Source organism: Mirounga angustirostris, unplaced genomic scaffold, assembly GCF_029215605.1.
Source record: "Mirounga angustirostris isolate CCGP_5_RB_7025 unplaced genomic scaffold, mMirAng1.0.hap1 SCAF_7, whole genome shotgun sequence".
Taxonomy (NCBI): domain Eukaryota; kingdom Metazoa; phylum Chordata; class Mammalia; order Carnivora; family Phocidae; genus Mirounga; species Mirounga angustirostris.
Genome location: NW_026991715.1, coordinates 18747787 through 19036144, shown reverse-complemented (window position 1 = coordinate 19036144; position 288358 = coordinate 18747787). Strand labels below are relative to the sequence as shown.

Below are 288358 nucleotides of genomic sequence, written 5' to 3'. Positions count from 1 at the left end.
CACAGTGTGTATCATCGTTTTATATAGTGTATGTTTTTGTTATTTATCTTGTTTATTATCTGTCTCCCACAAGAGAAGGTAAGCTCCTGGAGGGCCAGAATCTTGGCTTGTTTAGTTTCCTGCTCTTTGCCAGTGCCTAGAACAGTGCCTGCTCTCGATGAGTGTGTGTTGAATTTTGAATGAATATGCGATGGGGTGAGGTGCCGAAGTTCTAGAGCTTTGTCTCCCACTGTGCTCTGTCATGCTTCCAGTGACCAGCTCTGAAATCAGGGACCATGCGGCCCCCGCCAAGTGGGAACAGACACGGGCCATGGGGTAACCACATGATGGCTGCCCAGTATGAAGGGCCACACGCCAGCCCTTGAGTGGCCCAGTGCAAGTGACTGCATATGGAGCAATGAAACGAGGTGAAAACTGAATGGAGAATGTGTCCAGTTATGCAAAGTGATCAGCTGTGTCCCAACGGCTCGGCCATACAATTCTCTACAGATCCTGTGGCACAAAGGTCAAGGGTGGTGATGACGTGGGTGTTGGAATCCTAGGGAAGTCTCTGCACATGGTTGTTAAATAAGATCAAAGAAGGAATCTAGATAAAGACCAAACATTCCCCTCACCGCTCTAAAGTTGCCAGAGAGCTTATTGGGAGCACAAGGAAAGGAGGAAGTTGGATAAGTTATTTGATTGTCTGTGGCATCAACGTCTTTATCTTCAACTCTTTATCTGGATTGAAACGTGATATATGTGATGTACTGTTCAGGATACCCCTCCACCATCAAAACTTGACAAATGCGGGGTAATACGACAGCGATGTGAGAAAGGAGAAGAATCCTTAGTGTTTCTCTAGACACCTAGCGAGGTTAGGAGAGGCTTTTGCTGTGAACCCTTCCCCCAAGGAACTGGGATTTGAAATGCTTGAAGCATGCCTGCTTGGGAAAGTGTGACGACCGAAGATCTGTGATTCCAAAGTGGAAAGCGTTGAAAGCTTAGACCGAGGCATACTGGTTTGAAGGATCCGTACTTTGTTCTAGAACTGGGTCATGAGCGACCCACGGTCTCTCTTCTTGGAGCATGTTTGTACTCTTGGTGGAGCATGAGCTTCTGTGGGCTGTTTTCTTAACTATAAAAACCCAGGCAGTTTTACAAGGCATGGAATTGGAGCAGTCATCTCATGCACCTTGCGTCAAGCCATCTCTACACGTTTATGAGGTGCTTTACATCCGAACATGCACCTGGGATCTCGAAGGTTCCAATCATGATTAACTTGCAGCTCCCGCTCTCCTTGGTGTAAGGTCCACAGAGCAGGACTGGCTGCTGGGTGGAGGCATGAAACCCACCCTAACACAGGAGCGGAGGTACCAGCAGAGGCTGCTGGGCAGTGAGAGGAACAGATGTGTCATTCCGCGGGGCAGCCTCGAGAGAGGAGGGACACCATGGGAAGGAAGGGAGCTCGTCCAATTAGCAGAGGAGGTGAAATCTGTCTCTCTCGCTCACATGGGGTATTCCCTCATTCAACAAGCATGCGGCTGAGTGCCATCCTTGTGCCAGGCAGGCTATGCTGTACGCTACAGGGGGTGCCAAGATGAATAGGGACAGTACGGGTGTGCAAGATGTGCACAGTCTACTAAAGCCCAGGGTACACTGCACCAAGGGATCTGGCACATTCTTTCAGAGGCATCGAAGCAAATCAGGAAAACTAAGTGATACATAAGGCATTTGGTTCATGACACGGTGAGAGCTGGATGGGGCAAGAATATACCACATGTAAGAAAACGTAAAATTTAACAATACACATAGGGAACGGTGTAAGATGAGACTCCACAGGTGAGGGTCTGACTTAAACAAGTCGAGAGGAAAATGCAGAAAGTAATTTTTTCAAATTCCTCCAGTCGAAAAATCAAATCACTCAAGTAATATGTATTCAACTTAACCCATTCGTATAAAGATGGATTTTTTAAATTAATTTTTTAAAGATTGATTTTTTACAACTAAGGTGGAGAAGAATTTCTTCTTTCTAAAGAACTCTCCTAATAACAGTGATGGCAAGAAGTGGCTCTGGAGAGTTGTGTTTTGTTTATTCATTTTAAGTAAACTCTAGCCCAATGTGGGGCTTGAACTCACAACCCTGAGATCAAAAGTTGCACGCTCTACTGACTGAGTGGGCCAGGTGCCTCAGCTCTGGAAAGTCTTAAGGTTCCCCAATTTCCATCAGAAACTCTGACCCCTTAACCCCTATTCATGTAAAGAAATGGACTTTCCCCCACTCTGGTAAAAGAGCCATGCCAACGCAGTTTCCAGACGAGGCCCCTGGCCCGACCCCCACCCCATCTTTTGCCACCACACTGTGGCACCTGAGACTTTTCCCGTATGGATATTCCAGTGACGTTTAACTTTTGATCATGCCTTGGCAAGAGCACAGAGGTGGAGATTTTGTGAGAAGTAAAAGGGGGTGTCGATGGGTTAAATAGTGACCCCCCCCCAGGTCCCCAAGTGCATGTCCTCTAGAAACCTCACCCTGGGATCATATTTGGAAATAGGATCTTGGCAGAGGTAAGTATTTAAGATAAGGTCATATTGGATTAGGATGGGTCCTAAATCCAATGGCTGATATCCTCCTAAGGAGGCCACCATAGAGCCACAGACACACGGGGAAGTCGGCCATATGAAGATGGAGGCACAGACGGGAGTCCAGCTGCCAAGAGCCACCGAACACCAGGAGCCAGCAGAAGTTGGCAGAGGCACGGAAGGATTCCCCTCTAGAGCCATGACCCTGCCGACCAACACCTTGGTTTCAGACTTCTGGCCCCTGAGCTGTGAGACAGTATGTGTCTCTTGTTTTAAGCCACCGGGCTTGGGCTACTTTGTTACAGCGTGCTAGCAAACCAACAGAGGGCACATGAGAGGACTCGTGGGTTAGAAGCAAAAGGCAATCATATCAGTTGAAAGAATGGATGGCTGGGTCAGTGGCTCTGCATCAGGGGCAACGACGGTGTCCCATCTCCCCTGCTCTAGGGAGGCCCCTGACATAGACCAGCGCACTCGGGATGAAGGACCGTTCAGACCGGCGCCTTCCGATCAGCCCCAGAGGTTGTAAGCCAGGGGTGGGAAGGAGGGACAGCCGTCGGCTTCCCTGTGCCTCTGGTGGGGCTGGAACAAACTCTCTGGAGTCTCAGGAAAGAGGTCCAAGTTTAAAGGCTTTGAAACACTCACAAAAACCACAGCAGGAAGCCTACAGATGGTTTGAATTTCTACCCTGTGGGACCCTGGGCCAGTGCTTACTCGCTTTTAGTCCCGCTTTCTCTTGCCTGAAAAAGAGGAACAAGAACACCCTGGACTCTTACCCTCCACATGTGCACCATAAAATGCAAAATTCATTCTCTGAAGTGCAGAGCTGCTCTAAATGGAATGACCACGTAATGCCACTTTGCTCCAGAGTGTTCCAGTTCTTACCATTATCCCAGTGTGATTATCAACAGCCTCCCAACAACTGTCCCAACTTGGTCATGCATTCGGTGGTCATCCAAGTTTCGAGGGCTCCTCGTGGACGTGGCAGAGACCAAGTGACGGTGCACGACTGCCCCTGGCCGGGACGCTGTAGGGAAAACCATGGTCATCTCAGACCTGCGCCCTTCGTTAGTGTTCCTGGCACTCATTGTGTATCTTTAACATTTCTGCTTATTGTTTATTCTCATTACCGTTCCTTTCAGTGTGGAAGGAAAATGTAGTTGGTGTGTATCAAACACAAAATGCCCAGTGTTTAATAATTAGACAATTGGTGTTCTTAATGCTTTATATGATACAGAAATCCGTGACGAGTGGTTATATCGCTACTTGAGATGTTCGGTGATATTTGGAGCGAGGTGACTGTAATTTTTAGATAAGACTGGAGCTCACTATAATGTTTTGTATTTAAAATAACGGAATAGAGTCTCATTTCGCAAGTCCTCTCTCTGGCACATTTCCAGGAGCAAATTAAATTGATGCCGACAAGGGATGCTGACCTCACTGGGCCGTGACAACTAACTAGAACACACGTATATCAAGCACAGAGCTCATGGTGGATGCTCCATCCCCTCCTCTTGAAATGAAAACGTTACATAGAGAGTAGGAATTTCAGTCCCCCTGCCCGGTGTGGGAGAATGCTCACCTACTTTATTTCATTTCTCAGTTCTCACTGAGGCTTGGGTGACACACATTTAATCTTGCGTGGAGGGAGCAAGTCTCCCCTTGGACTGTGACAGGAAATTCCGGGGTGCTGCTGGCCTGCCAGGGGACTGGGTCCTTGGTCATCAGTCCACACAGTCAGGCCTGGGGCTTCCCTTGGCCCTGCATGGGGTCCCTTAAACCATCCTGCTGGCTTTCTGCTGCTGCTGGGCCCCACTTGGGGAGCAGGAGATGCACGACACAGCCTCTGAGCACTCCCACGTCCACCCCCTGTCCCAGACCCCAAGCACTGCTGTAACAAATCACCACAAACAACACGAACGTATTACCTCACAGTTCTGGACGTCAGAAGGCCAAAATAGGTGTGAGGAGCTAAAATGAAAGTGTCAGTCAGCAGGACTGGTTCCTTCTAGAAGAGCTACAGGAGAATCCGTTTACATGCTTTGGCCACCTCTGGAAGCCAGCTGCATGCCCGGACCCCCGGCGCTTTCCTCCATCTTCCAAGCCAGCAGCGTGACATCATCACATCTCCAGGGATCCAGCTCACCTGCCTCCCTCTTGCAAGCCTTCAGTGGTCCCACTGCATCCACCTGGGTACTCCAGGCTCATTTTCCCCATCTCAGGATCCTGCAGTTAAGCCCATCCGCAAAGTCCCCTTTGCCGTGGAAGGTAACATAGGTGAACAGCTTCTGGAATTAGCATGGGGACATTTCGGGAGGGGCCATTATTCAGCCTAGCACAGCTCACTGAGTTCTTCCCTCCCTGGGGCCTCACCACCATCCAGGCTCTCCCAGAAAGCAGGGCACTGCCCTGTCTGCTCGGGGACCCCCACACCTCTCCCTGTTCATGTCCACGTACCCACCTTAGCTCTCCTCCTCCCCAGCTCAGCCCAGGAGAATCTTCTTTCGAATCTGGAGGTGAGAGGAAAGCAACCCCCCTCACCCAGGCATTTTGTTCAGATCCAGAATCTTCTAAGCTCCCCCCCCCAATATGTGGGCTATGGAAGCACAAAAATAAGTCATTTATAGGTATTTCTGCACTGTGGCCAGTTACCTCCTTTTCCTGAGATCATGAACCAGAGCCAACCATCTGATTAAAAGAAGGAAGGTGAAAGGGAGAATATGAAGAGTCTGTAAATCAATATCTCCGAGTCTCATCTAGTCACATTTGCAAAAGAATATAGACCCGTGTGAGGGATAAACACAGAGCCGTGTCAGGAAGGGGTCCCAGAGAAAATCAGCCTGAAGTCTGGCTCCCCAGCCTCTCTCTCCCTCTGGTCACTTCTCACCCTTCTTTCTGCTGCAGCCACCAGCTTGCGTGGCTCTGAAAGCACCCTGCCTCCCCTTCAAAATAATAGCCCAGGTGGCTCTGAAAGCACCCTGCCTCCCCTTCAAAATAGTGGCCCGGGTGGCTCTGAAAGCACCCTGCCTCCCCTTCAAAATAATAGCCCAGGTGGCTCTGAAAGCACCCTGCCTCCCCTTCAAAATAGTGGCCCGGGTGGCTCTGAAAGCACCCTGCCTCCCCTTCAAAATAGTGGCCCGGGTGGCTCTGAAAGCACCCTGCCTCCCCTTCAAAATAGTGGCCCGGGTGGCTCTGAAAGCACCCTGCCTCCCCTTCAAAATAATAGCCCAGGTGGCTCTGAAAGCACCCTGCCTCCCCTTCAAAATAGTGGCCCGGGTGGCTCTGAAAGCACCCTGCCTCCCCTTCAAAATAGTGGCCCGGGTGGCTCTGAAAGCACCCTGCCTCCCCTTCAAAATAGTGGCCCGGGTGGCTCTGAAAGCACCCAGCCTCCCCTTCAAAATAGCGGCCCCAGTCTGCGCAGAACCTTCGCCTATGCTTCTGTGAGCACACCTAAGACAGGCTGGCACATTCACAAAGAGCTGCACTCAGCACCACGGCAGACAAAAGGGAACAGGTACACAAATACAAAGAGCATAAACATGATCGCGACTCCCGGCAAGTGTCCGACCGTGGTCATACCTCTGGCCCAAGCGGCTGTTAGAGCTGCCTTTCTCTCTTTACTGCCATCCCCGCTGTCACTTACCCCCAGCCTTACCTTTCACTCCAAAGTGGCGTCACATTATCATCTGACACAGGACAGCAAACCAGGCGACTCCTCTTCTTCCGGCTTCCATTTAAATCGAAGCCCACGTCCCCAAATCTGCCATCCAGCATACCCCTCAGCCCTGGCTCCTCGGGGCTATTCCTGAGGACAGCTCCCTGGTGACTGGCAAATGACCATGAATGAGAACCACGAGCCCAAGAAGGATCGCAGCCTTCCAGGCTTAGGTCATGAGTTCTACCTGTGGAGAACTATAGACGCTTCACACAGGTAACAAAGACCCCCGAACACAAACATACACATGTAAAAATATCTCAGGAATGTGCAATTGTATTTTCTCTATGTAATTATGCACCGATAGAGCGGGAAGGTAAGTTTTCCAAGGGAGCGAGTATGGAATTTTAAGGGAGACAGAATACTTCTTAAAAAAGAAATACAGAAGCAACCCAATTCAAAAATGGGCAAAGGACTTGGTGAACATTTCCCCACAGAAGATATGCAAATGGTAAATAGGCACATGAAAAGACACTCCAAATTATTGGCCATTAGGAAAATGCAAATCAAACCTGCAATGAGATGCTGCTAGGTCCTCATTCAGACTCACTAGGACGGGTATAGTTAAAACACACACACACAGGGCACGCGGGGGACGCAGTCGGTTAAGCGTCTGCCTTTGGCTCAGGTCATGATCAGGGGTCCTGGGATCGAGCCCCGCATCGGGCTCCCTGCTTCTCCCTCTCTCTCTGCTGCTCCCCCTGCCTGTGCTCTCCTGCTCTCTCTCTGTCAAATGAATAAATAGAATCTTAAAAAAATAAAATACACGCACAGAGTAACAAGTGTCAGTGAGAATGTGGATAAATTCAAACCTTCCCACATTTCTGGTGGAAACGTAAAATGGTACAGTGACTGAAGAATACAGTTTGGCAGTTCCTCAAAAAGTTAAACATAGAATGATCACATGACCCAGCATTTCCACTCCTATGTATACACACGAGTGAAAACGTATGCCCACACAAAAATCTGCACACAAATGTTCATAGCATTATTTATAACGGTCAAAAAATGGAAACAATCTAAAGAGCCATTAGCAACAATTAGCATTATTTGAACAAATGTCCAGATGTTCTTAGCCCTGTTGACAAAAACTAAAAAGTAGAGGGGCACCTGGTGGCTCAGTCGGTTAAGCGTCTGCCTTCGGCTCAGGTCATGATCCCAGAGTCCTGGGATCAAGCCCTGCAATGGGCTCCCTGCTCACCGGGGAGTCTGCTTCTCCCTCTGCCTGCCCCTCTCCCTGCTTGGGCTCTCTCTCACTCACTATCTCTAAAATAAATAAATAAAATCTTTAAAAAAAACCTAGAAAATAGAAACAATTCAAACATACATCAATGAATAAAGAAATTGTAATATAAGCATCACATGGAACATTACTCACCCCTAAAAGAGAATGAACTACTGATACGCAGTACAATGTGAGTGAACCTCAAAAACATGCTCAATGAAAGCCAGACACAAGAGGTCACATATTGTATGATTTCATTTATATGAAATATCCAGAACAGGTAAACCCATAGAGACAGAAGGCAGATGGGTGGTTGGAAGAGGCTGGGCATGACTGCTTAATGGGTACAGAATTTTCTTCGGGGGTGATGAAATATTTTGAAACCAGATAGAGGTACTGATTGATTAATATTATGAATGTACTAAATGCTACACAATTGTACGCTTTAAAAGTGTTAATTCCATGCTATGTGAATTTCACCTCATTTTTTAAAAAGATTTTATTTATTTAATTGTCAGAGAGAGAGAGAGAGAGCACAAGCAGGAGGAGTAGGAGAGGGACAAGCAGACTCCCCCCGCTGAGCAGGGAGCCTGATACAGGACTCAATCCCAGGACCCTGGGATTATGACCTGAGCCGAAGGCAGACGCTTAACCGACTGAGCCACCCAGGTGTCCCTCACCTCATTTTTCAAAAGCGGAAAAAGAAATACAGAACGAGGAGGAAGAGCACTAGAGCCTGAGTTGTGATTCACTACCTACCAGCAATTTCACTACAGGCACGTAACTTAAATTCCCTTTGAGCTTTGATTTCCTCATCTGTAAAGTGACACTCATCATATTTGTACCACCTACATCATAGGGTGATTGTAGGAACAAAACGAGATATTGTTTATGACATATGAATATCATGCAACAGTATTATGAGATGCTAGATATTATTATTGAGGTATTAGCCATTAAAATGTACACTTGGTAAGAAAATCGAGAGCTTCCTTTCATACTTTTGCAAGGTCCAAGTTGCTGTAATTGTACTCACAATGTTCTATTTTTAATTATTTTATACGTTGTGAGCAAAGGATTAAAAGAGACAATTCTTGTCCAAATAACTAGGCAACACCTTCAAGATTTACTCTGGGATATCAAGCCTCATCGTGGAATTGACCCTAAGTGGGGGAAGATAAAACACACAATACACATTCTTTGGGGACAGGTGATGGAAATGTGAGTCATTTTACATGGCCAACAGGCACAAACGACACATGGTTCCTTGCAGTCTTCCCTAGAGCAGGTTTTCATGTCATCAACAGAGTAGTGATAAAAATATGGGAGGGGGGGCAGTAAATACATCTTTGGTTTAAGAAATCATATACAAGGATTTATCTCATGGTTGCAGCAGCTTAATGTTTATTTACTCTGTTAGTAAAAAAAATCCTCCCCCCAATTTCAGTCCAGCTTCAGTCTAATTCAAACCAGGATCATGGGAAATTTGACTTAAAAATACAAAACAACATAAAAATCATCCACCTATTAGAGAAGTCAGGAAATACTACCAACGCATCCAAAGCTCTCTCTCTCTCAGGGTGCCTGGGTGGCTCAATCAGTTAAGCATCTGCCCTTGGCTCGGGTCATGATCTCAGAGTCCTGGGATCCAGCCCTATGTTGGGCCAGGCTCCATGCTCAGCAGGGAGTCTGTTTCTCCCTCTCCCTCTGCCCCAACCCCTGCTCATGCTCTCGCTCTCTCTCAAATAAATAAAATTTAAAAAACCCAAAAAACTCTTCCTCCCCCTTTTGCTTTTTTTTTTTTCATGCCATAAACAGTCCCATTGGAATTTGGTAATAAACAAATAAGCAGGTGATATCTTATGAAATCATTAGGATTTTTATAGTATATTCAGGAGGCTGATAAATAGTTACTCTTCTTTGATTTTTTATCTTTAGACTATCTTCCCAAAGTATTCTTGCTGGTAATTTCTTGAAACATTTTAAATAGTAAAATGCAAGAGAGCTGAGGGTTTTTGAAGATTTCACAATTAATCTGGACTGTTCAACTATAACTCTATTTTTCTTTAGAATGTCCTAGTCAGTTCATGCCACTGCGAGATTCCAGCCATCTGATAATAAAAGCCTGTGGTAAAATGATTCATCATCCACTATTTAGTGATTTGCAATAAAATCCTCTAACAAAAACTAGACATGTGCAGTTGTTATGTTTCAGGCAAAATTATGCTTGCTTTGTCTTTGCAGAATGTGTTCTTACTGCTGTAAAATTGGCTTCGTTTTATGACTAAATACACTCAAATTGAACACTCAGTCCCCAAATTCTGTAAGCCCATTATAATTAGAGAGTTGAGAGCCAGGCCCCAAAAACAGGTGGTTCTGAATAACCAAAGATCCAAGTTCCAAGAACCAAGGATTCATAAGTTTTGAGTTTCAAGAAATTTTTAGTTCCAAGAAACAAAGGATACTTCATAAATTTTGAGTTTTTATTTTTTTAAAAAAGATTTTATTTATTTGTTTTAGAGACAGCGAGAGCATGTGTGTGCCCATCCACACAAGTGGATGGGGACAGAGAGAAAGGGAGGGGAGAGAATCTCAAGCAGACTCTGCTGAGGGTGGAACCAGAGGCGGGCTCGATCTCACGACCCTGAGATCATGACCTGAGCTGAAATCAAGAGTCAGATGCTCCACCAGCTGAGCCACCCAGGCGTCCCAATTTTGAGTTTTTACATACTACATTACATATATGAATAGTTCATTTGTAATTAATCTGAGACATCTATGTACCAAGAAAGATTACCATGAGACAGTAAGTTGATACATTTCCCTAAAAAGCTTAACATTTTTGTTAATATTATAAGTCAATGTAACAATTCTATTGGTCTTTTTGAACTATTAAAAAGTTTGCAGCTCCTTCTTACTTTCAAGTTCTACTGATCAGTAACGTGATATGTTAACAGAAAAGATCTAGCATTACTGAGTACCTATGATGTACTAGATTCTATCCTAGACCATCCTAGATACATAATTTCATTAAACTCTCATCAAAATCTTGGGAAGGTTATCACTTCCTTTTTAGAGCTGAAGACACTGAAGCTTAGAGAGTTTAAGGAAATGGTCTGAGGTCCTATAATTAATAGGTCAAGTTGGGGTTCAAACTGAGGGTCTTTTGACTCCAGGGGCAAGGCTTCCAAACCCAAGTTAACGAGTTAACTAAGGAACCTAGCATCCTGACATCCAACAAGCCTCCTGGGTGATGAGAATACAAAGCCAGAACCAAGCCTGCTCCTCTAACAAGTATTTTCCCAGCACCTGCTAGGTGCCTTGTGAAGGGTGAATTAGCAGACATGGTCTCTGCCTTCATACTCTAGAGATAAGTTAAGACATCTCTAGAGCCAGTGTGACTCAGTGACTCAAGGGAACAGAAGTGGCCATGATAACATGCCACAGGAGAAGGACCTTCTGGCTCCCAAGCAGACTCACAGGATGAGGGGGAGGAGGTGAAAAGAAATAAATCTTGTAACTGTGTCAAATGTAGTAAGTTTAACATCAGACCTTGGATTGATTTAACAAGCATTTGCTGGAACACCAACGGAGTCCAATGCACCGAGCTAAGCCTTCCTTTTCATAAGGTATTCCAAAATTTCATGCATCTCTAGTTTCCCACCTACAGGCATCTCCGCAGAGAAGGCTCTGTTTCCATTGAAAGATCACAAGTATTTCTTAAAGATCTCATTGATTATCATAAAAGTGGTATGGCGCTAAGAGTCTCTTCTCTTGTGGGGAAACTGGTCGGACCCGAGGACGCAAGGCTAGGGCGTTCCAGACCAGATGACATGCAGGCAATGACCAGAGAATTGAAGCATTCAGGCCGTGTCTCCCTCCAATGCATCCAACTGTGTAAACTCAATCAGGTCCAGAAATGAATCAATTTCCTTTGCCTATGTCCTTAAATTTGATGAATAGAGCCTTTGCTTAGAGCTACTGAAGCTGCTATTCATCTCAGTTAGTTGCTAAATAAAACGTTGTTCTTGGATGTAATTCTGGTGAATATGACTTTGGAGATTTTTCATTTAACTATGTAAGTCCAAATTATTCCCTGAGTGATTCTACATTTGAGCTATTTTTGTTCCACATGCTCCATATTTTTTTCCACGTTAAAGACTGGGAATCTAGGAAGACCAGGTTTTCTTGTTGACGGTAAAGACTATCAACCCAGGTGCAAGTGCCAATTTTTGTGACCAACAGCTAAAGTCATCACTGTTGAGAGTTACTTTTCTATTCAATGAGAATGGATAATCGGGAAAGGGTTTTGGACCTCTAGACATACAAAATTTAAAGTAATGAAGAAGACAACATTTAAATAAACAAACAAGCTGCATCTGATGAGAGAAGTGGCGGTTCTGACTTGAAGTAGGGGCTAGCTGAACTTCACAGAACAGTTCAGAACCCTGCGGTCTTCTGTGGTTAAGGACTTGCCCAGTCATATAACTGGTAGTGGTAGAACGTAACTGGACCATGAGTCCTTTTTTTCTTTTCTTTCTTCAAATTTTTAAGTAAATTTTTATTTTTATCTAAGTGAAGCATGCTCATCGTTTACAAGGTCAGAAAGTAACAACTGAAAGGCTTCTCACAAAAACCAAACCAAACCAATAAAAAAAAAAAAACACGGGTCCCTAACTGACCTCTTCACCACATCTCTGGTGTCTGTCCTCAGGGAGTATCACTTTGAGTTGTTGCTTCCAGCATTTACACAATTTTTATATCATATATTTTTATTCATAAATTTTTATTATGAAAAATTACAAAAAGTGTATATATATACATCCTTGTAATTAGACACTCACATTTTTGATGAATTCTTTAACAAGTAAATTAAAACCATCATGACACTTCGGTCCTAAATACTATATGTAAATTATGCTATCTTTCCTTCCTCTCTTTTAGACATTATCATGTGACTTTCTGTTTATGGGACTTGAGGATTGAGTTTTCTAACATCACCATCCATCTATCTCATATTCCCCATCCTCCCAGTACCATTATAGTATAATTTTTGGTTAAATATATTCAATGTTATATACTTTTTGTTTTTCCTGAAATTAATAATTGCCTTGATTTTTTTCATTTGCTTACTGCCTTTGCTTAGTTTCTTATTAATTCTTCCTATACCATCAATAGCCTTTTAAAACATTTCAAACACAGACCAATTTCAACTATATATATATACATAAGTGTATATATATAAAAAACCTATATATATATCTCCTAGAGAACTCTCCTTTCCTTTGGCTGCCATCTTGAACTGCCTTTGCCTATCTCCAAGTTTAGATTCCCTGTCTCCTGATTCTCATGCTTGGTGTACGCCCTTGTTTTGGCAGAACACAGTCTCTAATGGGTTCATGAGGAGAAAAGGGGAGCATAAGGGACTACATCTATCTTTTGAGTCACGCTGCTCCAGTCGGGACTGGTTTCCCTCCTCACCTGCTGTGCAGCTGTCATCCTGGCATCCTGTGCCCAATTATCCTAGGATTGCTGTCACCGTGTTCCTGTGTTCCAGCTCTGCATACTGCATACTGTGTCTTCCTCTTTCATGGCTTATTTACTCCCTTGCCTTGGTAGGGCACAGTCTCCAGGAGCTTCCTGAGGAAGGGTGCCCAGAAGGTAAAAATTTTTCAAGCTTTCACATCTGAAAATGTTTTTATTCTACACTTGATTGATATTTCGGCTGGCAGTGCATTCTAGGCTGGAAATAACTTCTCTTCAGAATTTGGAGTCGGTCCTCCATTGCCTTATGGCTTCCTGTGATGGAGTTGAGAAATGTGAATTCTGATTCCGCACCTTTTTATGTGACTCGTTACGCCCCCCCTTTTTTTTAAACTTGTAGACTCTTCCTCCTATTTTGACATTTTAAAATGACATGCTTTGCTGTGGATCACCTGTGGTTCATGGTGCTGGATACCTACTGGCTCCTTCAGTTGAGATCTATGTTCTTCAGTTCTGGGAAACTTTTCAAAACTTAAAAAAAAAGTTTTTGATGCTTTCCCCCTCTTTTTTCTGTGTTTTCTCTCCTTTTCTAAGCTATTATTGATACGTCTATACTAGTTACCTAATTTTATTGTCTTTAATCTTTTAGCTTCCATTTATCTTTTTTTCCTCTATTTTCTGGAAAATTTATTCAACTTTCTTTTTCAATGTTTCTAATCCCAGCCCTGTTACCGTTTTTGTTACTATGCTTCTAGTTTCGAAAAATGATTCCTTGTTCTTTGGAAGTACTTGGGTTTTCATTTTGGTTTTTTGTTTCATTTTCTCTTTTGTTCTTTTGGCCAGTTGTTCTTTGGCATTTGATCCCTAAATGCAGTACCTTCCCTTAACTCTTTGAGGATAGTCATGATTTGGGGTGTGTTTTGTTCTGCTCTGCTCTCTGCATTGCTTCTAATGTCTCCAAGTTGCTTTTCTCCCCGTTGGTTGCCTTTAGCTTCTATCTTTTTTTTTCCTTTTCATAAAACTTTATTTTCATTATTGAAGATTATTATTTTTAAAAATAATCTTATTAGTAACGCAATCTTCAGGGTTAGTGACATCCTGCAGATGTTTGGCAATCCTTGGCTGTCTGCTTATGTTTAACATGGGGAAGCCGAAAGCTGATTGGAAGTTTTGAGATGTTTGGTTTGGGCTTATCTATGCTGAGCTTCGCTGTTGAATGATCTGGCTGGACTGTGTGTGGGGGGTGCTCCTGATATCCATAGGTGTAGGTGTTTCCTCTAGGGTTCGTCCGTTTCCAGCTGGGATACTTTTCTTTCTCTCCTGCCTAGAAGGTAAAAGCCTGGCTTCCTGTATTCAGAGAGCTACAGAGCAGGAAAAGCTAAGAGGATTCATTATTTAGTGCACAAACATTTGCTTAATTTTGCTGTTTTCAAATGGTAGCCCCCCTCCTCACCTTCCCGCTTAGCACTGCCTAGCATCTCCCAGTCCAGACATCCTCTGGACTTCTAAAGGGACTAAATCTCCAGGCTCTGCCAGGCTGGAAAGGGGCTGATGCCCAGCGTGGAGAGGGAAACAGCGAGGGGTGGCTCACTTGAACAACAACTCATCAGGCCTCCTGATTTTGCTCTGCATTCCAGCCCTCCCCCTCTGGTTCCAGAAGCCTCCTGTGCTGCCAGTTCCTAGCCTCTAGGACTGTGCAGAGAAGTGAGCTTTCGTCTCAGTCTGCCCCGCTCCAGGGTGAGAATCTGGTTTCCTGCTTTTATTTTAAATCTCTTTACTGTAGTTTTCATAGGGCTTCAGGAGGCAGCAAAATTAGACAAGTGTGTTCAATCTGTCATGTCATCTAGAAAGCTCTACTGTGTTTTTTTCTAGTCCATTATAAATATTTGTGCTAACTGTGTAAAGTGTGTAATCCAAGATATGATAAAGATAACCGTGATACTTGTATGAATAAGCACCTTCACCAGCTAGAGTAACCACATCAGATAAAACCATGAGAGAAGGACCAGAGGTTGTGAGTTTTAAAAGGAAGCAATGGTTGAAAAGGAAGGAAGAGGAGAAAGAATTTTAATGTATTACACATGACATTGTAAGTTCCAACTTCCAACAGGGAAAAAAGAAATGACTAGCTAAAAAAAGATGAATGTAGACCAAATCCCCCTTAAATGGTAACTACACCAGTAAGGAGAGAGGAAGCTCCAGGAAAAAACCTGACAACTGGTCAATGTTACCTTATTGAGTATTTGATATAAACAAACCCTAATCAGTCCCCTTCCATGTATTTTACGTTAAAAAAACAAAAGTCCTTATTATAATATTGGAATATTATAAAATTGCAATATTGAATTACAATATTGAAATAAAGTCAGTATTAGAATATTGAAATCTATAGCCCTGTGGTTAGCACGTATGTCTCCTCATGAGGACAGGTGAAGGAACATGGTCTGTCAGAGCAACGACTTTTTCAGTGCTTGTTCATTAAAATAGTAGGAATTTGTGTTGAAAGTGCCACACGACGGCTATCGCCTATGACAGGTCGCATGTCCTCTCATGTCTCCCCCTAAGTTTGGCAAAGACACCTGCTAGAAAGTCAGCGTCACAGGGCCTGGCAAATGGAATCTCTAGAAGAATTTAGGCAAGAGGAAAGTGTTTATGAAAAATCTTCAAATAGATTGTTCTTAATACTCAAAACTTAAGAAAAAACAAAACCCTTGGGGTGCCTGGGCGGGGGCTTAGTCGGTTATGCGTCAGACTCTTGATTTTGGTTCGGGTCATGATCTCAGGGTCGTGGGATCGAGCCCCATGTCGGACTCTGCCCTCAGCGGGGAGTCTCCTTGGGACGCTCTCTCCCTCTTCCTCTGCCCCTTCCTCCACTCGAGGTCTCTTTCTCCTTCTCTCTCAAATAAATAAATCTTAAAAAAAGAAAAGAAAAGAAAAGAAAAACAACCCCAATGTATTCACTGCATTGCTGTGGGCAAAGAGGATAAAGGGGATGCCCTAGGGAATGACATGTTCCCTTCAGACAGGTGAAGCCAACGCCAGGCACGATGTAGAGATCCTTCTCTGCTGGTTAGCTGCCTGGGCTTGTCCCAAGGTGGATGCCATGGAGATTGAGTTGGGGCTCAAAGTGCCACGCAGACAAGCAAGCTGTGTTTTGCAGCACTCCCCTCCCTTGCCCCGTAAGGCTTCCTCCCCTCTGAAAGCCTCCCACCTGTCAGTCAGAGGAAGGATTGGTTCTTCACAGTTCCTCTGGACATCGGAAGCAATAACTTCACTTGGGATTGCTTTTGTTTCTTCCCAGGGACTATACTTGATCTTACAAAGATGAACTAAAGTAACACTTGCAATGAAAACATTTTTTGATGATCCTCTGGCTGACTGAGCCAAATTACTTCTGATTCATTCTACATCTTAAACCAAAATATATTCACCATCCGATGTTAGCTTATTCAGTATGAAATTTCCTTCATTCATCCAAAGAATAATCTCTAAAAAAAAATCTCTCTGATGTCTGGTAGGAGATATCATTTCCTCATTCCCTCATGCTACAGGGAAAAAGTCATCAATTACATTTTAAGATGTATCCTATATCTTGTGCCACTAAGATTCGTACGTGCAAGCCTGTAGTAGGGGGCTAGGGTTCCTCATAAAGGATTCCTGACTCAGCCAAGTGCTGCCCATGAAACTTGATGTAGACCTGGTATCCTGGCTTTACTTCTCCAACCAACTTGATCTTGCTCTTCAGATGTGCATTCTCTTGCTCATTTTTGCTAAGACCCGAGGTCTCTGTGAGTTTGACTTCATTGTTGCCTCAGCCTATCCCCAACCCAACATTTGCTATTTGGATCAGGTTTTGTGGCCCCCCCGTCCTGTTCTCCTCAGTATGACCTCTGAATTTCCACCATTACAGTGGGGCTGGCAGGTGGGAATTGGAATCAAAAGGAAATGGCCTTGCAGCTACTTATATGGATGCTGGGCTACTGCATTCCAACGTGCTTTGTTTGTAGGGCACATTCCTATGGTTGGGGGTGCCGTGTAACCTTATATTGGTCAGGCCTTTTGATTGCAGGCAACAGAATTCATGTAGTTTAAGCAGAGAGGAGCTTATTACGAGGTATAAAGTAGTTTGTAGAATTTCTGGACAGGTTAGAGTACTGGGCTTGCTGGAGACTCAGCCAGTTTCAAAGCAGCCAGGAGAAATGGCCAACCCCTCTACTGGATTGTTCTAGTGAAACCGCCCCACCACTGCCATCTACCACACCCTGGACACCAGGGACAGACTCCAAAATTTCCAGCACAGCTGAACCAAGAAATCCAGGAGTCTCACTCATGGTGCTTGCCAGATCTGAGCTCTCCCTGCAGGGACCACCACTCAACATTTGTCATCTCTGCCTCTAATCCTAAAAGGCATGTCTTGTTGGTGAAAGCTAGGTCACACATGGACACTAGCCACAAGGAAGTCTTGGGGAATGTAGTTTCAGCATTCCAGCCTTCAGAGCACCATAAGGAAAACCGAGAGGGACGTTAGCAAGGTAGAGAGTGAGGCACTGACGTTATCTGGAACTCCCTGAAGGGAACAGGAATTCCCAAGGTTACTCAGCTGGGATGAGGACGCTCCCACCCTGGGGCCTGGGCTGTCGCAGGAGGGGTGCTCCTAGGCGGTGGAGGGCAAACAGTTTCTGGCTGGGCAGGCAGGCTGGGGAATAGATTGGGAGCTAGTACAGCAGGAAACTCACTAGAGAGGGCTGTGTGCACCCCAGGGCTCCCAAGATAGCCGAGAGCGCCTCATCTAGGAGCCACTGTATAGGAGGGCGCTTTGCGGCAGTGGAGTATAGTTGTTGACTTGCAGATTTGGGAGCCAGTCTGCTGGGCTTGAATCCTTATTAGCTGCTTGACCTTGGGGGGAGGGTGTTGCGGGGGGGGGCAGAGGTTGGTGTCCAATTTCCCCTGGGGAAGGGACTGTATCCATGCCAGGGTGGTGATAATGCTACCAGAGAACAGGAACAGCCCTTCCCAGATGAGATGCTCTCCTTACTACTTAACCTGGGAAGGCTGGAGTATTCTTTTTTTTTTTTTTTAAGATTTTTTTATTTATTTATCTGAGAGAGAGAATAGGAGACAAAGAGCATGAGAGGGGGAGGATCAGAGGGAGAAGCAGGCTCCCTGCCGAGCAGGGAGCCCGATGCGGGACTCGATCCCGGGACTCCAGGATCGTGACCTGAGCCGAAGGCAGTCGCTCAACCAACTGAGCCACCCAGGAGCCCTGGAGTATTCTTTTAGTAAGGAAGTGAACAGGGGCGCCTGGGTGGCTGTCGGTTAAGCAACTGCCTTCGGCTGGGGGTCATGAGCCTGGGGTCCTGGGATGGAGCTCCCTGATCAGCAGGAAGTCTGCCTCTCCCCCTGTTCCTCTCCCTGCCCGTGTTCTCGCTCTCTTTCAAATAAATAAATAAAATCTTAAAAAAAAGAGAAAGTGAACAGGTTTCCTTACAAGAGTCTGTCACTCTGCATGAGGAATAATGGAAGACTGCACAGGAATTGCATGGGATTCTTTGAAGCAAATCAGCTCCTATATGATAATCACAGATCCAAGATTGTGACAGAGTGTAGCTGTTATTGATCACTGCAGGACAAATCACCCCCCAAAACTGAGCGTCTTTAAGCAAGAACAGCTCACCGCGGTGTCACACTTGGGCGCAGCTCCTCGGCCAGTCTGCCCCACGCTTGTGCACAGGCTGCCTGCCCTGCGCTGGGGGCGGGGCTGACAGTCTCCGCTGGCTCCGCCCCCCCACCCCCACCCCCACCCTGAGCCTGGCACTTGGTGCTGGTGGTGGTGCCTGATTCCGCCCCACGTGGCCGCTCAGTGTCCTGGGGCAGCGTCTCTCAGTGCCCCCAGACGGGAAGGCAGAAGTGCAAGGCCACTTGAGCCCCAAGCCTCGGGGACCACCTCACTTGCCCCACATTCCGCTGGACAACAAACAAGGCTAGCCCCGCTTCAAGAGATGGAGAAATGGACCCATCCCTGGAGGAGATGAGCAGCAGAGTGACATTAGGTACCGAGATGGGGGCTGGGATTTGGGGATTTATTGTCATTAAACGATCCGCCACACGTGGGTAAGTCAGAACTGATAGGATTCAGCATTCAGTGACAATACAGACAGGCCGCCCTCTTCCTACCAAGGCAAACACACCCCTCCTTATGATTACTAATTTCCCACTGCTTGTCAGGGAGTTCAGAAGACTTGAAATGCTAATTTTGTAACAACTGCCGTGGAAGGCAGGAATCTTAGTGACCTCTGAGGATGGAATTAACAACCTCCTTGGTTTCTTTGGAACTAGGCTTAGAAGTCATCCACTCCTAAGAAGAACGTCATTGGAAAAAAGCCCCTTCAAGCCACCAGAGTCTAGAACTCCAGCACCGACATCAAGCCTTGAGGCACTTTATTGGGTCTTGTTACTGAAAACGTCATAGTGTCCAAGTTTCTCTGGCACGTGCCCTCAGTGAACGGAAACCTGAGAGGCTCTGCAGAATCATTCCCAACAGCTTCCGATGTGCCCTTGGTAGAAAGAGAGGTAAAAAGCCTCCTTCTCCCTGATTTCAACACTTTGATCGGGGCTGACGCGGGCAGACAGGCCGACTGTGGCCCCAGCTGCTGGGACGGCGTCTGCGGGGGCCGCCAGGGGCTCAGAGCAGCTGTGGAGGGGGCGACGCGTGGCCCTGCGGTGGCAGAGCCAGCCCAGCACTGACTGATGTCCTGGCCCAGACCTCGCACCCTTATCTGTTAGACCCCAGGCGCGAGATGAAAGGCGCTCCTGTTGTGATACAGAAGACCCTAGGAGCCAGGCAGATGGGGCAGGGCATTTCTGCCAGCCCCCTGGCCCCATTCCTCCCCGGGCCTGGCTGGCTGGCTGGCTGGCGGGGGCCACCGCGGAGGCACGTGAGGCTTGCCAGGGGCTGGTGTGGCCCTGCGAGCAGGCGGGGACCTGATCAGAGGGCTCACCTGAGAGGCGGGCGGAGCTCCAGAGCCTTCCCGCTTAGGCCCGGATTCTTTTTCCTGCTCCCTGCTCCCTGCTCCAATTCCCTTTTCAGTTGCTACATTTGAAACTACTGTGCAGTGTTGACAAGATTTGAAGATCTTGTCTTTCGAACAATTTTTTTTTTTTGTATTTCAGAAGAGACGATACTGCTTTTTCATTTCCGTAAGTCATCTCACATTTTCCAAAAACTTTTTCAGCTTATAACTTATATATCAGAAAAGACATCCTGGGACATTATGTTAACTGAATTCAGTGAAAAAAATAAAATAAAATAAAATAAAATAAAATAAAATAAAATAAAATAAAATAAAATAAAATAAAATAAAATAAAATAAAATAAAATAAAAGGCAAAGTTAGATGAGCACAGGAGCCAAAAGCCTGAAAGGAAAAACACCAATATATTAACAGTATTTATACTGGGGGGGATTGGGATTTTGAAAAATCTTTTTTCCCTTCATTTTCTTTAAGTGTAATAACCTTTTTTATTGTTAAAAAAATTCTTTTTCACATACAAGAAAAATTAATTTGCTCAAAATTGTTAGAGTAGGCCCATACTGAGAGCCCCATGTTTAAGGAGTAATTAAAGAATTTTGTTTTCACTCCTAAAATAATGCATTAGCGTGTTTGTTTGGATTGACATGAAAACAGTGGCCTGCAGTTTATCTTCTCTTTGACTCTAATTTTATGGCCACGGATTAGCCCTACGACAGTGAGTACAGGCTAGATTTACAGTATCAGTGTCTTTTCTCTCCGAGGAAGGCACATTAAACTGCCACTCTGGGACCCAGGCCTCATCAACCTGAAAGCTCTCTGCCCTTCAGACCTACCTTCGAATAGGCGCAAACAAACAAACAAACAAACACAGCAAGAGGAGAAGGAACATTTTCTGTAACCATTTCAAATATGTACTATCGGCTTGCTTTCTTGATCAGTGCTCTTGACCAGATATCCTTGGAGTCCCTGGCTTATCAGCCGATGGAGCAAAGATCCTGGAGGAGAAGTCCACACAGATGTTGTTAGACAGTGGCCAGCACTGACCACACAAAATGATAAGAATGCCAATGTTTAAAAGAGCTGGAACTTTTTGAAACAGAGGAATACATGGATTTTGTCAATCTGATGTTTTAACAAGGAGATAGATGCCGCCATTTTTACTTTGCCAACTTTTTTTTTTTTTTTTTGGTGGGGGTGGGGGACGTGTCTCAGGACACCAATTATATCTCAGACAGCAGCCAAGGAAAAATTGCCCTCTAGACTACTGTTGCTACCAGGGATTGGGTGTTTTTGTAAAACAGTCGGGCTGGGAGTCTTTCCATGCCTCTTAAAAATACAAATTGTTTGAGCTTTCTCAAATTTCCGGTTTTTAAAGAAAAATCATTCAGGCAATTTCTATCTCCAGGAATGCAACTGACGTAGATGTATTTAAAGTGGGATTTCTCTTCTACAAGAGTGTGGTTTCCTTAAACACAGTAAGTCTTTAGCAGTAAATGAGTTAATTTGTGTTTTACCTTTTAAATTAAGTCTCATATATAGTATGATTCAGTTCCACAGAACATGTTTTGAAGTAGATAAATATGCTCATGGTAAATTCATAAATGTCCCCTTGACTTTAGATTTATTATTTCAACTGGATCTGGTGAGGGCATTCCGTATGCTTATAAATCTCTTTGGTTTCTTTCTGTGTTTTAGTGCTCGGTGTTAATGGACTTCATAACTGTTGCATAAAACACATCTATCAACAAAGGTTTAGGAACACACATTTATACCAGGACTGTTTAAAAGTTGGCAGCCTTGGTGAAGAGTAAACAACAGAGAACAGGAGAGAACACAAATCTACAGATCAATCAAATAACAGATGGTCTCCAAAGAATTTTGCAAAAGGTTGCCTGAACCGTCAAGGTAGACCCATCCAGCACTCAGATCAACGCAGCACGAAGTAGGAATCATCCGAGTTGATCGTAGTGCCCTCGCATAAAAAGACTCTCCCTAATTTTTGGAATATAATCAATACTTAATCAATCTCTGATGTCACTCTAAGTGGCAAGCACTATATTCATTGGCTCACCACTTCTCATGGCTTCCCAATTCTCATACTCAAAGCCAACTAGGCTTCCGTGTCCCCTATACTAACCACTTTTGACCGCTGACTTTAAGTTAGAGATTTGTGAGGTCCCCCCCACACTTGAAATTCATAGAAGCAGGACTGTTGAAGTTTCAGGTGCAGTTCAGCTCCTCAGCTTTATCTAACAGTGTCTACCTCACAGGCTTAAAAGGGGTAGTGTGTCCAAGGAGCCTTGTAGGAACTGAGTGACTGACTGTTAGACTTCCCTTCTGCAATCTTTCTCACGGGGCAGAATGTCCCACCTCATACCCTCTGGCCCACTGACTGACACGCAACAAATGTGACTTTACATCGTTTAAGCCCTTTCCATGCCCACATCCTCCCTGAAGCTCCTTGAGGGCAGGAACCATGCATCTGTGCATCTTCGCCTTTGTACCCCAGGGCCTACCACGGGTAAGTGCCAACAAATGTCAGTGGTACCCCTTCTTCTCTGGTTGGTGAAGGAGCTCAGGGAGGGAGAGAAGGGGGACACGCCTGTCATTAAGAGTGTTGGTCAGCAGCAAGGAGGTGGGTGGAGGGACGGGTGAAATAGGTGATGGGGATGAAGGAGGGCCTCTGTTGTGATGAGCACAGGATGATGTATGAAGTGTTGAATCACTATATTGTACACCTGAAATTAATATTATACTGTACATTAATTGGAATTTATTTTTTTTTAAAGATTTTATTTATTTATTTGACAGAAAGAGAGAGAGACAGGAGAGAGGGAACACAAGCAGGGGGAGTGGGAGAGGGAGAAGCGGGCTCCCCGCTGAGCAGGGAGCCCGATGTGGGGCTCGATCCCAGGACCCTGGGACCATGACCAGAGCTGAAGGCAGACCCTTAACGACTGAGCCACCAGGCGCCCCCATTAATTGGAATTTAAATAAAAACTAAAAAAAAAAAAAAAAAAAGAGCATTGGTCACTTTTGTTCAGGGTGGCAAATAAAAGCAAGATGACTTTTTAATTTCTTGGAGACTCTGTCCCGGTAAGTTTGGCAAGGCAGTCCATGAAGGGGAAAACTCCTGGGTAAATGACTAGTTCCAGAAAAATATGCTATGCACATGAAGACAAGAACAATAGGAAAGTCCCAGTAATCGCACCCCAATCCTGAGTTCCAGCCAGTAGACCCTACTGCCTCCTGATGAGCGAAGGTGACTGCTCCTTTCCTCATCGTAACCCTTGAAAGAAAGGTCCAGGCAAAAATTCACCCTTCAGATAAGCTAGTCATTGACAAAAGCCTTAGGCATTTATTTGCTAAGCACGAACTGAATTTAACAAAGGTATTTGTGCCAGGTTCATTGTAGTTTGAGGGGAAAGTAATGTCTGACTCAACTAAGATGTTATTCATATAAATGAGGAAAAAATTAACACAGTGCACAAAAAAATAAAGAGTTTTGAAAGACACTGAAATGTAGCTTTGAGAGTCACATTTATTTTAAAAGTAGCAGAGATCTAAAATTCGCTTCTTATGTACTAGGATGGAATGACAAAACCGTACTCTCTGATACTCATAAATCATTAATAAATGGAACACAGGCAGTCCTTCTTTGTAATGAATGAAAACCAGAACAACAAAATTGGCGAGCTATAACAGGATTATACCTCCATGGTTTATTTGGATATTACAGAAGGTAACTGCCAACATATTAGCCAATTCCTCTCATAATTCATACATGCAATATATTTGCATAGATTTAATATTAATTGTATATTTTATAATTTTAATTGTATAATTTACACTATAATTGCTTCAAATGCTTTTTGAAACAAGTGACAGAGACTCCAAAGGAAGGTACACAAATGAAAACTGTATTAGGTAGTGAGACTAATTATAAGTGATTTTTGAAGAGTTAATGACAGAATTTTCCAAAATTGGTGAAAGACATCAAGTCACAAGAGTTAAGAAGCCCTATGAATCCCAGACAGGATAAATAAAAAGAAATCTACACCTAAGCAAATTATAGTAAAAGTGCTTAAAAAACCAAATATAGAGAGAAAAGTACTAATATCACCAAGATTTAAAAAAGACAGATGTGGGGCTGGCTGGCTCAGTCAGTAGATAGTCCACCTCTTGACCTTGGGATTATGAGTTTGAGCACCATGCTGGGTACAGAGATTACTTAAAAATGAAATCTTAAAAAAGAAACCCCAATTATTTTTAAAGGAGTAACAGTTAGAATAATGGCAGATTTCTCATTAGAAATAATGGAGGTTGTAAGTCAAAAGAAATGACATATTCATATTTCTGAAAAAAGCAACTTTATACTGGCCAAAAACATCCTTTAAGAATGACATTTTCAGGGGCACCTAGGTGGCTCCATCAGTTAAGTGTCTGCCTTTGGCTCAGGTCATGATCTCAGGGTCCTGGGAGTATATTAATAGATAAAAAATCCAGGATTGACAGATATAAAATCCAGGATTGACAAATTTGATCCAATGGACAGACAGAGAATAGAGAATCTAACAAGGGTAGAATAATACACTGAATACACAGAAAACAGTTTGCAAAAATATGATCAGGTCCTACATCATTAAGCAAGTGTCTACACATTTTCAAAGAATAGAGCTAAGCTGGGAATCACTAACAAAAAGATTTTTTAAAGTCATATTTTGGAAATAAACTACTACACTTTTAAATAACACATGGGGGGCGCCTGGGTGGTTCAGTTGGTTAAGCGACTGCCTTCTGCTCAGGTCATGATCCTGGAGTCCTGGGATCGAGTCCCACATCGGGCTCCCTGCTCGGCAGGGAGTCTGCTTCTCTCTCTGACCCTCCTCCCTCTCATGCTCTCTATCTCTCATTGTCTCTCTCGCGAATAAATAAAATCTTAAAAAAAAAAAAATTAAAAAAAAAAACACACATGGGTTTTAAAAAGTAAAATTTTAACTGGGAATAATAATGAAAATATTACATATCAGGGGCACCTGCGTGGCTCAGTCGGTTGAGCATTCGACTCCTGGTTTCAGCTCAGGTCATGATCTCAGGTCAGGAGAGTAAGTCCCACGCCTTTGGGCTCCACGCTAAGCAGAGAGTCTGCTTGAGATTCTCTCTCTCCCTCTGCCCCTCCCCTGCTTGCACACTCTCTCTCTAAAAATAAATAAATCTTTAAAGAAAATACTACATATCAAAACTTGTGGGAAGCATTTAAAGCTGTGCTTAATAAGGGAAATTTTATCATTATAATGGCACACAGAACAACATAGAAGAAGAAAGGATAAAAAAATTGATGAACTAAGTGAAATAAGTCAGAGAAAGACACATACTGTATGATCTCTCTTACACGTGGAATCTAAAAAATATATTTAAAAAAATTAAGTTCATAGATACAGTGAACAGACTGGTAGTTGGGGTTGGGGGACAATTGAGTAAACTTTTATTTTTTGTTTAGTTTAAATAAATTTTAAAAAACCTAACTTCTTTGTGTCTTACTTTTCAGGATTCTTTCTTCTCAGAGATGTTGTGATATTCATGGATTTAAAAAAGAGAATTTGGCTTACACAACATTAAAAGGTAAAATACTACTGCCCCACACCTATTAGAATGGCTAAAATTCGGGTGCCTGGGTGGCTCAGTTGGTTAAGCAACTGCCTTCAGCTCAGGTCATGATCCTGGAGTCCCGGGATCGAGTCCCGCATCGGGCTCCCTGCTCAGCGGGGAGTCTGCCTCTCCCTCTGACCTTCCCCCCTCTCGTGCTCTCTCTTTCTCATTCTCTCTCTCAAATAAATAAAATCTTTATAAAAAAAAAAAAAAAGAATGGCTAAAATCCAAAACACTGACAACGCCAAATGCTGCTGAGGATGTGAAACAACAGGAGTTGTTATTTATTTCAAGGGGGGAATGCAAATTGGTGCAGCCACCTTGGAAGACAGTCTGTCAGTTTCCATCAAAATTGAACATATTCTCACCATCTGATCCAATAATTACTCTCCTAGGTATTTACCCAAAGGAGTTGAAAACTTACGTCCACACGAAAACCTGCACACAGATATTTATAGCAGCTTTATTCATAACTGTCAAAAATTTGGAAGCAACAAAGAGATTTCCTTTGCTTGGACGAATGGACAAATGGTGGAACAGCATACAGTGGAGTATTACTCAGCAATAAAAAAAATGAGCTATCAAGCCATGAAAAGACACAGAGGAGATATAAATCCATATTACTGAGTAAAAAAAAAAAAAAAAAAAGAAAAAGAAAAGAAAGACAAAAGAGTCCATCTCAAGGAGATAGAAAAAAATAACAGTAAATTAAACTCAAAAGAAAGCAGAAGGAAGGAAATAATAAATTTAAGAACATAGCTAATGAAATGAAAATAAATATAAATTACCAGCTCCCTTGGTGAAGCTGTTCAAAGAAAAAGAAATAAGCAATGTCAGGAATGAAAAAGAAGACATGACTCTAAGTCTTCCAGCTCTATGAGGTTATAATAAGATGTATTAAACAACTTTACACATGCAAATTTTAAAATGTGAATGAAATAGAGAAATTTTCCTCAAAATATACATGTAAACACTGATGGAAGAATAGAAAATTTAAATAATCCTTCAACTATTTTTTAAAAATTAAACCTATAATTAAAGCTTTATAAATACAGAAAACTCCAGGCCCTGGGGGATTCTAAGAAAACTTCAAGAAAGAAATGAAGGCAATCTTTTCCAAACTCACTCAGAGCACAGGAAGGACAACTACCATTTGCCAACTCCTGTTAAGAGGTCCAGAATAACCCTGATATAAAAACTGGCAGGAAATTTCAAGAAAAGAAAATTTCAGGCTGGTCTGACTTATGAATACAGACGCAGATATCCTGAAAATAAGAATAGCAAACTTATCCATTAACATAAAGATGGAATGTTAAAGATCAGCTTGATATCAACTAGAAAGCTAGAGTCACTTTACCCATTGTTTTTTCCCCAAACCTCAGGAGAAATGCCTTTTTTCCCCGGTTTTCAGTAAGTTTGTTAAAATAATAATAATAATAAGCACACCATATCTAGCCATATATAAAAAGGCCAATACATGTTGGGCATATTCCAGAATGCAACACTGGGTTAAGATTTAAAAATCAATGCAATTCACCACATTCACAGACTGAGGGGAAACATTATTTCAGTTGACTTCAATAGAAGATGTTGATCAAATTCATCACAAAAACTCCTAACAAACTAGGACTAGAAAGGAATTTTCATAAGCTGAAAAATGATATCCATTCCCAAAAGAACCTCAGCAAATATCAGACTTAACGGTGAAATATTGAAAGCTTTCTCCCTGGAATTGGGACCAAGACATGTTTACTTGTTGCCTAGGGCTGCTATAACAAAGTACCACAAACTGGACAGCTCAAAACAGAAATTTATTGTCTCACAATTCTGGAGGCTACAAGTCTGAAATCAAGGCATTGGCAGGGCCCCATTCTCTCTGATGGCCTTAGGGGTGGATCCTTCCTTGCCTCTTCCTAGCTTCTGGTGGTTGCCAATGATCCTTGGCATTAGATGCATCACTCCAATTTCTGTCTCTGCCTTCACATGGTGATTTTCTCTGTGTATGTCTTTATCTCACCTCTTTGTATGAGAACACCAGTCACAGTCATACCCTACTCCAGTATGACATCATCGTAACTCATTACATCTGCAAAGACCTTATTTCCAACTACAGTCACATTCACAGACTCTGGGGCTTAGGACTTCAACATATCTTGTTGGGGAACACAACTTAACCCACAAAACAATGACTCCTCCTACTCTTCTATCCTTTTGTACTGAAGGTCCTAGCCAATGCAATAAGGCAAGAAAAAGAAATACATATAAAGATTAGAAAGGAAGAAATAAAACTCTCATGGATGATATAGTTGTCTGTGTAGAAAATCCTAAATAATTCACAGATAAATTATTAGAATTTATAAGTTTAACTAAGTTGGTTTATTCAAAAATAATGTACAAAATTAATTTTACTACAATAGCAACAAACAAGAAAATGAATGTTTAAAAAGGTATAATTTACAATAGCACAAAAAAATCCCAAATACCTTGAAGTCAATCTAGCAAAATATGAATAAGACCTTTAGGAAGACAAGTATAAAATCTTATTGGGAGAAATTAAAGAAGACCTAAATAAATGGAGCAATATGCTATGCTCATGAACCGGGATATTACAAATATGCTAAGTATTTTCAAAATGATCTAGAGGTGCAATGCAATCCTAATTAAAATCCCAGTTTATGGAAACTGACAAGCTAATTCTCAAGATTATATGGACACGGAAAGGGTCAAGAAGAGCCAAGAATCTGCTGAACAAAGTGATAGTACTTGCATTACTAAAAATGAAGACTTATTATAAAGCTATTTTCATTAAGACAATGTGGTACTGGCACGAAGACAGACAAAGATGCCAGTGGGACAGAAGAGAGGGCCCATAAACAGATCCAGGCATGAAGGGACCCTTGTTCCATGACAGAAATATCATTACAGAGCAATCAGTAAAGAAGAGACTTTCCAATAAATTGTGCTGGGATAAGCGGATATCCCCCCCAAAAATGGAATTTGACCCCTACCTTGTGCTATGCACCAAAATAGCTATGTGCAAAAACACAGATGAATTTCACAAGCATAAATCTGAACAAAAGAATACAAGCTGTAAGATTCCATCTATATGAAGTTAAAAAACTAAACCACGATGTAAGAAGTCAGGATTATGGTTAATTTAGGGAAAAGAAAATGTTAGTAATTGGGAGTGGGTACAAGAGGAGTTTTCAGGGAGCTCTTGTATATTCATTTCTTTGGGGGGTGCAGTTTTAGTTGTGTTTGCTTTGTGATAATTCACTGATTTACATTCTGTGCACTTTTATTTGTATTAACCTTACCAATAAAGTGATTTTTAAAAAGTACGTAGATAGACACATTTATTCACTGAACAAATATTTACTGAGAAATCACTATATACCAGACATTGAAAGATCTGGGTCATTAGCAGGGATAAAAACAGGTATGCTCCCTGTTCTGGTGGTGCTTACATTTTGGTAACAGAGGCAGACAAAAACAATTGGAGTAATGAATACAGAAAAGTACACACAATCACTTAGTGGGATAAGTGCTTTGATACCCTTAGATCGCTACTGAAGAATAACTCTTTTTTTTTCATATATATATATATATATATTAGAGAAGACTCTTTTTTGGGGGTGGGAGGTTATGAGGAAAGCCTTTAGATCTTTCACTGGACTGAATTATCAAAGTAGTTTGGATGTGTTCTACCCATCCCTCCAAAGTGGCAGTCATTCCTTTTATATATAAGACATGGTTCTGGGGCACCTGAGCAGCTCAGTGGGTTGAGTCTGCCTTTGGCTCAGGTCATGATCCTGGGGTCCTGGAATTGAGCCCTGCGTCGGGTTCCCTGCTCAGTGGGGAGTCTGCCTCTCCCTCTGTCCCTCTCCCAATTCATTCTCTCAAATAAATAAAATCTTAAAAGAAAAGAAAAGAAAAGAAAAGAAATGGTTCTAGTGTAATTTTACATCTACACTTACACGTAGGCATCCCATCTGCTTACCCAAGGAAAATCTTGGCTTGAAGGTCATGGCAGCCACTCAGAAAACCAAGAGAATTTGTAGTTATTTGTTATTATTATTAATTTGTAGTTAATTTTGGAGCTAGTATTCCAGCATTAAAAAGTTTTAAGTCCTAATTCGGAAAGCACTGAGTTTTAAAATAACGTTTTCCTGATTATAAAATACTTACATGCTCAATATAGAACACCTGGGAAATCAGAAAATTACCAAGAAAGCAAAAATCCGTAATTCTATCACGATAGCTTCTGTAAATGCTTTGGTACGTTTCTCTCCATTAAAAAAAAAAAAAAAAAAAGGCTTCATGTATTTATTTTCACAGCTGAGATCAAAATTTCTGTATGATTTTGCAGCCTGAGTTTCCATTAAAAAATACAACGAATTTTTCCCGCATCATTAAATCATCCTCCTACACCCAATTCATAAGTTTGTAAAACTTGTATCTCCAACTTGAATCATCTCAGTGAAGGGTCACTCATCACATGTAATCGAGTCAACCCCTCCAGGGGTCCCAAAGCTCTGAAAGGCGTCCAGTATTTTAGGCTGAAGTCTTCGATGAGCTCCCACGAACCTGACAGGTGCGGAGGGGCTCCTCCAAGAGCAGCAGCGATCACAGACCCGAACCGGTCTGCAGAGCCTCCCGCCCCGCCGCGCGCAAGCTGCCAGGCGGACTCGGAGCGCCGAGCGTCCCGAACTTTCGGGCAGGTTTACCACGCGCCGACGCCGCTGAGCTGCCGCAGGTGCCCCGCGCGCACCCCGCAGCTCCGGGGCGCCGAGCGTCCGCGCCGCTCTGGGGCACCGCGCCCGAGCCCAGCGGACTCGCGCCGGCCCCCAGCGCCCTGCGCCCCCGCCGCCGGAGCGTCCGTCGGCCCGGGCTTCGGCCTCGGCAGCGCGCCGCGCCCAGGCCCGCGCCGGTCGCTGGGCTGAACTCGGGAGGAGCGCGCCCCGGGTTCCGGCACTGCCCCGACCGCCTCAGCCCATCCCCCCCCCAACCGGGAGCGCGCAGGCGCAGCGGCCCGGGAGTCCAGCCAAGGGCCCCGGCGGCTGAGGTGGCGCCCGAGCCGCCAGCGCCACCGCCAGCGCCTCCGCTCGCCATGGGCCCGGGGCCCCGGCTGCTGCTCCCTCTCGCGCTCTGCGTGGGGCTCGGCGCGCTCGCGCCTTCTGCGGGGGCCTCGGGCGTCAGCAGGCGAGGCCCCACCGTGACGGCCAAGGTGACTGACTGGCGGGCAGCAAACTGCCCTCGCGCGGGCCAGGGGGACGGGGGGGCTGTGGGGGCTGGGTCCTCGGTGTCGGGCGGCGAGGAGGGGGCTTCCCGGGCGCGGGGGACGCGAGGCGGCCGCGGGGCTCAGGGGGAGGGGGCTGCCGGGCGACTTGGGGGCGCCGGGCCGAGCAGTTTGAACTTGGTCTCTGGGCCGGTGGTCCGACGTGACCTGCCGGGGGCGTGGGGGGCGGGCGGAGGAAGCTTCCGGAACCAGCGGGCCCTTTCTCCAGGAAGGAGGCGGCCCGAGTACGTCCTTCGGCGCGGCGAGGACCCGGGAATGGAAGCGGGAAGAATGCGGGCGGGGGCGGGCGGAAGAGACGCGCTCCGAGCCGCGGGGCTGCAGTGGGCGGCCGCCGCCGCTGTCGCCCGGCCTGCAGGAGCCCGGGCCCGGGCCCCGCCCGGGGGGTGTCCGGGCAAGCGTTCGGAGCCCCGCTGTAGCGAGCGGCTGTCTTCCCGCCGGGGGGAGAGGTGCGCTTAATTGCACTTGGACTTCTTTACACTTTGGACCCTGAGCGTGGGAAGGGGCTAGCACGCACAAACTCTGAACCTCTGTGGGGGATGGGCGGGGGAGACCGATGGGGGGCGGGGGAGACCGATGGGGGCGGGGGAGACTATGGGGGGCGGGGGAGACCGATGGGGGGCGGGGGAGACCGATGGGGGGCGGGGGAGACCGATGGGGGGCGGGGGAGACCGATGGGGGGCGGGGGAGATCGATGGGGGGCGGGGGAGACCGATGGGGGCCGGGGGAGACCGATGGGGGCCGGGGGAGACCGATGGGGGCCGGGGGAGACCGATGGGGGCCGGGGGAGACCGATGGGGGGCGGGGGAGACCGATGGGGGGCGGGGGAATCCGCCTGGGACCACCTCTCTCCACCGTCGGTGCTTTTTTCCAGCATATTTACCCAGGTTAGAAGATAATGGGAGGGTGTGGAGGGTGTGGGGAGAGACAGAGCGAGGGAGGAAGGAAGGGAGGGAATTTGGTGCCCTTGATAACCACTTCTAGAAAAACCCACTGGCAGCGGTGTCTTGGAATCTGGAAGGAGGGGCAGCTGCAAGTTGTTCTAATAGTAAGTCCGGTGTTTGCCAGTGGGAATGATACCACTGAACCAGGAGTAGAGTGTTTAAGTCCTCCACCGCAGACCCCAGCTGGGGTGGGGGTGGGGAGTCCGGACAATGAGGGCCGTGCGGAGAGGGAGGTCACCCCAACATCTGATGTAGCCTGAGAATGAACAGCAAGGCTTTACCAGGCTGCAGTTAGTGTGTGTGTGAGAGAGAGAAACTTAGCCCCACTGTTTTGAGCACCTCCTCTGCCCAGCCCCTTGGTATTTGGGGCATATCTAGTTTTGAGAAATGGCTTGTCCAAGGCCATAGAGCTGAGAGGGTGGGGGAGACGGAGTCTTTCAGTCTGCACATACAGTTTGGGTCTCTCGGGATATAACTGTAAGCGTAACATTCATAAAATGATGAAGAACATATAGTAAACCTCTCCTGTCTGCAGGGGATAAGTTCCAAGACCCCCAGTGGATTCTGAAACCAGGAGAGCACTGAACCCATATACTATGTTTTTTCCTATACATACATACCAATGAGAAAGTTTAATTTATAAATTAGGCACAGTAAGAGATTAACAATCATAACTGATAATAAAATAGAATTATAACACTATATTGTAAGACGTTACGTGAATGTCATCTTTCTCAAAATATCTTACTGCACTCACCTTTCCTCTTGCGATGCGGGAGGTGATGAAGTATCTACCTGATGAGATGAAGTGAGGTGACCCAGGTGTTAGGCTCCTCATCTTCTGACCGCAGCTCACAAGGAGAACCATCTGCTTTGGGCCCACGGTTAAGGTGAATAACTGAACCTTGGGAAAATGGAAACCGCGAGGGCGCCTGGGTGGCTCAGTTGGTTAAGCGACTGCCTTCAGCTCAGGTCATGATCCTGGAGTCCCGGGATCGAGTCCCGCATCGGGCTCCCTGCTCGGCAGGGAGTCTGCTTCTCCCTCTGACCCTCCTCCCTCTCATGCTCTCTGTCTCAAATAAATAAATAAAATCTTTAAAAAAAAAAAAAAGAAAAGAAAATGGAAACCGTGGACAAAGGGGCGGGGACTATTGTAAGTCCGTCTCTAGCCCCTGTGACATTTAAAAATACCTGGAGGATAAGAAAAACCAGCCTGGCCATCACTTGGGAGGTGAAGGGAGCTGCATGCGCAAGGGCTCTGGCCAGGAAAGCCATCAGTGTTCAGAGGACAAAGAGAGGGGACAGGCCAAAGTGAGTGGCCTGTCTTGAGATAAGGCTGGAAGGGTCAGCAGCCCCAAAATCGTGCAGGGCCTTGGAGGCCACAGTTAGGAGCAGGTCTTGCGGCAGTTAATCTTCTAATTTGAGGTCTTAGTCTAAGTGCAGTTAGAGCTCCTGGGTTTTAAGCATGGGACTGGCATCATCTCATACATGGTTTTCAACAATGACTGTGGTCGCTTGGTGGAGAGTGAAGTGGGAGGTCATTCAGGCTCCGTGTCAGAGTCCAGATGGCGATGGCATGGATTTGGGTGGTGGCCGTGGAAATGGGGAGCAAGGTGGAGGGACGTGAAACAGATGTTCTGCAGTGTAACTAACAGGACTTGCTGATGGTTTAGAATGGGGGTAGGGGAAAGGAAGTAGAATTGCCAGATAAAATACAAGATTCCCAGTGAGGTGTGACTTTCAGATAAACATGAATCAGTTCCTGCTGTGAGTGTATCACCTGCGGTATTTGGGAACAGACTTCCCCAGGGAAGCTTTTAAACCTACCCAGTGCAGAGACCCACCCCATCCGGTCAGTCACGATCTGTGTGTGCCCCGAGCTGGAAATGTCCACAGGGGGCGCGGAGAAGGGAGGAAGCTGGTGGCTACAGGAGGGGAAGTTGGAGCATCTCTGCCCCTCGGCTGGGGTGCTGTCACTGAGCAAGTTTTCCTGCACTCAACTGTCAGTAATAGATCTCCATTCCCTTCCTACCAAATTTATCGTGAAGTTCTAAAAGCTAGTGGTGTAGGCGAGTCTTCTACAGATTTGACCCTGTCGAATGACTTTTTCAATGGACTCTTTAAAACAAGTCAATATACGGGAAAATAGAGACATTAAAAATTATTTCTCTGAGGGGCGCTCAGGTGGCTCAGTCGGTTAAGCATCTACCTTCGGCTCAGTGGGGAGCCTGCCCCCCCCCCCCCGCTTGTGTGCTTGCTCTCTCTAGCTCCCTGTCAAATAAATAAATACAATTTTTAAAAAAAATCGAATTATTTCTCTGAGTTCAGAGAAGTTGATAAATTGGCCATTGCTCTAATGTTATCCCCAGCAGTCCTTTCTTTTTCCTCCGATTGCATTTAAAATTGGAATCTGGAATAAGAGAGGCATGAGGCACTGTCCCCCCAGGGCCTTCAGTGGCCACCAGCTCAGCGGCCTGCGCAGCCCAGCCCTGGAGCCTCGGGTCCACACTCTGGCTCACTGGTCTCAACATCCCCCGAATAGGCATTTGCCACCCTGCACTTCTCAGCAGATGCCAGGGGTTCTGGGCAAGGTCAGGCATGTAGACTAGAAAGAATAATGCTGCCATCTTTCCAGCTGCATTCATGCATGGCCCAACTTGCTGGCACTTTCTAGAGCATGGAGTGGCTACACAGCCTGGTGCCCCGGGGCAGGTGATTTAATGTGTGAAGCTCCATTTCCTTCTCCTTAAGTGGAGACACAGATAATATCTACCTACAGGGTTTTTTTTTTTTTTTTGCATATTAGATGTGATAAAGCAGGTAAAGTGCTTAGCCATGATTTAAGAGGTCAATTGTTAGTGTTATTTATGTTACCTTATTAATGCTCCCGTGAAATTGCAGCCCTGAAAAGAAGGGTCATCTGTTGAACAGATGAGGAACAGGAGCTCAGAGTTCAATTAAGTTGCCCAAGGTCCCCTAGCCAGTTAGTGGTGCAGCGGGGGTGTGAGAACAGTTGGCTCTTGTACTTGGCGTCTTGGAAGGAAGCAGGATTAACCCTACAGGGGTTAGGATCAAGCTGTGTGAGTGACTGCTTCCTCTTCCCTCTTTTCTCTACCTCCAGTGGCCCATCATTTTCAAACGACTTTCAAAGGCAGCCCTCAGGGGAAAAAAGAAATGACTGAGCTTACTCCTGAAGTGCAGCGTGGAATCCAGTTACCACCTCTGCCAGGAAGCCCACCCTGATCCCCACAGATAATCATCACCTCTACCCATGACATTTCATCTGTACTTATCTTGTTATAAAACCAGATTTTCCATTATATTATAGCTACTTACATATGTGTTTTCTGTGGGACTGTAACCTCCCTGCGGCTAGGGGCTTTGCAGCCTCACCCCGTGTCCAGAAAAGGGCCTGGCCCCAAGGGCACGCAAGCAGTCAGAGATATTCTCAGGGTGATAGAGGGCAGTGGGAGAGGGTTTGCCTGGCAGCCACCTTGGGTCCCCTGCACAAAGAGCCCATTTCCTGCCCTGGTGCTTTGGCTCCAGAAAGAACCCTGCCCGATGCGGCTCATGCCCATTCTTGTCCCCGGAGGCCGCTCCCCTCCCTTCTCCAGGATGCCTTCCCTCAGCCCTTAGCGTCCCTCCAGCCTGGGGATACAGCGTTCCTGTGACCCAGGAAGATGTGACTTTCTCATTTCCACCAGAGTCAGGAAAACTCTGCTGTATTTTCATGCTGTCAGTCACAAAGCGGAAGGACCCTGAAGTTTGCAGGGGGGAAAATCGTATTAGTATGTGTGCGAGGCTGCGCATCAGAATGGCAGATTTTTATTGAAGAGTTTTGCTGGGTGACAGGCCCTTTTTCTTCGCCTTCTCCCGCTGCTCTCCCGCGTTCTCTGCTTCTTGCTGTCCAAACATCCACAGGCTTTATTTTCTCTTCTGTAGGTTAAAAAGTCTGACAGGCGTTTCTAGTGTCTTGTATGGCATTCCTTTAAGATGATGTTCCCTGATTCTTCTCCCGGGGCTGCTTCATCATTCCCTGTTCCTGAATTTATTCCTGGGCTTGGAAATCCCTTTGGAGAAGCTGCTTCTCTTTGACACCAGCCCTGCGTGACCCAGCTTGTGGCATCCTGTCCCTGGGCCATGCCAAACTGTCACCCTCAAGTGCACCGCCTCATCTCGAGGGCACGGTCTTTGATACAGTCTATAAAGTTCTGCCGTATAAATAATAATACAGTTCCGGCTGCTGTGGCCATGTGAACATTCAAAAATGCCACACGGAGCACTAAATATCACATCAACCCATGACAGACAGGCTGATGTATTGGCAGAAGCTCTTGTCTTGCGCTAAAGCTTGACAGTCTTTACTTCATGATTTTTCTAACCTGTAAGACATCTTTTTTCTTTGACAACCCTTCTTATATTTTTTAAAGCCATCTCTCGAATGTCTTTTTTTTTTTTTTACCCATTCAAACAGTAAATTGGTTCATATCATCTAAACCCGCTAATAGAATGCCCTTCGACTCCATAGCCTTTTCAAGCATTCCGTCTGCGTCATCCTAACACAGTGATTTGTGAAGCAAAACGTGTATCATTTCATTTCGGATGAAACAGTTTTTTAAAACTCATTTCAGGGAACCTGTAGGGTTCATCGGCACACAACATGACTCACACTCACTTCTGGGTACGTGCTTTCTTTCATCTATTCTAACGTGTTGGGCCGCAGAGAGACCACAGTGTCCCCGCGGGACTTTGGGGGCATGAGGACTGAGCTGGGCGTCGGAGTGGGCAGGGCAGATGGCTCTGTCGGGGCTCTGGACGAGGCTGGGGACCTGGAGCCTTACGGAGTCCGAAGTGAGTGGCAGGCCTTTCGGAGGACTTGCTGTGCGTTTTGATGTCTTGCAGTTCCCTTGACAGCAGGTGTCTACTGAGCACTCCCTGGGAATTGGGCACGGGTCGAAGTTACAAAAAAATAAATCTTCTCTCCTTACCTGTTGTTCTCTCCTGCCAAGATCAAGAGCATCACCTTTCAGAAGAGCACAAAGCTGGGAAGGGGGAGGTCGCCACAGTGCTGCCCTGGGTGTGGAGTTCTCAGAGACGTCACTGGCTGACTAGGGACCGTGCTGAGCCATATTTCAAACCCAGCGCCTCCGTGTGGTGCCTGGCCCATAGGGGGTGCTCACTAAATGTTGGTGGAATGAACGTTTTTACAGGTGGAATGCAGCCACAAGATGGTTGTAGAGCTCCTTTGTCACCTGCTGGCGGGGGAAGGGCTCTTGCATCTGGATGCATTCTCAGGTTGTACCTTTCACTTCACTCCTACTCGTGGCTTTTCCCCGTTGTAACCCTCTGCTCTGCTGTTCACCCACACGCAGGTCTTCTTCGATGTGAGGATTGGAGACAAAGATGTTGGCAGAATTGTGATTGGCCTCTTTGGAAAGGTTGTGCCCAAAACTGTGGAAAATTTTGTCGCGCTTGCAACAGGGGAGGTATGTCTCGGTTTTGGATCCCTTAAATGTGCATGGGAGGGGGTCTTCCTTCTTGGAAGCCCAGCATAAAGATGTCTTCCGGGAAAATGAGTGTCGATTGAGCAGGTCTGATGAACCTGAGACATCTTACATATTTTACTTTATTTTCCTACCAAATCTTACTCTTTGGGTGCTCAGTGTCCTCGGGGTTCTAGAAATTGAGGGGAAGCAATCAGCACGTGAGAATGCAGATTGCTCTCTTTTCACTTATTCACATTAATACCCTACTTCCACAGTTGATTTATTTCTTTATTTTGGGTCCGTCAATGATTACATTTCTACCAGAAAATCGTTGCAGGGACCTAATTCTGTAGGTAGTTTGTGTCGTTTTCTCATTTAGTCACATCCAGGTAAACACTGGGGTTCATCTTGCAGTATGGGTTGTATCTACTCGTATATTCAATTGACATAATCTCTTTAGAAAGGATACGGCTATAAAGGAAGCAAATTTCATCGCGTCATCAAAGATTTCATGATTCAAGGAGGAGACTTCACGAGTGGGGACGGCACCGGCGGTAACCATGTCTTTTGTATTTCTCCTTTTCGCTTACCAAACTGAAACCCAAGATCAAGTCCGTGCATTCACCCCCTGAGTTGAATTCCCAGACATATGAAACAAATTCCTCATGACCACAAACTAATTCTTCAGAAGGACAGGGTTTGGGGGGCCTCATCTCCCAAAATGTAATTACAGGTACGAATGAGTGAGGCCTCCTCTCTTGAAACAATATTGCTCTGGTTCATTATCTTTCCATAGTGGAGATATATTCATCCAGGAGACGGCTCTGCATTTATTAACATGCTAGACTCCCAGTAGGCAGCAGTAGAGAAAGATGCCCGGCACGGAAAGGAAAGGTCGAATACGAAAGTGCGCACACACTGCGGGAGAACCGGCTCCCGACACGGATGTGGTGGGGGAGGCTGGGGGAAGCATGTCCGAAGGGAGAGACCGGAGTTGAGGTGGCAGGATTGCAGGTGGATTTACCCCCTTTTTCCCAAATTCTTTCATATTGTTGTCCGCTTTTCCAACAATAATAATAAAAGTAATCAATGAGTTCTCAAAATTATAATATACATTTTTATAAGCCAAGTTAGAGTTCTGTAAAGCACAAATAATTAAATTTATGGGCCATCACATATCCCTGAGCTGATTGTTCCTCACGGGGGACTGCACATACCCAAGCTCTCTGGGCTGTTTTCCCTCAGAACTGTAGTGAGTCCTTTTCCTGAACACACACGCTATAGCTAACTACATGAGGATTTAAATTTACTTCAAGTTTAAGATTTTTAATTTGGCAAGTACTCATTCTGATGGGTTTGAAATTGCTACCTTTTTAAAGAAACCCTTGGGCCCATTTTCAAGCGCGACAGCTCATTTTATGTTTATCGCAATGATTTACTTATAACAAAAAGGCTGCCATTAAACCCTTGGAATTGCCAGGGCCTTCAGGAGAATTACTTTTAGTCCTTGCAAATACGCTGCACGGTATGGGGATAGAGAATGGAGCAGAGAAACCGGGTCAGGTTACTTGGGTCCATGGGGTGGGAGGGGATGCCTGGGAGAGCAGCCCTCCCTCCCCCCCCGCCCCCCCCCCCGGCCGCTGCAGAGCTGGGTGCCCTGGAGGAGTGTGCAGCTGGACCCTGGTGTCCCACGCTCCCACCCTGGGGCCCAGCAGGAACAGTGACTGAGCTTTCCTGTGTCCTCGTTTCTGACGTGTCTCTCTCCCTTTGCCTTCCCTGCCGTGTGCGTGTGTGTGTGTGTGTGTGCGTGCGCCACGCACCAATGTAAGTGTGTGCACGTGGGTCTTGCATTAAAATTCTCTTGAGTTTTGGAGGAAGGACCTTTTGGGTCACTTACGTTCAGCCTAGACCTTTCTGTGAGCAGAGCTTTCCTTCCAGGACACGTCGTCTGTCACTGACCAGTCCGCTCTAAATTGCCTGCCCTTAGTAGCCACTTCTGGTCCATCCAGCCGAGCCAGGATTTCGAGGTTGGGAACCGATGGGTGAAGAGCCAAGCAGAAAGGGAGGAGGCGGGCATGACACGCATTCCAGGTGCTGGAGGACAGAGCAGACGCTTCTCATGGCCTGTACTGTTCTCTTAGGGCAGAAGCGGGTGCTGCTCTCCTTGCTGCTGGGCTCGAACTCCAGTCCCCATGGCCGCGTCCGGCTCTTCCGCTCCAGGTCGGCTCGCTCGGCGCTCCCGGTGCCGGGCCCTTCTGCAGCCTGGTGAGCCTGGAAGGTGTCGGGCCCACGACGGCCCGGCTGGCCGCCCTGGCTCCGGCGGGGACGCAGGCAAGAGCCGCAGCTGTAGGGTCCGAAAGCCATGGGACTGCCAGGTTCTGCGGCGCAGTTTTCACGCTCTGAAACCTCGGTTTCCTCCTTTTCCTCAGTGGGACTGAGAAGACTGTTCTGCAGGGGTGTGAGGATTAGCTAAGGGTGTTTATTAAGTGCTGATCGCACCAGGGTTGGGTGCTGAGGCGGGAGTGACGTGAAGCTCGGGACAGCCATGGCCCCAGTCAGATGGCTCATCCCGCTTTCCGCATGGCTTAATGCGCTTCTGATTTCAGAGGGAAATCGTTGACTTGTTTGGTTGGGGTCCTGCTTTGAGGCCAGAGGATGGTGCCATCTTTAAGGCTTTTTGTGTGTTTATCTGAGTCTCTGTCTGAGTCTCTGGTGCCCTGCTTCCCAAAGGAGTGAATTTATCACTTCTTTTATTTCTCCTTATGCTTGACCATCTTTTCCCCATCCCCATGTCCTATAGGGTTCTATTAACCAAATCTATTAAAACCTTATGGTTCCCTTTGAAGAATTTACTTTCATATAACTTCTGGTGATTCTCCTCTTCTTTTTTTTTTTTTTAAATTTTGTCTCACCCAGGTATAAGTATTTATGGTGAGACATTTCCAGATGAGAACTTCAGACTGAAGCATTATGGCATTGGGTGGGTCAGCATGGCCAATGCTGGGCCTGATACCAACGGTTCTCAGTTCTTCATCACCTTGACCAAGCCCACCTGGTTGGATGGCAAACATGTGGTATTTGGAAAAGTCATTGATGGAATGGTAATGTGATATGTTATTATGCCTCATTCAAAGCTTTATATTTATAGCAACAGTACCTTCAGTGATTTATTTTAATCTTAAAATGTGCTTGGTAGAGGTCCATCATTCTATGCTGACTTGCCTCTTCAAAGGTGAACTGTGTGTGGTATTTTAATTGTGAGGAGCACCAGGGCAGAAGATGGAGACTTGCCACGGAAAAATTGAGGGCTTAATCTATCTCACTACTTGATATAAATGGAAACTTTTTTTTTAACGTCGCCAAATAAAACCCGGGCCCCATATGTGCATACAGTAGATTATTATTCCTTACAAAGGAAGGAAATCCTGTCACATGCTACAACACGGATGAACCTTGAATATGTTGAGTAAAATAAGTCAGTCACAAAAGACCATATGATTCCACTTTTAAAGGGTATCTAGAGTGGTCAAATACCTGTAAAATGAAGTAGAATGGAGGTTGCCAGGTGCTGGTGGGAAGGAAGAAACGGGGAGTTGGTGTTCAGTGGGTACAGAGCTGCAGTTCTGCAAGAGAAAAAAAGTTCTGCAGATGAGTTGCACAATAATGGGAATATACTTAAGACTACGGCACTGTACCCTTAGAAATAGATAAGGTGGTACATTTAGGTTTCTTACCACAATTGAAAATAAAATACTAAAAAAATCCCTCGAGCACCACATGGTTGCATACCGAAACAAGTCGCCTCCAAAGACACAGTCAGGAGAGCAAACACAGTTACTGGAAGGAATTCAAATTCCTGCAGGTATGTCTCAAAGAATATCTCAGGGGTCCAATTCATAATCCAGAGAAACACTTCTTAAAATCCTTATTCTCCTCTGCTCCCAGCATTTCTCCTCCCTAGCAGCTGCCCACAGGAGCTCTCCCAGCTCCTAAACTAGCAGGTGTAAGGTCTGCCCAACCCAACCATGGACCATTCCTGACCAGCCGCCCTTCCGTATTTGATTTGGTTTCATTTTCTTTCGTTTTCTTTTTTTTTTTTAATGGTTTTATTTATTTATTTGAGGGAGAGAGAGAGAACCAGAGAGAGAGTGAGCATGAATGGAGAGAGAGGGAGAGGGAGAAGCAGACTCCCCACTGAGCAGGGAGCCCGACGCGGGGCTCGATCCCAGGACCCTGGGATCATGACCTGAGCCGAAGGCAGACACTTAACCGACTGAGCCACCCAAGTGTCCCCATTTTGTTTTATTTTCATGTGAGCCATTCTGTCTCTTCCATCCAAATGCAAGTGAACCAAGCTCGCTTGCAACAGTTCTTCCACAGCTTCTACCCCCATCCTGATTCTACCCATCAAAAAGCCAGGAACCGAGCTGACCCAGTCAGAACTCCCTCACAAGGCAAGGAAGTGTTCAGCCTGAGCCGCCAAAGACAGGATTCTTGTTGGCAAGTGAGAGGAGAGGGAGCGAGGGCAGACACGTGTCACTTCATAGATCACTTTCCATCCTATCACAGTAAAGGACAGGCCTATATTCTCACGAGCCATAACTGTCCTTCGAGGCATCTGTTCTCCCAGTAATGAATGCCAGCACTCCTCAAGTCTCTGACGGAACGATGCCCGTGAAGTGAGCTAAACACGCATGTGCCTGTGTTCCATCAGTTAGCGGTTTTGACCAGTGGACCGAACCGGGTTTTAAAAAGTTTAACTGTAACCAGGTTCAAACATTCATGCGACGAGTGTTTTTGAATACACCGTGCTAACCTGTAGGAGAAATGAAGAGTGCAGGTGTTGTGGTTTCTTCTTCGGGTCATGGTTTTTCCTCTCGCTCTCTAGATCTTCTGTCTTCTTGCTCTACCTGACTGTACCAACTTCCTTCCCCCCGCTGGGCTGTGTCCTGGAAGACCTGCTGCCTGGGCCTAGAGGAACAGTCCTTAACATTTTATGAGTCCTAGACTTCTTTGAGAAATTAATGCAAACTATAGACTTTCTCTCCGGGAGGAAAAAAACTGTGTGTATGTGTGTGTGTTTTACACCGTTTCAAGGAATTTTCAGACTCTCCTGAATTCCAACACAGACGTCACCTGGGTTGCTTTGTTAATGCTACACTTTTCTTGAACTCGCCTAGATGTACAGAATCAGGACGTCCAGAGATGGGCCCACCAATAAGCATTTTTAAAAACTGTTGGAAAATATACATAGAGATTTCCATTTTAACTCGAAATGAGCATTTTTTAAAATGTTGCACATTTAAAAATCAGGTGGGGAGCCACTGCTTTAGGCATACGTGTGTACACGTGTGCATGGACACAATGTTTAGCAATATATATGATTATTATTAGAGCACGCTGGTCTTTTAAGTTCACCTAAGCTGGCCAGTGATTGGGTCAGGTGGCACCATGTCCGAGGCAAAGAGACAGCTTGTTGCTATTTTTGTCTCAGTCCCGTTTGGGAAACCGGTCAGAAGCCAACATTCCTAGTCCTGGACCAGTCCTCCCTCCTTCAGTGTGAAGCTCAAGGTGGTACCTGGGATGTGCAGCCGTCCAGGGTAGAGAAAGAGCCTTCACACCACTGTGGGGATGGGGTCTCTCACTCCACCTGTAGCTTAAGGGCTTGGGTCAGCTTTAAAACGGGCAAACGCAGAACTAGCTCCACTTCTAAATCTACTTTCTGACCCAGTTTCTTATGCCTACACCGTTTACAGGGTATCACTGAAGCTGACTCATATTCCATGTTAACTCTTACATTGGGGTATGAAGTGGGTAGAAATACATTTTATTAGAGCTATGTGTTTATGAAAATATTATTTTTAGAATATAAAATGCTAATTAAAAGAAGTGAGGAAATATACAAATATGTTCTTTCAGTAGCAAGGTGGTGGGTAAGCACTATTCTGTTATATATACATTTCCTGAATATTTTAAGTTTTCCGTAGTTGGCTTGCATGACTTTTGTATCATACCAAAAACAACAACAACAAAAACAACAACAACAACAAACCTGGTTTCCTACTTGGGCTTTCAGACTAGGCGTTGATTTCACCTGTGATCCGCACAGTTACTGGTGAGACGTGAACCAGGGGTCTGCTTTTCTCTCACCAGGCCGTGGTCCACTCCATAGAACTCCAGGCGACTGATGGCCATGACCGTCCGCTCACCGCCTGCTCCATCATCAACAGCGGCAAGATAGACGTGAAGACCCCCTTTGTGGTTGAGGTCGCTGAGTGGTGATACAACGGGCGGAAAACGAGAAACACACTCTGGCAGGGATGTGTGTGTGTGCGTGTGTGTCTTTTAATTCTCCAAAGTTACTGTTTTGCTTTGTTTCCTCACTTCTGTGTTTCACCCCCGATCACAGGAAAGTTCAGAACATCAAGCACTCCGTGTTTAGTTTGCATGAATTGTGGTAAATCACTTGTTTAGGGACTTGGCACTTAAAAGACCTATGCCCTTCCTCCAGTGGTGCTATTTTTAAACTAGAAAACTTTGTATTGTCTGTTTTCTTTTGAAGAACACAATCATTATTTTGCTGAATTAACTGTGATGCCCAAGTTGAGTGACGCTGAAGATAAGAAGACTGGGGACGTAAAGTTTGTTATTTTGTATTCAAACAAATTCTTTGCAGGTAAAGGGAGATTTGATGAGTGTAATCTGTAATCTGATATATGTCATAGGGACTTTTACCTGATAAAAGGTGCTTTTGTGTTCTCTATATTAAATGCTTTTTATATCGGTCAACTCTTTTTGCAAGTCTTTTTTTTTTAAAGTTCTTTAAAAAATTCATGACAAAAATATATGTACTCTGATGTTAACAATGAACAGAATGGAGAGGGTTCTGTCAATCAGAATGCTAACGCAACTGGATAATTTGGGATAGGAATGCACAGAAATGATGCCTAACCACATCTCAAATACCTGAGCAGATTAATTTACTAATTTTTACTCACTGTAACAAGATCCCTTGAGTTGAGTTGTAACAAAAAGGCTTTTTTTTTTTTTTTTTTTTTTCACTTACACAAGGAGCATGAAGATTCGCACTGTACTTAAACCAAATGGGAAAGTGGAACCCTGCTGGGGCCTTGTAACCTTCCTGGCTGGAACAGAGCGCCTGATCTCTGTTCAAATGGGAGTGATATCTCTTTGAAAACAGCCCTGTTGCTTCTCCTCTAGGACCCGTGGAGTGAGGACTCCAAGAAGTCCATCTAATTCCATCTCGTCAATAAAAAAAGAAGATATAAGAAGTAAATACATTTTGACAACTACCTTTTTTTAAAAATTCCATCTCCATGGGACGTCTGGGTAGCTCAGTCGGTTAAATGTCTGCCTTTGGCTCAGGTCATGACCCTAGGGTCCTGGGACCAAGTCAGAGTTGGGCTCCCTGCTCGGCGGAGAGTCGGCTTCTCTCCCTCTGCCCTTTCCCCCACTCGTGAGCGCTCTCTCTCTCTCTCACTCACTCTCTCAAATCTTTAAAAAAAAATTCCATCTCAAGAGCTGTATTCTTTTTTTTTTTTTTTTTAAGATTTTATTTATTTATTTGACAGCTAGAGAGGGAACACAAGCAGGGGGAGTGGGAGAAGGAGAAGCAGGTTCCCCGCTGAGTGGGGAGCCCGATGCGGGGCTCAATCCCAGGACCCTGGGATCAGGACCTGAGCCGAAGGCAGACGCTTAACCGACTGAGCCACCCAGGTGCTCCTCTTGAGCTGTAGTCTAAGAAAACTGTTTAAACAGGAGATGAGATGAAATGAGCATTCTCAGGTAATCACTACAACCCTCTTGGTGAGCAATTTATTTTCTAACAAAAATTTACTAAAGACCTTTGATACGCCAGGTACCAGTTTTGAGTTTTGGAATATCGCAGATGACAATGAGAAAAGGACCTCAGGGAACCTACATGCTAGAGGCAGAGACAGAATAAATAAGGTGACAAAAAGCATGCCGATGGTGTGTAGAAGACATGCCCAATTGTGCTGGGGTGGCTGGGAGGGCGGCTGGGAGGGGAGCGCTGGGTGAGGGGTCTGGGAAGGCCTCCCGAGGGGCAGAAAGAGTAGGGAGCAGTCCGGCAGCACGGCGGGCCTTCCCGGCAGAGAGGGAAGCTGAAGTAATGAGGGTCCTGAGGTGAGAAGGAGCGGGTTCCAGGGCCTGCTGGAGCCTGAGAGGTCAGAGGACCCAGGCTGAGACTGGACTGTTCTGGGCCTGGGTGCCAGGGTCGAGTTCTTCCCTGATGCACAGTACAGTGGGGAGCTCTTGGTGTTCAGCTGGGGCAGGACATGAGTTGGTATGCACTTAAGAAAGATGATTTCGTCTGCCACAAGGAGGATTTTTACAGGGGAGCTAGCATACATATCCAGAAACTCAAAACATCCACATCCTTTGAAGTCCTATTCCTGGGACGTTGCTCCGGAACGCGACATCAAATTGTCATGGGCATCACTGACCAGTCCAGCATCCAGTCCCCGTGGCCTGGGGATGGCCACCCATTTTCTTTGGGGAATCAGAGTATTCCCTCAAGTACTTCCTATTAGTAGGGGAGGCCGACCCTACGGATGGGTACATACGTGACCTGGCAAACTCATTTTTAGCTCACTTGATAATTATTTATTGAGTGCTGGGTAGAGCTGCTAACAGGCAGCCATTGTGGTTCCCATGAAAGGAGACAAATGATTCAAACATACACCACATGAATATGTAACAGGACATCAGGTAGTAATACGTCTCTGAAGAGAAACAGCATGGAGAAAGGACAGAGAGTCCTCTGGGAAGTCCTGAGTGTAGGCTGAAGGAAGTGAGGGGTCAGCAAGCCACAGAGACATGGAGGGAAGGGTGTGTGAGGCCATGGCCCTGGGCCATGGTCAGGCTGGTGGTGTGCAAAGCAAGGGTGGTGGGGGAGTGAGATGGAAGAGGGAGCAGAGATGTCCTGAAGGATGTCCTGGGCCGGGTGACTGGCTCAGGGAAAGGCATCTGACCCGAGTCATGGTAGTGAGTCTCAGTTGTGAGACTTCCAATGGAAATATTGGGAAATAGTTGCTATCTTGTTTCTCAGAGGCTGTAAAGGAGCAAACCTGAGAATGAAACCCTCACAAAGGGAAGCTGATCCAGGAAACAAAGATGTGTTCCTGAAGACACCAATGAGCCCCTGAGTCCAGCCATGCCTGAAGCACATCTCTACCCCAAACTCTTAAGCTCTGCAAGCTAATACATTTCCTTTTTATCGCTTAAGCCAGGGCAAATTGAATGTTTGTGACTTGGAACTTAAAGTCTTTGTCTAACGGAGCAATATTGAAAAGTTTATGTATAAAAATGTGAATTGCAGGGACACCTGGCTGACTCTGTTGGTAAACCATGTGACTCTTGAGTTTGAGCCCCATGTTGGGGGTAGAGTTTACTTAAAAAAAAAAGGGGGGGGGGGCGCCTGGGTGGCTCAGTCGTTAAGCGTCTGCCTTCGGCTCAGGTCCTGATCCCAGGGTCCTGGGATCGAGCCCCGCATCGGGTTCCCTGCTCCGTGGGAAGCCTGCTTCTCCTTCTCCCACTCCCCCTGCTTGTGTTCCCTCTCTCACTGTGTCTCTCTCTGTCAAATAAATAAATAAAATCTTTAAAAAAAAAAAGATGTGAATTGCAGAATTATTTATGCTAGCAAAATACTGAAGCCACTTGAATGTCCCCAAAATGGTTATGTCATATATCCCATAATAAAATAGCATGCATTCATTAAGATGAATGATAGAAAACTTAGAGCAACATGAGAAAATGGCCCTTTTCAAGAAAAAAAGTAGGAATTCCATGCACAGCATGATCTCAGGTGTGTAAATACATTCTCACAAGGCAACTGCAACAAAATATAAATTGTCATGAAGCAAATGCAAATGGTGGGATTTTTAAACTCTTAAGTTTATTTATTTATTTATTTTTTTGCTTGTTTTGGTCTTCTGGTTTTCCTCTAAGGTGCATTTCTTTCTAACAATTAGGGAAAAAAATGTATCTAAAAAATGTTTTTAAGGTAACATGGGAGGAAATTAGAAACAAATATGCATTAGACACAAAAAAGTGCCGTAAGTCTCTGTGTCAGAGGGCAGGAACGTGAGCTCCCTGGGAGCATAGGGACACGTACTTTTGCCATGTAGTGTTTTTTTTAAATTAATATGAGCATAATGATACCTCACTAGTGACGAAGCAAAAAGGGGTTCATTTTCAAAGGGCTGAAACTCTGAGAGCACTTAGCGCCCAGGGAATAAACTGCTAGGCTGTCTACCATACCAGATGGCCAAGGAGCTAAGGACGCACCTCCTGCTCAGAGCTGTTTGTCTCTCCTACGTGGAGGAACCACAATGGCTGCCTGTTAGCAGCTCTACCCAGCACTCAATAAATAATTATCAAGTGAGCTAAAAGTGAGTTTGCCAAAAACTCATAGACCAAAAGCAGCAGCAAACTCACAACTATCAACTACTACTTTACAAAAAGCCTATGCTTTCTACAAAAGCTTTTGAAATCAACAGTTTGCCCTTTTGGCAACTGTGTTGTCAAAAGGACACATATAGGGCGCCTGGGTGGCTCAGTCGGTTGGGCGGCTGCCTTCGGCTCAGGTCATGATCCTGGAGTCCCGGGATCGAGTCCCGCATCGGGCTCCCTGCTCGGCGGGGAGTCTGCTTCTCCCTCTGACCCTCCCCCCTCTCATGCTCTCTGTCTCTCCTTCTCTCTCTCAGATAAATAAATAAAATCTTAAAAAAAAAAAAAAGGACACATATAGCCAAGGGCGTGTGCAGAATCAGAGGAAAATTATACTGGCCACCACCATCACCGTGCCCTAATTATAAAATTTGGTCCTGAATCACTTTAATAAACAGTTTAAAATATTTTGGTATCCTGAGCTCTAAGTTGTTTTATTCCAAGTGCTATTTAGCAATTTTGGGGATCTTCAAATCGGATAAGTTTTAGTAAACTTTATTACTTGGACAGACTGATTAGAAGGACACTTTCAAAATTATTAACTACTTCGTTTCTGATGAGATTTTGGGTTTTGAGCAGAACTCACCAAACTCCTTTTTTGAAAAGTTCAGCCGTTTTGAGTTACAGAAAGACAAAAACATGGCAAGGATTTTATAGCAGGAAAAGGATTTGTTTTTGTTTTTCAACATTCCTATAATTCAGACAGCTGAAGAAATCTTTGATCTGGAAGGCTTGGAAATTCAAAGTCCCCTTAAGGCATTTTTTTTTTTTTTTAATTAAGAAAGAGTAAAAACAGTATTTGTAATGGAAAATTTTTGTGCTGTTAAGTACATAACGGCTTTTACTTAAGTCTGTCATTCATCTTGTGGACTTCAGATTTCGGCCAAGCGTTAAATTTTCATGTGGTATAACCTCACCTGCTTGGAGGTTTGCTGGCTTTACTGATGTTCTTTTTTTTTTTTTTTAAAGATTTTATTTATTTATTTGAGAGAGTGAGAATGAGAGAGAGAGAGCATATGAGAGGGAGGAGGGTCAGAGGCAGAAGCAGGCTCCCCGCCGAGCAGGGAGCCCGACGCGGGACTCGATCCAGGGACTCCAGGGTCATGACCTGAGCCGAAGGCAGTCGCTTAACCAACTGAGCCACCCAGGCGCCCTGGCTTTACTGATGTTCTTGAGTGATGGAAAAGCACCTGGCACTAACACAGAACAACAGTGACGAGTCACAGGAGTCCTGTCTGGAAGAGAGAGGGAAAAAAGGTCCATCTGACAAATATTCAAGTCAACACTAAATGCATCACAAAATCCATACTTGGATTTTTTTTTTTCATTTTTTTTTTTCTAAAGATTTTATTTATTTGAGACAGAGAGAATGAGAGAGAGAGAGAAAGAGCACATGAGAGGGGGGAGGGTCAGAGGGAGAAGCAGACTCCCTGCTGAGCAGGGAGCCCGATGCGGGACTCGATCCCGGGACTCCAGGATCATGACCTGAGCCGAAGGCAGTCGCTTAACCAACTGAGCCACCCAGGCGCCCCATACTTGGAATTTGCATCCCATCACTAGTTCCAACAGAAGACTCAAGAGTCAGGATTTGGAGGATACAGAGAGAACCCAACATGCCACTATCCCCCCGATTAAAAGATTGTTCAACATTGGCATTCATCTTTCAGCTGTTTCTGTTCTTCTTCAAAGACTGTTGCCTTTAAAAAATATGTATCTTCAGAGTTGAGGTTTGAACGGTCTGGTAGAAGTAGATTGATAAAAAATGTGGTGGGTGTCCAACAGTCAAAGGAAAGATCCAGGTGGTGGTAAGATTTAAGTGGCAGTGTCTGTGGTGGGTGGTATCTGGCTTCCATGTCATTCCTTGGTTGCGAGCATGGCCGGCTGCTGGCTTCTGATGGTGGAGGCCCAACCCTGAGCCGAGCAGTTTGGATTCGGCCTGAGAGGTGATGAGAAACTGCTTTCTCCAGTCGTAAATACTATGCAAGTCAGGTTGTCCACCCTAGAAAGCCTCACGTTTGAATCCTCATCTGTTGGGGGATTCATGTGGCCTGCCTGGTGCAGGGGGTGGGGGCGCTCAATGAGAAAAGTGCGTATGATCACACCACATACCACCTGGAAACTCAGGCGGGTATCAATATCATGCACTTTGTGATCAACCTTACAGGTTTGCTCTCCGTGCTCTGCTCTGTTCCTGGCTACAGAGCATCTTCCCAACCCTTGTGCAAAAAGTGGGAAAGAATTCAGCACCAATCTGTTACCATAATGGGAAAAATCCAGGGGAGTTTCCCTCTGTGGGTGGGTCAGTGATGCATCTAGTTTTGCTTTCATGCTGCTGCAGGCATAACTCACGAAGGAGGGGTCACCGTGCATGCACTGGAGGAGAGACCAAGAAGGAAAGGATTTATCCAAAAAACCTGGAACTCCCTGGGGACAGGGATCCTGTTTTCATTCAGGCTGCTACAACAAAGTACTGTAGACTGAGTGGTTTGTAAACAGCATTTTGGAGTCTGGTGGCCGATTTGGTGACTGGTGAGGGTCTTCTTCCTGGTTCATGGACTGACATCTTTTTGTGGTATCCTTGCATGGTGGATGGGGCAAGGGAATTCCCTGCTCTCACACACCTAACCACCTCCTAAAGGTCCACCTCCAAATACCATCACACTGGGGAGTAGGTTTCAACATATGAATTTGGGGGAGGTGACACAAACATTTAGTCTATAGCAAGTCCCAACCTCCCACTCCCAGCCCCAATCGGTGAACGGCACCACCCTTCAACCACTGTGCAATCCCAAAACCCATCCTTGACTTCTTTCTCCCTTCCTTTTACTTTCTACATCCATCACTAAGGTCACTGGTAAGCTGTGCCATACATCTTAAATATCCACATCTTATCTTCTTCACCTAGATTATTCAAGGGGTCTCCTAACAAGCAGTCTCTCTGCTTCAGATCCTGCACCTGACCAGTCCATTCTCCATCAGCAGCTAGAGTGATCTTTTAAAAATAAATTGGCTCAAGTGTGATACATCATGTGCATTACCCTAAATGGTTTATTGTTCATTGATATCTGCAAGCTGTCTGAAGGATTTTTTAAAATTCATGCTTTAAAATGTCTCATGCCTGGGGCACCTGGATGGCTCAGTCAGAGGAGAGTGCAACTCTTGATCTCTGGGTCATGAGTTCAAGTCCCACATGGGGTTTAGAGAAATGACCTAAATATTAAAAAAAACTTGAAAAAATTTTTAAAATGTCTCATGACTAATAAAAAAATAATGTAAAAAATAAAATTATTTGTCAGTTATACGTCAATAAAGCTGAATACAAGAAAATAAAATAAATCGTATTTCTTCTGTGTAAAACCCATCAGTGGCTTCCCATTGCACGTAGGCTAAGTCAAAGTCTTGAATGCCACCTCTCGAGGGGAGCCCTGTGGGATTTGGCGTCAGCCCCTCACTCTCCTCCACACTCACTGACTTTCTGTGGAGACTTGACACAGTTCTCTCCTGATTCAGGGCTTTAGAACCTGATGTCTCTGCAACACACTCCCCTCCCCCATTCTTTGCACTATGAATTCCTCCAGCACTTTTTAGGTCTCAAGTTCAATGCCACTTCCTCAGAGAAGGTTCCTGCCCCGCCCCGATCTAAATCAGGTATCTTCCTTGCAACATAAGTATTCATTTTTCCTTATAGCACTTAACACACTTCATAATGACAAATTTCAGGGATTTTTATCCATCCAATATCACATTATTCTGTAAGTTCCATGAAGTCACATTCAAATTCAGATTCAAATTTAGAAAGATACCAAGGATCTAGAAAAACATTTTTGTTGTCTTCTGTGAAGAAAAATTACCATGATAACCAGAAACAAAAGTTCATGTGAAAGAAGATAATTGCGAAGTGTGATAGCTCTTATCTTTAACTACATTTAAAATACCTTATTAGTTTTGTTGAGATGCTGATGGGTTGGACAGTTGTCCTAAAGGTATCATCAGCCTTCTGTTGTAGCCGTTCTGACAATGCCTGACTCTGGATGTGCTCCCCCTACAAGTATTGAGGTTATTTTTTTTTAATTAGAAAAGAGTTTTAAAAAAAGTTTAAACATTTAAAAAATATGCAACATGAAAATAATTTGAAATGTTCTAGTGTGGTTCTCAAACTTCTTTGTGCACGAGAATCACCTAAAGGGCTTATCAGATCTCCAGGCCCCACACTCAGAGCATCGGAGTCTGGACATCGGGGGCAGGACCTGAGAAATTACATTCCTAACAAGTTCTTGGATGCTGCTGATGCTGCTGGCCCCAGGTCCAAACTTTGAAAACCACTGCCCTAGGGCGTCACCCAACCATGGCTTCTAATCACTGAATTAGCTTCATCATTTTTTAAGAAGGACAGTTGAAGAAATCATCCAAATGTGTACTTACCCAATCCAGTCAAATTAGTGAGCAACTGTAGGAAATCATTGTTTTCAGATCAGGATGTAATGAAACATTACGGGAATTTGGGAAGATGTTAGCAAATCCTCATTCAGGTCACGGACCCCACATGCATTTATGAAGTTTCTGCTGTGAAGCATGGAGCCAGCCTTGAGCTCGGTGCTGGGAACACAGGCACTGGGCATCTGCTCCTTCAACAGCGTCTCCTGAGATCTACTCCTGGCCCTGCACTGGAGGAAGAGTATAAACAAGTCAGGAGATGCCCCTGCTCTCATGGAGTTCACGTTCTTTGGAGGAGGGGGAGAGTAAACAAATAAACAAACAGGATAATTACAGATGGTGAAAACTACTATGAAGTAACAGTTTGCTCTGATACACAAGAAGTCAGAGAAAGGCAAACACCATATGATTTCACTTATACGTGCAACCAAAAAACAAATGAACAAACACACAAGCAGACTCACAGATACAAACTGGCATTTGCCAGACAGGAGGGGGGTGGGGAGATGGGTTAAATAGGTGATGGGGATTCAGAGATACAAACTTCCAGTTATAAAATACATAAGTCAGAGATGAAAAGTACAGCACAGGGAATATCGTCCACAACACTGTCATAATGTTGGATGGTGGCAGATGGTGACTGCACTTATCATGGAGATAAGATACCCATGTACATGGGTAATGTACAGAATTGTTCAGTCATGTTGTACACCAGTAGCTAATATATGTCAACTCTACTTCAATACTAAAGATGTTTAAAAATCATGGTGCAGAGTGGCGTGACCAAAGAGGGGCTCTTTGTGGAGGGGATGTTGAAGCTGATACCTAACAGGTGAGAATGAGCATCTTCTCAGGGGAGAATGGGTCTTTCAGGCAGAGACCAGCAAGTCCCAAGGAGGGACCAGGGTTGGCAAGTCCTGGGGACTGAAACGCCAGTGTCACCAGCTGGATGAGTACCCGCAGGAGGAGAGCAAAGGAACTTGGAGAGGGTGGCAGGAGTTTCAGCTTCATGTGGGAATGGAAGCTCCTGGAAGATTGTGAGCAAGTGACATGATCTGAGGGACACAATAAGAAGACATCTCTGGCTGTGGTGTGCAGAACTGACTGCAGTGGAAGTGGACGCAGAGAGATGCGGGAGGCGGCTGCAGCTGGGCGCGCAGAGCTTGGTTTAATCATGTGGGATGGGGAAGCGGCCGGTAACTTGCAAAGTTGTGTAGAAAGATCAGCAACTGTTACACGCCTAGCTCTTTCCCACTTGAGTACTCATGTGTGGTGTGATTCAAATAAGCCCATAAATACAAACAGTTGTAATGGGAAGCTGCTGGGGGAGTGCATTAGCCTAAATTTGGGGGATAAAAGTTTCAAATTCTGATTTCTTTATTACCTGGTAGCCTTGGTCAAGCGATTCTGTCTTTGTAGCCTTCATTTTTCTCTGTTAAGTGGAATGGTAAGAATACATATCTCATAAAGATGTCGTGAGGCTTCAGTGGGACAATCTAGGGACAGAATTTAGCCTCGTACCTCTCGGCACCCAAATTAGCGCTCAGTCATATTTGCTACTTACCAATCCTGCCCATCTTCACTTTCTTCTTCAGTAAAAGCTCATAAAAAGTTTGTAAAGTTATAATGGGATGAGGTCTGAAAAAACCCTATCCAACAATATGCAGCACTCAGTAGGAGCTCAGTACACAGAAGTATCCAAATAAATAGAATATCAAAGCTGGAGACACTGTTGAGGTCTCTTTGACTGATGATGGGAGAGTTGTGAAGACAGAAAATGTGTCACATTTTAGAGGTCAGACTTACAGGTCTACTCCTAGGATATAACACCAAGTTCTTCTCTAGATAATTACATGGACTCCAGAGGTTTACCATTTTAACGTACCCTCCTCCCCCTCGCACAAAAATAAGTGCCTCTTCACTCTCACCAGAGCCCAGACTTTCACTATGTCTGTGCAGGGGGCAGAAAACATAAATGGTGCAGAAATATCAGTTTTGAGTTAGTGTCTGTTTCTTCCCTGGGTTTCCACTGCTGAATTCAAAATCTGTAATTATCAAGGATGAAAACCACAACAAAGCCCTGATGAAAAGGACGGCTTCTAAGTTGTGTATATAGAGACTGTAGGAGACAGCCTTATTCCCTGAACTTTATAACCAATTCAATTAAAAGGAAAGATACTCTCTAGTAAATGGCCAAAAATTCCAAAAGAAGACAACGATTATGTCTCTATTCTTTAGATGCCTAACCAGTGCCTTAATCCGGTGAGGGAACTCAAATGCATGTCACTGAAGGAGTGGATGAGTAACTGAATACATATTCCGAAGGGGTATCAATGAGACCACGACTCACAGGTGTCTGTCACCTTCGCTGCTTCTGCAGAGTCCTGCTACTGTCTCAAAGTCAGTGTCCCACCCCCTACCCCCAAATTCATACGCTGGAACCTAATCCTCAACGTGGTGGTGTTTGGAGGTAGGACCTTTAGGCGATAATAAGGGATGGGTGCCTTTCTAAGAGTCTCCAGAGAGATTCCCCGCCCCTTTTCCACCACGTGAGGACACAGTAAAGAGAACCCCATACCAGATACCAAATGTGCCAGGACTCTCTTGGACTGCCCAGCCTCCAGAACCGTGAGAAATAAATTTGGTTGCTCATAAGCCACCGGTCTGTGTTATGTCTCTTATACATCACAATTGACTAAGACAAGTACCTCCCTGTGGCCACCCGCAATAGCCTAGGAGTTGAATCGATGTTCTCTTCATAGCGGGTCCTGCAGAAGGTATAAAAGTGAAGAGCCACGAAAGAAGGGTAGTTAGTAAAGCATCTTACATCCTCACATCCCTCCAGTAGTGGTTCCTAACATATGTTTGTATCGGCATCAACTCGGCAGTTTTTCTAAGTACCCAGAGAGAGGCCCCATCCAGCCCAGATTTAGTGATTCAGAGACCCAGGTGACTGTGATGCGTACGTATCCCCAAGGGAGAACTGTTGTTTGAGAGGCTGTCTGGGGATAGGAGCATTGCACCAAGTATGTGTGCCCAAATCCCTCCTGCTCCCTGGCAAGTATCATTAATTGGTTAGCATTATTACATCCATACTCACTGAAAATCTTTTAAAAAATAAAACTTGAAAAACTTTTTGGTAAACATGCATGACACGACATTTACCATTTTAAAGTATATAGTTCAGTGGCATAAAGTAGTCACACTATTGTGCATCACCATCCCCCATCTCCAGAACCTTCTCGTCTTCCCTAGCTGAAACCCAATGCACATTAATTCCTCATCCCCCCCCCTCCCCCAGCCACTGACAACCACCATTCTACTTTCTGTTTCTAGGAGCTGGACTATTCTAGGTACCTCACAGAAGTAGAATCACACCGGAGTTGTCCTTTCACTTAGCCGGTCTTTGAGGTTCATCCATGCTGTAGCATGCGTCAGAACTTCTTTCTTTTTTAGCACTGAATAATATCCCCCTCGCATGCACAGACCACACTTGTTTATCCTTTCATCCACTGATGGACACTTGGGTTGCTTCCACCTGTTGGTGTTCATGAATACTGACTGCCAAGAACTGGGGTGTACAAATAATCTATTCAAGCCCCTTGACTTGGCTTCTTTTGGGTATACACCCAGAAGGGGGAGCCGCTAGATCACATGGTAATTTTAATCTTTTGAAGAACTGCCAGACCATTCTGCCCAGAAGCTGCACCATTTTCCATTCTCACCAGCAACACATGAGGGTTTCAAGGTCTCCACATCCTTGCCGACACTTGTCATTGGCTGCTTGTGATAGTAGCCACCCTAATGGCAGTACCGGTACCCCCAGCCGAGCACGTTAGGCAGCCTATTACCATTTGATCAAAGGCGACCAACGAGGTGGCAGCCATTTGTTATTTCTAAACTGTGATCATGAGGTTCCTGTGCTTTTCGAAGTGAAATGACTAAGGACTTACCAGGTGGGGATGGTAAGCGTTATTGGGGTTGTATAGATGGCCAGTGGTCTAAACCCTGGGGTGGGGGAGAAAGGACACCAAGGGGGTGCTGGTCCGGAAGTGGCCGCGTGGTGGAGGCGAGGCCCGAGAGGGGCTCTGCTTGAAGAACTGAAGGAAATCTGAGACCAAGCCCAAGCACACCACCAAATCCAGCAACTAGGAGCATTGCCTCTGGTGGCAATGGGGTTTCTCTTCCTTCTCCTTATTCTGTTTCCATCCCTCTACTCTTTACTGTTCTATTGTCTATGAATCCATGATTTGAAAAATCCAGGTTTAAAAAAAAAAAGAAAAGAAAAAGAAAAATCCAGGTTTTGTAAAAATAAAAAAAAAAATGGGGGGGGGAATGGGATATGTACACTAAATGTCCATTATTTGCTTGCATGTGGATGAAATCCCTCTGCAAGTATACACATACACTAAGCACAGTGGGTGTTTGTGGTGGGGGTGGGCAGTGGGAATACAGGGGACGGGGTGGGAGATTTTTCTTTTTTATATATCCTTTCATATGTTGTTATTACATTTTCAACTGTGGAAATATTTTCCACCATCTTTCCAATGTCCATTCCTGAACTGCAGTGACCAGAAAGTTCCAGCCCCTTTCAGACTCCCTTGAAGCTGGGGATCGATAATAAGGTTCTGCCAAGTGGATGTGCTTTCATGAGTCGGAGTGGAAGATGGAAGTGGGTGAGTACCATCTTCCCGCTGCGTGGGGCTGTAGTTGTGGGCAAGCAAGACCATGGGTTTGAGAAGCAATTGTAGAGTAGGTGGTGTCAGCCGGACACTGTTCCAGGGCTCAGGGTCCAGCTTCCTGGGTGCTGCTACGAGGCACTTAACGGTGGTCACAGTGACTTCCTGATCTTATTTGCTGGTACCTGGATCACAGCTGCAGTGGTGTTTTTGACCTCAGTAGCTCCAGGAGCGGCCTCCTGACTACCTGAATTCCTGCTTAACGTTAAGCAAAGGTTGTACCTCCCCTGGCAGGTTGGTACCAGATCTTGCTGGAGGATTCTGCAAGTCACTCCTGCATTACCCACTAGGAGTTCACTCTCCTCGTCCTTCCAAGATTCTATGAACATCCAGTTCCTTATTAGTCCATTCTGCTTAAAAGACCTACTGTGGCTTCTATTTCCTATAATGGAATTGAAACGGAATATGAAATTACATATTAAAAATTATTAAATAATAAATAAAAGTCATCACTAAAAAAAAATTATCAGATTTCTTGAGGAGTGTGCCACCAAAAATGCTTGGTTTTTGTATTTAAAAAAATTTCCTGGGCGCCTGGGTGGCTCAGTCGGTGAAGCGGCTGCCTTCGGCTCAGGTCATGATCCCAGGGTCCTGGGATCGAGCCTCACATCGGGCTCCCTGCTCAGTGCGGAGCCTGCTTCTCCCTCTCCCGCTCCCCCTGCTTGTGTTCCCTCTCTCGCTGTGTCTCTCTCTGTGTCAAATAAATAAACAAAATCTTAAAAAAAAAAATTCTACCCTCTTTGTAAGTCATCACCTATTTAATGAGTACCTGTTGGCTTAAAGATGAGGTAATTTAATACTTAGATTAGAAATAACTGCCTATGAGTATGCGAGAAGTTTTGTGTGTGTGTGTGTATAAAGAGACAAGACACAATTTGTGTTTCCAGTAAAATCCTAGAAGACAAATTCAAATACTTCTTGTTCTTTGTTTTTATTTAACTCAAAAGAGCTAACAACAAAACATTTAAAAAATATCTCCCACACTTGAGTATTCAGTTATTTTTGGTTACAGAGTCCTCGCCTGTTTCCAGCATGAAGTAACACATCTATCACAAAGGTATCTCTCAAAGTCTACAGCAGGCTTTAAACCTGTATATTTAGATCCTGACCAAAAACCATGATTTAGTTATTCATTCTGAATCCCACACAGAAGCTTAGTAAAATGAATAACCATAAATAGGCTAGCTATTAATTAGTTTTTGACAAAATGCCTAAGTACAGCACGTACATAAAGTTTGCATATATGCTTTTGTCCTTTATTACTCAAAATATGAGTGTTAGTGAGATGTACAGTGGAGTTAGATCATTCACTGAGCTTACATTAATTCCATATAGGAGGTCAGCGAAAAGGAAACAATAAGGAAAATAACAATGAATCCCGTGACAATCCCACCAGTTTAATGAATGAGGGAACCCTGATGACGGCTGAAGAACCTTGAGGAAACCAAGTGACCACTGTGGCGTCTCCTCGGGTACAGTCAGTTCACATCTGTCTCTCAGAAGACAAGCATCTTGCAGGACGAAGGGTGATTCTAGTGTTGAAACGTATGTGGTTCTCTACAAAATTGCCCTAAACGGACACCAACAACGTCAAACGGTCTTCAACGGAAGAGACAGTCCTTTCTTCCAACACCGGAGGAAAATCTGGTTGTGTTGGACGCACAGACTTCCAATAGGGCGCCTTCTGAAATGGCTGTCAAGGGGAGCCTCCCTACTCCATTTTATCTCGTGTCCTGACACTAGAAGCTAATCCCTAGGTATGATGCGACTCCACTGCAGTGTGAACAGCGATGACAAGATTTTTAAAAATGCCCTAACGCTGTCAGCATCGTTTAATTTCCAGTTTAGTTCCGACTCACATTTAGCACGGTGTGTTATCTGTGATATTCCCATGGTGCCAGGACGTAAGACAGTTATCTATCACTGACCGAGAAACTCTCACGATGAAAAGATCAGTGTCTCCTAAAACCTGAACAACAACAACAGCAAGCTACCAAAGTAGATCAGTCTCAGTGTGATTCAGGATAAGATGTTCAATTAGCAAATGGTGCAACTAAAGCAGAGAGTAACTTTTGTTTTGTTACACTTGCTGCTCCCAGTATCTTCTATAGTTTCGAAACTGGCAGCTACCTTCTACTTCTCAAACACTTGGCCTTAACCTCAGCACCACCCTGGTCAGTTTCTATTTTTAAAAGCACCATTCTAATGGAAATGTCCCTGCCCTGAATTAAGCTGGGACTGTGAATTTTACCACTAGCTAGAGCTGTTACGTCATAGAGTTTAGGTTAATTTGGTACGTATCGATTTCCGTGAAACCTGCTTCGGCTTCTTCTAGCCATGGAGGATTTCTACCTGGGCTGCAGATGGGGGTAAAATATCCCATGGAGGACTCCTTCAATAACCACATTTGGAAAATCTGAAAAACAAAAGGAAAACGGCTTTTCTTAGGCACAGCAATAAAACGCAACTGCATTTTGCAGACTTGAACAAGGCGAGGCCCCTCGTAACTTAGGGACCCGCATCACCGTGCAGCCTGCTCTTGTTGAGGACGCGCTATCTGTCATGTCGCCTCAGCCGAAAGCCACTTCAGTGCACGACCAGGCGCTGCAGGAATGCACGGCCAGATTTGTAGCTTATTGATTTAAGGGATGTTCTAATGGTTAATGCTGCTAGGCCCCAGCTCTTTATCTGAATGTTTTCTCACAAGGAAGATGGATTACACTGGCAATTCAATTTCTAACAAAATCTCAATATACTTGAAGGGATTCCAAGATTTCTACTGGGAATACTTGGCTGCAGTTTTTCCATTGTGGTTTACAGCAGTGTTTAGTCCAAGTTGTCTTGAGGATGATCGTTTTGTTGCACGAGCTTCCAGGGAGCGGGAGGAATGGGGACCATCTTCCTAACTTAAAAGGGCACATTTCTGACAAAAACCATCCTGTCAAACTGGCAAAATCAGCCACATTTTTAGAGGAGATACAAAGGAAACCCAGAGGTGTGCATCCGCCATGGTGCATTCCAGTTATCAGAGCATGTAAAATATGAACGGATACCTTGCACTGGGGGACCCCATCCATCACACGGCCCAGAGGTTCAATTTCTCAACTTCAATCTGCACATAATTATATCCAGGATTTACGTGAAAGCCCACCACTTTCAATAAATATAGTTATTAGGTAAGGAAATTAGTTGGTCCAATACTTTCAGACAGAAACTAGTATGTTCACTTATTAATCCAACCTCCATAGAGTACCTACTACGTAAAGCCACTCGCAAGGGAGGGCAGAAAGGCTCTTGGAGGAGCGGACCAGCTGGCAAGGCTGCGGGAGGAGGGAGCCAGGAAGGTTCAAAGGCCGGAATGGAGGCCAGTGTAGACAGGGAGGGAGGGAGAAGGCCTGAGGGCCGGAGGACCCAGGCAAGCCCAGGAAGTGAGAACTCCTGAAGGGTTTTAAGCAGAGTGACACAGAACTGAATCGTGTTTGGAAAAGATAGCTCTGGCTGTCATTCAAGGTACACGGGGACAAATTCAAAGTGGTGGTGGGTTCCCCGTGACGAGTGAGGGATTTCGTAACAGTACCTGCCTGGAAGGTTGTTGTACAAACTGGAGGGTAAAACAAAGCGCTTGCACCTGACCTGGGCACATGGTAAGTACTGGCTACCATCACGTACCAAGTATGGTCTAATTACTGGGAATGTAAGTAAGTAACAGGCCCCGTCCACACCAGGGAACTTCCATGCTAGTCAGAGACACAAGCAAATGAATACACCAACAAAATACGCTTTAAAAATATCTCCAGTACGTGAGCAACTCAATTACTTTTGGGTGATGACACTCGATTTCTTAGTGTTTGCTTTTATCCAGCATGAAACAACATAATTTTCCACAAACATACCTTTAATAATCTGTGATAGGACTTAAATCTACATATTTTGAACGCAATCAAGAGCAATGATTTTGCTAAGTTCATTTTAATTCTAAAAGTATTTCTCCCCCCACAGAAGTGTACTGAAACCAAGAGCCATCAATGGAGATATTGATCAATTCTCAATTAAATGCCCAAACAGAACACATTAACATGCTTTATTAGCATTTGGGCATTTATCCCTTGCTACCCAAAATATAAAAGTTTATTTGAAGGTTAGTGAAATTACATCATCAGCATATTCAGCTTAAATGGATTTAAGTAAGTTCAGCAAAAGGGACAAAAAGGGGAAATACTATTAATTACTCAGTAATGCTACATCGCCTGAAGAGGTCAAGCAGTAGTTTAAAGGCAAGGGGAGGGGTGCCTGGGTGGCTCAGTCGGTTAAGCGTCTGACTCTTGATAGCTCAGGTCATGATCCTGAGGTCGTGAGATGGAGCCCCCCCATCGGCCTCCATGCTCAGCACAGAGTCTGCTTGAGATTCTTTCTCTGTCCCTCTCCCTCTGCCCCTCCCCCTGCTTGAGCATGCTCTCTCTCCCTCTGTCTCCCAAATAAATAAATAAATCTTTAAAAAAATAAATCAAGGCAAGGGGAAAATTGAAGTAGGGCACAGGGCTTGAGGGTGAGGGGACAGGAAGGTGAGGAAAGACCTCTGTGGGCAGGTACTGTGGGAATGAGGGTGCAGCGGCCACCCGCCAGGGTGTCCGGGCGAGGAGCATTCCCAGCAGAGGGAAGATGGCAGGCCACGGTGCTGTGTTTATGGTCCAGCAAGTGCTGAACATGCGCCAGAGGCTGGAGATTCAGAAGGTGAACACGACAGAAAGAAAAAGGGAACAGTGTGTGTGGTCACTACAGTAAAGGAAGCAAACGGGGGGACTCTGATCGAAGTGAATGGAACAGAGAGGTGTTTTATAACAAGGTCCACCAATCAGGGACCAACGAGAAGATTATCAGAGGTCATTTTTTTCCTCAATTGGTTCCACTCCATTCTACACTTTGAATTTCGGCTTCATCATACATAGGATTTTCATTCAATGCCCATTAGTGTTTGAATGCTGCCCCCGCCTTTGTTTCCCATTGAGAGTGGATGATTTAGCAAAGGTCTGTCATTTTTGTTAGTTCTCATTTTTTTGGTCAACATTTACTGTGGACCTTAAAAAAAAAAAAGGCAATGGGATTGGCGGAAGGGGGAACTCTTAAGGGGCCCTTGAGAGCAGAGCAGGCAAAGGCTCTCTCAAGCTGCGCCCGGAAGATGCAGAGGCAGCACCGTGTGGAGACAAGAAGAGAGCTCCCGGGGGTGGGAGGGGGAACAACAGTGCCCTGGGTGTGTGTGGGGGGGATGGACCGCACACCTCAGAGGCCCAGAAAGAACTCAGGGTGCATGCGGCAGAGCGTGGAAGGGGCTCCTCTTAGAAACAGGAGCAGGGGCCGGAGCATCAAGGGCCGTGAGAGCCTCATAGGAGTCAAAGCTCAGAGAGAGAGGGTGGGGATGGAAACCCAAGACTGTGTCTCAGCTGTATACACAAGGTCATCAAGACCACAAGCAAGGAGATCATCCAAAAGAAAGCAAAGGAAAAGACAAGAGGATCTATGATAGCCCGCCGGTGGGCTGCCAGGGATGGGAAGAAAAGCGGGAGAGAGGGAAAGCGCAGGGGAGACCATGGATGAAAGCGGAGAGAATGGTTGAGATGGTGGCCGAAGCTGATGGGAGGTCTGATGAAAGCTGATGAAAAACATCCAGAGTGTAGCCAATGCTGCAGATGCTGGGGACCAGGGCAAGAGCTGTTGTGCATTCCCCTGAGAAATCCAAACTGAGGCCAAAAAGCGTATGTTCAGAGAAGACTGATTATTAGCATTTTATAAGAGGATAGTGTCTGCCTCTGGAGGAGTACCCTCCACTTTTGCTAAGAGGCCTAAATAACACAGAAATGTGATGCCAGTAAAATTTATCTCTCATTTAAATGCTAAAGATCTGCAAGAGCCTATCAGCAGCTCATACTTGTAAGATAACGGGAATCCGATTTATGAAGGTGGGTTGGCCAAACTGCACAAAAACAGATCCGGTGACGGGCCCTCCCATACCTGGTGCCATCCTGTCCATAAAACACGTGATTTCCGTGTCCTCTTCAAACGGCAATCTCCCATTTGCACAAGTCATCCGTCCACGCCAACGTTTTACCAACAATACACACTTTTACCCTCTCTAGCTCCAGATATTTGCCCCTGAAGTTCTTTCCCCCTCAAAGTTCCTCCTGTTCTTTGTTGCCCAACCAGGTGCACAGATCATAAAACATCTTCCCTCTTCCACTAAGCACCCTGGCTAAGATCACAACGATCATTCCATTCTCCACACATCCACAGGAGTGTCATCGGTCCAATGCATGAAATTTCTGACCATCCACAATACCTGGAAAAAGTACTTGTAGAACCACGTTCAGAAGATAAAAAGAATGCTTTAGAGAACGCTGCCTATTTCCTCTAGCCTAGATTACATGATGCGTATCTGTTAACTGTAACATTTTGTTAACCTAATGTCAACTAATATAATACACATTTTTTTAAAAACACAGGAAGCAAATGCTAGACAAAGGCAATCATTCCTCACTGAAAGAACTGTATAGGGAAAATACTCTAAGAACGTATTCCTATATAGCAAAGGCGGCTCTCTCCGATCAGGGCGCCAGGAATGGTCCATCCATGGAGCCGGGCTGGGTCCTGGCCGTCCCTCTTTACTCTGCCAGCTAAGTCACTGATCTCAGGACACACACTGCTGCCACAGAACGGTCCCCTCCTCTTGCCGGTGATAAGGTTTTATTGTCAGAATGTAGGAACAGTTTCAACAGATAATTTATCTACTGCTATTGAGTTGCTATGCTATTTAGTTACTCCCAGGAACAAGGGCTGAACATTCACTCTACATAAAGAGCGCACAAGGAGAAATTAGGCACCAAGGGGTCTGCCCATCAGCCATGTGACACCGGGCAAGTCAGGGACCTCCTCAGGCCCCCATTCTCTCATTAGCCAATGAGGATACCTGCCCTGCCTATTACATGGGGCTGTTAAAAAAAATTAGATGGGAAAACGTCTGACAATGTACTCATGAAGAGGTGTAGAGCAGACCATTTGGGGAGGGACTCTGAGGAATTTAAATTTCTTGGCACAAAGAAAGGACCCAGGCTAAAATATTGATTACACTTATGCATAAATTCATTATATTTAAGTATATAACTCCTAAAAATACACATTTGATCATCTGAGATGCTATAACCTAAATGGAAGTAAAGATACACATGTAACATACATACACCGCTTTGGGGGAAAAAAGCATTTCAAAAAAAAAAAAAAAAGAACCAGAGCCTTGGAATCAAACCTTAACATCTGGATAAAAACAAGCAGAGACCAAAATATAACACCACCAAAAACAAACAAACAAAGAAAAGACAATGAGTATCGTTCCTCCTTATTACTCTAATTCAAAACTGCCTGGTACGGTAGAAAGAAAAATTACATTTCGTGCTGAAAGGCCTGCCCCAATTAAAATTCTGAATGTCTCTTACACCAAGAGCACTGGTTTATTGGCAGATTATTAAGCCCTGGACCAATGTCACTCTGTTAGACCTGTATTAAAAACGTGGTTTATGTGGTGCAGGGTCAGATCAGTAAAGAGCTGTTAGCCGATGACAGGTTTGATTACCGCCGGCTGCAGGCAAGACGTATGGATCCCTGAGGAACAGCAGTACCGGCTGGTGGGACAGTTTGCTGGAAAGGTCAAGAACAGGCATGTCAGCATCAGGGGACGACGGTAAACAGAAAACACGACAAACTAGCTTTGAGGGGATCAAACTGCTGTGTGGGGACATCTCAAGGTTTATGTATCTAACCGTGTGGGTGACTAATAGCGAGCAGAGTTACAGGGAACGAACCAGCACTGTGCTCACCTTCTCAACATTTCTTTGTGGAATCTGAAACAGATATACAATCTATATGATAAATCATTGCTGAAAAGTGCTGGGTTTTTTGTTTTTTGTCTTTTTTTAAAATCTCACAGCACAATTATTGATAAAATAGTATTCTTATTACTTGCACAAAACAATGTAGGGTTCTTATCCCTTCATTCCTAGATATAGCTGGTTACTTCTCTAACTTCCTATCAAATATTTATAAATTAATTGCCTAACAAATATTATCAAGAAGATCATGACTTGATACATTTATACCATAGTCATTAAAACTCAACAAAACCATAGTCCTATTCCTGGTTTTATATAACTCTTGATTGACTAGTGTTAGTTCTTACCTTGATTCTTCAGATTCCGTCTCATCAAAAGATCTAGAATTTTTTTAAAAGAAGAAGAGGAAGACCATGTAAGTTGGGGAAATGATGCTGCAAACCAAGGAAAAGAGAGCCAGTATTCTTAGAGCTCTGAATTGGGGAACATTTTGAAGAGAGAGCTGTCTTGACAACGTCACAGCATGACTGATGCCTCCTTCTAAAGAATCTTAAGACCACCATATTCTTGAACTTCAATTTTCCCGAAGATCACTTACACACCCTATGGTTTTACTTTCGGGCTTATATAATGGAGAAAAGATTTCACTCTGTCATTCCTAAAATCTCTTCTTAAAAACACCCCTGTATAGAGCACAACCTCCTAGCAAAGGCACTCAAGTCAGAACAGGACAGACGGACAATGCCTATTATTTGGAGAACACCCGTGCTCTCTGGGGTGAGTGGAGCGTGGCCTTGAGCAAACACTACCAGTGAGAGAGCTGGTGTCTGCAGCCTTCATCCTGAAGATGGCTGGGGTTTAACACACCTTTGGGTGTGGTCTGAGTGAACGTCTTGTAGCTAGTGTGCATCCTTCAGGAGGCTCTGGAGGCAACAAGAGGATGAACAAAACCCCTTCTCCTGCGTGGGTTTGCAGAGACTTTGTAATGATGTGTTTCTCTGTAAATGGATTTAATATGCCAGGGGTATTGCTGATGGCCTTTGGAGGCCAGCTCAACCTAAGTCGGGGGCCCAGAGCTGGCAAGTGGTTTCAGAGTTCATTCTTCAGAAGAACACTTCCCAATTGCTGATGATATCAAATGTCTGGTTCCTTGGTACACAGGGACTGGGATTTACAGCCCCGCATTAGAAGGTCCTGTGGGAGAGGCAACAGGACAGCAGGGAGAGAGAGCTCATGTGGGAAGTCCTGGGCTCTGCCAGCGACAAGGCGAGAGATTTTGGGAAAGACACTTAATTCCTGTGTCTCAGTTTGATCAGGTCAACAATAAGGGAGTCGGCTAAAATTACCTCCAAGGTCATTCACAGCTTTTAGATAATATGACTGCATATGCATGGCATATACGCTTTGCTCAAGTACCCACAAATAAATTTATTAGTCCCTCAATAGGCTATCTAGATTCATAAGTCCCATTACGTAACATCACTCCATGAAGCAGCATATTTTAAAAAGGCAGTTCCGTAAGTCTAAACCTGAGTTACTGAGCCTTGGTCATTTGGCAGCAATTTAGGGATGAGGACTGCAGAGGAATTCCTTTGACTACATGCAGGGGGCCAGTGAGTGCTGTCCCAGCAGAGAGAATGAGCGTGGCCAGGCTGCTCCTTCTAGCATCACTGGGGTTATTGGTTAGCCCAACAAGTGACTGCAGAGTAGCTTCAAATACATGTCCGATAGGTGAACAACACTTCTTACCCACAACTCTCTGCCTTTGGTAGCGAGGGCAAGTGTCGCACATTTAGGAAATCAAGGAAGAGTTTGGGAAGCTCTTCATTTTCCAAAATGACAGCCTGCAAAAGGAGAAAAGAGAACTTAGAAAGTGAAATTTACTAGGCAATCAATAATCAAATGAACTACGTCGAAAAGTCATGACTGCCCATCTAAGTTCTTACCAGCATCATTCTTCACAATCTGTAAGGGGTGGGGTGGTCCCTATTTCACCCACCAAGAATTCAGGGGACAGGCATGCTCTTCAGTGTCACCAAATACTCCATTTTATCTATCTCTCACCCAAAAAGCATTTATGGAGCATCTATTACACATCAGATGCTGACGAGGGGGGCAGACAGTGGGCCACCAGGTGGGCAGAACTCTTGCCTTCATGGAGATTCTGATTAGAGTATTTTAAAAACCTGGGAGCCTCAATAATTCTGCTAAGATATGTACATCAAATTTTCCTTACTGGGTGATAAAGTGGTCTGGGCATGTGTGTATGTGTGTGTCTACAAGAGACCACTACTGTTTAGAAAATACTACATGGCTTTTTTAACTGGAAGATTTAGCCAAGATCCCTCAGCTATCACCTCTTTTCGGCATTAGGATCAACTGACATTTATGGCCATTTGGACAGCTCCACTTAAAGGGTCAGTAACAACTTTACCACTAAGTGTAAATCAGTGTATATACAAAAAAAAAAAAAAGAAAGAAAAATCTATACGGTTCTTCCATTTAGGGAGCTCTGCTAAGGAGCTGGCATAATGGCATAACCATGTCCTTTCTCGGCCATCCGAATTACGCAAGTGCAAGGCGAAATCTAATGGAGAACAAGAGAGTGCATTTTCGTGGGTATCTATTTTTATAAAAAAGAGGGCCACAGGGTATGAACTGATGAAACAGTTGCCCCTCTCTCCCACCACCCTCCCCCCCCTTTGTTTTACAAAGACCATGGAAAAAACATCAAAGATTGTACGATAATCTCTGAAAGTAAGAGAATTATTTTCAAAGGTCATTGTTATCATTTACCATAGTCCTCCTCCCACATGTTGTTTAAAGAACAATGAGGAGGGATGGTGAAGTATTGCCCACATGGCTGATCAGGAATAGCTATGCAATGTGATGCATAAGGCGCAAATGACAAAAGGTCAAATGATGTATATTTTGAAATATGTAATTCTACGTAACATTGCTTTTTGTCATAATTTACATACTGAGTGGTCTCATTTCTAGCAGAGTTTTAAAACAGTTCCCCAGTTTAGGACATATGAATGGAATGAGCAAAGCAGGCTAAGCCCTGAGCTACACCAGCACTCAATCCTCCTGCTGTTCAGTTTCTTGAGAGGAGGCATCTGGAAACCCAGCCCTGTCTTGGTCTCTTCCTATTCCTTACATAGCTGCTTGTATCCACTGAGGCTTAAGGAAAGTAAACAGAAAGTAGGAAAACAAAAAATGCACAAAATAGAAAAAAGCTCCTCTTCCCAGAAGCATGCTTTCACTACTATTTTCAATGACCTTCTAAATTTTCATCTACTCAGGGAAATTTTGGGGGTGCCCATAAGGTCATTATTTCAGTGCCCAGAACTCAAAGGTTGTAAGGATCATCGTATATATGAAGCTCCAGGGAATTTTTGCCATAAAATAAGTTGTAATGATTATCTCCATGTTTCTAGATACCTGTTTAAGAGAATGACACAATACCTATTTAAATAATAAAGCTTGATGTTGTAACAAATACAGAGCTGATCACCCAGGCAATAGTTTTAATTACGTGTACAAGTGGTAGCTTTCAGATTAAAAAAAAAAAAAATGGTGGTGGGGGGGTTAACACTCTTATCTCCACCCCCACCTTTTAAAATAAATTAAATCAATAACAAGTGTGGGACACTTTTAATGACCTGAACTACTTAATTTCCAGGATCTTTAGACATGTCATCCATCATTGCAGTATGGAGGAAGACATCTCTTGAGTGTTCAGGGGGTTAGTTTGGTTTTATTAATGCAAGATTTAGGGAATTTTAACAAGGTGAATTGTTTATTTGCCTTGACAGATTGGCTTACAATGCACTGGATACAGCTACAGCATGATCATTAATGACAAAAGACAGGCAAAAAGCTGTTTACACTGCAACACCAGGACAGGAATTAATCCTGTCCAGCCTCCCCAAACAGAGCACTCCAAATGGATGATCACATTTTTAAAGGTAAGATATACTGGCAAAAAAAAAAAAATACAGAAAACTCCAGAAATTTGTGAGCATTTTTGTTAAATGTTCCCTGAAAATTCTCAAATATTTTTCATAAAAGAGTCACCAATATGGATTTCAGGACTTACAGTTGTAAAGAAAGTAGTGTTAGGGGGGTTAGTTAAGCATACCCCATGTTACATGGTGGCAAGATTTCCTAAACTCTGCTAAGAAGGCTTGTAAGAAAATCATTAATACTTAAGTCCAAACAGAGCTAGGGTGTCATATGGTAGAATTTACCTAATTTAATATGTACAAGAGAAATGACTGTCATTGATTAGTACAGAGATGTACAAAAGAAATTAGTTTAGTCAAATCTTTCGGTTCATACACACATGATCTCACTCTCTGAGAAACCCAAATGTGATGTGGGGCTGTTCCATTTACATCTCCTGTTTCTTTCTTTTTTTTAAGATTTTACTTATTTATTTATTTGAGAGAGACAGAGTGAGTGACAGAGAGCATGAGCAGGGAGGAGAGGAAGAAGCAGGCTCCCCGCTGAGCAGGGAGACTGACACAGGGCTCAATCCCAGGACCCTGGGATCATGACCTGAGCTGAAGGCAGACGGTCAACCGACTAAGTCACCTAGGCGCCCTATCTTCTCCTGTTTCTTGAGAAGCTTTCACTCAAGAAGATCCCTCCTTTTTATTTTTTATTTTTTAAAGATTTTATCCATTTATTTGACAGAGAGAGAGACACAGCGAGAGAGGGAACACAAGCAGGGGGAGTGGGAGAGGGAGAAGCAGACTTCCCGCGGAGCAGGGAGCCCGATGCGGGGCTCGATCCCAGGACCTGGAATCATGACCTGAGCTGAAGGCAGATGCTTAACAACTGAGCCACCCAGGCGCCCCGATCCCTCCTTTTTAAAGCTGAGCCCTGGTCCATTCCACCTTCTTGGGACCCCAGTCCGGCCTAACTACCCAACTTTATTCAACAGGTAAATAAATATATTTAAACATATAATAAATAAATAATTTTTATATAAATAAATATATAAAAATAGATATAAATTACATTTTGAATATCAAATCATATTTCCCCATTGTTTTAGCTTGCTTACCATGATTTTTGGTTAATCCTCAATGGTTAGTCATTTCCACTTTTTAGAGAGGCAAGACGGTGTGGTAGGAAGTATGGAGCTTTGGAGCCAGAGCTGGGTTCCAACACCCCCTGGCTACCTCATGGGGTTAGTGTGAGGATAAGTTGATGTCCTCAAGAGTCTCTGGTGCACGATTAGCATTCAATAAATGTTCACTGTTTCCTTACAATCTCTTCGTTCTATCAATCCCGAACAGCCTATTTTATCGGTTTTGGAAGTTTGGATTATTGTCCATCCAGCAAACAGGGCTTCTTAACCCTCTATGATTCATGGATCCTTTTGAAAAATGGATAAAAGCGGAGAATCTCGCTTGCTGAAAAATATGCATCCATATATAATTGTGCTGACAGTGGCAGGGGGTTTGAGGCCCCTGACAGCCCGCCAAGGACACCTGCTTTTAGCTCCAATGTGGCAGTGATGCTGCTGGGGACACTCTTCATTTGGCCTGGCGCCTGAAGCCCTTGCTGTCGGCCTGTGCTGTATACCAGCTCCCCAAAGGACGCGCTGGCCTTCCCGTTTTAGTTTTCTACCTCTTGGTCAATTACAACCCCTCCGGAGTGTGTGCTGCCTTGGGATTGGAATTCATTAGTGCTTTCAGCTCTGGGCTGTGCTTGAAAATATTTGTCTGGCAGGGAGGTTACCGGGCTGCAGGATTCTTTCTGGTAGGTCAAAATCTACTACTGCACTGAATTTAGACAGTCAATCATATTCATGGCTTCCGTGCCTTCCATATGAAATTCTAGAATTTAACAACCTGTAAGGTTGATGGTTCCCAAAGTTAGCAAAACATGGAGGAAAATGTTATTTAAAGTCTTATTTAAACTCTGCTGGGTCAAAGTCCAGCTAAGGAGGCACGAGAACCCAACATTTGTTAGGAAAGGAGCATTTTGAAATGCAGGGCAGTGATGGGTCCCAGACTATCTAATCAATTAACTAATAACTCTGATGGTAGAGTTCCGACCCTAGGTCCAACTTTGGACACATGGCTGGGCAACCAATTTATAGAGTAAAACATCAGAATTCATAATGAATATGACAAATTAGAGAAAAGAATCAGAAAAAATCCCACTAAATTTTACAGGTGTAAGGACTGAGTCAAATACTACATGAGGCAGAATTAAGTACCCAGATGTAGGATGAAGAGTAGCTGTTTATATACAAGTGCTGTTGGTCTCAAGTGGTAGGTCAGCAAGAAGTGTTGTTTCCAGAAGGTTTAAAAAAATGAGCTGAGCAATCCTCTTGGCTCCACTTAATGCAATATTATCTAGCCCCCAAAGAAAGAGAAATAAGAATAAATGCAGAAAGGCCTACAGGGGAGCAATGAAAATGAACAGAAGATTCAAAATAGTTTCTATTAGGTCACCCAATAGCAGGTACCGAGCATGGAATGAGGTGTTGTAGGGCCCAGGAGTCTGGTTGTTTAGTTAACTAAATTTTTTTTTTAAAGATTTTTATTTATTTATTTGACAGAGAGAGACAGTGAGAGTGGGAACACAAGCAGGAGGAGTGGGAGAGGGAGAAGCAGGCTTCCTGCAGAGCAGGGAGCCTGATGCAGGGCTCGATCCCAGGACCCTGAGATCATGATCTGAGCCGAAGGCAGACGCTTAATGACTGAGCCACCCAGGAACCCCTAACTAATGTTTTTTTAAGGAGGGTAGAGATTTTCAAAGCTGTTGGAACAGTAGGAAAGGACTGTCCTAACCAGCAGAGAAGGTGTCTATCTCTAATTGAAGCCAGTGCAAAAAAAGAAGCAAAAGTGGCCCATGTATGGGAAAAACCTGCATTGCAAGAGCTTCTAGAAAAGCCTGGGCTCTGAATGTCTTTTAGTTGCTCTTTGATACACATGCACATGGTAGAAGCTAGAGAATTAACAGAAGAATGCATCAAAGAAATTTCCATGCAATTTATCACTTGGAAGTAATGTAGACTAAAAAGCAGGTTATTATTAAGATGCACATAAGAAATGGGGTTAAATAAAGAACTGTAACAAGTGTGTGATATACTATGTAACAGACTGCTATTACTGTATCCAACTCTGATAAACATTAAAACTGGGGAACTGTAAGAAGTAAAAAATAATAATTATTATTCTTTACACAGTGTTACTTGCTTTCAGGATAATAAATGACTTTCCTTAAAACACACCAGATATTCCTTCAGAAACATCACTCTAAAAGAATGGGGAAAAAAAAAAATCTCCTGGTCTACAAAAGCATTTAAAAAAAATTGCCTGGATGGGGGCAGAAAAACAACAGCATTTCTACCAGCATCCCCTGCAAGCTCAATGTTTACTCGAGAAATCTTTTTTATTGAAAAGGTGCAATTATCATCATGTAACACAAATCACAAAATCCCAATTTTTCTACCTTATCAGCTTTATAAAATCATGTCCCCAAAGGATACCATTGATTAGTTGCACATGTTCTTTCTGTGACATCCCAAATACTTAATTGTCAGTTATCTTTTCTTCTTGAGTAAGTAAAATGCAGTCACAAAATTACAGAGGGACCTGTTCTGCCTTAACCTTCGCTAGATGCCATCATGCAGTGGAAAACACTGGTAAAATATCACAGGATAATGCCGTCCGACAAGGGAGACATATAAACACTGTAATGATTTCCCACGAGTTTCCATTTTAGAAAATTGTCACTAAGGCGAGCATAAACGGTGACACGTCTCCACTGAGGACACGGTGAAATCGAACACTGGCATTCTAGTTAGGTCCAAACCTACCCAGCAGCCAATTATAACAGGAACGGAACATCTTGTTGAAAACTTGGACAAGACCACTTTGCTAACCTTCCCAGATTGCTGCACAAAGCTGCATTGTTTTCACCGATTTGATCCTTTTATTCTCTCCTCAAAACAGTAAAGAAAGAAAAAAACCCCTCACATTTCTGCCCCATTGTCTATCAGGGTTTGTTACAAACTGCAGGGAACCTCTCTGTCACAACGGCCAGGAGGCTGAACTAAGTCGGGAGGTTTTCAGGAGTCTTAAAAGCCCTGTTCTCCTCTTCCATCTAGTTGGGTTTGAAATGCCTGATTGCTGGGGTGACAAAGTTCATGACAGTTTTTCCTCTGCCCACTAGGAAAGATGCTTCATAGCATACCTACTTCAGAAGTGCAGCAAAAAACAAGAGAGGGAGAAAATCAATGTGTCCTCACCGCAGTAAATGGGCGGCAGTGTCCGGGTCCTCGGACATGGAAGCCTCCCAGCGCGCAGAGCCTTCGCGGTGCTCAGGCTTCTGCTCACCCACACCCCAGCACTTGTTCTCAATTTCACAAAATGAGCCACAACAGTAAGGTTATCAAAGGAGTACTTTTAAAAAGTCAGATGAGCACCTAAAAATTACAAATCAGATGTGCGTCGGAAGAACCCACCGTACCACGCATCCTTCCTTTTGTGCATGACACTATTCTCAAGACGCACCTAACTCTGTGCCTGGAAAACACTGCACTATTCAAAAAATTCAACTGCTATGGTTTCATAGGGCTTTATGGACTATCTTGCAGGAATCTGAGGACGTGCACTAAAAGCTGAATGCTGACAAGGGCCTTTTTAAAATGCTAAAGAGAAAAAAAAAATCTGTGAAAAGAAATTCTGTAATATGGCTTAAGACAGATTTGAAAGAAGAAATACCGTTTCTGATAATATAGCTAAAAAGACAAAACTAACCGTGGAACAAGAGAAACTGAAACATCAACCATCTTTTGAGCTATTTTAGTATCAAAATTTATGTTCTGTGTATTTCTGGAATATTTATCTCACACCTACTATGTCCAACCACTGGCACGATGGTTGGCCAAACAACCATGGTTCTGCCCACCCAGGACGTATAGTCCAGTGAGGAAAATGAATGGTGTTCAAATAATCACAGCCATGAATGTGGGATCACAAACTGAAACCAGGACTTTGCAGGCAAGTATAGCTGTTTTAAGTGTTAGTAACGAAGCCCCCTTATGAGCCCCTGGGGTGAAGGACTGCTTCCCTAGCAAGGTGATCCTGGAGCTGGAGGAAGAATGAGCTGATGGGTAGACGGAATGGGATATTTCAGACACACAGCACAGGAGGCTCAAAGATAGAAGCATTGGTGGTATTAAATGCTCACAAAGGCTAAACACCTGTGCAAGATTTCTCAGAGGGCAGAGGGGCAGTCAGGATCACCGCCAGTGTGGCTGTGCCTTAGAGGGCAATGAACCTGGGCTGGAGAGGCTGGGTGGGGCTTCTGGGTCACGTCAAGGATTCTGCTCTTTCTCCTCCATGGATTTAGGGGTCCAGTGAGCAGTGTTAGCAGTAAGTGGTAGGTAGGGGATCTAGGTACTGATACGTTGACTGAAACAGCAATACTGCCCCTCACACCCAGTGACCACGCATTAAATCCTGTCTCTCGTTCTGTCTCTAAACCACTTCTTAATCAAGCCATCAAGTTAATGTTAATGACTATATTTTCATTTCTACTGGTTCTTTTCCACATCTGCCTGGTCTGTTTTTCTTTGATGCTCGCTCTTTTCTTATGCCTTCAATTATGTCACACATTTTTATTTTTGGTTTTTATCAAATTGTCCTTTCCTTGAAATTCTTGGGGTTTAATTCTGCTGTTATGTGTCCACTGACTCTCACTCATAGCTGTTTATTTTTTTCTGTGTTCTGTGGTTTTGGTTCATGAGCTCATCTCAGCAGGGCTTTACCTGTGGGACAGGTCAGGCCAGGTTCAAGGTATATCCTTTCTGAATGGTTCTGTTTCTGCTCTTAGGAAACAGATCCCCGACTAGGATCTCCGGGATACAATCAGCAGTGAGCCAATGATTATGTAAACTTTTTTAGACGGGGAGTTATGAGACCCTGCGGATACTGAAAATATAAACCTTAAACTACCATAAAACATGGCTGGGAAGCATGAGGAAAACTTCTGCCCATGCTCAGTATATTTTTTCCTAGGCCAGTGGTCTCTAAAGTAGGTTAGAGGCATATGGGAAATTAAGGAAAATTACCAACTATGATTCAGGAAAACAGGTATTAGAATTTCTATTTATTTTAAATTAAAAAATAAAGAAATCTATCCTTTCTAGCTTTTGATGTACAGATTCATATAGTAGCACAGACATGTAAGTTATTATTAAATGTGCATATACTGGAGCATTATGCTCAAATATTTTTCATGATAAGGATCCTGGGCCAGGGGAACCTGCCCCTAACTATATGTAAGAGGGGGTGAGAAACAATCTATCCAAACACCACTTCTGAAATCGTCTACTTAGCTTATCTTTCACTAAGGGTGTGGCTCCATTACTGGAAATGCCCTTCCCACCTCTTTTCAGCTGGCCAACTCCTCCCTGGCCTTCAAGTCTCAGCTCAAGCATTCCCTTAGGAAACTTCCCCCAAACCCTCAGTACAGACTAAGTTACCTTTATGAAAAAATGGAATCCTTTCATGCGCTGTGATGATTAATAGTGTTCTGAGTCATATTAACTTTCAAGAATTCTAACCTACCAAATAAGGAAATCTCCAAGGTGGTTTAAAACTACAATAATATTTATTTAATGCCTACTCTGTGCCAAGCTCCTTATCTTACTTGATTTTCACAATACTGTGAGACACTATCATTATCCAAATTCTATCAATGAAAAATTGGGGGCTCACAAAGGCTAAACACCTGTGCAAGATTTTTCAGAGGGCAGAGGGGTAGTCAGGATCAGTTCTCCAGCTCCAAAACTACTGCTCAACTGATGTCTCCATTCATTCATTCATTCCATAAATATTTACTGCATGTACAACAGCACTGTGCGGTTCTTTTCTTAGTGAATTTTTTTTTCTTAGTGAATTCAACTGGAATCCTAATCTTTCCCAATATATATTTTCCCACTATATTTATAAATTTAATTTATCCCATAGATAAATTTAAAGGAGCCAATGAAATAGACTCCCTTAAAATACATTCCTGATTTTCTTTGGATTTTACATGTATCTTAACATCTCAACTAAGACAAGTATATAAAAACTCTCAGAAGAAGAAAGGCAATAAATTCCATTAATCTCTGCCCTATATTTAAACAACAATAACAACAACAACAAACAAAACTTGAAAAAAACAAAAGCATAATCCGAAAGGATCTGGCCTCATAACACTTCAAAACCTATTTGACAATCTCTGACCAACCGCATTCTTTTTTGACTGGTTGAAATACTTTAAAGCCACATTTTATGTACTTTTGATCCAATTACCTAATTATATGTTGAATAACAATGTGACTCAATGACAGATTACAGATAACACCAGAATTTTATGAGGCATTTCCCTGACGATCCAATAAAAACAAAATAAAACAAATAAAACAAATTCTAAAAGCCATTATAAACTAACTTCTTACCTCTAAGGCAAAAGTTAAGACCACAAAAATTATGAACACATTTGAATAAAACAGTGTATTACAAAGCAAACCAAAACTGATTTAGGAATTCAAATAATGGGGGTGGGGGGGGTACAACACTCATTTAAATATAAATCATAGGATATGCTTATGGAAAGGTGATCTTATTACTTTAAGGAAGAAATAGTAATCAGAACTGGGCTTGTAAGATGTTGGCTGGAGACAGCCTCAGGAGACTGGTTTTTAAAGAAAGATTTACAATTAGCATAGCCTCTGCATGTTGATGAATTGATGTTTTTAAAGTGTTTAAAGCGCTTGAAAACAACCTGCTCTCTCAAGTCCCTTCAGTGTTCCTCCCACCGCCTAGTTTACCCCTCTGATTTATTTAGCATTCTCCTTCTTCACGTACTGTACACCACAGGTTTCATGTGGTATAGTCAGATCAGTTAGGGATTCCTAGGCCTACACGTTCTTGCGGCACGGCAGTTAAGACATAGGGTACCGGGCAAATATCTTTTTTTGGTTTGTGTGTTTACATGAAGACCCCTAATACCATTTTATATTTGTCAAATTGTCAGCATACTGCATTGAATCTCCTGTTTAAATGCTACAGTTATTGTGTTGCAGTGAATATTTTATGGGAATTTCAGACCAGTGGATGAGCAGAGCGCATGGTGCATGGGACTGAGCAGGAAGAGCCTAGAGAGTGAGCAGAGACCACTTCAACATGCAGGAATGAGTCCTTGGAGAAATGACACAAACAATGGAAAGTGGCCCTTGTGGAGACAGTTCTGAGGTCTAAAGTTAAAAACACATCTAGGCAGCAAATAATAAAGAAAGGGGGAAACTGGCCCTTGACCTCTTGGCTGCAACAACAAAAAAAATGCTGTCAATACAACTATTCACCTAAAACACACTGGTGGGTTAACAGTAGCCCAGCAGGACGACACCAAGGAGGACGGAATACAATAACAAGAAGAGGAGAAAGTAGGCCTATGTGTACATGGCTGTTAATCATTCACAGGATGTCCAAGTAAGACCCCCGTCTTGAGTCCACGGAAAGAACTTATCTATTCTAGCCCTTCTCCTAAATCTAACACCGAGAGAAATGCTCCCGTATCTTGGAACTACATTACAGATGTTTATTCAGGGACTCACACTCAACAATGAACATGGACCCCTTCCTGGAATTTTTCACATTACAGCAGGCATTTCCTGATAAACTCCCAGGTATCCCCAGGAAGTAGGAACAGAATGACTGCACGGAAAGCTACTCTACACTTAGGCAGAAACACGAAATCTCTGCTCAGTCTTCTGCAGATGGAAGCCATGGTTCAGACTGTCAGTTGCTACCCAACATCCATTCTTCCCTTCTTCCTTATTAATGGAACGTCAGTTTTGTTGGGGGGGGGGTGGTTAGTCAAGGTTATAGAAGCAAACAACAATAACAAAAAACCATCACAACACCCCTGCCCCCAACATTTTCCAAAGTGCCTTGCCATGAGACACAGATACGGCCACTAAGATGTCAGTAGAAGTTGCTGGATGGGAAAGATCCAAAAAGTTGCCCAAAAGTAAATGGTCAGATTCCGCTGACTCTCCCTCATCTTTTGCTCATCTCTCTACCTGCTTCCTCCCTCTTCTTGCCTGAAACATGACCGTGATCTCTGAGCTCAGCTGCCGTCTTATGATCGTGAGAGGCCAAAAGAATCAAAGAGATCCAATCCCTGATAATCTTGAGCCACTGAACCCAAACCCACAGTTATCTACCACTAGTAGTGCTTGAGAAATAATATGCTTGAGAAAGATAAACCCCACTTTTAGTTCAGCCCTTTTATTTGGGCTGATATCTGCGGTAGAACAGAAACCCTTACTGATATAAACCTCTTGCTTCTACAGATCATAAAGTCCTATTTTTGGCCCATAGAACAGAGTCCTGGGTAGACTATTTTAAAGGAGAAAGAGAAGAGAAGGAAAAAAACCCAACTCTGCTATTCTACCTTTAATTTATTACTTCAATACTGAGTAGAAAAGGAAGGAAAGAAGAAAGGGAGAAGAAACAACCAAGAGACCCCGATATTCTATTTTTAACTTATGACTTTAGAGAAGTCCATACCATAAAGAATAGCCTATGAAAAATGAAAAAGCAATTAGGCTTACACATATATTGCACAATCTATAAAAAGCAAGAAAAGGACCAATATATGAAAAACTTGTCCGCCTAACACAGCAGGTGCCAAGAACACATATTATGGAACATGGAAAATATCAAGCATACACCTAATGAGATGAAACTAAACAAAGAAAAATGTAAGCTGATTATCCAGAAAAATATCCTACTAAATTGGGTCTATTAAACAAATCATAGACACCATCCCTGTGGAAATGGAAAGTGTTTCATTAAACTTATCTTACAAAGGATTGTCCAAATCACTGCAGAATGAGCCACAGGGAATAATTTAGCATCAGCTGATGGAAGAAAATACAGTTCTGCTTAAACAGGTCCTTTTAATCACAAATTTTATGAACTTTTAACAGCTTTCTATTAAGAGCAATTAAAGGAAGATAGTAAAGGTTTACACTAATACTCTAGCAAGTTAAAATGACTATATACATCTTCAAGCAGTGTATATCTTCAAGATCTTAGCTAAGTTTGAGGGAGAAACACTATTTTTTCTAAAAAGAAGAGGAAGAAGAAGCTTGAAAGTTATTTCTCTGGTGTCCAAAATAACACTTTTGCATTCATTTCTTCTCCCTGCCCATGGCTTGTCCCTGATACACAGGCTGCTGAGGAGCCAGACATCAGTGGGGTAGGTAGAGATGCAAGAGGAGAAACACAAGGGTGGGGGGGACAAATACAATAGAGGGACCAATGGAGACAACCTAGATATCTTCTTAGTCCTATGCACTAAGCACACTAGTCAACCGGACCAACCTTCCCAGGCTGTGGTCTACCCCACAACCCTCACCCATGGCCTGTCCCAAAGGTGTCCTCGAAAAGGAGCCAGGGAGGTACCTGGGAGCAGCTGACAGGCAAGCTCCCAGTTTTTCTGTAAAAAAAAAAATCTTTTGGGTGTGTTTCTACAAGGTTCAGCTAGGTGTGATCACCTGGGGGGGGGGGCAGCCAATGATCAAGGGAAAACTACACCCATTATTTCACAGTTACTACTGAGAAGTGAAAGCGAGGTAGTTTCAGTTTACAAGGACTGTACTAAACACGTAATCTACCTAAATTGCTTACAATTCATATTAGGCAAGTTTCTTGGGTTCTCTGTACTTCAAGGGGGTCAATAATAGTATCTGTCACAAACCTTGTAGTCATGATGAAATAAGACTCATGCCCATAAAGAAACTGCTGCAGTACCTGATATATCATAAGGACCTAATAAATATTAGTATTTATTATTATTTTCCTTAGTAGTAGTAGGAGTAGGAGCATAAGATAAAAACAATTGGTGATATAATGATTTATAAGAAATATATATTCTGACTGTGATATAATGATTTATAAGAAATATAGATTTAATATATACATTATATATATATATATTCATCTCATACTCCTACTTTAGATGACTATATATTTCTTAGATATATTTGGTTTTTATCCATAGTTCCTGAAAATGCTTCAGAGCCATAAAGTTGAAATGGGTGTCTTGTTATTACTGAAGGTGAATTTTGGACCCACCCAAGGTCAGGGGCTAGTTGCCGGGAAGACCAACCACATGATCAGAGGGTTGGGACTTTCAGTCCCACCCCTCAAACTCCCGGAAGGGAAGAGAGGTTGGAGATTGAATCAGTCAATGGCCAATGACTTACTCAATTATGACTATGTAATGAAGCCCCATAAAAACCCAAGAGGACAGCTTTACAGTCCTTTTGGGAGTACCAAAAGGAGTACGAGAACACTTCCATGTGCCGCTGAGCTGGGCCCCAAGTTCCAAGAGGACAGAAGCTTCTTTGTTTGAGATCTCGCCCTACATATCTCTTCATCTGACTGTTGATGGGTAGCCCTTATCATATCCCTTAATAAGCTAGGAAATAAAAGTGTTTCCCTGAGTTCTCTAAGCCACTCTAGCAAATTAAGTGAACCTAAGGAGGAGGTCCTTGGAACCTCCAACCTGTAGCCAATCACTCAGTACAGGTAAGAGCTTTAACTGATGTCTGAAGTATGGGGTGGGGAGTAGTCTTATAGGACAGAATCCTTAATCTGTGGGATCTGATGGCATCCCTGGGGAGGTAGTGTCAGAACTGAGTTGAATTGCAGGACACCCTGCTGATATCTGAGAATTGCTTAGTGTTGTGTGCGGCGAGAACCCCCTCCCCCATGTTGGAATTGGACCTGGGAAATCTAAAAGACTCTTACAGAAGCTAAATAATTGAAATCACCGATTTAAAGAAAGGAAACATTTTCTAACATGGTTTTACTTGTGTTATTATTTTAAAAAGCTTGTGCTTTGTATGTAATCCAACTATGTTGTAACTTCCTGGCCTCTTAATGCATGCACGCACACAGGCCAAGTATTTGTTCTAAGGAATTTCTATGATTTCCATGCAGAATACATTGAGTCAGATCTTCAAAGCGTTATCTCTATGGGCCAGTAAGCTCACGCACGACCTCGCGCTGCTATACAGAGCCCTTTCTTGCAATGGAGTCGCCCCTCTACTATGTGTGGGACCTCTAATCTATTGATCTGGGACTTTCTCACTTCCATCAGCCCCCTCTGACTTTTCTGCCCTCCTTGTCCAGCTTAAGATTCCATGATCTACCATCACAATCAGTTCCCTAAAACACCTCCAACCCCATGACTCCCCCTCCTTCTGTTGTACTCAGGACACCACAGTTCTGGTTGAATCCTAGCATCTCTTACCCATGCCTCAACCCAGTTGCTGAACACTGCAAGAAAACCACACAATACCAACAAGTTGTTTTCACTTTAAATTTAAGCTCTTACCCACAGAATATGGTCTTGCTACCTTTCTCTAGAACAGTGGTTCCCAAATTTCAGCCAGCAGTAGATACCTCAAAGGCTTGTTAAAACAAAGATTGCTGGGTCCCACCTCTAGATTCTCTGATCCAGTAGGTTTAGGGGTGAGCATTCAGAATTCACATTTCAAAAAAGCTTCCACATTCCCAGGTGATGCTGAAGCTGCCAGCCAGAAGCAGGACTTTGAGAACCACTGCTCTAGAGGAACCACCTTTACCCATTTCACACGTTCTCTTCTCTTTGAATCTCCCTGAGCCTTTCCTCTACCTTCCCTTTCAGCTGATAACCATTTTCACGCAGGCTTTGATGGGAATTCAGAAGCCACCAGAGTTGATGTCCTTTATCTTCACCCTACCTACTCTATCTACATTTCTCTTCCATCAAACTCTCTTTCTTCCTTGTGTTAATGGAAAAAGTGCCCCTTCTGAAATCAGAGGTCAATTCCTCTAGTTATGCTCTGGCTCTCGGCCCACTTCTTGATTTTCTCAAGCATTTGCTTCTTTAGTTACAGCCCTTCTCTCCTCTGCATATTTGGGATCTAATTCCTTCCTTCCTTCCTTCCATCCATCCATCCATCCATCCATCCATCCACCCACCCATCTATCCATCCTTCTATCATCTCTGCTGAATCATTCCTATCTGAATGTAAAACATACTCTAGTATCTCATTTTAAAACAACAGAACAAACCACAAAAACCCCCTCAGAGGATATAGCTTATTTCTCTGCTTCTTTTCACGGCCAAAGTTCTCAAGAATGTTCTGCAGATGTTGCTTTCCCTTCTTATCTCGGTCCATCCACTACTTCACCCTCTACAAACTGGCTTTGGCTTCCACCACTCTCCATTTGTCAGGATCACAGATCTCTTCCCTGTTGCTAAATTCAACGGCCACTTTTATCCCAACCCCACTCAACTTCTGGGCAGCCAGCACTCCACCAGACAACCATTCACCCACTTTTCTTGTTTCTGCAACTCCTCTGGTGTTTCTCCTATTTTATTTTTATCCTCTTTTGTTGCCTCTTCCTTTTCCACCTGACCTCAAAATATTGGGATTTTTCAGAGCTTAGCCAGCAGCCTCTGCTTTCCCCACACTCTCCCCCTAACCGAGCAGTCCCAACTGCCATGGATTTTAAGACCCTTATGGAGATGAGGTGCAAATTCACTTCTCCAGGCTGGCCCTCTCTTCTGGAACTAAATACCTACTTCACATCTCTGCTTGAATTTCTTAACAGACATCCTCGATTCAAAAGGTCCAAAGCAGAACTTGGTATTTCCTTTAAAAAAAAAAAAAAAGAAAAAAAGAACACCCCCACCCCCAACTGCCATCCCCTTCCTCATCTCAGCATTTAGATGGAGCACCATCCACCCAGCTGCCAAAGCTGAAAGCTTCCTTTCCCTCAGCTCCACATCCAGCCTTTCATTAGCATCACCTGGAGCTCCTCTGCCATTCACTCATAAAGCTACAGCCACCGGGGTCACCAGAGCCACAAATGTGCCTATGCCCCTTCCGCCCACAGCCCCTGCCTGGGCGGGTCCCTTGGCCCTTGTGCGCATGCTCAACAGATTAACGAGCCTCAGTCTTTTTTTTTTTTAACAGATTTATTTATTTATTGGGGGCGGGGGGACAGAGGGAGACAGAGAGAGTCTCAAGCAGACTCCGCACTGAACATGGAGCCCAACGTGGGGCTCGGTCCCACCACTCTGAAATCACGAGTGGACGTTTAACCAACTGCACCACCCAGGCGCCCCAAAGCTCCTCAGTCTGAAGTGTCCCTGGAGGTGGGCTCCCGGACCACCCAAACCCAAGCACTCCCTCTCTGATAACTTTCTTCTGGCTCCCTTAATGTGTTTCCTGTATAGCACTTGCAATTATTTCATTTAAATGTTTACTTGGCTTTCGTCCACTCCACTCCAGCTCCAAAGCGGTCTGTCTCATTCATTCACCTTTTACCTCTACATCCAGGACACGGCTTTGGATGCATGAGGCCCAATACGAGTCAGCAAAGGTAAATACTGAGAAGGCAAAGTTTGGCTTACTATAAAGAGAAACTATAAAGTTTGGCTTACTATAAAGAGAAACTTTGTCACAGAAGCCGGCCAGGAATATTGTGCTTGCTGGAGGTAACCAGTACCTCTGCGGGAAGTATATTACCAAAAGCAGCTGGAGGTCCACTTGCTACAGAATGTTGCAATGAGGATTTATCAATAGGTAGGAAATTAAATAAGGCATTTGCTGAGAAAAAACAGTAATATCCAATATTTGCATAAGGTTTAATGGCTTGCCAAGTGGCTCCACGTATCCTAGGTCACTTAATCCTCACTACCACCTTTGAGGTCCACAGATCAAAAGTATTTTGTGGATGAGAAAGCTGAGATGTTAAATGACTTGCTTCCCTTCTCAGCAACACCAAGCCCAGATCCTCCAAGGTGGACAGTCGGCCCCTGGGGGTGGATGAGCCGAGGATCCAGGTCTTGCACAAACTCCTGGCTGTGCTCTCTTTAAAGGGGTCTTGTGGTTCAGTTCTTTCTTCCACAACTGTCTGATCCTTCAAGGGTCAGCTGCTCCCCCTTCACCCTCTGGCTAGAGGTGGGCCCAGGACAGCCACAGTGCGGCTTAATGTATAAGCAAGATTTAACCAAGGAGGATGACAGAGGGAAATAAAGAACGTTCTGAGACTGGATGAGGTGCCTTACAAACTACCAACAAGATAGGCGACTTCTGGGGCGCCTGGGTGGCTCCAGTCGTTAAGCGTCTGCCTTCAGCTCAGGTCATGATCCCAGGGTCCTGGGATCAGGCCCGCATCGGGCTCCTTGCTCTGCGGGAAGCCTGCTTCTCCCTCTCCCACTCCCCCTGCTTGTGTTCCCTCTCTCGCTGTATCTATCTGTCAAATGAATAAATAAAATCTTAAAAAAAAAAAAAAAAAGATAAGCGACTGCTCATCTATGAAAAATAAGCCAAAAAGACCAGTGATGCTGCCATTTGGTGTTTCAGATTTACCCTGCTACTCAAATGAGACCCTTTTGACCCCTTTATTACAGCTCATTATAAGCTGAACATCGATAGGGATAAAAAGGGAAATGGGAAACAATGTTGTTCAGTACACATTTTAATGGGAAAGGGTAGGTTGAAAGTGAACAAGCTTAATTTGTCTTTAATTTTTTAATCTATCATGACAAGTGCAAAAAACCCAAGTTGTAATTCCAACTATTTTCTAATTTTCTTTTTAACACAGCCCACCACGTCCTCATTTTTGGAGAAGGAAAACAGCTACTTGCTACAGCAATCTTGAGCACAATTTTGCAACCAGAAAATAACTGAGCTAGACAGCAAACAGGAATCTTTTAAAACATGCCCCCAAATAACGAATAATGTGGTGAGAAGCAGCTTCCCAACTGTGCTAACTTTTCTTGTTTTGTCTCACTGATATTTTCTTACGAGGGTTTTTGGGTCAGAGTAAACTCCTGAGGACTGATCTGACATTCCCTCTGAAACTAATTACATTAAACAGCAGGTGCCCACTTCAAGCCTGAGCAGGAGAATGCAAGACTGTTCAGAGAATTCAGTGCACTTGGGGTTAATGCTCTCAGTTTTTAGGAGCCTCTTTAAGCTTAGATATCCCCAACTCCACTAACTGTGTCATCTGTGGAGAGATAAAAGAAGGATCAATCTGATACACTGAAATAAAAAAATGATAAAATGCAATTGTGGGGGTGTGCAGTAGCTACTTTTAAAATACACTCTGATACGTTTAAGTGCTTAAAAACAAACTGGCTAATTATATTTTCAGGGCAAAAAACTACCTTTCAAGTTAAGTCTCTCCACAGATTGCTGTGATGATCACACAGACATCAGTGGGGAAGGGCTACACAGAAGGGTGATGGACCTGCACCTGTATTTAAAGTCTCCACGAGTAAACCCAGTTTTGATAGAATAGGCATTTCTTCACTAATTAATGCAAACAGGGATTACTCTGGAAAAGAACAGTGATGCTGATGCTATCCCAAACCAATGATTTTTCAGTGGCCTTCTGTTATTAATATGATGAATGACTACCACAATTAATATGAATATTTGGCAAACCCAAAAGTACCCCTTTCAAATATATCAACTTCACTAAAAATAAAAGCAGAAGCAATATAAAAATGGTTGTCACATAATTGCTTATTACTCTGCTGGCTTGTATTTGAAGATTCTTGATGAAATCTGAGTAGCCAGTCATGCTAACGCCATAAGCTAATTCTTGCTCTTGGCTTGAAAGTCTGCCCTGATTGAGGACTTAAATCGATTTGACTGAGATAAACAGAATCTAAAAAAAATCATTTGTATTTTATATATATGGTATATGGTAGAGCCAAACATTCAACAATGCTTAAAAATCACAGGTTCTAGTTGCCCTAAGGGAGTCAAAGGAGAAGACTATAAGAAGCCTTTTAGTTATGCAAAGGTCAACATAATAGGCAAAATTTAAATGGTATTCTATTTAAGGAGCATCTGGGTGGCTCATTTGGTTAAGCAACCAACTTGATTTCGGATCAGGTCATGATCTCAGGGATGAGACTGAGCCCCTGGTCAAGCTCTGTACTGGGCATGGAGCCTGCTTAGGATTCTCTCTCTCTCTCTCTCTCTCTCTCTCTCCCCCTACCCTCCACTCTCTCTCTCTCTCCCCCTGAAGTAAATAAATAAATACTATTTCATTTAAAAGGAAAAAAGGGAAGGGAAGCGAAAGCATGATCAAAATATAACCTAACTTGTTGCACTTCCACACAACAATGTCAGCAATGTTCACTTGAGCTCCTTATTAAGAACGGATATGAATTTCATTTACTTCTGTCTTTGGGACTCTTTTAAGGATTGAGAAGAAAATATTACTTATTGAAAATATAACCTTCCTTTAGTTTGATTTTCTCAATTTCTAAGTGAAGCTGACAGTCAAGTTTTAGAAGTAAATAACCAAAATTTTATTTGAGGAAGCAGATCAGTAACTGGTGATACCCTGTATTATCATCATCACCACTACTATTATTACTGAAATAGCTTTAAAAAAAAAAAGAGTTAATAGTTTTCCAAATTGACACATCTAATAAATAGGCAAACACTTAATATATTACTCATTGTGGATAATATAGGAAAATGTCCTGAGGAGAGACTGATTCTTTATTAATCTTACTTTTAAATTTAATACCAGTTTTTTTCTATTAAGATGCTTTGTTGAAAGCCAACTAACTTCTCTAAACCACCCACAAAAGAAACCAAAATGACCTCCTTTTAGTATCTGTGTAGTACTGTACATATTTCTTCCAAACACACATATTACATTGTAGTTATCTGTTTAGATATCTGAATGGCCAAACCAAACTTCTCAAAGTCAAGGATTATGTGCTAATAATTTGCTCTGCGCCAGGCAGCTCCCACAGTAGGTGCTCAATAAATACCTACCAAATACTGGCAACTTATTCCCAGTTGTTGACAGGTGTGCTACATATTCTGAAAACTACAAAATTCATGCCATGAGCAATGCTTCTGTTATTAGTTCTATTTTAGATGACCCTAGGTCTTCTTTTTTTTCAGAAGCACAAATAATTAGGTTGTCTATAATTCTAAAGATCTGTCATACATAAACCAGTTTAACTCGCAGAACACTACATTTTGCATGCTATACTGAAGATGATTAAACATGAGCTAAGAGAACCGCTCAAAAGGAAGGGGACGACAATCTTTATTGGGCGGGGGAGGGGGGGCGGTTGGAGAAGGAGTAGGGGGTGTGACACAAGGGCTCCTTCATCCTTCAGATCAATCCCACCACATGTAGGAAGCTACTGGAGTCCTTGCAACACAGAAGGGGCTCACCAACTTTAAGTTTCCCTTCCCTCTCCTGCTCAAACCACTAGTCTGGGACTGGGGGTGGGTGGGGAATCAGGGATGAAATAAACATGGAAGAGGTCTCTACTATCTACTAGCCATTCTTCCTTGGAAAACACATGTGTGTGCCACAGGAAATGACCAGACACAAATAAAATAAAAGCTCAACTATTTTCTTCCTGTCTTTCCTTTTCCCCACTTCCTACCTTCTGTCTCTTCTCCCCAAATGTCCCCGGAGTGCAAGTTCCAAAAGCTACATTTCTAGATGCAGCTACACCTTCCATCTCCACTGTGAAGATAAGTCACTCTCTGAACTCGAAGCAGACCACTGAGCGTAGAGTCAGAGTAATGAATGAGGAAAGGGAGGCTTCACCAACTGTTACCATGCATTAGATTTTTCAAATTTATTATAAAAGTTGCTTGAGTTGTGTAGGGAAAAAAAAAACAGATTTTGTGGGCATGAAAGAAATCTGGGGGGGGGGCGGTGAGAAAAATGTCCTAAGAAATGGACTGTGCGAGTGGTCACACAATCTGTGAGTTTACTAAAAAATGACTGTCCACGTAGAATGTGTGTATTTCATAGTGTGCAGTTGACACCTCACTCAGTAAAGTCATTAAAAAGTGCATGTTTTCTGTCTTTTCTCTCTCTTGCAGGTGACATTCAAGAGTGTGCCCGTCAGTTGATTTGGCTAAATAAATACTGTATGCTAACTAAGTTTTTCTTGGGTCAGCAAAAATATTGTTAAATATGGCTGATAGCTGGTGTCAGATGTTGCCGAGAGAATAGGGAGGCATCTGTCTCTCTAACGAAAGACTAATCAAACACACCACTTTTTGTATACATAATTGTATGTCAGGGAGAAAGAGTCCTTACCTACTACAAACATACTAAAGTGGCCCACATGACAGGTTTTATCCAAATTAGGACAAGTCCAAAATGAGAAACTTGTAGCAGATTTCAAAAACCTCCTGTCTAATAGAGTCTATCAGTCCTAACCTTCATAATCTTTTTTTTTTAAGATTGATTGATTGATTGATTGATTGATTGATTTTAGAGTGAGTGTGTGCAGGAGGGAGGGGCAAAGGGAGATGGAGAGAGAGAAACTCAAGCAGACTCGGCGGTAAGTGTGGAGCTGGATGTGGGGCTTGATTTCATGATCCTGAGGTCACGACCTGAGCAGAAACCAAAAGTCCGATGCTTAACTGAGTGCGCCATCCAGGTGGCCCCCAACCTTCATAATCTTGTGTTCATTTTTTTCACACAATCGACACACTGCCGTGCAAAATGAGTGCCAGGAGCTTGGTTCTGAAGCATTCTTCTCTCTCCCCTACACTATCATCTGCACCTTCAGCTTCCTGATTACCTTCTGGCCTCATGGACACCGCTCTCGTTTGTTGGAGACAAGGCGTGGGCACGCCAACATCCAAGGTGCTGCCCTGAGTCTCCTCTCCCAGACTTGTCCCACTCAGCTTCCCAGTCTGCAACTTTCCTTTTACTGTGAAAAACCTGATGCCAACTCATCTTCTCTCCCTACCTTGGAAACACCATCTGACTTTTCATAGAAAAAGCACTGAGTAGGTACTGTTTGCCTTGCACTGGACAGTGGAAGGGACTCGGAGTAACTAAAATGTGCTGATGGCAATCAGGACACATCACCCACTCAACACACCAGCACTGCACAAACGCCTCTTCCCCCCCTAAACTCTCCTGCTCTCCAAGATGGCTTTTCTCACACGAGAAAAAGAGAAAAGAAAGACATGTGAAAAATATATGCTCTTTGTTACGGAACCAAATAAACAAAATTCACCTCCCCAAATCTTTATGGCCAAGGTAAGGAAGAGGTTGGAGACGGAGCTCACATTCACTCAAGACTCTCCTGGGACCAAGTGAGGTGAATTTCCCCTCTCCCTGCAAACAAAACCAACTTGCCTCCCTCCCAAAAACAGCCTACAATAAAAGGCTTCCATGATAAAAGATAACAGTTATGGGAATGCTTTAGGGGCTGTCATTTGTAATAACAGTTTATTTATGAGAAAGAACCCAGTAAAGTAAATCTGCAAAGTTCTGCTTTTATGGGCGAGCAGCTTCGTTCTAAATTTTTCTTGCGGGTATTTTACTTATATTTAAAATTATAAATTGCAAAAAAAAAAATAAGTTATTTAGCTCAACCTCACTCATCTGTGTAGCCCTGAATAACAAATATGTGTTTTATTACGTAAACATATTTGCTATTTGTTCATGTTGTTTTTGACAAGTGGTCTTAAGTATTTATTTAATAAGTCTGGAAGGGGGAAAAAAGCCACCCTGGGTAGGTTAGCCCCTATCCTTAGTTTTTGAGATGTAAAGTCATTGTTGGATGCAGCTTCATGGAAAATATTTAGAAATTCAACATCTGTAACTATCTATTATAGAAAGACATTTCAAAACCAAATGTGATTGCTGACAAAGGCTCTGGGTGGACTATTGTATAAAGAGAGATAAGTGTTAAGAAGAAGGGGACAGTCAGCACAACTTATGTGTACATTTATGTTTAAGGTCAGCAGGCCTGGCCGTGGACGTGACGTGATCTATCTGAAGATCACCCCATTCTACCCCAAAGGCAGGAGGAAAGATTTGATTCCGTTTTCTTTAGATGCAACATGCTTAAAATTAGTATTCTCTGATTATTCCCCAATTTGTTATTCACTGGAGACATCTGCATAAGTGATGACCACAAATGTTCCTCCTCTAAAAACACCAGCACACATCTGATTACGTTAATTCAAGTTTCCATTTAAGTGGTATTCATGGTTTTTCAAATATGATTTTTTTTTTCCTCCTTAGGCTTTTAGGGAGGGCTAGTCAGTCCTTCTTGGCTTCCATCCTGGTCCCCAAATCTACACCCCTTTTCACAATGCAGTGGGCATGCAGGGTTGCAGGCTGCTCCTTAACTATGGAAGCAAATCAATAGCAGCTGAATGCCATCTGCTTCGGACCGCAGAACAGAACCAAAGCGTAAGCCATGCATCTTCCCTTATTGAAAGGTTATTTTATGCAAGTAAACAATTCATCGTCTTCTTGCACGCTTGATGCTCATTTACCGCTTTGATCAATAAAATATGCAAAACAACAAAAAAATTGAATCCTAAGAGTAGTTCTGATGCCAGCGTGATAGTTAATCAATACCCGGCCTCTGTTCACTAGGGCAAGCGGTGGGGAGACTCCTATTGTAACCTGTGAAATCCACAGCGGTAGATGTGGCTCTTCCCGAAAAGACAGTTTTTGGAAGGGAGATACGTTACATTTATCCTATAGGTTAAACAGGAGAACACAGTCTCGTGGAATTAAATCAAAACACTAACATCAACAGGCTTGACTGTTACTGATTCAAAGCCAGGCCTTCTCAAAGCTCAAGAAAAAGTAATGTGGGTTTATATGCCTTTTACAATCTGAGACAAATATTGGACGAGATCACTGACACGGACCTTTGGACAGCAACCCTTTCCGCTCCTTCTTAAGGTCTGTCTTATTAAGTCTTGGTTTTCAATGTATTCATGTTTCCGGGGAGCTCAGTTTTTCTTCTAAAAACAAACTGCTGTGGGAATTTCTTGCACACGGTATTTCTTTTAGTCATACCACAAGATGCCTTATTATATTAAACCTCTTGACAATTGATTCAGGCAGAATATTTTTCTCCCAACAAAGAAAACTATATCATCTCACAGATGCTACCGTATAAAAGCCCTCCATTCAAAACTGTTTGCTAGCAAAATACAAAGCACTAAAACAAAACAAAAAAACTGAAATTTTTTTTTCTATTTTCACCAGATCTCTCCAGCTGAATTGTGAATTTCAGCATGGCACGGGAAGAAGAAAAAAATGAAGATAAATTAGACAGCTTTCCAGAAAGTTAAAAAGGCAGTTTAAGAGATAGAAAAGCACTGTTATGTGAATAAGAATTGCCCCGAGAAGGTGGCTTTGTTTTTACCATGTTTTCGGATTTTCTGTATACTGTACCATGAAAGTGACAAGTTACCCATCAATCAACTACTCTTCAGTTGTCCAGATAACTACTGCAACAGTTTAAAAACCTAACCCTTTCCTTACTCCTTGTGATCTACTGAACTCATCACACTTTACACATACCTCTCTGATCCCTGGACAGAATGTGTGCTCTCCAATAAACATATCGTGTCCTATTTTTCACATGTATACCAAAGTGCACTGTTAAAAATCTAAGTGAAATATGAGGAAAATGACTAATGCTGTTTAATAGGGAGAAGGAAGGAAAATAAATAAATATTAAAAGTCTTAATGGCCTATCTTTAGCATGAAGAAAAGTACAAAGAAAAATCCCACCAAATTTCTGTCGGTACGTGTTTGTAGTCAATCCACATCCAAGACTATTTCACAAAGACTTTTCTTTACAAGGTATTTAGGTGAGGCTAACATGTCTCCAAATTTCTCCATCATGAAACAAGCTAAGTTACATAGCACTGATTGTGGGAAGTAATTTTCCTTGTCATATGGCTGGTTTCATACCACAGAACTCTCTATTTCCAGCCATTACTTTAAAATCATCATTCTAGAACTGTATCTAATACATCCACTCATTTTCAAAACACCACATATACAGAACAATTTAAATATTTATTTAAGTCAGATCACAGTGATGCAATTAATAACAACAACATCACTCTAGAAGTGTCGTAGCTTTGAGTCAATGACCCAACCAGCGGCAAGGGTATAATTTAAAGGCAGAAATTTCCAGTGCATGCACCGTTAGCCACAGTGAACCTGTTACCGCTCTACAGGGAATTGTTTGCCTCTTATTAGATTTTCTACAGCACAGCCATAAGTGATAAATGTACTGCTGTACTCACTGTCAAGTTAATCAATGCTGCCAAAGTTTTGTTGACCTAACAGTAATCCATAAAGTGAGCAGCATTTTCTCCATGCCTATGACATCTCAGTCCATGGAAGGGCTACGAATCCAAAAGTAGCAGCCCATGATAAGGATTTGGGGATGGGGAGACGGGAGCCAGAAAGGGTTGACAGGACAGACTGGATGATTTTCAAAACTAGCAGGCATTATGGATCCTCTGTCCTGATAACAAAGCACACACACAAAAATTCAATTGTGATGTTTAAAATCCTAATAAACGAACAACTCTCCCAGTGAAAGATGATTTCTTCAACAGCACTCCCCACCCCCCCACCCCACGACCTCAAAGCAAAATGAATCAACAGATAATAAAAAACACCCAAACCTTCAAGAACCTCACATCAAAATAGCCATGTCTAGTGCATGGGCTGTGCGTGTCTACAGTTCAGTGCACGGATCAAATGCAGGGCCCGGCGCCAGTAATAAGGATGGTAATGTGGCCGAGAAAAAAAGGGCCCCAAATTTTGCTTCACTGAAAATCAGAGCATGTGAGAGACATGTCCATTAGAAATGAGGAAAGAAACAACAGGAGAGGCAAAGCTGCCTTGCAAACAGACCAGTGCCATTCTTTCACAAGCAATTATAGACATATGAAATATGAATTGCAATTGATTTTTCTTCCTGGGGTCACTCTGCCCCGTGTTTTACGCACTCCAGGCATTTATTTGGGCAGCAAACTGACAAGTTTTGTAGAATGACCTGAGCAGTGTCATCTTTGCTCAGTCTCGAGTACTTCATTGTGGCTTCTCATCCTTGACACTTGTCCCTCCCAAAAACTTACTGGCAAGGGATTCCTTGATAAAGACATGGAACAATGCAATTACCGCGGCAAAGGCCCGGCAGAAGCTGACCAGGCGATGCTCAGCCACCTTTTCTGTGCCAAAGAAAAATAAATAGCACCCATCTGGAAGAGTGACTGTCAGCCTCACATGTCTACAGCAAATTTTCCTACTCAGCTAGTGGTAAAACAGCAGGATACGAAGATCATGTGATCTGTCAGTAAGAACAGCAATAGAAAGTTGTGGTTCTAAGAATAAATAAGTATCACGATTTCTTACACTTAACTAAGGCTTTTACAAACTTCAGCCATAAGAAGATAAGATCTTCCATTTGTCTGTTTTCACTAACTCCCAGTGATGACAAGATTTCCCTGTGTTTTGGTCTTCACAGAGCTTTAAATTGTGACTGTTACTAATCTTAAGACAAAGCATTAGAAAAATTTCTGTCTCTGGAAAACCTTCCTTATTTCTTATCAGTCCGTAAGTCTTAGACATCTTTCCCTGTCACTATATTACAGCATTCTTTTGAACTGCTATGGGGCATTTTGGGTACCTTTCAAATGTATGGATATTCCAATAGGTTTTTAACCAATTCCCACCTTATCGGGCAATTTTTTTTTTTTTTAAGATTTATTTCTTTATTTGAGAGAGCGAGAGAGAGTACATGAGAGGGGGGAGGGTTAGAGGGAGAAGCAGGCTCCTCGCCAAGCAGGGAGCCCGATGCGGGACTCGATCCAGGGACTCCAGGATCATGACCTGAGCCAAAGGCAGTCACTCAACCGAGCCACCCAGGCGCCCAATTTTTATCTCTATTGCAGTGAAATACATGCCTTACATACAGCATAGCCCAATTATGCAAGAATAACTGTAGGATCAATTCATAGAGAGGGAATTGCCAAACTGATTTTCCAAAAGGCAGCTGTAGCTGGCAGTCACCTTAAAGAATATGGGAATGTTTATTCCTTACCAATGCTGAGTACAAATGTTTTGTTTTAATCTTTGTGGTTCCATAAGTAAATACCTCATTTTAATTTAGTACCCTGTGATTAATAATGAGGTATCTTTTTCTCTAGTTTCCTGAGCATTTACAATTTTTTTAAATGAATGAATTCTGTCCATTTTCCTATTAGATTATCTTCCTCTTAGTGATTTGTAAAAGCTCTTTGCATACCACAGAAATTAGACTTTTGTCCTATGTACTGTGCCTATTTTTTTCAGTCATTTTGTCTTATGATTTGAATTTGCGGTGACCTCTTTGCTGTATACAATTTAAAATTTCCACACAGCCCAATTTTAAATGTTGCACATACCTAATAATACAGAAATACCACTATCAACTCAGAGAACATGATGCAATAAAATATTGCATGATGAAAGTGGGTACTACTTTTATTTCAGTAAAAGATTATGTTCCAAACTATCAGGGAAGGACAAAAAAAAAATAACAGAAGAAAGGGTTAGAATAGTATCAGGTATCATTAAAACAAACCATTCCTCTGGCAGGCTTGGACAGCAACCAGGGTGGACTGGGCTGAAGCTGGAAGATGCTGGGGGGAGCCCCGCTGGGGGGCAGACAGGCCTGGAAATCCGGGGGAGGGGGGGAAGTAAGACCAGTACCCTAGGAGCTGTAACAGAAGGTAAGATATGCTGACATAGCGGTCAGCTAAGGTACCCAAGGGTTTTAGAATATCACATCCGGATATGGAGAATTGAGAAAGGTCCCTTGAAAGAGGGGGTACTGCAAATGAACTTTTTGGGGTGTTTTGGTAAACAGACATGAGAAAAAGGGATGTGCCAGGTACAGGGTATGAAAAACAAGAGGGCCAAGATGAGGGGCAGGTAGTAAGCCAGGGTAGCTGGCACATTAGAGACAGGCAGAGTAAGGATGGAATTCTGGACACCTGGCCCAGGAATAGCAAGTCTTGTTTGGCAGATGGGTATCACAGCCAGAAATGAAGTTGAGTAGGAATATTCATCTTGGGGTGAACTCAAGTAGCCCAAGCTCATGAGGAAACTACCATGATGATCTTGGAGAAAGGGACCAGAGCCGTGAACAATGACAATGGGTTGGCAATGAGGACCAGGGAAAGTACTTCTCTGACTCATTCCGAATAGCCTGCAGGACACAGTCATGGGACTATTACTAGTGGGAAGAATGATTTTTTTTTTTAAAGATTTTATTTATTTATTTGAGAGAGAGAGAGAGAGCACAAGAGGGGGGAGTCGGAGAGGGAGAAGCAGACTTCCCGCTGAGCGGGGAGCCCGATGCGGGACTCAATCCTGGGACTCCAGGATCATGACCTGAGCCGAAGGCAGTTGCTTAACCAACTGAGCCACCCAGGCGCCCAAGGGAAGAATGATTTTATAAAGGAACCTATGAATGGCCCAGAATGGCCCAGATGTTTCCATAACAGTACAAGAGAGGCTCTGTAGAGAAAGTCTCCACCAAGGGGGTGACAAGGCAATGATGAGTAATATTGGAAATAAGCCCAACGAGCATCCTGGGTATGATGGTGCTGAATTCAGTTGTAGATCTGGAATAAATGGAATAGGAAAAAGGCCTCAGTAGGGCATGAGGCATCCAGGGTGAGTCTCCTACAGTGAATGGTTTGAAACAGTAACTGAGACAGACAATGAGAGTTCCAACAACATATCCTCCGCTCAGATGTCACTGCCCTACCTTCCTGCCCCGGTGGATGAGGGAGAAAAATCAATTTATTTATGTATCTGCAACATGAAAGACACTCTGGGGCAAGAGACAATGACAAGTCTTCTCCCATCACTATGAGGGCCAGGGAATACAGAAAACAGGATAAAAGCCACAATCCCCACCAAAGGAGCAAATATCCTCTGTGGAAAAAGTAAAATTAAAGACAAAATAAGACACTGCCCATTCTGTAAACGAGGACAAGAGAAGGAGAGAAGGCAAAGCCAGGGAATGATTTTGAAAGTATTAGACATTCTTTAGACTTTAAGGGTATTGCTGCAACTAGAATTCACTTTGGATTCAGGGATGTGGAGGTGAAGCTCTTCGTCTAGCCTGAAAATAACCCACCACTTAGAGTCCAAAAGCAAGATGGGAGTTGGCCAAGCTCTGAATTGGGAAAGGCCTTTAAAAAAAATTGATTTTGGGAAACAGAGCACTTTGTTTAATAAATTATAAGTAAGTCCTACAGGAAGAATATATATATATATATATATATATATTCTAATTTTGTCCTATATATATATATAGAGAGAGAGAGAGAGAGAGAAATTCTAAACACACTGTAATGATACTATTTCACTTACTGAAAACACCTTGGCATGAATGGAACAGAGGATCTGAAGAGGGAGCAGTATATCCTAAATAGCTTTCATCATATGCCTCTCAAATGAAAAAGAGTTCAGCCCTCACCCTAAAATACATGTGTTTACTTAAACATACCCCATATAAAGCTATCACTGCTTTAATTATGTGCTATGTAGGGGCACCTGGGAAGCTCAGTCAGTGATGTGTCTGACTCTTGCTCTCAGCTCAGGTGTTGATCTCAGGGTCATGAGTTCAAGCCCTGCATTGGGCTATAAGCTGGGCATGGAGCCTACTTAAAAAAAAAAAAAAAAAAAATTATGTGCTATGTAAAACACACCCGAAAGGAAAATTGAAAGTAATATAAAGATGAAATAAGATTTAAAACAAATTTTATTGGGCGCCTGGGTGGCTCAGATGGTTAAGCGTCTGCCTTCGGCTCAGGTCATGATCCCAGCGTCCTGGGATCGAGTCCCACATCGGGCTCCTGGCTCAGCGGGGAGCCTGCTTCTCCCTCTGACCCTCTCCCCTCTCATGCTGTTCCCCTCTTTTTTTTTTTTTATTATTTTTAAAAGATTTTATTTATTTATTTGAGACAGAGAGAATGAGAGAGAGAGAGCACATGAGAGGGGGGAGGGTCAGAGGGAGAAGCAGACTCCCTGCCGAGCAGGGAGCCTGATGCGGGACTCGATCCAGGGACTCCAGGATCATGACCTGAGCCGAAAGCAGTCGCTTAACCAACTGAGCCACCCAGGCGCCCTCATGCTGTTTCCCTCTTGCTCGCTCTCTAAAAAATAAATAAAATCTTAAAAAAAAAAAATAAAAATAAAATAAAACAAATTTTATTTTATTGTGCTTATCAATGAGAGAAAGAATGTTTTTATTAAAAATTACAAATATTGATACTTTAACATGAGAACAATGTGCGCTGTCTAAAGGTGGAACACAGTGATTGGTCTCCACTGTGTTTGAGAATTTTGTTTATTTCAACAATATTTGGTGTCAAGAACTGCCTTTGTCAACAAGAGTTATCTCACAAAGACAGGTAGATCCAACGGCTGCACTTACTAAGTCATAATACCAATTCTTCCCATGCCATTCCTCCAATAACACAAAGACATTTTAATGAGGTTTGGCCACGAAATTCCCTTCTTTCCTGATGCCGCACAGTTGTTCTTGGAGAACAAGGGGAAAACGTTGCATTTAGAAAAATCTGGATCCAAGACCCACTGAAACTCTTCTTATGAAAGGTTTCTGAACAGGCTAGAAAATTCTGTTTCCAAGTTTTAAGGGAAGTAGAGAGATTTTTAGGTTACACACATTAATCCTGGCAAACAAAACCCATAATGACAGAAACTTGGTCGAACATCCATTTTCAAAATGTTTTCTCCCAGGTCTGTGTTCTTTCAAAAGCCACTGGCTTTTCCACTTGGGGTTCCCAGGGACAGCCAGGTTGCCCCCTTCCTGCTGTTCATGGTACATCTGGGCAAGCAATTTCTGGTTTTGTCTTCAGTCTGCAGTTCCTTTGCAAGGCATCCTTTCAAGTGACTCGCACCTTCTGAGAGGTTTTGTTCTAAGCAAGTCATGCAACCCATGGGGTTTAGTGGAAGCAAGTAATAAAACCTCATCAGGCATCTCAGAGTGCAAGAGGCTATGGTGAACACACAAGCCAGTGTGCCCGAGAGAGGCCCCTGGTGGTGGACTCCAAGCTGTCTGACATCTGGACTCGTGAAAGGGCCGGAAGCCATATGAACAGCAGTAATAACAAAGCCCGCTTCACTTCCCTGCCATATAAAAAAAATACACAGAATTTCAAGTTTCACGACCACACTTGGCCTTGGACACTTTCTGGGAGGAGGGCTGCATGCACTGCTCCCTTGGGGATGAGATCCCCACACAGGCACTCTTCAAATGGTCTCCCCTGACCAGTAGGTTCTTGAAAAGGTTCAAGCTGATTTACCTGATTTACTTGCTACTATTTGGTCTACTGAGGAAAACAAAAGGTGCTTTACACATAGGCTTAGTGCATGTTGTCATATACAAAATGGTCCATATTTAGGCAGACATACTTCAAATACCAGATGATGCTGTTGAGAGAGGATGGTGGTGAGGATAATGAAGGAATACATGCAAAGCGCCATGTAGAGTATGTGGCCCAGAACAGGTCCTTCAAAAGTATTTATGAATCAATGAGTAAGTCAGTGAATGGATAAAAGATTTCCACTAGAATGTTCTAGTGACAACATCCTGCATCGTCCTGAAGATGGTGCTTTGTGTCTATTAGCTCACGTGGTCCTCTTGAACAACTCTACGAGGTCTGCCTTTTTACCCCCTTTACAGAAAAGGTGACCAATGCCCAAAGAGGTTAAGTTACAACCCTAGCTGAGACAGCAGTGAGGGGAGGTTTAGGACTCTGAACCCACATCCCCCTGATGCCAGGCCTTGCTCTTCCATTCCAGCCCTCTCCTGTTGGCCATCTGCTCCAATCTGCACTGGCCTCTAAATGCAAGGATCAGCTATAGCCCAAGGGCCAAATCTGGCCTGCTGCATGCTTTTGTAAATAAAGTTTTATTAGAACATAGGCCCTCTCCTTTGTCAAGTACCCTTTATTAACATCTTAGGGCAGCTTTTGCACTACAATGACAAAGCTGGGTAGTTGTGACAAAGACTATATGGCCTGAATAACTTAAAATATTTACCAGCTGGTCTTTTAGAGAAAAATTAGGCTGACTCCTGCCTAGTGTAGAGACTCTGGTGTTTACAACTCTATTTCTTCCTCTCAGAAGGACAATATACATTTCTCTTTTCATGCATTCACTAAATTCAAGGGTCAATTTTGATTTAGAACATATCAAAAGTCCTTCTCACATAGCTTGAGATTTGGGAAAGCAAACGGTATTCAATACTAAAAACAATAAGCAATACGATAACATTTCATCAATTTCCTTTTTTGATTGGCTAGAAGGCGTGACACTGTTACCATACCCAAAATTGCCAGAAACCATTACTAATGTTGGTTCACATTACCTATTTTAAAGAATCTGGAACTAATTGCTCTCAATTAATCTCCTCCACTCTTTGATTGCTTATTTATCAGATTGGGAAAGATAGATTTAATAGTGCTTGCTTGAAACAGGTTCCTTAATTGGAAACATCACAGCATTTAGCTCACTTTGTACTCCAGCAATTAAGAACAATCTGGAAAAGTGTTGTTGATTTTTTTTTTACACTATTGTCTCCCTGATTAGTTTTCCAAAGATCCAGACAAAACAAATGACAATTCTAGCTAGCACTATTGTCCAAATGAAAGCCCAACAGCCAGATTACTTACTATGAGAAATGTGGGCCATCCTCATCCATTTCGTCCATGTCTTACGTTTATTTCCCTGTACCCTTGTCTCTTGTGTAGGTAAGTCGCAATACCTCTTAGAAAAGGCATCATTTTGCACCTACCTTTACACAATTATCTTTTCTCCAAATAAGCCAAATCAACAGAAGAAATTATTTTTCTTGATTAAGCACCCACATTTCTCTTGGGAGGAACCAAAACAAACAATTAATCTTTCCTTATTTGTTCTCAGAAGTCCCTGCCTCCTTACACTCAGGCTATCCGGATACCTGTGGCAGCCAGTCGGCAGCAATTAGGCCTGAGCAGAAAATGAATGGACTCTGGGCTGAGGGCCTAATCTGCTGAGAGTCTGTGGGAGAGGGCAAGGTTAGACCAGGAAAATTCCCTTGTTGTCGGAACACTGTTCAAAATTACTACCTGACTTCAGCATAATTAACCAGGCTTGGGAATTTATATGAACTAAGTAATTGGAAAGAATTAGCAAGAGATATGGACATTAATCTTTACCAGTTACACAGTGTTTAATGAAATTAAGGGTCTCATGCTCATTCTTCCCTTGCTTAGTTTGCACACTTTCTATTTCACCTCTACTGTAGAACAAGGAGGATACGCCATATGAAGATCTACAAAAACAAAACAAAACAACAACAAAAAACCCGCCAAACACTCTAGGTTGAAAATTAAAGACAATCCAAAAACTTAAGAGCAGGCTCTTAATTATAATGCATCCATAGGAGAGAATATTACAGAGCCTTTATTAAAATAGTGTTTGAAAAGAACCTTTATCTGTTAGAGATACATACTGAAATATTTATAGATAAAAGACATCTGTGAGCTTTTTCAAAATAATATGGGGAGATGGGGTATGTTTGGGAATATAGGTAAGATTGTCCCTGAGTTGATAATTACTAAAGACGGATGATGGGTATCTGGAATTTTATTATATTATTCTATTTTTTATATGTTGAGAATTTCCGTAATAAAAAAGTTAAGATATTTTTAAAAACCTTGTCTCGGGGGAATACCTAACAGAGTTATGGTAAATGCCTGGGATACGGTTTTATGTTTCTATTTTTTTCTCAATGCAGATTTGTGATACGTTTTTAAGTTAAAAGAAGAACTTATAAAGGATTAGAGGTAACATCAAATATAGGATTAAAAATACACACAGAGGGCGCCTGGGTGGCTCAGTTGGTTAAGCGACTGCCTTCAGCTCAGGTCATGATCCCAGGGTCCTGGGATCGAGTCCCGCATCGGGCTCCCTGCTCTGCGGGAGCCTGCTTCTCCCTCTCCCACTCCCCCTGCTTGTGTTCCCTCTCTCACTGTGTCTCTCTCTGTCAAATAAATAAATAAAATCTTTAAAAAAAAAAAAACAACAGAAAAAAGGCAAAGGGAGCACACCAAGATTTGGAGATGTTTAAATCAGGGTTTCTCAGCCATGCCACTATGAACATTCTGGACCAAATGACTATTTGTTAAGGGCTGTCCCGTGCATTTAAGATTTCTAGCAGCATCCCTGACCTCTACCCACTAGATGCTACGAGCACCCCATCCTCAAATTCTGACAACCAAAAACGTCTGTACATATCATCTAATGTCCTCTGTGAGGAAAAATTGCCCCTGGTTCCTTAACACTGGTCCAAGGAGAAGAACTACAGACAATTATTTTTATTTTTTATTTATTTTTATTGTATTTATTTTTTTAAATTTTTACTTATTTATTTTTAAAGATTTTACTTATTTGACAGAGAGCAAGAGAGAGAGAGAGAGAGAGCATAAGCGGGGGGGTGGGGTGGGGGCAGAGGGAAGGAGAAGCAGACTCCCCACCGAGCAGGGAGCCCGATGTGGGACTTGATCCCAGAACCCTGGGATCATGACCTGAGCTGAAGGCAGATGCTTAACCAACTGCACCACCCAGGTGGCCCTACTTTTATTTTTATTCTTTATGTTTTTCAAAATTTTTGAATAGGCACGCAGGTATAAATCAGAACAATAATAAAAATACTGACATAAAAAAATATATTCATCTGCAAGGAGAGAACTCTTGATGTCTGTGAAGAAACAGATGATTTATATCAGAAAATAAATTACTGTGGAACAGATAGTGATCTTTCTTTAAGGTGGAGTCCTCAAGCTAAAAGTGAACCTCACTAAAAAAGCCAGTTCTTTCAAAACTCAGGAGTCCACCACACATAAATTTGATAAAATACAAATCAGAAGAATCTCAAAAATAACATCAGCCTTCCTAAAACCTCCGAATGGAAAACTGTAGTACCGAAGAGGGACTCAAGCCCACTACAGTCATCTTAAAAGAACTAATACTCACGGAAACGGAATGCTAGCTCAGGGTGTTAAGTTTTTATCAGAAAAAAAGCATCCACATTTTCAGGTAAGTTTGAATGTGAAGAAAAAGCAGTATGTGGCTATCTTTGGGTCCTTAAACATGAAATGACATCAGTGACTACTTGTTTCTAGAAGGCGCTTTGAGCTGGCTTTCCAGAAATGAGTCCAAGTCTGTGATAATACTCCACATCTCACCTGCCCCCTTTCTAGAAACAGCATGCAGCCATGAGCCTGCCAACAAGCCCAGACAGCTCTACCGGAGGACTGAGCCCAAAACATTCATCTTATTAACCCAGGGCTCTAGTTGAGGGCACTAAACCCTAACTTTATGACTATTGAGAAGTTTTGTTTGTTTTGTTTTTTTTAATCAGTACAGACTGATAAATCAGGTGGTCAATATTTGATAATTCATAGTCTTTAAAATTCCCAAAGTTTTATGTTTTAACCCTGATCAAGCTTTGGGGCCCCAGTGCATTAGAGTGCATATTTCCAATCCATTCCCTTCTTCCACACAGATTCCTCTCCATGAAACCATGGATGTTTTTGAGGTTCCAAGAGCTTTTCTTTTTTTCTTTTTAAAGAGTTTATTTATTTGACAGAGAGAGAGAGAGAGAGGAAGACAGAGCACAAGCAGGGGGCGCTGTAGGCAGAGGGAGAGGGAGAAGCAGGATCCCCAGCGAGCAGGGAGCCCAACGCAGGACTCGATCCCAGGACCCTGAGATCATGACCTGAGCCAAAGGCAGATGCTTAACTGACTGAGCCACCCAGGCGCCCTCCAAGAGCTTTTCAAATTGCCATTACTGACCTTACCTCCACTGACCTGTATTACCTCTGAAGGCTCTTTATCCATAGCTCTGTAGGTCAGGCTTCTCTGCCAGGCTCACCCACCCAAAGGAAGCAAGAATGCATTATCTGAATTTTAAAAATACTGGTTTAATTTATTTCATCGAAAGGAAAGGGTACTGTTTTCTTTAAAGAATTAATATATATGGCTACTTCCAAAAATTTCAAAAATTGCTCTGTACTAAGAATTATTTTAAATGAAGTCCATGCCACTTTGAGATCATGGGAAGCAAACAAATCACAGAGAAAAATAAAACACATTTGAGAATAAGTACCAGGATTCTCTATAATTAAAATACAAATCTTTAAAATATATGAGAAGAAATACCATATACTGTGCTAAATATTTACAGCTTTCATAGTTTTTTCAGCTTAGCACAAAAAAAGTCTTAAAGAACTATCACAAAACCTACGAATCTATAAAGGTCGCTGTTGACAAAAACGAAATTCAGGGAACAGACTTGTGAAGTTTTTTCTTCTTCCTGTTTTGTCAGTTATTTCACCAATTATGACGACAAACCTGTCTGCCAAATTCTGGTGATTAGGGTTTTCCTGTATGAACGACCAACCACAGACACAGGGTTCCAGGATTTCTAAGCAGGCACCAGAAACCTATGCGCAAGAGAATCTGAAAACACTCACTAGCAATGATGGATTTAAGTTATTAACAGATCAAAAAGAGATGGATGGTGGTTTGCTTTTCTTAATCTACATCATCATCTAGATCTATTTAAAGATATGTGGCACACTAACAAACTTGGTTAAGGTTTCGATAAAATCAGTAAAAATAATCTGCCCCCGTTACATTGAGTCGGTATCGATCAATAAAATCACTTGTACAAGGAAAGTACTGTTAAGTACTGACAGTCCTAGCCATTAATATTATTTAACACACAGTTCACAATCTTTAATGAGAACAAAGAACAGTGTGTCTCATGTTATAAGCAGGACCTTCATAGATACTGTTACTTCTATAGGCTTTTCGGGTGATTTTGTCAAGTTCCAACTGTACATCCCTCTTTCACGAGCGTACCCCCCCACACTCCCAAAACATAAGATCTTGTTCTTTACTTCAGTTGCATTTTAAAGGAAGACCTTTGTAAGAAGCAAAACTGCCATTATACCATTTCTTAATTGTGAATGAAACTCAGAACTCTAAGGACCTAAGCTGTAAGGTGTGGGGCGGCCATGGGCACAGCATGGGGCTTCCCTGCTACACTCTGACGTTCCACACCTTCATCAGTGACATTACCCTGTCAGGGGTGGATGCAAAGAGAAATTTTCAATTACTCCTCAGTCAGAGTTGCATGGCTAGGAAGAGATACATGTGTATGACTTAAAAGCATCAACGTGGGGGCGCCTGGGTGGCTCAGTAGGTTAAGCATCTGCCTTCAGCTCAGGTTATGATTCCGGAGTCCCAGGATGGAGCCCTGCATCCGGCTCCCTGCTCAGGGGGGGTCTGCTTCTCCCTCTCCCTCTGTTCCTCCCCCCTGCTCATGCTCTCTCTCTCTCACTCTCTCAAATAAATAAATAAATAAAATCTTAAAAAAAAAAAAAAAGAGCACCAAAGTGGAAGGTGGAGAATAAGAAAGGATGAAAATATTTTACGAAGAAAATTTTCACCTTTTTAAATATCGATGAATACATAAATGAGAGTAATGATGAGAAAACTGCTTTACGAAGTAAAACTGACTTAAAGATAAACACTAAGATCTTAAACAGAAACCTGTTCTAAACTTCACCTTTCCAGTTCTGACCACTCACAATCCCAGTAGTTTATGATTTGTAGTGCTTTGCAATTTGGCTGAGATAAAGCAAGAGGGAGCACCTCTCTGGTAAGTGAACCTTGAAAACATGAGACCTGAAACTCAGTTCAGTTTCATTTACTCTGTTGTTCTCAGCTCAATTCTGCCTATCCTACAATTCTCACAAGTGATTCAAACGAAAACTAAAAATAAACTTTGGGGGTCTGCACAGTACACGGAGAAAAGGCTCCCCCAAAAGAACACTAATGCTAATACACGTCAAAGAAGTGAACCAAAAGTGAAAAAATGGCTTTTGGCCATGAAACAGACATTTTATGTAATGTAAGAGTAAAACATCCAATTTATAAGTGGTTCACCATCATTAAAAAGTAAGTCCATGAACAAAAAGTACAGCATAGGGAACATAATCAATAACATTGTATGGTGACAGATGGTGAATGCACTCATGGTGGTGAGCACTGCATAATGTACAGAATTGTTGATTTACTATGTTGTATGCCTGAAACCAACATGACATTGTATGTCAACTATACTTCACTCCAAAAAAAGAAAAAGTGGGGTGCCTGGGTGGCTCAGTCAGTTAAGTGTCCAACTCTTAGTTTCAGCTCAGGTCATGATCTCAGGGTCCTGGGATCAAGCCCCGTGTCCGGCTCTGCACTCAGCAGGAGTCTGCTTGGGATTCTTTCCCTCTCCCTCTGCCCTGACCCCCACTCATGCGCGTGCACTCTCTCTCTCTCTCTCTCAAATAAATAAACAAATCTTAAAAAAGAAGAAGAAAAAGTAAGTCTACAAATACACTCTGTGTGGAAGTCAGAAAATGTGATTCACAAAATGGTTTAAGGGCATGCTCCAACTAGTATGGAAAGTGCTTATTAAGTGAAAGAGGACGTTTCTGAGAAAAGCCCATGATGGTACCAGACACTTCATGACCATGTGATTCTGGAGGTAACTGGGACCTTGTTCGAGCATTTTCATGTAGCAACAGGTGATGAGGAGCACAGCAGTCGTTCACTCAATAATTCCCCAAATAAAACACCATTCCAGCATTTCAGCAGTAGTGTCTTACTGCAAAATGGGGAATGGGACCAAAGATTCTAGCCACAGAATCTTTAGAGAATAAAGAAGCTCCTGGAAAAGAAAGACAATAGGCTGGAAAATACGCCCAGTGGAACCAGGAAGCCAGCGTACTTTGGAAGAAAATATCTTCCCAAGCACACTGGGGTGGGGAGGGTGGTGGCTGAATAAAGGGTCAAGGGCAGATAAAAAAAATATTATTCAATGAACCCCAAGACATTAAATCTACATACTGGCTATGTAATTTTAAAAGAAAAAGAAACACATGTTGAGGTCATGATGCAACCTCTTTGGGAACTGCCTTGTAGGAAAGTGGAAGGTCAATTTTACAGCACAGATGTAGGAGTGATGTCATCTCATAAAGTCACATGCCCCAGGACGACCTGAGGTGAAGCGCACTGTATCCACCACCGGTGGGCCCTCCCGGACACTCCTGCAGCATCATGATCCCAGCCCTGAATGAACAGGATATGAGATCCATTTTGATTTGGGAAGCAAACACTGTCAAATAGAATCTTACAGTCAGTAAAATAATTAAACCTGTTTTCCAAACCCCTCCTTGTTTGAAGAATGTGTTATAGGAATTATGTATGTCATTGCACAGAGAAGTCTGCAGTGTAAATCCTGGTAATAATAATTGGCTAACCATGAAGAATGATTTAGCACTTGAACACCCCACTAGGCCATATTTTCTTGGGAAGGAATACTCAGGATCCTGAAAATGTTATACACGCACACACACATACTATATATATATATATATATATATATACACACACACACAATATGTATATTTAAATATATTTTGTATAATTTATAAAGTAAATACAAATATATTATTTTTAAAATATAAATATATATTATAAAATATATACGCATACACACACACACACACACACATATATATATATAAGAAATGTTTAAAAATGCATCACTGAGGTGATAAGAAAGTAAGGAATCAGGAGCATCCTTAAATTGAATATAAATAGAAATCCTGACAGATAAGCAAGCACCAAAGCTGGTTCTGTCCCATGGGTGAATCATGAACCCTGTGACTTTGAGCATCCACTTTGGGGGCTGCATGGACAGAAGAAATGAAGATAAAGGGGTGCCTGGGTGGCTCAGTCATTAAGCGTCTGTCTTCGGCTCAGGTCATGATCCCAGGGTCCTGGGATCGAGCTCCACATCGGGCTCCCTGCTCGGCAGGAAGCCTGCTTCTCCCTCTCCCACTTCCCCTGCTTGTGTTCCCTCTCTTGCTGTGTCTCTCTCTGTCATATAAATAAATAAATAAAATCTTAAAAAAAAAAAAAAAGAAATGAAGATAAAGCCTAAGGTCTGCCTAAGGTAGGTGGGCATGGGGGATGTAAAAGAGGTCCAAATAAAGCTGCTGAAGGAAACGTAGTCAGAGGAAGGGAAAAAAATAATCCCCTTCACAGGTTTGTAACTTAAACTAATACCTTGTGTGCAGTCCAAAAAACTTTTAAGCTAAGAAGTCCTAGTTGATAGTGTTCCTAGGTGATTAGCAAAATCAAGCAAAAATTCTCTCTGGTACAAATTTAATTCAATCCTGGACTTAAAAAAAAAATCCCCAAGGATAAAGGTACAAGGAAATGGATTACTCAGCTAAAAATAAAAACAAACAAAAACACATACATACACACCTAAGAGGAAACAAAGCACCAAGAACCAGCAGAAACAACTAAGACCCATGAAGACATCAGTTATTATAATTATGAAACTGAGAATTTAAAAAATAGAATATAAAAGGGGAAGAGGCAACATTCAAAGATATGATATCTGAGCATTTTCCAGAAATGTTGAAATGTGCCTACATGCAGATTAAGAGAGCGTGCACGTGCACACACATACACACACAAAATCCTCAAAAATATATATTTTTAAAAATCTACACCTAGATACAGAATAACTATAGTAACTATAGTAATTAAGTTCTATAGCAAAACAGAAGAACACCAAAGATGAAAAACAAGAATATCAAAGATGAAAAGAAGACCCTAAGAGAATAAGAGAAAAATGACAGATCACATTTAAAAGGCAGAAAATCAAGCACTTCTATTTGTGTTTTCTTTGTACGTTTGTTTTAAGCAGGCTCCATGCCCAGCATAGAGCCCAACCCCGGGCCTGAACCCACGACCCTGAGATCAAGATCTGAGCTGAGATCAAGAGTCAGACACTTAACTGACTGAGCCACCCAGGTGCCCCTAAGCATTTCTATTTGTAAGAATTTGTATTTTATGACTTTTATTATTTCTTACATGTCTTCCAAAAACACAGAGAAGATTCGTGTATCTTTAAAGAAGACAATCAAATTCCTTCATTTTAGGATTACCATGTGCATCTACTGAATTCTTTTCTAAAATATATTACGGAATCTTAGTGATCTTATTTTTTCCATACTTTGCAACACTTTGCTACTTCATGATCCTAAGTATCATTTCATCATTACTCATCAATTATTCCTAACTATGCTAAGAAAATACAAAAATAATACAAAAACAATAAGAAAATTGAAGAATGATGGGATCGACTGGAAGGATAATGAAATAAATAATAACTATTATAAAACACTTTAGCTTTCTTACTGTGTTGCCCAAAGTACTCATCATCTTTCAATGTCTAGAGACATTTTTTTTTTTAAGATTTTATTTATTTATTTGACAGAGAGAGAGAGAGAGCGAGCATGAGCAGGGGGGAGGACAAGGGGAGAGGCTCCCGCTGAGCAGGGAGCCCAACACACGACTCGATCTCAGGACCATGGGATCATGACCTGAGCTGAAGGCAGACGCCTAACTGACTGAGCCACCCAGGTGTCCTGAAGACATCATCTTTGAAGTTACTTGTAAAGTTTTCAATGAACACAGTTAAATGTTCAGAAATTTTAATTTCTACTCAAAATAGTAAAGAAAAAAGATCGACAGAAGCAAGTGTTTTCCGATTATTAGAAGACTCAGACAATGACAACAGAGACAGATAGGAATACCCTACACCACCACACTCCATAAGAAGTACAATGTAAGCCACATATACACTTTATAATAATTTTAAATGTATATTTAACATTTAAATTCTCTGGTAGCCACATGAAAAAAGTAAAAAGAAACAAGTAAATATATTTTGTTTAACCCAATAAATACAAAATATTACTTCAAAATATTACTTCAAAACTAAAAACTATTGAGATATTTTACATTCTTTTTTGTACTAAGTTTTTGAAATCTGTGTATATTATGTAGAACATCTTCATTCAGACTAGCTCCATTTCAAATGTTCAAATGTTCATTAACCACATGTGACTAGTGGCTTCCACAATATATAGCAAAATTGGTTGCAAAGGTAAAATCACAGATCATGAGACTTCAGATGCCATCATAGATGAATTTTCTCACACTTAGGGACCAATGATGAAAAATGATGAAAAAGGAAATGCAGTATTCTTTTGGATCTGTTCATTCAATAGGAAGAACTTTACTCACATTATTTTGCATCAAGAACTTGGACCATTTCATTTTGCTAAAAGAATGTGGAACACTATTTTTTCACTTTTTATGATGTGTGTGCACCAAGATAATGAAATAAATAATAATCATTATAAAACAAAACAAAACAAAAATCCAAAAAAAGCAAACAGAATTTCTCAAACAAAAGAAGTGTGATATTAAAACTTAAAAGTCAAAGGATAGACTTCCAGTTCTATTAAGATGGAAGAGATACACTTTTCCCTCTTCCTCCTGCCAAATACAACTCACACACTATACTGGACATTGTATCTAAGGTTGAGGGAAGAAATGAAACCTGCCAGCACCTAAGTAATGACACAGTGGTGAGTTTTTCTCTTTCCTGGGTTTTCCTTTTGCCTCATGTATCTTGACTTGGAGCAGGAAAAGCCAGAAGCCAGGAAATACCAAGAGAGGCAGACAAATCAAGCCCCAATAAAAGCCTGTTTCCTCTAGCAAAAAGACCGGAAAAGAGACAGCCTAGCAAGACTGAAAACTTTTAGACACTGACCACTCTACTCAACCCAAACACCACAGAAGAGACTGTTGGTCCACTTCCACTGAAGCCAGGGGGTACTGGGGTGGCTCAGTCGGGTAAACATTTCCACTCAAGGCAGCGAAGGCCCACTGGGAAGCCTAGATTTCCACCCTCATGAGGCTGCAATGAGTCACTCAATGCAGGGTGGTATCAGAGATGCCGAGTAGGGAGCCAAGACTCTCGTCTCCCCCCAGCCCCAAGCCAGTAATGTGCCCTATCCAAGGTCAGTGGAGACCACGTGGGGAGCTGGAGCTCCCATCCTCTGAGCAGTCATGAAGAACACCCCTGCCAGCCCAGAGGTCAACGAAGGCCAAGTGGGGAATCTGGTGTTCCACCTTCACCAGGCAGAAAGGAGGTAGAGTCCCCCAAACCCAACCTTCCCTGGACTAAGCAGTGTCAGAGAAGGCCAGCTAAGACAGGAGGTTTACATATATTTTTAAGATTTTATTTATTTACTTGTCAGAGAGAGCGAGAGAGAGAGCACAAACAGGAGCAGTGGCAGAGAGAGGGAGAGGGAGAAGGAGACTTCCCCACTGAGCAAGGAGCCCGATGCAGGACTTGATCCCAGAACCCTGGGATCATGACCTGAGCCGAAGGCAGAAGCTTAACCAACTGAGCCACCCAGGCGTCCCTTCACTCAGAATTTTAGAGAAGGCTATGAGATACACATTTTCAATGAGTATCAAAAAAACCATATATTCCTGAGGGGCGCCTGGATGGCTCAGTTGTTGCGCGTCTGCCTGTGGCTCAGGTCATGATCCCAGGGTCCTAGAATCGAGTCCCACATCTGGCTCCCTGCTCCATGGGAAGCCTGCTTCTCCCTCTCCCACTCCCCCTGCTTGTGTTCCCTCTCTTGCTGTGTCTCTCTCTGTCAAATAAATAAAATCTCTAAAAAAAACCCCCCCAAAACAAAAAACAAACCATATATTCCTATTATCAACAGTCCTGGAAGGACAGGAGAAATTGGGAAGGAGAAGAAGAGAACTCCAAACAAGAAAAACCCAAAGCAATGCACACCGTGACACATCACAATTAAGCTTCTAATGGCAAAGACAAAATCTTGAAAACAGACATCTTAAAACAGCATCTTACATAGAGAGGGAAAACAATAATATAACAGTGGATTTTTTTTTATTAGAAGGCATAGAAGCCAGAAGGGAGCAGCACAATATTTTCCAAGTGCTGAAAAAAGACTGTCAACCTAGAATCCTATATCTAGAGTGATCAGACTTGAAACATCCTAAGGTCCTTGTCATGTTCAGGAGGAGACTAAAGAAAACAGGTAACTACGACAAGAACAGATATAAACTAACAGAGGAGAGAAAATGGAAAGAGAAAAAGAGGGAAAAAAATCTGCCACCAAATCCAAAAGCAAGCAAGAAAAGCAAAAACTCAGAAAGAGAGGGATCAAGAGAAAGCAGGGATGGTTGACCTAAGCTCTATCATAGGAGTAATCACAGAAATATAAGTGGAACATTTTAACACACCTTTCTGCTTAGAGATCAAAAAGCCAAGTCTGATCGACTAGCACGCTTAACAAACTTCATCCCGTTATATATAGCTCACTGCACTCAAGAATTAGCGAGTACACATTTTCAAGCACACAGCGTCAATTTTAATAAATGCTTCATGTACTACTGGCAGAGTTAAAAATATAATACTCTGGTCCACTGCAGACTCCTGGCTCAATGGAACATTACACTGCCTTGCATAATTTTAAAAACACATGAGGGGCAGGCTAGTCAGGTAATCGGGTCTTCTGAAAACAGCATCCTGCATGCACTGGGTAACAAACCCCACACCAGCTGTGCAAATGTCCTCTACCAATGAATTTTAAGGCATTTTCTTTTAGCTTTGATTATCCTTAATCACGATTTCTACAAGCCACTTCACTCTAGCTCCCAACGCTTCCTGTATACATATTTTTAAAGATTTTATTTATTTGAGAGAGCAAGCATGAGCGGGGGAGGGGGAGAGGGTGAAGGAGAAGCAGACTCCCCACTGAGCAGGGAGCCCCAACATGGAGCTCAATCCCAAGACCTCGGGATCATGACCTGAGCGGAAAGCAGATGCTTAACCAGCTGAACCACCCAGCTGCCCCTCCCTGTATATTTAACTGTTGTTCCCTCCTTATAAATGAGATGAAAACATAAACCTCTGCTGTTCTCAAGTAAGTGACATACGACGTGGGTCCCTTTCTCAGAAACATAAATCTCACAGTATTGCAACAGATCAAGGAGGGCTGAATGCAAACTTCCCATGGAAAATGGCTGTCTAAAAACCAAGCCAGCTGGCAATTTCATGTTGCTACCGAAGAACAGAGGTACCTGCCCTTTAAGCCAGCCTCAGATAAGGAAATGGAGACACTAGTGAACCTCAACCTTGCCCACCATTTGTTTTTCTTTTCTGGAAGAGTACGGATGGATCTTCATCTCTGACACACTGAAATTTTGCCGCTGTGTCTCAGCCTTGGCGGGTTTCTATCATTCTTGGTGCTCTGCCTAGGAGCACCTTGTCTTTGTAAAGGCTCAGAGCCTCCAGCTTGGGAAACAGTCAACTACTTTTCCTTTGATTATTCCCTCCCCTACTTTTGTATTTTCCCCTCTTCTTTCTTTCTAGGACTCCAGGATGTTAGGCCTGGATAGATCCCCAGTGTGTCTTGTCTTTTGCTGGAGAGTTTTTGTATCTGTACTTTATGGAACAGTTTCCCAGTTGGAGGGCAGCTACTGAATATTTCCAGTTGGAGGACACAACAAATCCTAAGAACTCTTGTGTGTCCCCACTGTTCATCTTACAGTTTCCTAGTGTCATCTTTTGGATGTAATGTTTTTGGGCAGCTCTCTAGATTTATTAAACCAATCTTTAGGACATATTTTGTGTTGTGAATTATCTCTATCCTGACAAGTCAGTGTTTCAGTTCATCTTTGTCTTTTTGTTCTTCAAAGGCGATCCTTGGTTATCAGATCTCACTGAAGCAAGCAGTGTGGGGGGCTTGGGTGGGTTTCCTCTGCGGCTCTGTTAGACCTCCCTCCACATGGAAAGAAAGTGTGGTCAGCTCTCCTCTGGGCTCAGTTGGTGGGGAGGGAGTTGTGAACTCAGGGCCCTAATATCTACATGAGAAGCCTTAGCTCTCCATGGTCATTCTATTTAATATCTTGGTGTATTGTTCTGTTTTGATGAGAAAAGTCTTTAAAAATATTTTTGGCCCAGTCATAAACATCAGGCTGCCTATATTCTGTAGAGAACAAGTGGCCGAGACATCGGTCCCATGTGTGCACTCTGAATGGGCCCACTGGTTTTCAGTTTCATCTGCCGACTCTGAGTCCAGAAATTCTCCAGCAAAGCCTCGGGCAGGTAGCTTCCTGCCTCTACCGCAGGCTCTCGGGGCTATTGCCTTCTGCTCTCTGCTGTATCCATTCATGCACTTCCAGAACATTCCATCTTGTCGAAAGTTGTTAAAAATGTTTCTTCCTCTGATGATCCCCTTTCCCCCTGCCTATCTAATACTTAACTGTGGAGGTTCATTCCTTGTGAAGTTTTTGTACTTTTATTTAAGAGGGATCTCTAGAAAAACGGGAAGTCATCTCAAAGCAGGATGTATTCTGGGGCCCCTGGGTGGCTCAGCCAGTTAAGCGTCTGCCTTAGGCTCAGTCATGATCCCAGGGGTCCCAGGATCGAGCCCCACATCGGGCTCCTTGCTCAGGAGGGAGCCTGTTTCTCTCTCTCTCCCCCTGCTTGTGCTCTCTCTGTCAAATAAATAAATAAAATCTCTCTCTCTAAAAAAAAAGCAGGATGTATTCTATAAACCATGTCTGAGGGTCAAATCAGTTTGGCACACCCCAGGTAATATATTCTTAAGATTTGGGTTTCTCTCCAGATGACTTAACATGGAAAACAGATGCATGCTGACAGTTTTCATAGGATTCTACACATTCAAGTTACAGATTTGAAAAATAACCAATCAAAATAAAAACAAAATAAAACAAAACAAAAATAAAAAATCACTAATCTATCAATCTATCAAGGGAGTTGGGGGTAGGTAGATAGTTAATTAAATTGTTTATCAATCATAAACAGTTTATGATTATAAGGCCTTTTCTTTTATGATTATTAATATATCCTGAAGTAAAACTACATCAAGGCTGAGAAATTAGAAAATCTACAATGCAGAATGAAAAGAGCCTCTGGGGAGTTAAGAAACTAAAATTTCAGTCCATGTCTTTAACTAATAAACTCTAGGGAGTGAGGCAGGCTTCGTAACCACACCAGACCTCAGTTTCTCCACTACTAAAATAAAAGAGCAGTGTGGGCGACCTTAGGGAATGTTGTCACACTCACCCATGGTCCCGAAGGTACTAGTTGATCTTTGGACAAGGGGAAGAGTTGTTTTCTGTGGCCCTCTCAAGTGCTAATCTGCCTGTTCTATGGGTGGGAAACTGAGGCCAAAAGGATAATCCTGAGCATAACTGAAGGGCAGGAGGCAGGCTGGACTGGAAAACGTTCTAATGTCACCGTGAGCTTTAGATGCTATGGCTGTGGGGTGTGAATACCTTCTCAGGTTTATGGGCCAGAACAGGGCAACCCCATCCAGCACATGCTGAGACTTACTCCTACAGAGACTCGAACACCAAAAGTTATCCAAAACTGACATGCAAACCAGGGTTTTCATTTCACTTGGGACTGATAAAGCATTCCCACTCATCTTTGCACATTCCATCTAGCTCCCACTGCCTGCAAACGGAATCAGGTAGAGAAGGGAGAAGAGAGAGCTCCCTGGACCTCCTTGGTGACCTAAGCGACAAGAAAATGAACATTAAATGCATGACAGGAAGCAAGCCCTCTCAGTCCCTAACCACATCTTTCAAGTCCTATTTCTGAGAATAGAAAATTCTAAGCTCAATTTGAGAGTCACTGTAAACTCCTCTCTGTGCCAGATGATTTTATCTGCGTATTTATATCCAAAGTACAAACAACTTAAACTGTTTACACTAAGGAGTAATGGAAGTCATGTGTCAAATACAACGGGAGGAAAAAGAGGAGAGCATTCTTCACAAAGAAAGCCTGAAGATATACAATATCTGTGGAAAATGTGGCCTATAAGAATGCATTGTTTACCTAATCCATTTAATTACAGAGAACATGAATTCTTACCCTTCGCATACAATGTCTAAAGTCTTGGTTTTTGGTTTGGTTTTGCCCGCCGGTGTTGCCAGGAGCTCTGGAAGTCTCGCAGCCCCAGATACACAGCCTCAAGGAACACAGCCACACACGTTCCTGTCATCTGTGGTCCCCGTCTCCTTTCATCTCCCACTTCCAGAGGGAGGCAGGGAAGGGTCTGTCCACAATGCCCCAAAGCAGAAGAACAAAAACAGTACAGAGAGCCCTCCTCAGATGCTTGCAAGGCCTTCAGCACGTCAGCTTTCCTTGTTGAACACTGTCAAGACAGGAAAACTAGACAAGGCCACCAAGAGACTCTGGGCTTCATCGGGACAGAGTCATCTGAATTTATCACCAAGTACAAGCCTGTGGGGACAGCTTCTCTGCGACTTCTAACCAACAGTGAATCAGGCACAACCAGCCAGAAAAAGTCTGTCACACACGCCGTATGTGAGCTTCCCAGAGCCTCCAGCCACCTGCCTACACAAAACCTATCCTAGCGTGAAAGCTTAAAGGGGTCAGAGGTATTATTAATGGAAAGCATAGTACGAGCTGTTGTTTCTGCAATGTCACATGTCTTAGAGGAGAGATGATCATGGACCCTCGGGTGAGGTCCAGCTCTTCTCTTCCTCGTCCTCTCAGCCACACTCACTAGATCATTCTCACGCATCTGCCTCTCCAGTGCTCAGTGTCCTGGCTGAGCACCCAGCCTGAGCCATCCCAGCGCCTGCCCTCTGTGGTGCTCTGTGGATCCACAACTACATGGAATATTCATACAAAGGCCTCTAGCTCTTTGTATTTTAAAACTGAGAAGAGCTGACACTGTTCCATCCTTTCCTTTGCTTTTCCTTTTTACTTCGGACAAGTGTCATCTTATGCTGCTTCTGCAGTTCTGCCGGCTCCTCTCAATGGCAGAAAAGAAGATCCAAACAAATTCCTTCAAAAACACGCATCCCAATTTTCAAAGAAGGCACTTCATCTGAGGCAATTTTTATACACTCGTTCTCAAGGTGATTCCACAGATGGACTAGCCAGGCCCAACGAAAATTCAGTTTTCTCTATGTCCCCAACAACCAAAACCTAATGGCTGGGCAAATGCTAGGAGAAAGCAACAAATCTTGGAGAGAAAACAAAAAACAAAAACAAAGCAATCTGTAGAGCTGAATTAAAAAATGGACAGACCCGCTTTCCATCAGTTTTTACTTTTCCACAAAATCTTCACTTCCTCGATCCACATAATGACAAAAAGATGCTAATTAAAGCTAAAAGAACCAACTAACAACGTATTTATCATTTTAAACTTTCTTTATTTTAATCTAGAATGTTTGAATGCTTGAAGTATTTTGCATCTCACCCATAAGTTGTGAGAATAAAATATTGAGATACAAGTTTATGTAAGCTACATTATATTAACTGAGGATCTAAACACATCTTACCTGTAAATATGTTTCCAAACCTTGTCGTCGTTGTTCCAAGACTTTTGGGACCCAGTTCCTAACATGTTTAGAAGGGATTTCTGGAGTTTTTATACATTTCTTCAGCTATAAAGACAGAAACAGAAAAAAAAAAAAAAACCAGAAAATGTCTCAGTTATAGACATTCTTTGAGGGGAAAAGCCAATAAAAGAAAATGAACCACTACTATCTCCAATAAAAAGGCAGAGGGAAATATAATTATATTGAAATTTTGTTAAAAAAATTCTTTACTTAGAGGTGCCTGGGTGGCTCAGTCGGTTGAGCGTCTGACTCTTGGTTTCAGCGCAGGTCATGATCTCAGCATCCTGGGATCAAGCCTCCTGTCATGCTCCCTGCTCAGAGCAGAGTCTGCTGGAGATTCTCACTCTCTCTTTCCCTCTGCCCCTCCCCCTGCTTGCTCTTTTTCTCTCTCTCAAATAAATAAATAAAATCTTTAAAAAAAATTCTTTACTTGGCTGTCCTAAATGTTCAGGTTTCAGGATAAGAGTTTTGTGTTTTGGGTAGTTGTTATGGTTGTATATCATCTAGTATTTCAGACCAGAATTATTTTTTTCTGAAAAACTGTAAGTTCAGTAAATGCAAAAAAAAAGTTCAGTAAATGCATCATAATGGAGGTAAAGTAGTTTATAATTTCCAAAATCCATTAATAGAAAGAAATTTTGCTCAGAAGAAGTATTTTTCTGGTGAAAAAGACTTTCTACATATTATGTCACATAAAAAGTCAAAACAAAATGCAATGTTTATAACCATCTCACTGGAAATGCCATATGAACTAGACCACACCATTTGGAAAGTTTCTCAAAAGGTCTGTTAACAGAATGAACTTTAGCTTTTTAAAAGAGAAAGACTGATGCTTCCAATGCTCCTAAGAATTAGGTCCAACTTCTGTTCAAGAAAAATCATGGTTCTCAGCTAAGCCTTTCTGGGCAGCAGTCTGAAGGAACCACATATAAAAGAAAAATTCTACTGGAACTTGAGTTAGAGCTGCCTGTGGTAGGTACATCCTGTCTACAACACTGACATCCTAACCTGTGAATGTTACTTTATTTTACATGGCCAGCCACTTTGCAGAGGTGATTAAATTAAGGGTCTTAAAAATGGAGTGATTCTCTTAGATTATCCAGGTGGGCTCAGTGTAATAATAAGATTCCTTATAAGAGAAAAGCAGGAGGGTCACAGTCAGAGAGAGTCTGGAAGATGCTACATGACTGGCTTCCACCCCAGAGGAAGGGTCAAGAGCCCAGGTGATCTCTAGAAGCTGGAAAGGAAAGGGAATGGATGCTCCCCTCCAGCCTCGTGATGCCTTGATTTTAGGCCAGTGAAACTCGTTTCGGACTTTTGACCTCAAGAAGGATTAAAAAAATAAATTTGTCTGGTTTTAAGCCATTAAGTTTGTCCTAATATGTTACAGCAGTAATTTGAAACTGATACACTGACTAAAGCAGAATGAAGGTTATTCTAATTAAAAACTTGGAAAACCTACTGAGACTGTGTAGTGGGAAAGTCAGAGCTGGTTAAGAATATACAGATTATGACCTGCTGAGTAAGGAGCTCAAGCCCTGAGCATCTGAGCTCCCACGTTGGGGAAGTGAACGCCATGGGCTTGTTTTGAATGAAGGCACAGTTTCATTATACCCCACGGAAAGGACGTAGAGTCAGAAGATATATTACAGATCCCAAAAGAAGGGAGGGGTAGCAGGTTATGAGCAAGAGGTGGTAAGAGAGCAGGGTAGCAAGCACCTATCAGTTACAGGTGGTCAGGACGGAGGTCACTAACTTGTCAAGGGCTTAACTCCAAAAGGTTATTTTATTTTATTTATTTATTTTTTTAAAGATTTTATTTATTTATTTGAGAGAGAGAGAATGAGAGACAGAGAGCACGAGAGGGAAGAGGGCAGAGGGAGAAGCAGACCCCCTGCTGAGCAGGGAGCCTGATGCAGGACTCGATCCCGGGACTCCAGGATCATGACCTGAGCCGAAGGCAGTCGCTTAACCAACTGAGCCACCCAGGCGCCCTCCAAAAGGTTATTTTAAAAGGTACCAGGGAAAGTCAAGTGAGAATTACGGCAGAAATCCTGAATTCGAGTCCTCACCTAAATGTTCTGACTCTGGGTGCGAGCAGGGTTATCATACTGTAAAATGCCTAGACAGCAGCTCAGAAAATCAAAATTGTTTTTCAAAGTTTCAAAAACTCAGACAAACAAAAGTTTTTCTCATCACAGACTGTCCCTTTACTACACATGCACATAAGGAGAACTATCACTAAGAAAATGCACACAGTTAAAGCCTAGCAGCTAAACCTGAAATAAAAACGTCTTCCTGTACAGAAGAATATATTTATCATTAACCGAAAAAGAAGAGGTCTTTGTACATTTCCCAGATCAGCACTTCCAGTTCAAGCCACCAGGCTGAGCCTGGATTTGCCGCGTCCCTCCACACCTTAAGTGCCATTAAAATACTAATGTGAAAGTCCTAGCTGCAAACCAAAAATCCACTCTCCTCGCTTTTCTCACCAATAGAGCTCCTGTATTATTAGCAATAATCATGTATTCAGCTAAATTCAGCCAAAATGCTCAATTTCCCAACCCCCTGCAGAGAGTGGAAGACAGTAGTAATCCGAAGACACTGAGGACTTTTCATAAAAACTCTTTTAAAATGGAACAGACTTGGGGCGCCTGGCTGGTTCAGTCGGTAGAGCATGCAACTCTGGATCGTGGGGTTGTGAGTTCAAGCCCCATTTGGCTATAGAGATTACTAAAAATAAATAAATAAATAAAGACAATTAAAAAGAAAAAGAACAGACTCAGCTGGCTTGCACCTTCTGTTCTACCGTATCTCACACCCCACCCAGGTCCGTCCCCCACCACCTTCTTCCTGCCTAGAATGTGACCGTGATGGCTGGAGCTGCAGTGCCCATCTGCCACCATGGAGCGACTCTGAGGATGGAAGCCAGGTGTTTCAGATGACTGAGCAGAAAGGAGGAAGCAGCTGTGTGCCTGAGAGCCTTCAGGAGCTGCCTCAACAGCCCTGGACTGCTCATCCCCAGACTTGTGTTTTGAGAGGGGGAAAAAAAAAAATCATCCCCCCCTTTGTTTTTTCTTAAAGGTTACTGGTATTGGGACTTTCTGTTTTATGTACCTGAATTTAATCCTGATAGACATCCAAAAAGAAAAGAAAAGGCAAAAAGCCAAAGGTAATGGGACACAGAAGAATGAAAACAAAGGGGCAGAGAAGAAGTACTTACCAAGTGAGAGATCAAGAACTTTCTACAAGGCAGAAAGCAGGAGTATGTCAATGAAGAAAACAGACCGGAGGGAGCCCCCCGCCAGGCCACCTCAAGGGATAGCAAAGAGCGGGTACCCCCGTCTTCTCAACAGACTTGAGAGCTTTGTGCTCAGGACTGGTGTAAGGGCGGGGGGGTGGGGAACCAAGAAGAGGGATGAGACAATGCCAGGGCTCATGCCAATGGACACTCTACCCCTACCCCCATAAGCGGGGGTCTAGTAACCTGGCTGCACTCACACCCCTGCCCCATAAAAAAGGGTCAGCGTCCCTCAGGAAAATGAATGAGGCATCTGGTTGGAACGACGGCATCTGCCATTCTACTCATCCTGTCGTGGGGTCCCCAGTCTAACAGCTGGCTCTCTCCTCTCACTCCCTATGACGAAGGCTTCCAGCTGACACACCCTACAGAGGGACCAGGCTTGCATACCCAAGGTAGAGGTACCAGTGACAAACACCAAGAATAATTCATCTTGGTGGATGGGCAACTGAGGCTAGCTATCACAGCAAAGACAGCACTATGAAAAAGAAAGGACAAGAAAAACAAGTGGAACAATGAACCCCAAAGGAAAACAAGTAACAGAAGAGATCTTTGACATCCATCTATTATCAGCAGGGAGATCTGAGAAGATATTGCTTCTATAAAACAAAAAGAGAGTGCTATGGAAAAAAAAATGAGTTTTTTTTTTAAATTAAAAAACATGATAGAGAAGTAAAAAAATAAAAGAGGTAGAATATAAAATCATGGACATCTCTCAAACTGTACAACAAAGAGAGTGAGAGCAAAGTTAGGTGAAAAGAAAAACACCACCAGGATTAATCCAGGAAGTTTAATATAAACTCAATAAGCATTCCATAAAGGAGAAAAGAAATTCTCAAAGAAATGACAGAAGAATTATGTGACTTCATATAGATCTTCAGATTAAGAATCACTAAGCACCAGCATAATATACTTTAAAAGCCCCACAGCTACTGACATTTATCTGTGAGCTCTCAGGAAAACAAGGACAGAGGGAAGACCTAGGGAAAACATTGGGTGACGAGCACAGGAAGGGAAACAGCAGGTGCAGCTGACTTTTCATAGGCAATGGTGGATGTTAGGACATTAATGCTGCAAAGATGTAACGTGAGCATGGATTTCTATCACCAGCCATACCATCAATCATGTGTGGGAGAACAAAAGCATTTTCTGACATTCAAGACCTCAAAAGGTTTACCTCCTATGGCTTCTTTTACACAAAGGAAGTTGAGGATGTAACTCCAGAAAACAGCTGAAAGCAAAGAAGAGAAAGAAGAGGATCAGGACTCACAGCTCTGCCCCATCAGTGTGAGGAAGGGAATCCAGGGACAGCAGATTTGGAGCAGGGAGTTTCTGGGAGAAGGCTGATCCATGCAGTAGACAGAATGGGGAAGATGAATACATTTTAGGTTTTGTTCAAGTAGATGATCTTTTGTCTATTAGAAAAGATAAGTTCCAAGGGGAAGCAAGAGCCCCTGGAGAAGGTCATGGAGCAGAAGACACTGAGCCTCTCCTACATGTTAATTCAGTGCTAGAGACACTCCTGGGGCACATGGGGCTTACATACCAGGCAAAGACAAGAAACAGTATTCGAGGTAATAAAACAGGGTGGGGGCAGATAGTAACAGAAAGGGATGGGAGTTGGGGGCCTGTGTGGGGTGGGATGTGAATCACTCAGGGAGGGAGCCAGGTAAGGAGCTGGTGAAGGAACATTGCAGCAGACAGAGCAATGGGTGGTCAAAACACAGCAAGGAGGAGACGGGTTCAGAGAGGCGGCAGCCTCGCACACTGTAGGGCCTTGGAGGCTACGCAGAAAATTGTGTTCATTTTAAATGGGAAGCTTAGTGAATGTCTTCAGCAAGGGAATGACCTGACAGAAATTTACTTTAAAGAGGTCATGCTAGATTCCATAAGCAAGATGCACCATAACAGGGTGGGAGTCAATGTGGGGAGACTGGTCAGAAGCTTCTACAGAAGAAATCCAGGCAAGAGACCAGGGTGATTTGGACTATGGTCCTGGCAGTGGAAGCGGGGACAAGTAGAGGCTGCAGGGGTATGTAGAAAGAAGAGATGTTCAGAACCACTCCAAGTCCCTAGCTGAAGGAGGTGGGCAGGGGCTGAGGGAGAGGGAGAAGGAAACTCCCTTCAGGTTTGTGGCTTTGACTGGCAACCAGATTTGAGTGACCTGCCTACTGTTTACTCAAAGGTGGTAGAAAGCCAGGTTCGGGGAAAGTGGCAGGGAACACTACTTATCTCCTCAAATCCACGGTCTCTCCCCTCTACAGGACAGAATGGATTTTCAGGTTGAGTACATGACCACCCAAAATAAATAACACATACCCCAAATTCCCTTGAAGCTGTGTGTGGCCATATGACTGAATTCTGGTGGAAGGCAGGTAAACAGACATGTATGTGCACCTTTCAGGAAGTGTTCTTACAGGGAAGGACTATTTCCTTCTTTCCCTTCCTCCATCCTGCTGGCTGACCTGGCCACGTAATGGCTAGAGAGACACGTGACCATCACCTTCAACCATGAGGTAGAAGCCTCCCCTGGAGAACGGTAAAGCCACAAGAGCCTGGGCCCCTGATGATCATGAAACAGCCATACCAGTCCTACACATTTACATGAGAAAAATAAAGGTGTATCTGTGGGGCACCTGAGTGGCTCAGTTGGTTAAGTGTCTGCCTTCAGCTCAGGTTATGATCCCAGGGTCCTGGGATCGAGCCTGGCGTCAGGTTCTCTGCTCAGTGGGGAGTTTCCTTCTCCCTCTCCCTCAGCCCCTGCCCCTGCTCGTGCTCTCTTTATAAATAAATAAATAAATAAATAGATAGATAGATAGATAGATAAATGTATATCTGTGAATGCCACCATTAATTTAGCTCTAGAGTTACTTGCAGCAAAGTCTAATCTCACATAAGTAGGGCTTACAGGTGATATTGTTAGCTGCTTACCCAATACTCACTCCTTCCTTCTTCTTGCAAAAAACCCCCAAAAATCCAAAACCAAAAACCCAATGCCATTCAGAGTGCCAATAAAATGCACAAAAAATCTTGATTTCTCAAGTTCCCTTGTAATTAGGATGGCCATGTGACAGAGGTATTAATGAAATGTAGTTTAAGTCTACTGGGTAAGGCTCCTGTTTTCCTCAGAGAGAAAAGAAAAAAGAAAAGAAAGGAAAAGAAAAGAAAGGAAAGGAAAAGGAAGAAAAGAGAAAAAAACAAAAGAAGGAAAAAGGAAGTGAAAGAAAAGAAAAGAGAAGAGAAGAGAAGAGAAAAGAAAAGAGAAGAGAAGAGAAAAGAAAAGAAGGAAAGACAGAAAGAAAAGAAAAAAAGAAAAAGGCCCTTCTTCCTGACAGAAATGCAGAAGCAAGGACTGGAGAGATAGCAGCTATATTGTAACCAGAAGGGAGCAAGGCACCTGCAAAGGTAAAGATGGTAAAGCAGAAAGACAAAAAGGAGCTTGGAACATGGATACTGTGGAATTGCCACATCAACTTGGACTGCCTGCTTTTAGTTTTGTTGCAGTGTGAGAATCATCTCTCACTCATTTAAGAAACCTAGTCAAGTTCCTATTACATCCAACCAAAGATAATCCTGGCATAAAGGAACCCACTATTTGTTTTTTTTTCCCCCCACTATTTGGTTTTGATGATTTTATTTTTTTATTTTTATTTTTATTTTTAGATTTTATTTATTTATTCATGAGAATGAGAGAGAGAGAGAGGCAGAGGGAGAAGCAGACTTCCCGCAGAGCGGGGAGCCCGATGCGGGACTCGATCCCAGGACTCCGGGACCATGACCTGAGCCGAAGGCAGACGCTTAACCATCTGAGCCACCCAGGCGCCCGGTTTTGAGGATTTTAAGTCACAGAGGCCCACTAGGCACTCAAATGGAGATAAAGTGTAGGCAAGTGGATAGGGGTCTGTAGATCTGGGCATCAGAAACCTAACTGGAATCTAGAGCCATGGAACTAGATGACAGTGGGAGTTTCTCCACTAGCACAGACAGAAAAAAAATTGCTGTCACTCGTTTAAGAAACTTAGTCAAGTTCCTATTACACCCAACCAAAAATAATCCTGGCATAAAGGAACCCACTATATTTTTCCCCCCACTATTTGGTTTTGATGATTTTATTTTATTTTATTTATTTATTTTTTTTAGATTTTATTTATTTATTCATGAGAGTGAGAGAGAGAGAGAGAGGCAGAGGGAGAAGCAGGCTCCCTGCCAAGCAGGGAGCCCGATGCGGGACTCGATCCCAGGACTCTGGGACCATGACCTGAGCCGAAGGCAGACGCTTAACCATCTGAGCCACCCAGGTGCCCGGTTTTGATGATTTTAAGTCACAGAGGCCCACTAGGCACTCAAATGGAGATAAAGTGTAGGCAAGTGGATAGGGGTCTGTAGATCTGGGCACCAGAAACCTAACTGGAATCTAGAGCCATGGAACTAGATGACAGTGGGAGTTTCTCCACTAGCACAGACAGAAAAAAAATTGCTGTCGTGGCAGAATCCTAAGACCGCTCCCAAGATCCCCTGTCTCTGGGTGCATGTGCTACAGAATCCGTTCCCCCTTGGGTTCAGACTGCATCTGTCAACGTGGTGGGGGATAGTCACTCCCTTGATCAGATTACCTTGTACGAGACCCAGTCCTAGCAGACTGCTGGCTTTGCCATGTTACAGCCACATGGCTCGGACTTGGGGGTGCCTCAAGGTAGCAACCAGCTACCTCTGGTCAACAGTCAGCAAGCCCAAAGGGACCTCAGTCCCATGACAGCAAGAAATGGAGTCTCCCCAAAATGAGCTTGGAAGAGGACCCTGAGCCCCAGACGGGACCACAGCCTTGGCGACACCTGGATGTCGGCATGGTGAGACCCTGAGCTGAGAACCCAGTAAACCTGTGCGCAGACTCCTGACCCACAGAAACTCCGAGCGGATGCAGTCATCTTATTTTACGTTGCTCAGTGTGTGGTGATCTGTTTCACTCCAACAGGGCACTGATACAAGGGCTGAGACCTCCAACTCTGAGAGGCAGGGCAGAGAAGCAGGCAGGCAGTCCCTCACTGAGCAGGGGCCGAAACCGCACGCTCGGGCAGCAAAGTGTTCCAAGAAGTGGGCATGGTCAGACTGCGCCCAGTGAGCTTGGGAAAGTCAAACACTGGGTAGAGAGGAGGTAAGAAGTGGGAAAGCAGAGACTCCTCTGTCAAGGAATTCTACCAAGAAAGGACAGTAACAGGGGCAACACGGGAGGGAAGCATGGAGTCAAAGGAGGGTTTTATTGTGCTAAATGGGAAACGCTACGGCATGTTCATTTATTGATGAAACTGATCCAATATTGAGGAAGGGGAGGGGGAGGGAGGAAGAGAGAAACAATTTATGACTGTCTGTAAGGGAGTAAATACATCTCTCACCTCTACACCATTTAAGGTATTTCTCAAACAGGAACAAAGCAAAAAATGCTAAATTAGTCTGTGGTAATAAGCTTATTCGGTTTCAGTTTAAAGCTAAAGAAACTTCCTTTAAAACTACCGAATCATGACATTTCTTACATTGTAAAATAGAAAATCAACTCCATTATCTGTCTGTGTGTCTCTCTCTCTTTTAAATCTTGAAGATGTAGTACTGAAAACACTTTTCCTTTTTATTTATGTCAGGAGTGTGCAGGAAGCCGATCATCATAGCTGCGGGGATCTGTGACAGCATTTGTAGGTGAGTAATGAATTGCTTTAGATGAGGAGAGACAAACCCAAGACAATATGTTTCCAGCAGGGCTCAGCTGCTCACAAGATAAATACTCCTCTGCCATTCCAGCAGATGATTAACTGTTCTGGCCATGCTGCACCCAGCCACATGGCCTTTCTGATCCACGTGGGTAGCCACCAGATTCCACGATACAGCAAGCACAGTCCCCTTCTCCTGGAGTGATCACTCCCTTTCCTTTTTATTTTTTTTTTAAGATTTTATTTATTTATTTATTTATTTATTTATTTATTTATTTATTTATTTTCAAGTAATCTCTACACCTAACACGGGGCTTGAACTCACAACCCCGAGATCAAGAGCCAAGGCTAAGCTAGCCAAGTGCCCCTCCTTTTCCTTTTTATACCATGAGAAGAGTAAACTCAGAACTTACTCCACACAGACATGTCATATATACGCTGGTGACAGTGACTGTTTTGTTTTTTACTTATATATTTATTTATTTATTTGAGAGAGAAAGAGAGAGAGAGAGAGCATGTGCATGAGTGCAGGGGAAGAGCAGAAGGACAGGGAGGGAAAGGAATCTCAAGCACACTCTTTGCTGAGCTTGGAGCCGGTCTCAGGGGCTGGATCCCAGGACTCTGAGATCATGACCTGAGCCGAAACCAAGAGTTGGATGCTCAACTGACTGAGCCACCCAGGTGCCCCAATAGTGACCATTTTCCACAGAAAGGAACACAAATACTTTTCCAGAGCACATGAATAAGAAGACGGAAATGGAACAAAAAAGTGAAGGAAAGAAGTGGGGAGCCTTTGGGGTAAAATTCAAACTTTCACTCCACCTTGGCATCCCTACATCCCTAGGGTTCCCTCTAGAAACACTACACATGGTGCTGTCATCCTGGTTTAACCCCATAAGGCAGCTTTGGGGTTCCTCTGAAATGTGTACTTCGTTAATTCAAATACAAGAATATGATATTTTATTCAAGCCAAAAGGAGGCAACAACAAGAATGAGGACAGTTAATTTAGTAATGAGCCAGCACCCTATTTCCATGAAACCTCTGGGCTGGTGCTGAGAGCAAACAGCTGGGAAGGCGAAGACTCAGCAGCGGGCCATGCAGGGAAGGCTTTTCTCCCCACTCACTCCCGCGACTGTAGGCCTAGGGAGGTAAAGGAGGTAAAGCTGCTCTCAGGGACCACCGTTCAAAGTGGTAACCTGCTTGTCTCTAGGGGATGTGGGCAGGTGCTGCTGGGGCACAGGGGGAGCGTGTGCAAGCTGAAGGGCTCCCTGTCACCACGGTCTGGGCCTGAGCGGCACGGAGGGGACCGTGTAACTTCATTTTTAAAAAGGATACTATGCGAAAAGTGAACACAGAAGAACAAGGTAGGCTTGCTTGGGTTTCAGTGTGGTGGTGGTGGTGGTGTTCCCACCTAGGACTGGAGAGCTACAATGGGATGGAAATTACAGTGAGCTCAAACAGCATTTTTTTCACCCCAAATATTCCTCCAGTAATTCATAAATATGCATAATGTCCTCCAAACATCCCATTTGCCAAATATTTATTTAATGCCCAATACGAGCCCAACACTAGCAGGCAGTGAGGAAGATACAAAAGATAAGATATGGTCTCTTTTATAAAAAAATGTGTCTTCTACTTGGACAAGACTTAGGGACTAAATTTTAATGACCTCTTAGATGTTTTTAAGTTAAGTAGAAACATCTACTCCAAAGGAACAGGAGGAGTGCCTGGCTGGCTCAGTCGGTAGAGCATGCGAATCTTGATTTTGGGGTCGTGAGTTCGAGGCACACATTGGGCACAGAGATTCCTTTAAAAAAACACATAAAAATAAAGGAACAGGAATTCCAAGAACAAAGACACGAGGGAATAAAAGAAACCCACACGAGAGAAGGAGAACATGCAATGTTTTACTTTGGTTTGAAAAGATCAGAACGCAGAGGGGAGGCCATAAGGCATAGCAAAGACAGACAGAAAAAGCAATTTTCATACACTGGGGTGAATGGGGAGACTGGTTTGGTGGCCACTGCTGTTTTCTTATGAGAAAGTGAGAAATAAGGTCGACCAGAAAATGGGTTTGTGGTTGACACAATAATGGTTCTCCCCAAAGATGTCCACGTCCTGATCCTTGGAACCTTAGACTGTGTCACGTTATGTGGCTGAAGGGTGGGATTAAATCAAGTCTCTTGAGATGGAGACATTATCTGGGATTATGCAGGTACGGCCAACGTAATCTCAAGGGAGAGGCTAAAGTGTCACCGTCAGAGAGGGGATTGTGGGGACTGGACAGATGATGATAGTAACAGAACCTGCAGGGGCCTTACTGCTGGCTTTGGAGACGGAAGAGGCCACAAGCCACAGACTGTGAACAGCTTCTAGAAGCTGGAAAAGGCAGGAAAATGGATTATCTCCCCCAAAGCCTCCCAAGAGGAACATGGCCCTGTTGACATATAATAAATGTGTGTTGCTTGAAGGGGGGGTGGGAATCGGAGGGGGAGATGAACCATGAGAGACTATGGACTCTGAGAAACAAACTGAGGGTTCTAGAGGGGAGGGAGGTGGGGGATGGGTTGGCCTGGTGATGGGTATTAAAGAGGGCATGTTCTGCATGGAGCACTGGGTGTTATATGCAAACAATGAGTCATGGAACACTACACCAAAAACTAATGATGTAATGTATGGTGATTAACATAACATAATAAAATTAAATTAAATTAAAAAATAAATAAAAAGATAAATGTGTATTGCTTTAAGCCACTAGGTCTGTGGTCCTACCAGTAAAAGGAGACTAATAGAGAGTCTAAGATTACTGGCCTTGAGGGTCAAGGTCCATGATACGGTTGACAATATGGACTCATTTCAAAGTATTTGGGCAAAAGAATGAAGAAGGAAATGGTGCTTTAGGGAAACTGATATGTAGCAAAGTATGAATCAGAAGACAAGGATCAGAAACAGTTAAAGCAATACTTATAAAATAGTAAGACTCTGGCTAGGGAGGGCAGAGGAGAAAGGGGTAAGTTAAACGGTGCATAGTATCGAAATTTTGAGGAATCAGTCAATGGGACTTGATGGCCCTGCGAATACAGAAGGTAAGAGAAAGGCAGGAGAGACACCTCAAGGTTTCAAACTTTGTGGCTTCAGTGCCTGTGATGGAGAGAGGGTGGGTGGGGAGGGTTGTTGAAAAGATGCATCTAAAAAGAGAAGCACACAAAAGGACCTGTCAAACTTCAAGAGGCACTGGGATGCCTCATCATGTGGGATGCTAGTTGAACAGGCAGATGACTGGGCTCCATCACAGAGATTCTGCTTCAGCATGGCTGGGTAGCACCCAGAATCTGCATTTCAGTCAACGCTGTGCTGATTCTGGGGGTCCAAAGTGCACACTATGGAAATGCACCCATCAGGAAAAGCTAAAAGAAAACGGAATCAAATACCCCTCATAGCTCTAGGAGAAATGACTGGTGTGACCCAAAATCTGAAAGAGGGGAAACTGACCTAACAGATAACATACCAATTTAAAGCTTTTGTAAATTAAAATAAGAATCATAGCCCAAAGGTCCTGTGTGAAAAATACTTTCGGCAAATGGCTAATATTTTATTAACAGGCCAAGCAAACTAATGGGCAAAAACAAATGAGACCGTAGCAGAAAGACAATTCCAAAAGAGGGAATACAGCTCCTAAACAAAGTGAAGACCCACCAATGAAAACAGCAACAAGGCCACATACATTGGTTACTAAGTAAACAAATGTAAAATGGGGGGGGGGGGTAATATTCAAACCTGTTAAGATTTTGTGATACTTTCAAATGTGCTGGTTGCATTTTATATCTGCTATAACCATAACATAATTTGGCAACATACATCAGGGGCTGTAAAAACATCCAAACCCTTTGATAGAGAATGCTTCTTTTTATAATTTAGTGTAAGGAAACCATCTTGAGTACGGAAAAGATGAGCTCTAATTAGATCTAAAAGAATAGATCTAAAAGGTTAGATCAATAATTGGAAATTTACCACGGAGCCTGGGTGGCTCAGTCGGTTAAGTGTCCGCCTTCGGCTCAGGTCATGATCTACAGGTCCTGGGATCGAGCCCCGCACCAGGCTCCCTGCCCAACGGGAACCCTGCTTCTCCCTCTCCCTCTGCCGCTCCCCCTGCTTGTGCTCTCACTCTTGCTTTCTCTCAAATATCTTCAAAAAATAATTGGAAATTTACCATGTGATGCACACAATCTCATTTAGCTCATAAAATAATCCTATGAAGTTACTACTGTCATTATATCTGTCCTACAAATGGGGAACCTGAGACACAGAAAGATCATGTAACTTGCTCCCAGGACTTAAGAGCCAGGCAGGGGTAAAGGCAGGCTCGGGAACATTCTGCTTCTAAAGCCTACACACAGAACTTCTACACCAGAATTACTACCATGCAGGAACATGGTTAGCATAGAAGCATTTGCTTTACTAAAAAAATTCAAGAAAAGAGGGGCATCTGGCTGGGTCAGTTGGTGGAGTAATCAACTCTTAATTTCAGGGTTGCAATTTCGAGCCCTAGGTTCGGTGTAGAGATTACTTAAAAATAAAATCTTTAAACAATTTCAAGAAAAGGAGGAAAGCAGGAATTTATTGGAAGGGAAAAAAACAAAAAACCTCTTGACTGTTTCCAAATATAGAAAGAAATTTGGGGCACAAGGGTGGCTCAGTCGTTAAGCATCTGCCTTCAGCTCAGGTCATGATCCCAGGGTCCTGGGATCAAGCCCCGCATTGGGCTCCCTACTTGGCGGGAAGCCTGCTTCTCCTTCTCCCACTCCCTTGCTTGTGTTCCTGCTTTTGCTATCTCTCTCTGTCAAATAAATAAAAAATAAAAATCTTCAAAAAAAAAAACCCCAAAAAACCCAAAAAATAGAAATTCTAAGAAATGTGTAAACAATTGGGATATTATCTTTGCATTTTAATATCAACAATTATAAAAATTGGGGAGAAGTAATAATTGTTAAGAACTTTCCTTAGACAACCAGAAGAACTGTGAAATGGGTAACAGTCTTAGTTTCTGCCTCAAAATTAGCCTGACAATAAGCAAGGAGGCGTATTTGTCTGTCTGCAGACTATGGAGAAGAGCTATGCACCTATTGTTTGAAAGAAGCAAAGCGCTTGGTTAAGAACTCATGTGTATCATTTTAGAATTAACATGGGGACACTGGCCAAACACGTTTAACAAATAAGAAATACAATGTAAAATGTCAGAAAAACCAGGACACTGACAACACGGCAAATGGCACAGACTGCCGAAACAGGTGAGTATTTCAAGAAGATTAAGTAAGAGATTTGACTGAATGTAAAAGGAAAATTTACATAAAAACATAACACTCAAAACACATCACAAAATTCAAATATGGAAATGGGGGTATCCAAATGGTCTTAAAACGGTCAAGTTCTACAACATCGCAGGAGCAATCAATAAAACTCGTGCATTCTCAGTAAATTTTTTGCTGATTTCCATCCTTAACACAATTTTACAGTCAAGATGACAGACTTCTGCTTTTTTCACACCCTACCATGATTTATATTTAACTATCTTCTATAGTCATCATTTAGCCAAATCACATACAATTGCACTGGGGCAAGGAAAGGAGACGTCTGGGAGCTGCTTTCTGTGCTACAATGTAGAAGTAAGTCAATACATAACTACAACTCTGCCTCACGAAGCCATTTTTATTCTCCATGTCCCTGTCGGGATGTTTTAAACATGCAAAACTGAGAAATTTGACAATTTCTACTTTCAACTCTAGTAGGCCTGATTATATGATTATAAGAATAGCTGAAATTATTTTTTTTAAATATTTTATTTATTTATTTGACAGAGAGAGACACAGTGGGAGAGGGAACACAAGCCGGGGGAGTGGGAGAGGGAGAAGCAGGCTTCCCACGGAGCAGGGAGCCAGATGCAGGGCTCGATCCCAGGACCCCGGGATCATGACCTGAGGCAGATGCTTAACGACTGAGCCACCCAGGCGCCCCAGAATAACTAAAATTATTAACAGAAACTGCAGAATTTGAGGGAAGAGTTCAAGAAAACCTAGGACTTTTTTCTGACTCTGAGTATCTGAGAACTGCCTATCATCACTGGGGAAAAAATAAAGTCACATTAGAGAGCAGGAGAAACGCCCCTGCAGGGGTGAGAGGCATGGGAGCCTCTGGTCCAGGGCGGGCCTAATTGGCAGTCACCTGCTGTGCCTGGTGTGGAGCCGGTCCTGGGGAATCTGGTGGGGACAGCAAGGTTGTGTCGAGGTCATGGTGAGCTAGGAGGTGAGGAAAGCAGCCTGCATGTGAGAGGCCCCCTAGTCCATCCTCGGCTCATGAAAGGCTGAGCAGGGGTTGGACTTCTGGTTTTAATCTTAGTGCAGGAATTTATTTCATGAAGTACCCCGCGGAAATCTCCCTAGAATCTGTTTCCTTGAAACACAAGCAAGCAAAAACAGAATCCCTCGAGAAGGTACCGAGACCCAGACTCCAGGTTTGTTCTTCTTTAAGACCCCCGGGTAGGAGCTTCTGTAAAGGCTAACAGCAACATCTGGTCTAAATCCATATCCACCTGCACTGTTTCTTTTGGAAGCAAATCTGGATTTAACAAAATTTTAACTGAAGAATGACATGTATATTATTCCTTGCCATCGTAAGAGAAAAGTATACAGAGGGAAAGAGTTTCACTAATTTCTCCATAATATCCTGTTAAAGTTTATACTCAATATTTCATTCTCCTGACTAAAAAAAAAAGTGGGGAAGTTTAATTTTTAAAGAAATACCAAAGAACTTTTAATACAGAATAAGCACACTGTCTTGCCATTTAGGCGCTAACAGTTCCCAGAAAATTTAAGAGGTCTTTAATGAAATTAAAAGAACAGACTATCTTTCTTAATATATTTACTTAGTATCTTCCCATCTAACTTCTTACCTAATAAAGTGACAGAAGTGAAGAAAATGAATTAGGGCATACAGTTATGTGTACATATATATATATTCATGCATGTGTGTATATACACATACACTTGTATATATATTCACAAGCTATGTCTAGTTATTCAGGTAATGTCAGCACCCCAACAACAATTCCTAACCTGCAAAACATTAAATTTTGGTAGAAAATAAAAAAAAATATTCACTCTTCTCTTCTTTACTATTTCTCCCCAAACTCAGCTATTCCTTCTGTATTCTTGTGTCTTTTCTCTAAGACTTGTAATGAAATGAATCCAAGAACTCGAACACCCATCTTGTCAAGTGGCCTTTACAATTCAAAAGAATTAAAAGAATTATACATGTTCTCCTTATACCCGTTCACCAAAGAGTCCATGAATACATGTGCCGCATGTTACCTTTTCCAGGAACATGTAAGTGTAAGTTGCTTTTAATAAATTTCTCCCCGTAAAATCATCATCTGCTTCTTCCTCTCCTTTTGGTAAAGCACGTTAAGTCTATTTTATGGAGAGAGTCAGGTCTGAGTCTGATTCTGTGTGAGCCTCTCACACCTGCAAAGAGCTTGCAACCTCCTATCTATTTATGTAAAAGATCTTAACAGAAAACCCATCTCCTCAGAAAGCACACCTTCAGGGGACTGAATAATTTAAAAGAAGACTTAATCCATGATCAAAGAAATCCTATTGTGCCAAGAACTATTCATGCTCTCAGAAAACACAGAAAGCAGTCTTAACCTTATAGCATCTGCCATAAAAGGAAAAAGGAAAAAAAAGTTACCTTTTTGTGCAAGGCATGAAATTCGCTGTACCTTTTTTCAACAAAATGTTTTCTTCCATTCATTAGCACTTCTATCTTAAATACCTAAGGAAAAAAAATTAAAAAGATTAATTCCACCAGTTCAAAACCCTCAAACGTCTGATGTGGTAAGTTTGTGACCATGATATATTTCATCCCTTTAATTACAGTAGCTGATCCCCTAAAACCCAGATGGCTCAGGAGACCCTGGTCCAACAGCACTGATTAATGAGCACTCAAGCCAAATGCTTTAGTTAGTACAAACTGAAGTATCCCCTTAACGTGTCTAAAAGCAACAGAAACTTAAACGCATTCACAGGCTCCTTAACTTTCCAATCAGAGCACATTCCTCCTTTAAAATTGTTTCACCAGATGAGTATGATGGTATCGAAATAAAGTGTGTGACAACAGCAAGAGCCCGGGAGAAATGGCAGGCCCCAGCATTCCGTTACGGGTATGATGATGATGGCCATGCTTTGTCATCCATACAACAATCAGGCAAAGAGCAGTGCATTTTAGGTTAATTTCTTCCTAACCTGCATATTCATCTCTAGTCTCAGCTGGGCCCTATTCTGCTGTTTGCAAAACAAGGAAAATGTAGTAAAGGCTCATTTTCCCTGCATGATGCCTGTGACAGCTTGCACTCCCACCTCCAGAAGGTTGAAAGGCCAGAAGAAAAGGCTCTCTGGGTGCACTAATTAGCAGGCACTAACATGACATTTTCTTGGTTCCTAGGTCAGTGGGTCAAGACTGGGGACAAGGGATGAGCAATATCATGAAATGCTCATGAAAATACAATGTTAAGATGGGGTGGGGGCAGGATGCTTAGCGAGAAGGGAAGAGAAGGTGATCTGTTATTTTCAAGAGTATGTCTTTGACTCCTGTTTCGCTGAGCAAGACGTGGACAACGTCAAGATGATGGAATACTGTTCAATGAGTTAGTAAGCCTAATTTCTTGTTTCAGCTGCCCTTCTAGAGTTGAGGTCACAGGACACGAAAAAGTATTAAAAGCATGCTAACTTTAAAGAAAACTAAAGTTAGCACATGAAACACATGGGCACACACCGTCATTATGAAAACAGACCCGCTACGGCTCTACATTTCTACCTCATATGTAAGTATGACCTTTCTGACAATTGTATCATCAAACGCAAAATGTATTTGTAGATTTGTACTTCTTTGAATCAGAAACAAAATCTTGTGTTGTATGACTCAGCTTAAGAAACCTGCTTTTATTAAAGCATATGATAAATATTTACCAGTTTAATCAATATCTTATACTAACATTTAGTTTTTCAAGAAACCTCCCTAAAAATACTTTTCTTTGGTCAGTTAGTGAAAATAGTCTCTTCTAAAAACAGATCCATATGCTTCAAAGTCTCAGATGTATGTATACTATTTTTTAAAAAAATATTCTGTTTACTAATTCACCAAAGAAAATTCTTCTCCTTCAAAGATACGGCCAGGAATAGGAGGAGGAAAACACCCTGAGAAACACAAACAAAAGAAGCTCAGCTTCAGCACACGGGCTTGGTTAATAGGACACAGAGTCCCTTTTTAGTGTCAGGCCCCGGAGTTAAATCAGGACAATGTGGGAGCAGAAGTTCTTTCCATCTGCTGAAAGGCAGGAAAGAAATGAAGTTATGCTCCGAGTCCAGTTACATGAGGCGTCATCCTAAAACCCACCACTTTAATTGGCACTTCTGCTGCAGAATCCAAAGAAGGAGAAAGCTGAAGATTCGGAAAGGCTCAACCTACTGGGTCACCCTCTTGAAGGCCAGAGTTGAGACACATTACACAGCGGCTGCCTCGTGGAATGTCAGCCCTTCTATTGACCAGATGGCTCCATTACCAAGCTCCACAGTTACTTTTCAGGCACTCAATTCATGGGGGTGGCAGGGAGGGGGGCGGTTTGTACACATACACACACGCACCCTGCGTGGTACATTTTCATGCTAATATTTTTATCCTGTTGCCATTTCAAAAATGTACAATAAACCTTATACTGTTCAGACTTCTTTCAAATTCTGGGAAAATATCTTGGAAATGAAGTTGGTTAATCAGAATTTCCAGGACAATGTGAAGCAAGAAATGGAACCAATTTAATAAATCTTATTTTCCTGAATTCCACAGTTTTTTTTTTTTTTTAAGAGTTTCTGATACATGTTGTCCCGTTCCCTCAAAAATCTTTTTCCTGCTTTGTTCTTCTGGCAAACTCTGAGCAGCTATTACCTACCTCTAAGATAGGGACAGCACAAGAAGATGCTGGGAAAGCATGCAGCACAGTATCTGGCATTCATTCATTTATTTATTTAGCAGATATTTACTGAGCGACTACAACGTACTCAGGAGTTGCTCTAGGCTCTGGGGATTCAGCAGTGAACAAAAGAGGCAAGAGCTCAGACTTCGAGGTGCATATATCCTATCTGGTGAGGGAGGCCAACTATAAACACATGAATGAATACAATGAAGTCAGGAAATAAAAAAGTCCTGTGGAGAACAAGGCAGCAGGGTAATGACATAGAGCTGAACGAGGGTGTGGTTTCAGACAGCATAGTGTCAGAGAAGGTCTCCCCAGGCAGAGCGGTGGTGAGAGGTACAACATCTGTACACAAATACCAGGAAAAAGTTGAATGTGGCTTTCTCCGGAATTTCAGACTGGGAGTCGGTGGACAAGGACTTTCTCTTTAATTTCTGTTTAAAAAAATTTTTTTTAAATGAAAGCCTAGAGCAGGGTATTTCCATGTCTGGTCAAGATGGCATAACAGGGAGCGGATTTACCCTCCCACCGGAAACAACTCAAAATCTGTGGGAATGGTGTCTCTCAAGACATCAGACATGAGGAAATGAAGAAGAGTGAGAGACAAAAGAAACAAAGTTGAGCCCTACGGTTACCCAGTAAGAGCCCTGAGGGGAAGTGAGGGGAAGCCAGTTCCAAGGACAGGGTATTGGGCAAGAGTGAGCTGCACAGAGAGGATTCCTGTTACCTACCAGAGGTCTCCCTCCAGCATTCAGCTGAACCCTTGTCAAAACATGGGATTGGGTAAATTTACCCAAGGACAGGAAGACATTAGAGAGAAGAGTGCTCAGAGCTCACAGATAACTGGGCAAACAGCCTGTTACCAAATGCCAGGGTAGAAAACCTCATAATGAGTTCTCAGAAAGGTCTTGCCTCAGTAGTGGGGCAAACTTAACAGTAGACTAAAGGCTCTTTTAGTCCAGTGTAAAAAATCTTAAAACAAGACCTAAAGAGTATAAACTGTTTCCAAGTAACTTAACCATATGCCAGGACAAAGCTGAAGAATATTTTTAGGAATATAAAAATATCTAGGACCTAACAAGATAAAATTCACAGGGTCTGGCATCCCATCAAAAAGAGGCAGGAAAATACAACTCATAATAAGAAGAAAAACCAATCAATAGAAACTGATCCAGAAATGACACAGATGATAAAATTAGTAGACGAAAGCATTAAAATCACTATTATAAGGCAATTTCTTATATTTAAAAATCCAGAGGAAAGGGTGACCATGACTATGGGAGATACTAAAAAGACACACAGCAAGTCTGGGTCCCACTGATGAAATCAACAACATCTATGATTAAAACAAAAATAAACTGGATGGGATTTATAGTAGACTAGATACTGCAGGATAAAAGGTAAGTGAGCTTAAAGACCCAGCAACAGAAACTGTCCCAAATGAAAGAAAGGGAACAAAAACTAAAAAATAGCTAAACAGAGCATCAGTAAACTATGGGCAACTTGAAAGAGAACAATATATGTATAATTGGAGTCCCCACAGGAGAGCAGAGATAGGAGACTGGGGCTGGCAGACAAGACAAATATAGTTAAAGAAATCATGACCAAAATGTTTCCAAATTTGATGTAAACCATAACCCCACAGATCTAAAAAGACCAATGGATCCAAATACAAGAAACATGGGGGAAAAAAAAAACCCAAGGCAAATCATAACCAAATTCTTTAAAACCAGTAAGAAAGAGAAAATCTGAAAAGCAGCCAGGGGGGAAAAAAGAGATATTAAATAGAAAAGAAAGAAAGGTAAGTTGGATACCACATTTCTTCAATATTTCCATAAATCACCAAGCATGTAAGAGTGATTAAATGCATATATACTCCACTTATGTTTTACTGTCATAGTAATATCTTCTATGTAAAGCAGCATGTATAAAATAAAATGTACAAGTTAAGACCAGTCAAATTTTTAATCATTATTTTTAAAGCATTTCAGAACTTCTCCCCAGGCAAATAGCAATAACAAGAGTGACAACAAGGATTTTTCTAGCACTTTTTATGTTCAGGCATTGCTCCAAGCTCTTTGCTCATAATAACCACTCATTTAGTTCTCATCACCCCAAATGAAATAGGTAGCATTATCTCCATTTTACAGGTCAGGAAACTGAGGCAAGGATTAAGTAACTTGACCATAGTAGAGCTGCATTTTGAACCCAGCAACTTGGTCCCGAACCTGCCCTTCCAACCACTGCATAATACTGACTCCCAATGAGCAGAGTTCTTTAGATACCCCCATTTCTTGGGGGAAATGTTCTGGAGTAAGGACAACACCTTCCATTCATTCCTCCCTGGAGGTTCTGTCCCCTAGATGGGCTGCTCAGGAGCATAAGACACTTGGCAAGGACAGTGCTTATGGTGTCGTGAGGTCTTTACCCTCAACTCTTTGGAGGCTGTGCTCCTTTCAATGGAACCAGACCACTGATCTCTATAAAAAGCATACAACTTTGTAGAGTAGAAGGGTACTTTTTTATATTACCTCCTCCTGTCAGGATCTGTGCCCACACTGCCCCCTCAAACTCCTTATACTGTGTTTCCAAATGTTAGCTTGTATGGTTTTCGCTTAAACAAAAAATAGTATGTACTCATCAAAAAACGTTTCAAAAATTCCAAAGACTGTAAACTTAAATAAGTTTCTTACATAAGAGACTTGTATAAGTCCATGCCTACTCAAGAAGGATCTTAAATATCCTTTCACAAATTGTCCCCATGCATATAAGCTCTGTATGTACACATGTATACAGAATTTACTTTCTTACACAACTGTAGCCACGTCATACAGTCCTAATACCTCACTTCTTCTATGAATTTTTTTTTACCTTATTTTATTTATTTAGTACATGTTGAACATCTTATCAGCACATTTTGCAATGCCTAATTCTTTAATGGCTACCTAGTACTCCTATGTATAACTGTTACCATACTTTATTTAATCAGGACCCTAAGGTAGATATTAAGTCACTGTACTATTTTATACCATACATATTCATGTATGTTTATATACATATGTAAGTATATGTTTATATATGTATGTATATGTGTATGTTTATATAGTTGATGCGTGAACAACACAGGGGTTAGGGGTACCAACCCCCCATGCAATCGAAAACCCATGTATAACTTTTGAACCCCCGAAAACTTAACTTCCAATAGCCTACAGTTGACTGGAAGCCTTCCTGATAGCATAAACAGTTGATTAACACTATTTATATGTTACATGTATTGTATACCCTATTCTTACAATAAAGTAAGCTAGAGAGAAGAATATGTTAAGAAAATCATAAAGAGGGGCGCCTGGGTGGCTCAGTCAGTTAAGTGTCTGCCTTCGGCTCAGGTCATGATCCCAGGGTACTGGGATCCAGCCCCCTATCGGGCTCCCTGCTCAGCGGGGAGCCTGCTTCTCCCTCTCCCTCTGCCTGCCGCTCCCCCTGCTTGTGTTCTCTCTGTCAAATAAATAAAATAAAATCTTTAAAAAAAAAAAGGGAAAAAAATCAAAAAGAACAAATACATTTACAGTACTATATTTATTGAAAAAAAATCCACATAGAAGTGGACCCACACAGTTCAAATCCACACTGTTCCATGGCCAACTGTGTATGTTTATGTATTTTATTTAAATATAGATATATACATAATCCTTGTTTCTGTACATGTAATTACTTACACACACACACACACGATAAATTACCAAAAACTTTGCCAAATTTACCCCCCCCACTCAAATCTACAAAGTTACACGACAGCTAACAGGATATGGAATGTCTGGCCCATCCTAACCAACACTCGATATTAGTCACTTTGGAAGCTGATGAGTGAAAGGGGAATTAATTGGATGTATTTTAACCAGTGTGTAGAGTGGCATCGTTTCCATTCCGACTATCTCATATAAAATCACACAGAAGTCCCACCTCCCCGTCTAACCGTATATTCTTGGAGATAGGCTTGTCCTCAAAGATTTCTAGAAATCCCTCTGTATAAAGCAAGGAAGGCTTCACGTAACTAAAAAGACAGATTAAGGCTTCCGTTTAGGTTTGCTTAAAAAAAAAAAAAAAAAAACCACCACAAATTATATTGTTCATGTGACTAAATTCTAGCCACAGTCCTGGGAACATTATTAAGTCATTAAATTTAAGTTGAAAAGGAAAACAGATACGTTAAAGACAAGATTTCCATTCCTAAGTGCAGTTATGATTACATGTTCGAGCTGATTTTTTTCCTTTATGATAGTATCTCTGCAATTAAACCGGAAGTCCATGATAAAATATTTCAAAATTTGGGTCTACACCCAATTTTCCACAGATATATTTTAAGAAATAAACTTAAGCTAAAGAAGGACTTAAGCCATATTCTAGGTTGAATGGCCTCCTGACTTCAGAAGCTCATACTTCACAAAGTTATTCACTTCTAATCAAAGCAAAAACAAAGTTTTTCCTGTAACAGGCTAAAAATATCTAATAAATAATTTAAATGCCTTCCAACTACAGTAGGGATTCTATATACAAGTAAAGCTTGGGGTGCCTGGGTGGCTCAGTCAGTTAAGAATCTGCCTTTGGCTCAGGTCGTGATCCCAGGGTCCTTGGAATCGAGTCCCATGTCGATCTCCTTGCTCAGTGGGGAGTCTGCTTCTCCCTCTCCCTCTGTCTGCCACTCCCCCAGCTTGTGCTCATGCTCTCTCTCTCTGTCAAATAAATAAATAAAATATTTTTTTAAAGCACATACTAAATCAATCAATCAATCAAGCAAGCAAGCAAGCAAGCAAGCAAGCAAGCAAGCTTAAAGTCCAGTGCTCCAAATGGTTTGGGTCACAAAATTGTTATGCTGAGAACCTGAGATATACACAAAGGACAACTATCAGCTTCAAATATGACTCTTCTTATGTATGTTTTCATACTTGCTCAATTAGAACAATATGCCCCAAATATTAACTCTAGGCTTGAAATCAACTCTGGGCTTGAAATAGTCGCTTTCTTGACTAGGAATAAGCAAGAAAGATAAAATGAAATTTAAAAGGTTGTTATTTCACTTACAAAAAGTTATACCTCTAAAAGAGCCATTTACTGTGTGCCTGTTGGGGGCCAGGCTCTTAGCAGGTATGAATTCACATGACAGTTCTTTTATGAGGGAAAGATGGTCAGAAACCCTCTAATTATAAATTATTATGATATTCAATGACTAGGTATACAGTTCAATAAAACTAGTGTAAGAATTTAATTTGTTCTTATTCTGAGCCTTAAATCATATTTCCTCTAATCCAAGATGCCACATTGATCAACTGAGAGACATTATTAATTTTATTATATTTGGTTGCAGAGAAACTGCTAATAGCTTTCTTCATGCCTTAGAAAACATGTAAATTTCATGAATTTTAAAATATTTTTAAGAAAAAGGTAAACTGTTTCGAATAAACCACTGCTTAAGGAAAAAGAACAGTTCTATAAGTAATTGCCACTAGAGAACATCTCTGTAAGAACTGGGCATGAATAAATGTGTTTATTTTTTTAAAACGATGCTTCTTTGCAAAGAAAAGTCAGGACACCCCCAAATAAGAAAAATCTCTGATGAAAGAACAAAAAATAATAAGAAAAACAAACTTAGAGCAAGAGTAAATACCAAAGACAAAAGAAATCTAAGTTTCCTAAGCTGGGAAGATCAAAAGTATTTACCGTATCACAGGGAAAAATAAGGTATCTACCTACTCTGGATTTTTTTTTTTTTAATTACAATAATGAAGAAAAAACAAACAAACACTGGCAAAATACAGATAAAAAAAAGCAGGAACAAAGATTAGGATGACCCCAATCTTTTTCTCTGCCACCCTAAATGCCTCCACTACAAAATGTGGAGCAGCGTCAGCAAAGTTTTATTAGAGCATTATATTTCATAATCATCCAAGTTATTATGCACATGGAAAGGCGCAAAAAGGCCACCTTGGCTGTGGGCAAACTCAGAAAATGAATACCCCACACGTACTTTTTTTTTTTAAAGATTTTATTTATTTGAGACAGAGAGAATGAGAGACAGAGAGCATGAGAGGGAGGAGGGTCAGAGGGAGAAGCAGGCTCCCTGCCGAGCAGGGAGCCCGATGCGGGACTCGATCCCGGGACTCCAGGATCGTGACCTGAGCCGAAGGCAGTCGCTTAACCAACTGAGCCACCCAGGCGCCCACTTTTTTTTTTTTTTAAGATTTTTAATTTACTTATTTGGGAGAGAGCGCACGCACATGGTGCAGTCGAGTGGGGGGAGGAGCAGAAGGAGAGGGAGAATCCTTGAGCAGACTCCCTGCTGAGGGACCTGGGGCTTGATCCCAGAACCCTGAGATTATGACCTGAGCTGAAACCAAGAGTTGGGGGCTTAACCAACTGAGCCACCCAGGCACCCCAACCCCCGACAAACTTTTTGCAAAATATTATTGAAGCTGTAGAATTATTGTCAATGGATAGATGAATCACAACAAAGAATTCAAAAATATATAAAAGTAATATATTTTTATATATTTAATATATACTTATTTTTTATATATGCTTTATATAGTTTTAAATATATTTAATATATTTTAATATTTTAAATGTATAATTTATATTTGACATATTTGATATATAATATACAATAAAATAATAAATATATATAAATATATACCAAAGTATATATCAAAAAGTATATTAAAAATAATACAAAAGGCTAGCCATTGTTTTTGTCACCATTAAAGATGATGATGCTGGGACACTGAAAATGAATATAGAGGAAGGCAACATTATCCAGTGGCTGCTATCAGGAGGAGGCTGAGGACATCCCCAGCAGGAAGCCCACAGGGGTTCCATGATCACATGGACACAGCTTCCTCACAGGCTACTCTGTTGCTCGAGTCTACAAAGAAAGCACTTGTGAGTGAAGTACTTGGTACACAGACAAATAAGAGTCTCCAGAAATCCACAGAAAACCTGGTTTGAAATTTTAGCTTCATATGCCTTCAAGGTTTGATGGTAAATGATCTCTAACACAGAATTCCACACCCAGGCAAATTTTCCACTAAGAAGAAGGTCAAGGGCTCTTTTCAGATACGCAGGAGCATTTTACAGATTATGTAGACTCTGATGAAATTTTCTTTGAAGTTACTTCTTAAAAATGGAATTTAAAGGAGAAGCCAAAAAACTGTGCCCCTAACCTAGAACGAAAATGCTGGAAAAATCCTAAGATGGCAGCTTGGTAGCCTGAAAAATATTCAAATTAGAGTAAGAAGCCAGAGGGTTCCAAGAAGCATGCCGAAGAAAATTGTATGATTAATATCAATTATAGATAGTAGGCCTTTAGTGATGGTGTCAAGATGTTCACCTCTGTGCAGGAAAAAAATAAAAAGCTGCTTAAAAGTTCCAAGAAAACCAACCAAACAAAATGGATACAATTCCAAATACAATTCCAGTATACAATTCCAAATATAAAGCAAAATAAATGTAACAAGATTTGGTACAGTCCAGAGAAGAAGAGTGGCTGTTTGAGATAATGCTGGGAACAGTCTCCACTGAGCAGATTTCATAATTTATAAGGAGACATTTCATCCTCCACTTGATTACACAAGTGAAAATATCATAAACATACGTACACACACATATAATATTGGGAACACCAACTATTGTACTCAGTTTTTAGAATCAACCTATACAACATAATACAATTCTTTTCACAGACCAGATTGTAAACATCTTTTTGTCAGTATAAAAAGTAATGATGTAACTAGCAGAAAACAGGAAGTGAATGGGGAAAGAAAGCAAATGGGGTACAAATTGTTTTCATCTTATATAACTGGTAGTCAAGGGATACTGCTAAAAATTGGTGAGGAAAGTGTTTCAAGTTACAATGTAATAAATATAAAGTCATGATGTTCATTTTTACTGATGAAACTGAAATCAATACTAGTGGGAACTGAGTAGGGAGGGGAGATAATACAGGGGTGCGTAAACTCAGTTTATATTTCAAAGTGGAGAGGCACTAAGGATTTTCCAAGACTCAGACATCAAAAAACAGAGCTTTGGATATACTATTTAAAGTCTGGGTGCTTAAAACAAATTAGCAACGTTTCAACTAACTTATGGCTCTAGAAGGTGTTAGATACATTTTGTTTTTCCTTTTACATGTTTATGTAGTATGGGAAGTTTTTCCATGTGTATATATATTACTTCCAGATATCCTAATAATGATATTGTCTCTGCTAAATGTTTTAGTTTTAAATCTCTCTGGTTATAAAGGGAAATTTTTTTCCTGAGTTTAGTGATATTTACAGAATTACAGGTTTTCAGTCTAAACCCTAGTACTGACTAATTTTAGCTGCAGCTCTCTATTTGATTGTGAAGTCTTCATTTTTCTTTTCCTCTTACGCTGTATCTAAATGACACAAATCCAATCAATCAATTCAGGGTGAGGGGAAAAATGTACTCAAATACACCAGGTCATACATGTTGATTGGCTAACACAGTTTTTCATTAGTTTTGATATCATATAACTTTGACTTAGACTTTCTGTAGAAAGTGAATAGTGATGGTTCTTTGCTTACTGGAACTGTTGTGACAATACATCAAATATTATGTTAAACAATTAAGCATTCTGAAAGACAGATGCTTTATAAGCTCTATTATTCTCTTTTATATCCTGCTTTGAAAGAAGGAAAAGAGATAAATTTTATCTGCACTACTTGGGCAAATCTCTAAATATCCTGGAACCATAATATCTCCATTAATAAAATAAGAATAATAAAAGGATGTGACACTGTATTAGTTTGTGGGATAATAAACGTCTTGGTGCTTTCTGAGATGCTTTGAAATGGAAGGAATAATTGCTAATTACGAAGTGGGGCAACAAAGTGTCCAGCAGGAAGCACAGAATGGTCTTCATGAGCATTTGAGGACAGCCTTCTTCATGGGTTTTGCTTGAGGAAGAGACTTGTGGTTGAAACAGCTTGTCATATATAGAAGAACAAAAAGAATCCATCATACTTCCCTCAAATTATTTATCTATAAATTGCATCTCCTTATCACAAGCTCATAGCTTCTACAAAAAGAAGCAACTCTTCCATCTGCCTCCAAAATCCTCCACAATCTGCCCCAACCCATCAACCCATCTTGTGTTCCAAAGCTGTCCTGTAGCCAATCACAGACAACTCCGTCCTAGGTCCTCCCTACTCGAGGCACCAACTGCACAGAGCATGCTCACCTACCCTAGTGCTTGAACTCACAAGTGAGCCTTTCCAGGCCCAGGTGTCCCATCCTAGGGTCCATCCAGCCTCCACTCCAGAGCCTTCTGCAGCTTTAGGCATCACTGTCTTCCATACCTTCCCCTTAAACAGATCATCTAAATGGCATAATCTTATTATTTAAAGTGCAGTCATATTCTCTAAATTTCAGCAAATGTACTCCTATCAACTATTTCATATTATATGTATTATATGCCCCAAATAAACTGGACTTTTTTTTTGGAGAAAAAAATCACCAAGAAGAACCTACAACACTGTTATAAGGAAGCATTTATAATATACACTAATTGAAAAAGCAGGAGAAAATATTTTATCCATACAAAGCTGTTGACTATATAAAATATACATAACAGATGACAAAGGACATCAGTCAAATGGATGCCTGAGAGATAGAATTACAAATTATTATAATTTTCTCTATAATCTACATTTTTTCATTAGAGCACACATACATTATTGTTATAATTAGAAAAATTTTATCTAAATTTTATCTAATTCTGCCTTCTAAAGTCCTACTGGAGTAAATGTAATAAATGACAATTACTCATTTTTTAACACAAACATCAAGACCATACAAAATTCATTTATGTAATCCCTCAAATATTTACTGGACATTTTCTATGCCAAGCACTTTGCTATGCTCTGTATTAATAACAATACAATAGCAGCAGCTAACATCTTTTTAATGTTGCTCTTTTATTAATTTATTTTTATTTTCAGGAGGCTCCATGCCCAATTCGAGACCCCAAGATTAAGAGTTGCATGCTCTACCGAGCCAGCCGGGTGCCCCTAACATTTTTGAGTGCTTCCTATGTACTGTGCACTAAGGCACTTTCCTTTATCAAATGGCTTAACCTACAAGAAACCCTATGAGGTAGGTACTATTATTATTCCCACTCAAAATGCAAGGAAACCAAACCATGGAGTGGATTTATAAACTCACATAGTCTGGTTCCACAGTCCACCATCAACTAGCTATAGAAATAGTGGCAAGCAAACCCCTCATCCTAGCCTTTATGGTGCCTGAACACTAGAAAGAAAGCAATTAACAAAGTAGCCAAAACAATATATAATTCTGACGTATGATACAAACTATAAAGGCAAAGTATAAAAAGCTATCTGAGCTGTACTCAATATAAATCACGTATTTTTAAAAATCTATCTATGTGCATTAAGGGAAAATAGGATCTACTCTCAGGAATCCGGGAAGCTTTCCTTCAAGAGCTGATGTTTCTGAACAGACCTAGAGGAAAGGTAGGCAAAGAGGAAGGGGATGCTAGAGAGAGCAAGTGCAAAGGCCCTGAAGCAGCCGGTGACAGGAGGGAGCAGCTGAGTGCAGTGTAGCCAACATGGAAGGTCAGCATCTGTTAGAGGCTGGACAGAAGACACTGAGCTCCATTCAACGGCTCGACAAGGACAATTACCTAGCATGTGTCAGGCTCCATTCTAGTCCCTGGAGATGCAACAGTAACGGACCCTAAGATCCCCAACAAAGCTTATTTACATTTAAATGGAAGAGGGACACAGACAATCACACAGGTAAATGCAGATTGGCTGGTAAGTGCTACCAAGGAAAACAGATCCAGGTAATGAGGACAGAGAGGGCCTGGATGAGAGCGGGAATGGCTGTTATGTGGGGTGGTCAGGCAAGGTCTTACAGATAAAGTCCTATCTGAGTAGAGAACTTGTATGAGTTTTCTCTTCCTGTTATACAAACACAGCGCTCCATTTCTTCTCTCATATTTGTAGGGGTGAGGAGTCCAGTGTACTTGGCTGGCTTCTCTGCTTCAAGTCTCGTGGGGCTAAAATCAAGGTACTGGTGGGGCTGCATTCCCTTTGGGGGTTCACTGGGAGAAAAGGTTTCCATTTCCTTGTGGTTACAGGACTGGGGTCTTGGTTTCCTTGCTGGCTGTCAGCTGAGTACACAGCTCCCAGCTTCTAGAAGCTGCCTGCATTCTTTGGCTCATGGCCCCCTTTCTCCATCTTCAAAGCCAGCAGTCCTTCTCAGGTGTTCTCTGATCTGCTTTTATGCTTCTTCTTCCACTTTTAAGGACTCACGTGATGATGCTGGGCTCAGCCAGATAATCCAAAATAGCCTCCGTAACCTTAACCACATCTATGACGCCCCTTCTGCACAGAGGTGACAGGTCTGGGGACTAGGGTGTAGACATTCTTGGAGGTCCATTATTCCCGCTCCATAGGCCTGAAGGAAGTGAGAATATCTGCGGGTGGGCAGAGGGGTTCCATGCAAATCCCTGACATGTTTGTGAGCCTGGAGCGATCAGGAGGGAGGAGGGTTAGTTAAAGAGGTCTGAGTAGTGGTGCGGAGAGGTGAGTGAAAGCAGAAAGAAGAGGACAGCCTGGTAACTGAAAGTGGAGTCTTTTTACAAAATGAAGAATCAAATATAATGGTGAGGTCTGGGGTCTGAGCAAGCAGATGGATGGTGGTGCCATCCTGAGCTGGGAAGACCGGGCATCAACCAATCTATGGCAGTAAAAGGGAGCTCATGGTAAGTCCGAGATGCATGTGAGACACCAAGCGAAGATGTGGAGCAGCAATGAATGTAGAGCCTGGGTCTTAGAGATATAAATTTGGAAGTCATCAGAGTGTGAATGTAATTTAAAGCCAGAAGCCTGGATCTGATCACATAGGAAGAGATGCTTATTTAGGGGTGTTGAGATCATAATGGGGTTTATGGTTTTAACATTTTAGCAATGAGAAGCCTTTGCTGCATTTTAAAAGCTTCCCTCTTCCAAATTAAACTTTTCCAGCTCCTAGAGCTGTCCTTCAGATGACCTGTTGTTCAGGTCCTGCACTACGACCATCTTTTGGAGAAAACACAGTTTGGCACTGTTTCTTCTAAAGCGTTGAATCCAAGATGTAGGGAAATACAGGTATTCCCCAGTTAATGAATGGATTGCACTTCCAAAGTCCATAGTTGAAGTGGTATAAAACTCAGCAAGGATTTTCTCATAGAATAAGTCTAAAAGATTCCAACCCATTAAAAAACCCCTAGTTAGCCCATAATCTGCATAGATTACAGTACTAACATTATCATTTCGCCCATCAGATTCACAGTATAACACAGTGGTTAAAGTTCTAGGTCTTGGGCGCCTGGGTGGCTAAGTCGTTAAGCATCTGCCTTTGGCTCAGGTCATGATCCCAGGGTCCTGGGATCGAGCCCCACATCGGGCTCCCTGCTCCACGGGGAGCCTGCTTCTCCCTCTCCCTCTCCCACTCCCCCTGCTTGTGTTCTCTCTCTCGCTGTGTCTCTCTCTGTCAAATAAATAAATGACATCTCTAAAATAAATAAATAAATAAAAATAAAAGTTCTAGATCTTGAATCAAACTGCCTGGGTTTGAATCCTGTGTTTTCTCTTGCTCTCCACTGGGCTCTACTAACACTCCATAATTTGGGGCAACTTATTTAACATGTCCCAATCTCAAGCTCCTCAGCTACAACAAAGAGCTTCTGAAGGTACCTTTCAGACAGGTTTACTGTAAGGATGAAATGTGATGATCAATGTAAATAATTTGCCCCACTGTCTGGCAGTTAGCAGGAATCCAAACAAGGATGTCACCGACTGAGGTCATCATCAACATCTAGTCATGGCTGCAACTGTTGCCCTGTCCGCGCGCGAAAGCGGCCCTTGGCAATCCTCTATCAGATCACACTACTCCCTGCTGGCATCTTTCCAGTGAATTTCCATCACTCCTAGAATTCAGGTCCTTACCCCCGCACCACCAGGCCCCACACCACCCAGCTCCAGAGCCCATCCCATTTCTCTAGCACACCCTTCTTCCTCCCCCTGGCCCAGCTGCACCAACCTCCTTGCTGACTATCAAAGGTATGGAGCACATTCCCAACTCTAGGATCTGAAGTGCTTCTACCTAAAAGCTTTCCCCTCATTTTGTTCAACTGCTGTTCCCAGTCACTTTCTCTGAGGGGTCTTATCTAACTACTCCATCTAAATCCGCGACTCTAGTCCTCCCCATTCTTGATCCCCAGATCTGGCCTTATTTTTCCGCTTTGCACGTACCATGGGTTAGCACTCACACACACACACACACACACACACACACACACACACAATCACACAATGTTGGTTGGTTTATTGTCTGTTCTTCCACTAATTACAAGCTCCATAGGGACAGGCACCTCACCTATTTTGTTCACTGTTAGAGCCCCACTGTCTTCATCAGCACCAGGCAACAGAACAGAACAGAACAGGTTGAATCTATGATGTAAATGAGGAAGGAAAGAGAGAAAGAAAAAGTGAGCAAGTAATTAACAGGAGGACAACACGCTGGGACGAACATGACTGCACCTTAGGCCAGCTCAGTAGTCTTATAGTAAAAAACATAAGATGAGTTATTTTTGTTAGGAAGAACAATCAGTAAGTTAGACATGACAGAGGCAGATTGTGCAGAATAAGAGGGTTTCTTACAGAAAATCTGTTGTAGTTGGTCAAAAGAATACTGTTCATGAGGACCTGAAAGCGATGAAGATAGTTTTGAAATAGAGCTCTTTTATTAAAAAGAAACTGGTAATCTTTTTTTTTTCTAGTTTGTATTTCACTTTTTAAAGAAACTATCAGTCTTGGAGTGCCTGGGTGGTTCAGTTGTTAAGCATCTGCCTTCAGCTCAGGTCATGATCCCAGGTCCTGGGATCGAGCCCCGTATGGGGCTCCCTGCTCAGCGGGAAGCCTGCTTCTCCCTCTCCCACTCCCCCTGCTTGTGTCCTGCTCTCGCTGGCTGTCTCTCTCTGTCAAATAAATAAATAAAATCTTAAAAAAAAATAAAGAAACTATCAGTCTTAATAATTAGTACCATTTTGTAGAAGCTACATGATATGGTAGATAGACCAATCCGGAATCAGACACACCTGACATCCAGGTCTGCCACTTGCTAGCTGTGTTTCCTTACAGATGTGGCTTGTCCACTTTGAGCCTTAATCTCCTCATATGTAAAATAAAGAAGATAATACCCACTGCTTGGGGCTGGTGATGGAGTAAATAAATAAGACAAGGTATATAAAGCACTTAGCACCCAGCCTGGCATATGGTTGGTACCCCATACATTCTAGTATCTTCCTGAGTACCACTGGGATTCTTACAAATCTAAATGGAATCTGAGGCTATTAATTGCCTTTATTTCTCCAACACACCATGAAGTACCATGATGCACTAGGCTTATTTCTTAAAAAAAATATTCTTAACAACAACAAAAAAAAACATGCAATTCAAAAGATCAAAAACTTTTTTTTTTTTAAAGATTTTATTTATTTATTTGAGAGAGAGAGAATGAGAGACAGAGAGCATGAGAGGGAGGAGGGTCAGAGGGAGAAGCAGACTCCCTGCCGAGCAGGAAGCCCGATGCGGGACTCAATCCCGGGACTCCAGGATCATGACCTGAGCCGAAGGCAGTCGCTCAACCAACTGAGCCACCCAGGCACCCAAAAAAAGATCAAAAACTTTAAAGCATTCTCTATATAGATATACATATACACAAGTACATGTACATATATATATATATGTAGGCAGATATAATTTTTTTAACCAAAAAAGGTGTAAAGAGTAAGCCTGAGTGGCTGAGAATTACTGGTCTCATTCATGATGAGTCAGGCTCCATATTTTTATAGGACCAAGAAGATGAGATCCAAGATCCTCCTGTGTTCTCCCAATACTGAACACATTTATTAGACCTCAGAAAGGGAAGGCTGCTTGGCTTTGAAATATGGGCAGAGAGCAGGTGGAGAGGGACAAGCTCTATGCCCATGAAAGGATGCAGACCATTTTGTTATTTCTACAACTTAAGATCCTAAAAAGACACCCTGTTGTTCCTGTTGAGAGCAAAGAAGCTTCTTCTGGTCTACTGACAGGTGTTAGAGAGGATCTGTCCGTATTTTTAAAATGCTCACCTACAAGAAGGAAGTAAGCTCTTAAAGACTGTAGAACTCTCAGTCTTCTTTCAAAGCTCAGAATTTCAATTCTTCTTAAGAAAAAATATTTATCAAGTGTTTTACTGTCCCAATATAAGCTTGGTTTAAAACTGTTACACTTGGGGCGCCTGGGTGGCTCAGTCGGTTAAGCGTCTACCATCGGCTCAGGTCATGATCCCGGGGTCCTGAGATTGAGTGCCGCATCAAGTCCCGCATCGAGCTCCTTGCTAAGCAGGGAGCCTGCTTCCCCCTCTCCCTGACCCCGTTTGTGCTGTCTCTTGCTATCTCTCTCTCTCTCTCTCTCTCTCAAATAAATAAAAGCTTAAAAAATTGTAAAACTGGGGCGCCTGGGTAGCTCAGTCGTTAAGCGTCTGCCTTCGGCTCAGGTCATGATCCCAGGTCCTGGGATCGAGTCCCACATCGGGCTCCCTGCTCCGCGGGAAGCCTGCTTCTCCCTCTCCCACTCCCCCTGCTTGTGTTCCCCCTCTTGCTGTGTTTCTCTCTGTCAAAGAAATGGATAAAATCTTAAAAAAAAAAAGAAAACTATAAAACTGTCACACTGTAAAGACAATGATGATGATGGTACTTCTTCACCCAAGTATTTATTGAGGACTTAGTGTGTGTTAAGCCCTGTTCAAGGTGTCTGACATCTACCAGTGAAGTAAAGTGACAAAGAGCTCTCCCCTCAAGAAAGATACATTCCGGCAGGGGAGACGGATAGCAGTAGATACAAAACAATAGATACAGTGTGTTTTAGAAAGTGATTACCTGGTATGGGGGAGGGGGGCAGAGCCAGGAAAAAGCACTGGGAATGCTGCAGGGAAGTTACAATGTTAAATGAAATGCTCAGAGTTAGCATCACTGAGAAGATGGAAATCCAGACTTTGAAAAGTTGTTATCACAGCACTTAACTCAGTACTGGCTTTTATTTCTTGTTTTTCTTTTTTTTTTTTAATTTCTTGTTGATCTTAAATTTAAGTTAATCCACTTTTTAAAATGCACTGACACACGAATGTTTACAAACTAAGTCTACCTAATGAAAAATGTACAACTAAATTTCTGTACTTAACCAATCGCCATCTTTTCTAAATCTATGTAACACACACTGGCACCAAAGACACTCAGGGAGAAGTTTGGAGCCTAACGAGGCTGGGCCTCGGCATGTATCAGCATGCACATTCTCCATGTAGAACCAGCATTTCTAAGCCCACATACAAGGAGCTGCTGAAGAGGAGGGGGTGGGGGAAGGCCATTCCAAGAGCTTCTCATATTGATTTCGTTCACCCCAAACAAAGAGATTCTCCCAGTTACAGGATCTATCATAATCACTTAATTTGTCTGAGTCCTTTAAAGAAGGAACAATGGATTGAAGAAAAAGTGTTGACTTGCAAAAATATAAACATTTTGCAGGTTTTTGTTGTTGTTGGTATGGGTCATTTTCCCTTAGTAATATCACATACGTGGTCTCTGCAGAGAAACTGAAAATGCATAACTCTAATTCCTGCCGTTCCCAAGAGCCTGAGCTAAACCTAACGAAGCCGACATCTAAGACTCTTACACCACTCTCGAGTAGCAAGGATAAAGCTTTTCTGCTTTACCTCGCCAAGGTTTAATATATTAGACTTTCACCATGAAATCACCCACATCACCTACTAATGAGCAGTTTTCTTCTCTCTACATAGTGTTTCCATACACTCAGAGCCAGGGCAACTGAGAACCTTCTGCCAGGCATTTCCTACAGTGTACAACACACAGATTTAAAGGCAACTTTCGGATGAAGTCTCTTCCTGGACAGAAAAAAAAAAAAAGTACACAAGATAGGGAATGAACACCTCCAATCACGATTAGTTCATTAGTTTCACTGGGGAAAGCAAATATCCACTCGCTACAAACCAATATTCACTAAGTCTCCATTAGTCCTTGCCATGGCTCTGCCAAGGTTACCCTTTACAGACTAAAATTCACAAAAGCAGTGGAATCTGAACACATGAAAACATTTCCAGACAGGGGAGCTGCTTGGCCATCAGAGATAAACAGTACATCCAACTGACGTGGCAGAAGGAAAGAAGAGTTATATTAGTTTCATTAAGTAACTTTGCATGAGCTATACTGCAAAAGTAAACCAATCTGAAAAGATACATATGAAGAATGGAAAGAGAATAAAAAATGCACAAGGAAGATTATTTCCCAACAAACATATGCACATACACTAATATGAATTATTTGCTCAACATACCGGCACCAAACTGAAATTGGAATATGACATTTATTTAATTAATTTATTTAAAAGATTTTATTTATTTGTCAGAGAGAGAAAGAGAGAGAGAGAGGGCACAAGTAAGGGAAGTGGCAGGCAGAGGGAGAAGCAGGCTCCTCACTGAGCAAGGAGCCAGATGCAGGACTCGATCCTAGGACCCTGGGATCATGACCTGAGCCAAAGGCAGACCCTAAACGACTGAGCCACCCAGGGGCCCCAGAATATGACTTTTATTTATTATTTTATTTTTTTTTAAGATTTTATTTATTTGACAGAGAGAGACACAGTGAGAGGGAACACAAGCAGGGGGAGTGGGAGAGGGAGAAGCAGGCTTCCTGCTGAGCAGGGAGCCTGATGCAGGGCTCAATCCCAGGACTCTGGGATCATGACCTGAGCCGAAGGCAGACGCTTAACGACTGAGCCACCCAGGTGCCCCCCAGAATATGACTTTTAAAATTGAAAAAGTAAGGGGCGCCTGGCTGGCTCAGTCGATAGAGCATGTGGCTCTTGATTTCAGGGTGGTGAGTTTGAACCCCACGTTGGGTGTAGAGATTACTTGAAAAAATAATAAAAATAAAAGTGAAAAGCACATTTATAATTAAAAACAACTATAAACAACCTAATAATTAGGATGATAAATGATAGCACATTCATATCATGTCTCAGATTTATTAACACAAAATGGTACTGTTAACCTTGTTAAAATTTTTAAACATAAGCACAGGCTACACAAAGAGTACGCTGTTTTTTTTTTTTTAATTTAATTTTATTTAAAATCAATTACTTAACATATAGTATATTATTAGTTTCAGAAGTAGAGTTCAGTGATTCATAAGTTGCATATAAAGGAGTACACTATTTGTGTTTAAGTGAATACATGATTGGGGCACTTGGCCAGCTCAGTAAGAGCAGTATGTGACTTGATCTCAGGGTTGTGAGTTCGAGCCCCACACTGGGTGTAGGGATTACTTAAATAAATAAAAACTTTAAAAATTAAGTGAATACATGATCATAACAGTGTATGTACATATGAATCCAAAAAAGGTGGGAGAAAAAAATACCCAAATGTTTTAAAGGAACAGATAGGGTTTTTTTCTTCTTCACTTTTCAGGGTTTTTTTCCTACCAATTTTTTCTCATTGAAGATGTGTCTCTCATAGCCTTCTCTAAAATTCTGAGTGAAGGGATGCCTGGGTGGCTCAGTCGGTTAAGCTTCTGCCTTCGGCTCAGGTCATGATCCCAGAGTTCTGGGATCAGGTCCCGCGCCGGGCTCCTTGCTCAGTGGGGAGTCTCCCTCTCGCTCTGCCTGCTGCTTCCCCTGCTTGTGCTCTCTCTCTCTCTGACAAATAAATAAAATCTTTAAAAAAATAAAATAAAATTCTGAGTGAAAATGTTTGAAATGAAAAAAAAAAAAGCCTTTATTTTGTCCCTCTTTGGCACTTATTAGCCATAGAGACAGGAAAATCTTTTCTCAGCTCAATCCTGTTCATCAGTTAGGACATCTTACTATTTTACTTATGTATGACACCTGTGTATTGCTCTGTCACAGGCGTCTTTCTCCAAGTCTGCTCTAAGGTAGAGACTGTGCCATGTGCCTATTTCTGTGCCATGCTTTACACAGTGATGAGGGCAAACAAATGGTAACTCATCTGCAGCTAACCTTGCATGCTTATCTCACTGTTCAAAATCACTATCTTCAGTATCAGATTCTGTTCAGTGAATTGCCTTCCACGACCTCTCCCTTACCAAACAGCAAACTCAGTTCTCAAAGCAGACAACCCTGCTCCTCCCCTACTCCTCCTCTACCTTGTGTGCAGTTTCTGGCTCTGAAATCAGAGGGCTCTATGAAATGTAAGCTCCAGGTTGATCTAGACCAGACTGTGGTTTTCAGAAAGACTAGATCACATGCCTTCTGGTCAATTTCAGGTCCCACTGGCTACCTTTTCTTCTACAAAATGCTCACCCTTCTCTCTTCCTTGGCCTGAAAGCAAATGCTATAGTCTGCATGTGACTATTTACCTGAGTTCTCTAGTTTCTAGATGTTTCCTCTTATCTTAGTGGGACACATCCCACTACCACAGGCTGTGAGCAAACAAACATGTGCATTTACTCTCAGGAAGCGATGAATGTGGCCATCAGTTTGCTATCAAAAGGACTCACCGAGGATATCCATGATAGCGTGACACGTAACATCAAGCCCTTTTAAAGGCATTTTTCTAAAGCTGTAATAACCTTGTGCCTCCATAGGATAAGGGCTCACTGACCTGCTGCCTGTGAAGTGTGTGGCCAGCCTGGTGCCAGAAGGGGAGCTGGAGCATCCGAGGAGACTTGGACCCTGTCTTGGCCACTGTGCAAAAATGTACCTACCGTCTGCCTGACAGCTGAAGAAGAGGTATCAATTTTGTTTTGCTTTTTTTAGTTAATGTCGTTGTATCTCAGTTTTAATTCTTTTCCTGATATCTAAACTACTCTGAGTTAATATCCGGTTGGGATCTCTTAAATATGTTTTCTCAAATGCAATAAAATTAAAATAACTGGCTTTTCTGGCCATGAAGTCAAAACACTACAGCAAACACCACAGAAGCAAGCCACGTGAAGCCCGTCCACCATGTTCCTGTCTGGGCGTCGTTCTGATTGCAAGATACCCCAAGTGAGTTTTGTACTTTTTTAATTTGAAGGTATTCTCACTTCATTAACACAATTGTTCATTTTTTACTTCTTTGTTAATACCAAAGAGAAATTCCAGGCTTTAAAAGATTCAAATGACTTGTATCTAAATCAGACCTGGACTCTCTTCTTGCAACAGGCCGATTTTCAGGAGATCTCCTGGAGTTTCTCTGCTTCCATAAAATGCGGCTGCCACTGCCCATCAGGCCCTGGTCTGCCGCTTTGCACAAACAGTCCAAAACAGTTTTCCTGATCTGTTTCAACTTGAAGTGTTGTCAATATATGGATTGTCTTGCTTTCTAATTCAGTGAAAAATCTAGTTTTCCATTAGTCTCTGCCTTTCTAATTTTCGATACAGCTTTACTAAATGTAATTATTACAGGCAGATTCAAGAAAGCAATTACTGAGCTACTGGTTTGTATCTCTGAAGTCTTAATAAGTGGCATAAAGTTGTAACTGCATCCAGAGTATAAAGTAAATTTTTCTACAGATTAGACATACACACCCTTGAATTTATATGTGGAGAGACATATTTAAAATAGTATACAAAGTGTGCTCTCTTAAAATGCAAGTCTTCATCCTCATTTAAACTTTATTCAAAGGCAGTGCTGTTAAGTTCTAATGAGGAGGAAATGACATTTCAGAAATGTCTTTCTGCTCTTTCTCCAGGACTCCGTGACTTTGGTAAACCACTTCATTTCCCGGATTTCCTTTTTCCCTCCATCTGTAAATATGTGAGAATGTTAAACTAAATGGCCAACAAATACTCTTTCAGTTCTACAGGCTATGAAATATTTATTAAAGTCCTAATTTGTGCTAAGTTCAGTAATACACACAGAACAGAACTTCCAAGGCTTAAAATTTAGTCAAGAAGAAAGATAATAAACCAATATATGAAAGTGCTATCCCAATGATATAAACCAAATTATCTTTCCAAAATGTCTTAAGCAATAGCTGTACATATAAATGGGGGATACAACCTCTTTGGCAGTCATCCAAATTACAGACTTTGGCTTTCCATCTATCGGCAAATAGTGGAGCATTCACTATGTGGTCAGTTAACACTGGTCGTGGGCAAACAACAGATTCTGTGAATGGAACCACCATCCCCAAGCCAAAATGCCCCTGAGACACTGAACAGTCATGTACCAATCAGTTGACCATCCTTATCTCAGTATGATGATATTATTTAAGAATTCATGAGAAACACAAGGAGCAGGTGAATGTCATCATTTTGCAGATAAAAAGACTAAGGATCAGAAAAATAAATGATTTTTCAAAAGCCTCACAACCATTCAGCAGCCTGCCCTCCACAATATGATCATGGGCAGGCTTTTCACAAAATTAATTATCGAATGAGACCATACTGACTTTTTCACTTTCTTGAAAAGTCATCATTGCTCTTAACATGTTCGTTTGTTGGCACCATTCAAAATAGTGCTGATTATTTACCTTGAACACCATAAAGCTACAGCAACCATCCTAACTCTTAATTTAGATGATATGCAAAGAACTTACCCTCATGATTTCTAGAATCTAGGCTAATGGATTTTGGACAGGGTCCTTACATCAAGGAGTAGAAAGTGATGATGAGTGTTATCACTACCACCATTATCTGCAAACTGAAAACCACCCTGTAGTGGTTTCTTCAAATCCTTCTCCATGAAGGTTGGACAAGTGTGAAGCCAAGGGAAAAAAAACTAAAAAGAGAAACAAGCAGGCGAACAAACAACATGCTTCTTCCTTTAATTCTAAAATGAAGTTGAAAACCTATATACCAGGTCTGTATTGAATCACCCTTCTAAAGGGGTACCGTGCTCAGTCTGGCTGCCACATTTTCAGAATGTCATTGTCACACGAGAGAGTCTTTTCCATGGAGAAGCCACTGCAAGACCAGAGGTCTATCCCTATGGCATCTGAGGAACACGGAGAGATGTTTACCCAAGGGGAGCAGTCTGTAAGTATTTGTAGAGCAAATGAGAAGGGATTGCAGTGAAGTTTTGTCGATCCCAATAACAAAATTAAGGCCAGCCAGTAAATTTTCTGTACAGTCTAGAGCTGAGAAAAAGAATCATGACTTAGAGTTTGCCATGCAAGCCTAATGAGCCCACATCCCAAATCACCCACCAGATAAGGCTGAACTGACAGTTTCCAGGCAGCTTATGTAAGGAGGGATTACAATTCAACCCAGTTTCTGGTCAGAGATTGTATTTTGGGAAAACAGACGACATGCCACTGTTAAAGTAAACAGCCTCTTTCTTTAAAGTGAGTCAATCAGGGCAGGGGTGTCATTAAGCTGTAGAAATAGCTAACATAGAATTTGAGATGGATAAAGTCAAGGCCCCAGACCTACTATTCAAAACAAAAGCATTTTACAAGGAAGCACCGAGATTGGGACTCAGAGTAAAAGCTCCTAAGATAAAAGCACAAACAATTATAAACACGAAATCCGAAATAGTCGCTTTAAAGAATTAAGACAAATGGGTAAAAATTAACTTCTCGCCTTAAAACACCAAGACAGCAAAGCAGAGCTCTGGTGATGAACCCTAAAAAAAGGACACAAGGAATGTGCCAGAAGGAACCCACCACACAGAGGAGCTGGAAACAGGACACAGATCCAGGTCTCCCTGGAAATACTGTCAGGAGCACATTTTCCTCAGGCAATCAGAATGAACAAGTCAGATGCGTGGACACAGACTACTAATAAAGAAACAAAAATCACACAGTGGAAAGTGCTGTGAGTTTTGTTTTAATTCCGATATTAAGTAGCCATGGATATGAAATATATTACTTGCTCTCACTTTTGACTGCAGGTTACTTACTCAGTAAAAATGTATGGATCAGGGGCGCCTGGGTGGCTCAGTTGGTTGGGCGACTGCCTTCGGCTCAGGTCATGATCCTGGAGTCCCGGGATCGAGTCCCACATTGGGCTCCCTGCTTAGCAGGGAGTCTGCTTCTCCCTCTGACCCTCCTCCCTCTCATGCTCTCTGTATCTCATTCTCTCTGTCTCAAATAAATAAATAAAATCTTAAAAAAAAAAAAATGTACGGATCACTTCTGTGTGTCACCGTGTGCTCGATGCTGGGGATACGGTGAATTAATGGCACAATGCACAGTCTTACAAACGCTCCAGGGGCAAGGACAGACCGCCAGGAGAGCGTCAAACAGCACGGCCAGTTAGGGCTCAGTCTCTGAGAAAGCCATGAAGACCGGAGACCTAAGGGGGAGTTGAGGCTGAGGGGAAGGTTCGTTTAACAAAAGCATAAGATGCACTTGAGGAACCGGGACCGGGACACGGCAGTTAAGGGGGAGGAAGGACGGAGAGTGGCCCGTAAGTAGGCAGAGGCCAGACCACGCTGGGCCTCTTGAGCCACACTGGAGACCGACTGGCCTTTACCAAAGGAGCAGGGAAAGCCTCGAGATGTGCACAACAGTCCTTCTGGCCGCAAAATAATGGATTCTGAGAAGTTTGGAGTGGGTGGGAAAGATGGAGTAGGAAGGTGTTGATGTCTTTTCCAAAGTTCCACATCGGAAATTTCTTGTTTCGTAACTTTTTTTCATGTAAGCAGTTAATAATTACACCATGTTGACTTAAAAATGGACTCGGTCATATAACAACTTTTAAAACTGGGCCTTCAGGGCACCTGGGTGGCTCAGTTGGTTAAGCACCTGCCTTCGGCTCAGGTCATGGTCCCAGGGTCCTGGGATCGAGTCCTGCATCGGGCTCCCTGCTCGGGGGGGGGGGGGGGGGAGGTCTGCTTCTCCTTCTGCCTGCCGCTTCCTCTGCTTGTGCTCTCTCTCTCGCTGTCAAATAAATAAATAAATGAACGAACAAATGAATAAATAAATAAATATATTTTAAAAAAAAAACTGGGCCTTTAAAAGTTTGAAAAGAAACTAGATACTAGACATTTTAAAAATGAAGTCAGTAGGATGTTTTAAGAGCCTTCTCGTCAAAGGCTTTTCTCCTGTCCTCATCCATGTAAGACCAAGAGAAGGCTGCTCTTCTGCTTATGAGGACAGAGCAAACCACTCTAGGTCTGTGGGCCCTGGTCTGAGGAGGGAAGGGGAGGGAGCCAGGGGTCCTCCAGCTCACCCACTAGGTGTGGAGCCCCCTCCAGGGTGATGAAGGCAATGCAACTCAGCAGTCTACAGGTGTTCTCAGAGCAAACAATTCAAGAAAAAGTAGGGGTGGGGGAGTGCCACCAAGCAAGAGGAAAGGCAGAGGGACTAGACAGGCTGGCCTCACCAGAAAGGCAAAGGCAGAAGGCATTCACAGGGTTCTATCCGTGCTGGAACAAGGGTGATGTCAGGAGCCCGCTCAGGTAAAATGGACAAGAGAACAAAGTAAATGGATACAGCAATACCAGAATCACCAGTGAGGTAAACCCACTGAGAGAGCAGAATTGTGAATGAGGTGAACTATCTGAGTTGTCCCATGAAGGATACTGTGGGGGAGCACGGTGAGGTCCCCAGATTAACTCCACAGGTTAAGAATCTAGTAACAGGGATCTACATAAAGATGGGCCATAATCTACAACCCCCAAGGTTAGGGTTCATCAGGATAAAGCCATGTATTCTCTTAGTGACTGGGATTACATGTTACAATGGTCAACTCTGGGTTCCAGTCAAAACTACATAATAATGACGAGGCTGGTGACAGGACTCCAATGCCTAAGAAGGAAGTACCAACCACAGGTAACCTACCCGTGGGAGAAGGTGACGTGGGTGTGGAGATTCAGCAAATGTACCTGCAGCCTATTCATGCATTGTAGAAACTGCCTTGAGCACTGAGAAGTTTCTTTAGGCCAGTCTTAGGAAAGGGGTTGGGTGGGGAACAGACTGAATATAACCAAAGCAGTTTCCCATGTATGTGTAGCAGCCTTCCCCCCCACTTCCACCGAAATCTGATTGCAGGGGGAGATGGTCAGGACTCCCCACTCTGTCTCCATCCTCACTAGAGCCACCCCTACCTGAATCCCTTCCCTCCGCCTCCTCTCTCTCTCCCACTTACTCATCAAAGCCTGTCTGATCCCAGGATGGAGGAGTAGTGGGGATGGCCCTAATTTTGAACCTCTTCCCATATTCTTACAACCTTGGTCTTGAAATTAAGAGGAAAAGAATTTCAAAAGTAAAAATGAAAATAAACAAGAAGAGAAATGGAGTGGACATGAACCGAACAGCCTGGCCTGTAGCCCAGAAGGGGAAGGTCTCAAGGCATTCAGACACTAGGCAGAGTATCTCAAATCCTGAACATCACCATGGCAGGATTAATGTCCTAAGGCAACTTAGTTCTACTGGATTTTTTCAATTAAGTTTCCCATTGTCAAAGTAAACCTTATCTCTGGTGATTTTCTTAACTTCCTAATCTCCTGCCTTTACAGCTGTTACTCCTAACAGTAAAGTGATGGTTCACTATTTATAGAATAAACTGCTATCTTTCAGCCTTGAACCTACAAGCTCTCAATCCACTCTGGCCTCAATGCTGCATTCCTCATTCAGGGAAAACCAAGCCCTAGAAAGAATTATTCCATTAGGTAGCTTGCAAAAGATAACCACACCAGTGTAATCTTGTCATTACTACAGGGTTTGCCTCTGAATTTAAGTCATTCCTCTAGCAAGTACAGTTGACCTTGGAACAACATGGGTTTGATCTGCACATGTCCACCTACATGAGGATTTTTTTCAATACAGTACAATAAATTTATTTTCTCTTCCTTATGATTTTCTTTAAAGTCTTCTTTTCTCTTGCTTACTTTATTGGAATAATATAGTATATATAACATACAAAATATGTGTTAATTGACTGTTATCGGTAAGGCTTCGGGTCAACAACAGGCAATTAGAAGTTAAGTTTTGGGGAGTCAAAAGTTATACGTGGGGGGCGCCTGGGTGGCTCAGTCGTTAAACGTCTGCCTTCAGCTCAGGTCACGATCCCAGAGTCCTGGGATCTAGCCCTGCACTGGGCTCCCTGCTCTGCGGGAAGCCTGCTTCTCCCTCTCCCACTCCCCCTGCTTGAGTTCCCTCTCTCACTGTGTCTCTCTCTGTCAAATAAATAAATAAAATCTTTAAAAAAAAAAAAAAAGTTATACGTGGGTTTTCAACTGTGTGGGGGAAGTCGACACCCTGAACCCCTGTGCTGTTCAAGAGTCAACTGTATTTATTAAATATTTTTGTGAGCCAGGCTCTCAGCTGGAACACAGTGGGCAGCAAAAGAGACGTGGTCTCTCCGCCATGGAATTCGGAGAAAAGAAAGAGATTAGCCAATTGTTAAGTGCAAGATGATGGCTGAAGTAGGCGCTGGAAGGAAGTGTAGATGGTGCCAAAGTCATCTTAATAGGGAAACCAGCCTAGTTGGGACAGTGAAGGACACCCACAGATTTCACACTGCACTCTGTATTCCTGAGGGCAGGCACCAGCTTAAGGCAACCATCCCCACAGCACATCCACATCCACGTGGTTTATAGCTCTCTCCACTCTGATACTCATGCTGCACTTATCCTGGGAGACCAAAGATGTGGGTTCAAATCCCACCTTTCCCATTTATTGGCCACGTGTCCTACAGTAAGTTATTTAAGCTCACTCTGCATCCGTTTTTTCACCTGTTAGAGTATTTTCCTTGTAAGGATTTGAATAAGATAATGTTTATAAAGTACATGGCATGGTGTCTAGCATATGGTAAGCACTCAGCAAATAATAGGTTATGATTTTCATCACCTGAGTGTCCCTGAATTTTAGTCAATGATATTAAAATCATTTAAACTAGTATTTAACGACCTCTCATTCTAATATACCCCAATGTCTTTTTCTAGTTTTGATAATAAAGGATCTACCCAGAGTGCTCTTAGCGTGTTCTTTGTTAATATGGTAATGACCATGTATCTTTTTGTGTATTGAAGACAATTTTCTTTTTTTTTTTCTTTTTTCTTTTTTTTATTTTAATTTTTTTATTCTTATGTTAATCCCCTTACATTACAACATTAGTTTTAGATGAAGGGTTCCATGATTCATTGTTTGTGCACAACACCCAGTGCTCCATGCAGAATGTGCCCTCCTAAATACCCACCACCAGGCTAACCCATCCTCCTACCCCCCTCCCCTCTAGAACCCTGTTTGTTTTTCAGAGTCCATCGTCTCTCATGGTTCGTCTACCCCTCCGATTTCCCCCGCTTCATTTGAAGACAATTTTCAATGCGAATTAAATAAATGTCTTACTAATTCAGTATTTTGAATAGGTAATACATTCTTTTGATTTTAAAAGCTTAAAAAAAAAGATATGAAACGATAAACAGTGACCTCTCCCTTGAAACCCAGATCACTCTTTGATCAAATCACACGCGTCGCTCTGCCTTTGGGTGCCCACCGCGAACAGTCCTTCCGGCCTGGCTATGTGCATGTGTGAGCTGAATCAGTCTTACGTGCTTCCCTTCTACACAAAAGGCCCACATTACACATTCATCTATCTCTTGCTTTTTAACTTAGCAATGGTCCTTGGCAGTCTCTCCACATGAGGACATACACTGTCCTTTCCCTCCTTTTACTGTTCCATAATATCCTATTGCATGGATACTGTTATAATAAATGTCTTTTTGGCTACATCTCTTTCTGGACTGACACAAACTTTCCTAATTATAGTTTTGGCAGTAGGTAATGGAGAAAATGGATAGAAATACCATATTTTCATTCGCCTTCATTGTTCTTAGTCAAAAACTAACAGCAACTAATTATTTTTTGTATAGTTCATACAAACAATCTACACAAGCACTATGCTACGGTTTACAATAATGATTTTCCCCCTCAATTATTTTAAAACATCTGTTCTGTATTTTACATGTCCCAGGATCATTTTCCTCTGTGTTTATATGGGAAAAGCGCCGGCTGCTAGCGTCCAATCAGTTACCCTGAGATGTCAGCTGTCAACCACGTCTCCCGCAGCAATTTCCCTCTTCTCCCTCCCTTCCCACTCTGGGTGAGCTGTCAAGTTTCTAGTTTCTGACGTGCATTTACATCACTCAATGACATCTGACAGCAGTGAAAGGCCACAGAAAACTGCTTATTGATCAGAGCAAAACCAGTTGACGGAACAGATGAGGTTGTACCACAGAAATGCGGCCACATTCAGGTGATGACATTTTGCCCCCCCGTACACAAGAGCTTAATGGAATACAACTTCATTATATCCTGCCACTAGCACTTAGGGCCCCAACCCCATCTCCTGACTGTTTTGTCTATGTGGTGATGAGGACGATCTATTTGTGCTGGTATCAATGGATTACTAACCTGATTTGTTCATGAACACTTGCAAACTAGTTGTGAATCTGTCCTGACGAATACACCTAGAGACACTGAAATCTCAATCTTCCTAAAATCTAATTGTGCTGTCCTTTCAAAAAGAAAAATGGAATTACCACTTAGTGAGCCGTAACTGCTCAGTTTAAAACTTTTACGCCACTGGGTAAAGAAGTTTAAATGAGCATTTCTTTGATGCTTGTTACACTGTTGGGGGGGGGGATGAGTAACTTGAAAAACAATCAAAATTTACTTATAAATGGGAGAATATAGGAATTTCTAAGAACTAAAATACCAGATTAAGGCCCTCTGCATACAAACTGTTCCTTTCAGTTTTAAAGAGAACAGTTTTAACCACCTGCTATTTCCATTGCCAATGAAAGCAGAGGAGTGTAAAGTTTAAATGTCTGGAATAGGGGTCATTAAGCCAAACTACCTAATATCTTGCCACAAACATATGAAAAGGAAAACACCACAAGGGACAAAATTACCAGCCCTCCTGGACTTCTAGGAGGAAAAAAAAAATCTGAAAACTTTACCTGAGGGTTGTCTGGCCTTCATCTTTCCTTTTTAATTTCTCCTTTGAGGTGGGAATGGTCTCCTAGATTATGAATTCCCAGACACCACACTCCTCCCAACCGGGCCACATCTGCATCCTCTCTGGACTTAATATTTTTCATTAAATAGCCTTTCTAGTTCTGTAAAGTTTAAAGATAACTTTAAGGTGAGTATGAAAAGAAATACTTTTTTTTTTTTTTTAAAGATTTGTATTTATTTTTTGACAGAGAGGGACACAGCGAGAGAGGGAACACAAGTGGGGGGAGTGGGAGAGGGAGAAGCAGGCTTCCCGCCGAGCAGGGAGCCCGATGCGAGGCTCGATCCCAGCACCCTGGGATCATGACCTGAGCCGAAGGCAGACGCCCAACAACTGAGCCACCCAGGCGCCCCAAGAAATACTCATTTTTTAAGGTGTGTTTCTTGCTGAACGTTCTGAGGCTGAAGCCGGCTTTCTTCCTTAGAAAGAGAGACTGGCTGAAAGTAAAGCTAAGTTAAAGCTTCTGGAGAGTTTTTTAGGGGGACTGGAGGACATGGTATAGGATTAAAAGTTACATGAGAAGGAATAACTTTCTCACTTACAAATCAGTATGATTTAAAGCATAGGCACTGGGCGCCTGGGTGGCTCAGTTGTTAAGCGTCTGCCTTCAACTCAGGTCATGATCCCGGGGTCCTGGGATCGAGCCCCGCATCGGGATCCCTGCTCCGTGGGAAGTCTGCTTCTCCCTCTCCCACTCCCCCTGCTTGTATTCCCTCTCTCGCTGTCTCTGTCAAATAAATAAATAAATAAAATCTTTTAAAATAAATAAATAAAGCATAGGCACCACCCATATTGCCTGCAGCACCAACAGCCTGTATCCAAATGCTGGGAACGCAGCTATAGGACAAAGAATGGGCAGGTGCCCAGGGCTGGCTGTAGGTTCGAATCCTGTCCCTCCCACTTACTGTGTGACCCCCGCCAAGTTGTATAACTTCCATGGACCGCCCCACTCACTTCTCACCTATAAAAGGAAATATTGAGAGCATACGAACCTTAAATAATTGCTTTTAGAAGTAAATGAGATCATGCATATAAAGTACCTCGCATCTTATCTGACCCTAAGAAAGTGGTTAATAAATGTTAAATCACTATGGTTTATTTCTTCCCATCTCCTTAGAGACTTTTAGTTAAAAAAATTTTTTTTAGGGTAGAGAGCAGAAGAAACTCAAGGCATAGGGCACAGGAAGAAAAGAAAGAAGTGGAGAGAAAAGGAAAGAAAATCCTATAGACTAACAAGAAAAAAATAGAGTCTGAGCAACAGGAGGGTCATCAGACCCACTGCATCAGCTTCCCGTTGTCACCAAGTTCTCTTTTCTTCCTTCCTTCCTCTCTCTCCCTTCCTTGCTTCCTTTCCTTCTTTTTCCTGCTGTCCTTCCTTCCTTCCTTCCTTCCTGTCATCTGCTTTGTGCGGTGGCCTCCGCCTCAGACCTGAGACTGGCTGGAGACAGAAGCCATGTCTCCTGTGGGGACCCCAGGGCCGAGCACAGGGTCCGGCTAGCACACACAGAGCAGAGCTGTCTCGATGACCACACACCAACCAATCTGCTTGCCCAACACACGCCGGCACCAGCCAGGCCTCAGTGGGGAGGTTACGGGGGTCTGAACGAGGGACTATTCAGCGTAGCTGACTTTTTACTTAAAGTACCAGCTTCCATCATGAAAAGCAGTCAACAGAAAAGCAGGAAAGTATTAAGTGTGTTTATTTCAAACACGTTAGATTTTTCAAGAAATAGTCTTAAGTTTTGCCATTTCACGAATCACACCATATAAAAAGCCTCAGCTGCATTTTTTTTTGTACTGTGAGATCACGAGAAGAAAATCTTCCTTCTCAATCACCCAGACCAAAGCGTATGCTTTAGGGCATATGTAAACTCAGAGCTTCTGAACCACAGACCACGTGTTATTTTCCAAACACTTTCGCTTCACACACGTTGTACCCTATGCCTGAATGGAAACAAAAAACTGACTCAAAAATCCTCCTTGCTGTACTCACAATTAATAAAGTACAAAACAACTGGGGAATATAATCGTGTAAGGTGGATGACGACAGACTATAGACATAGCAAGCGTGGTGGAAGGCAGGGCAAGCCAGGCATGGGGTGATAAGTGGGGAGAGTGGCCATGTACCCCGACTGCCCCCCAGACTTACCACTACTATCCCAGCACAACGATCAAGGCTGCCACCTTTTACTTCCAAAAGTACATCAGTTTAGATGGTAAGTTATGTGGTCACCCCAACCATGGAGAAGAACTCCACCCCATGCACGTTCGGTGGTCTTAGAGTTCTTCGTAAATACATGCTGTCTTTGGGGTTCACTGCCTTATATGCACTTGACTTTATACACATGTCCTCTACCTGACGCTTAACTGTTACTCCAATTCTGTCTCCAGTGCATAAATGAGGCCCTGCCACGTAGTAGGTACTTAATTGTGGCTGAATGATTAATCCTGAGACATCCCCAACTCAGTGGACCAGATGACAGGTCTGAGTTTAACAAGGAAAAAAGAATGGTCAGGTGAAATTCATTGAAACTTGACATCTGAAGGAATGTTCCGGAACCTAAAAACCACAATTACACACATAATCGTACAGACAGGAGTAACATCTGAGTTGGAAAGTGAGAAGATTAAACGTGTGCTCAGAAAATCTGGGCAGATCTCCAAGCAGGTGTTTCCAGAGCCAAGCTGTGATGTTCTATTATAAACATTTTTGGATGCAGTTAACCAACAGTACCTGGACTTACCAAACCTCCTAAATGATTAGCTGATTCAGGGCAAGCCCTAACTGACAGAGTGAAGATCTAGAATCATGGGCTTCTCATGGGCACTGGCAGAATGAACCCAAATGTCAAGAACTAACCCTCTGGCACATCGACCTACCAGTCCCCCACCTCCCTCCACTTTCCACTCCTTGCAGATGACCTCAAGATGAAATCAGGATCCTTGCCTATTTAAAAAACAAAACAGAACAAAACAAAAAACCGACCCTGAAATCAGACACGCCTACAGCAGTCCTGTTTTACATCTACATGGCCGGAATGGGGCTATAAATACACGATGTGTTATAGCATATTCTTCCACAGAGGACATTCAGGACTTGGAAGAACTTTACTGAGCTGAAACATCTCTGTTCTTCCACACTTACTTAAAATGCCTCCTGGGAGCTAACACCTTCCCCAGGCCGCTAGGAGCTGACTGTGTGACGGCTAGGGCTGGGGAGGGGGGGTGCAGATGCCGATGGCCACTCGGAACATGCCTGGAGCACCGGGATGTCTTCAACATGCACCCACGGCAAAAGCAGAGGCATTTTTTCCAATTAAACTCCACGCAGTTTAAATCAAAGTCAAACGAAAAACTAATCTGATTTATTATCGACGAAAAAACATTTAGCATTCTTAATTATGTTCCCTTGGTCACAGAGTTCATTTTATTTTATTTTATTTTTAAAGTAAGCTCTATGCCCAATGTGGGGCTTGAACTCACGACCCCACGGGCAAGAGTTGCATGCTCTTCCCACGGAGCCAGCCAGGCACCCCATGGAGTTCATTTTAAACAGCATGTTGGATTGGATTAAACACATGAAGCTGGATTATCTGATGACTATGTAAATCACTGATAATTTAAGAGTCTATAAAATAGAGACAAAAGTATAACTTTAAGATCATTTTTTCAAACCAAGAAGCATATAATTTTAGATTTATGAAAAGGCATGTAAACATTTCATAACCTGGGGCGCCTGGGTGGCTTAGTCGGTTGAGCATTTGACTCTTGGTTTCTGCTCAGGTCGTGATCTCGGGTCGTGGGATGGAACCCTATGTGGGGCTCTGTGCTCAGCAGGGAGTCTACATGAGATTCTCTCCTTCTGCCCGTCCCCCTGCTCCCTCTCTCTCTCTCTCAAATAAATAAAGGAGCGCCTGGGTGTCTCAGTCAGTTAAGCATCTGACTTGATTTTGGCTCAGGTCATGATCTCGGTGTCATAGGATTGAGCCTTCAGTTGGCTCTTTGCTCAGTACACAGTCTGTTTCAGTTTCTCTCCATCTGTCCCTCCCCCCACTCATGCACGCACTCTCTCTCTCTCTCTCAAATAAATAAACCTTTAAAAACACGTCATAACCTTAAATAATTAAGAAATAGACACATATGTTTTAAAGATTGGCTATGCCATTTGGTGACTGTGTAATTTCAACAACCTATCATTCTCAAGCTTTTCTTGCTCTAGTTTTCCAAAACTATGTTATACTTGGGGCACCCGACCAGCTCCACCAGTAGAGCATGTGACTCTTGATCTGAGAGTGGTGAGTTCAAGCCCCACACTGGAAACAAAACTTACTTAAACTTAAAAAAACTATGTTAGACTTAACCCACATAACTCAAGAATTCACAAAGGATGCAAAAAACAAACATAGTATTTCCTGTCCCTACTACACCATTTAACTCTAGGACCAACTAGATATAATATTCATAAATTTTTGTTTTTAATTTTAATATACATTATATTTATACATCTTTTAATGTAGTTACTGGAAAGTACTATATACCTAGGAAAAGAAGAGAACCAGAACATACTTGCAGGGAAAATGGAATATTTTAATTACAAACAAGAGTCCACCAAAAGGAATGACACCACAAATGTAGAAAGTAGAAGGTTATCTAAAGTATAAAAATTTAGAAACATTCTCTTCTCAAACAGATTCACAGAAAAAATTTGTTTTAAATTATAGGAGCATGGGTCAGATATACTATGGTGCACCAAAATTTAAGTGTCATTAAGAAATAAAATTCAACATTAAACACATGGCCAAAACCCTTCCAGGTTTTAAAATTCCATTCAATGCGGCCCCTGTTTTATCCCACAGTGATGAACTGTGTAGGTGCCCAGTACACTGGAGATCACTGGATGCATAAAGCACAAACTGCAGGTCACAGCTTCCCAGACCAGTGGCAGACAGGCTTGTTCAGTGATTGTTACAACAGTGCAAGAGTTGCTATAAAAGAGACATAAGCAGGGTACATGAAAAGCACAGAGGCGAGTGCAACCAACTCCATCTGGGGGAGGGAGGCAGGAGATTCAGAGGAGCAAGTCTCTGAGCTGGGCAATGGGTTCTCCATATACAGGGCTCACATGGGCCCTATGAATGGAGAGGTTGAGGGACAGTCCAGGACTAGGGAATAAGTACAAAGATGGAGAGCCAGAATTGACATGATCCATCTGTGCAACATGAACAAGCTGGTGTGAGCTGAATCTTGGCAGAGTCTTAGGGGAGGGAACAGAGGGAGGGAGACTGGTCCAGAGGAGGTGAAAGAGGCAGAGTGGGACAAGACTGGGAAGGGGCTTTTCTTCACTGTACCTACAAGTCTGACCTTCGGACTGGAGACGGCCAGGAGGCAGCAGAAATATTCAGAAAGGCATATTCAAATTTTACCATTAAGTGTAGGGACCAAGCAAAGGAGAGCCCCCTACAGAAGAGCGAGGTGACACTCCCTGGGAGTGCACAGGGAAAGCGGAGGAGATTGAAGCAGGGGCCAGAGGCCATAGACATTTCTGGTAAACAGCTGAATGCCCAAATGAGGGAGAGACAATGATTATCCTTATGTTTTATGTTGCACCCCTGAGCAGACGATGGCGACTAGACTCAGATACAGAAGGCAAAAGAACTTTTTTTTTTTTTGCAGGAAAGAAACTGCATTTTATGTATCTTTGACACCCTCCTTAGTGTCACCCACAGTGCAAGGCATACAGTGAAAACCTAGGAGATACTTGCTAAATGAAAGGGAAAGCTCAATTTCAAGCAATCCAAAACTTAGGTAGCATGGAATAATCCCTCATAGTACATACTAGCAGTATTTTGTCTTTTTAAAATATCTAGATCATTTCCCCCCTAATAAAGTAGCAACAGCAATATGCTGTTGGTTAAGCATCTGCCTTCGGCTCAGGTCATGATCCTGGGGTCCTGGGATCGAATCCCATGTCTGGCTCCCTGAGGTCATGATCCTGGGGTCCTGGGATCGAATCCCATGTCTGGCTCCCTGCTCCGTGGGGAGCCTGCTTCTCCCTCTGCCTGCTGCACCCCCCACATGTGCGCTCTCTCTCTTGCTCTCTCTCTGACAAATAAATAAAATCTTTTAAAAAAAATAAAGGAGTAATACTTTTATTAGTAAAGGCATAAAAGCATGGCTCTCAGGTCTTTGACAGATAAGATTTTACCTTTCTTCAGTTACACTTTCTAATACCACACAATACCCGTTTCCATATGGCCATACAGAACTGAAATTTGAACATATTTTCGAAGGCATATATTTCTGTGTTCCCTGCTCTTAATTTTTTTAAAGATTTATTTCTTTATTTCCCGGAAGAGGGAGAGTGCCTGTGAGAGGGGAGGGGCAGAGGGAGAGAGAATCTCAAGCAGACGCCCCGCTGAGCACGGACCCCAATGTGGGGCTCAATCTCACGACCCTGAGATCATGACCTGAGCCCAAACCAAGTCAGACGCTGTATCGACTGAGCCACCCAGGCACCCCATGCTCTTAATTTTTTAAACAAGGTCTTGTATTACACATTTAAAAAATTGCTTCTACTAAGGCCAGTGGTTTTTCTACCTGTAAGTTAACCACTGGTTGTAAGGAACCCCTACCGCTACCATGAGAACTATCCTAAATGTGTATGCTGTCCTTAAAAACTGAGATCTCACTGAATTCCTTCATCATTGTAGGAAGTGCCTAGCAGAGTCAATGCTCAAGTGAGTGTTGAAGGAACTCTGTACTATTCAACAGAAGCATACCTGACAGACTATAGGTTAACAACTTTTTTTTTCTGGTGCAAATGGTAAATTTCCATTCACTTTATGACCGCAACAACAATAAGTTCCCTCAAGCTACTGTTGCTACGGCCAGTGCCCACCCTCTGCTTAGAGCCTCTGTTGCCAGAATCCTACCAACAGCAAGGGATTTCCTCCTCTAGCTCCAAAGTCACGGGACTCCCAAGCAGGTGGGCGGTGAACACCAGCAGTACAAGAGCAGAGAAGACTGTGCTCCTTCAGGTGGGGCAGAGCTGTTGGGGTGTGGCCTGGCAGCAGGTGGCGAAAGCTATTCCAGGGCAGATGGCAAAGAGCAAACCTTTCAAGTCAAGGGCAACAGCATCCAGAGAAAGCAGCTTTCAAAAACAGCCAGGACAGCCTCCCACCACCAATGCATATACACCGTAAGCCTCTCGCCAACAAAGAATATGTACTATCCACCAAAGGATGCGAAACACAGGTTCTATGACTCCAATTCGTGGACTCTGATTTGGGAACTGCCCCACCAACCACGTCTGGCCAAACTGCTTAATAATAACAAGCTCTGGACACCAACTGTCCCCCCTCCTGGCTGCACACCGGTTACCTGCAGAATGGTTTGAAAAGATCAATGTCCACGTCCCCAGCCAGACCGATTAGACTGGTCACTGGCTAGAAAACAGTATAGAGATCCACCTACCCATTATCAAGATTTAACAGATGTTTATATTTTTCCATATTTAATTTTGATTTGATTTCACTTTGTCTTTTAAGAAACGATGTTTCGGGGCGCCTGGGTGGCTCAGTTGGTTGGGCGACTGCCTTCGGCTCAGGTCATGATCCTGGAGTCTCGGGATCGAGTCCCGCATCGGGCTCCCTGCTCAGCAGGAAGTCTGCTTCTCCCTCTGACCCTCCCCCCTCTCATGCTCTCTCTATCTCATTCTCTCTCTCAAATAAATAAATAAAATCTTAAAAAAAAAAAAAGAAACGATGTTTCCTTGATTTTAACCTTCACAACACTTGTTCCCCTTTTCTGCCCATCCACAGGCAGAGGGGAGCACTGGTGGACCGGCCTGAGCCCCACTCCCCTGGCCCCCTGCATGCAGCTCCCTGCCCAGCACCACACGGCCTGCAGGCACTCGGACTTCAATTATTAATTTAGAAGATTCTAAATGGAAAGGAATTTTGAATAAGCCCCACTGTGTTTTAAATGCATATGTATTACGTTTAGCAGTTTCCTCCTTGCCTTCAGACAGAACACACCTCCATCTGTATTATGTACATGGGGGAAAATCAGGCTGAAGATAATTTAAGACCAACACTACAGGAGCATACGTAGGCCCTCAAGTTTCACAGAGGTACACTGAGTACCATGAATCTTCTCTAAGGCACTGCATGAAAATAACACCAACTTCCTTCAGAATGCAAAAATCACACTGAAGTATTTCTGACAAGAGACCACAATACATGCACATGCATATGTACACACACCCATGCACCCCCACATACACATGTGCACACACATGCAGAGCTTTCCAGAACATTCGTACAGTCTCGATTTGTGGGACTGAAATGAAGAATGCATTCTATGATACTGCTGATCTTAACATCAAAGGCTTGTAAATGAATAACGAGCACCTTTCTTTTTTCCCCCCAAAACAACAGAAAACACAAAGTCAAATACTTTCCCTTTTTTGAAGGGATGAGCAGAAGAATGAGAGAGCCTCAAGCACTTAAACAATTAAGTCCCATTAATATTATATGACATCGTGGGGCAAGTTTTTTCTGTTATGGAAAAATTTAGAAATCTGAAGAGAACCCCAATAAATCTGCAGAGTATTAAAAATACTGGAGAAAATCTTCAGGTGTCAAACATGGATGTACTTGTATGTACAAAGATTTTTTTTTAAAAGATTTTATTTATTTATTTGAGAGAGAGAATGAGAGAGAGAGAGAGCATGAGAGGGGGGAGGGTCAGAGGGAGAGGCAGACTCCCCGCCGAGCAGGGAGCCCAATGCGGGACTCGATTCCGGGACTCCAGGATCATGACCTGAGCCGAAGGCAGTTGCTTAACCAACTGAGCCACCCAGGTGCCCACATGTACAAAGATTTATCACTACAGCTATTTCCAGGAAAACTTATATGGTTATACCTAAATATTTGGAGGGGAGAAATCCTGCCCCTCCCCGGCCAAAAAAGTTTCTAGCAATAAAGCTCTACGAATGACATACACATGTGCAAAACAATTCACTCTTTCCGTTAATATGGCTATATACTGTCATCTGAGTCTTATGACTTCATCCCAAACAGGTATTTTTACACGTATGCAAGAGCTCACACAAGGTAGTAAGGTAGCAGGATGGGGCAAAGAAAGAACACAGTCATGTTTTCTTAAAATAGCCTAAGAAGGCAATTTTTAAACATAAAAATAGGAAGGGGGGAAAATATTCTTGCTTCGTGTTCTCACTTTCTGAAAGACCTGTAATGATACGTAATTTTGAAAATGCACTGACAACATCTTTGATTTCCATTTAATGAACACAGTGACACCTGCTGGCATACTGATGAGGCAATGCAGACAAGATCTGAAAATTCACACACAGGCAGAGGCCCCTGAGATACATATGTTCACGGGTCTCCTGTTAAATGACACTGACTTAGGTACATTATTCTGAAACACTGTATCAAACTAAGATGGAAATAAGCTACAGGAAAGCCCACATTTCTGGTGTTCAATTTCAGGTTGCACCATGAGAAGGACACACACAGGCCTTGGGAGGCTTTCCTTCAGCATTCAGTCCACATTTTCCAAAAGCCAAAAGCATTTATTTTTGGTGGCTGGAGTTAAAACTCAGACCTCACTGAAGTCAGTATGTTTGGTTGAGAGCAATCACATAACATGATAATTTTTAAAAATCATGTAAACCAAGAAAATCGTAGCTGGGAGGCATTAGCTGCTGTATAAACGAGGTGGACCCATTATAAATAAACTGTCCTTTTATAAATAAGCTGTGGTCTATCACAGAAACAAGACCAGACTTATAAGACTTTTTTTTTTTTCCTGACTATATAAGCGCAATTGTTGGTCATAAGGAAATAAATAAGCTCAAGATGAAGCAGGTGGAAAAAATATGGACAAGTTAGTAGACTGCCCATCAATTATCTGGTAAACTATAGGTGGTCTAACTTTAAAACAGAAGGAGAAGGGTTTGGGACAGAACAAGAGGTGGCCAAGATGAAAGGACTGGTGGCTGTCCTGGAGGCACCAAGGTATGAGAGTAGACCCAGTGGACCCAGACAGAATACCATGAATCTGTGCATGATAAGTTCCACACAACTTGCTGAGAGAATGTAACAATCTTAAGAACAGGATACATATCCCACATGCCAAATCTGACTGACTAGGATTGGTCCACAGTACTGCTAAGGTTTCCGAGTCAACAGAATGAGTGCTGGGATCAATTAGCCATGTCTGTCATGGGTACAGAGAGGGGAAAGGACAAAGATCTGTAACCTCATTATCCTAAGATTAAAAACAAAGAACTGTGGTTCAGAACCTCACCCATTTCTATCCTGCTGCATGTTTTGCTTGTGTATTTGGCCTTTCCCTTTGTTTCTCAGGGAAATTTATTTTGAAAACAGCCCCACCTCAGTTGAAATAAGAAGGGGAGATTTTCCTTGGCCGGCTGGAGAGGCACGGGGAGGGTGGCAAGGATAAAGACAGCACACTCACCCGGAAAGGGAGGGCCCGGGGTGCTCATGAGACGCACTCTGCAGAAGTCTCCTCTACCAGAGTGACAGGTGATCCCCCGCTGAGGGCATTTAAGCCCACAGAGCGTAGATGAGGCTTTGGGTCACATCACCAGGACCCAAAGGTGCCTGCCCCCTTGGCCCAAGGTGTTGGATATGAGATGCTTGAGAACTACCTCAGCAGTGCTGACTCCTAAATCTCAATGGCAATGAACTCTCCACTAGCACATTACTTGGCCTTTAAGCCTGTGTGCAAAATATTCCATTAGTTAGAGATGACATCATGTTAAAATGAAAACATGTTTTACTTAACATTAGTGAAAATGGAGTAAGTTAATCACGATTAAGTTAGTAGCAAAACCTATCCTCTAGGTTATTTTCTCCTCTGTAGATTTCTTAGAGCCTTTCTATTACAAACGCCTATTTTTTTTTTAAATTTTAAGTAAAGTAATTGGTATACATAGTAACACACCAAACGTGTAGACCATTCACTGTAAGGAAAACCAACAGCTCCCTGCTTCAGCCAAGAGGCAACTTTTAAATGTTTCTACTTTTAGGTCTTCTGGTAGTTACCTCTGGAGGTGGACCAATATGCATATTCTTCTACTTTTTGATTCGTCAACCTTAAAAAGTATCTAATGACCTCTATATGAAAGATGAGGATTTAGTACATTACATTACTCCCCACTTTGCTTATTTCTCCCCAGTATCTGAGAGTTATTTTATTTTTAGTTGTTCTGATGGTTACTTTTGCAACTTTAAATAACTCTGTCAGTGCTCAACTTTTCCCTGAACTTCTCCTTACCTCTTTCTGTCATCCACAGCTACTTTTCCATATTCTCAAAAATTCTTAACATTTATATTTTGACATCACCAAGTTTTCTTTCATCCATACAGTGACTCTAAAAGCTGAAAACCAATCAGTAGGGTTTGCAATGTTTTGAAATGAGATGTATTAGAAAGCAAAGTAGCATGCTAGACTTACAATTACACAAACCATTTAAAAACTTAAGTACCAAAAAGGCAAGACACTATTATGAAAAGAATTATGAGAAAGCAGTAAAGGGAAAACATATTAATATGTGATGAAACAAAAGATGACTATTTCTGCACAATTATTAAAAACTGCATAAACTCTTAGCTTTTTTATAATGTGGGGTTTGGAAAGTTTGTGGAATGATTTGGGGGCTTAATTAGAATAAAATGTAAGCTATCCTTGAAACAAATTTTAAAAATTTACAAAACTGTCCTTCAGATATAGTACGTATTTATCAGAAACTTCCTCTGAAAATGACTACCTATAGGTTTTGGGGGGCTGACCACTGCAGAATGAATGTCAAGGTGGGAATAGTCAATGGGCAGTTCCAAACCTACACAATGAGGCAGGGGAACTCAAAAAGAGAGAGGTCAAATATGGCTCAAGTCAGCTAGAAAACTGTCATCAAGTCCACGCGGGTCTGTGTGCTCAATTTCTAAGTTCCTGAACCCAGATGTATAGTTCAGGGATAACCACAAGCCAAAAATCAAAATGGTAATCATCATATATGGATAACACACTACACATAATTTGCAATGAATGTAACAATGCCAACATATTCATTACAGGTTTCTACACCTACATTAAATATTCTGAAATACCAAGCAATAAATGCATGGAACGAAAAAGGAATTCTGATGGAGTACGGATTAAACGCGGGGACTCTAAAACAAAATCAAACAAACCATCTGAAAACCAGGGTAACTAGGTGCCCCAGAACCATGAATGGGTTGTGGAACCATATTTGTTTTTACTGTGAAGAAGTGAAAGTTAGATATAAAGTAAAAAAAAAAAAAAAAAAAAAAAAGACAAAATCGATAAAACAGTATTTTAGCTGGATAATACCAGTAAGAGAAAAGGTTTCCTAACACTATTTACCTTTAGCAAGTGCTATTAAAATGAAATGACTTAATGAAACCTAGCATTTGGAGCTTAATAAGCTTATTAAACACGGATTTATTGAAGACTATTTACCCTAACTTAAAAGGCTTCTTTATAAGGAGCACCTGGGTGGCTCAGTCGGTTAAGCATTCATCTCTTGATCTCAGCTCAGGTCTTGATCTCAGGGTCATGAGTTCAAGCCCCATGTTGGGCTCCATGCTGGGGATGGAGCCTACTTAAAAAAGGCTTCTTTTTGTTTTTACTTGGAAGCCAGATTCCAGCCGAAGATGTACTCCCATGTATGTTTCATCCTGCTTCTATGAGCATGTGCAGAGACTCCAAATTACTGAGAACATTTAAATTATATGAAACTATTAAATATGCCCCACTCCTCTCCTAGCCCACTTAAGACAACTTCCCTCCACTAAGACTGTAAGCACTTCCAGGGCAGAAAACGCACCTTATTCTTCACTAATGTCACCAAGCAGTACTAAGACAATGCCTTGTCCACAGAAATTGCTCATAAAACATTTGCTTGTGCAAGCGTTTTCTGTAAGAGCAAAACACTGAACACAACCCAAATCCACAACCATTGGAGACTGGCTGGATCAAATATGGTACACCCACACAATGAAGTACTGTGCGGCCATTATAAATAAGGTTTCTTACAAACTAAAAATATATTGACTAAAAAAATAATCATGGAAGAAAGATTATACATAGTACGATACTAGCTGTTATGGAAGGGAAAATAAGGAATGGAGATCTAACAAGAGATGGAGATATTTAGGGATAAGTGTGTGAGCATGCACAAAAGAGAAACACAGGAGGTATAGTAAATACCTAATAAAAATAGTACCTACACAAACACAATGGGAAATATTCTAAGACAGAAAGACTTGCATAAAAATTTTACATTCTATTAAGTTTACTGTTAGAAAAATGTTGGTCTTGGGTGCCTGGGTGGCTCAGTTGGTTAGGCGACTGCCTTCGGCTCAGGTCATGATCCTGGAGTCCTGGGATCGAGTCCCAGGATCGAGTCCCGCATCGGGCTCCCTGCTCGGCAGGGAGTCTGCTTCTCCCTCTGACCCTCCCCCCTCTCGTGTGCTCTCTCTCATTCTCTCTCTCTCAAAAAAAAAAAAAAAAAAAAAAGAAGTGGTATTACAGATCAGTGGGGAAAGACTGTCCTATAAACGATGTTGGGGCAACTGATTATTTAAATCGTGAATAAAAAAATTAGACCAAGTTTGGGGCGCCTGGGTGGCTCAGTTGGTTAAGCGACTGCCTTCGGCTCAGGTCGTGATCCTGGAGTCCCGGGATCGAGTCCCGCATCGGGCTCCCTGCTCGGCGGGGGGTCTGCTTCTCCCTCTGCCCTCCCCCCTCTCATGCTCTCTGTCTCTCATTCTCTCTCTCTCAAATAAATAAATAAAATCTTTAAAAAAAAAAAAAAATAAGGGCGCCTGGGTGGCTCAGTTGGTTGGGCGACTGCCTTCGGCTCAGGTCATGATCCTGGAGTCCCGGGATCGAGTCCCGCATCGGGCTCCCTGTTCGGCGGGGAGCCTGCTTCTCCCTCTGACCCTCTTCCCTCTCGTGCTCTCTGTCTCTCATTCTCTCTCTCTCAAATAAATAAATAAAATCTTTAAAAAAAAAAAAAAAGAAAAATGTTGGTCTTAAGAAGCCAAAACTTTTACATATGAAGAAGAAACATACATAAAATGCAGTCCTAATTTAAAACGTGTATATGCTCACACTTTGATATATCTATTTCCCAGTTCTATCTCCTGGAAGGATCTAGCAGCAACGATAAACCACAGCACACTTAGCATCCAGATCTTGGTTTCTAAATACCATTCCCCACTAAAAGGAAGCAGGGTCCTTGGAAAAGTCCAGAGTTGGGAAAGTAGGTAGTGAACCTGCATATCTCATCGGACAGAAAGAAATGCTGATCAAAGACAAACGGGGTCATGTCAAAAGGACACAAGAATCAAACTGAAGGAGAGTCCATGGGACACATGTGCGACAATTTGAGCATTAAAAAGAATGACAATACCAGAAAACACTTCTAATTAAAAAAAAAAAAAAAGCCATGAGTCTTTTTTTTTGAGATACAAAGGAGGAAGCAGAAAGGGAAGATGCTCCTCCTGACAAAAGAATGCCAAATAAAAGATGTGGAAAAAATGATAAAATTAGAAAACCATCATTTTGCAACTATTAACATAGTAGCTTGAATTCAGGCAATGATCACTACTCTGGTTAACCAATAAGTCAAAGGAGTGAAATGTTGTAATTTAGGGGTGAAAGTACTCTCAAAGGGTTCATTCAAGAAAAATAGAGTGTGTGTGGAAAAAGAGACAAAGACGGAGGCACAGAGAAAATATAAAGCAGAAGTGACAAAATGTGACAAGTGGTGAATCTGAGTGAATATACGTACCCCTTGTATTCTGCTTTCAATATTCCTGTAGATCTAAATTTTTTCAAAATTAATCACTGGGGAAAAACAAAAAGAAGTCTGCTGTAAGAACTACCTAACTGTGATACACAGACTTACACTTCTGAACTCACAACACACTCCTGTTCCTACACTTAGCATTCCTATTTCACTGACAGAAGTGCAGTTTTGGTCACTAGACAGTCTCCAACTTGCACACATACTTTGTTCTTACATGTTTGCTCCGAAGTCAATATGTAACACTCAAAACACACTTCTGCACAGAAACAATTTTCCTGGCTGGCCCAAAAAGGCTACTCAGAGAATAACATTGCTGAACGAAACGACAAGGGTTTGGAAAAAAAAAAATCAGTTTATACATAGATGATTCAGAGCCAATGTAATGTGATAAAACTGAAGACAGAGTAATACTCGTCCAGAATAATAAGAGGTATTTTTTGGGGAGACACATTCTTGCTGGAATACCAATAAGGGTGGGAGGAGACAGTTGAAAATTTCAGACAGTTAACGCAAAACTTACAGTTTCAAAAAATGGACTGTATTTTTTTAAAGATTTATTTATTTTAGAGAGAGTGAGAGAGAGAGAGTGGGTGTGCACGAACGGGGGGCGGGGGCAGACGGAGAAGGAGAGAATCTCAAGCAGACTCTGCGCTGAGCGTGGAGCCCAATGTGGGGCTTGATTTCACCACCCTGAGATCATGACCTGAGCTGAAACCGAGTCAGATGCTCAATCAACTGAGCCACCCACGCGCCCCTGTATTTTTTTTTAATATGGATAAATTATCACTAAAAACTGCAAACAAAACTAAGTTAAAATGCATTTTCCCTCCCCTAAAATAGTACGTTCCCTGGAGGCAACCAAGACTGTCAACTTGGTGTGTGTGCGCTTCCAGAAATAAAGCTGATTCAGTAATTTTCTCCACAACTAGTCTCACACAGTACATAGCATTTGGTAACTTGGCTTTTTTTTATTTAACGCTTTGCCTTAGACAGTTGGTTTTTTTTTTTTAGGATTTTTTTTTTTTAAGGGGCGCCTGGGTGGCTCAGTCATTAAGCGTCTGCCTTCGGCTCAGGTCATGATCCCAGGGTCCTGGGATCGAGCCCCACATGGGTCTCCCTGCTCCATGGGAAGCCTGCTTCTCCCTCTCCCACTCCCCCTGCTTGTGTTCCCTCTCTCACTGTCTCTCTCTGTCAAATAAATAAATAAAATCTTTAGGGAAAAAAAAGAAAGATTTTTTTTTAATATTTTTTTTTTTTTTACTTGAGAGAAAAGAGAGGGAAATAGCACAAGCAGGGGGAGCAGCAGAGCGAGAAGCAAGCTCTCTGACTGAGCAGAGAGCTCAACTCAGAGCTGGATCCTAGGATGCTGAGATCATGACCTGAACGAAAGGCAGCCACTTAACTGAGCCACCCAGGCACCGTGTCTTAGAGAGTTTTTGAAGTTACCTACCAATCAGTATTTTTTAAAAAAATGTTAATATTAGAATAAATAAAATAAGCTTTTAAAGTCAACACTCTAGAACAATTTTAACCAGAAAAAATATATCTTTAGGTAAAAAGTTATTGGGCAAAGTTCCTTAAAGTCAAAATATGTGATAAATGAATTCTCCATTTAAAAAAACGATTTGCGGGGGCGCCTGGGTGGCTCAGTTGATTAAGCGACTGCCTTCAGCTCAGGTCATGCTCTCAGGGTCCTGGGATCCAGCCCCTGTTGGGCTCCCTGCTCAGTGGGGAGTCTGCTTCTCCCCGTCCCTCTGCAGCTCCCCCCTGGCTTGTGCTCTCACACTCTCTCACTCATGCTCTCTCTCGAATAAATAAATAAATTATTTTAAAAATTAGAAACAACAACAACAATTTGCAGGATATAATTATGTCATGACTACACTTTTATCTGGAAAGGCATATACCAAACTATTACCCCCAAGAAGTAAGAGAAAGGGAAGAAAAGAGGCTTTTAGTTTTTATTTCACAAACTTCTGTATTATTTAAGTTTTATTTTCTAATTTTTACAGAAAGTTATTGAAGGGATAAAGGTTTTAACCAATAATGTTTTTGAATACGTACAAAAAGGAATAGGATTAAACTCACTGCTTATCTAAGGCTCATTTCCTTAAAAATAAGCAATTATAGTCAAAGAAAGGATCACACTGGGGGCTCAATGGTCAAGACAGGGCTGTAAACTCAGGTTTTTAAAATCCTCTCTGGAAAAAAACCCAAAAAAACAAAAAAACAAACCTCTGTGAAATGAAACTTCCTTAACAGAGAAGGCATGATGGAGTTCAAAAATCTCCACTTGGCCAGCATCACAGTAAAAATTTAGCAAGAATCATCAATGGATGTTGAATCAGGGAGGAATCATTTAATGAGGAAGAGAGTATTTACATCACCTTACAGTGTCTCTCCAAATGTAACTTACCAATTACAAAAGGAAAAAATAGTAACTATACAACAATGAAAACCACCAAAACCTAACCAAGGGGTCAAAATTAGCATCACCAATTAAAGGCAAACAGACACCATGTGCCTCTGGATGAGATCCCCTAGGAAGGACACAGTAACCCTGATGGAGCTTTCCAGCCCCAAACCCATGACCTGAATCTATACATCAGGAGCCATAGGAAAAAGCCAAATTGAAGGACAGTCTGAAAAAACTGGCCTGTCTTTTACAAAAATCATAATGTCATTGTAAGACAAAGAAAGAATGACAGCTCAGATTAAAGGGGACTAAACGACCTAACAAACTACATACAATGTGCACCTGGATCTTATACCTGGAGGGAAAAAAAATGTCATAAAGAACATTATTTGGGACAACTGATGAATCTGGGATATAAACCACAAAATGTTAAATTTCCTGTTTTGACAATTTTACTGTAGCGAAGAGAAGACTCTTGTCTTACAAACTAACCAAAATAATGAGGGTTAAAGAAGTATAATGTACACAACCTACCCTCAGATGGCTCAGAAAATAAATTACATATATATATGACAGAGGGCAGAGAGAAGAAGGAAAAAGCAAAAGCAGCAGAATGTTAAAAACTGATGAATCTGGAGACGCCTGGGTGGCTCAGTCGTTAAGTGTCTGCTTCGGCTTGGGTCATGATCCCAGGGTCCTGGGATGGAGCCCCACATCGGGCTCCCTGCTCAGTGGGAAGCCTGCTTCTCCCTCTCCCGCTCCCCCTGCTTGTGTTCCCTCTCTCGCTGTGTCTCTCTCTGTCAAATAAATAAATAAAACCTTTGAATATTTTACCACCATGGGGTGCCTGGGTGGCTCAGTCTGTTAAGTGTCTGCCTTCGGCTCAGGTCATGATCCCAGGGTCCTGGGATGGAGCCCCACATCGGGCTCCCTGCTCCTTAGGAAGCCTGCTTCTCCCTCTCCCGCTCCCCCTGCTTGTGTTCTCTCTCTCGCTGTGTCTCTCTCTGTCAAATAAATAAAATCTTAAAAAAAAAATGATGAATCTGGTCACACAGAAATGAGAATTCTTTGGGGGCGCGTGGGTGGCTCAGATGGTTAAGCGTCTGCCTTCGGCTCAGGTCATGATCTCAGGGTCCTGGGATCGAATCCCGCATTGGGCTTCCTGCTCCTTGGGAGCCTGCTTCTCCCTCTGCCTCTCTCTCTCTGTCTCTGTCTCTGTCTCTCATGAATAAATAAATAAAATCTTTAAAAAAAAAAAAAAGAAAAGAAAGAAATGAGAATTCTTTGTATTATTCTGCAACTTTTTTGTACATTTGAAATTATCTCAGAATACAGTTAAAAATATTTCCCGTCTGGTCCCCTCATATCTATGACCTGCTGAACGCCAAGGGCAGAGGCAAACATACGGGGCTGAGGGTTCATTTCCTGTGGTGTAATGGGGATCAAAAGCCCATAATGAGAAAACAGAGTTGGGGAACAAGGATCCCTCGCTGCTTAAAACTGAAGATTATTACTGCCACCCAGAGCTACAGCATAAACAAAGCTACATATCCAAGGCACCAGGAGGTAGCTGATGCAGTCAAGCAAACCACTGGGAAAAATCCTGTTGGCTTTCTCTGGATCTCCAATATTCCCAATATATGAGAACATTTATTGAGCGCTCACTATGTGCCAGATACTCCCCTTGAGAGGACCGTTTTACATGGATACCAACATTATCCTCATTTGACAGATGAGGAATTGAGGTGCAGAAATGTTAAATAATACCCCCAAGATAATACAAGAGTAATCACCAGTACCAGGATTTGAACTCAGGATGTCAGGCCCCAGACAACTGAAGCATTCATGTCCTCACTGGCATGCAAATAAAAGAACCCCCAAAATTTAAAGAACACTTAATATGCTCAATGGGATAAATGAAGAAAGGGAGAAACAACATCCATTAGAAAAGATAAAAAATTATAACACAAAAGCACAATGGAGTTAAAAAACAAAAGCACATCAAATCAAACATACATAGGTGAGCATGAAAAAGGACCAAATATGAATTCCAGATATGAAAAACATAGTCACTGAAATTAAGAACTCAGGGCATCAGCTTAACAACACATTAGGCAACAATGAAAAGAGAATGGGTGACATGGAAGAGAAATCCGAACCCAGCCAGAAAGATGATGACATGAAAGTATGAAAGAGTAACAGAAGGGTGTGAAGGAGAGATTAAAAAGCCCCTGTAGACATCTAACAGTTGTTCCCAGTGCAAAAAACTTTCCAGAATTCAATGAAGACATGAATGCTCAGAATGAAAAAAGTGCAGTGTAAGAAGAATATATAAAAATAAATTCTGAAAAAAAATTCTGTTTTGGACATACTACAATGAAAACATTGAGCGGCAAAGATAAGGAATAAGTCTCACAAGCCACTAGAGAGAAAATCAGATTTATAGCTAAATGACAATTAGGCTGACTGCAGACTTTATCAGCAAAAGATGCAAAAGATAACCAAGAAATATATCCAAGGTGCAGGTAAAATAGGACAGTCCACCTCAGACTTGTGAATGGAGCTAACCTGTTATCCAAGAGTATGAGGAAAATTAAGACCTCTTTTTATTATTTCAGTTTTATTAATGTGTACCATCCAGAAAGAAAGTTAAATAAACTACACTTCACAGCAAATAAAATGTAAACTCAGAGGGAAAAACTAGGATGCGAGAAAAGAGTGAATACGGATATTGATAAAATGTTTGTTAAAATAATTTTGTTTAAAAATTGGAACAGACTGGTGCCTGGGTGGCTCAGTCAGTTACAAGCATCTGCCTTCGGCCCAGGTCATGATCTGGGGGTCCTGGGATCCAGTCCTTCATCAGGCTCTCTGCTCAGCAGGGAGCTTGCTTCTCCTTCTCCTTCTGCCCCTCCCCCCACCGCTCGTGCTTTTTTTTCCTTCTCTCTCCTCTCTCTCAAATAAATAAATAAAAATTTCAAAAAAAAAAAATTGGAACAAAAATTCTAGATTCGCCCCCCAATATAAAGGGAAATGGGATGGGGTGGGGGTAGAGGTGGTTAAGGTATGCTAAAGTTCTCGCCTTCCTCAGGAGAAAAATGAGGTATTTGTCTTTTAAAGATTTCTTTCTTTTAGAGAGAGAAAGAGTGTGAGTGGGGCTAGGTGCAAAGGGAAACAGAATCTTCAGGCTGAGTGAGGAGCCCAAGGTAGGCTCAATCCCAGGACCCCCAGATCATGACCTGGGCTGAAATCAACCAACTGAGCCACCCAGGTGCCCCAATAATAGGAAAATTTAAATGTTATTGGAAATATGTAAGACAAAGGATAATATTAAATTGCTAATATTAAGTATTCTGGGATGCCTGGGTGGCTCAGTCGGTTAAGCACCTGCCTTTGGCTCAGGTCATGATCCTGGGGTCCAGGGATCGAGTCCTGCATTGGGCTTCTAGCTCAGCGGGAAGCCTGCTTCTCCCTCTGCCTACCGCTCCCCACTGCTTGTGCGCTCTCTCTCTCTCTGATAAATAAATAAATAAATCTTTAAAAAATATTAAATATTCTAAAATCTACAGCTTGCAAAATGTCTGGGAGGTACATGTAAAGGAGAGAAAAAGAAAACTGTCCATCCAATAGGAGACAGGAAAAGAAAGAAAGAGGCAGGAATGAAGCTTAATGATCAGAAAACACAAATTAAAAAGATGGAAATGTGTTCGTAATCAAAGTAAAGGGACAACTCTACAAATCAACTCAAATCAACTCAAAGTTGATTTTCTTCTACAAAGGCGTTTGCAAATTAATTACTAAAAAGTAATGCTATCCCCCTGTCAATAACAATTAACTATCTTTAGTCTCCTCTAAATCAAGTCTAAGCTATCCACCATGAAGTTCTAGCATCTCCTTGCACTCTTCCTACCTGCAACCATACTCCTGACACTTTTGAGATCTACTCCTTGCTCTGAACCCCTGCTCCCATTCTCGGGGACACACACTATACCCAGTTCTATTTCAGCACCTTTGCTCTTACTTTGCCTGAACCCAGAATCCTCCAAACCCTCCATCCTTAAATCCCACGGATTCCTTAACTGCCTGCTCATCCATGAAAGTCAGGGCACAAAATTAAGGAGGACCCCCTTGGTACAGGGTTAAGTTGGGGGGCTGAGTAAGTATAGGCTGTGGGCTCCCCCTCTGCCCTTAATTCCTGGAAATGACCTTAGAGATAGACTTTAAATTGACAATTCCATATCCACAGTAGAAAACAAGAACGGGTACTCTCAACAGGCCAAATTCTGTCACAGATAATAGCATTATGAAGAAGTGAAGGAGAAAACCACGATTCTCAGAGCATGCACAAAACAGGATGATATAAAACTGGGGAGAGGTGGCAAGGGACTCAAAGGCCAGAGGCAGAAGACCCTGGAACAGGAGGGGGTCTGGGGCAGTGGATACCTTGGGCCAGACTGTGAGCAACAGGTGTCTGTTCCAGCTGGCACACAGAGAATAAGCTTGGAAAGAGGAGGTAGGGGACAGTCAGGAAGGCAGGGACACCCAAGAAAAATGGGGAGCCCCCACAATACAGTGAGTGGGCTGGTTACTGGCATACCCCCATCCGGCCCTACAAATCCAGGATCTTTTCCTTTTATCCTCACAAAGGGAGACCCTCCCGCTATCCAAAGCCAGCTCCTTACCTGTGCTTTTTAAAATCTGAACTCCTTGACCTGTTCACTCCTAAACTGTTTATACTACTCCCATTTCAAATATGCCCTTTTCTGGAAAAAAAAAAAATGGCAGAAATGCTTCTGGAATGGCCAATGGAGTTGTAAGAAGATGTGTGTCCACCTGCTACAATGGTCGGTAGCAGAAGTGTTGGAACAAAAGTATCTCGCTCTCTGTAGTGGATGCATTTTTTTGAGAAGCTGGGAATAGATCCTTAGCTCTCCATTCAAACTTCCACTCAAACACAGACCTCTCAGGAGGGAGATGCTCTTGGCTCCCCAACTCCTTGACACCTGCTCTTCAACCTCAGACCTCCTCTCCACCCTTCGGTCAGAACCTTCTTTTTAATCCTCACCTGACACTCTTTCCAATCAGTCTCTATTGCTTAGTCTCTATTATTTAAGGTGAGTCAAGTGCCATTGAGGCTGTAATTACTGAATACACACTTGACTGAGAGAAAGGAACTGTCTGACATGTTTTGTCAGATAAAGAAACAACTGAGGGTAATTCAATAGAGCAATAATAAGTAGAGAGACAATCCATAATTCATTCCACACCAACTTATTCCTGTAGGAACCCAAGGAAAAGTTAGAAAATGTGTTTCCTATCTAGCACATCCAAACTCTAATTTCATAAGTTAAAATGGTCATTTATATATTCGGCTGAATAAATCAAGTAGTGTTCATTAACACACTCTGACACTAAATTTGTTTCTTCTCCAGAACCAATGACATGACCACAGAAAATATTTATCAATCCGTCCAAGCAAAGTTCCAACATAAGAATCAATGATACGACATTATTGAGTAATACATTTCTGACAGTTCTGAAAGCTTACTGGATGCATTAACACTTTAATGCAATGCATAAGCATTAACAGAAGTTCACAGGGTAATGGCAGAAGCTAACCATCACTAAAGCAACCAATTAATCACGTTAGCTTAAAATCTGAAAAGAAAAAAATAGGATACTCAGGGAAATATGCCACTTGTTCATTTTAAGACACATCAGGAGATTTAACCAGATACTAACCAATGAGCAAATAAAGAAAGACAGTACTACATAATAACAGTGCTTACCAAATAAGAAAACCCTTAAATATACAGAAATACAACTCAGAGAACAGTTTCATCTTTGACAGGAAGGTCATCTGCACTTGTGACTTGGACTAACTCTCAAACCTTCTTGGGGTTACAGATTTGGTAATGTGGGATCTCCGTGGAAACATACATTCACGCAAGATTTTCCATGCAGGGCGCCTGGGTGGCTCAGTCGGTTAACCAACTGCCTCCGGCTCAGGTCATGATCTCAGAGTCCTGGGATGGAGCCCCGCATGGGACTCCCTCTGCCTCTGCCTCTCTGTCTCTTATGAATAAATAAATAAATATATAAATAAATAAAATCTTTAAAAAAAATTAAAAATTAAAAAAAAGAAAGATCTCCCATGCAATTTCAAGATGAGGAATCTGTGTTGAAGAAGAGTTACCTCCTACCTTTGAAACACTGATGAGCTAATTGATTCTTACGGAACAAACCTTAGTAGCTGAGCTGAGTTCTCCTTTCAGCCTGTACACTCCCAGGCTCTGTACTCCACTTCTCCTTGTCCTCTTCCCTTTGTCCTTGATCTGCAACATCCATTTCTATTCTCCAGCCCTCTGTCTCTCAGCCCTGCTTTTCCCAGTTCCTGGCCCACCCCTGTTTCTCCATAGATATTCTCCCACTTCCAATTCTTTAACTGCTCCAGATATGGAAATAAATTCTATTTTTGAGTGGCTCAACAAACTGAATTTTTATGTTGTCATTCCTAATTTTAAAAGTTGGTGAGCTGAAAATTATACATTTGCAGGCAGAGATTAAGAGATTTATCCTGAGAGGGGCGCGTGGGTGGCTCAGTAGGTTAAGCTTCTGCCTTCGGCTCAGGTCATGATCCCAGGGTCCTGGGACCGAGTCCCACATCAGGCTCCTTTGCTCAGCAAGGAGTCTGCTTCTCCCTCTGCCCCTCCCCTCTGCTTGTGCTCTCTCTCTCACCATCTCTCTCTCTCAAATAAATAAATAAAATATTTTTTAAAAAATAGGTAGAGGGATAGGAAGAGATGTCTCCATCTCTACGTATTCACAGTTTAATCATCAAAAGGACCATATGATGTAGTTAGGCAATCCCCACTGAGGTGAGAACCAACAATTGACAGAAGTGCCCCAAAGTCAAACATAACTAAGTCAGAAAGATGGGCTTTAACTACATATCCCTCAGACTCCAAAGCCTGTGCTTTGAGCCTGAGTTTCTCATCTTCTCAAACTTTAACACACATGTCCTAGGGATCTTGTGAGAACGCTGATTCAGGTAGGTCTGGCCTAAGGCCGCGAGCCTGCGTTCCAACAAGTTCCCAACACTGCTTGCTCAGCCTTGGACCCCATTTTGAGGAGCAGGGAGCTCAACAAACCATTACGTGCGACACATTCCACACTTAACCGCTGTGACTTCTAAACACTGAGACTGATGCAGCAATCCGTTCCTAAGGAGGTAACCACTTTACAGATAAAAACACACAGTGTGTTTTTGGAGCTATTCAACTGTGCGAGGAATTTACCTTTTTTTTTTTTAATTCCGAACACACCACCCTAGAACCTAAAACCAGTTATTAATGAAATAAAACGAATCTCCAGCTTTTCTGCACACACCCCTGTTGTCTTCAGCCAGTGGAGTGTCTCCCACGTCCCAGGCCCAAACCAGATGCATCCTGTGTTTCTACAAGGAAACCATCAGAATCTATTAAAATTACTGGACACTGATAGCAGCCGGGACATGACAAATCACAGGCCAAGAGTCAGATACCGGAGAATGTGTTTCAGGGCTTTGGGGGCAGGCCCATTTGCAACCAAATGATATTGTGTGGGGCTGGCATGCTCAGTGCATGACAAACTGATGCAATTTCAGGGCTGTCTGCGGGCCAGGGGAGATTTCTCTGATGCTGGCTGAGTTCGTTTACAGAACTGAGCAGAGTTCCCAGATTTGAATCACTCGGGCCTTGAAAGGGCTTCACTTGACAAGCTACAAATAATTACACTCTACTCTTTCCATTGTACTCTATTATTTGCCCCCCTTATCTCCAGGAGTTGAGCTTTTGTGAACAAGCAAGGTTGGCTTCTATGTTGACCACAACACAACAAAACATCGTTCTTTCCTGATATGATAAATAAAAACGAGGCCCTGCAGACTAAACATTTTTATCAGGCCCGTTTTCCACTTTTTTACAGGCAAAAGTCAACTTTGGGCTCAGTTGGAAGGCTTGAGCTGGACACAAGGAGGCAGGCAGGTTCCTGCCTCCTCACGTAGGGACACGCTCCAGTTCTGTGGTTATTGTAGAAGCTCATCTGAAAAACAGGACATTGACTGACAGATAAAGGACAGGTGGGCAGGGGCTCTGTAGGTTTCTACAGTAATTCCCCTGCTCCCCCCCCCCCATCTGCAACTCCATTCTACCAGCCTCTTCAATCAGATACTCTTAATGAAAACGTTTTTCCAACCTGGAATGCCTTGAGAACCAAGCTGCCTTGTGTCCAGGGTGTGCTTCTCCAAAACCCTAGAGTCTCAGATTCAAGAGTGCTTCTCCACTTGTGAAAGACTTTAAAGAGTGTGTCAGCCATCCTAAGGCAGCTCCTAAGAATAACATGTTGGTCGTTGCTCCATATATTTTAATTTACTAGATGTGAAAGTTCATGACTTCGTATTTTTCCGAAATAAAGTGCAAGATTAAAGGAGGCAGTTTTTTGTTTAAAATCCAACTTCGGGGCGCCTGGGTGGCTCAGTCGGTTAAGCGTCTGCCTTCAGCTCAGGTCATGGTCCCAGGGTCCTGGGATCGAGTTCCCTGCTCAGCGGAGAGCATGCTTCTCCCTTTCTCCCTGCCCCCTCCCTGCTTGTTCTCTCTCACTCTCTCTGTCAAATAAGTGAATGGAATCTTAAAAAAAAAAAAGTGTGTCATATAAAAAAATAAATGGCTAACTAAATTTTAAAATAATAAAATAAAATCCAACCTCAAATAACACTTCATAAAGTTATAGTCCCTAGAAAAGGTTTTTTTTAATCTATAATGATGATGAACGTGGACTCAAATAAAGTAATCTAAGCATCTTCTTTTGAAATTTATTTGTTAAGCCTTAACTGCCTCCACATTTAATTCTTGTAACAACCCTGATGTAGGTATAGAATTTCCAATAATAAAGTCTGTTATTACTAGCCATTTTAGAGACCAGGAAACGGAGGCACAGAAAGACACTGAATGTGCTCAGTGACTCACAGCTGGTGCTGGGAATTGAGCCCCAAGAGTGGCTGGAGCCCCCTTCAATACTGCTTCCCCACCTACTTGAGTACAGGCCAACCACAGGCACAATATACCTCATATGAGCTGAAACCAAGAGCCTCGAGTGTACTCAGGCTGACTGTACATACACATCACAGTGAGAACAAGTGCTCACCAACAGTGGGGTGCCCTGCTGGCTCAGCTGATAAAACAGGCAACTCGATCTCAGGGTTTTAAGTTTAAGCCCCACGTTGGGTGTGGAGATTACTTCAAAATAAAATCTTAAAAAAAAAAAAAAATTATCACTAGTAGCTAAAGAAGCTAAAACTTGAGATTTCAGCTCCCCCCGACTAGACAGCTTTATTCCAGCTTCGCTACAGGTTTTGCTGAGAGCTGGACCCCTCCTTGTCCCTAAATCTGTCTTGACCAATATGGTGGCACTGGCCACATGTTGCCCGTGGGCATCTGAAATGTGCCTGGTCCACCAGAGAGGTGTTCTGGTAAGTGTAAAAAACATGCCACATTTAAGGAATTACTACAAAAAAAATAATGTAAAATATCTCATCAGTAATTTTTATACTGCTGACATGCAGAAATAATACTTTGGATTTGTTGGGCTAAATGAAATATATCACTACAGTTCATTTCACCTGTTTCTTTTTACTTTTTAAAATATATCTACCAGAGGGCGCCTGGGTGGCTCAGTCAGTTAAGCATCTGCCTTTGGCTCAGATCATGATCCCAGGGTCCTGGGATGGAGTCCTGCATCGGGCTCCCTGTTTGGCGGGGAGTCTGCTTGTCCCTCTCCCTCTGCCCCCTCCCCCTGCTTGTGCGCTCTCTCTCTCGGGTTCTCGCTCTCTCTCAAACAAATAAATAAAATCTTAAAAAACAAAACAAAACATGTCTACCAGAAAATATAAAATCCTTGTGTGGCTCACATTGTATTTCTACTGGACAACGGTACTCTAAACTCATCCCTGAAACCCAAACTTGACATGGGCTGAATCCTCAACACAATCTGTACCTGGACAGGAAAAGCAATTCCAAGAACTGCCATTGGCCCCCTCCTCCTCAGCCTCGTTCCCACTCACTCCCTTTCCTTTCTCCTTTCTCACACCCCTGCCTCTTCTTCATGACCTTGAAACACTCACTGTCTGCATTCTCATGAGAAAAAGCCTTTACCTGACCTTGATTCCCTTCCTGCTGCTCCTCCAAGGTCCCCCATCACCCCCACAGGTTCCGTCGGTTCCTTCTCCAGCTCGTTCCAATGCTCTGCCCTCTCGAGAACCCCCTGACCACACAGTGCTCTCACCTACCCTGTGCTTCCATGCACTGAATGTCACCCAGGCACTTGGAAGAGACACCAATTTCCCCACCCCATTCTCCCATCCCTGGTCCAAAGGAGGATGTTCTCTCATTATCTGGGAATTCTTGCTCAAGGCAGATGTGGCTCACTGCAGCTGTGAGGGACACGGACCCTCCCCGCTCAGCCACGCTTCTGCTGTGTGCTCTCCCTCCCCCCTGCCCTTCCTGTCTAGGAAAAGCTGGACTCCCATAGGAGCCTCAAGCACGGCCAGGGGGCTCTCGAGGAGAATCACTGCTCATTGGTTTACAGGCTTGAAAACAGGGAAGTAAGAAGAAAGGTCTTGGGAAAAATGAAAATAGCAGCTCCGCCTGGAGGAAGAGAAACCAGAACTGGTTCTGGAAGGGAAAACACAAGCTCATCAAGGGCTGGGGCGGGGGCAGTGGGAGAGGCTTCTGGCCCTCAGGAGACATGAGCACCCTGAAACTGAAGGAGGGGGGTGCAGTTCAGGTGTGTCGGGGGAAGTGAAGAGGTAAGGAGAGAGGAGACAGAGGCTACTAAATTTTATTTTTTATTTATCTTTTTCTTTTAGCTGCCAATTCCAGACAGTTTCCAAAGCCCACTGGCATTCTATTCAGAATCCTTCAGGTCCACTCTGTGCCACTGGCCCAGTCCGGACCTCCATCCGGGTCATCTGCCCCTCCCCCGAGCCTGGCCTAGGCCACAGCAACAGTCCCAGAGGAGACGCCAACTAACCCCCTCTGGAAACAGTCTGAACAGCAAGCTAAGCATAATCAGCCTGACTGCCTCATTTCCATCTGGCTTGGCTGTTCAGAAACATGTGATGCAGCCCTGTTTATTTCTGCACAAAGGGAAAAGATTTCAGAGTTTCTGATCCCACCCTCACCTGATGTCAGGGATGGACATTCTCTCCTCGCACCTCTCCTTCCAAAGCAGTGCAGACATTTCTCCGACTAGAATGTGCCCCCCTCTTCCCAATCCTTACCAAAAGTGGAAAGGATTCTGACACCTTCCACACTGGTTGATGCCTATCCTCCAGGAGCACAGAGAACAAAAACAATCACCCACAGGGACCTCTGCATGTGGCTTTGCCCCATGTGTCCAAAAGACGTTCAGCCTCTACCCACAACCGCCTTCTGCACACAGGACACTGCTCCCTTCCCAACCTCCAACATAGAATGTTCATTTACATCATCCCACTGGGCAGGTGGAGGGGGGGCCGTGCTCTGTCACATAAGCCCTATCCTTTCCAGCTGCTTATCTAAATCCTATTTAGCCTTCAAAATGCAGCTTAAGCATGATTTCTTGAAGGTAGTTTACTCCTCTGATCTCATTTGCAAAATCTCCATTCAGTGCAATTTACTATTTTGAATTTGTTACCAAAAGCATTCATTACTGCTTTATAAGCACTGTGTCATTGGGTGCAAGTGCTTGACTGCAAAGTCTTTGAAGGGCTGGAATCAGGCCTTACATAAGTTGTCAGCACAAAGGTGGCTGGCACCAAGTAGGCCTTCAGATGCTTGATCTACTAAGCTGCATTGTTAATTATCCTTCTTCATAATAGATAATATCCACTCTATGTTGAGACTAAAAGCATAGAGGTTACAGGACACTGATCATTCACAAGTCCCCACCCATCTCCTACGGAGCTCTCCCTTAAAATTCACCATCACACAATGTCACAAATATATCAATTAAGGAAATGATCAGTTCAAAATATGTTATGGTGCTTTCGAAGACTAGTGTTTCTTCATTTTTATAACCTGATGCTGTTATCAGCGGACAACAAAAATGAATGTATCTGTAACACAAAGCAAATGTTCTTCAAAAAAACCCCCCAAAAAACAAAAAACCCTTCCAAACCTAAAAACAACAACAACAAACAAAACAAAACAAAACAAAATAAAAAACCTGTAAAATAAATATATACTTTCAGGGGTGCCTGGGTGGCTCAGTTGGTTAAGTGTCTGACTCTCTTTTTTTTTTTTAAAGATTTATTTATTTATTTGTCAGAGAGAGAGACAGAACACAAGCAGGGGGAGAGGCAGGCAGAGGGAGAAGCAGGCTCCCCGCCGATCAAGGAGCCTGATGTGGGACTCGATCCCAGGACCCGGGATCATGACCTGAGCCGAAGGCAGCCGCTTAACCGACTGAGCCACCCAGGCGTCCCAAGTGTCTGACTCTCTTGATCTCAGCTCAGGTATTCATCTCAGGGTCATGAGTTCAAACCCTGCACTGGGCTCCACACTGGGCATGGAGCCTACTTAAAAAAAAAGAAGAGGAAGAGGAGGAGGAGGAGAAAAGAGGAAGAAGAAGGCGATGACAGTGATAGTACCGTAGTCAACTTAAGAACCCAGTGCCCACCCACACTCATTTAATAAGTCTGTACATCACCTGAAGAAAACCAATGGAACGGTTTATAACGGCTTCAATACAAAATGGTACACACGAAGTTCGGGAGGCAAGTTCATAGTCCCACGGGGCTCCGTCATACAAGGAGGTGCTCTTGAACAGACCCAGGGCAGCCAAAGGAAGCAAAAACCGGGCAAATCAAACAAGAGAACTGCTAAAGTCCATTTCAACAAAAAATCCTTTTTGGCCATTTTTATTTAATGAGCCAGTTCTTGGCATTTTGGTTCTATATCCATTTTTTATGTGAAAATGTTTCCTATATTTTAAGTCTATACATTACTGGACATTTAAGGTTGCAGAACACTTTCTCAAATTTCCAAAACCCACTGTACCATGGATCATCCTTAGGACTGAGTTTCTGTTTTAAGGTCCTCTCTAGAGCTTAATGACAATACTGGAAAACTCTCTTCGATTGCCTAAGTTAACCCCCAGGGAACTGGGTGCGTGTTTCGAATCTGTTCCTGGCCTGCCTAGGAACACCTTCCATCAGGCACTGGCATGACCCTCCCCTCAGAACCACTCGGACACCAGCAACACCAGAGCCCTCAGGACCCAGATGGTCCCGCTGGAGTCCCAGTCTGTGGGGCTGCTGGCTCTTCCAGTCCAGAGTAACTGTTCACAGCACCAGAATCACAGCAGGCTGCGTTACCGTCTCCAGAGCCCACAGTCCACCATGGGCAATCCACCCGGCAAGCTCAACAGCTCCCCCCTACGCAGGGTAAACCCATGAGACTGCGGGCCCTGGAACAGGTGACAGGGAGCAGAGCAGAGATGCCTAGGCCAAAGACAGAGCTGGCACCAGAAAAATTAAATGAGCAATCTTGTGTCCGGCGTGCAGTAAAAAGGACCCACCATTCTCCCCCTGCGTTCCAGGTCCTGGATAGTAACAGAAACTACCTTCCAGTCCGTGCCTTGCCCTGTGTGAGGAGCTTGTCATTTATTATCCACATTACTTTTTCATCCTCACACCTCTCCGTGCTATCACTACCCCCCCCCCCCCCCATCTCATGAACGAGGAGAATGAAGCATGAGAAGGTGAACCAAGGTGAGAAGCCAGGTCAAGCACTGGCAGGTTCTGCTCTGCGGTGCTCCCCCTAGATTGCATAAGCCTCGGGCAAGGGATGGCAAAAATACAAAGAAGAAGACTTCTTTAGAAGCGCATCTTTGCCTGGGCAATCCAAAAGAGGTACGTACTTTTCCCCCATAAAAATGAAGTTTTAATACGTGAGCTCTCTGGCATTCTCAGTAATCTCTTTCCATGTCACTATACTTATCATCTGTTACAACTCTATCATTAATTGGTTTTGACAGGGTGTGTGTACTCGACACAAGAAACAGTTCTAGACAGTTTATGGATAAAATCAACACAGGCCGGGTGCCTGGGTGGCTCAGTTGGTTGAGCGACTGCCTTCGGCTCAGGTCATGATCCTGGAGTCCCTGGATCGAGTCCCACATCGGGCTCCCTGCTCGGCAGGGAGTCTGCTTCTCCCTCTGACCCTCCTCCCTCTCATGCTCTCTGTCTCTCATTCTCTCTCTCTCAAATAAATAAATAAAGTCTTTAAAAAAAAAAAAAATCAACACGGGCCAAACTCTGACTCAACTTCATGAACCACAAAACCCTTGCCATACTGAAATTTCTATCAAATTTTTACTGGGCAGGCATTATTTTTGGTGTTTCTGTTTCGTTTTGGTGGAAAAGCGAAGGAGCAGGAGATGAATTTATGGTTTCAAGGGTACTCAAGTCAGAAATCCCACATAATCCTCACTGGGGCAACTCTCTATAGAAATCCAACATAAAGATTTCAGTTTTTAGAAACAAATGCCAACACTAAGTACTATAGAACTAACTCTATGTGTTAAGGGCTTTACACCTATTCTTTTATTTGCTTCAACAATCCCTATTGGTTACGAAGCAGATGCTATTATCCACCTTTAAGGCGTGAGGCTCGGCATTTAAGCAACCGGTGACCATTAAACACACGGTTAGGGAGTGATCAGGTGTCATCAACTCCAAAGTGCACTTTTCAACCACAATGCTACTTGCGCTCTCAGAGAACATCTTCCCAAAGAGCCTGCGTTTACAAAACAAACAAAACCTCAGCTCCCGCCTGGTTCACCAGAGCTGGCTCTCTGATTTTATATGGCTCAACAGCAGATGGAGTAAACCAAGCTGATACTCTCCTCTCCACCTGAACAACCTCTCCTACTTACTGTTCCACCCCTGCTTCCCCGGTGTGTTAGACAGCGGGGAAAGCTGTCCAGAGACCCCTCTCTCCCAGATGCCCTCCTGTCTTTCACACGGGTTTCCAGACCGTGTTAGTGTCTGGCCTGCCGGGAAAAGCTGTCGTCTGAGGCAGATTCCTTGCGAGGCATCTCACACACACTGTTCCATTTCATCCTGGCAATGGCCCTGTGGGCTGGGTCCTCGGCAGTGACCACGGGGTTGGGTACTACTGTTAACCCATTTTGAAAGTAAGGAAATGAAGGTTAACGTTTTGTTCCTATTAAAGCTTGTTAACACAACTGTATTTTCCTGTTCAGCTCTCCGTGGAGCAATACAGCGTTCGTTTGCTACAGCTCTAGGGGACCCTGTGTTCACAAACAGGGAGAATCCCTTTGAGAGAGAGTTTCAGAATGTCTTGAGGCTCTTGGAGAGAAAATGAGGAAAATGATGGCATCCCCAGGGCCCAGCACAGTGCCTGGTAGACTACAGGCCTTCAAGACCACTGTCTGAATAAAGGAATGTAAGTAAATTACTGGGGTTGATAAAATTGTGTCCCACATTCCTCTCTGCCTCTCCCCAGCCCTCACCCACCATCACCTCTTAGAGCTCCTGCCTGGCATTTCTGCCTGGCTCTCCTGGGCAGTCCCCTCTGCAGACCACACACACGGCACCCAGGATGCAAATGTGCTCACAGAAGATCACATCGACTCGGAACTCAACTGCCAGCTAAATCCTCTGGGCCACAGAACTTTCCCAGACTCAGAGCTCACTCAAGGAGCAAATCCTGACTGCAAAACACAGCTTCAAAAACAAAACTCTAGGTTAAAACGTCATTCGTTAAAACTGGCCTCACCTGAACCTGGCTCAAGCCAAACGCTGACAAGTCAGAAGTCAAAAGTTCTACTTCCTGGGGACGCCTGGGTGGCTCAGTCGGTTAAGCGTCTGCCTTAGGCTCAGGTCATGATCTCAGGGTCCTGGGATGGAGACCTACCTGGGGCAGGTAGCGGGGAGTCTGCTTCTCCCTCTCTCTCTGCCCCTCCCTCGAGTACAGGCGCTCTCTTTGTCTCTCTCCCATGAATAAGTAAAAAAAAAAAAAAAAAAAAAAGTCCTACTTCCTGCTCAGAGCAAAGCACCAAGAATGGATCTGGGTAGGGACTGGCCTCACCCCCACTACCAAGCTAGCGTCATATACTCAAACACTTACAAACAGAAGTTTGATTGTCTGGCCTCTTCTAAAAAAACCTTATATTTGAAGAATGTAGAAAATGAATTTAAAGTTTTACCTGAGAACGCTGTTAAGCATCTATTTTTTTTTTTTAAAGATTTTATTTATTTGAGAGAGAGAGAATGAGAGACAGAGAGCAGGAGAGGGAAGAGGATCAGAGGGAGAAGCAGACTCCCCGCCGAGTAGGGAGCCCGCCCGATGTGGGAACTCGATCCTGGGACTCCAGGACCATGACCTGAGCTGAAGGCAGTCGCTTAAACAACTGAGCCAACCGTTTACAAAACAAACAAAACCTCAGCTCCCGCCTGGTTCACCAGAGCTGGCTCTCTGATTTTATATGGCTCAACAGCAGATGGAGTAAACCAAGCTGATACTCTCCCTAACAGCAGGTGCCCTGCTGTTAAGCATCTAAAGCGAAAAAGAGTGACTGGAATGTCCCCTAGGAGTTCTGTGATCGAGAAATAGTGGTTTTCAACAATTGGTCGCTTCACCACATAATCAACGTTCTTCATGTGTTCTTACAGATGAGGTGACCGGGACACTGCAATGTCATTCTCTAATGTGAAAGCACTGCAAGGATCTTTTGATATTACTTTTTTAGAAGAATTCATTTAAAGCAGTGAATTAAATGTGCAATTACTCAAAAGTGATAAAGAAAGAAACATTTTCCTATTAAAGGAAGGTAAAATACATCATGACATATTAATCCATACTGGCAAAAACTTAATTACAAGTACTAGAAAGAACAAGAACTGCCCATGTGATGACTTCCTACCATGTGCCTGGAACAGGGGAGGCTTGAGAGAAAAATGAGGTAAGCATTTTAGGGAAATGAGACTCAGGGAGCTTCATGACTTGCACAAGTCCCCTCACTAGTAGATAACAACAAACCCAGAATGTGGAACCAGGTCTGTCAGGCTCCAAAGCTTAGTAATGACCCTCTTTAGAAGTTCCTCAAACCCGCTGAGGTCAGAAAAGTTTAAGGGACACATAGCTGGCTCAGTCATTGGAGCATGTGACTCCTGATCTCGGGGTTTGAGCCCCACGTTGGGTGTAAAGAATGCTTAAAAATAATAAAAAAATCTTTGGAAAGACAAAAAGAAAAGCTTCAGTTCATTTGATTTATGATTCCAAAGACTCAAGAGTGGTTCATGGTTCAGGTTCTAGGTCCTAGATGCACTTCTGCTGAATCAGAATGTGAACTGGTCCTTTAAAGCTTTAAAACAAAACTGACCGTTTCTCCTTCACGCTAAGTATGCATTCTGTAGGGTGTCTTTTTCAAAACAGGGTAAGTCACCTACTCCATAATTTGCATGCTGGGCTACAAAGTAAAATCAGCTAGAGAGCTTTTAAACCATACCAGAGCTTTAGCCCCCAATTACATGAGAATCTCTGGGCAGAGAGCCTGAAAATCTGTATATTTAATCACTCCCAAGAACCAATGATGTATCCAGTTAAGATGTATCGGGGCAAGTAACCTGCCTTAACGATCTCCACAACCATCTTGGGGACATTTTTAGGGCAGTATTTAGGGCTATATTTCTACTGCTCATTAGAATCATCCAGGGACCATTTATTTATTTATTTATTTATTTATTTATTTATTTATTTATTTATTTAAGATTTTATTTATTTGACAGAGAGAGAGAGACAATGAGAGAGGGAACACAAGCAGGGGGAGTGGGAGAGGGAGAAGCAGGCTTCCCGCCGAGTAGGGAGCCCGATGCGGGGCTTGATCCCAGGACCCTGGGATCATGACCTGAGCTGAAGGCAGACGCTTAACGACTGACCACCCAGGCGCCCCAATCCAGGGACCTTTTAAAAATTCTCATGCCCAATCCACACCCAAGAACCATCAGACTCCCCAAGGGTGGGACCCAGACACTGGCAGTCTGTAACGATCCCCAGCGTTCAGCAGGGGCTGGGCACCATAGCCTCAGCAGCCAGGTATTTGCACCAGAAGCCACGCCCTCATGTGGATGAGTTCCAACGTCCCATCCACCAGTGGCGCCATCCACCAATGGCATCATCCCATTGACAGCCAGCCTGTTTTCTCTAACTCCCTGCCTCCTCTCTTAGCATCAGGCTGATACCCAGAAGCCTTTCCATTCGTCAATCAGTTCTTCGGTGCGTGCCCACTTAAGAGAGATGCTACATGACTCTCTCTCTCTCTCTGTCATTCAGAAGCATTCCTACTACAGAATGACTCATCCCCTGCGCACATGCAACATTTGTCATTCTCTCACCACTTTCAATTTTCTAATATCCACTGCCTTGTCTCTCTTATTAGTATTTTCCACACTGTTACTGCTTTTGCCTTCTGGACAAGCTGGGGTTAGTGCTGTGCTGGGTACAAGAAACCTAGGGACAAAGCTCCAGGCTAAGGAACCACACAGTGGCTAAAAGGAAACCAATATCCCAGGATGGATGCCATTCACTGCAGGCAGGCTGAGGAGGATATCCTTTCTGGCTTTGGAGGGGAGCTCTCTTTATATGAAAATGTTTGGACGGATGCAAAGTTTTAAAGGAGAGGAGCTCTGTGCTGCCTTTTGATTACATGCACCTCCTCCAGAAGCAAAGCTCAGAAGGTTATCCTGAATTCCCAAAGCACACTTTTTGATTAACTACAAAGATCTTCATGATTAAAAACAAACAAAAAAGAACAAAAACCTTTGTGCATTTAGGTTCTAAACTTTTTAACTAGGTAAACCTTCCTGCACGGGTCAGACATGAAATAAATTTTACACCTGATAGCAAAATGCTTTTTACCCAATAATATTTATGTGCAAAAGAAGTAGCATTCATTGTGAAGATATTCTCTCAAAGGGCAAATGAGGTGTTGATTAAAGCTTCCCTAAAACATATACTACTTTGGACTACTAATGAGTGCTGACAAAATTAATTCACATCTTCACCCTGCAAACCATCCCCCCTCCACATACACACGACAACATCAGTGAAAAAGTTCATAGCACTAAGAAAATGCATTTCCTTGATCAAGTACTTCCTGCACTAGGTAAGACTGTTGATTACCTTGCAAATCTTTTTTCAGGACTATCTCAGGTTATTTCTGCAAAATTATCCATGGAAAACCCACAGATAATGAATTCAGAGTCTACGATGGAAAAAGCAGATCTGATTTCCTCACAAATCATAAGATAAAAGTGTACCAATAATTTACTCCAGTAATTTTTATGGGAAAGATCAAGATTATTGACTTTTAAAATAAGATTTCCCTCTACTAAGTTAATTCAGTCCTGTCCCTAATAATTTAGTTGGTATTTGAGAAGGAATTTTAGGATAATATTTAAAAGTTAATTAAAAACAGTGTAAGCATTCACGTCACTCAAGCGTGACCTCTGTGCTACAATGCATTTAAATGCATGTCACCTTGACCTGTAACACAGCAATGTAAAAAATTTTGGTCAATATAAATCAAATGTACACTAATTTATTCAGCAGGTTCCCTGGTATCTGAATCAACATTAGAAATCTAACCAGTATTTGTTATTCTGTTATTGACAAAAGGAAGCATATTTAAATGATAACAAGGACTCATGGGTGTCATCTGGAAGTTAAATTGTTCCCCAAGGACCACCTCCGTAAACATCTACATTTAAAGGTCATTTACCACCAAATTATGAACAACTGTTGCATTTATTAGCACAGGCTCAATAATTTGGAATCTACAGCCATCAATTTTTACTGACAATGAGATCTAATTGTCCACTAATAATAAACAAGGTAAAAAGACCTTTTCTGTAAACTTTTATTCCCTGCACCATGATCACATTTGCAAAACGGAGATGCAAACTTTCCACGGGCATGCATCTGAAGGAAAAAAAAAAAACTTCCAACTGCAAGAAGGACTAAACATAGTTTACAATAAATAGCAGATAATAAAATATAAAAACATTTTCTCATGTTATCTACATCTGAACTAAAACAAAAGGGAGAAAAACACAATGTTTATTGAAGAATGAAGTGTGAATTTCAATTTTAGAAGGACGTATGATGGTTAATTTTACTGTGGGGTGCCCAGGTATTTGGTCAAACATTGTGCTGGGTGTTTCTGTGAAGTGGTTTGGGGTGAGATTAATATTTAAACCTACAGACTGAGCAAAGCAGATTGCCCTCCATCATGTGGTGGGCCTCTTTTGATTCTGAAGGCAGCTTATTCAGGTGTTATTTCAACCCCTTTACCAAATGACCTGGAAAGCTACTACTTTTGAGTGGGGTCCAGACCAAGAGAAGGCTCTGCAACAGGTCCAAGCTGCTTTGCCACTTGGGTTATGATCCACCAGATCCAATAATGCATGAAGTGGCAGAAGCACACAGGGATGTTGTTTTGAGCCTTTGGCAGGCTTCCACAGGTGAAGGACAGTGCAGGTCCTTAGGACTTTGGAGCAAAGCCTTGCCATCCTCCATGGATAGACACTTTCAAGAAAGAGTTCTTGGCTTGCTACTGCACCTTAGCAGTAGGGACTGGAGGCTTGACCATAGACTATCAAGTTACCATGTGACCTGAGCTGCCCATGATGAACTGGGTGTTATCTAACCCACCAAGCTATAAAGCTGGGTACAGCAACACTTGGTTACCAAATGGAAGTGGCAGATATGCGATCAGGCCCAAGCAGGCCCCGAAGGCACAAGTAAGTTACATGAAGAAGTGGCCCAATCAAGGAGGGCACGTGATGTGATGAGCACTAGGTGTTAGACGCAACTGATGAGTCACTGAACACTACTAGATCTGAAACTAATGATGCACTGTATATTGGCTAGTTGAATTTAAATAAAAAAAAAGTTACATTCTTTAAAAAAAAGAAGTGGCCCAAATGCCCATGGTCCCCACTCCTGCTACACTACTTACCACTCTAGCCTGCACCTGTGGCCTCATGAGGCGTTTCCTAGAATTAGCTAACAGATGAAAACTTGGACCTGGTTTACAGATGAGTCTGCCTGCCACACATGCAAGCACCACCTGCAAGGGTGCACCTGCACCCCCGGAAGGGCACACCTGCACCCCCCGGAAGTGTGCACCTGTACCCCCCAGAAGGGCGCACCTGCACCACCCGGAAGGGCACACCTGCACCTCCCAGAAGGGCGCACCTGCACCCCCCGGAAGTGTGCACCTGCACCCCCCGGAAGGGCGCACCTGCACCCCCCGGGAGGGCGCACCTGCACCCCCTGAAAGGGCACACCTGTACCACACTAGTCCCTCTCTGGGACAGCTGTGAAGGACAACAGTCAAGGGCAATCTTCTCTGGGGGCAGATTTCAAGCAATGTACCTACTTGTTCACTTTGCTTAAAAGGAGAAGTGGTCAGATGTGAGATTAGATACTGAGGCATCAACTACGGTCAATGGTTTGGGTGGATGGTCAGGGAAATGGAAAGAACATGATTGGAAAACTGGTTCTGTGGAAAGGTGAAGATTATGTAGGTAGACCTCTCTGAATAGGCAAAAGAAGGAGGAGGAGGAGAAGAAAGTGAAGCTATTTGTGTCTCATGTGAATGCTCATTGAAGAGTGACTGCAGCTAATGGCAATTTTAATAATCAAGTAGATAGGATGACCTATTCTGCAGATGCCAGTCAGCCTCTTTCCCCAGCCACTCCTGTCATTGCCCAGTGGGCTCACAAACGAAGTGGCCATGGTGAATGGGATGTAGGTTATGCTTAGATGTTCAGCAACATAAACTTTCACTCACCAAGGCCCATCTGGCTATGACCACCATTGACTGTTGGCCCAATCTGCAGAGACCGATTCCGAACCCCCAATATGGCACCATTCCGTGAAGTGATGAGCCAGCTCCCAGGAAGCAGGTGGATTACACTGGACTACTTCCATCATGGAAGGGACAGTGTTTTGTTCTTACTAGAATAGACATTTATTCTGGATAAAGATTTGCCTTCCCCGCATGCAATACCTTTGCTACAACTACCCTTCATTGACTTACGGAATGCCTTACCCACTGCCATGGTATTCCACACAGCACTGCTTCTGATCAAGCATCTCACTCCACAGTAAATGAAACGATGCAGTGGGTCCATAAACGTGGAATTCACAGGTCTCATCATGTTGCCCACCATCGTCAAGCAGCTGGATTGACAGAACGGTCAAATGGCCTTCTGCAGACTCAGTTACATTACCAGCTGGGTGCCAACATGATGCTGTATCCCCACAACCAGAATTCACACATCAAGGAGTCAAGGGGTAGAAATGGGAGCAACATCATTCATTATTAACCCTAGTGGCCCATTGGCACAAGTTTTGCCTCTTGTCTCTGTAACTTACTGCTCTGTTGGTCTAGAGCTCTTAGTTCCAAAAAGATGAATGCTTCTACCAGGAGACACAGCAAGAATTCCAATGAACTCAAAGTCAAGATTGTTATCTGGTCACTTTGAACTCCTTGTGTCTCTGAATCCACAAAGCAAGGAAGGGCATGAGCATGCTGGCTGGGGTGACTGATCCTGACTAGCAAGGGTAAAGTGGACTGCTAAAGCACAGTGGGGAGAAGGGGGCAAGGAAGATCATCTATACCATAGGAGACCCCTGATGGAGTTTCTTAGTAATAAGACGCCCTATGATTAAAGTCAACGGAAAGCTACAACAACCCAACTCAAAGAGGACTACTAATGGATCAGACCCTCCAGGAATAAAGATTTGAGTCTCCCTACCTGGCAAAGATCCACAACCGGGTGAGGTGCTTGCTGAAGGCAAAGGGAATACACAGTGAGTAGTGAAAGAAGGTAGTTATAAAAACCAGCCATGACCATGTGATGAGTTACAGAAATGAGGACTGTAATTGTCCAAAGTATTCCCTCCTTATTTTGTCTTCGGTATGCTTATGTGCATATCTATTAACATATACATAGCAAATATCTTTTTCTTTCCTCTCTTATCATATCATGTAATATAAGAGGTATTGCCTTTAAATCATAGAATTTAAGTATTGTTAACTTTTACATCAAAGTATTTAAGTTGTGGGAGAAAGAAAGAAAGAAAGAAAGAAAAGAAAAGAAAAGAAAAGAAAGAAAAGAAAGAAGAGCAAGCGGGCGCCTGGGTGGCTTAGTCGTTAAGCGTCTGCCTTCGGCTCAGGTCATGATCCCGGGGTCCTGGGATAGAGCCCCACATCGGGCTCCTTGCTCGGCAGGAGGCCTGCTTCTCCCTCTCCCACTTCCCCTGCTTGTGTTCCTTCTCTCGCTGTGTCTCTCTCTGTCAAATAAATTAAAAAAATCTTGAAAGAAAGAAAAAAAAGAAAAGAAAAGCAACTACAAGGGACACTAGCATGTTTCAAAAATGTCAAAGCTAGTCATCAGAATGAGCCAGCAAATTACAACGGATCTACACTGCGACACCACTGCTCACCTTATCAGACTGGCAAAAACCCAAAGGCCTGACAACACACTCAGTTGGCAAGCTTGTGAGGAATTCAACTCTCATAAACTGCTATGGGAATGCAAAACAGCACAATCCCTAAGGAAGGGGATCTGACAATATCTGGCAAAATTAAGTATGTATGCATGTACCTTTTGATCCAATAACCCACTGCTAAGAACCTATTCTAAAGATACCCTGACAAAAATGCAAAAAACATATGCACACAGCTAGTGACTGCAGACAACAATGGAGAAGAACTAAGCTGTAGAAAAGGAGTGTGCATCTTGATATATGCCCCTGGGGAGTGAACTACAGGATGCACTGTGAAGTCAAAAACAAACAAAAAAACAGGTGGAAAAAAATGTTTTCATATACTACTGTTTAATTTTAGACTACTGTTTAATCTAAGGGCACAAATGTACCTGTATTTGTTTCTTTTTGTTCTAAGTTTTCATTTAAATAATCTCTACACCCAACGTGGGGCTCAAACTCACAACCCCAAGATCAAGATTGCATGCTCCTCTAACTGAGCATCCAGGAGCACCTTGTTTCTATTTTTTTTAATGGAAAGATAAACTACAACTTTTTTGTAAATGGTCATCAAGGGGAGGGGAAGAAAACAGAATGAAGGGAATATAAAAAGCAGCTAGATTTCAGCAAATAAACCTAATGCAGTATACACTTTACACAATATGAAACAAAATCAACTTCTAAAAAAACTCCTAAGTATACAAAAGAAAATGACACTGGGTAGCTCATTGGGGAGTTATGAACAGAGAAGAACCAATCCAAGTGATTTTGAAACAGTCATTTAATTATACACTCTTAGTGGGATAGATCAAAGAACAAAAGAACTTTTTTTTTTTTTTAAGATTTCATTTGTTTATTTGACAGAGAGAGACACAGCGAGAGGGAACACAAGCAGGGGGAGTGGGAGAGGGAGAAGCAGGCTTCCCGCCAAACAGGGAGCCCGATGCAGGGCTCGAGCCCAGGACTCTGGGACCATGACCTGAGCCGAAGGCAGACGCTTAACGACTGAGCTACCCAGGCGCCCCCAAAAGAACTTTTTAAAAAGAAAGTTTTAAGCTGTATTCAGTAATCATGTTGTTGATGGTAATACTGGTATTATAATGGAGACACACTGATGTGTATAATGCGAGTTAAAGTAAACTGCTAATCATATGATATTCCATCAATCTCAGCATCTAAAGTATTGAGATTTTCAGTGCAGGAGAAAGACGCAGCTGAAGATAAAAGACCAAGACAACAATTCCTGCTGTCCTCGACATACCATGTATTTGATCTTAAGAGAAACATTCTTCTGCTCCAACCACTGAAAAGATTTCAAAACCTTCACAAATACATTGTGTCCAGATCATAGTCTCTATCACTTCTCACTAAAAGTAACCAGGGATCTTTAGAGAAAAACCTAATTCCAGATCTGGGGCGGGAAATGTAAAAGATGTACCTTGTTATGCCAGGAAGCAAGGAGTTACCGAAGACCACTAAGGTTATGTCAAGGACACAGAACTCAACTTGAAAATGCCAAATACGAAAACGGCCGAAGAAGGACATAAAGTATGTAAGAATGATAAATGCAAGGGACCCATCTGCCTCAAATATGCTGATATCCACAGATCCCTAACAATACTGATTTTTTTTTAAAGACAGCCTTTGTGATAATCTTTGTGATCTTTGGAGGCAGCCAGCTCATTGTTTTGAAAGTAAATAATCAAAGAAAGAATCAGGCATTTATCCTCTTTTCCTATTAAAAACCACATCTCACAGTAACTAATTTACGAGGCAAAGTTGCTTTGTGTACATGTATTCAAGCCAATAAATGAAGAAAGAATGATAAAATTAAACTATCAATACTTAGCAACCACTAAGGAATGTAAAGATCTAGGCAATGTTCTTCAGCAGTTGCTAGCATCACATATCAAATCTGAAAATGATCAAGCCTCTACCTTTGTATGGCGTAAGGAACTGAAAAAGGTGTTAATAATGACATAAGAAGGCATGCCTGGGTGGCTCAGTCAATCTCAGTGACATCGTGACCTGAGCTGAAATCAGGAGTTGGATCTCAACAGACTGAGCCATCCGGGGAACCCCAAGAGCTCATCATTTTATTTTTTTTAAAGATTTTATTTATTTAATTGACAGAGAGAGACACAGCGAGAGAGGGAACACAAGCAGGGGGAGTGGGCGAGGGAGAAGCAGGCCTCCCGCGGAGCAGGGAGCCTGATGCGGGGCTCGATCCCAGGACCCTGGGATCATGACCTGAGCCGAAGGCAGACGCTTAACGACTGAGCCACCCAGGCGCCCGAGAGCTCATCATTTTAAAAGCTGAATAAAGGGGTCAGTCTCTCCATTGGTCTGTATGTTGACATTTTCCATAACAAAACAGGTACTTTCAAAAGGGAGGGGGAGGAGGAAAACAACAGAAAACTGAAACAGAAGAGACATATACGAAGCAAAATAACAGAAAATTCCATTAAAAATCTGAATGTGTAGGGGCACCTGGGTGACTCAGTCAGTTGAGCATCTGCCTTCAGCTTGGGTCATAATCTCAGGGTCCTGGGATCGAGCCCCATGTTGGGCTCCCTGCTCGGTGGGGAGTCTGCTTCTCCCTCTCCCTCTGCCCCTGTGTCCCACTGATGCTCTCTCTCTCAAATAAATAAAATAAAATCTAGTTAAAAAGTTATTTTAAAAAATCTCAATGTATTTGGAAAGCCATCATAAGAATACAAGGTATGAGTCTGATGGCCCCTGTGTTTTGGAGGGATGCTGGGGGGGATGGAAGAGAAGGCAGGAGGTGAGAAGCATGTATCTCCATGCCCTCTATAATATATACTACTCACTTATGTAAGTATATTAGCCGTCAGCATCCTGAAGGGAAAAAAACACACACAGGCAGTAAATAAGGCTACAAAACTAAACCTGAACTGAATGAAAGTTGTAATAAGAATACCAGTTGATTCCATGTAAATTGTTACTTCTGAAGTACTTCAAAGTATTTGCAAATAATTTATTTTATATAGCATGAGTATTTCTCCTGGACTTTTGTTTTTGTTACTGACATTAAAAAGCTTAAAAAAAAAAAGGAACTTGAAGGCTGTCCTTATTCAAAATAATAAGAATAATCACAAACATAGCTAGACACCTCATTCCTAGCACTTTGCAAGAATTATTTCATTTAATCCTCAAAGCACTCTACAAGGTAGGTACTAGTATTCTCCTTTTTTACAGATGAGGGGGGAAAAACACAGGAGATTAAATGGCTTGTCCAAAGTCAGACTTTGTTGGAGGCAAAATTTGAATGCAGACAGCATGAATCTATAGCCTGAGCCTTTGCATTTAGACTGTGTCAGCCTCTGGCCTAAACCAGTGGAATAGTCTAAGTGGGCTTTTGCCAAATGGCAAAAATTACACATAAAGTATCTAAAATACAAAAAACCTATTTGATCTGTATGGCTTCATTTCTAATGCCATTCCTGCCTCATTTCTGAGACACTGTGCTGTAATTTGGACTCCTAACTTAATTGCACATCAAGTCAGACAAAACTAAATGCAACATGATATCCTGGATTGGACATTAGTGGAATCCAAATAAAGTGTGGAGCTTAGTTAACAGTAATGCACCAGGGTGGGAGGACAGGTTAGCCTGGTGATGTGTATTGAGGAGGGCACGTTCTGCATGGAGCACTGGGTGTCATGCACAAACAATGAATCATGGTACACTATATCAAAAACTAATGATGTAATGTATGGTGATTAAGATAACAATAAAAAATTTAAAAAAATTAAAAATTAAAAAACAAAAAACAAAAAAAATCAGTAATGCACCAATGCTACTTTCCTTGTTTTGACATTACCATGGTAATATATGATGTTAAAAAACAGGGGAAACTGGCTGGTGGGGGGGGCGGTGTATATAGGAACTCTCAGTTACTAACTTTGTAACTTTTCTGCAAATCTAAAATTATTTCACGATTAAAAGTTTATTTTAAAAAACATAAATTACAAAGTGAAAACTATTAAAAAAAAAGATGAAAATGTATTTCTTGCTCAATGAAAACAAACTTAATTTTGTCTCCAAATTTCTAAGTACCGTACTTGCAAAATTCAATCCTCTTGTACCTATTTGGTTCTTAGGTGAAGGTAGCATTCTATTGGCTGACATTCAAGCACATTTTCACACCTGGGGAGTCTGGGTGGCTCAGTCGGTTAAGCCTGGGACTCTTTGTTTCGGCTCAGGTCCTGATCTCATGGGCCCTGAGATGGAGCCCCTCATGGGGCTCCGTGCTCAGCGGGGAGTCTGCTTGAGATTCTCTCCCTCTCCGCCTCCCCCCACTTGCACAGGGCCACGGCCCCCACGCACACATTCTCTCTCCCTCTCTCTAAAATAAATAAATTAAAAAGTATGTTAAGAATATTTTCACACTGGTACTTCCTGTCCTTAAGGGTAAGGGACATACCCTACACGTGCTTGATTTAATTATGCAACACACATTTAATGCTTGCTTATGCTGTCAGTTTACCATGAGTGAGGCGCTGGGCAGCTTGTCCTTGTCACACAAAGGCCTCCTTCATCATAGATGCTTACATAGAGTGACTCAAAGATACTGTGGCGGACATTGTGGTCCCACTGTCGTGCCTACAGGTTAGGTGGAGGAAGAGGCTGACCTCACTCCCAGCTCCAGAAAAGCCTATTATTTGAACTCCATCTAGTTAATGTAACCTTGCCACAGCGACGGGTTCAGGTGGCCCCAGCCTCACCCAATCAGCACAGAGAATTCCCCTGGCAACAGGATGGGCTGAAAAACCAACTGGGGATAACAAGATATGAAAGGAGATGGATTTGCTCAGAGCTCCTGGGGAAAAACAGTGCCCGTACTCTGAAGAAATACCCTCTCTTCTTCTGCAATACACACACACAAATGTTTAATCCGCAACTTATTAGCCTTCTGTCACCAGATGGAAGCTACTCTGAGGATGAAAGCACAGAGGAGGGCTACTCTTGGGTAGGCAGGCTGCCCTTACTCAACCTCTCATTCTCACAAATACAAATGGCAGTAAAAATACTTCCCGCAGATCACTGTTAATTCCAAAGAAATGTCTACATTATGGTCATGCTAAAAACAACAAAAACAAGTAAGGATTGGGAGGATACTAAGGTATGGCTAATTTTGTGTCACTACTGACATTTTGGTTCTTTTTTAAAAGTCTGTACCTGTCAGATACTCAAAGTGAAACAGTTACAGGTGAAATTATGTCCTGGATTTGTTTCAAAATATTCCAGAATTTTAAAAAATGGAAGAATAAGGGGTGGTAAGTGAAGAAATAATTTAAAATACTGAAGGTGAGGAATCGGTAAATGGTTCCTTATATTGTTCTAATTTTGTATTTTAATCCACAAAATATTAAAACAATGATCCTTGCATCTCTCAATATTATGATCATGTATATACGAAGCTGCCTTATGTAGTGAAAAGCATGATACATCAAGTAAATCAAAGAGACCAGAATTCAAGAAAAAGATATATTTGTATAACCATAACACAGTCACAGACAGTTAAAATGAACTTGAAAAACCATCTAATTCAATGCCTTGATTTTAACAGCTATAAAAAAATGAAATCTAATACATTCAAACTTTATGTTGCAGCCTAGGTAGTAATTCTGCTTTTGTTATTTACCAATGACGTATCTGAAAATTGAAAATACTAGCCTATACTCGCACCCTGGACCTGCTTACCCTCACATCCAATGGACTGTTCTCCATCCTCACTTTACAAAACCACTCAGCCACATCCAGCACTTTCCTTCCTGTAAAGCAGCTACCATTCTGTCTTCCCACTTCCCACCCCTGCACTTCCTTCTCCCCCCCTCCCCCAGGATGCAGTGCTGAGAATTCTTTGCTCATGCAAATTCTAGGATTTTACCTTAAGTCCACCAACTTTCTTCACTCCACATTCTCTTCCTGGGTTAATGCTATTTAACTGCTATGCTTTTTTCATCCTTTGTGCTGAATGACCCTCTAGAGCTGTATTTCTAGCCCAGGCCTCTATCCTGAGCTCCAAAATCAAACAGCCTCACCAATCACGAAAAACGCCAACAGGTCCCCAAATGCAATCTCCTCCTTGCTTCAACTCTGAGTTGGCCAATGGCGCCCGCATCCAGGGGAGTCACACTCCTGCCTCACGTCTGATCACCAGGTCCTAGAGATTCTTGTTGTCTTCCCTTCCCAGTTGCCTTAGTTCCAGCTCACATCCTCTCTCTCCTTTCTGGTCCTTCTGCTAAGCAACCCTTAAATGATTAATACTCCAGGGTCATATTTCTAAACGCAAAACTCATCATGTTACTTCCTTCCTCAAACCCAATGTCTGGGGTGAAGTCCATACTCCTTTCCAGCTCTTCAGGCTAGCGAGCTGGTCTCTCTCCACCTCTCTCTGTCAGATGTCCCCTTCACAATCCCTCCTGCTACTGGAAACTCCAGTCTGCACCCTGAGCCCCTTCCACCCACTGAGCTGTTTCATGCTTCATAATCACTGCTCTTCTGGTTTTCTTCTCCTATTAGAAGACTCATTCATTCATTATTTATTCATCACACACGTACTGAATTCTTAACTATGTGATAGGCCCTGTGCTGGAGTACAGCAGAAGAAACTGACACTGTGCTGGTCTCAAGGAGTTTAGAGCCTAGCTGGGAAACAGACAGTAAACATCTAAGCTATGGGGACAGAGGACAGGTAGAGAATAAGCTTCCCATGAGGTAATATTTGAGTTCATGTGAATTTTGTTAGAAGATCCTCTCCTGATTCTTTGTAAACTAAAATGACTTAGAAAGGTCCCCCCTTGCCTTTTTTTCCTTTTTTTTTTTGTTTTGTTTTGGTGAATCTGGGAGTTTAAAATGCCTTTCCCTTGAGATGAGATTTTGTGCTGAACTTCCTTCTAGAATTCGCAATGCCAGCAAAAACCGAATCAGATGTCAAAAGTCAGCATTCCTAAGCAACCCCCAACCCCACACCACACATGACCCTAAGGCAGTGCAGAAATGCCCTCTTCCTCCTCAAGACTCCAGATAACATCAGGGCACCCTAGCCCTTCCCTACCTTGCCCCTCTGGCTGAGAATTCCTAAGGACAGGAGCAACAGCCCTTTACCTTTCAATTCCACACTTGACAACACGCAAGCCCACAGCCAATGTTTAGGGGTTCAAAAGGCAAAAATTCACTCTTTCGGGGTAAATTACCTTGTACATCCGATCATAACTTTGTATAAACTTCTTGAATAACAATTATCTATGAAACTTTAAAAGGCCCAGAAGTACCACTTCTAGTTAAGGTTCTACAAAAATCCTAGTGGGAGGCATTAAAAAAAAAAAAAAAAAAAAAAAAGCCATGTACAGGGATGTCTCATTTCAACATCTGACACAGTTGCTAAAAATTAGAAGCAAATGTCAGTGGCCATCAACAAGAGATCTGGGTAAACAAATGATGGCGTGTTCGTTAGGAGGAAGATCCCCTTGCCAGTAGCTAGGAGACAGACCTATCCATATCAGTACAGAAAGATATTCATGTTGTAGGATGACAGTTATAGTCAAATCTTACAATTTATTCTAAGAAAAAAACATATGCTTTCATGGCATACAGAAAAGTCTCTAAGAAAGCACCCCCACGTTTTATGTCTTGAGGGCATGGGACTAGAAGCAAGGAAGAACCACACTTCTTTACTATAAACCTCCAATCATTGAATTCATTTGAATGCAATATTCCTTAAATATTCTTAAGTAAAAAAATGCTTTTTACTCTGAAGTATACATTATTTCAGGAAACTGAGATTATGTTTTTAAATTCTGAGGGTTTTTTAAAAGATGAAATGTTATTCACTGCTAAATTTCCAGGACCTAGAATAGAGACACCAAGCAGGCACTCAGTTAATATTTCCTAAATTAATAACTGCTGTGCAATTATAGCAAACTATAGAAATGATCCCGGAAAGTATAGTCTTCTGTGCAATTATGAAACAGCTGCTCAGAGGGAAAGAAGTATCCAATAGCTGCTTCATTGACTCACATAGGAAAAAAACCACTTGCAGAGGTATCTTAACAATATGGTTATCAATCTAAATGAGTTAGGATTTTTTTTTTTTAAAAGTAAGCTTTTAAAAAGCACACAAACTCTCTTCATATAAGCAATCTCCAAACTGCCATGTTTGCCAAGAAAAGAGCTCCTTCCAAATCAATTTAAGTCACAACCTGGCACATGCCTGGTCGTAATACGAATAATCAAAAGATATTGGAAAACTGTGTGGGAAAACACAGATCCTGTAAGAGAAGAAAATCAGTAATGGCCAAAAAGCCATTAATTTTGATCTACTTCAAATTTTGATCTACTTCAAATTCCTTATTTGGGGAGGTAAGTAACTTTTAGTTTGGACTACTGAGACCACCTTCATCTAAACACATCAAAAGACCGAACAAGCAGGCTATAATCTTCAGATCCTAAAGAATGCCCCAAAGATGGCAGGCCCTCCATGACTGCCGATGGGGGGTGGGGGGTGGGGGTGTGTGTGTGTGTGTGTGTCCTCGACTAATGAAAGACAAGCAAGGTTTCAAGGCTTTAAGGAAAAGGCCTTGCACAGGTTCAAATTTAAGTTCAATTTCTCCTTCCTTCTTTTTTTATGGAAGATGCAGAATATTTAACCAAATATCAATTCACTGGTAAGGCTTATTTATATAAATAATGGCCAAACAGAGCTCAGATGCCCCCCCACCTTCCCCTCAGTTTCCTCCCCAAGGGAAGGCACTCAGTACTTCTTTTGGGACACTTGAACACTTGAACCCAGAGGTCTACTTAATCCTAAAACCCATACTCCCTGGATTTTTTTTTTTTCAATCACTACTCTTAATTCAAAAAAACTCCCTTGAGAGGGAGACTTAATCCTCCCTATGAAAACACAGTAGGTTCCAAATAGCTTGTCACCAAAACCCAAGGATATTTAGAGAAGAGAAAGGTCAAAATACTCTTCCAAATTACTGTAGCTGGTGTTTAGCAAGTGAGTGAGTTAGAAATGAATAATGTATCAGTCCTTTCAGACTGCCCTCTGCAATCTCCTCTGCTACCTGCTCTTTAACAACTGGATGTAAATTCTTCCACAGTCGAGCCAGCGTGAGGCATTTCTCCCTCGGGCAATGACCGTCTAGACGAAGGTGTCTAAGTTCGTTGGGAAATCCACCACCTACCGTTTACTTACTAAACTCGTCCAGGCCCTGGTCTTCACCCCCCCCCCCCCTGCCACTCTCGAGATCAGGGGCCCTGTTTCTCAGTTCTCAGGGATCAGACGTAGGGATGGAACAGGTGCGCAGGAAGTACCTGATTATGCCACTTCATGGCCCACCAGAACTAGGGGGCGGAAAATAACTTTGGAAGCCATCTAAAAGCAACGCCTGTGTTCACTCTGGCTAATAGCGAGCTACAAATGACGATTTTTTTTTTTAATTAGCATGCTTTCCATCTGAATGAATCCCACAGAACTTGGAAGCCAACATCGACGCGCCGCGCAGCCGCTCGGGTCTGGGCAGAGGGGGCAGCCGTGCCAGACGCGAACGCAGCCCACCCCGGGCTGCAGGGAGCGCGCGGCGGGGAGAACGGCGAGCGCCGCGAGCGAGGGCTGGACTCCCGCCGCTCCTGCCCCGAGGCCGGGAGCGGGGCCGGGAGGGGGAGGGGAGCGGACCGGAGGAGCCCCGGGCGCCCGCGGCCGCCGGGCCCGGGAGGGGGCGGGGGCGTCTCCCTGACAACCGCGCCGGGGCGCAGCCCAGCCTCAGGCCCTGGGGGGGGAAGGGAGGGCAGCCGGGGGGACCCTCCGCGCAGGGCCGGCGACGGCCGGGGGCACCTCCGCCGCTCAGCAGCCGCGGGCCCGCCTCGGGGGCCCCGTCCGGCCGCGGCCCGCGCCTACCGTGTATCCCCGCTCCAGGTCGCTCTCCTCGTAGCGAAAGGACGGGATGTAGACCTCCATGGCCGCGCCAGCCGGCCGGCGGAGGGCGAGCGGGGGGCGGGCTCGCGGCCGCAGCTCCGCCCCCGGCCGAGCGCCCCGCCTCCCTGCCCTGCGCCCCCGGGACCCAGGCGCTGCGCCGCGGGGCCGGGGAGCCGCCGCCGCCCCCGCCGCGCGCCGCGTTCCCGGGGGCTCGGGGCGGGAGCCGGGGGCCCGGGGCCGGCCGGCGGAGGGCGCGCAGCTCCGGGCGCCTGGGTCCGGGCCCACGGGGCGGCGGAGCGGAGCTGGGCCCGGAGGAGGCGGGGCCTGAAAACCTGTGAGTCTGCAGAAAAGGGGTGTGCGCGCCTCCGCGCCAGGCGCCGGGGACCGGGCCGCACCCGGGCGCTCCCTGCCCTTCGGGCGCCGGCGGGCGCTGCGTCTGCATTTTGTCAGACGCTGCCCTGAGCGATTGCAGGACGGCGGGGAGCTGAAAAGCAGGGGAGCTCCTCGGTGCTGTCCCCGATGTTGGCATTTTCGTCTCAACTCTCGGCTGGCATTCACAGCAGTGAACCCTCCAACTTTTAGCAAGACTTTTTCTATTTCCCCTTGAGTCCAAGGTCAATGTCTCGTTCTCAGCAGACAAAGCTGGGAATGGTATTATCATGCAGAACCCGAACGTCAGCAGGGTCACGGAGACACACTCTGGCTTCTTGCTCCAGTTTTAAAATGAGCAGCTGTTTGCGTGTTTTAACTGTAAGAGAAAACAGAACACAAACACACACGCACACACACGAAAAAGAAAAAAAGAGAAAAGAAAGGTGAGGGCCGCAATCTGCCTACCGGGCCAGAACCAAATAACCTGAAAGTACCTAAAAGATGAAGGGATCCACTTGAGGAAACTTATCAGGTTACCTTTGGAAACTCCGAGTTTCTTCCTTAGGTCAGAGCATGGAGCAGAACAGAAACTTGGAGGTGACTTGTTTCACTTGGAGTGACTGGTCACTGAAAAGTGACCTCGGGCAGCGAGCTTTGGGGCTGCAGGCGCACAGAGGCTTCTACATCAGTGTGCCCTTGAGGCCAGGGGGCATTGCAACCTGGTAAACTCTAAAGTTGATGCTGAGCCCCTAAGTCATGGAGAAGAGGAAGAATCAAGCCCTTTACTTTAAGAACTTGCCTGATGGCGACCCGCAGAGCCTCTGAAGACCATCCTCCTCGCCCACACACTTGCAACTCCGGGATCTGCCACTCAGAACTCCGTGCCTCGGCAGACAGCTGTGCCCGGTGACCAGACCACCCTTCCTCTTCTGCTGGTCAGCACCATCTCACGTTAGGAAACAGCTCTATGGACACCATGCTGTCTGAGTTCAGAGCCTGGCTCGTGGTTCTCTTAAGCCTCTGGTGACTATCACAATGTATTGTGTGATTTATTTATCTGCCTCACCCAGTAGGTGTTAGGGTGTGTAGCTTAAAAAAAAATTTTTTTTTTAATCCCCTGCTTGGCCTGTTGCCTGGCACATTTTTCTTGAAAGCTTTATAGAAGCATTTATTTATTTTTTTTAAAAGATTTTATTTATTTATTTGACAGAGAGCGAGAGCAGGAACACAAGCAGGGGGAGTGGGAGAGGGAGAAGCAGGCTCCCTACGGAGCAGGGAGCCCGACGCGGGACTCGATCCAGGGACTCCAGGATCATGACCTGAGCTGAAGGCAGTTGCTCAACCAACTGAGCCACCCAGGCGCCCCAGTACTAAGCTTTCTAATAACCCCATGAGGAAGTGCTATGTGCAGCAGGACTTTAAAGGAGTGTTTCTGGATATTGTTTGTAAAATAAAAATGGTGAGGCTCCTGGCTGGCTCAGTGAGAAGAGCATACACCTCTTGATCTCTGTGTCATCAGTTCGAGCCTCACACTGGGTGTGAGATTACTAAAAAAAAAAAAAAATTAATAAAAAAAAAATTGTGAGTCTTAAAGTTTAAAAAAATAAATAAATAAAACAAAATAATAATGGCTGCTGATGGCAGAAGACCAAAACAATTTCCAGATTGGTTGAAACAACTTGTTTAAGCCTCAGTGGGTAGGAGTGCCTGGCTGGCGCAGTCTGTAGAGCATGTGACTCTTGACCTCGGCCTCAGGGTTCGAGCCCCACGTTGGTACAGAGATTACTTAAAATAAAATTTTTTTAAAAGAAGTCTCAGTGGGTAATGTAACCCAGGACTATGTAATCATAAAGTCCTCGCGCTAGAGACTGCTGATCTAGCTTTTAAAATGCTTTCTATACCTTCCTTTTCCCAAAGCTTGCTAGTAGCCTGGCATATACGTTTTTGTCTGGCATGGCTCACCTATTTACCTGTTGAACTTAAAAGGCAGAAATGTGTGGATCCATGAAAATCTGACAGATGGTCTGGGTGCCTGGGTGGCTCAGATGGTTAAGTGTCTGCCTTCGGCTCAGGTCATGATCCCAGGGTCCTGGGATCGAGTCCCGCATCAGGTTCCCTGCTCAGCGGGGACCCTGCTTCTCCCTCTGCCTCTCTCTCTCTGTCTCTTATGAATAAATAAGTAAAATCTTTTAAAAAAAAATCTGACAGATGGTCCAAGTGAAACCTATTTGTTGTATTCTACTAATTTTTGGAGTCTAATATTAATATTAATTACATTATTATATATAATATATATTATTTATAATATATTATATAATATGTAATTATATAATATATAACTAAATGCATTAATATGAATATTAATAACATTATTTGTTGTATTCTAATAGCAGTGTATAATTTAATTTTGCCTTGCTGAAAATCTATGTATCTCTCAATATGTGGGTGTGTTCTGGAGGGTTTATCAGCTTAGCCATAAGTGGGATTGTTATTTCAATGATTACAGAGGCATAATTGAGGCTCAGGGGAAATAAATTAACTATGAAATGACTAGCTAATAGTTAGAAGGGCTAAATTTCTAACCAAGTTCTGTGAATAACCCCTAAGAAAGGGAGAAAAGAATAGTTATACAGAGAACATGGAAAATATATTATTGTATTGTTCCTACATAACTTTTAGACTAAATCTGCAATCTGTGACAAGCCAGCTAGATTTCTGCTCAGAAATTAATAAAAATACATGGTGAATACATATGGAAGACATTGAACAGTTAGAAGCAAAGAATTTACATAAGCAAAATAATAAAATTCTGCTAAAATCTGGGTATAAAATCCTTATACTAAAAATGCCACATTTACCTAATATTGGCTAGAAACATATTTCAGCAAATTTAGTGATGAATGGTTTTAAATACCAACTTATATTGATTTTCAACCCCGAGATCAAAAGTTGCATGCTCTACGACTGAGCCATCCAGGTGCCCCTATATTAGAAGCTTAGAGCGAAATCTGTCAGGAGTGTATATTACATATTCAACATTTTATAAGACTAATACATCATGACCAAATAAGATTTAACCCAGGAACATAAAGATGGTTAAACAATAGGAAATCTGTTCATGTATTTCTCAACATTGTCCTATTAGAAAAGAAAAATAAATGAATATGTCAGTGAATTCTTAAAAAACATTAGTAAATCAATATACCTCTTCCTAGTAATTCTTAGCAGGCTAGGGATAGCAAGAAACATTTTTAAGTTAATAAAGTTTAGCTACAATAATCCCACAGCAAATATCCTACTCAGCGTCATATGAGGGAGCGTCCTAACAGTGCCAATAATTTTATTACAACAATTTTTTTTTTTTAAGATTTTCTTTATTTATTTACTAGAGAGAGAGAGAGATTGAGCATGAGCAGGGGGCAGGGGCAGAGGGAAAGAGAATCTCAAGCAGACTCTGCGCTAAGCCCAATACGGGGCTCCATCTCACCACCCTGAGATCATGACCTGAGCCAAAATCAAGAGTCTGATGCTTAGCCAACTGAGCCACCCCTTTATCACAACTATTCTTTCAAATTTTGCTGGAGGCCCTCACCTGTGAAATAGAACAAGCAAAAGACCTAAGAGGTACAGATATTGGGTAGGAAGACAGAAAACTAAGGCTGTTTATAGATGAAATGATCTACATAGATCTGAGTCAACTAAAAAATGATTAGAATTAATAAAAGAGTTTTGTAAGGTGCCGTATACTAAGTCAATGTATACTACTTGAAAGATTTCCTATAAAATAGCTTTCTTACACACCAACATTAATCAGTTAAAAAATAACATAGGGAAAACCAAAAGATTTCATTAATAACAGTATTTAAAACTGATGTCTAAGGATAAACTTTACAAAAAACATTCAAGACCTTTTGAAGAAACCTAAAAAACTTTATTAAAGGGGGCGCCTGGGTGGCTCAGTCGTTAAGCGTCTGCCTTCGGCTCAGGTCATGATCCCAGGGCCCTGGGATTGAGCCCCACATCGGGCTCCCTGCCCGGCGGGAAGCCTGCTTCTCCCTCTCCCGCTCCCCCTGCTTGTGTTCCTGCTCTCGCTGTCTCTCTGTCAAATAAATAAATTTAAAAAAACCCCAAAACTTTATTAAAGGATGTAAAAGAAGATCTGAAAATAGTTATATCATGTTCCTGAATGGGAAGAATCAATTTTTTATTTTAAAGATATGAGTTTTCACCAACATGATTTATTAAGTTAATACAATTAAAACCCCAACAAGTTAAGAAAGTGACAAGCAGGTTCTAAAATTCATTTAAAGAATGAATAGGGCAAGTCTGAACAAGAAGAAAAATGATTGAGGGGTAAGTTAATTTATATGACATCAAAACATATAAAGCCATAGTACAGATCTTCCTTGGCTTATGATGGGGTTTTGTCCTGATAAACCCATTGTAAGCTTAAAATAGCATCAAGTCAAAAATGCATTTAATAAACCTAACCTACTGAACATCGTGGCTTAGCCTAGCCAACCTCAGACATGCTCAGAACACTGCTGTTAGTCTCCATTTGGGCAAAATCATCAAACACAAAGCCTATTTTTTATTATTTATTTATTTTTTTTTAAGATTTTATTTATTTATTTGTGAGAGAGAGAATGAGAAAGAGCACATGAGAGGGGGGAGGGTCAGAGGGAGAAGCAGACTCCGTGCTGAGCAGGGAGCCCGACGCGGGACTCGATACGGGGACTCCGGGATCATGACCTGAGCCGAAGGCAGTCGCTTAACCAACTGAGCCACCCAGGCGCCCCACAAAGCCTATTTTTTAATCAAGTGTTGAATATCTCATGTAATTTATTGAATACTGAATGTAAAAAAAAAAAATGGTTGTAAGTATATCAGTTGTTTACCCTTGTGATTGCCTGCAGCTGCCCAGTATCACCCAACAGTATTGGACTGCATATCCCTAGCCTGAGAGAAGATGCAAGTTCAAAATTTGAAGAATAGCTTCTACGAATTCATATCACTTTCGCACCATCATAAGGTCAAAATATCTTGAGTTAAACCATGGTAAGTCAGGAACAGTCTGTAATGAAATCAGTGTGATCCTGGAACAGAATGAGACAAATGATCAAGGGAACCAAGTAGTCCAGAAACATAACCCTGAATATATGGTGACATAATATGGAACAACAGTGTTATTTCAAACTTATGGGGGTTAAAAAAAAAAAAGTATTCAATATATGGTGTTTACATAGTTTTCGTAAATGTTTAAATTGTAAAATTTTATTATATGTTAAAAATAAATGGTGTTTAAATAAAAGGTATAATATATAGTTTATGGATAACTGGCTATCCATTTGAAAGAAAAATAAAATAGGTTTTAAAAATGAATTCCATATATAGTAAAAATCTCTATGAAGAACCAAAGCTATAAAACCTTAATGTGGACAAAGTCTTCTTATTACAATATACAAAATGTCAAAGGCATTAATGGAAAGATATTTTAGACTATATAAGGATTTAAAATTACACTTGACCCTTGAATAGAAGTGGGGCTAGGGGCACTGACCCCCCCCTTGCAGTTGAAAATCCATGTATAACTTTTGACTCCCCATAACTTAACTACTAATAGCTTACTATTACCAGAAGCCTTACCCAGAACACAAACCTTCAGTTAACACACACTTTGTATGTTAGATGTATTATATACTGTATTCCTACAATAAAGTAAGTTACAGAAAAGAAAACGTCGTTAAAATCATAAAAGAAAATATATGTACAGTACTATACTGTATTTATAAAAAAAAAAATCCACATATAAGTGGACCTGCACAGTTCAAACCCATGTTGTTCGAAGGTCAAGTGCAATGTAAACCAAAGACCACAAAGTTTAAAAAACATTTAATAAAATGAGAAAGATATTTCAACATGTATAACAAAGGATTAACATGTATTTTATATGTTAAGAATACATAATTTTTTTAATGGCAGAATAGGAAATGGACACAGTTTGACTAGGCATTTCCCAGAAGATTGCAAATGGACCCAAAAGTCTGCATTAATTATCTATGAACACATAACAAATTACCCCCAAATTTAGCTACTTTAATTAAAGCGATAAATACTTATTCTCTCCCACAGTTTCTGTGGGTCAGGAATCTTGGAGCTGCTTAGGCTACTGTCAAAACGTCCACCAAGGCTCAGTCATCTTCAGACTCTACTTCCTGGGCCATAAGTTGGTTCACTCACATGCCTCGCAAGTTAATGTTGGTTGTTGGTGGGAGACCTCTGCTCCTGATCACTTGGACCTCCCTATCAGCCCCTCTAAATGTCCTGAAGACATGGAGGCTGGCTTCCCCCAAGGCAAGAAATCCACGAGAGCTCAGGGCAGAGGTCACCATGATTTTCTATCGCTTACCCTCAGAAGTCATACTCCATCGTTTCTGTAATATGCTACTGGTTACCCAGGTTGGCTTTATTCCATGTGGGAGGGGACTACACAATGGCTTAAGTCTCAGGAGGCAGGAATTAAATGGAGCTACTGTGGAGGCTAGCTACCCCGTAACTGAGAAGAGATGCTCAAATCCAGTGGTAATCAAGACAATGCAAATTAAATAATGAGGTATCAGTTTGCAACTTTTAGATTGGCAAAAATTTCAAAGGTTATTCCAGTATATCGGCAAGGATGTGGGGAAATAAGTACTATTTAAAGTCTGTAAACTGGGACAGTCTCTGAATGACAAGCTGACAGGAGCTATTACAGTTCTAAAGGCACATAGTCAGTCTAGAAACCTCACTTCTGTGTGAACTAACTAGAATTTAAATAAAAACTTAAAAAAAGAATTAAAAAATAAAATAAAGCATTATTTTAGTATTTATTTAAAGATTTTATTTATTTATATTTAGAGACAGAGAGAGAGTGCGCATTAGCCAGTGGAGGGGCAGACGGAGAGGGAGAATCTCAAGCAGACTCCCTGCTGACGTGGGGCTCCATCTCACGACCCTGAGATCATGACCTGAGCCGAAACCGAGTCGGACGTTTAACCAACTGAGTTAAGTTGGCGCCCAGCATTATTTTAGCATTTAACAACAACAACAACAACAAATTAAAAAAGAAAGAAAAGAAAAGAAAGAAAAAAGAAATTTCACTTCTGAAAATAGTTCTCTATGTGCAGGGCAGGAAAGGTATGTACAAGAATTTGATGGTAAAAAATTGGAAACAAATTCTATCATATTATGGATTAAAAAATATGTTAGTGTATCTATACCATGAATACAATGTTGCTGTTAAAAAACCCCATGTAGAGATTGTTGAGTTAGGATAGCAAACTGAACATCCATAACTAATTTCACTTCTTCCTCCAGCCCCAATAAAAGACAAGGAGCTTTTCCTTTTTTTCAAACCCATAAAAGTAGGGAAAACAGGAGAGAGGGAACAGCAACAAGATTTTTGTAAGCTAGAAAGCAGATGGATGAGAAGTAACTGTTTTAGCAAACAAGAAAAAGCCAAATTTAAATGGGAAAGCTGAAAACCAACCTCATTTACACAGCACAAGTCAAAAGACTCATCAACAGGGAACAGGGAACAGCAGGTACCTCTAGAATGGGAGGTAGCTGGCGAAAATAAGGAAGATGGAGTGAAAGCGGAGAATCAGGAAAATCCCTTCATCCCCTCCCCCCACCTCCACACCGTTCTGGAGGCTATGTCCTCAAGAGAGGGTAAAAGAGTCTTTGCATTGGAAGTTGATAGCCTGGCTGAGGGCATGAAAACTTTTACCAAAAAATAGCTAAGGTCTGCGGTTTGGTGACGATATACATGACGAATGATGAATGTTGAAAACCTACAGAGGCTTGCAGCTATACATTTACCTTCCAGGCAAGAGACAGGAAAAGTAGTCTCTGGGAAATCTGAGCAGCCCAAGAGGAAAAATCTGGAGGCACCCCCATTAGAAGTTCCCTACAAACCGTCCAATGATAACACTCTTCAGTGACACTCAAATTTCACAGGTCCCATGACTATGCTCAGAGCATCTAATCAGCTTTCAATTCCCACTGCTAAACAGGAAGAGTTATCCCAAAATTAATAGATGTCCGAGGAAACCATCTAACACGGAAGAGAGACCAAAATAGGAAAATAATTTTGAGGAAACAGAAACAGGTAAGAAAATAATCTTAAAAGTAAACTCACTAATATCCTCAGAGAGATACAGGACTTAAAAATAGGAATGGCCCAGAAAACAAAAAAGTACATTCAGAGAGTAGGAACAAAATGACAGGGATAGAATATAAGAAAAACAATGGCCCTAGTCCAGGACATCCAATATCCATGTGATGGGTCTTCCAGAAGGAGAAGACGAATACAGAAGGGAAGACATCATGAGCAAAACAACTCAAGCAAATTTCCAGAACTGAATGTCATGTTTCCAGATTGAAAGCACCCACACTGGATGAAAACAGACATACACAACAGCAAATCTCTGTAAGATTTCAGAACACTGGCGATAAAAGAAGATCCTACAGACTCCAGAGGGTGGGCAGGGTGGGAGTGGGAAACAGCTTATACACAAAAGATCAGAAAACAGAATGGCTTTAGAATTCTCAACAGCAGCACTGGAAGCTAGAAGACAATGAGGCAATGTGTTCAGAATTTGAGAGAAAGTGATTTTCAACATGTACTCGCTTAAATTATTGATTAAAAATTAGGTAAAATGAAGTCTCAAAAGTATGGCTTTTATGCATCCATTTTCAGGATACTCTATATCCACCAAAATGAGGGCTGAATCAAGAAAGGGGAAGGCATGGGCTCTCAAGAATAGGAGGTAAAACCTGGGGAAAAGCAAAGGGAATCTTCAGAATTACCACTGTGGGCCAGGTATAAAAAGATCCAGACTAGGGGCGCCTGGGTGGCTCAGTCGTTAAGCGTCTGCCTTCAGCTCAGGTCATGATCCTGGAGTCCCGGGATCGAGTCCCGCGTGGGGCTCCCTGCTCGGCGGGAAGCCTGCTTCTCCCTCTCCCTCTGCTGCTCACCCTACTTGTGCTCTCTCTCTCTCTCTCTAATAAATAAATAAAATCTTAAAAAAAAAAAAAAGGTCCAGACTAGAGCAACCTCACTCCAGCAACATTTTGGGAGCTGTCTTCACAATGCTTTCTGCCATATCTTCATTTCAACCTACAAAAGCACTGCAGAATACACTACAGCAACACAGGAGAATAAGCGAAGAAAGAGGAAGGCATGAGACCCAGGACGTAGGGACTAAACCCCAGGAGAAAGCTAAAGGCACTTCCAAAGCCAAAAGTAGGGGACATCCAAGAAGACAACAGGTCCAGAGAAAATAGAAGTCCCCAGGAGACTTTGCTTACAGAAAACAATCAGGCTAGATTACCTGATTGTGAGTGGTCTTGTGGGAAAATGGACTAAGAGACTATGTGAAAACATGGGAAAAATTAGCACTATATTTTAAAAAATGCACCAACCAAATGAAAAAAATCAAGGCATGTTTTACCTCAGGAAAAAAGTAGGAAGTCACTGAAAACAAGGGAAGTCTGAGAAGGGAAGTCTGTCACAACCAAGAGGAGCAAAAGGAGACAAGAAGACTAAATGTAATGTGGCATCCTGGATTGCATCTTGGAACAGAAAAAGGACATTTAAGGCAAAAGCTAAGAAATGTGAATAAACTATGGCCTCTAGTTAATAACAATGTAATTAATACATTAACTCTAACAAATGTACTATACTAATGAAGATGTTAATAATGAGTTAAGGAGATGTAGAGTAGAGGGGAACTCTATATATACTATCTTCACAAGATTCCGTAAATCTAATACTGTTCTAAAAAATAAAGTTTAGGGAGGTGGGAGGGGGATGGGGTAACGCTGGGGGATGGGCATTAAGGAGGGCACTTGATGTAACGAGCACTGGGTGTTACATGCAACTGATGAAATCACTAAATTCTACCCTGAAATTAATAATACACTTTATTTTAACTAACTTGAATTTAAATAAAACAAAAAAACCACAAAGCAAACAAAAAAGTTTATTTTTTAAAAAAGAAAGAAAATCATGATTAGATATACAACTTTCCTTGATGAACAGTATTTACATAGGCACAATATTGCAAGTATTAAATACTGATTTAACTGGAAATTGTTAACCTAACTACACTTGAAGTGTGGGGGGGTGGCATGAGGGTGTGAGGCAGACAGATGGCAGAGGAAGGCAACTAAACGTCCATTTGCCATAAAAAAGGTAAGTAGATGATGTCTAAAATTGACAACTCAAAAAATAGCAGGACATGCACTTTACTTAGAAATAAACGGTAGAAGAACAGCTAAAAATAGAGTTTATCTTTTCAGGAAAGAGATTGGGAAACTGGGGCCATGGGGGGCAAAGAAACAGTCTATTTTGTCATTTAGCCTTTCCAATGCTAGTTTATTTTTTTCTCACTCATGTTTATATAGAAAATTTGGTTTATACATATTTTTTGAACATTTTATTTTTAAGTAATCTCTACACCCAACGTGAGGCTTGAACGTACAGCCCTGAGATCCAAGAGTCACATGCTCTACTAACTGATCCAGCCAGGCACCCCACAAAGACCCTCACCCCTGCTCATGCTCTGTCTCTCACTCAAATAAATAAAATCTAAAAAAAGAAAAAATGCCAACATAACACTAACAATATCATTTTTGAAACTTAGGTTTCCTCCTTTGACTACTTTCTTCTTTCAGCGTATCATTGCATCTACATCTCTCAATTTGTGCCTGTCTCATTAGTCTTCTAAATTCTTATTTTGAAATCCCTTTCCCCTTGACTTTCTCTCACACCCGTCAACAATCCCTAGTTCTGAATGAATCCAATCATGTGAGGTCCTGCTTTCTCATGGCTGAAATGATACTTTCTTTGGTTGGCTTCCCTGTAAATTCATGATCTCCAGACTCATTTTTTTTTTTTTTTTAAGATTTTATTTATTTACTTGAGAGAGAGAGATAGCGAGAGCAGGAACACAAGCAGGGGGATTGGGAGAGGGAGAAGCAGGCTTCCTGGCGAACAGGGAGCCTGATGCGGGATCATGACCTGAGCCGAAGGCAGACCCTTAATGACTGAGCCACCCAGGTGCCCCCTGTGTCCTGCTCTTGATGCAAATTTATCCTCTCCACAGGGAGCTTAGAAGGGGACAGCTCCCCTGGTCTAAACCTCTCCCCTCTGGTGGGGAGCCTGCTCAAAAGGGCTTTTATCCTTGAGGTCTTTGGCCCCTAAGACCCAGCTATCTCTGAAGCCCAGCTGCTTTGCATAGGAACTGCCCAAGGTGGAGAGGAGCTTCCTGGTCTCATCATTCATTTTGGTTCCTGGGTCATCATGGGAGGCCCCTAGCACCAGCGTGCCCTCTGGGATTTCTTTAAGGAATTTTACTCCAGACACTTCTGTCAGCACTGTTCCTGTGGTTCCATTCACCAGGGCAATGTTCAGGCCTCTGCCCACGTTGTTCTTCACCGGACTCACGATCACAAGGTTTTCGAAGCACATGGTGGGGGCCCACGACGTTAGCAGCTCCACCGCTGATTTTAAAGGCAAAGAAGTTGTCCAGGCAGGGCTTGCTGAGGCCACACTTGGTCCTCATGACCTGGATCTCCTCGGAGTCCAAACCCAGCCAGCGGGGCAGACGGAGAGTTTTCATGCTGAAGCTGATGTAGCTGCAAATAAAAGATCCATGCGGCGACCAGGGCAAAGATGAGGGCCAGGAGGCGAAACACACCTGACACTCTCATCTTGTCCAGGTGAGGAGCGGCTTGGGGTCAGCATTAGCCTGGGTAAGGGGCTAGCTTCTCGCTGTCCTGCCCATGCCAAGCAGGGACTCTGGCTTCAGCGCAGCGGGGTGGGGAGGGGCAGGGGCAGTGAGGCTCTTCCAGCCCCATGTCCCTCCTGGCTGAGTCCCTGACTGTCCCCTCAGCACCTGCCGGGCTCTCCTGTCTCCCGAGTCCCCAACCGGCTCACGCTGCCAGCCCGTGGGTGCTCTGGAAGCTCCAGCTCCAGTATCTTGGGCTCCAGGACCCCCAGACTCATTCTTCTTACTCATGTTTGTTTTCTAAACACGTACCATTTCCTTGACCTGCAATCTTTTGACTTACCTGTTGATATTACCCCCTGATGGCTGAATTTCCCCGCTTCCCCAGGAAAAGAGCTTTCAGTCTTTTATTTCCCAATACAAGCAACCTTCCCTTTCTTTTCATTCAGAAGTATCTCTCCTTTTTACTGAGACTCTTTCCATCTACCGGACTTCTTAACTGCCATTTTCACCTTAGATATTAGTTTTACCCAGGACTTGTCCTGGGCAAACTAATTTCATTCCATTTCTGTCTGTTCTCTGAAGCTGCTTTCAGGAACAGTCATGGTTTGAAGGGACAGAGCATGTTCACATTTCCACAACGATATAATACCTAGTTCTGACTTTTCATATTTTCACGTTGGATGTCCAAAAGTACCTCAAAGACAACACGCCCCGAAGAATTTCATCTTTCCCCAAACCTACATCTCCCTCGAAGGTCTCGGTTAAGCAAAGCAGCAGTATCGGAAGTCATCAAAGCCCAAACTCCGGGCATCATCCTAGGCAACTTTCTTGTATTTTCCTGATCTCAATCCATTGCTTCAGGGCCTGACACAAAGTAGAGACTGAACAAATATTTATCGAATGAAACTTACCCACTTTTATTTCCATTTGCTTGCACGATCTCCTTTTCTACTTCCATTGAGTGGTCAGACCCTCATCATCACCTGGCTGGCTGACTGCTGACCCATCAACCACTATCACATTTTTATTCTCTGTATTTTTTCTTCATTGTTTACTACTTCCTTTGGTCTATGGGACATATTCAAAGTTCTTCACAAACTTCCTGTGGGTGGAAATAAACTTCTCTCCCTAAGCAAGTCCCACATTTCTGTCACCCTTCTTTCCTTTGTCCCTGGGCTTCTTTGAAGGTCTCTAGCTCATTTCTTGACAAGACTCATTTGTAGTGGGGATAGTTCTGAACTTTTATTGGCTGAATACAAACTGATTATAACTAGAAGCATCCGCCCCGCTCCATTTCTGACCTTCAGCCCCAGAGCTCCAAGAGCAGATCTCAAGGGTGGTGTTCTGAGAGGAAACCCCTCTGGTAAGCCCATTTATCTAGTCACGCACATACCCATTTTATTCAAGAAGCCCAAATACTGGTGAAATAACCAAAATGCAGGTATTTCACTCAGCTGGAGATATTACTAAGATATTACTGGATACGTAATAGCTAATATTTATTAAGCACTTGCTACTGCTGAGAAATTCACATCAATTATCTTAATTCCCTTAAGGAGCACCTGAACAAGTACTATTTGTACTCTCCATTTTACAGATATGGAAACTAAGTTTTATAGAAAAATAATGAGCTCAAAGTCAATGATGTAGATTCTTGAGCCAGCGTTTAAACTGGTGGGCTACATGCATAACTATATACATCTTGTGGCTGTACCATACTAGGTTCTACGAAAACTAACAAGGGCAGAGTCATTCCTTAAGGGGCATACACACTAGTCAAAGCAGGAAGGCCAGACAACCATCAGATATAATGCAACAAAGCCATCCGTTAGTACGGTCTGAAAGGCACAAGGTGTTACTAGAGTCCTTCTAGTTAGGAGTCTAAAAAGGATATATGGAAGATGTGGACTTTTTAAATGTGGCCTTAAAGTCTAAAGAATGGACAGGATTTAAATGATTGCTGGCAAAAGGGAAAAGGTTAACTCAGACAAGGTAACATCAACAACAGCACTGACCCAGGGAAGTTGGGAGCATGCTCACAAGACGGGGGCATCACGTGATTAAAGCAAAGGGTAAAGGGTAAGACCAGGACAGGCAGTAGTTTGAGACCAGATTTTGTATCATTTGGAACTTTATCTGTAGTCTGTAGGGAGGTCTCCTGAGAATTTCTGTGCATGGTACCGTGGTTAAGAATTCTTTAGAAAGGTAATTTTAGTAGCAGATTGTTGCAGGACTGACAGAGCAGGGGGAGTGAAAGAATGCGCATTTCGTAGGAGACTTAAAACAGTTCTGGTACCTGGTCACAAGATCCAGACTCTGGGAGAGAAATAGTAGGAATGAGAAGGGAATACATTTCAGAAATAGAATCAACTCAAGTTGGTCTTGGCAAAATAATGGTACCTGAACAATGTAAACGACAGCATTTTTAAAAAGCTTGTTTTATGTCTCAACTTGTTTCCCAAGAGGCTGGGAAACATTTTTAACTGAAATTTAGAAACTAAGCTGTTTGAAAGCCTACTGTGATGCATGCACACAAATATTTATGTACACATACAAATCCACACACACTTACATAGTGAGAACATCTGAAATAAAGATCTAGTAAATACAAGTTAAAATCAAGAGATAGCTTGAGACTTGACTATGGAAGCAATAAGGCAATTTATTGTTTAGTTTTGTTAAATTTTGTCTGATTTTAGTTTTTATTAAACAGTTACATAGGTGTGTGTATATATATATATATGTATATATATAAATTTAAAATAGAACCTTTTTCTCAAAGTACTCCCTTAAAGCAGTATATCTCATTAACTGGCCTTAATAAAAAAGATAATTTTCTGTGTATTAACAGTGGGCAGCTTCACCTTAATTGGCTTTAATTACAAAGTTTCCATTTGACCCAGTTAATTTAAAAAAATACTTTGAATTATTCAATCCTTAAAGAATTTTTTAAAAAAGTTATGTGACGAGAGAAAGGAAGATGAGCATTTTTAATTTCTTCCCATATGTTAAAAGATTAGACAGCAAGCCACAGCTTTCCTGTTTTGTACAATCTCTATTCTCAGCCCCTTCTGAATTAACAGTTTGAATAAATGAATTCTCTGTATCCCAAAGGACTTCCTAGAATTACATATGTTAATGATTAGAACAGGAATCTTGAAAAGCTTATCACACATTTTCAAGGAAGAATGTTCACAGATGGTTAACAGAGGGAAAACAGGAAAAACTGGTTCAACCATAATGATTTAAGCTCTGGATCTGCTCATCAGTGAGAGGAAGAAGTTGTACTACAGTCTGTAAGTGGCTTCTGGCAAGATAGTGCTACAATGTATTCACAGTGGATACCAAGTATCCATTATCTGCGAGGAACTAAACTACAAAGTCTTGCACCTAGATCGTACCTGCCCTTGAGAGCAACAGCTACTAGTCCCTTTTATTTCACTTCAAATTCTTCACTGGATGTGAGATGGTGAATAAACCAGCTGTTGGGAGTTAGCCTCCATCTCCACAGGCATTGTTCAACCCTGCACTGTCCAGTATTGTAGCCACTAGCCACGTGACAACTAATCACTTAAAATGTGGCTAGTGTGCATGGAGAGGTAATGTAAGTGTAAAATACACAGTGGATTATCCAAGATTTAACAGGAAAAACAGAAGGTAAAATATCACAATAATCCTTGATATATCGGATCACATGTTAAAATAGTATTTTGGAGCTACTGGGTTTAAATATTTAAATTAACTTTGTTTCTTTTATTCGTTAAAATTTGGCTAAACTTACAATTACTTATGTGGCTCACATTGCATTTTTCTTGGTCTAAACTCTGAAGAACCTTATCCACAGATTACTATGACCTCTCTTCATAGCCCTGATTATAAAAAGCAGAGTAGTCAGCAAGTATTCACATTACGTAGTTCCCCTCTTCTTGCTAATTCTGTCTGGCCAACCATTTACCTTCATTATTACTCAAAACCATATCCTTCACTGTGAGGGTTAGCAGTGATACTTAACAGATTCTAGATTTTGTATAAGGAAGGGGATGGTGATTCTATTCAAAGTCTTTTTTTAATACTTTGAAACAGGCACTATGTCACATGGAGAAATACACACACTTCCAGACTAATGAATAGGACATGAAAATGCCTGCACAGTTCCCAAGCCAGTGAATGGACTTTTTACATGTGTTCTCCTTCCTCCTCACTACCTTTAAAACAAGATGACTTTTGCTCGGCCTATCAGTAGTTACTATTACTGAATTTCTGCTGTCCATCCTTGACTCCTGTGAGTCATGTGACTATCCAAGCAGGGAGCTACAGCAAGGAAAGTGAAGTAGCCATCAGCCTCAGAACTAGTCATATTCATTAAGACAGAAGAATGGGAGTCTTTCTAATGCTCTTAGACATCAAGAAGCATTTTTTAAAAGAATATAGTCTTACTTCTCTATTCACCTGATTTCATTCCTTCAGAAAAACTGGATTTTGTTAAAAGGTTTCTTAAAAAACCACTCATGAAACAACTTGTACAAGAACTTTGTAAAACTTTACTAGATCTGGATAATAAAATAAAAAAGTTTAAAGAAGAGCAACAAATTAAACAAGGGTATTCTGAGGCTAGTATAAATACATATGCATGTATAAAACGAGCTGGATAGTTGAAAATAGCTTGTCAAAAAATACCATTAGGAAAACATCCTTTTAGGTTTTAGAAATCCTATTTTTACACACAATTTTGTTCTAGCTTTGTTTTATTAACAGGTGATTTTGAGTAGAATTTGATTTTCTAATAGAGTAATACTGATACTGAAGTTTGGTATTTTAAGCAAACTATTTTAAAGTGGAAAGGCACTTCAGGAGTCTTATACCCTTGTCTTACAGATGAGTTTTATGTGATAAGGCCAAAGTCACATAGTTACAACGTGACAGAAGCAAGACTGAACACGTGTATGCTGACTCCAGATTCAGCTTATCCCACGTAATAGGCTTAGTACTTCTTTATCTGATTTAAGAAAAAAAAAAATTCAGCTCTATCCAAAAGACTATGTTATCAGCACTATTAATGCCCTTGTTCTATTTACTGCAGTGAAAGTATTTCAGTAACATGAATAGATGTTAAGATTGATAGGTGGAGGTGGGCTGAGTGCTGAAGATACTAAAAAGGTTGGTAGCTATCAGAGGCTCATATAATTTACTTGATATTTCCAAAGATTCCTTTTTTAATGAGGACTGTCAAGAGGAATGAAGACTGGAACGGGGTCAGTGTCTGTTACTCTCTTCGGCTTGATCAAGAATGGGAATATTTATTATTTTATTTGGAGTTGTTGAATACTCTAATGAACATACCACAGAGGAATGGAAGATTTTGACTGGAATAACTAAGTTATTAACCTACTGTATAAACTGTATCTTTGGAAGTAACGTAACGATGGAGGTTAACAGTAAAACATCATTGTAGATTTTGCTCAGTATTAATGGGACAAGAGAGCATGTGATATATATTACTATGAATTGCTCACTCCTCAAAAGTTTCTAAGTTATCTCTAACAGAAGTCCTATTTCTGCTCCAGTTTCTTCTTCTTAAGGGAGCATATATTATTTTGCATCTTCCAGCATTTTCTTTTCCTGTTCATCAAGTCCTTCTTATTAACCTATTATGTGTTAGGTACTCTTCCGAGTTCTAGGAGTCTAAAAATCAGTAATGTCTACAGTAGGCTTAAAACTTCAGCTAAAACAAGTGAAAGCAAACATATCTGAGAATACTCTGATATATTAATTGTATCCAGTAAGTGCTGGAGAGGACTCAGTTACACATAACCATATTTGACTTCTCTGGGAGGTGTAGCTGGTAAGCTTAAGAGGGGCATCTTGAAGAACACTTCAAAAAATGAAAACTGATGCCAGTCATAACTTAAACTTTTGTAAGCATCAAGGATTAGGTAACAGCCATCTGAACAAGATATGGTATCAGTAAGAAGGGTGCCAAAAACAAATTTCATTTTACTTCAAATGTGCTTTCTGTTATCCTTGGTTATTCACCAAATCATGGGGAATTTTAGCATGGTACCATTCATTATCAGTTATGACCATAGATGATCTAACCTTAAGTTTAAAATGAAAAACAGAAAAGGCAAGGAATAAATTAAAATACACACAAGTCTAGGACTTTGAAGACAGAAGATGAGCAAAATCACAGGACTTGTAACAGAAGCACAAAAATACATTTTTTCCTAATTCCTAAATTGGACACTGGTAATAGGGATGAAAGTAAAACAAGTAAAGGGAAGTATTCATTCTCTCCTTTACTCGAGACAAGAGCATTTCCCAGAGTAGAATCAAAAGATAAATGTTCTTTGGTTTATGATGATTTCAGAAGAGAACTTAACCTTCATTTAGTCATTTATAGTGAAAGAGTTCAGCTTTTTCTGGCAATTAAAAAAAATTAATGGATAACAGCATCACCTACGTATATCTAGTAACAAGAATTTCTTGTGATTAAAAATGCTTTTAAAAGATCTCTAACATGTTTACATACCCAAATAATTTGTTACTAATACTTCACAAGGAATATCGTTTTATTACTGTAATCACGAAATCATAGTTTCTGTACAGGAATGTATAAGTGAACATCAATCAATGCATTGATAACTCACTCCATAAAGAGGGCAAACACACTACAGAATGTATTGTAAAGAAAAAATACTATAAAATTTTCTGGCCTTGCAGTGCACTTTTTAGTGCAAGTATTTAAGACACAATAGTGTTCAATTCAGCAAAGTACTGCAGAATGTCATGCCACAGTCCGCTTAATTCAGAGAGGGTCAGGACATGCAGCTTGTAATAAAATGTCAGAGTATATATATATACATATATATGTATATAAAAAAACCACATGTAATTCATAAAATATAGAGTGGTTTATTTAGATGGTTTTAAATGATTTCACTGTGGAATTCAGCGTAACTGGAACAAACATCCAAGATCTTCGTAACAGAAATCTTCTTGCTAGGCAATGGCTTTGGCTTCAGGCAAGAATGCCTCCCAGTATTTTATCAGCTGCGGATCATAACCAAAGATATTCTAATTACCTTTTTGTCATTTACATGCATATATTCCGTCCAGCATATAAAATGTCTCTACGAGTAACTAATAACGATTAACATTTACTGAAGTCTAGTTCTATGAGGGATCATTTAAATTTCCCTATCTGAAGTCTGTCAATATAATTCATGTATAAATTAATTACTACTGGCTTATTTCAGTTTTTGATGGAAACGATAAAAATTTTAAAAAACCTTATAACTTAAGATTTTCTTTGTTTATGCAAAATTGTATATAGAAACAGATTGTTAATATAAATGAGACTACCTTAAATAATAAAACTGCAACGAACCTTTCCAATATAAAGTGATAACATACCCTAATTCAGAGGATATTCACATTTTATGTTACACTAGCCGAAAACAATGAAAAAAAGGTGGGAGAAAAAAAGTATTAGGCAAGAAAGGGACATGTGGTCTTCTTTTGAGAGTAGAAGGAATTTGCTTCAGTGTTTCTTCCATAGTCCATAGAATTAGTGAAAGTATAAAGTTACATTTAAAACAATTCATTTAAAAACAAATTCATATAAATTATTTTTTAATGAAGTATTTAAAGACTAAATATAATCTGAAGGTATAATGTCATCTCTCAATTAAAAATCAGTCTATTATATATTATATAAGTTCCTAATCCACATATTTTAAAGCTGGATAAAGAAATTCTTCTATTCAAGACATTAAATAATTTGATTACTCAAATTTATATTAAAGCATACTATTACCTTGTTATAGATTTTAATTAAAACCCATGGTCTGTACTCTAGTTAGGGAGACAAATGCCGTCTGTGGCATCCCATCACCACCAACTACACACAAAATAAAACAAAAATCACAATAATACAAACCCCCCAAATCTTAAAAAAAAGCCAATTTTTAATTTTAAGTTCTGTTATGGAAAAGAACTTACTGAAGAATTTACTCAAACAGGTGTGATCACTAGGGAAGTAACACTAGGAAGACAGAAAAAGGGAAACGCTGTTCAGCAAGTTTCTCCTTGCCATAATCTGGGGAAAATGTATCCCAACTGGAGTTCAGGAGCAGAGGCAAAAACGACCTGAGAATTTCCAATTTAACTACCATGTTTTCCTCTGCGCTTATCAGTTTACTCCATTTCTTACTCCTCCATTAAGTTTAAAAATTCCTTTTTAAAAAAAATATTTTATTTATTCACTTGACAGAGAGAGAGCACAAATAGGCAGAGCCGCAGGCAGAGGGAGAGGGAGAAGCAGGCTCTCGATCCCAGGACCCTGGGATCATGACCTGAGCCGAAGGCAGCCGCTCAACCGAGACACCCAGGTGCCCTAAAAACTCTTTTCTCCGACATCTTTAAAATGAAAAAGTATACCAAAAAGTTCTAGAAGTTTGTTAAGTTATAAAAAAATTAGCTTACCTGTTGCTGTGTTTGTACTAATGATTCTAAGTACTTGATAATAACAGTTTTAAAATCTTTCACTCGTTCTTTCTGTGGTACAATAAAGAAGAAAGTCTATCAGTACAAAACTAAATTTGAGTTTACTACAAAATCACAGCAAAAAAATGATGTCATTATACTCGCCTCAAATCTTCCCACTTCTTTTCGAATTGTTTTAGAGATCTGTTCAAAATCTCTTTCTCCTTGTTGTACTTTTGCCTCCCACTAACAGAAACAAACAAAAATGCACATATTTTTAATTCCTGTAAGGAAAATATTATAGAACTAGCTGTCACAATCACTGACTTAATGTCTGTAAACCCTGAGGAAGCTCAATAATGGCAAAGCCCAATTTAGGATCATTCAAACTTTTATTTAATTTTTCATTACTAGAAATGCCTATCAGCTTAATTTTCATTAATATTTCACTGTCAGATATACTCAAGATTAGGATATTCTAGTACTTAATCAATTATAATCTCCACAGCTTAATTAAATACAACTAAGACAGATGAAAAGATTTTGAGTATAAAATTCACTATCAATTTAGCAGTGTTGGGGTAGTTTTATCATTTCCTTTTGATATCATTAATTATTCCATAATGTATCAACAACATTCTTTCAAGTTCAAGAATACATGTTCACCACAATTTATATGCCTATGGAAATACTTTAAGAAAACTATACGACAAACATTTAAAAACATTTTTCAATAGTAAAATGTTCGGATTTAAAAAAAAAAGTGGAATTATGGTCTACTGAAGACCTATTGGTAAACATAAAGTTCAGTACAGAAACAACAAAACATTGTGATTAGTGGCCAATGGAGTAGCTAAAATAAAATAACTGAAACTTAAAGCAATGAAATGGTATTTTCCCACCATGTAACCAAAACAGTGGTACATACTCTTCAAAGAGCAGGTACATTTACTTTTAGTAACATAAAGGTTGTCCTACCTCTTCAATTTCCTTATTGAAGCATGGCAAAAAAAGTGTATAAATTATAATAAACTTATACAAATTTACTAAAATACCATATATAGTACATATATATGGGGGATAATGTTGCTTGGAAAGCTAAATGTGGGGCAAGTCTATGCTCTAAAACTATTCTTAGATACAAAATAAGTAATTATCTGAAATCAAACTGACCATCTCAAAAGAACTGTGTAATTATTAAATTAAAGGTTAATTTAAATCTTTTCCTTGTGTGCTTCTTTATCTGTTCCATAATCATGTGGAAATAACAAAGGGCTCTGGAGATTTTAATGATGATCAAAAAGTTAAAGTAATTCTAACACAGTTCATAAAATTATGGAAAAATGGTTAGTGTTAAATGGTTCAGAAAAAAATTTATGAAAAATTATGCATATATGAATGACTCATGCAAAATCTGAGTAAAGCTGTAAGTAAAGCATTTTATATTAATCACCTCTCTTATTTCATTTTTAGCTTGCTGTATTTTATCTGGTTTATTAGCAACCATCATTTTTGCCTCAGTTTCACGTTTTTTGAGCAAAGTAAGTTGAGCATCTTCCCATTTCTGCCAGCACTTCATTCGATGGTCAAACACACCCTGTAAGTGAATGACATAATGCTAGTAAGTGACAGTTAACACTGAAATACTTTCAAAATACTAGAAGTGCTGTGAAACTGAAAACAAACACAAAAAAAAACAAGTATTTTACACACTATTCTCATATACTGGGATAATGAAAATAAACATGCCAATATAAAAGAAACGTCCATTTTCATTTGCTTAAAAACAAGAATTAAAAAAGGCTCCTGTGACTGGATGAAACAGAACAGCTCTGAATAAACAAAAACCACATACAAGATACATTTCACTAGCCTACTGGGTTTTATATTTGACTTATAATAGGATTTCTAAGAGTTTTATGCTTTGAAGAAAGATCAATAGGAAAAAGCTGGTATCGTAACTACATTGTAAGTTTTCCTACTAAATAATATCGAAAAGCAGATTTAAGTGTTGGAAACAGACCAGAAACTGCAAAAATAAAACGAGAAAACCTATAAGACAACAGGAAGTGAAGAAAAATATGGAAGAGATGACCAACAGCAAATAAAACAAAGTAAAGGTATAACACACTTCAAAAAAAAGAAAGAAAAAGAAAAAAGGAGAGCTAGTCCTATACAAAATGAACAGAGCAAATGAGTAGGGGTGCTCGTGCGTACATTTATGTGTGTGTAAACAAACACACACAACCCACACCTATCTAGGAGACAGGACCAAAGGAAGAACTGGACAAAAAGACCACACACACACACACACACACACACACAAAACCTATCTAGGAGGCAGGACCAAAGGAAGAACTGGACAAAAGGACCACACACACACACACACACACACACACACACACACACAACCTATCTAGGAGGCAGGACCAAAGGAAGAACTGGACAAAAAGACCACACACACACACACACACACACACACAAAACCTATCTAGGAGGCAGGACCAAAGGAAGAACTGGACAAAAGGACCACACACACACACACACACACACACACAACCTATCTAGGAGGCAGGACCAAAGGAAGAACTGGACAAAAGAACCACACACACACACACACACACACACACAACCTATCTAGGAGGCAGGACCAAAGGAAGAACTGGACAAAAAGACCACACACACACACACACACACACACACAAAACCTATCTAGGAGGAAGAACTGGACAAAGGAAGAACTGGACAAAAAGACCATAACAGACCAAGTCAATCAAATCCACTAGTCCTTTCAAAGGGTTTAGCAAAACAAGAGCAGGTTGATGGAAGAAATGAAGTACGAATATGAGAGTAATTAGAATTTCAGGAGAAAAGGGGATAAACAGGATAGGAGAAATTCAATAGTAATTCCTTTCCTAATTTGATGCTGGGGATACATGTGTATTTATGTTAGTATTTGCTAACTGAACAAGTGAAGCAAGCGTTGATAAACTGGGTAAAGAAGCAGAAAGCACTAAACCAGAGTTATTTTCATTATTCCAAACAAAGAACTTTTTGGATCAAGAAACAGTAAATAAATACATGTTCTTACAGGGACTTGCTGAAGAGAAAACTATGTAGATAATTTATTCTAAAAATGTAGGCTCTTGGGGCGCCTGGGTGGCTCAGTCAGTTAAGCATCTGCCTTTGGCTCAGGTCATGATCCCAGGGTCCTGGGAGTGAGCCCTGCGTCAGGGTCCTGGGAGTGAGCCCTGCGTCAGGCTCCCTGCTCAGTGGGGGGTCTGCTTTTCCCTCTCCCTCCACCAACTCATGCTCTCTCTCGCTCACTCACTCTCTCAAAAAACAAACAAACAAAAAAACAATGTAGGCTTTGGAACAAATCAAATTTGTATTCAAATACTAGCTTTGTCACTATGAACCTGGATAAATTAATTTCTATAAGCCATAGTTTCCCCAAATATAAAAGGAAGAAAATGAGATCTTTATTAGTGGATTGGAAATAAAATGAAAAATATGTAGCAGTGACTGAACCTAGCGGATGTTTAATAATTAGCAGGTACTATTATGGATGACTTCTAAACACACACATATATATTAGAGGTGATTAACTTGAGATTTCTACTAAAAGTGCAAATAATAACAACTTAGTAACATGGAAAAGAACCATAATCAGATTGCATTCATATCATATTGTGTATTTTAAAAATGTGGGCAATAGCACTGAAAACTTCAAAGCCACCAGAAACCAAAGTATTTTTTCCAAAGACTGTACATATTTCATATTCACCAGGATAAAAGATGTCCTGGGCAAACTGATAAATCAAAGCACCTTATCTATAGGTACTTAAATCCATTTTGTTAGTTTTCTTTTGTCGTTTCATATAATTTTTCTTCTCACATTACTAAGTATATCTTACTGTCCCCTTTGCTTTTCTTATAGTTATGAGACAACATTTTCCTTAAGACATTTATTATAAATTAATTTTGCCTCAGCCATATTAACTTGGGACAAAATCACAAAAATTAAATACACCTACCATAACTAGATTCAGAAAGTCACTACCATTTAAAACAAATTCTCGCCCCTCACCCCTTACACACACACACACACACACACACACGCACCAACAAAAAATAATTTTAAGATTTATATTCCTAGTCTTTAGGGGAAGAGGGCCATATCAGTTCCTTTTTATAAACTCCTCTGTAGTAACAATTTGATTACTTAAAATATGTACCAGTACAGGGCAAAAGGTAACCAAAATGCACTCTAATTTCAATATTTGCTTAAGTTCTCAATATATATAAATTGGCTTTTTTGGTGATACACTAATTTAAACTCATTTGATCTCTGTCCAATTTATTAACTCCTAAGATTCCAGAACCATCACATATTTATTATGACAAAGATGGAGGAGCTATAAAATAAAGGTAAAACTACTAGAAGTCAGGTTATTTCTGAAAGAAAAAAGTAATCTTAGTTCTGTAAGAAGTTAACTTTTTCTTCATTTGTTTTCCTACCCACCCCTGGAATACGCACGCGCGCACACACACACACACACACACACACAAGAATCAAAACCATACTTTAATCTAAAAATGCTACCTTAAAGATCGTAACTGTAAGTCAAGATGCTAGTCTGCTCTAGTAGAACCAGTCACCCCTCTAAGAGGGACAGATTTATTACAATGACAACCCACTATGGACCTCCATTCTCCTGCCAATTTATGTTATACATTTGTATGCAAACTAGTCTAGCTTAGACAAGGCTGCAGTTGTGGACCATTTTTCCTGGCCCATCAAGACACTGCAATTTTAATTTTAATTAATATCACTTTCCAATTCACTGAATATCTGAAAGTATATGGCTCAGCTTCCTGGAATCCTAAAAGGATGTTGGTAACTTGCAGCCAAACAATGAGGCTTTTCAACAACTCCTTGGGGTACCCATCTACTGGGCTGGTTTAAAAAATATTTGATATATTTTATGAATTTAGATCCTGTGAGAATTCTTTTTAAGAGTTCTAGTGCTAAACACATTGACAACCATTATCTTCAACCCCTGACCCTACTCTAGTGGTTCAGAGAAGGCCAATACATGAGAATGCATGCAACGAGTTTACTATTTAATATGTTAGGTAACAGTGCTAGCCAAAATATGGAGTCCTGGAAATGAGAGGCCATGCACTGTACAAAGAGGAAAGCAGGAGTTTCCTGGATATAAGGCCAGGCATAGGTAATATTGTAAATGGCTGAAATCTATCTTTCTTTAGGGCCCAAATTTCGACTGGTCTTAGTTCCTTCCCTGCTTTGGCTCTACATCTAATTCTCAACGTACTCTTAGTTTCAAATTTATCATCAGAAAAGTATTTTCAGACACCTGGGTGGTGCAGTTGGTTGAGCATCCGACTCTTGGTTTCAGCTCAGGTCATGAACTCAGGGTCGTGAGATCAAGTCCTGCGTTAGGCTCTGCACACAGTGAGTAGTCTGCTTTGAGTTTCTCTCTCCCTCTTCCTCTGCCCCTGCCCCCCACTGTGCTTGGGCATGTGCTCGCTCTCTCAAATAAATAAATGTTTTTTTAAAAAGTAAGTATTTTCGATATGGATAAAAACAAAGGGGTAAGTAGTATTAAAGAGCTTTTAGAAATATATAAGACACACAAGAGAAAATTGGGTAAAGGACATGAAGAGTTCACATACACACAAAAAGAAATACAAATGGCTTATCATCTGTACAGATGCTTAAATTCACACTGACCAAAGAAATTTATTATTTTTTTTATTTTTTTAAAAAAGATTTTATTTATTTGACAGAGAGAGACACAGTGAGAGAGGGAACACAAGCAGGGGGAGTGGTAGAGGGAGAAGCAGGCTTCCCGCTGAGCAGGGAGCCTGATGCGGGCCTCGATCCCAGGATCCTGGGACCATAACCTGAGCCCAAGGCAGACACTTAACGACTGAGCCACCCAGGCGCCCCTAACCAAAGAAATTTAAACGTATACAAAAAAATACCTTCATCTTTGGGTGGAAGAAAGAACACGTATGTTGATGATAATCTCTTTGGACAGTAATATGAGAATATCTATTGAAATTTAAAATTCATATACTGTTTGGCCAAGCAACTCTACTTCTAGGTATTTTATGCCCAAAGAGTTGTTTTCAAAGAACAATATTTACAACTAGACTGATTAAATAATTTAAGGTACTTTTATATGCTATTTAACAGACATGCAAACATTAAAAAGAATGTAATGTATCAACATATGCTAGCATGGACACCTCTCTAAAATGTAATGAATGAAAAAAGTAGGCAAAGAACAGTGCATATAGTGTGTTCCTTCTTCAAGAAGGAAGAGACGGAAGGAGGGAGGAAGAAAGAAAAAGAGAAAGAGATGGGAAGAAAATTAGCTTCATACACATGCATAGCTAATTATGTAAAGACACACAAGAATCTAACAGCATTTGACTGAGACTAGCAGTCTTAGATAGAGAACTTGACCTTTTTGGGCTGTTAGATTTATTATGTCCATTGATCACTTTTTCAAATACAAATGAATTAGTTTAAAACAAAAACCAAACCAAACATAAAGAGCACAAAAATTCCCTGTCATGCTATTCTGTAATTTCTCAACTCCGTGCTGCAGATGACCTGGGCTAGTTTTCAGCAGAAAACACAAAACCAACATAAAAGAGCTTTTCTATCTCAAGGTATAGCTTGAGCACAGCTCTAACTTTCTTTTAGTCAGTGAGTCACTAATTCAGTTCTTCCCAAACTCCGTTCCATTTATGTAAAAAGATATTAAATGGAAAAGAACTCCTGTTCATATCAATTTGGAAGTCTCTGGATTAAGCTTAGTTAAATGTTTTATTTTTTACTTCTAGACAGTTGAACATTTTAGTGCTCTGTGAATCTGTAAGACAGGGATACTGTACATTATCTCCCAAACTCAGTTGATCCTGGTACCTCTTTTAGTGTCACTGTTATGCTGGGAAACATGAATCCAAGTGTAATTTCGGAGAATGTAAAAATACATAGGAAGATTTAGGCAGCATGAGGCCGGCCCAGGTGAGGCGAGGGCTCACCACCCAGGACACTAGCAGGCCATTCCCGCCAGGGAGTGTCCTCTTCTCAGCCAGTACTCCTTCCCACAGACACTGCCCAGCTTTCCTTTGTGGACCCATAGTTATTTTGAAAGGTGCTCTACTTTTTTACAGCAGCCCTCATGCTAGTGGGAATTCCAGAATGAATTCTCAATTTTCAGCATAGCAAGTAAGGAATAAAGCATGCCATCTGGCTGAGAGTGGGTAGGAGAGAAGCAGGGACCATTATTTGTGAACCGGATTTCTGTTTATCACAAGCTGCTGATATACAACGAAGTATACTCTAATAACTGCTATCTATATTAACTTCTATTTTTAAAACGATTTTATTTATTTATTTGACAGAGAGAGAGAGAGAGAGAAGCACAAGCAGGGGACCAACAGAGGGAGAAGGAGCAGCAGACTTCCTGCTGAGCAAGGAGCCCGATGTGGAGCTCGACCCCAGGATCATGACCTGAGCCGAAGGCAGATGCTTAATTGAGCCACCCAGGCACCCCTATGTTAACTTCTTTAAATAACTAAAAAGAAAAATTAATCACCAGGACTATAAAGAGTAACATCTAGGAGTAAATACAGGAAAAACCAGTAATTTACCAAACCCAAGATATCACCATTCTGAAGTGCTAAGAACCTTCTAGCAATAATTGTCACCATTAGCTTGAGAACAGGGATAAATAAATATGCAGCGTATCAATGTTCTGACTGCAGACGAATACTAATTTGATCATAGACTTTAGCTAAAAAAATTTTGCATAAGGAAGCAAGGAACAAGGTCTCATAACTTTCAATAAAAGGTAAATTCCCAGTTCCTCCGCCCCATGATAATTAATGCTCATAACAATAAATGAAAGACGCCCTAAGATCTTAAAGTACCTTCTGAAACACAGGATAGATAAAATAACACTCAGTTTAACTGTCTGAATACTGGAGATACCTGTAGAATACCAATTTTCTTTTCTTTTTTATTTTTTTTAATTAATTTATTTTTTTTTAGATTTTTTTTTATTTTTTATTTATTTGCGAGAGAGAGAATGAGAGACAGAGAGCATGAGAGGGAGGAGGGTCAAAGGGGGAAGCAGACTCCCTGCCGAGCAGGGAGCCCGATGCGGGACTCGATCCCGGGACTCCAGGATCATGACCTGAGCTGAAGGCAGTCGCTTAACCAACTGAGCCACGCAGGCGCCCGAATACCAATTTTCATTAGTTAACTCGATTACTTTCCCAACTACTCAGAAACTGAACTGTTTATCCTTAAATTTACCACTAGATAACACAATTTATTATCTAATCTAGTCCCATTTCATCTATAAATACATAGTAACTACACACTTCAGTATATGCACAGAATGTCTGCTTATAGTCCAAATGCATGCTAAAAGCCACCATTAAACATATTCACGCAACAATCAGCTCTGGTTTTGTTCTGCTTCCTGTTATACCTTTACTAATGATAACAAAGCTCATGACTAGTTTCAGTTCATGCTAGAATGAACAATAAATGCTACCAGTTAGTTGTAAACTTATACATGTAAATATGTAAGTAAATCTGTACTGGTTTTATCTTATTTGGCATTTCTTAGATCTCTTAAAAATATCAATTATATCTACTGTATTGTCCAAGTCATAGTGGAAGAAAATATTAGGCTACGAATCATCACCTTGAAACCATTATATGTATTGGTAGAACACAGAACTTACACACTTAAATACGTGCCTTATAGCTAACCAAATTCCTCTAGAAGCAAACCACAAAAGTGAGAAGAACTCAAGAAGATTGCAAAATAAAGCTTACTTTCACTGCGGCAATAAGACGAATGTAGTCACTAAGTAGTTCTGAAAACATATAAAAGTCAGCAAAAGCTTGTTCTTGATGTAACTGGTCTATCTTCTCCTCCACCTCTGCAAGCTGAGACAAAGCTCTAGATAAAGCAGTATGGTCCTCTGAGTTACCTAACATGGCGGCACTTTTAGCAAAGGCAGCTGTGTTGGCTGAAAGCTCTGAAAACAAAAAAGGATTCACTTTTAGTGTTCACTAGTAAAGTTTTTAAATATTGCAATGGTTTTTCTACCTTCCCTCTAAATTTTATCAGTTCGTGTATCATTCAAATAATTATTCTGAAATAATTAACATAAAACAAGCAGTCATTAAAATGCCTTTGGCATAAATGCCAACTGCTCAGAGCTCTACTGAAAGTTAAGAAGAACATTAAAGAAAAATTAAGAAGAACCACTGCCTATATTCCCAGGGGAGGAACTATGTTTAATAATTTAATATAATAATCAGCTTCCCCTTTCTTCCTAAAGCGCTCACTGCTTTTGTGTATTCCTGCAAAAGATAAAAGATTTTTTAATTTTTTTTTTTTAAAGATTTTATTTATTTATTTGACAAAGAGCACAAGCAGGCAGAATGGCAGGCAGAAGGAGAGGGAGAAGCAGGTTTCCCGCTGAGCAGGGAGCCTGACGCGGGGCTTGATCCCAGGACCCTGGGATCATGACCTGAGCCGGAGGCAGCCGCTTAACCGACTGAGCCACCCAGGCGCCTCTAAAAGATTTATTTTTAATTTGGAAAGCAATGGGAACACTAACAATCAATTTATACTATATTTTTTGGCTTTATACATTTATTTGAAATTGAAAATGTCTGTAATTTTTAATGAAAAAAAAAAATTTTTTTTTTAAAGCCAGGTAAAATTATACATACAATTTATAGAAATCTTATTCTTTTTTTCTTGGTGTACAACAATGCTTGAACAATGCTCAGTAGAAATACTAAAAATTTCTAAAAGAGATTTTTGAACATTATCATTTCAGATACTTCGAATAAAGAAAAACACGTTTACAGAATACATGTCATTGACTAATAACACATTGTCTAGAAACCACTGTACATTACATAAAATTCTCTAAGAACCATAAAGCCATTCCCTAAGAGGTAGAGTACAAACGGCAAAAGCTGTTATAAACTACTTTCAATAATGAGTGTATTGGTGAACTTCTGTAATTGTTTTACTGAAACGGATTACTGGTAATGGCACCTACAAAATTACTTATTAAGTATTTTAAGAACCTAACATTAAAATCCTTGTATTCTTAAAAAAAAACAATAAAAATCTCATGATAAAATTAAAAATCACAACTTAATTTTTCTATCAATTTTTAACAAACTTCCTCTCCCCAGACTTTTCAATATGGTTGTTCAAAAATGAAGAAAATAATTCAGAGTTTTCTATGAAATACAGGTACACAAAAAAAATTTTAAAGATAAATTTCAAGTATCAAATTTTTAATCTGATATTTTTAGTTATATCAGTTACTAATAAGACATCTTCACTCATTAAAGTATAAGTATGTTTAACAAAGAGTTAATCAAATGAACAAGTTTTAATCCAAAATTCAAAATATATTTTTATAAGCTCAGGATTTTTCTACCTTTCAACTGTAAGTGAGGATCAAGTAGAACAAAAAAACATTCACAAGATTCAAATAGAAAACATTCTCTTAAACTACTGCTCTCTCTTCTATAGTAACCCCAGAATGTTCATTTTAATAAAATTTAAATAAAATATTTGAATTAACTTACGGTGTTAACACATAAATAACATGGCAAACACACCTTTTCTATGACAGACCAAGGCTTCGACACTAGCATGAAGTTTCCTAAGTTGCTGATCCAGATTTTCAAATTGCTGCTGCTTTTCTTCAAACCACTAAGAAAAAAAAAATGAGAAATGGAGCTAATTTAGCAAGAACAAACCACTGTAAATTAGGTTACCAATAGCAAGGCACATTCCTTATTTTAAAGCAACAAATTAACCATGTATAACCACGGTAGTCAACTGATGTGGCTGAGAACTAAACTCAATAAGCAAATTAATATCCTATTTTCTACTTGTACAGCCTTAAAATGCAATTGTTGGGCTCATTAATTCATCTCATTATTCAAGTCGAAAAATCAGCTCTTACTGCATCCGATTCATTCATCTTGATTGTCATTTTGTTGACAGCGTCGGCAGCCTTGTTCACCATCCTCAATATTCCTGCTCCACTCAGAGCCTGTGTGTTAACTGCTCTAGGCAGCTGGAATTGAATGACAAATAAGGGCAAACAAACCGGTTAAAAGCCTGGAGGTTTAACTGGGCACAAAAGGGACTGCACACCCCCACCAAAAAGAAAAAAGAAAAAGAAAAAAAGGAGGTTGTATTTTCTTCACTCTCATACATTTCAATAGTGAGATCTAATTTCTCAAATACACTACTTGTACACTCTCAAAGGAAAACTTAAAAAATAGACTTTCCATTTGCTTTTCTTCTGCACGTTTACATTTAGATGGAACAACACACTGTTTGTCAAAATATATTAAGAAATTGCCAAGTACTTTAACATTGGCCACCTGTTTGCTTGCAGGAAATAAACTTGTTTATAAGGAAAGAAGAAGAAAGTCTGGAGAAAAATCTCCTTATGCTCAGTTAAGGACAGTGTGATTCTGTATTTTTCAAAAATTCTGGGATTCAAATAAATTTTTTTTTTTTAAGATTTTTTTTTTTTTAAATTTATTTATTTGACAGAAAGCACAAGTAGGCAGAGCGGCAGGCAGAGGGAAAGGGAGAAGCAGGCTCTCTGCTGAGCAGGGAGCCTGATGCGGGGCACGATCCCAGGACCCTGGGATCATGACCTGAGCCGAAGGCAGATGCTTAACCGACTGAGCCACCCAGGCGCCCCTTCAAATAAATTTTTAAAAAAAGTTCAAAGGGTAGTAATTAAAACTCTGAACTGTGACGAGCCCCAAATGTACCAAACATCTCAAATGTAAGGAGTAGCACAGTTATAATTTAAGCTCTTTTAATACATACATTTGCATTTCAGAACCTCAGTTAAGAATATTAGAATGTAGACATACGAACACATTCAAATGTCTCTAAAAGGAGGCCCGAATAAAATCATTTCAACGTAATGCCTAAAGCAACAACTTGGGCATTGAGAATTAGACTACCTGTAAGTCATTCTTCTAAATGTGGTTTAAAATTTTTGAAAAAGAAACTGATCATCCTAAAATTATCAATGCAAGAAGATATTCTGCTAGTAATTCAAATAATTAAAGCTAATTAGAACACTAAGCCAAAAAAATCATTTTATTCCATTTACTAATCCAACTATTTATGGAACATATATTTTTATAAAAGTTATTAAAGTAACAAACATAAATAATGAGAACATTCATATCATATGAAAATTTAAGGTAGAAATAATACCTCTGAACTTTCCAGGAACTGCCTTAAATCAGGATCCTGTAGTAAAGTTGGATGCTTTACTGTTCTTTGAAGATACCTAGATTTAAGAAAATATAAAATAATAAAAATTAGGTAAACCAATATCCTCAGTCTGCCTTCACATTAATTTATTTATACTCTTAAAAGCAACTTAAGGATTAAAAAGCATTTTATCTTTTGCAAATTCATAATTATATAAAAAGAGACATGGTAGGTCATGGAGGTGGGGGATATAGGAGAGGGTGAATAACTTACCCAACTTCACACTGCAAAGTATTAGAGTTGTAAAAGGGTATATGAATTTGTTGAATAATTTTATCTTTTGGTGAAGTCACATGTTCCCAGCTATTATTTCAGAGTCCCAACACACACATCACTATATATATTCCAATCAACTATTTTATTATTCCTATTATTACCAAAATGGAGAAAAGTCTACCAGTTTTTTTCCTTGTCAGCAGATTTAAATTATCAAATCAGTTTTGATCCTTATTTGACAAGGGCTAAATTTTCTTTAAAATTCTATTTTTAAAAAGGTTTTACTAAAAGCTTGATTCATGTTTTTCTTGTATGACACCACACAAAATAAAAATGACAAGCGCAACACCATTATTAATCACTATTAGCCCAACTTTGTTTTCCTGTAGTAGAAAGTAGAAAAGCCCAAATTTCCATCATCCATAAAAAGAAAAAAGGTCCACTATTTAATGATTCTTGTTTACTTATCTAATCCCATTTTTCAAAAAACTGTTCTTTCCCCAATGATTAACATGTGCATTTCAATTACAGTATTTTACTTAACAGTTAATATACCTTTATTCTATTTCTGCAGAACAAATGTAATCAGTAACTCTTCTACCTCATTGTAAGATTATAAAATATGCCTAAAGTTTCAGAAAAACATTGGTAACTTTCTATAAAGTCAAATTCTATACAATGGTTAAGATGAGTATTTTATCATGGCTTACATGTTAACTTCTGTTTTTATATATTTAAATAAACTTCAAGTCATTAGCCTTGACTAATAAGAAAATATTACCACAGAAATAGAGCATTTAATAGATATGTGCAAGACAACTACACTGTGGCTTAAAATATATATATACTGCCTATATTATCAGGCTAAAAACGAGATGCAACAGGAACACTAATTTTGTGTTAAAAGAAAATGTTGGTATCTTCCCACCGGAATTTTACTTACAATTTTAACCCTCAAGTTCTTCAATACTGTTATTTACTTGTGCAGACTGCGTACGGCTGAGAGCAGTTTGTTTCAGTTGTTTGTCGTAGAAGACAAAACATGTCATACCCAAGCTTGGAACATCCCAATTATTTCAAACCTAAATGTAATTACCTAATACCACTTATATTCTAAAACAGCTTTCCAAAGTGAGCTCTGTGGAATACTAGTCTCATTCAGTATTCTAGGAAAAAGAATGGTTTTACAATCAATAAAGTCTGAAATACATTACATATATATTCCTCTGGGTCATAATGGACAGCAGAATGTTAACCACTGTGCGAAGTCCTGCAGGAAATGAACCTGGCTTAACTGTGTTAAACCTTATGTTAACAAGACTCAATTGTCTACAGATTTTCCTTTTTTCACCCTACCACATATTAATTTTCTGAGGAATCATTTTGGAAAATGGTATTCTAGAAAAAGACAGTAAACCTTTACTTCTGAAGGGTTACACAGAAGTAAACAGCAATCAACCAGCTCTTTAAAAGTCCTAAATTTACATAACGTTAAAATTAAGAACAGAAACATGAAAGATTTTTTGTTCCAGAGATAATTACCTTTTAATGTTTTTTCTAAGAGTGTGAGTATGTACACAAACTCAGAGACTTTGGTTTTAACAAAAATATTACACCATTATGCTTGTAGTCGTGTATCCTTTTACACAAAACAGTAAGTTGTAGATACCTTTCTGTAGCATTAAATATTATTCTCTAATGCCATTTTTATTTACCACATGAAATTCTATCATATAGATGTACTATAACGTCGTTATTTTTTAATATTACAATGACCACTACTTTGCTTTGCAAAGTACTATCACATTCAATGGAACTTTGTTCTTCAAACTGGTTGTACCCAGTATGTCTACTTTGCTTTTCTCAATAGCACATTTTATATGAAAATTCCCTTCTTTGTAAGTGGTGTGTTTTTAAATCAGACAATTAAAGGAACGGATCTGCATTTTTTCTCCCTTCACAATCTTAATACCATTATCAATTTCAGCATTTCTTACGAGCCATGAAACTATCCTTCATCTTCATAATCCTTATGTTCATAAAGATGTTTATTTTTTCACTTTTTTCATTAAGTTTTTAATTCTAATTCCATTATAGTTTACATACAGTGTTATAATACTTCCAGGTGTATAATATGATGATTCAACAATTCATCATAGTTCAGTGTCCTCTGTAATTCCCATCCCCTATTTCACCCATTCCTCCAACTACCACCCCTCTGCTAACAAGAGTGTAATATTAGCATCAGGTGTACAATTCAGTGATTCAATACTTCCATATTTATCAGGACAAGTGCACTGCTTAATTCCCATCACTTATTTAACCCCATCAGCCCATCTACACCCCCTGTGGTATCCATCAGTTTGTTCTCTATAGTGAAGAGTCTGTTTCTTGGTTTGTCTCTCTCTTTTCCCTCCCCCCTTATTTGTTTTGTTTCTTAAATTCCACATAAAGTGAAATCATATGGTATTTGTCTTTGACTTATTTCGCTTAGCATAACACTCTCTGGCTCCATCCACATCACTACAAATGGCAAGATTTCATTCTTTTTAAAGGCTGAGTAATACTCCATTTTAAACACACACACACACACAGACCCTTTCTTCATCCATTCATCTATCCATGGATACTTGGGCTAATTCCATAATGTGCCTATTGTAAATAATGCTGCAATAAACACAGGGGTGCTTGCATCCCTCTGAATTAGGGTCTGTATTCTTTGGGTAAATACCCAACAGTGCAATTCCTGGATCATAGGGTAGTTCTATTTTTAACTTTTTGAGGAAATTTCATACTGTTTTCCAGAGTGGTTGTACCAGTTTGCATTCCTACCAACAGTGTAAGAGTGTTCCTTTTTCTTCACATTCTTGTCCACACTTGTTTGTGTTTTTGATTTTAGCCATTCTAACAGGTGTGGTGATATCTCACTATAGTTTTAATCTGCAATTCCCTGATGATGAGTGATGCTGTGCATCCTAAGATAGATTTTAAATTAATGAGTATTTGTAAATACTCCCCAATTCAGTAGTAAGGTCAGAGAGGTTATAAATATATAAAGGATGGATACAGAACAAAAAGGAAAATATAGGAAGAACACATGAAAAGAGGCATGGGAAGGAAGAGAAACACTAGAAGGAAGAAAGAAATGGAAGACACAAAGGAAATGATGAAAAGTTAGTATCACACTTAACGAGAGGAAGTCAGCTGTAGTTGTTTTTTACATTTGCTCCAAGGAAAGGTTACTGATAAATTTAGAAGAATCACTGAGGGTTTTAAGCTCCTATTTACTCATTGAAAATAAAACAAAATAAAGCAGGTTATACAAAATTCCGAGGAACAAAGTTAAAAATATTTCTCTTGCTTGAAACTTAAACACATGTGCTAACAATGAGAGAACAGAAAGGCAGAAAGAGCCTGATCTTTGATGACATTCATTTGTTCCTACAGCAAATATTTATTAAGCATTTACTAAATGTCATTTTCTGTTCTGAACACTCAGTGTATCAGTACAAACTGTATTTTAGTAAGAGAAGACTGATGATAAACTATAAATACAATAAACACATAAATTATATACTATGTAACAAGTTGGCAGATGCTGTGGAAAAAGAAAGGATAGAACAGTAGAGCAAATGTGATCAAGTATATAAGGTATGGTTGGTGGCAATTCAAAGAGAACAGGTAAGAATGAAGCCAATCATCAGAAAAGACTTCACTGGAAAGAGGATACTTGAACACACGAACCTGAAAGAGGTAAGAGAATGGGCAATGCAGATACCTGGGAACAAAAGCTTTCTAAGCAATGGGAGAGGCCAGTGAAAAAACTCTAAGGTGGGAAAATGCCTAGGATCTTTGAGGAGCAGCAAAACATCAGTGCGGCCTGGGGCAGAGTGATCAAGGAGCATATGAGATCAAGGAGGTAACAGAGCGAGCAGTGCATGTCATGTGAAGTTCTGTAGGCCATTAGAAGGACTCTGGCTTTTACTGAGTGAAATGGGGAAGGGGGCAATATTGTCTGATTTGTATTTTAAAAGGATGACTCTGATTGCTGTATTAAAAGAGTAGAGGTTCAAGGATGGAAACAAAGAGGCCAATTAGGAGCCTACTGCAGTTAATTCCAACATTTGGACTAGTATTGTACTGGTGAGAAATGGCTGTATTACAGATATCAGAAAGAAGCAACAAGGTTTTCTGATGAACTGGATAATCCTAAGTACTTCCTGATACGAAAGAGTAGACTAATTAACCTATGCTAACTGCTTAGGCCAAGCCAGTTGAATTTCTGGGTGCTTGGAGTGAACACAATCCTGATACATCGTAAGGTAAGTAAAAATGTATTTAAGTTAAATAAGTTGCCCAAGTCACACAGTATATAGTGTGTAGTGGAGCACAGGCTTCAACAAAAAAGGGATGCTAAATCCCTTTCACGCGACCCTAGACTTCTGTTTATATCTGCAGAACTGTATCCTCACCTCATCTCACGTATTGAGTATAAACTCAATATGGGCTGAAGGTAAAATGTGAAGCACTCTCAAGTCTTAGGGACACTCTTCCTACAAGTAGTTTCTACTTCCTTTAGTGAGTGTGCCCAGGAGAGTAGCTTTCTTAACCATTCCCTTTCTCTGCCTGTATTTTAATACTAGATGTTCATCCTTTCACTCAAGACAGTCATCTAGATTTTCTGAGTGGAACCAACAGATAAATACGTAAATTGTTATCATAGTATATACAAAGAAAAATACTTCCCTGTCCCACCAGATTCAACTAGGTTAGGTATCCCACAGATAAGCCTGTTCTCTAATTTTTAAATTTTAAGAAAACTGCCTTTAGAAAAAGCATTCCAATTCCTCTGCTTCTAGACCTTTACACCTATATTTTCTTTAGTCATAATTTTTAAGGCAAAATGAATTTCTCCCTATTACACTGTTTCCTTTTTTTTTTAACTTGCAAAGTCCACTAAGGTAGCATTTAAGAAGTAACATTTATCACTGAAGAAACTATTTTCAAATATCTAGCAGGTCAAATCTCAGTATTTCTTTACAACTCTCCTCAATGTTTCATACTGCATGATGTTATGGTAAGTACTATGCAATGCAGTCAAGTTGTAAGAAAGGTGAATGTAGAATCAAATTATATGTCCTAGGTACAATAAATCTTCATTAAGTTCCTTATCAAGCATGCCATCTGAAATATTTCAAATTTACTCATAGAAAAATAGGACTTGAAAGGTTTCTCAAAGGGTCATGGTTACACTTTCAAGAAGAACTAAGCAAAATCAAAACCAAACATTATCTACCCTTTACTCCTAAAAACATTCAGTCTATGACTTCTTTCATAACATAAACAATTCTAATGCCTAACCTAAACTTCTCTTGATGCAATTTAAATCCTTTTCCTGAGTAACTGCAATTCTCACAGACAATAATCTCATCCTCCTTAAGTCCTCCTTAATATTAAACTGCATATTCTTTAGCTTTCTTACTGTAAATTGTTCAAACCTTCTTTTCTGTGGTATTTTCTTAAAATGTAAACAAATTATAACTAAAACCCAGAAATAAGGTGTCTTAAAAAATAGGTTAAAAAATAGTGTGTATCCTGGAGATAAATATACTATTCCTTAAAATCTGTCCGACCTACCACAACCACTGATTTTAAGTCAAAAGAGAGAATAAAGAACAAATAAGCAAATTCAATTAAGATAAACAAAATTCAATTAAAATAACAAACCAAAAAAACCTATGAAGTTAGAAAATTTATATGTCTAGGTAATTACCAACTTATGTTCTATAAGTTGGGCTTTAAGATAGTTTCAAATTTGTTTTCTCAATTTTCAGCATAGCAAGTAAGGAATAAATGCTAAGATTCTAGGATTGGGATCCTCCTATTCATTCCTCTTTTTACTATGTGACATTGAACACAAGTCTTCAAAACTACAGGAAATGTGTCAAGTACTCTAAAAAAAGGTAGAGCAAATACATCAGACTTTAAGTATACAGTCAACTCAATAAATGACTAATACTACTATGCACTCAAGTCAAAATCAATTATACAAAATTAAAGAGGAAAGCGCAAACCTAATTTTTCATTGTATTTAATAATGTTCCTAACCAAGTAATAATTCAAAGGAAAAATTACTTTAAATGAACTATAATTAGCCAAATTATGCAACAGAACCTGAATACAGGTAGAACTTCTTAAGAACCTAAATATTACTAAATACTAAAAATTCAAAAGTTTATCTACCTTTTCATATCTTTTTAGAAGCTTGGCAGTTTTTTACTTCTCATGTGGACTACAGCTATGATACATTAATTCTTTTCTTTTCTTAAAAAAGATTTTAAATAATCTCTACACCCAACATGGGGCTCGAACTGACAACCCCAAGATCAAGAGTCGCGTGCTCTACCGAGCCAGCCAGGCGCCCCAAGATACATTAATTCTATCTCCAACTAACTCATGCCTTTATATTCCTGCTTATGTCACAGGATACAAAAATAGGTGTTATTTTGTTAGATATACTATTGCTAAATATCAATCCACTGTGAGGATTAATAAAAGCAGAACACAGTATTGTATTGTTAAAAGAATTTTCTTAAAAGTATAAAGCACTCTTAGTAAACAGTCATGAAATGGTAGTGTGAAAAAAATTAACTAAAATACAGTGTGCCATATAATGGAATTAGACTCCTATTACTGAAGTAAAAACATGAGAGTAATAATGCACAGCTGTCCACAATTACCTTTCAAGAGCTGCTCTCCGTTTTTCTACAAATTCAGTGGATGATGAGTCTTCTTTACCGACTTTGACTTTGGTCATGCCTTTGAAAAAAAATAGAATGAGACTCATGATAACTTTGTATTATTGTAAACATCTCTTATAGTCATTTCTGCATAATTTAAAATACACTTTAAATTTGAACTTGACAAAAAAAAAACTCCTCAATTTATCACTAGTATCATACTTCTGAGGAATTAAAACTCATGCTATATTAACATCTCAACTTGGTAAGTACAACACAAAACCAGATAAAGCAGAGGTGAGCTGTGTCTGCAGTCTCCTCACCCGTTTGGGTTCCTCAACTGTTTGATATACTACACTCTTGGTAAATTAAAATGTGTTTGCATTTCAATATGCATAAAGAGATTCACATTAGCAAATTTAAGCTCAATTAATATTTTCTTTTGTTTTTTTAAGATTTTACTTGACAGAGAGCACAGGCAGGGCAAGCAGCAGGCAGAGGGAGAAGCAGGCTTCCCGCCGAGCAGGGAGCCCGATGCGGGGCTCGATCCCAGGACCTGAGATCATGAACTGAGCTAAAGGCAGACACTTAACCAATTGAGCCACTCAGGTGTCCCTCAATTAATATTTTCATTTCTTATAAGCAATAATTGAGGTTCTTTAGTTTGGGGACTAGAAAAGTAGGTGTAATCCATGAATTTGCTAAATATTTTCCCCACCGTAGAGTCTGAGAACATGTTGTTTATCATAGCTGGTTTTGTAATAGTTGAAACAACAAGCGCTTTCATAATTTAAAAAATAAAAGTCATGCTAATCATTTCTGTAATTGCAATTTCAATTTTAACACTACTGTATCAGACTGCACATTCTTTTTCCCTTGTTCTTTTTCCTTTCAACATCAATTCTGTAGAAATCAAGTACTGACATAGGCTACAACATGGATGAACCTTAAAAACATGCTAAGGGGCGCCTGGGTGGCTCAGTCGTTAAGCGTCTGCCTTCGGCTCAGGTCATGGTCCCAGGGTCCTGGGATCGAGCCCCGCATCGGGCTCCCTGCTCGGCGGGAAGCCTGCTTCTCCCTCTCCCACTCCCCCTGCTTGTGTTCCCTCTCTCGCTGTGTCTCTCTCTGTCAAATAAATAAATAAAATCTTAAAAAAACAAAACAAAACAAAACATGCTAAGTGAGGCGTGCCTGGGTGGCTCAGCTGGTTGAGCGTCTGCCTTCGGCTGAGGTCATGATCTCAGAGTCCCACATCCGGCTGTCTGCTCAGTGGGAAGTCTTCTTCCTTTCCCTCTGCCCCTCCCTGTGCTCGTGCTCTCTCAAATAAATAAAATCTTAAAAAAAAAAAAATGCTAAGTGAAAGAAGTTTGTCACAAAGGCCCATTCATTGTCTAATTCCCTTTGTATGAAATGTCCAGAAGAGACACATCTACAGAGCGAGAAAGTAAATGAGTGATTGCATGGGGTTAGGGGCTTGGGGAAATTAGAGGAGGATGGCTACACAGTAATAAAAATATTCTAAAACTGTGGTGGTGTGTACACAACTCTGAATATACTAAAAGCCTTATATACTACATTGAATTACATACACTTTATAATTTTTTTAAGTAAGCTCTACACCCAGCATGGGGCTTGAACTCACAACCCTGAGATCAAGAGTTGCATGCTCTACCAACTAAGCCAACCAGATGCCCCGAATTATATACACTTAATAAATTATATGGCATGTGGATTATATCTCAACAAAGGCATTAAAAATAGGATTATGTAAAGCCATGTAATTCTTTTTCAGGCTGGTACATCTGGTAAATAAACATATCACCCAATGTTTTGTTTAACACAGTTCTTCTGAAATACAACTTTGAAAAAGAAAACCTAAACACCTAAAATTATCTACCCTGAATGGACCAATTGAAGTGGGATGTTAATTATTAAACATATTTGTTTCCCTGAAAATATCTTATCACTATGCAGTTCTTTGCATTTTTCCCTTTAAGGATCTTGTGCTCATGCTACTTCCTACAAGTAACCAATACAGGCCAAAGCAGCAAATAAAAAACACTCTAATCCGTTAACTGTTAAAACTTTTCAACTTTGTTGTTGTTCTTTATCTAAAAGCTTAGTGAAATGGTGTTTTTAAGATAACTAATCTTATAAAGGGGTAGCAATTTTGGGCTAATGAAAAGGCTCCTCTTCCTTCAGGGGTAGTTACAACTTTTCAGCAACCAAGTCAAGTTACCATTCCTTTTCCGCTATCCCTCTTTAAGTGTTCGTCACTTGAAAACCACTGCCTACATAATCAAAAAGGCCTCCCGTATTTCAACAGTTTCTTAAGACAACCTATTCATTTTTATTTAAAAAAAAAAATGATGGCCAGGATGAAAAAATGACTGCTTCTCTATTTGGTTGGCTGCCAGGAAGTTCACAGATCAATTTTTTAATCCATCTTTAGTAACTGTTCAGACTTTATGCATACATTTTGAAGAAACTGTTTAACCTGACTTCATCTTACTATTTGACTGTTTATTTTTCTTGCTAATTTCTTTATTTTGATCTTTTAAAAAAAACTGCATTATATGTAGTTGTCTCAAGTCCTTTTTAGAATAAAGTGGTATATAAATAAATAATTTTAAAACAACTCAATCCACCTTAAATCACATTAGACAAGTCTACAATAACATAGCATTAGATTATTTTTAAAATTGGAAAGTTTTTTATTTTGGATAAAAAATAAAAGCAAACCATAACCATAATTTAAAAATACCAAAATTAGAGGCAGACTAAAATAGTGACTAAAAATATAAGTTCTAGAGTAAGATGGCCTGTATTCAAAGCTCAGCTCTGCCTCTTAGTAGCTGAATGGCACGGGACACGTCACATAACCCTGATGAACTTTAGCTTCCTTAGACCTATTAAATAAGGACAACAGTAAGTTAACTTCATAAAGTTGCTATGAGGATTAAAGGAGAGAAAGCACATTATTTAGTACAGCGCCATAGTAGAGTAAGCTCTCAATAAATGTTAATTAGTCCTATAATTTAACTGATAGCCTTACAATGTAAGAGGCTATCTTAGCCATGTATATGGATAATTCAAACAAAACTGTGTGACTGGCCCCTAATAACCCTTTGAAGGCTGTCAGACTCAGTTTCAGAAAAGGATGCTCTTAGGATTTAGTTTCTCACTTCTACTTTAAATTTACACATGCTATTTGTTATACTGTAATAATGTGTGGAAGGTTGACTAAGGCAAAATATTAGCCTGAAACATAATAAACATGGGCATTAAAATTTACTTTTTTCAATTTTCTTTTGGAGGGGGGCGCTCACTGTTTAAGGACTAGATTAGCATGTTAGCCACCAAAATGAGAAAAATAATTTTTTCCCTCTCATATATAAAAATAGTTGCACAACTGAAGTCAAAGGAAGAAAGATAATAATAAATAATTTGTGATACATAAAACTTAAGTTCCCTACACAGAAGGATGCCAAAAGATACCACTGCAAAAGTTCAGAGGTAAAAGAAGTAAGATTAACTAGGTTGGCAGTTCTCAAAGTATGGTCAGAATACCGGAAAGATTTCTGAGACCCTTTTTTGTATGGGTGTGGGGAAGCGTGCACCAAAGGCTATTTTCATAGTATTAAACTACTGTCTTTTTTACTCTCACTCTTTCATGAGAGCTCAGTGGAGTTTTACAAAGGTTGTAAGGTGTGTTATATCACAACAATGTAGAAACATACATGAGGACGTAACTATTTTCTACTAAGCTGGAAATCAGAGATTTGGGGAACTGTAAAAACACAAAATAAAGCAAGCCACTCTTACCACTAAACTTATTTTTGTCTTACAAATACTGAGTTTATTACTATTTCACATTTTTTTAAAGTTTTTTAAAAATTTCATGAATATAAGGAAACTACCACCAATGTGGGGCTTGAGCTCACAACCGAGATCAAGAGTCACATGCTCCACCAACTGAGCCAGCCAGGTGCCCCTAAAAAGTTTTTTATAATTAAAAAAAAATCACAGAGAATATAACAAATGCATTTAAATATATCAGGTTTCAAAATCATTAAAGATACCAATAAGTGCCTTACAAACAAAATGTTTAAAAAAACTCCACAATTTAAAGATCACTCATTTTTTTATTTTCTGAATAATCTTACAAAGTATGGTAAATAAAAACTCATAACTGAAAACACTGGGAAAAACTACAAAATTTTAAGAGATGACAGTTAATGGGACAACAAATGGGAGAGCTTACTGTACTTCAACAACAAAGAGAATGCTCTTTTGTAATTTTCTGCATATTCTTTTTTAAAAATTGAAAAGATTTATTTATTTTTAGAGAGAAAGAGCGCGTGCACACATGCACCCAGAAGCTGGGGGAGGGGTAGGAGAGGGAGAGAGAATCTCAAGCAGACTTCCCAATAAGAACGCAGCCTGACTAGGGGCTCCATTTCATGACCTTGAGATCATGACCTGAGTTGAAATCAAGAATCGGAGCTCAACTGACTGAGCCTCTCAGGTGTCCACCCCTCACTTTTAAAGTAAGCTCTACACCCAGTGTGGGTCTTAAACTCACGACCCTGAGATCAAGAATTGCATGCTCTGCCAACTGACCCAACGAGATGTTCCCTTCTGCATATTCTTAACTAAGCCTTTATTACTTGTACAAGTAGAATTTTTTTTTGAGATTTTATTTTTAAGCAATCTTTATACCCAATGTGGGGCTCCAACTTACAACCCCAAGATCAAGAGTTACATGCTCAAACTGACTGAACCAGCCAGGCACCCACAGGTAGAAATGTTTTTTAAACATTAAACTGAACCACGAAATACACTAACATGATAGGTCTTAGAAGATCCAGATTGGATGGAATCTCCTTTTTGGACAATGAATAGCTGAAAGCCAAATACCTCCATCCCTTAGAAAAATGTTAATATGCTACTAATATTAAGTATCTTTTGAGTGTTACTCAGTAATATGACCCTAAAATGTTAGGGTTTTCAACTGCTTTCAACTTGGCAAATTCTAACCCAATATTTAACATCATTAGATTATATATCAATGATCCTATATAAATCAAAATCCTAAGATGTTAGAAAATAAGACTATTAGCTTATACATTCCTTAGTTGATGAATGATTATCATAAATGGAACATTTATTCAATTCAGTATCGCTAGACATTGAGTTATCACGATAATGAATGATCACAATATCCTAATCTGATAGTTACAACTGAACCAGTAACAGTCACAGTTTATTTAGTTTTTCATACTTACCTACTATACTCTTTTCTGGAGCTGGTGGTACAATATAACCAACATGTAAATACTTGCTTGCTAACTTGCTATGCAAACCGAGAAAGTCACTGAATCTTCTTTTCACTGAAAATTCACTCTTACTGAACATGGACAGAGAAGTCTACAAGTGAAGAAGAGGTATTTCAAATTCTGATACTAAGCAGTTTTTTAGAAGTTAGTATCACATATAACCGTGAACATACACACACACACACACACACTCTGGTTTACTTTGCAAAAGAATGCACAGTAGGTAACTAATGTGTTGATAAATTTCTAACCGAAAAAAAAACCTACATTACCCATTTTTTTTTTCTTACAGAAACTTAAAAAGAAAAAATGTTTGCTTGATTCTATCCTTGACTCATCTCATCAACTCTAATTACATTTATGTTAATGACTCTTAAATCTTTCCCTCTGGCCCAGATCTCTGAGCTTCAGTCCAAGATATCAAAATGCCCAAGGGATACTTGCACTTAAATCTTGCTGCCACCTCAAATTCACCACATCTCTTGCTGGAACATAACCTCCAAGTGGGAAGGGCACCTGTTTGTATTGTTTACTACTAAACCTTCATGCTTGGAATAGAGCTGGACCCCATGGTAAGTGTTTAATAAATATTTCTTCAATGAATTAATAAATCTCACACCCATCCAAACTGTGCCGCTTTTTCTCTGCGATCCCTCTGACAACCATGGAGATCCTCTAGTCAGTGACTCAGGCATCTCTCCTTCACTCCTTACATCCAAGCCCTAATGATTCTACCTCCGCCTACACAACTCAAGAAGCCATTATTCTAGCTTCAGAATCAATTCCTTAGTATAAAATATTACTTCTCACAGCTAAGACTGCTGTAGATCTCTCTCTTGTTTTAAGATCTAAGGCCTACAATCCTTTAGGAACTGCAAAGGAATTCACTGGAAATCCTGACCTCTACTTTTTGCTCCCAACTTAGTAGTCGGCGAGATCTTTCTAAAACAAAAATCCAATTGTGCCACATGCTTGCTGGAATCTCTTCAAATACTCTCCATTATACTAAGGATAAAGCCCAAATTCCTTAATGTGGCTGTTTATAATATAGGTAGGCTACCACCAAACAGTTTTCAGTAGGCACTGCTTCCTGCAGATCCTAGAAAGCACAATGTTTTCTTGACACCTCACTTTTGTAAAAGCAAACCCCTTTGCCTGGAACGAGCATTCTCCTTTCTCCGTGTCCTGTTCCCCATCACTTTCCCCTACCTTTGTCTATATTAAGTCCCTTCCTGCATACCGTCATATAATACTTTACCTCTACTTTAGAGATTATTACACTTAACAAACTGCTCGTTAACTCACTGTAACTACTTATTTGAAATCTCAATGGATGGTAACCTTTGTAAAGACAGGAAATCCTTATACCTTAATCGCTGTTGTAAGCTCATACTACATATAGGGCTCACTATTTTTTTAAAGGAGCAAAGACTCACCTTTGTTGTTACTCTATAAGCCATGTAAGCATTCATGCCATCACCTATAAGAAAAGTCAAGCAATACTATTAAAAACAATAAGCTTAACCACCCACACAAAAAGGTATCTAATGTGAAGTAATATGCTGACCGACTTGTGATTATCGATTCATAACGTGTACATATATTAAATCATCACAATGCACATCTTAAATATATAAAATTATTTGTTAATTATAAACTCAATAAAGCTGAAAAAAAAAACAAAATGAGAAACGAAAAAGCCCCACAAGCTTAAAAATAAAAGTATCATTTTAATACTTAACACTGCATTTAATAAAGAAAAACAACATATTAACAACCAAGGTACTTATCAAAAAGAAGCAAATTTAAAGTATAGTAAATATTGACCCACCAACTTTCTCTGGATCTGATACACCAATTTCTATATCAAAAACATCTCCATTTGCTTCTTCTTCAATCTAGAAAAGGTAATTTTTTTGATGTTAAAGATTCCACTTTATATTATTGTTATAACACTAATAACTTCAATTTTTACCAACTATCTTTCATTAGGGTCGCTGTCATAACAATTTAAAAAGCCACTCAGCACTCTGTTTCTGAAAAACAATAAAGCTTTCACATTTCCTTGACAATATTTAAACAAAAACAAAACACACATATACAGATATACAAAAGGATCATCTGGAGAAGTTACAAAAAGTCTTGTTTTCTCACAACTCCTCAGATTTAGTCTTCTATAGGAATACTGAAGAATTTTTTTGTTGCTGTTCTCTAAACTGAGTCTTCAGATTCAGATCATTAAACTAACACCTTAATTATTTTTAATATTAGCACTTTTCAAAGTTGTTATCTCTACTCTTTAATGATCAGGAGGTAGCTATTACTTTTGCCGGTAGAACCCTACATATCTGTAGAAATAACTACACTTAGAATCTTTAGCATCATGATTTCTCTAATAACCCAGTAAACACATGCTCTTCTTGACGCCAATGAAAGCATTATAAAGTTCACTGAAAAAAGCAGTAAGGAGGAAAAACGATAACCTCGTGAGACTGAAGAGAAGCACTTTTTAATGCCATTATAAATAAGCAATCCTAGGGGCAGCTCTGTAGGGAAGTCTTATTATTCTCAAGAAGAGAGCATGGAAATTGTTAAATACTGAAACTCTTCTGGAATAATATTAATAGCCTAAGGCTATCTAAAAGAAAATGAGTTTTTCTAACCATAATCTTTTTGTACATAATCTTTTTCTTGTACAGATTTTTAAGTAACTAAACCTTATTTGAACTGTAACATAAACTATATAAATCCTAAGTATACAGCTCAGTAACTTTCACAAACACCATTATTCACAGAAAGGCCCTCTTGTGCTTCCTCTCCACGCACAACCCATCCTGTACCTTGCCAACATAACCACTAACATTTACTGCATGATTCAACAAATAAAATTAATGTCACTTTATTAAAAGTTTTTAAGGCACTTTCATACATTTTCTCATTTGACTAACACAGAAACTCTGAGAGTCATAAATAAGCATCATGAGATCACAAATGATAAAATCCTTAAGAAGGAAAGTAATGTGCCCAAGTCACTGGGTTAAAATGTGATAAAGATAAAATTAGAAGCCAAATCAGCTGACTTCCTTAGTCCAATACCCTTTCCCCAAAGTGTCTAAAGGCTTTGATTAGAGATGACTAATAGGAGAGTGATGCTGGGTGGGGGAACAAAAAGCTTACTAATTACATATTAATTTAGAATACAAACATTTTCCCATACCTCATCCCTGGATCTATCGAAGATCACAGGAGCAGACATACTCTTTGATTCAATTCTGGGAGCAATGAGTGTAGTAGGGGTCACAGGTGTGACTGCAGGAGAAGGTTCTGAAGACAGGATAGGTTCCCTTTCTGGACTATCCAGAGAAACTTCTTCTGTGGCTTCTAGATACAAATTAAACAAGTTAGTTTAGGACACTGATAACAAACCCCAATAGTCTATTTGCAGTTACTGAGTTATGAAAAATATTTTTAGACTACCCACAAAAAATATCACAATAAAGTTATTTAAAAATACTTGTTATAAATAGTTTCATGAATTCTTCCTTAGTTGTTCATCAATACTTTAAAACCAACAGTGACTGTTGATTTTAGGAAGAATTACAGTAAGTCAGCTTAATTATCTATACTAGTGGTAGGGATAAAGCTAGTAGGAGAGCAATGATGTGGATAATTCCACATTCATTTGTGCTGGGTTTGTAATGTATCTTATGCTTGGGGTAACTTACCTTTCAAAATTGTTTATTCAGGCTAACATGATTATTTTATACATACAAACACAAATTTTATGGCAATAGGCTGCCCAGAACAATCCCAGCTGGGATTAAAAATCTGTTATGGAAAATCCACAAAGCTAGCCATCTAAAGCAATTAACTGCTAAAGATTACTGAATATTAGTTGAAGACATGAATATGACACAAAGCAAACAGCTGTTTAAGTTTTAATTTTAAATGCTCATCCACTTGAAAGATCTAAAATTAAACATATTCAAAACCAAATCAAATCAATAAACTGTCTACAAGCTATGTAACATTGTGCTAGATGCAATGGAGAAACACAAAGAAATGTAAAATATCATACCTGCCCTCAGGGAGTTTATAATCTAGTTGGGAAAATAAGACACAAGTATGTGGAATGTTAAATAATAATAAAAGACAAATAATAGCCAAGAGAACAATAAAAAGAATGTTACAAGATATTTAATTGCTATATGAACTACAGAACAAACACTACAATTTGAGATGGGAGGCAATACTTTAGGCTGGGGAAATCAGCAATAGTTAATGAAACTGATCTGAGAGGATCTGAATGGGTAGACAAAAAATGGGGAAGAATTCTAGGAAAATGAAACAACAGCACAAATAAAAAGCAAAACCAGAAAAATGAAAATTACATTCAGTGGCCATGAAGAAAACCACAGTTCTGTGGGATTTATAGAACTGATAACAAGAAAAGAAAGGCAGGGCTGTAAGGGAAACAGAATCAGACCAGTGGTTTCTAACCTGAGGTTCTTAGATTCCCAGAGGTTTGGGAAGGTAGTAACGGCAGTCAGTGATCCATTTTAATACCTCAAAAAGTATAGCAGTAACAACATATTTACCTGAAATAAGGTAAATAGTGTTAACATTTACATTTAAATGTAAACAGGTCAACCTTTTATCAATCTACTCTTATTGGTTTTCTCATGTTAATGTAAGATCCTTACTTGACATAGCTCTCTATATTTTTATAGTAAACCAGAAATCTTTCCAAGTGTGGTAACCAGAAGGAAAATAGATGATAGATAAAATAGACAATTAGACAATAAATGACCCTAATGTAAAAAACTAAAAGCCTTCAGGCAGTTAAGACGGCTAGTATTTATTCATTTTTTAAAGAAATGAAACCAATGAGCAACGTAAGAAAGTAAGAAAGCAGTGTATCAAAGCTAGGAGGTGTGAGATCTATTATCTACAAACAAGCAAAACAACAAGCAGCAAACAAAAATAAATCTAAAATTCTCTAAAAGAGGTACTGCTATTGGCAACAGACCCAGAGTCAAAGGGAAAGGCATATTAACTTTGCTGATGTATCAGGACAGATAAAGTAACTTTAAGTTTTCAATCACATTTTACTTCACTGATAACAGATTTTGCATTCTTTGCAAGGACTCTGATAGGCTGTTTCAGAAATAGTAAGAAACCTCAAAATAAGAAAAGCTAAATATGAACTAAGTAGCTAACCTGGAGGAGGAAAATGAAAATGGATATTTAGATTTAGCATACTAATATAGAGTCTGCGGCTTAAAGTCTTCTCATAACTTTTAGCTAAGTAAACTAACATACTACAAATTCACAAATCTTAATTTAAACCAGACCTGAAGGTTCCAGGAGATGCCCCACAGGTTTTAAGTATAAAGATGAACTTTTCCTGGGAAGAGATACTTTGAGGACAAGTATAAACTGATGATGTCAATGCCAGGGAAGAAATATTTCACTCATAACATAGATAACAAAGAATTTTTTTAAACAAAGGAATACTCATTAAACTTAGAATTTGTTATCATTTGCTGAAATATGTAAGTGAAGTAAGCTAAGGACTCTGGCAGAAACAAGACTTAAAAGACCAGGACCATTTCAACACTGGCAATTTGCTCACCCTCACTTACTCCTCTATGATCCTTTCTTGATGTTCAGTAAAGCTTAGTGTGAAGGATGTAACAAATAGTGGAGGGGCTGTGTAGTCAAGCCTATTTGGTGAAGGCTCTCCAAGTAAACGAGTAACAGTAACATGTCACACTCAAATTTTCTGGTACCATGCCTAACAAAAAAGTACCTGAAATGCTATCCAAAAGGTACCAATACTATCTAATCTTTTCATGGTTTTAAAATCAAAATGGCTAGATCCTTAGAGCAATATTGATATTCTCTCCTCTAATATAGGGGAAATAAATTAAGTACATGTTATTATTACCTGACAGTAGTCTTCACCATCCTGATAACATATGCTACTCTTTATTATGATTTCTAAGAATCATACTCCTCCATGGAGGAATGACATACATGCTTAAAGGCATTAAACTAAGAGGCAAGGATAGTATTAATCCATTCACATAAAAATGACCAGATTAGGTCTTAGAACACCTAATGATGTCATTTTGAAATACACCTGAGTTTATTTATTTATTTTTTTAAAAGATTTTGTTTATTGGACAGAAATATAGTGAGAGAGGGAACACAAGCAGGGGGAGTGGGAGAGGGAGAAGCAGGCTTCCCGCAGAGCAGGGAGCCTGATGCGGGGCTCGATCCCAGGACCCTGGGATCATGACCTGAGCCGAAGGCAGACGCTTAACGACTGAGCCACCCAGGCGCCCCTACACCTGAGTTTAAGATAAAAGATTAAACATAAGAGGAGCCTGGGTAGCTCAGGTTAAGCATCTGACTCTTGTTTTCAGCTCAGGTCATGATCTTATCATTGTAAGATCGAGGCCCTCCCCACCCCCAAAGTTTCTATGTTTGTAGATAGCAAAGGAAACAGAAACAGATGACTATGTTTATTTTTCAGTCCTCGTGTCTTTTTATTTTATTATTTTTTTAAGATTTTATTTATTTGTGAGAAAGAGGAAGAGTGTGAATGGGAGGAAGGGTAGAAAGAGAGAGGGAGAAAATCTTTAAGCAGACTCCTCGCTCAGTGTGGAGCCCGATGAGGGGCTCAATCTCATGATGCTGAGATCATGACCTGAGTCAAAACCAAGAGTTGGATGCTTAACCAATTGAGTCACCCAGGAGGCCCCCCCCCCCTTTTAAAACAAATACTAACACTGGCGACCATAACTGAAAGACAGTATTTAGTATAGATTGCCAGGTAGAGTAAAACATGGAAAAGATTTTTCTAATCAAGTCAAGTGGGCAAGTATCTTTGTACAGTCCTCACTTGGCAAACCGATCAGTTGTGCATACTGTTAAGAAAAAACAACAAAACCGTCACATAGCTCTGTTTGCTTCAGCATACTCCTTATGTATGAATTCTGAGATTTCAAGGTGAAAGGGTCTTTTATGAAATGGATAATCTGGAACTTCTATGTATAACTCTATACTATTAGAGGAGTACACACAATTTTAGATTAGTACCCACTAAGGAGAGAAAGCACTCATGTCATCTTTTAGTTTAACACATAAATGCCATAAAAAAACTTTTAAGGGCTGCCTGGGAAGAAGTCCATAAAAGAAAACAAAAACGAATATTACAACTTTGGTTATACTGTAAGTTGTTAGGTAGCTACTAACTAAAAAATAAATGGGAAATATGAATGGTACTTGGTATGGTATTTTAATTTTTATGACATGATGAAATACACAAATTCATCTGTAGCAAAAACTTTTCATATAACTAATCAAGCATAACTCACATGGACTTTTGTCACAGAGAATCGTATCTTCAAACATACTTATACAAAAAATACAGAATGGTTCAAATATGCAACTACTATAAAAGCTGATAACACATTATTGAATTTTAACCCAGTGAAGACCAGTTCAGGTAAATTAAGTTGTTAAAGATTTACTACTTTAATTTTTTGAGTAATTCATTCCAAAAAAGATTTGCCTTTCAATATCCAAACATTAACTTTTACCCAAGTAAGTTTTAATGTTAAAGTAGATGCGACTGGTTTGAAGAGAATGCAATTTTTTTTTAAAGGTAGGACTACACCAAATCCTGCCCAGGAAAATTAATTCCTCAACCATCAATTTACTCACCCAAAAGTGAATCAAAATACAACAGGTGGTAAATACTGAAGTATTTTATTAAAACAAAGAGATTTTAACTGACTTTAAAATCCAGACAAAGATTACAATCACTGGTATTTCTCAAAGTATGAATGCTACAACCATTAGTTTTTTAAGTGTAAGTACTGATCAAAACATCAAATTATGTGATTTATTTTCAAATGCTTAAAACCAGAAAGGACTACATATTTACTTCTCTCAGTGGTCTATATTTTTCACAAAGTGATCTAATTGGAAATTTCCTATCCTTCCAAGTTGGTAAGAAGAGCTACCACTATACCTTACACAAAATTTCAGTTTTTCGGGTATTTAGAGAATATCTTGTAACAGGAAATAGTAGACTATTACTAAAAAAATTAAAGATATCCATAATTACCTGCAAAAAGATCTTCTCTGTCATCATCTAGCACCACCTCTGCAGGTTTTGGACCATTTGAGTTTGGACTCACATCTTCTGTAGGAAGACTAGCTGGTTCTGGAGATGATGGACTTGACTGTTAAAAAAACAACAGATGATGGATTAGCAGGTTTAACTGTTATAATTACATCTCTCTACATTATAGAAATAGAACATTCTCTTGATAAAAAGGGAAGAAAGAACAAGAACAGCTATTCATAGTACCTCCTCTAAGGGTAAGAATAAACCCAAACCACATTTTTATTCATTTTCCTTCTTAACAAAAAGTCACTTAAGAGTAAAAAAATCTTTTCTAGTCAACCCTTTAGAGATACTAATTTGTCATGTTGAGTTATAATTAACAAAAATGTAATGTTTTACAGCCATATATAACTGATTATTTTACAATAGTAAAAAAATCAGATCTTGAAAACATGTTGCATGTATAGTAAGTTCAAAGTACTCCTTTACTGTTAACAGAAAAGTTTAACAGTAGCTGAATTAAGTCTACAATTATAAAATTTTCATGGTTAAAACTAAAAATATGCCCTTTTCCCAAACACTTATGTTTCAACTGAATTTAGGGACTGTTTCTGTACTTCTTAACCCTAAAGTATAATGAGTAACATAAGAGAATCCAGCTTTATTATATAGTTTTCTTTTAGCTTTATTATAGTTTTCTTATAATAGTTAAAAACCAATATTTAAAAAAAATCACATAAAAATGACAGTGTGTATGTCAAAAGTGTACAGCTAGATATTTTCGCAAACCAAACATGCCTGTGTAACCAGCACCCAGATCCAGAAAGAGTATTATCATCAACCCCAGAAGCTCTACTCCCATTCTTATCCTCTCCCTACCGAAGCTTCTATCAGCATGCATTAGTGTTCCCTGTTTTTGTTCTTCATAAAAGTGGAATCATACAGAACATATTCTTTTGTTTTTGTTCTTGATGTTATGTATTCAAGATACTTCCACAATGTTGTGTGTAGTAATAGATCACACATTCTTGTTGCTGCAAAATACTCCACTGTGTAAATACACCTCAATTGATCCATTCTATTATTGATGGACGTTTGAGTTTTGTACTACTATCAATAACACTTGTATAAACTTCCTAGTATATGTACCTTAATAAAGGTGAACAAATTTGTGTTTGGTATGTATGAGTAGAATAACTAGATGACAGGTAGGTGAACATTCTGCTCTAACATTGTGAACATTTTACTAAAGTGGTTGCATATTTTACACTCCCACCAGCAACATATGAAAATATCAATTGCTCCACGTCCTTGTCAACATTTTGATAACATTCCATCTTTTCCATTTTAGCTATCATGGTGGTATAAAATATATCTTGTGGTTTGAATTTGCATTTCCCTGATGAACAGTGATGTTCAGCAATTTTTCATGTTAAATGGCCAAATGGTTAAATATCTTCTCTTTTAAAAAAGGTTTTACTCATTTATTTAGAGAGAGTACACACACACATATGGATAGAGGGGGAGAGGGAGAGAGAGGATCTCAAGCAGACTCCACTGAGCACAGAGCCCGATGCTCAATCCCACAGACCTGAGATCATGCCCTGAGCTAAAACTAAAAGTCAGACATTTCACCAAGTGAGCCACCCAGGCACCCCTTGAATATCCTCTTTTTTGAAAAGTGTCTTCAAGTATTTTGCCCATTTTGCTATAGTTCTTAGTGACTTGTACGAATTCTTTATGTATTCTGGATACAAGTCCTTTGCCAAAGATGTATTTTCTCCCAATCAGTGGCTTGTGTACCCACTTTCTTTTTTTTTTTTATTAAAATTTTTATTTTTAAGTAATCTCTATACCCAATGTGGGGCTTGAAACTACAACCCTGAGATCTAGAGTCAAATGCTCCACTGACTGAAGCAGCCAGACAACCCTTCCCACTGTCTTAATAGTGGACTTAGATGAATGGAAATTCTCCATTTTACTAAAGACAAATTATCAGTTTTTCTTTTTATGATTAGAAAACTTTTTGTAGGACAGTCTTTTGAAGTCACTCCTAATTCTTAAGATTTTCTCATTAGCTTTTTAAGTAAACTATCCTCTATGGCATAATGATATTTCTTCACAGCTTTCAAAAAGTTTTAATTCTTTTTAGAGAGAGAATGCGAGTGGGAAAGAGAATCTGAAGCAGACTTCATGCTGAGCACAGAGCCCGATGTGGAGCTTGATCCCACAATCGTGAGATTACAACCTGAGCTGAAACCAAGTCCAATGCTCAACTGACTGAGCCACCCAGGTGCCCCCAGTTTCAATTCTTTATAGAATTTATTTATTTTTTTAAAGATTTTATTTATTTATTATTTGAGAGAGAGAGATTGAGAGAATGAGTAGGAGGAAGGGCAGAGAGAGAAGCAGACTCCCTGCCGGGCAGGGAGCCTGATGTTGGGCTCAATCCCAGGACCCTGGGATCATGACCTGAGCCGAAGGCAGAAGAAGCTTAACCACCTGAGTCACCTAGGCGCCCACTCTTTATAGAATTTAAAGGAGAGGTTTTTGGGTTTTTTTGGTTTTTTTTTCTCTCAGGAGTTCATTCTTACAGTCCCAAACTCACAAAAGCGGGACTCCACTTACCATAGCAATTTCACTTGAAGGAATTTAAAAACAACTAAGGTTATACATTTTTCTTCTGGAAGATGTTCTGATAACCTCAACCTCACCTCTAGCTGAGTCTGGTTAGGTGAATGGCCTATATGCTCCTATAGAATATCTACTTCTCCTATCATAATTTCTCTTACCACACTATAATTATTAACTGTTTATTGATTACAAACTCTATAATTTGTTTACTAATTTTTTACTCAGTTCCTGGCTACAAATGCTCAGTGACTGTTAACTGAATTCCAAGAAAATAATTATGAATATGCCTAAGAATTGGCCCCAAGTTCGTCAATGAGATTATCTATAACACTGAAAAATTTGAAATAGCATAAAGCACATTTACATAAAAATGTAGCAGAGTAGTTTCAACAACCAGGCATGATAAAAACTCTCAGCAAACAAAAATAGAGGGGAACTTTTTCAAGTTGAGAAAGAATAGTTACAAAAACCTACATCAACTTTTTTTTTCTTTAATAAGCTCCACAGGACACCTGGGTGGCTCAGTCGGTTAACTGTCTGTCTTCGGCTCAGGTCATGATCTCAGGCTCCTGGGATAGAGCCCTGAATCAGGCTTCCTATTCGGCGGGGAGCCTGCTTCTCCCTCTGCCTGCCACTTCCCCCTGCTTGTACAGGCATGCGTGCGCACGTTCTCTCTCTCTCTGACAAATAGAGAAACAAATAAATCTTAAAAAAAAAAAAAAAAAGTAAGCTCCACACCCAATGTGGGGCCTGAACTCACAACCCTGAGATCAAGAGTCACATGCTCTATCCACTGAGCCAGCCAGATTCCCCCTACATCAAAGTTAATGGTGAGAAACTAGAAGCTTTCCCACTAGTATCAGGAACAAAACAAGGATGTCAACTGTCACCACTGCTTTTCCACATTGTACTGGAATTTTTAGTTAATGAAATAAGACAAGAAAAGGAAATTAAAGGTATACAGATTGGGAAGGAAAAAATAAAACTGTCTTTGTTCAGAGATGACATCAGTGTCTAAGAAAATCCAAACAAAAAAACCTCTCAAAACTAATAAGCACTTACAGCAACATTGCAGCATACAAGGTTAGGAAACAGAAGTTAATCACTTTCCTACATAGCATCAATGAAAACAGAATTTCAAGTTAAAAACAGTAACATTTATATTAACACCCCCAAAAATGAAATGAAATGAAATTTCTTAGGTATAATCTAAGAAAATATGTGCAAGATCTATATGAGGAAAACTCCAAAATTCTGATGAATGAAATCAAAGAGCTAAATAAATGGAGAGATATTGCATGTTCATGAATAGGAAGACTAAATCTTTTAAGATGTCCCTTCTTCCCAACTTGATATAGAATATTTGATGCAATCCCAATCAAAACTCCAGGAAGTTATTTTGGGGATATCAATAAAATGATCCTAAAGTTTATTCAGAGAGGCAAAAGACCCAGAATAGCCAAAAGAACACTGAAGGAAAAGAACAAAATTGGAGGACTGAAGCTACTTGACTTCAAGAACACTTGACTTCAAGTGTATAGTAATCAACATAATGTGGTAATAGATGAATGGGAACAGAAAAGCCCTCAAACAGACCCACCTAAATAGTCAACAGATCTTTGACAAATGAACAAAGAATAATAGAGAAAAAATAGTCTCTTCAGCAAACAGTGTTGGCCTAACTAGACATTCACCTGCAAAAATATGAATCTGCACAGAGACATTACACCCTTCACAAAAATCAACTCAAAAGGGATTACATACCTAAATGTAAAGCACAAAAGTATAAAATTCCTAGAAGGTAACAGGAAAAATCTAGATGACCTTGGATTTGGCAGTTAGTTTTTAGATACAATAACAAAGGCACTCTTACATTAAAGAATTGATAAACTTCATTAAAATTAAAACTTTTTGTGAAAGATACTGTCAAGAAAATAAAAAAACAAGCCACAGACTGGAAGAAAAATAGAAACATGTCCCACATCATATATCATCAGGGAAATGCAAATTAAAATGAGATACCACCATACCTCATGATAGTGTATCTATACAGCTATTAGAATAGTCAAAAATCTTTAACTCTGACACCACCAAATGCTGGCAAAAGGAACTCTCTTTCACTGCTGGTGGGAATGCAAAATAGTACAGCTAGCTTGATAGTTTGGCAGCTTCTTGTAATAACTAAACATACTCTTATCATAGAGTCCAGTAATCACTCTCTTTAGTATTTACCCAGAAGAGCTAAAAATTTATGTACACACAAAAAAACAGGACCTGATATTTACACCAGCTTTATTCATAACTACCAAAACTTGGAAGCAACCAAGATACCCTTCAGTAGGTTAAGAGGTAAGTAAACTGGTGCTTAACGTCAATGGAATGTTACTCAGCACTAAAAAATGAAATGAGCTATCTAGCCATGAAAAGACAGAGAAAACTCAAACGCATATTACTAAGTGAAAGAATCCAGTCTAAAAAGATTACTTATCATATGATTCCAACTATATGATATTCTGGGAAGTGCAAAACTATGAAGACAGTAAAAAGATCAGTAAGTTAGAAGGGATGAATAGGCAGGGCACACATGATTTCTGGACAGAGAAACTACCCTGTATGATACTATTAGGGTGGATACACATCATGTCATTACACACATGTCCAAACCCACAGCATGTAAAACACCATAAACTATAAACTTTGGTGATTACAACGTGTCACTGTAGATTCATCTATTGTAACAAATGTACCATACCACTCAGGTGGAGGAAGTTGACAATGAGGGATAATGCATGTGTAGGGGCAATAGATGGGAAACCTCTGTACCTTCTACTCAACTTTGCTGTGAATTTAACACTGTTCTAAAAAATAAAGTCTAGGGGTGCTGATTAAGCAGCTGTCTTTGGCTCAGGTCATGATCCCAGGGTCCTGGGATCGAGCCCTACATCAGGCTCCCTGCTCAGTGGGGAGTCTGCTTCTCCCTCTGCCCCTCACCCTGCTCTCATGCTCTCTTCTACTCTCACTCTAATAAATAAAATCTTAAAAAAAAAAAAGTCTTTAAAAAAAATGAAGCAGAGTGGCACAGGAAAAGGCTTATAATATGCCATTACATGGGAAAAGTAGGTACCTACACATATGATTCAGCCTTCTGATAATATTCATTAAAACTAAGATATACTTGTATTGAGTAAGACAAAGGCACTAGGGGTCCTATATATAACTTATACAGCAAATTGGAGCAGTCGCTCATTTACTAAAGGCTGTGAGAACTTACTTGTCTTTGCTCCTGCCTCCCCATGACTCTTTCAGTTTCGTAGTGAGGGCAAGAGCTGTTCTCCACTGTATGCGCTGGAGTATGGAGAGAGTGGCCACTGAATGAGGAAGTGATGGAAGGGAACATGGATGACTTAATTGCCTGGAGCACAATTCTGGGGTGATCAGAACTAGTTCTCCAAGATATGCGACTGTAGACATATTAGTATTTTTAATAAATGTGTATTTACTCCCCTACCTATCACCTAGTCGTGTGCTGGAAATTATTTTTATAAAAAGTTCCAAGGTTGTTGCGAATCTCTCTTCAATTAAAAAGTAGTGTTTAAGATTCCAAACAAGATTAAAGAAGCCCACTAGAGCCCCTTTCCCACTGATTAACACTAAAAGCTCTGGATAGAATAAAAAAACAAAGACCTAAAATTAAATAATGGCAGATATATTAGGGAAGGAGACAAAAATGTGAGGGTTAATTTTATGATTTTCCCCCCTTCTTTAACTTTCAGCTTTTCCTGAGAATGGCTCCAGTTGTAGAACTATATTAGTAGTGTGAGCAGCAATGACTCCAAGAAAAACTTCTATCTTCTGATTATAACACCAGGGGCCCTGCTACCAAGAGAATGTAGGGGGAAAACAATTTCTTTTCTTCCTCTCCCTATTCCATTTTCTTTCCTGGCTGTGCCCTGAGGCCAAACCTAGTGGCTTAGATGCATGAAACCAACAATGATGAGAGTATTGACATCTAAAATCCCAAGAGAAAATCTACTTTTCTGGCCAGCTGAACCAGGAAAAGGGGACTCAGAAATCTGAAGGGGAGAGGACAGAAATCCTCATTAGTATTTTCACTCCTTTCTTTCACTGCTTTTCCCTAAGAGTGACCTGAGCTGAGCAAACATGTGTGACGGTGCAGGCAGCTACAACTCTGACAGAAGACAACGTTTCTGAGAAATAGCCTTAGAAAACAGAGGTCAGTGTCTCTTTCCCAAAGACCAGATTTGTTTACTGTCCATTATAATACAGACAATGTCTCCTCTACAGCAAAGAATAGGCACACATATTGCCTATTATAATGATTTGGGTTCCCTAAGCTCAGGTTCTTCAGCTGTGACACAAACCAAAGACAGATAAAATATCAACCTCCCCCTCCATCACACCACCCCATCGAGAGAGAGGGGGGAAGTTACAGAAACACCATACTCATGCTGCTTGCTATGCTTTGAGTAAAAGTGCTTAATCAAGTCTTCTTCCAGCAACCATAAACAAGTTAATTTGTTAGCTTAGAAGGAAGGTACAATTTCAGACTCTTTACAGTTCCTGACAGAAAAAGTCAGCAAACTTGAAGAAAAATCATTAGAAAATATCCAATCTGAGTAACAGAGAAGAAAAAAACTGGGGGGGGGGGGGGGGGGAGCAGAAACTCAGGGACCTGTGAGACAATATTAAAAAGTTACTGGAATCCTAGAGAAGTACACAAAAATATTTCAATAAATGATGGATAGAAAGTCCCAAATTTGTTGAAAAACCTAAATTTACAGATTCGAGAACAAGCAAACTCCAACAGGACAACTTCAAAGAAAACCATACCTAGCCACATCATAAAAAGTGGCTGAAAACCAAAGATTAAAAATAAAAAACTTAAAGCAGCTAATAAAAATTACATTCAGGGAAACAATTACAAAGACTGCATATTTCTCATGAGAAATTAGAGATCATGACAGTGGCACAGTATCTTTACAATGCTTAAAAAAAAAAGGTCAACATAATTCTATATCCAGCAAAAGTATCTTCCAGGAACAAAGACGGAATAAAGATATTCTCAAATGAAAGAATACTATAGGGATCTGTCATCACTGGGCCAGTTTTTTAAAAAAGTTGGGGCAGGGGGACCAAAAGACAATCGTTAGCCTGAAGATACATGATATGAGTAACATAAATTTGGATCTTCAGGAATACAGTGAGAATCACAGAAACAGTTACTGGAGAAAGGTAATAGACCATTTTTCTTCTCTTACATTATTTAAAATGTATATGACTAAGAAAGCAAAAATTATAACACTGTCTGGTAAGGTTTTCAATGTATGGAGATATAGGTGAAAACTGTAACATCCAGGAAGGGAGGTAAATGGTTATAAGGATCTGCATTTTACTTGAAGAAGTATAATATGAACTCTAATTAGACAGTAAATCATTAGGTATATATTTTGTAATCCCTACAGCAACCACATACATATGTAATATATAATATACATTAAAATATATTTATATGTATTATAAACAAACTATTTATAGAGAGGAAGGAAAGATAAAGCAAAAAAACCCAGTAGATAAATTAAAATTACTTACAGACATTAAGATAATACAAAGAAGGGAGAAAAGGGGAAACAGAAAAACTGAAAACAAATAAAATGGTAGATCTAATCCAGTTACAGCAATAATTACATTAAACACACCAATTAGAGGACAGAGGTAGCTAGGCTGGATATAAAAACAGCAATACAGAACAATATGCTGCCTACAAAAAAACTACCTTAAAAACACAGATAGTTAACAGAAAAGAATGGAAAAACTATGTCATGCAAACAATCAAAGAGATGGAGTGCTACCTTAGCATCATAAACTTCCAATAAAGAGTATTATCAGCAATAAAGAGGGACATCATATGATAAAAGGATCATCTTACCGAGAAATCATAACAACACTAAGTCTGTGTCTAACAACAGAGCTTCAATATGAAGATAAAACTGAACTGAAAGTATAAAAAATTAAAAATCTACAATTATATTTGGAGACTTCATCACTCTTCTCACAGTAATTGATAGAATAGATAGGTAACAAGGCAAGACAGAGTAGACCTGGAAAAACTTTTAATCAACTTGACTTAACTTTATAGAACACTCCAATAGTAACATCAGATTATATACATTCTTTTCAAGCACATACAGAATATTCACCATAAGAGACCATATTCTGGGCCATGAGACAAATGTTAACACATTTAAAAGAATTAAATCATAAAACATTTTCTAACCATAATCAAATTAAACTAGAAATTAATTTCAGAGACATACTGAGAAAATCCCCAAATTTTGGAAATTAATACATTTCTAAATAACCCATCGGTTAAACAGTAAATCAGAAAGGAAACTAAAGCACAGTTTAAATTGAAAGAAAACAAAACACAGCATCAAAATTTGTGGGATACAGCTAAAGCTGTGCTTACAAAGAAATATATAGCTGACTAATACTCAAAAACAAAACAAAGAAGCAAACAAAAAACAGCCAAGTTTCAAATCAATGATCCAAGCCTCTACGAACAACAGAAAATCAAGAAAGCAAAAGTTGATTCTTTGAAAAGATCCCAAGATATTCTCTAGCAAGACTAAAATAAATGAATAAATAAGTAAACAAACAGAAGACATAAATTATCAATACCAGGAACGAAAAGGCAGGGGCAACACTCACAGACACGATCACAGGATAAAAGAGTATTATGAAAAACCTTATGCCCATAAATTTCACAACTTAGACTGAATGGACAAATTCCTTGAAAGATCCATACTACAAAAGTTCAACAAGAAATAACCCTGTATCTATTAAAGATAATGAATTTGAAGTTAAAAGTCTTCCAAAAACAAAACTACATGCTCAGATGATTTCACTAGTGAGTCCTATCAACCTTTAAAGAAGACAAGACTAATTCCACACAACCTCTTCAAGAATACAGAAGAGGAATACTCGTCTCCAATTCCTCTAATGAGACCAGTATTTCGGGTACCAAAACCAGACAAAGATATTACAAATAAAAGAAAATACTACACAAATATCTATTGCAACAGACATGACAGCCTAAACAAAACACTATCAACTGAAGGCAGCAACATATAAAAAGGGTTTTATGACTGTGACGGGCTTATCCCAGGAATGCAAGATTTATTCAGTGTTTTAAAATCAATCAATATAATCCACGTTATCATTAACCTAAGAAGAAAACTACATAATCATCTCATTAAACGCAGAAAAAGAATTTGCCAAAACCAGCCTCCATTCAGGAATACAAAATTTCAGAAAACTAAGAATAGAACTTCTTTAACCTGATGAAGGACAACTACAAAAAAACTTATGGGGCACCCTGCTGGCTCAGTCGGTAGAACATGCAACATTGAATCTCGGGGTTGTGAGTTCAAGTCCCATGTTGGGTGGAGAGATTAAAAATAAAATCTTAAAAAAAAAAAACAAAACTTAACAGATAACATATGTAGAGAGAGTACTTCCCTCCTAAGTTCACTAAAGGGAAAATGATACCCACTTTCACCACTCCTATCCAATATTATACTGATGGTCTTAGCTACTACGTTAAGGCATACAGATTGGAAACAAAGAAATAAAACTCCAAATCACAAACAGTATGATTATATCCATGAAAATCCCATGGACTCTCCAGAAAAACTACTAGAACTAATGAGTTTTTAGTACAGTTGCTGGATAGAGGGTCAATATGCCACCAATGAGCAAATGTAAAAAGAAACCATGAAATAAGTATAAACTAACAAAATATGTGCTAGATTGGTATGCTGAAAACAACAATGATGAAAAAAATCAAGTAAACCAAAAAAATGGAAAGAAATAGCAAACCTATGGCTTAAAGGCTCAATATTGTTAATATGCTAATTCTCCCCAAACTAATCTACCGACTCATCACAATCCCAAATCAAAATCTGAGGTGGAGTTTTGGTAGAAATCAATAAACTGATTCTAAACTTTCAGGCAAAAGAAGTAGAAAAGCGAAAACAATTTTGGAAAGAAAAAAATCAATGGACTCATACTACAAATTTCAAGACTCAGTTACACTAAGACAGCATACAACTGGCAAAAGGAGTCAGTAGATCAGTGAAATAGAATTAAGTCCAGAAATAGATGTATACACATACATATGCTCAAATGATCTTTGAAAAAGATGCAAAGACAACTCATCAAGAAACCTTTTAAGTTTAGCTTCTAAACTCAGCATAAAGCATATAAGATTCATTGATGATGTATATATTGAAAAATACAACCAACCAACTTGAAATAACATTTACAGACCACTCCACCCATCAACATCTGACTATATATAACCTTTTGAAGTGCAAACATAGTATTTACCATAAAAGACCATATTTTGAGCCATAAAACAAACCTTAACAGTGTGATTATTTTTCAATAATTGGTGCTGGAACAACTGGATATCTATATGCAAAAAAACCCGTAACTTGAACTCACATGTAAATTAACTGAATCCTAGGCCTAAATTTAAAAGCTAAAATTTATAAAACTTCATTAAGAAAGGATTTCATATGTGACATCTAAAGTACAATCAACAACAGCAAAAGATAACTTAAACTTCATCCAAAAAACAAACTTTCGGTCTGTGAAAGGTAATGTTAATAGCATAAAACGAAAAGCCACAGATTGGGTAGGGATATTTGCAAAACACACATCTGGCAAAGGATTTGTATTGAGAATACATGAAGAATTCTCAAAACTCAATAAGGAGATCCAAATTTTTAAATGGGCAATAGATGTGAAAGAACATCACCAAATATGATTTTCAGATGGTGACTACGCACATGAAAAGACCTCAACATCACTAATCATTACAGAATGTACATTAAAACTACAATGAGATAACACTACAAACCTGTTAGAAGGGCTAAAAATCACTGGTGTGCTGGTAAATGTTTAGCAACCATGTCTTTGAGAGAGGACTCTGACTGACAGCTTTTGCTCATTTTTGTGGCATAAACATGCCTGCTGTGGCTGATTACCCATCACTGGAAGTGGACTTGGGAAGATACGCACTTAACACCATACAAATACAAATACCTCAAGAGCATTAAGAAATAATAAAATTCAGTAAGGGAATTAGGAAGTGACAAGCTTTGAATATTTATTACCTTCATTTTTAAAAAAGATTTATTTATTTAGAGAGAGCGAGTGAATGAGTGAAGGGAGGGGCAGAAGGAGAGAGAGAGAATACTGAAGTTGATTCCCCACTTAGTGCGGAGCCTGACACTAGGCTTGATCCCAGGACCCTGGAGATCAGGACCTAAGCCAAAATCCAAGAGTCAGCAGTTTAACCGACTGAGCCACGCAGGCGCCCCACCTTCATTTTTAATATAATTCATTTAAATATGTTTGTAACTTAATTTTAACAATGGCTGTGTTTAATACCAGTTTACAAATTCTTGACAATTTAACAATCACTTTCAAGACAATATAAACCAGCCTAAAGCTCGCCACTACCTAAAATAAAAACCGACACTAAGAAGTGCAGACAAGATGGCAATAACTAGTATTCTCATTCATTGCTATGGGAATGTAATGATACATGTGATTTGGAAGAATTTGGCAGTTTCTTTCTTTGCTTTCTTTCCCTTCCTTCCTTTAATCTTTCGTAATTTTATTAGATTTCAAAGATGGAATGAACAGAAACCTGACCAGAGACTAAAATAGACAAATCTAGCCGCACAAAAGGTTCCCTGGGGCGAGCTTTCAAGATTCAAACATTCAATAATACATAGTGTAACTCTCTGAATAAGGGTAAAATTTCTGTATTAAAATAACTTTTATGACACCACGAAATACAGTGACATGTTTTGTATTGAAGCATCGTGCTTTTTAGAACATGAAACCATAGATTAACAATTCTCAGACTTGGGGAACAGTGTCCTAATGGGTATGTTCCTGAGTTGTATTATTACTATAGCCATTAACTCATGGGACTAAAAGTAAATGACTTCACCTCTTGTAAACCATTCTGGCACAAGTATGGCAGTTTCTTACAAAGTCAAACATACCACATAAGCCAGCAATCCTAAGTATTCACCCAGAAGAAATGAAAACTGTGTTCATACAAAAACCTGCACATAAATGTTTATATTGACTTTACTCATTAATGCCAGAAGCTGGAAACGGAACAGTCCTTCAACAACAACCGTGATACGTACACACAATGGAATACTAAATTCAGCTATAAAAAAAGTAATTAACTATTGATAACAGGCAACAACATTTGAATCTCAGATACTTTATGCTAAATTAAAGAAGCTAGACTCAAAAAGTTTTATACGGTATGAGTCCATCCAACAGATCAGTGGCTGCCAGAGATAAGAAGTGGGAAGTGTTAACTATGTGAGAGAATTTTTTTTAGGTGATGAAAGTGTTCTGTATCTTGAGTGAGGTGGTAGTGAATTTTACTAAATTGAGGTTAACTGTGCCCCAAGTAAAAACTACCATCCCAGAAGAAAAAGAAAAAAACCACAACCATTCCATTTCGTAGGAAAGTGGGTATTTGTAAAATTGCATTAAAGGGAAATTGTATTCTTAAGAAAAAAGTCTGCAAGAAAGTAACTCTGCCTCAAGCAACTTCATTTAACAGCATTTTTTAGAGGCTCTAAAAATAGTTCATTCTAAAATCCTTAAATTTAATGGTTTTAAGGGAAAGTGGTCAACTAGAGTGCTACTGCTTCATAAAAGTTTTTAGTAATTTCCAGTGCTCACCCCCTTTAAACACCTGATCACAAAATGTTTCTCTGAAACAAAGGTAACTCACATTGAAATTTCCAGAAAAATGAGTACATTTAAAGTTGGAGGCCTACCCAGAGATCAGAAAACAGAATTAAGAAAACAACTTATACACCATTACTACCTGTTGTGTAGGCACAGTACATACTAATTTAGTATGTATCAATAGTCCCCTGTCTTACTCTACTTATTCTCTGATAATTTCACCCACTTTCAGGATTTCAAAGATCATTTCTATGCAATTAAGTCACTCCAGTGTTCTATACCATTTCTGTGCCATGTGCTTATTTCAAATACATGTGTATCACCTGGTATTGGCAGGTGTCTGTTCACACAGCTTTGTTTATTATGTTGACTCCTTTCATATACTCCATAGGTCAGGGACTAGATGTCCAGAGTCTGGTTTAATGTAATCATTCAATAAATTTATGACAGATTTCTAAATCAACATTTCCAGCCCATCCAGCAGTTCTAACTGCTTGATGTTCTCTTCACTGGTGTAATGTATCCCTAAGTGAAATGAAACTTGTAATTCCTTTGTCAAAGAATCACCTGAAGAGAGGGAGACATAAATGATGTCTTTAGATGTCTAACTTTTTATCTACTGTTCCATCAACTTCCTTTTCTCCTTTACTATTTGTGCTTTCCTTCTTGAGGTCTTTAACTTCAGGCTTAAAATAGCCTCCAACTCATTAACTTACCAGTAATACCTCCCACTCAAATTTACCTCTCAGACTGCTAGCACATTAATCTTCCCAGGTGATCATGTTAACTGTCATAAAAATCTTTCATAGCTCTCACCCACCTACATAACAGATTCCAAAGCCCTTCACAATCTCACCACAGAGTAAACGTACACCCTATATTCAGCCACCCACAGAATTTTTTATGGTTCCCTAGAATATGGACTGACCCTTGAGTGACCCTTGCTATTCTCCCACTTGGAAATTTCATTACCCCTTCAAGGTCTCTCTTAACTATTACCTCTTCAATGAGCTTCTCCCAACCAAGAGAAGCATTTACTGTTTATCTACTATGTGTCAATAACACTGATAGGAATTACAATCTCCCCACTGTTTCACTGGTACTTTCAGTGAAAAGTGATGTATTTTCAGACCATACAAACACAACCTGTATCAGAGTTTTCTGTACACCGCTTTATTCTGTCCTCAAAGACTTGGAGCAGTTTGCTGATATTTGCACTCTGATTATCATATAAACAGTAGAGCAGAGGGTAAATACCCAAGTATTTGTTTAAGTCAACGAAGTTAGATGTCTTCTGAGCACGGGGTTAAAGAAAAGGAATTTTAAGACCATCTGGAAATTCAATATGAAATGCTCTATCATCTCTATCATGTGACACAATTGGGCAAACTATGGTCCCCATCTAAACTCCAACTGACCCTTGTATTTGAGGTTGGTATGAGAACCACGTGTGAACATCTATGGTCAAGCGATTTTCAACAAGGGTGCCAAGACCACTCAAATGAGGAAAGCATAGTCTTTTCAACAAATGGTTCTCGGACAACTGAATTGCCACGTACAAAAGAATAAAGGTGGACCCTACCTCATGCCATACACAAAAATTAACTCAAATGGATCAAAGACCTAAAAGTAAGAGCCAAAACCAAAAACTTCTTAGAAGAAAACAAACATGTAAATCTTCATGACCTTGGATGTGTCAGGGGATTCTTAGATACGACAGTGAAAGCATGAGAAACAAAATTTTAAAAATAAACTGGACTTTGTCAAACAATTTTTAAAATTGTTAAGGACACCATCAAGAACATGAAAAGACAACCCAGAAAATGGGAGAAAACATCTGCAAATCATGTATCTAGTAAGGAACTTGTACCTAGAATTATATAAAGAATTCTCATAACTCAGTAATAGACCACTCAATTAAAAAATGAGCAAAGGATCTGAATAGACATTCCTCCAAAGAAGATATACAAATGGTCAACAAGCATATGAAAAGATGTGCAATATCTTTAGTTACCAAGAAAATGCAATCAAAACCACACTAGGATAGCACTTCACACTCATTAAGATGAACAGAACCAAAAAAAGTCATATTAACAGCTGTTGGTGAGCATATGAAAAAACTGGTACCCTCACACATGGCTGGTGGAAATGTAAAATGGTGTGGCCACTTTGGGAAACCTGTCTGGCAATTATTCAAATGATTAAATGTACAGTTACCACAGGACCCAGTAATTCTACTTGTAAACAAATGTTTATTGCAGCATTACTCACAAGAGCCAAAACCTGGAAACAATCCATACGTCCATCAACTGACGAATGGATAAACAAAATGTGGTATAGCCACACAATGAAATATTATTCCATTCCATTCTGTAAAAAGGACTTTGAAAACATTATGCTAAGGGAAAGAAGCCAGTCATGAAAAATCACATTTTATGATTTCATTCATACAAAGTCCAGAACAGAGAAGTCCATAGAGACAGAAAGTTAATTAGTGGTTATTGAAGGTTGGGGACAGAGAGGCTTGGGGGATGGGGGCAAGGGGTGATAGTTAAAAAGTACGGGGTTTCATTTTGAGGTGATGAAAATGTTCTATAACTAACTGTGGTGATGACTGCACATATCTGTAAATATCCTGCAAACCATCAAATTGTACACATTAAATGAATGAATTGCATGGTATGTAATACCTCAATATAACTGTTTAAAATACAGAACAAGACATATAAATTTCCTGACTTTATTTTTTTATTAAAGATTTTATTTATTTATTTGAGAGAGCACGAGAGAGAGAGAAAGAGAGAGAGAGAGAGAGAGAACGTGCAGGGGGAGGGGCAGACGGAGGAGTAGACTCCCTGCTGAGCAGGGAGCCCTAGGTGGGGCTGGATCCCACGACCCCGAGATCAGGACCTGTGTCAAAGGAAGATACTCAACCGACTGAGCCACCCAGGTGCCCCGTTACTATTTAAGGTGTTGTCTTACTACTCCATACTGCTTTAGGGCAAGCACCTTTTAAGCTTAGGGCTGTATCATTTAAGTAAAAAGCAGTATTCCTAAACAATTTAAAGCTTTGCCTCTCAGGTACCAAAAAGAACACGCTTTCACTAGATTCTTTCTACTGCTCACTCTATTCCCAGCCCCCTATGCCAGGGGCTACCAGTGTCTTGTTTCACAGTCAGAAGAGAAACGAACACTAGGAGTTTTAAATATGCTTCATTAACTGAATTTGGCTTTATGTGACTGTTCTTAATTGTGAAAGGAAAGGAGTCTAATACTGTGTTAAAAATATACTCATACCTAAGTTGTATGGTCATTACAAGCGTAACAATGATGACAGTGAAAATGTCTATAATTTTATTTTCACCTATATAGATTTCAATTGATTTTTTCCTCCAAATACCCTCAGAGGAAAAAGTTTCTACATAAATAATTTTTAAAACTCTGACTTACTTTTTCCTTAATTAAAGAAACTAATTTATATGTCTTTCAATTTACAGCTTAGGTAATAACTATTCAAAGCAGATGATCTCCATCAGAATCATCTGGGGCTTAGCAACTCATTATTGTCTATGGACCAGAAGCAAAGTCACGAGGAATATGTTAAAAACGCATAATAATAGACTTATCCCAGCCCTACAGAATCATAATTTGCACTTTAACAAGATCCCTGGGTAACTTCTGTATAAAGTTAGAAAAGCACAGATCTAGAGACATCTGCATTTCAAACATGAATCCCCAGGTTTCTCCTACACAGTGAGGTTTGAGAAGCACTTCTGAAAACAAAAGTGGAGTTACTAAAAAAGAACATTCCTTCAGAGCACTTTTGGTATACTCAAAAACACCGTTATATAGCCTTCCTGTAACAGTTTGGAAAGCAAAAAAGATTCTGAATTTACAAATCTCAGTTATACTACCTTAAAGTTAATAACCTGAATGAATCTATAAAAAGGGGGTTTAGATAAACAATCAAAACCAACTTTATTTACAACTTTCACAGTGCACTAACCAAGCTCAATTTATTCATACTCAAAACTTCTGTAGACTTTTATTGAAAAACAAAAACAAAAACAAAAGTCAAATACCTTATTAAAAAGTCCCAACCAAATGGGAAATACAGATTATAGTTCCTTTTACTCAACTCCTAAAAGCCTCAATTAAACAGAATGCTTAGTGTTTAAAGTATTCAAGTTTACACTAGGTCAATAGTTTGTTTCGATCCTAGCTGGGGGACAACCTTTGCAGCCCTCAAGGAAATACAGGTCTAACTCCCGTTACATTTTAAGATAGTTATACAGTACGTATAATGGGCTAAAAAGATACTAAACCCAAAAGGTTAATCTGTTATGCAAGACAATTTTTACTAATTCTTAGGATGCTGTTCAGACAATGAATCCAGCAAACATTTACTAAATGGAAATGTTCAAGACTGGGAGGAACACAAAGATGATCAAGGCACTATCAGCCCCAAGAAGCATATAATCTGAGGGGAGGTGGGGTTTGACTGAGAACCTGTATACACAATTTGCAGAGTATGGTCAGTGTGGAAACTGGTTCCCGGAAGTTCCCAGTAAATGAATTTCGAATAAAGGCTATTTTGCAGTAATTTTCAACTGATTTGGTGTCTAGATGCATAAGCCAAAAAAGCTTACTAAAAAGCACTTTATAAGGAAATACAGCCCAAGGTAAACAATCTTCTGGGCAATTTGCATACATTTTAATACACATACACACAAAAAACTGGGCTATGAGGTGTGGCCGCCCTCACCAAATGCAAAGCAATTCAAACCCGAAATGGATCTAGGAGGCCAATACAGTTAACAGTGTTTCCTTTGACAAAAACAGGAACACTCAACTTCAGAGATCGCTGACCATGCGAGAAAAGAGGAAAAAGGGAGTAAGGATCTGTTTTTACTTCTCCGTGGTAACTTAAAAAAAAAAACAAAACAAAACCAACAACGAAACCAGCACCTGCCTGGACTACTCCCACCCTTCAACTTAATATTTTATAAACACTCTTATTCTTAAAAAGTCTAGGAACTAAAGACGACAAAACCGGTTAAATGCATTTAACAGTAGAATACTGAGGCACCTCCCTCAAGGGGAACCAGCAGTCCATGAAGGGTCATGACTGGGAAAAGTGCATCCACACGCTCCCTGGAGAGCCACGGCCACTCAACACTCAGTTCACTGCTCTCCCTTTCAGGGGCACACCCTCCCTTGGGAAGGGAAAAACAAGCACCTCTCCAAAGGGACTGCGGAGGTCACCGGGAGGATGGTGAGGTTTATACCAGGACTCAGGGCAAGCCCTTCCCTGGTCTGGAGAAGAGGTGCAAGTGACACCGAGGAAGGCCAGCTGAGCGGGGAAAGGGCGCTGAGATGCTCGGGCCGGTCCCTGCCCCCCCAGAGAGGATCAGGTCGGCCCCCGGCCCGCAGGCTGGTCTCCTGAGGAAGCCTAGCCGTCCAGGCCAAGCTCCAGCCCACTGACAGGTACCTGAGGTGGGGCCCGCGTCACAGGTGTCGCCCCGAGCAGGTCCCTGCAAACCCGGGGGGGTGGGGAGAGACCAGTCCGGGCAGGGGAAAGGCACCTAAAGGTGAGACGCGCGGCAGTAGCGGAGCGCAGCACCCACGGCGACGCGGTCTCACCTCTAGGGTGGACACAGTGCTGGTGAACAGGTCCTCTCCATCCTCCAGCTCCTCAAAGTCGGTGGGCTTCGCGTCCCCCAGCGGAGGAGGCTCCCTCTCGGCCGCCATCTTCGCTCGTCCAGACGACTGCGTGAGCGGGGCCTCGCGGACCTGTCACGTGAGCACGCACGGCAGTGCTGGCGCGCCGGCCGTCCCGCTCCCCCCCGCCCACGGACCCGCCCCTCGTGGCCCCGCCCCCAGCCACGTGACTGCGCCCGCCCCGAGCGCGCCGCGCTCAGCTCCGCCCCTTTGCTTCTCCTTCCAGTTCTGCGTCTGGTGTCTCGTCTGCCTTTCGCCGCCCGCTTGCTGGCCAGACTGGGGTGACTTTTCTTACCCTCACCTTCGTACCACGTCTAGGCCAAACGATTTCTCGGTATTACCAGGTTTAAAAGGATTACCACTTTTCAAATCTGCTTTAGGAAGTGGAAGAGTTTGGGGACCAGTCTTTGGGCTTGGATTATACACAGAGGACAAGATTGAGGACTGGTGGAAG

General features: G+C 41.2%; 3 protein-coding genes and 1 pseudogene across 9 annotated transcripts; 1 reads left to right on the top strand and 3 right to left on the bottom strand.

Annotated features, from left to right (window-relative positions):
* Positions 1-30689: 30689 nt before the first annotated feature.
* On the top strand, positions 30690-44180 carry PPIC (peptidylprolyl isomerase C). Its single transcript, XM_045891679.3, has 5 exons — positions 30690-30892; positions 37278-37391; positions 37852-37945; positions 40308-40492; positions 43545-44180. The coding sequence occupies exons 1-5, from the start codon at positions 30776-30778 to the stop codon at positions 43671-43673; spliced, it is 639 nt and encodes a 212-aa protein (XP_045747635.1). The 5' UTR covers positions 30690-30775; the 3' UTR covers positions 43674-44180.
* Positions 44181-57970: 13790 nt separating this feature from the next.
* On the bottom strand, positions 57971-215426 carry SNX24 (sorting nexin 24). Of its 5 annotated transcripts, none has more exons than XR_010412964.1 (7): positions 215236-215403; positions 133078-133161; positions 116274-116378; positions 66679-66773; positions 65277-65309; positions 64537-64738; positions 57971-59471 (listed from the first exon to the last, which is right to left on the bottom strand). XR_010412964.1 is itself a non-coding variant. In XM_045891644.2 (7 exons), exons 1-6 carry the CDS (start codon positions 215293-215295, stop codon positions 64636-64638), a joined length of 480 nt encoding a protein of 159 aa, XP_045747600.1. In that variant the 5' UTR covers positions 215296-215403; the 3' UTR covers positions 57971-59471; positions 64598-64635. The 5 variants fall into 5 exon arrangements, 3 of the variants coding, with proteins under 3 accessions (XP_045747600.1, XP_045747591.1, XP_064451898.1); XM_045891644.2 differs by having other exon boundaries at positions 64598-64738; XM_045891635.3 differs by having other exon boundaries at positions 64674-64738; positions 215236-215400.
* Positions 215427-225589: 10163 nt separating this feature from the next.
* Positions 225590-234145, bottom strand: LOC123855706 (protein FAM3D-like; annotated as a pseudogene).
* Positions 234146-234294: 149 nt separating this feature from the next.
* On the bottom strand, positions 234295-288030 carry SNX2 (sorting nexin 2). Of its 3 annotated transcripts, XM_064595825.1 has the most exons (16): positions 287827-288030; positions 268732-268849; positions 263809-263972; positions 262423-262489; positions 262028-262071; positions 260541-260682; positions 255253-255331; positions 248237-248312; positions 246951-247064; positions 246601-246694; positions 244780-244985; positions 237340-237483; positions 236052-236132; positions 235887-235958; positions 235219-235302; positions 234295-234452 (listed from the first exon to the last, which is right to left on the bottom strand). In XM_064595825.1, exons 1-15 carry the CDS (start codon positions 287932-287934, stop codon positions 235261-235263), a joined length of 1551 nt encoding a protein of 516 aa, XP_064451895.1. In that variant the 5' UTR covers positions 287935-288030; the 3' UTR covers positions 234295-234452; positions 235219-235260. The 3 variants fall into 3 exon arrangements, with proteins under 3 accessions (XP_064451895.1, XP_045747565.1, XP_064451896.1); XM_045891609.3 differs by lacking the exon at positions 235219-235302; XM_064595826.1 differs by lacking the exons at positions 235219-235302; positions 287827-288030 and adding an exon at positions 287675-287785.
* Between the last annotated feature and the right edge of the window lie 328 nt (positions 288031-288358).

What these genes read in the sequence shown, in the direction of transcription:
- PPIC (XM_045891679.3), top strand. Translation starts at nt 30,776, where the DNA reads ATGGGCCCGGGGCCCCGGCTGCTGCTCCCTCTCGCGCTCTGCGTGGGG. An exon ending in GCCCCACCGTGACGGCCAAG is followed by an intron (nt 30,893 to 37,277) that starts GTGACTGACTGG and finishes ACCCACACGCAG; the next exon opens with GTCTTCTTCGATGTGAGGAT. An exon ending in GAAAAGTCATTGATGGAATG is followed by an intron (nt 40,493 to 43,544) that starts GTAATGTGATAT and finishes TTCTCTCACCAG; the next exon opens with GCCGTGGTCCACTCCATAGA.
- SNX2 (XM_045891609.3), bottom strand. Translation starts at nt 287,934, where the DNA reads ATGGCGGCCGAGAGGGAGCCTCCTCCGCTGGGGGACGCGAAGCCCACC. An exon ending in CTTATAGAGTAACAACAAAG is followed by an intron (nt 260,683 to 262,027) that starts GTGAGTCTTTGC and finishes CTTCACTTGTAG; the next exon opens with ACTTCTCTGTCCATGTTCAG. An exon ending in AGTTCCTGGAAAGTTCAGAG is followed by an intron (nt 247,065 to 248,236) that starts GTATTATTTCTA and finishes ATTCAATTCCAG; the next exon opens with CTGCCTAGAGCAGTTAACAC.
- SNX24 (XM_045891635.3), bottom strand. Translation starts at nt 215,295, where the DNA reads ATGGAGGTCTACATCCCGTCCTTTCGCTACGAGGAGAGCGACCTGGAG. An exon ending in CCAAAGGCAGAGAGTTGTGG is followed by an intron (nt 65,310 to 66,678) that starts GTAAGAAGTGTT and finishes AAAAAATTCTAG; the next exon opens with ATCTTTTGATGAGACGGAAT. An exon ending in CGTCTTGCCTGCAGCCGGCG is followed by an intron (nt 59,472 to 64,673) that starts GTAATCAAACCT and finishes TTTGTTTTTCAG; the next exon opens with ATTTTCCAAATGTGGTTATT.